Source organism: Pelecanus crispus, chromosome 1 (assembly GCF_030463565.1).
Source record: "Pelecanus crispus isolate bPelCri1 chromosome 1, bPelCri1.pri, whole genome shotgun sequence".
Classification (NCBI taxonomy): Eukaryota; Metazoa; Chordata; class Aves; order Pelecaniformes; family Pelecanidae; genus Pelecanus; species Pelecanus crispus.
In genome coordinates this window covers 10,269,663-10,558,020 of record NC_134643.1, presented here as the reverse complement: position 1 = coordinate 10,558,020, position 288,358 = coordinate 10,269,663, and the positions used below count along the sequence as shown (strand labels likewise).

General features: G+C 38.6%; 1 protein-coding gene across 1 annotated transcript; it reads right to left on the bottom strand.

The window, feature by feature from the left end:
• Nucleotides 1-79,344: 79,344 nt before the first annotated feature.
• Nucleotides 79,345-250,061, bottom strand: SEMA3A (semaphorin 3A). Its single transcript, XM_075727722.1, has 18 exons — nt 250,040-250,061; nt 249,097-249,294; nt 200,551-200,708; nt 197,736-197,798; nt 180,033-180,152; nt 145,192-145,285; nt 135,810-135,929; nt 112,963-113,105; nt 111,680-111,794; nt 111,512-111,581; nt 110,313-110,457; nt 105,759-105,978; nt 100,228-100,319; nt 97,197-97,238; nt 91,303-91,460; nt 87,155-87,222; nt 81,374-81,516; nt 79,345-79,800 (listed from the first exon to the last, which is right to left on the bottom strand). The coding sequence occupies exons 1-18, from the start codon at nt 250,059-250,061 to the stop codon at nt 79,345-79,347; spliced, it is 2,427 nt and encodes an 808-aa protein (XP_075583837.1).
• Between the last annotated feature and the right edge of the window lie 38,297 nt (nt 250,062-288,358).

Here is a 288,358-nt window from a genome sequence, read left to right as displayed (position 1 = left end):
TTTATGGTTATCATTTGAATGGGTGGGGGCAATTAATAAAATATATTTGCTTACAACCACATCTACCAGGCTGCTCTTTTTAGTTAGACACCCGCAGGAACTCACTGTATTAGATTCCCTCTCTCCCACCATATGCATTAAAAAGTAAAGCCATGAAAGCAGATTTGGACTTCTTGATAGCACCAGACCATCAGATTTCCAGTACTAAATCCTTTGTATATAATGGTGATACAGCACATTAATGGAACACACCTGCTACTACTTAGTATTATGGTCATTGGGAATTAGGCATGGGAGCTATTTGTTTTCCCATTTACTCTCATTCTCTCCAGATACAACAGTATTTTCATAACACATCTAAGGTCCAGGTCCACCTCTCAGTCTTCCCTCAGAGATCTGCATCACAGGATTTTCATGCAACAAAATTTTCAGTCTTAGCTAGGAATCCTCTTTCTCACTCTCTGTATGCCCAGTTTCAAGATGTTTCAGCTGTGTAAGAAACGAAAAGAGGTTGAAAGACTGGTAAGCTGCTGTGAACACTTCCTTTGATATCTAATTGACAAAGTACAAAATAGCTTTGAAAGGGTGACAGTCTGGCCTTCTTTCCTCTTCCTCAAAGGGTGGAGAACTTCATCAGAGGTTCAGCTTTTATGGATCTATCATCTCTTGATCAGTAAACAAAGAATTCAGCCAAAAGGAGAGCTTTGAGCTCTAGGATCCTGGGGGATAAATAACGGTGCAGTAAAACTTTAGTATTCAAACAAACATTTCCACAAAATAAATACTGTATTTCAATTTAATCACAGCTTTTGGGATATCTGATATTTTCTCTAACCTTCAGCTCCTAGAATAATATTTGTATATAAGAATCTCAGCTTTCATATTAAAAAAAAAAAAAAAAAAACCAAACACCTTAGCCCTCACAGTTAAAACGTTAACTGTAAAGTCTCATGTAAAATTGAGGGAAAATAAAATGAATAAACATGATCATGCAAATATAGATTTTTAAAACCAAGCTCATTATTATTCAGGGTCTAATACATTCCTTTCGAGTGTCTGAGGTCAGCAATACTGTAAATGACAAAATCTTTAACCTAGCAATGTAGAAGACTAACATAAATCAAGAAGGATAGGAAATAGTAAGGAGAGGGTGGAGAACCTGGCGGGAAAAACACTGACACTGTTATGTACCCTTTCCATGGGTACTTGTGTGTGGCATAGGTGAGTAAGGGAAGCAATTGAAGACATTAGGCTTGACAGCAGAGATGGCTGAGTAACTTTAGTGGAGAAAGGGTGATATGTTTGTGGATGGGTTTGCAGATCACAGTATATAGGAGGCAACGTTAAAGAAAGTGGAGAAGCAGATAAATGGGCTATTAATGATGACATGGCTGAAGGAGAAAAGGAGAGGCTACATATCAGTTTATCTAGGTTTGTCTGGAGCTGACACAGATGGAAGCTCACTGGTTTAGACAGAAGAGATTGTTTCTACAATACAGAGACATAAAATATATTTTTATATATTTTGCATTCTATAGAATAAACACATTTTAACTCTGATGAAAAGTCTGTCTAAAGCTTCTGTATAACAAACTTATGATTTTCTAATTTTCATTCTGTAATGATATTATGTATAAATCTAAAAGTGATAAAGAAGAGGTAAGAATGTATCTGCATTATCATGTTCATTCACAGCTCACATTCAGGTAGAAATTTCTCATAACTCTATTGCCCATGTATTGGTTTACGTGTTAACTGTACTCTGGGAAAGCCAAGCATGTCCCCTGTCAAGCCTTAGCTGTACAGACTGTATGGTTAAAGATATTCAAGCCACTTGGCTCCAAAATCTCAAATCAAACTTTGAGTGCAAGCAAGCCTAATTTAAAGACAGTGTAGTTGTATCTTAAATTACCTTAGACAGAATGACATTTAACAGCCTTGTAAAGTGGAAAGCAGGTGAGAAGAGGAGGATCCTCTGTTCATCCCCCTTGAACTTCTCCAGGACAGAGACATGTGAAATACAGTTAATATCTTCTGATTGCTTTACTATATCTCAAACAAGAGGAAGCCATGGAAGCAATGAAGTATTACAGCCCCAGCCAAAAGCAGTTCCCGGTACTCTTAAGCCAGAATTGGTGGAGCTGTCACTGACAGTGCCTGGATTGTGTGCAGAGCCTGAGGGCAGTGCATAATATACGCCGTGCAAGGTGGTCTCTCTGCAGAGCCTATTTCTTGGCCTTTCCAAGTCTCCATGGAGTAATGTTTGGCATATGCAAGCTCTCATTTTTTAAATGCTCTTTAAATATGTTTTTCCAAACTTCCCTTTAACTAGTTCAGCAGTCTCTAAAAGTGAAATACAAAGCTCTTGAGCTGTTAAGTCCAAAGCTTCGGGGCCCAGTAAATACAGAGCATTTATTTAAGTTCTGTTCCTTTACTGGGTAATCTTCTGAGTTTATTACCACAGTACCACATGATTCATATCTTATATTTCTTACTCAAAACATTTCATTCTTCAGAGAATAATCATCTTTCTACCTGTTTGTAACAGAATACGCTCTCAGCTGGCCCCCTATTTATTTCCTCATTAACTACTCACTTCTAAGCGCTTAATTTTACCTGGGTTTTCATACTCTGTCTGCTTTTGAACACTGCCAACTAAAATGAGGAGTCAAGTCACAACACTATATTATTTTGTATCTGTGCCTACACATGTAATATCAAGTAAAAATTAATCAGGATGTAGCCTATAGCATTGAATTCTGTCATGCAATGTATTGAGCACTGATTAGAACAATTCAGCAAGAACTCAGGCCAGCTAGCAGCATTGGGATCTGCTTACCCTTGTGACTGATACAACTTTTCAGGTATATATTCAGTCTCCATGCCACTGAAAGCAAATATATTGCCTGAGAACATATCCTCTACCAGCTTTTAAGACACCATGCAATGGAAATGGAATATAATTTAGTCTGGAAAATTAAATGCTGTCATGTCAACATCCTGATGATTTAGACATGCTTGAATGCATGTGCACACACTTTTTATTAGTTCCAATGTAAGGGGCGTTGTTTCATGTAAAGAAGCCTGGCCTAGAGCTTAAAAAAACAGCTTCTGCAATTATTTTCCAGTGGCCTGCTAGTTATCCTCAGGAAACATTCTGATGCTTTCTGTTTTATATCTGCCTAATATGAAGATGATACTGCTCTCTTCTGCTTTAAGATCTATGGATGAAGTTAATGAGAGATGAGAAGTCAAAAAAAAAAAAAAAAAGAGTAATAAGAATCATTATGTTAGCGTCTCAAGCTTCCTTAACAGCTTAGTGTTACCAAATCATGAAAATAAGTAGCAAATGGCTAGACTGCTCTTTGATAGACTTCATAAGAAATTCTGTGAAGACAGTCTGATTTCCCATAAAATTTTCCTTCACCTCACAAAACACCACAAACTTATATATTACATCTATACTGTCTAGGCTTCATATCTAACTTGGCCAAACTAACACAAAATCATCCTTGTGCTCTGCAGACTGGAGTGCCATCAAATTTAGGTCTGGCCCACAACACTGAATTTATCCTGTGACAAAATGTGGGTTTGGATAAAGTGTTAGCCTGAGTTCAGATGTATATCTCATGAAGTATGGATTCAATGAATGTGACCTGTTCTCAGGACTGGCCAGAAGTACAAATACGAAATGTGGTTTAGGGTATCTCTGCTCTCCCTTGATCTTCGTGCCAGTTTGGCTGCTAACATACATCAGAACAGCTTCAACAAATGCTTAGTTATATATAGCCCCAGGGGGGGTATATAAACCGCTGGGGATATTAATTATTCTGAAATGATCTAACTCTGCCTCCAGCTATGTGCTGTACATTAGGCAGTGTATGGGAATCATCTGGCCAAATGCAGCTGCCTACAGAAGAAATCATTTAGATCATGTTTATAGTCAATGGAGTGAAGTAGGTACTTGCAGATCATGGTTCATCTCACTCTGAAGAAGACATCTAAGAAAGATCAGATAAAATGCACCCTAGAAGTGCCAGAACATGTTTCCAAGCTGAATCTGTGTAGACAAGAATTTAATTCACGACCAGAGGGTGGTAGAGAGAGAAAGAAGCAACTCCAGAGTGCAATACATCAGGCTAACTTTACATGTCTGTTTCAGGATAAAAGTTGAATCCTTCCTGGAGATCCCCACTTCTCTCCTATAACTAAGAAAAGATCCTGGGATGTCAGTCTTGGGTAATAATATCCATGTGCAGAATTCTAAGATGGTAAGATGAATCCCGCTCTGGGACAGGTTAGGCCAAATTTGGTGAAATCTGCAGGCCTTATAGACCTTTAGATTGACCAAACTGTTCAGGGAAGTTTTATTGGAGCAGATGAGATGTACTGGTAACTAAAAATCAAGAACCAATAAAAACTAAAATATTATTTTAGGAGTACATTCTAAATGTTTTCTAATTAGAGATCTCTTATTAAAGTTTTAGCTGCAGCCAGTCGTGAAATGTACTTATTCCTTTTTATGCTACTTCTGTGTCCTATCAAATAATAGGGGTCATACTCAGATCCTCTAGTTACTTCACACTGCAGCCTAAAATAGGCTTGCAATGGAAACTAATCTAAGGACTTCATCTAGGTCATAGCCCAAAACCAGCACGATTGCATCTGTGTGAGTGCAGCACCATAGTAAGGCATGTTATTACCACTTCCAGACCACCATGGGGTGGTCTATGCAAAAAACTCTGGTAGTGTGCAGCATACCTCTGCCTCTAACCTGTTTTTGGATCTAGTCCTTAATTCTTCCCCAGCTTGACTTAATGCTGTAAACTTCAATGATTCCAGTTAGTTTATGTACCAGGTCACTGTAGTATTATAAATCCAAACAACTCATTTGATGTGTAATTTCAAAAAGAGATTATTTCAAATATAGAAAAGATAAAGCATACTTTATTTGCTGAACAATAAAATTAAACATCATATTTTGACCATAATTTTCCTCTAGAACACCTCCAGAAAATACTAATTATCAAAGCTTCTTGATAAATAATGAAAGCTCCCACACCTTTATATTACTATTTTGCTCCCTATATAGCACAAAAACTCCAGAAAAGAAGCCCCATGCCATTGAGAAACTTTTCAGAACTTTAAGAAAAAAGAAGCAGACAAATACAAACATGAACATTTTCAGGCAGGTAGTAAAATTTCTATTCCAGAATGCCAAAAAAGGAAAATCACACATTTTCTGTTGCTTTTGATGGTGAAATAATCTTTACTTTGCAGAGGAAATGATGGAGGAAAAAAAGCCTTAAGCAGCAAATCCAGCCTTAAGCAAAAGCAATTTCTTCCACTTCTGGCAGTAGCTTTTTAGAAGTCTGGGGGGGGGGTTACTGAGTTTTTTTGGGGTTTTGGGTTTTTTTTTAAAAGCATTTGTTAATGAGATTTCCTTCTTTTCCCCAGACTACTTGCCTAAGTCATTTCTTTTATGAATGTACACAGCTTTTAAAATTTTGAGGCAAAGGAAGGGAAAAGAAATAAAGAATGATTTTTTTTAATTAGTTTTTTAAGGAGTGAGTGACAAGTGAGGTGGAATTAAGCAATACAAAAAGAAAAGGTAGTCAATTTTTAAATGCTAAGGATTTATAGGTGTATGATTGGGAGTTGAAGACTAATTTACCTTAAATAAGAGCTAAATTAAGTACTTCTTTCTACTGAATTTATAGAATATTTGAAGTACCCCTATTATTAGCTCCAGCCATAGATTTATCTTCACCATATAACACAGGAACTCTTAGCATGATGCTTACATTATACAGTCTATTACACATCCTCACATTTGTGTTGTTCAGCAATTACTTGTATCTAAGAAAGCAGCAGTAACAGTCCATTTAATAGTGTAACTATGCTTTAAGAATGTAAATATGATTGTAACCTGAATTAATACATCCAATACCACCTGAATGAAATCAGAGGTTGTTGAGAATATAGTTTCTTTTCAGTATCTGAACAGGTTGTGACATGGATGAATATTATTTGAAAATCTTTTGAAACAGAGCTTCACATGATTAACCTAAAAAACCTATGCTACTTTACAAAACTAGTTTATAATTATTATGGATCTATTAATTTGAATAGTGGAAATGTGAAGTATTTGTACATTTGAGCAAATATATATGATATGACTAATTTTCAGATGGCTTTACATCGATTATGTAGAAAGACTAACTTTGTAGTGTAATAGCAGTAGCACTTCAGATTATGCTTCTGTGCATCTCTGAAATTGGTCCTAGCAGGTTAAAATGAAGAAATTTGAAAGCTAGGAATGCCCCCAGAAGAATTTGGCAAAAAACTAACATAAGAGACTTTGTTTTAGCAATGTGTTCATTTTTAATGATAGCCTGACTCAATTCTGCTCAGTGTAAACTGTGATTATTTATTTTCTTTAAAAATCTGTTACAGAATTAGATAGATACTAAAAATTTAAATACGGAAATTGCGGTTCCAGACTCTAAATCGCATATTTAATGTTTTCAGACACTGAAACTGTGTTGCACAATGTAACATCTTTTGTGATAAGGTTGCTAGTTGGTACGCTTATCTTTAAAATAATAACTGAAGTTACACATTAGTGAGACTTAATCCTGTGATGACATTAAGAATCTTCTACTGATTTCAATATTCTGTACAGCACGTTTAGCAAATGAGAAATAACACGAGGTGGAAAACCTCCTTCTAGCCTATTAAGCAACTAGCTCCAGAAAAAAGAAAAAAAAAAGTTCAAAGACATATCAAATGCTAGAGAAATTTTTGTTTGTCAGAAGACTTTGGTTAAATGTTAGCCATCCTCTTGCTCTAAAAGTAAGAAAAGCAAGTTATGACATGATCTTTCAGTACCTGCAAGTGCTTCCAATTTGAAGTAAGATTTGGAAAGGTAGGCAGTAAGGTTGATGGAGATTAAAAATTAATATAGGTAATGCTGGGTTCTGGATAGGAAACAGTTCCACTTTCACAGATTGGAGAGAAAGACCACTTGGAGCTTTAAACCATCATTCCACTCTTGTCTCTTTTATCAAAAAACTACTTGATTCCTGACTGATTTTTAAGTTTTGACCAGAGGAAAAACAATAATAGATATATTCAAGTAAAGCGATGATGATTCTGTCAACTATTTAATGACAATTACCCTCAATCTCTCCTGTAGTACTTGTTTATCTTGAATAGTTATTTAGATCCAGACTGAACTGGGGAAAATAAAAAGTGAGGTTACAGACTTATTAATGCAAGTGACACCCAGGATAGGTAACTAAGCTTTTGAGGGCCACTTGTGATCTCACAGCTTATCTAAGACATCTGTTAAGGCCATTATTTGGATACAGAGTTTAGAGGAGAAACATGCCCTTCTGGAAAAGTAGGTAGAAGCCTAGAATAGCTAAATTAGAGGGTTTTGTTTAGGTGGCTCATCAGTCTTTCCTCTAATTAGTAGATAAGTGTTCACATAAAGTAGAAGAGGGGAGATAGAGAACAATTCACTGCAGAATGGTCTGTATCAGCACAGAATCACAGAATGGTTGAGGTTGTAAGAGACCTCTGGAGGTCACCTGGTCCAACCCCCCTGCTCAAGCAAGGCCATATAGACCCCTGATAACATGATAACATGATAACAAGGAAAACTCCTCAATAGTGAAATACATCTTCAGAAAAGAAGGAAAGTTAGTTAGTTCCCGAGTATGCTGGGGAATTTCTCTAACTCGTTTTGTTGAATCTGAAATAAATTGTATTTTCCATTTTGATTAAAAAACATACAGAAATATCTCGGGCAGCAGCCAACTCAAACTGATGTATTTTCCTTTCTGAGTCTGAACCTGATGAATCAAGAAGTGAATCATTCATGGGTTTTCTGGAGATCCCATTTAATCCTCCTGATGGAACCCCTGACATGACAGGTTTCCTTTACTTCTCTCAGGGCATGATTGCACCTTCACAATTTTGCAGTCTACTCTTGGAGTGGATCCCAGGGTAACAGCCCTTATTACCCACTTGAGTTGATACAACAAGTCTCTTTATCTTTTAAACACATTAGTTCAGTAAGGGACTCAAAGAAGTGTTTTCAGAATTAGGGTATGTTCACCAAAGGACAGCAAGCAGAATAATGGTAAAAACATTTACACATCAGTTTCTGCTTACCTAAATCTCAAACATTTCTTACATCTCTTGTTCCACTCACTTTTGCCGTCATCTGCAAGGCAGAAGCAGATTATGAGACCAAACAAAAAGTCCGGCCTTCATTTAACGTCTCTGTCAGTATTTCTCATACTGCAGCCTCTGGCAATACATTACAATTTTCTTATTTCTTCTTCATACCCAAGGCATATTTTGAGTTTTAGCTCCCCTTTTGTATCTAAGCTATGTGAAAAGCAAACTCTTTTAGCCTAATGAAATCTGGTTAGGGTTGTTTCCCAATTAGTATATTTCTCATTTCCTAAAACAGCATAAGCATTCAGAAGAATTCCCTTCAGATTTCACGTCTTTGCCATAGATTATTGTCCCATTGGATTATTTTTAGCAGCCTCCTATTATTTAGGTAATACAATATCAAACAGGGCAATCATCATTAATTTTAATGCAAAACTGAAAAAACAACAAACCTGTTACAGAAAAAACACTGTCTCCTAGACTTCATACAATATTGCAGTGTTACGAAGAATAAGTGACTTCTGTTTGGCAGTAAAAGTGAGTTAACTCAGTACTGCATGGTGTGCTGTCATAAATGTGATTTCTGAACATATCAGTGATTTCACCCTCAGTCATCTTATGTAAGAAGTTATTTTACATACTCTTATTTCTTTCCAGGACTAAAATCAAACATCATTGGAGGACCATTTTTTTTTTTTCTGATAAAATCATGTCCTTTGAGTAAACACAATCTTGTATCCCCAAAATAGTTTATCAGATTTGAAAACTATACACAATATACTACTACTGAAGAGACTATAGAGCAGCAGCACGAGTATTGCCTCTTTAAAATTACAGATGCTTACTTTCTACATTAGTTATGTTGAAATAGAATCATAGAATCATTTAATCATTTAGGTTGGAAAAGACCTTTAAGATCATCCAATACAACCATTAACCTAACACTACCAAGTCCACCACTAAACCAATTAAGGGTAGAGTAGCAATTTCATGTTTCCTGGCTTGGTGGCTGCATTATTTATAATGAAAGCAAAAACTAGGATTCATTAAGATTGGAAAGGACCTCTAAGATCATCATTCCAATCATCAACCCAACACCACCATGCCCACTAAGCCATGTCCCAGAGTGCCACATCTACCCGTTTTTTGAACACTTCCAGGGATGGTGACTTCACCACCTCTCTGGGCAGCCTGTTCCAATACTTGACCACTCTTTCCATGAAGAAATTTCTCCTAATATCCAATCTAAACCTCCCCCGATGCAACTTGAGGCCATTTCCTCTTGTCCTGTTGCTAGTTACTTGGGAGAAGAGACCAACACCCACCTCACTACAACCTCCTTTCAGGTAGCTGTAGAGACCAGCAAGGTCTCCCCTCAGCCTCCTCTTCTCCAGGAAAAACAACCCCAGTTCCCTCAGCCGCTCCTCAGAAGGCCTGTGCTCCAGACCCTTCACCAGCTTCGTTGCCCTTCTCTGGACATGCTCCAGCACCTCAATGTCTTTCTTGTAGTGAGGGGCCCAAAACTGGACACAGTATCCCAGGTGCGGCCTCACCAACACCGAGTACAGGGGGACAATCACCTCCCTGCTCCTGCTGGCCACACTATTCCTGACACAAGCCAGGATGCTGTTGGCCTTCTTGGCCACCTGGGCACACTGCTGGCTCATGTTCAGCCAGCTGTCGACCAACGCCCCCAGGTCCTTTTCAGCCAGGCAGCTTTCCAGCCACTCTTCCCCAAGTCTGTAGCATTGCATGGGGTTGTTGTGACTGAAGTGCAGGACCCAGCACTTGGCCTTGTTGAACCTCACACAACTGGCCTCAGCCCATCAATCCAGCCTGTCCAGGTCCCTCTGCAGAGCCTTCCTGCCCTCAGGCAGATCAACACTCCCACCCAACTTGGTGTCATCTGCAAATTTACTGAGGGTGTGCTCAATCCCCTCATCCAGATCGTTGATAAAGATATTAAACAAGGCTGGCCCCAAAATGGAGCCCTGGGGAACACCACTTGTGACCGGTCGCCAAGTGGACTTGACTGCATTCACCACTGCTCTCTGGGCTCGGCCACCCAACCACTTTTTTATCTAGCGAAGAGTATGCCTGTCCAAGCCATGAACTGCCATCTTCCCAAGGAGAATGCTATGGGAGACGGTGTCAAAGGCTTTGCTAAAATCCAGGTAGATGACATCCACAGCCTTTCCTTCACCCACTAGGTGGGTCACCACGTCATAAAAGGAGATCAGGTTGGTCAAGCAGGACCTGCCTTTCATGAACCCATGATGGCTGGGCCTGATCCCCCAGCTGACCTGCACTTGCCTGTTGAGTTCACTCAATATTAACCTCTCCATAATCTTTCCCAGCACTGAGGTCAGGCTGACAGGCCTGTAGTTCCCCGGGTCCTCCTTCTGGCCCTTCTTGCAGATGGGTGTCACATTGGCAAGCCTCCAGTCACCAGGGACCTTCCCTGTTAACCAGGACTGCTGATAGATGATGGAAAGTGGCTTGGTGAGCTCTTCTGCCAGCTCCCTCAGTACTCTCAGGTGGATCCCATCCGGCCCCATAGACTTATGAGTGTCCAGGCGGCGTAGCAGGTCATTGACTGCTTCCTCCTGGATTATGGGGCCTCCATTCTGCTCTTTGTCCCTGTCTTCTAGCTCAGAGGGCTGAATACCCTGGGTATAACTGGTCTGGCTATTAAAGACTGAGACAAAAAAGGCATGAAGTACCTCAGCCTTTTCCTCATCCTTGGTGACAATGTTCCCGCCCACATCCAGCAAAGGATGGAGATTCTCCTTGGCTCTCTTTTTATTGCTGATGTACTTATAAAAACATTTTTTATTTTCTTTTACAACTTTGTCCAGACTGAGTTCTACCTGGGCTTTTGCTTTTCTAATTTCCTCCCTGCATGACCTAACAAGATCCCTGTACTTTTCCTGAGTTGAAATGGCATTTAAAGACAAGAAAACAAAAAAAGAAAAAAAGAATTTATATATATGTAACAAAAAACCCTCTTGCTATTCCAGAATTTGTTCTAATGGTTGTTATCTTGTTGCAGAATACCATTGCAAAAAAGAACTGAAAATGGACTTCAGCAATTTAAAATATTACTCTTCATAAGTCAAGATTTTAACAGATACATACAATTATTTTCTGCTAGGAGAGAATAAAGTTTCACTGAAAATACTCCTATGCTATGAAAAATCATAGCTGTGGGTTTGTTTTCCTGCATTACTTCCTTTTCTAAAAAAAAAAAAAAAAATTACACAAAACCCCCCAAAAAATTAGTAGAAAAGTTTTAGGAAATTTCATGTATACTTTTCAACATGATGTTATTTTTTAAATTTCCAAAGTAGGATGTTAAATTTTTCCTTCTTTCTTCATTAGACATCCAGCTGATTGTGAATCATATATTTTATATTATTTTTATATTTCTAGCTCTAACAATCAATTCAATTCCATGGGACTTTTCACTGTTCGGTGAATCACAGAAGTTTGGAAGGAGTTGGAAGGGTTCTCCAGAGATCATCTAATCCAACCCCCTGCTCAAAGCAGGTTCTGAACCCAACTCCTGCCAGAACCACTGATTCAATCACCAAAAGTGTTTCTGAGTAACAGTGAAATCAGTCATGGATCACTTTTCATTGAGGTTATATGATGGAAACTTAGCTGGTGTTGGTAATAATGAAGCATAAGAGTTATGTGATTATTGCAGCCATTAACACAGTAACCCAAATATTTTGGTGGAAATTAATCTGACTGTACACATTTTTGTGTCACAAATTTCTGTCAGGGCTTTCTGTAGATTGTAATTAATAGGTGTACCTGTGAAATGTCTCTTCAATTGACACACAGAGTACCAGCCAGAACTGATAGGAAACATATTGCTTATACTGCTTTGGAGGAACAGATTAAATATAGTGCCAATACTTGAAAAAACAATTAGCAGGTGAAAAAAAAGTTGTATACCTGTTGGGATTCAAAACAAATTTCTAAAACCAAATTAAACAAAACTGCTACTCCATCCATTAAATTTATGCATAGAGTTATGAGACAAGAGAAAGGAGACATTTTCAGAGACACTTTACATAAGGGTATGTGGCAGAAAACTTGAAAGAGCTCTTTGTGAATTAAAAAGACTGCTGAAGGATAACGTATAAGAGAGGAGGATGTTTACTTCCCTTATAAATCGCTCTGAAACTCTGCCATGAATTTATGTACAGAACAAATTACCTTGGTTTCCATATGTTGACAGTAACATTTTTGGAGGCTGACATTGCCTAGAGTAGTTTAAAATAGTTTAATTTCCAGAATAACAAGACATTTTCCTCCAAAACATGCAGCATCCTCTACAAATTGTTGAGACTACATTTCCAAGTGAAATGTGACCAGCTGGATAATTTTCTTTTGCAAGACCCTTGTATAGCTTAGGAGCTATTACAGCAATATAAGAACAGAATCAACTTTCAGACCAGTGAATGGTCACTTTGTGGGTGACCAAATGTTTCTTATAATTCAGATGTGGGAGAAAGAAATGCCTTGCACTGAAACATAGCATATATCATTTCAATCATATTGAAGTGAGTCATGGCTGAGAATGATATTCAGATCAAGGCCAACCAAGAGGTGCTCAATAGGGTTACTAGCCAGAAGGAAAGGATTTAAGTATCTGCAGACAATATTTTTGTCTTTCAGAAACTGATTCTGAGTTACATGCTATGTTGAGGCTCTGTGGAAAGCTTTTTAGCCATGGGATCAAGAAATAACATCACAGTTATATGCACGCATAGAACTTTACAACAGGAATTTATTTTAGAGATGGACAGGGTAAGAAAATGTTGATCCAGTTCTGATTCTAAATGACAATGTCTTATACTGTAGGAAATAAAGTACAATTTCAGTCTGACAATAAATAAAGAAAAGCAAAATCTCAGGCTTAGTGACAGCTGAATTAATTTTGAGGACAGTGGAGTAGTGTTCTGTTAAACAGAAAACAGCTATTAGAACCTCACTGAAAGGTTTGCGGAAAATGGTGTTGATATGACACAGTCCCCAGGCATATTCTGGATTCAGGCTGATATTCTTAGAGACTTATTTACAACAAAATGAGCTTCATAAAGCTTTCCAGGGGATGGCAGGTAATTATCATTGTTCTTCATTATTTGTATTACTTTAATATCTACAGAACTAACCAAGGGGCATTTAACACATTGTTAAAAAAACAAACACAGTCCCAAAACTTACTAAATGCATCCAAAAGGAATTCAACTGAAGTTCAACTAGAACACCCAAAACTTAGTTCTTTATCAAGAATATGTTGCTGAATAAGTTTGTATTAGAAATCAAAATTTCCTTGTTTGTGCTTGTTTCAAGAATCAGAACTCTTCTAGTATTTCTACTTTGGTACAGATTTTCAAAGGTCTTTTAAAGTCTTAAGGGATGATCTTAGCTAAATTTAAGATGATCCAAAATTACTCTGTCTGTACACTTCTTGCAAGGACTGAAAATTCATGTAGAAGAAGGGAGTCACTGGAGACAGATGGAAAAGACCCTTTATTATTTGGAGTTTACAGAAGACTCTGCCATGTTTCCTTCAGTAAAGCTTCCCTTTACAAAGAGAGGTTATGTTTTGAACATGTTAATGGAATAGTTATCTGCATAATGAACCCATCCTAACACATCCCTGAAGTCCTGTAGCAGTCTGACACTGATTCCAGTGAGAACAGAATTAAGCTGCTGTACATTCCTTCTGAGAGTTTATGTTGCCAGAACCACTAATGTTTTTCCTATCTGAAAATGAGTTGAAAAGAGTTGTAGAAAGTTTTGCTGAAGTCACTAGTTAGTAAAAACTTATTCCTATCTTCTCTTTCAATTACACCCATGCTGCCTGAAAAGATATTCCTTTCAGCCTGTTCAAACTTGCTTATCGCTTCAGTCCTTTATCCATTCCACAAAACTGCCAACTGAACTAACTCACTTGAGACAAAATAAGGACCCTTATGGCTAGCAAAGATCTACTATTTAAACTGTTGAACCTATTATAGTTAAAAAAAAAAAAAAAAAAGGTCAGGGTGATGAAATGAAACTTCACTTTATAGATCAGCTGACATAGCTGCAGTTGGCCAGAGATCTAGATAAAGCCTGGAAGGAAGCCTCCTGGCATGTTAGAGGAAGTCCCTGTGCCTCTCTTGATGGTTGTAAGATAGGATGGAGTTGGTTTTCTTGCTTACTTTGGCAGTCCTTTACCTGGAGCCTGCAGATACATTCTGTTGGAGAGAGACATAAAGGAGAGGCTTCATGAAACCACTCCAGCTGCCTAGTCTGTTTTTCTCTAGTAAAACAGTGATTTCAAATACATGATGCTTCAGATAAAATAGCAAGACATATTCTCAGTCCCAATGCACTGAATCCATTGTTACAAAACATTATGATAGCTTGAGATAAAACAGTTGCTACAGGAGATGAAACACTGATTTATCATACAAAGTTGAAATGAGATGCACAAGTGGCAGCAAGTATTTTTAGAGATGCTTTTTTGCTGCTGTTCTCTAGTAACATTTCTGCCACTTAAAGTATCCCATCAGCATCAGTTAAAGCATCTGAAAGTCTTTCACATCGGACTTTATTAGCACAAGTCCATAAATTCTATGGCTTTTGTCAACTCTGTGCAGGACAGTTACAAACTATTATTGGTGATAGTCTCCAGTTGTCCTTTCCTGATCTGTGAGCAAGGAGAGCATGGGATTTAATTAATTTCACTTTAGGTATCTAAAATGTAGGCTTTTGCTCTGAGCCTTGTATTATCCCTTAAATATAGCAGAAAGAAAAAGGCCTAGAAGATGTAGAAAACTATTAGAGCATGAGATGGAAGTGTCTATGTCTTTTCATTAACCAGAAAGTGACTTAACAGGACTAACTCAAAAGCAGGTGTCTGCATCCAGAGACATGAATCCTATCCTTGCAGTCCAGATACAGGAGATGTCAATGTTTCACATGAATTTGAAATCTCTGGCAGGGCTAAGTAGTTTAGGTATTATTATTTCAATAAATGAGCCTTATAGTGTTTTGAATCTGCCCCAGCTAAGCTTCTCAGGGAAGATTATGGAGCGGTTCATATTGAGTATACTCAACAGGCATATGCAAGTCACCCAGGGGATCAGGCCCAACAAGCATGGGTTCATGAAAGGCAAGTCCTGCTTGATCAACTTGATCTCCTTCTGTGACCTGGTGACCTTCCTAGCAGATGAGGGAAAGGCTATGGATGTCATCTACCTGGACATCAGTAAAGCCTTTGACACAGTCTCCCATACCATTCTCCTTAGGAAGCTGGCAGCTCATGGCTTGGACGGGCGTAGTCTTCGCTGGATAAAAAACTGGGTGGGTAGCCGAGCCCAGAGAGCAGTGGTGAATGGAGTTAAATCCAGTTGGCAACTGGTCACAAGCTGTGTTTTCCAGGGCTCCATTTTGAGGCCAGCTTTGTTTAATATCTTTATCAACGATCTGGATGAGGGGATTGAGTGCACCCTCAGTAAGTTTGCAGATGACACCAAGCTGGGTGGGAGTGTCGATCTGCTGGAGGGTAGGATGGCCCTGCAGAGGGACCTGGACAGGCTGGATCGATGGGCCAACACCAACTGTATGAGGTTCAACAAGGCCAAGTGCCGGGTCCTGCACTTGGGTCACAACAACCCCATGCAACGTTACAGACTTGGGGAAGAGTGGCTGGAAAGCTGCCTGGCTGAAAAGGACCTGGGGGTGTTGGTCGACAGCCAGCTGAACATGAGCCAGCAGTGTGCCCAGGTGGCCAAGAAGGCCAACAGCATCCTGGCTTGTGTCAGGAATAGTGTGGCCAGCAGGAGCAGGGAGGTGATTGTCCCCCTGTACTCGGTGCTGGTGAGGCCGCGCCTGGAATACTGTGTCCAGTTTTGGGCCCCTCACTACAAGAAAGACATTGAGGTGCTGGAGCGTGTCCAGAGAAGGGCAACGAAGCTGGTGAAGGGTCTGGAGCACAGGCCTTCTGAGGAGCGGCTGAGGGAACTGGGGTTGTTTTTCCTGGAGAAGAGGAGGCTGAGGGGAGACCTTATCGCTCTCTGCAACTACCTGAAAGGAGGTTGTAGTGAGGTGGGTGTTGGTCTCTTCTCCCATGTAGTTAGTAATAAGACGAGAGGAAATGGTCTCAAGTTGCATCAGGGGAGATTTAGATTGGATATTAGGAGAAATTTCTTGATGGAAAGGGTGGTCAAGTACTGGAACAGGCTGCCCAGAGAGGTGGTGGAGTCACAATCCCTGCAGGTTACCAGTAATTTTGTAGTGATTAGTATTGTAATAGCTTCCCAGCATTAATCTTTATTTTCACTTATAATATAGTTTTCAATTTGATATGACATATATTGATAACTACCGCAATATTTTTGTGATATGTCACCATCTTTGTTATAATTATTCTCACTTCATTTTATCACCTTTATATCCTTTTAGTTTTATATTTGTAGTTTTATATTGATTTTTCACCACAGTGAAATGATTTCCCTAAGGTCATACAAAAATTCTCCAGCAAAAAAGAGAACTGAACCTCTATCTCAAATCATAAGCTAATGTCTAAGCACTTGTCAGACTCAGGAAAAAATAATTAGTAAGAATACATTCTTGTGTATTGGAAGGCTTTTGAAACTATTTAGAGTTTTGCTTAGAATCGTCAGAACTTCTTTACAAATATAACACTTAAGCAAAACAGAGCACCACCCCTCTTGAATTTTATTCCTTTAAAAGCAGTATAAAAAGGTAATATCCTGAAAAATTTCAAGCACAGTACAAAAAGGGAGGAACTGTGTCTGGGATTTTGTGAGTGGCATGTGTGGGCAGGCTGAGACATTTACACTAACCAGTGTTGGTCAATGTGGGTACACTGAACTATTTCAAAAATAAATGCTTCAATGACTACTTTGTTGTGCTGAAGGGTAGACCAGCCAATAACCACATGATCCCATCCTGTGCTCTTGGCAGTCTGAAACTTGAGTTCCTGTATATAGCAAAATATAAATATAACTCATTCAATAAAATTAACTGAAGGCTTTCAAACCTTTTTTTAATAAAAAGATTTGGGATTTCATTCTTTGCTATGGAAATCTTCAAGTCGTTCTTTCCTTCAATCAAATCAGTCAATCCATCCTCAAGTTGAATAAATAAATAAATATTTTTTTCCCCCTACTGCCAGTACCCCCATTTGTGGAGTTTAGAAGATGAGAGAAGACCATATCAGAGCATATTTCCATGAAAGAGTGTTCTTCTCTTTTTTTTAAGGCAGAACTGCCTGGATCAATAAAAAACTCACTACCTCCCTCATTTAGCATTGCTGTTGGTTAACTGGATACTTGCAAAGCTACAATCACATAGATCAGACAAGCCTAGTGAGCTAAGTCCAATACATCACTCCTATGTAATTATATTTGAAAGTTAAAATTATATTAAACCTGAAACATTGCGGACTGCTTGACAGAGGTGTTGAAATCTGAGGCAGATAAAAATCATTGAAGGGGAAGGGGGGAAATAAAACATAAAGGGAATGGAGATGAAGATTAAATTTTCATGGGGAACTTGCTTCACTGAACTCTGAATTGATATGGTAAATTACATTAACATCTGATACAGACACACGTTAGTTTTGGTGGCAAGATTAAATCCATATGCAGTTACTACTCTACCACAAAAGCAATATAGATCTGTGTTGGGCCTTTCCAATGAGAAAGCTCCCCACTTGGCTAATTATATCCACACAAGGGAGGTTGCCTCCACTAACATCAGCTAATCTCTTGGGAGGTCTGCTATGATCTTCTTTTGTTGGTCTGACAAAAGCAATAACTTAATTCAGTTTCATTTCTAGCCTCTCTGATAACTTTGGAAGCAGTTTCTTCCTTACTGTTCTTCGTATCAAAGATTTTTAAAAGAGACACTAATTTTTTTGGCAATTTTCACTGTGAAGCGAAATCTAATTTTCAGCACTTTCTGAAAATGTAACCTGTAATACTAACACTACCAAAATCCCTGGAAGTATTAGGCCTAGTAACACAGGTAATAGCATAAACTGAAGTGGCCCAGCTGATGATATAAGAACCATATCCAGCTCACAAGATATATTTGTTAGCTTACTGACCTTCTCAGAAGGGGTGGGTTCCAGCAGGTGTTTGACCAAAAAGTCAGTAGTGCTGCTATATGTCTTCAGACATATATATTGCCATGCTATGGTCCAGTAACAAGAGATTTCTAGAGATGCCACCTGGTCTTCTCAGGATGCTGATGTTAAATGACGCAGTGAAGAGTAGCCCAGCAAAACCCACAGCTGCTACTGCCCCCATATCCTGAAAGATCTGGACCCTAATATAGGGTCCTGCAGCTGCCAGACACCTAAGTAGGATTTTCTGAAGGGCTGGGAGTCCCATGTTGTTTACATGGTTGAGACAAAGACAGGACCGAGAAAGGCATGGGAGACCAAGCCACTTGTGCAAAGGCAGATTGAAGGGAATATAAGGAGCGGCCTCCAATAACTTGATTGAAGTGGGGACGTTTTAATGCTAAATTCCTGGACCTCTCTGGCTATTATGAGAAAGGGAAAACTAAGAACCAAACAAGATTCAATGAGATTGATGTACAGGACTGATTCCCCTGAAGGTATTTTGTTGCACACATACGCTCCCTTGACCCCTATTGAAAACAGACATGGTCACTTCTGCCAAAATCCTCAAAGGTTTCAGAAACATAAATGTGCTGAAGGAGCTGAGTTTTCTATGTAAACTATTCAGGTCATTGGAGCACATGGAACAATCATTTATTTATGATTGGAGTTCGGACACTATCGAGATGTTTGTGACATTATCATATATAAATCTATCTTCTGCATTGAAAAAATGTTCTCCTTCCCCCTCTCCTCTTTCAGTCCACCTCCTGTATGCCCTCTGTGAATCTGCAGTGACTCTTGCTTGCTTCTGACTCTGCTGGGTGGAAGGACACTCACTCAGGAAGGCACCAGTACCACCCAGTGCTGTTTCAGGCCCTACTCTCAGAAAACAGTTTATTGCTCTGACAAAACGATGCAATTGTTTTCCAGACAGTTTTTCTCTTGTTTGTCATAGCCCACAGAAAGAGGACAGCTTTAGCTCCCCACATGAGTCATACACCAGGGAGCTATACGGTCACCCTTTCCTGGCTGGCTTGTGGTGGTGTATTTTACCCTTGCTGCCTCCCCACCTCTGTGACCCCAGCTTGGTGAGTGTGAGGACCATGCTGAGCTGGAAGCAGCTCCTTCCCTTTATTGCCCTGTCATGTTCAAAATGGCAGTGAGAGCCACTGCCACACCACTCTCTATGGCTCTGCAGACAGAAGCTGAGTATCTTCATCAGCACGTTGCTACAGGTCACTCTGCCTCTTCAGCTAGGCTTTTAATAGCACAAATCTTTTATTGCAGTGATAAGATTCAATAATACCTGGACAGAAACAGTTTCAGCTTTGTCAGCATGGGATATCGGTGTAGAGTTTGAGTGCATCTACACCCAATGGTATAGCCATACTGCCAGCTGTGCTGCCTGCTATAGAAGGAGGATATGGCTTTCCAGAAGGATTACTTGATAACCCTGACCTGTCACCCCAGCTCTGCAGAAAACATAGGGGGTTTTTAGAGCTCTCAGAGGTCTGCTTTTTAGGAAAATAACCTTTTTTTGCCTATTCTTACAGCTGGCTCTGATGGTAAGTATTGATAAATGAAAGATTACTTCAGAGTCCTTTTCTTGATATGGATAAGACAGTATCTCCACAAGGAAGATTTCTATTAGGAGAAAGAGGCCTTTTACAAGAGCAGAAGCTCAGGATTCCAGACCAGTAGCAACCTTATTGCAGTGTAAAGAAGATGCTGAGACTTTCTCATAAAGTTATTTTGAATAACAATAACAAAACCAATAATAATAATAATAACAACATTATCCTTCCCATATAACAGAATAATATGAAACTTCCGAAGCAAATAGGAAAAAAAAAAACCTTCTTCAAATAGGAACAAAAAAAAAATTCTAATAAAAATAAGGCCTCAAGCTACAGCAGAATACCTCTCAGATACCTCTCCAAAATCTTAGCATTTCCATTATTCCTCCTAAGTTATGGTGGAACAAATCCAACTCATAAAGTCAAAACATATTATACAAATATTTATTTATTTATTTAGAAGACATAATACAAAAGCCAAGTAAATGAAGAAGTGGGGTACCATCTTTAAAGCTTCAGTAAACTGGAAAAATGGAAATCAGGAAGACAATTTCTCCACAGCCAGATTATTAAATATTATTCACTGTGGAGCTTTTTCCATAGTATCAACAAAAGCAGCTAGCAGTGGTCACAGTCAGTGACAGTAACACAGACACCTTGGCTCTTCCAACATCATTATTATTTATAACATGTACTACATGCACATTTAAGAGTCCTACTCCAGGGTGTAGATCCTAAATACAATACAAACACAAAAGTATATCACAGAACTATATTCCTAAACTTCTTTTCTTGTTTGTAGACCAGGAGACTCAACTCAGAACTGTTTGCATGCGGCAGGATTTGATAATAATGTCTGGTGTGATCACTGCAACATGTTTCACAAGAACTAAGTCTACCATGAAGATACACACACAACTTACACAAAGATAAAGAAATAATGCAGAAATAATCCTATGAAGCAATGAGTTAAAAGTCCATTGTTGTATCTTACCTAACATCAGTACAACTTTACATTTAGCAGGAAATAGACTGGAATTATGCATGCCCGATCTACTTTATCACAAAACCATCGAATGCTGCTGAGTTATTTGTAGTCTTGCATGTTTCACTTACTTTTGGATTTCTAGAAATAACATTACCAGGTCAGCCAAGATCTTCCAGCTAAAAAAGTGACATCATTCCTGGAAGCTACATTTTGTGAGAATCACATCAAAACATAATACCTTATTTTTGTTACATACCTTTCTCTCTATAGAACAACAAAACACTTTGCAAATTGTTTACGTATCTCTCCATATGTATAAGGATAGTGAATGTGACATCTCCTCTCTGCCATCAGCATTACATACCATGTTCAGGAAAGGAAATTAAGAATAATGTAAACCAATGAAATTACAGGGTAATTTTGCATAGGAAGAATGTGATCACTCAAAGAGAATTTAGCTAAGTCATCAAGGAAAAGTCTCAGCAAACATATCCCATGAGCTCTTTTCTGATTTTTTTTACAGTCAAGATCTATATTTTCTGAAAGATGACATACAAGAAATACAGTGTTTTCTTTGCATCTACTGAAAAAAATGTTATAGTGTTACCTACTGAATCTCTAATTTCCTTCTTACATACTTGGATCTTAGAAATCTCTCCTTCAAATGTTAGACTGAGACTATGAAATCTACCATGGTGGCAGCTGAAATTAATGTGACTGCAAAGTTTGCCTCTTTGTCAGTCCAGAATTTGTGAAGTTCTTCTGGACATATTTCATTTTTACAGTGGCACAAAGTGTTTTCAAACAGGGCTTTACAATCCACAGAAGGATGTTTTCTAAACGGGAATACTTGGATAATAAATTCAAAAATATCTCCTTTTGCATGCTGGATGTAAAATTTAACATCCGGAGCAGAAATGTGGCTTTTGTGGTCATGTCAAGGCTGTCACTGTGAGTTTAATGAATAGTGTCCAAACATTTTGTTGTTAAGCTTCACTCGAAAAACACACCTGGTAACAGCAGATAAGTGCACTGATAAGTTCAATAGCATACAGTATTTCACCTTAGCTTGAGGCAGAACTCTTAAACTTCTTTTTTTTTTTTTTTTTAAAGCCTTTAGCAAGCCTGTGCAAGAATCCCTTTACTGTATCCAAAGAAACTTCAGTTACCAGTCCTTCTAGCTCTCTGGACAGAAAGATATTAAAGATGTTTGACTAATGTCTTCCAGGTGCCCTGTTCCTTACTGAAGAGCTGTGTAATGGAGTAGGTGTCAGTAGCCTCCAAGAGTGATGGGGGGTAAGTGCACTTTCATTAGGCTCCTGGGAGCTCTGGGAACAGCTGCTCCAATACTGGAGAGCTACTGGGAAAACAAGGAACAACTAACTGGGGTGGTATAGCAAGGTCTTTCAGGCACATGTTGAGGACCTGCAGCAGGGAAGGATGTCTGCAGTGTGCTGCTGTCAGAAAGGAGTTACAGTCTTGGTCTACCAGAAAGGATGAAGGCAATGAAGTCAGGGCTGCAGCTGCTGCCAGTTTTCTCTCCTCTCTTGCCAAGACCTCGCAAGTGCCAGGTTCACTCAGCAACATGCTCTTACTGTCAACAGCCCTTTCCCCAGGCTCCATGAAGAGGAGACAGGAGGCAGATAGCAGAGCTAGAGGATACATTCATGGTAGTAAGGAAAATGGGCCAAGGACTGCTCTCTGGCTCTGTGAGCAAGTGGTGCTGCTCAGATCACATCCATGCAGTCTTTGTGGCCATGGGATGAGCTCCCTTCAGCCAAAACCAGCACGGCAGCTTTTTCCATAGTGCTTATTGCAAAGAGTCCCTAGTGCAAGCTATGCTCTAAATTGTGTCTGGACATTGTCTTGGAGAGTGCCACTGGGCATGCTAACCATTAAGCACTTACATGCCAAATCTCCCTTCTCTTGTTCTCTTGCCCCCTCTTTGAAGTGAGTCCCACCAGTTAGGAAAGCCTTTTGTAACTGGATATTTTTAGGCACAGGTATTGAACCAACATTGCACAACTTTTCAGGTTACTTTAGATTTCAGTGAGGATTTGCTCCAGAACAAGTACCATGCCCTTCTTTGCTGATAACAACACAAATGTCACACAGCTTCTGGCACCAGTCAATTTAAGAATTTCCAACTCAAGTAAATCTTATGTAGCTAATTAAAACACCATCCCCTAGGTTTAATTAAATGCCCTACATAAAATTACTGCACATAGGGCTTTCTAAATGTCAGATTAACCCTGCCTGATATAATTAAGGTAGAATATGAAACTGTAATCAAATCAAAAGTAGATTTTATGTACTTTATAAACAGTACCTGGACACTGAAGAATTTGCAGTGACAGGCAGCTATAATTATAGTTTAGTGCAGGATTCAGAGTTGACTTCATTACTTGAAGACATTTTAATAATTTTTTAATTTTAAATTATTCATATAAAATGAAATATTTTCTGCTTTAAATCTTCTTTAAGTCTTGCTTAATATTTCTGTAGTATGCTAAGTACATGACAGTGTCTAAGTAAAATTCTCCTTGAGTTAAATGAGCCTGTTATCACAATTTGCAATGCAGAATTAAAGTCACTGGGCCAGAGTCTCTGGTGTGTCAGTGTCAGCGTGTGCGCTACACAACCTAACTAGTTTAGGGACTTTATGGCTCTATTGACACAGTGCTGAAATGTCTTAATCTTGATGTATTTATACCCTGTGAAGCAGGAAGTACTACTATCCCCATTCTGCATATAGAGTTAGGCACAAAGAATGCAGTATTTTATCATTCAGAGTGTTAGCCAGTTACTTCTGCCTGAAATTATAGAAGTGATGCTTTTAAATGTCTTTATGGACCAATGCTTAAATGATTTATTGGGTCTCTTACAAAAGCTGTGACAGGGTGTGTTATCCTGAATACTAAGCCAATGCCCTACCCACCCTCCTTAGTCCAGAAATACAGTAGAGTGCTTTAAGGTAGACAAAACAAGGGACTTCTGTCTTGGGAGTGGACCCTGCCACTCTTTGTCAGCTGACATCAGATGTTGTTAATCTTACCAGTTTCAGTTGTCCTGGATGACAAAACCTAAATCTGAAGAGGGGATGGTAGGGCAGAGCAGGCAAGTGTGGCCTATAAATTTAAAAATATATATGACCATTCTGCAACTTTCACTTACTGAATTGCTTTCATAACTGCTTTTTTTTTTTCTATTTTCCTTCACATAATTTTGCAATGTGTCTTACTGCCTGCTGAGCTGGCTAAAATCCCTGGTACAAAATATATTTATCTTTTTAAGGAGTATGGAAGTATAATGATATGGACAGGCAATGCCGTGTGCTCACTAAGGTGAATGGAATGTAACTGCTTAAACCCTCAGGTCAATCTGTACATGAGGTGTACAGGAACCACACAGGCCAGTGAAAAGAACAAAACTACGTATTGTACCATTCTTCCCCCACTTTTTAATGGACAGTTGAGACTCTCTCAGTATCTGGTGGTGTTTATATTATTTTCTGTTTCATCAACATTCATGTCACATAGGTAAGTATTTCAGCTTTCGTTACAAACTTTAATGAACCATGTTCCTACTCTTGGTGATAATGACTGCCTTTCCAGGCTTAATGATAAGAAAGTCCTAGTAAGTTATCAAGCCTATCTCCCAAAACTGTTCCCCAGAGTACCGTTTAATTTAAGAGTCCCAAGTAACAGTTTCTACAGCTTCCTTTGGGAGACTTTGCTGATCATTTGGTCTGCTCTCAGGAGCTTTTCTGGGTATTCATCCCAAATCTTTGTGCCCTTAAATTAATCCAATTACTTGTTTAAATCAACCAGAACTTTTATTATGGAGCTGACAATCAAAAAAGGAGAAGAAAGAAAATTGAAAGAAATGGAAAATGCATACTGTGTACAGACACTTTTGTCTGCTATTTCTGCATTCAGGTATGTCTACAGCCCTCATTTCTACCACATCTATGAACAATTTCCTGTTCAAGCCCATTTTCTGGAAAAAGAATATTTGCATTTATCATAATTACTGGCTTTCTTCTAGGTAAACAATGTAAAGTGTCTATATGCCACCATGAGGGACAGACACGCACACTTTGGTGATGCTGCTAGATGAAGAAAGAGAAGGAAGGTTCAATGGCTAACTTTCTGTTCGCAGCTTTCCACAGAGGTGCTACACACAAGGGCTTGTCTGCAGAACATGATCTGTGCTCCGGGTGGCTTCAGGTGGAAAATGGTGTAAGAAACAGTCTCACAGTGAACTCTATCTCAACACAAGACAGAGTCTAAATGATGGTCTAGGTCTGCATTATCACCAAAATACAGAGACATTCTAATCTTACACCAGCAAAGTGGGTTTCTTGGCTGACTCTGGTTAGAGAAAGACAAAACTGACTATTCTGAGCTCCCTTGTTTACCACCGCCCTTTCTGTGTTACCTGTGAATTTTAAAAGTTTAATTGCTAATCCAGCTCTTTGGGACTTCATTATCACAAAGCAGGAGCCATATAAATGATGGAATTTAAAACTTAAATTTCATACAGTTTTATGAAGTTTTGTTTCTGTTGTCATATACTGATTCAGATCAATGTATGACATACCATGTTAGAGGTGTAAAGGAGAAACTATTTAACACAGCAAAGAAAGAAATCATGCTTATATGGTGCCCTAAGAAAGCAAGGGACTAATTTGATTTTTTTATTATTATTATTATTTTTGATGGGGGGATGTTATTTGAAAAATATCTGTTCATTGAACTGGATTTTTTTTTCCTAAATTGCTTCATATTTGAACTTTTCCCAAGGTAAAGTCTTCAGGGAGAATTGTCCTGAGCAAAGTTCACTTGGATTTTTGATGATAGATTTGCCATGGCCTTGGGAAGTTGCTGTATCCTTTTCTACTCAACCCTTTACTTCTCTTCCCACCACCCTTCCCCACTAATTAGTGTAACTCACATGCAAAAGCTAGTGGGAAAATGTCTCAATCACCTTTATAAACAACCTTGGAGAAAAAATCAGAAGAAGTATTGCAGTAGAATGTTTACAGTGTAACCTAGTTGAATTATCTAGTGGCTTCTTTGTAAACTCTTGTTAATCACGTTTTATAAAGGGATGGCTTATGCCATTCATGATGAAGATTTACCTTTCTTACAAATTTTTGTATGTTCCAGAACACAAGGGTTAATTTTTAGAGGGATCACTCTGAATTTTTCTGCTTTGTATATATTATTGTTTCAAATCATATAATATTTTGGTCTCAGTAATATTTTGTAGGAAAGAAATCACAGATGCCTTGTCATGATTTGCATGAATAGAGCTTGCTCTTTTGCAATTTTCTGCCAGGAACACAACAATGGGATAAAAATATTTTGAGAAAGCTTGAAAATGGAGACTCCTAACCTCACATCACTAACTCAAGATGTCACACTGGTTCAGTTATCTGTCCAAGCTTTTTGATTCTTACCCCAATCAAAGTCAAATGTTAAAAGTTTTGAAGTTCACCATTTCCTGCTGTGACTCTAAGACTTGTTAGAACATCTTATGCCCTTTTTAGTGCAAACAGCTAGAGTTTTTTGAGCTATCAAGCTGAGCTACCTTATGAAGAAAGGTTTTGCAAGCAGAAAAATCACTGTATCTGAAATAGTGTCAGATATATCAACATGACAGCTATGTGGAGTGACAGGAATCCAAAGACCTTTTTGAGTCCTGAAGTCTATTTCCCATGTGTCCTCGTCTGCCAATATGACATTAAGTTGCAGTGTATAGATAACTTGGAAAAGTGATCCAACATCTGTGATGTGCAACAGAGAGTTCCTGTAGAGTGACACCTGCAGCAAGAAATAGATGACTTGTGCCAAATGAGGGTCACTAAAGATGTAAATCAGTTACCAGGAAACAAAAAGAATGGTAATAAATGGGAACATTAACTGCATCAAAAGCACTCTTAAGTGCTTTCTTATTCAAAAAACCTTCACCCTTTTCTAAACTCACAGCTTCTATTATAGGTAAACTGAAAAATGTTGTTGACCCTGTCACAACCACTTGCACAACTTTTAGTTAACCTATTTTAATGAACACTGGAGATGTACAATAAATGTTATATATGGACTATATCTTACATATGAATGAAATTGTACCTGTGCATATATATAGCTATACACTTTATATTTGCATGATATGTACTGGTACTCTTGTGAAGAACATCTGCAAATGTTATTGCTAGGTAAGTGCCCTGCTGCTCTGGTAATCTGTCATGGTTTGGATTTCTCTGTTTCTAGATGGTGCATAAGAAAAGCAGGCTGATGGCTGCCGGGATATGGTGACCATACCTCCACATGACTCACTCAGATGATGTCTAAGTCTTTTTTGGACATTTCTGCCTGTTTGTTTTGATCTCATATGTCGTTGTCTTATTTTTAACAGGCAAGAAGATCAGGGTTTTCTTTCCAAGACAAACAGGGTTTGAACTAAACAAATATTAGTGTATCAAAGCTGTTTTGTTTCGCACTGTGGCTTCAAGAGAAAGCTGGAATTCATTATGCGCTTTGACTTGGTGATGCAAACTTGTTTCTCTGATGAGTTTAGTACCCAGTTGCTTAGAGGCAATCTTGAAAAAAGATTTTTCCAGCTAGATCAAACTAGGGAAAAAAATCAAAACAGCAACAAAAACCCAAGCACACAAAAGAAAAACCTTTTCAATGATTCTAGACAGACAAAAAGAGAACAGGTGTAATGACAACAGAAAAAAAAATATTGTTGCCATAATTAAGACAATACTGCAATGCTGCATACAGTGACTTGGCAGACAATACCAGGTAAATATGACTGTTTCTCTTCTTTCTTTCTGGATTAGATAAAAGATATATGTCTGCCAATGGTCTGAAAAAGATCACTTTCCCAATGGGCCAGTCACTTAGACTATTCAGTGCACAGTATATGTTGCATAGCTGCCTGATGTTCTGAAGCAGCATCTGGTTGAACCAGACGATAACTTCAGTATGCTTTGTGCTATCCAGCCACTTCCCATATATCTCCATGACAAAGCACAATAAAGCACACCACCACCGCAGCAAATGTAACATACTCATGCTTTGTACATATTCAAAAACAGGCACTCAGTAGGAAATGTTACTACTTACAGGCTGAGACTGGCAAGGAAAAAAAGCCCTTGCAGACCTACAAAGAATAACCAGCTGGACAAGTCTGCCTCCAGTAATGTTGGATCCTCATCTAGACTGTGGTTAAGTAGTCTCTCCGTAATAGTAAGTTCTTGAGCTCAGGACAGTATCTCCAGACTGTGAGATCCTGTTCACCTAAGGGTTTGAGACTGTTGATTTTGCACAATTTTTATTCAAGAAGCCATTTCTGCAGGACTTTATGGGAGCTTGAACCTTTCTGCACCTTCACTACATCGCCCTACTTGTCATCTGTTCCCATGGTGCCTCACAACTCTGACTCTCACCAACAACGCATGTAGTTTGAGCAAGTCCCCTCTTGACAAAGTGGCCTGTGAGGCTGTTTTGGTCAGCATCCTGTTTCTGCTTCATCAGCAGGACTCCTGGTTGATCTAGACCTTTGCTGACTATGGCTTCTCCATCATCACAGGCGATAGGATTTGCATTTCTGTCTGGTTACCATCCCAAGACAGCTACAACTAAATGTTTAGAGACTGTCTGAAATAAGCAGAAGTGTTCTTAATGTACTTTGTATCCTAGGAAAAATTACTGGCAAGCATGAAGATGAAGAAGTAACTTGATGCTTGTTGCTGTGCTGTTTGGCATTATAGGGGGGTCAGGGAACTGACTACTGCAAGAGATCAGAGGATGACCAGACTGTCTGTTTGGGGATCCCCAGGAAGTTGTCCTATGTCACAAAATTGTATTACAGGCAGGTAGCAAAAAGAAACAGTAGAATGACAAACAAAATTGTTCTCATTTTAGTTCACATGCAATAATCACTTGATTAGTACAAGGTATTTGCAACATGTTGGTGATCCATATTATTGACAGTTGAGAGATACAGAGAGATATAAGGATTTGCAAAGGTACAAAGAAGAGGTATGTACCTTGCACTCACTGTCAAAAAGATTGTAGTTAATACTCGCCCACTATCTATCCCCTAAGTGATTTGCTTGCAGTAACACAGGAAATCTGATTCATGCAGGAAATCTTTTGAGTCCAACTCCAGAAAATCATTGCTTCTAGCCTGTCTAAAACTGATCAAAAAGAAAGACAGAGAAGAACAAATATGGGATTATTGCTCTTCTCATAAAAAAGGAATTTTCAGGATATACTATACTAAGGATAGCTGCTTAAGGGACTTTTGCACATCCAGTGAGGTGAAGCATGAAAGCTGATCTTTTTTACTTACTTTTTTGTTCCACTTGGTCACAAATTGCCCTTTATCCTACATGTGTTTCTAATTACTATCATTCAGGACAAAGAGAACTCGAAGTGAACAGGTAGATTCAGATTTGCTACCGTTCCTTCTTTTTCAGTAACAGATAAATGCAACCCATGAGCAACCACCTAAGCCAGAATTTTAAATATAGAATTTCTGAAGGGAAATTGTCTATAATTTATCTGTCTTAGGCCTTCAGTGTAGGTTTCATTTCATATGAAGCTGTAGCTGGACTGTAAAAAACCATAGATCATATAAAAATCTTTCAATGGATTACAAAATATTAGTCACACAATGACATATTTTCTGTGTTAACATTTTTACAGCACTGCAGGAGTCAATCAGAATCAAGAAAAAAGGCTGGCTGGGTGTAAGGAAAATGAAATTTTTTGTTGCATTAGTGGATGAACTAATACATCAAAGGTTTGTAAGTGTCAAGAGAAAGAGGTGAATGTGTGCATCATTAAATGCTGTACTTTATTTCTACAAACATGGATTATCAAACCAGAATGATTAAGAGTGTATCCTTCTTCCTAACACAGACCATAGGATATTTTTATTTAAACTAGAACATGACTTTTAAAGAGAGAAGAAAAAAACCCAACAGCAAAACAAACTCCCGAATTTTATTTTTCTTAATCCTTCGAAGCACTAGAGAAAACATAATGAATGATTGTCCTGGTTTCGGCTGGGATAGAGTTAATTTTCTTCCTAGCAGCAGGCATAGTGCTGTGTTTTGGATTTAGTAGGAGAAGAATGTTGATAACATGCTGATGTTTTAGTTGTTGCTGAGTACTGCTTATGCTAGTCAAGGACTTTTTCAGCTTCCCATGCTCTGCCAGGCGCACAAGAAACTGGGAGGGGGCACAGCCAGAATAGTTGATCCAAACTGACCAAAGGGCTATTCCATACCATATGATGTCATGCTCAGTATATAAACTGGGGGGGGGGTGGCCAGGGAGCAGCGATCGCTGCTTGGGAACTGTCTGGGTATCGGTCAGCAGGTGGTGAGCAATTGCATTGTGCATCACTTGCTTCATGTATCATTATTATTATTTATTATTATCATTATTATACTGTTACTATTAGCATTACTATTTTAGTTTATTTCAATTATTAAACTGTTCTTATCTCAACCCAGGAGTGTTTCTCACTCTTACTCCTCCGATTCTCTCCCCCATCCCATCAGGGTAGGGGGAGTGAGTGAGCGGCTGCGTGGTACTGAGTTGCTGGCTGGGACTAAACCACGACAGTCCTTTTTGGCGCCCAACGTGGGGCTCAAAGGGTTTGAGATAAGAACAGATTAACTAGAGTGTATTAAGGAATCTGTTAACAGTTGCCGGTCATGCTATTAGTTCATCTGATCTGTACCATGTTCTTTTCTTGGCTGTGCATGTTAAAGCTTGGTGTGTGCATTGCGCTATGCTCTGTAGTGATTAAGGATGTTTTGATTGGGAGGTTCCTTATCAAAATCCTGACCTTGAGCATGGTTTTGTATCTGGGTTTTATACACAAGTCATTACTGTACTTCGGGTACCACCTCATGGAGAGAGTTAGCAATTATACCTTTCCCTCGGAGACGTTTGTTGTGGAGGAACTACAGAATGGCACCTTCATTACCTTATTCTATAATGCTTCCTCCCTCATTACAGAAAGTTTTCAGTATTTTGAACATCCCTGAGCAGTTAAGATACTTCTATTGATACTTCTTGGGAATATTGTTTTGGTTTTGACAAAGGTTAGTAAGCAATTTAAGAATATCATCCAGAGATCTGCCCCAAGGCTGGAGAGTTATGAGTGGCAGGGTGTGTGGGATCATATGCGCAAGTACCTAGGGCAGTGGGGACCTCCAGTGTTTTGGAACTTCACCCCTGAACAAGTGCAGAATCCTGAAGAACTAGTAAAGTATTTGGAAGAAGTATGTTCTCACCCTGGCAACTCCAAAGAGACACAACTCATTGCAACATGCTGGGGACTGGCCCATGCTTATAGAGCCCCGTTCAACACTATTCAGTACCCTCAAGGGAAAGAGAGGGTCTCTGGATCTGATGACAAAACAACAGGCACTGTGGCTACTCCAACCACAGCCATGAGCACTGTGGCTACTCCAACCACAGCCACAAGCACTGCGGCTACTCCAACACCCACCACAGGTACTGCAGCCACTCCAACCCCAGTGGCAGGCACTGCAGCTAAACCAGAGAACCAACCTGCGCCGGTATCAGTTGCCCCTATACAGAAGAAAAATACACGAGGAAATCAGTTCGTTTAGTAAGGGATGAAGATGAACCAGGGCCATCACGAGAACCAGAGGAGGAAGAACCCATAAATGAGATGGTGACCACCCGATCCCTATCCCTGCGTGAGCTGCGAGATATGCGAAAAGATTTTGGTCGTCATCCAGGCGAGCACATCATCACCTGGCTGCTCCGATGCTGGGATAACGGGGCCAGTAGCCTGGATTTAGAGGGTAGGGAAGCCAAGCAGCTGGGATCCCTTTCCAGGGAAGGGGGCATTGACAAAGCAATTGGAAAAGGGGCAAAACCGCTCAGCCTCTGGAGGCGACTTCTGTCAAGCGTGAAGGAAAGGTATCCCTTCAAGGAGGATGTTTTATACCGCCCAAGCAAATGGACCACCGTAGAGAAAGGTATCCAGTACCTGAGGGAATTAGGCGTGCTGGAGGTGATTTACAGTGACCTGAATGATGAGCAGTTAACCAAAGACCCAGATGAAGTCAGGTGCACACAATCCATGTGGCGGAAGGTGGTACGGAGCGCACCAGCATCGTATTCCAACTCGTTGGCAATACTAGCCTGGAAAGATGACGAGGCACCAACGGTGGATGAAGTGGCTAGACAACTCTGGGACTACGAAGAAAAGCTCTCTTCCTCCCTACGGGCCTGTGTCTCGGCTGTGGAAAAACTGTGCCAAGAGTTCCAACAACTCAGAGAGGATCTGTCCTACTCCCCACCTGCACGGACCAGTGTCTCAGCCATTAGGAGTCAACGTCCCTATGCTCAAGAGAGAGGATATAGAGGATACACACCACGGGGCACCCTGTGGTTTTACCTGCGTGATTATGGAGAGGACATGAGAAAGTGGGATGGAAAACCCACCTCAACCTTAGAGGCACGGGTGCATGAGTTGCAAGGAAAAAACTATTAGAAAAGGCGGTTCTCCCAGGAAAATTGCAGCTCCAGTTTCCAGTGAGCAGTTCCCGAGACAGAGTAAGAGGGCTAATTTTACTTCCGACCTTGATCAGGGGACTTTTGATTCACATTTACAGGAAGTGAACAGCGAATACTGTGACCAGTGTTAGAGGGGCCCTGCCTCCAGCCAGGTGGAGGAAAGGGACAACCGGGTTTACTGGACTGTGTGGATTCGATGGCCTGGAACGTCAGACCCACAGGAGTATAAGGCTCTAGTGGACACTGGTGCACAGTGCACGCTAATGCCATCAAACTATAGAGGGGCAGAACCCATTTGTATTTCTGGAGTGACAGGGGGATCCCAACAGCTCACTGTACTGGAAGCTGAAGTGAGCCTAACTGGGAATGAGTGGCAAAAGCACCCCATTGTGACTGGCCCAGACGCTCCGTGCATCCTTGGCATAGACTACCTCAGGAGAGGGTATTTCAAGGACCCAAAAGGGTACCGGTGGGCTTTTGGTATAGCTGCTTTGGAGACAGAGGAAATTAAACAGTTGTCCACCTTGCCCAGTCTCTCAGAGGACCCTTCGATTGTAGGGTTGCTGAAGGTTGAGGAACAACAGGTGCCGATTGCTACCACAACTGTGCACAGGCGGCAATATCGCACCAACCGAGACTCCCTGATTCCCATCCATAACCTGATTCGTCGACTGGAGAGCCAGGGAGTGATCAGCAAGACTCGCTCACCCTTTAACAGTCCCATATGGCCAGTGCGAAAGTCTAATGGGGAGTGGAGACTAACAGTGGACTATCGTGGCCTGAACGAAGTTACACCGCCGCTGAGTGCTGCTGTGCCAGACATGCTAGAACTTCAATATGAACTGGAGTCAAAGGCAGCCAAGTGGTATGCCACAATTGATATTGCTAATGCATTTTTCTCCATCCCTTTGGCAGCAGAGTGCAGACCCCAATTTGCTTTTACCTGGAGGGGTGTTCAGTACACCTGGAACTGACTGCCCCAGGGGTGGAAGCACAGCCCCACCATTTGCCATGGACTGATCCAGACAGCACTGGAACAGGGTGAAGCTCCAGAACATCTGCAGTACATTGATGACATCATTGTGTGGGGCAACACAGCAGAAGAAGTTTTTGAGAAGGGAAAGAAAATAGTCCAAATCCTTCTGAAGGCTGGTTTTGCCATAAAACAGAGTAAGGTCAAGGGGCCTGCACAGGAGATCCAGTTTTTAGGAATAAAATGGCAAGATGGACGTCGTCAGATCCCAATGGATGTGATCAACAAAATAACAGCTATGTCCCCACCAACTAGCAAAAAGGAAACACAAGCTTTCTTAGGCGTTGTGGGTTTTTGGAGAATGCATATTCCAAATTACAGCCAGATCGTAAGCCCTCTCTATCAAGTGACCCGGAAGAAGAACGAATTCAAATGGGGCCCTGAGCAACAACAAGCCTTTGAACAAATTAAACGTGAGATAGTTCATGCAGTAGCCCTTGGGCCAGTCCGGGCAGGGCAGGATATTAAAAATGTGCTCTACACTGCAGCCGGGGAGAATGGCCCTACCTGGAGCCTCTGGCAGAAAGCACCAGGGGAGACTCGAGGTTGACCCCTAGGGTTTTGGAGTCGGGGATACAGAGGATCCGAAGCCCGCTATACTCCAACTGAGAAGGAGATACTGGCAGCATATGAAGGGGTTCGAGCTGCTTCAGAAGTGGTTGGTACTGAAGCACAGCTCCTGCTGGCACCCCGACTGCCGGTGTTGGGCTGGATGTTCAAAGGGAGGGTCCCCTCTACACATCATGCAACTGATGCTACATGGAGTAAGTGGGTTGCATTGATCACACAACGGGCTCGAATAGGAAACCCCAGTCGCCCAGGAATCTTGGAAGTGATCATGGACTGGCCAGAAGGAAAAAACCTTAGAATATCACCAGAGGAGGAGGTGACACGTGCTGAAGAGGCCCCACTGTATAATAAATTGCCAGAAAATGAAAAGCAATATGCCCTGTTCACTGATGGGTCCTGTCGTCTCGTGGGAAAGCATCGGAGGTGGAAAGCTGCTGTATGGAGTCCTATACGACAAGTCGCAGAAACTGCTGAAGGAGAAGGGGAGTCGAGTCAGTTTGCAGAGGTGAAAGCCATCCAGCTGGCTTTAGATATTGCTGAAAGAGAAAAGTGGCCAGTCCTTTATCTCTATACTGACTCATGGATGGTGGCAAATGCCCTGTGGGGGTGGCTGCAGCAATGGAAGCAGAGCAACTGGCAGCGCAGAGGCAAACCAATCTGGGCTGCCGCATTGTGGCAAGATATTGCTGCCCGGGTAGAGAACCTGGTTGTAAAAGTTCGTCACGTAGATGCTCATGTACCTAAGAGTCGGGCCACTGAAGAACATCAAAACAACCAGCAAGTAGATCAGGCTGCTAAGATTGAAGTGGCTCAGGTGGATTTGGACTGGCAACATAAGGGTGAATTATTTATAGCTCGGTGGGCCCATGACGCCTCAGGCCATCAAGGAAGGGATGCAACGTATAAATGGGCTCGTGATCGAGGGGTGGACTTAACTATGGACAGTATTGCACAGGTTATTCATGAGTGTGAAACATGCGCTGCAATCAAGCAATCCAAGCAGTTCAAGCCCCTTGGGTATAGTGAACGATGGCTGAAATATAAATATGGGGAGGCCTGGCAGATTGATTACATCACGCTCCCACAGACCCGCCAAGGCAAGCGCTATGTGCTCACCATGGTGGAAGCAACCACTGGGTGGTTGGAAACATATCCCGTGCCCCATGCCACCGCCCGGAACACCATCCTGGGCCTTGAAAAGCAAGTCCTGCGGTGACATGGCACCCCAGAAAGAATTGAGTCAGACAACGGGACTCATTTCCGAAACAACCTCATAGACACCTGGGCCAAAGAGCACGGCATTGAGTGGGTGTATCACATCCCTTACCATGCACCAGCCTCCAGGAAAATTGAGCGATACAATGGATTGTTAAAGACTACCCTGAGAGCAATGGGTGGTGGGACGTTTAAACATTGGGATACGCATTTAGCAAAAGCCACCTGGTTAGTCAACACCAGGGGATCTGCCAATCGAGCTGGCCCTGCCCAATCAAAACTTCTACATACTGTAGAAGGAGATAAAGTTCCTGTAGTGCACATGAAAAATATGCTGGGGAAGACAGTCTGGGTTACTTCCCCCTCTGGCAAAGGCAAACCCATTCGTGGGATTGCTTTTGCTCAAGGACCTGGGTGCACTTGGTGGGTGATGCGAAAGGTTGGGGAAGCCCAATGTGTACCTCAAGGGAATTTGATTTTGGGTGAAAATAGCTAATGAACTGAATTGTATGATATTAATTGTTTTATAATACTGTATGTTATCTCTTAACTGTATGTTATCTCTTAACTGCATGTTAATATAATAATATAGTAGGTTAATATTAAGTATATAATACTGTATATTATGATTGCTATATGCCGCATCAATGGTATTGCAGTAAGAATTGCCCAGCTTAATGAAAATGAACTTTGATGAAACCATGTTGGAATGAGAACTGACTTCAGCATGCAACAGTCCAACACTGCACACCACCTCTCCTGCTCTGAAAGACTGTGATGACAGATGGAACCCAAAGTCATGGGCTAAATGAACTCAATGGACATTTTAGAGGGATGGGCCATAGATGAAGGGAATGATATCTGTGTGTATATCAAGATAGGGAAAGCGGTGGTGATTAATTGGAACACATTGGAAAGGGGAGGGCCTGTGCATGACGTAGATGGTATAGAATAAGGGGTGGATACTGTCCTGGTTTCGGCTGGGATAGAGTTAATTTTCTTCCTAGCAGCAGGCATAGTGCTGTGTTTTGGATTTAGTAGGAGAAGAATGTTGATAACATGCTGATGTTTTTAGTTGTTGCTGAGTACTGCTTATGCTAGTCAAGGACTTTTTCAGCTTCCCATGCTCTGCCAGGCGCACAAGAAACTGGGAGGGGGCACAGCCAGAATAGTTGATCCAAACTGACCAAAGGGCTATTCCATACCATATGATGTCATGCTCAGTATATAAACTGGGGGGGGTTGGCCGGGGAGCAGGGATCGCTGCTCGGGAACTGTCTGGGTATTGGTCGGCGCGTGGTGAGCAATTGCACTGTGCATCACTTGCTTTGTATATTATTATTACTATTATTATTATATTGTTATTATTATTATTTTACTTTATTTTATTTCAATTATTAAACTGTTCTTATCTCAACCCAGGAGTGTTTCTCACTCTTACTCCTCCGATTCTCTCCCCCATCCCATCAGGGTAGGGGGAGTGAGTGAGCGGCTGCGTGGTACTGAGTTGCTGGCTGGGACTAAACCACGACAATAATTTTCCTTAGTCAGTACTCTCACTAAGTAGATACTTGTTAGGCTGCACTGCTGGGTCACAGTCCGCTGGACTGTGGGCTACAGACTTGCATCTCTGGGACATTGAAAAGGCATAAACATAGCCATAGATATGACTTCTAAGTAATCCAGCTACTTAGAAGCAGACATTCATTTTTAATGTTTTGCAAAATTCAAGAAAAAGCTTTTTGTCTGTATATTTATTGATGTTCAGCAGAAATAAAGGACAAGAGTGTAAGACTTCTTACTGAAAGAAACCTCATGGTAACTGGATTTTCCCTTCTGATATCTCCAGAAAATTCCACTAGAATTCCCAGAATCCTTAACACTAAAAACTGGAAGACAGATGGCCACTGGATTTACTGCTTTTTCCAAATTTATTAATGGCACATAATTTCTCAAATAACTCATTTTCATAATACCAGAAATATTATGATTTCTGAAAATTAATAAAGCCTTTACACTGCCCTTACCTCTATTTCTTCAGCACACTGGAGGATTCTTTGAGCTCTATCAGTGTTCTTTGTGGTACCTAAAATCTTTCTTCTGTGCCTCCTCAGAGCTCTGGATTAAAGTGATATCAGCCAATTTAATATGAGTTTGCTTGGCTAGTTACTCAATTACGTCGCTTCATATGAAACTGTGAACCTCATTCCTCATCAGTGTTTTCTGTGTCTCTGTGAAACTGTTGCATGACCCCAAGCAATAACATCAACACATTGCACACTACATTGAATTTTTCATTCACTGAACTTCAGCTGTAAGAATATTAAAAGTAATATCACCTCCCTAGTTCTACTCAGAAGTTTTCGCTTCAGTCATGCCTTCTTGTTTAATATTTTCTGGGAGCTAAAATACAGTTAAATAATACGTTATTTCTTCCTGTCCAAATATATTGGACACCTTTCTCTGACAGAGTTGAACCAATAATAGCCTGCTTTGATCTTTCATCGATTTTGTTATCCTTTCTAATTTTTGCAAGGTGGATGGTGGACACTAAATATTCTGTGTGAGTGACTGCAGAAGTCTTAGCAGAAAAGACAAAAACATCCCTCAGAAAATCACAGTCTGATTTGGACATTGGTTGTATGGTTTAAGCATGTTCATCTTCCTGAGACATGCCTGAAGCTGTATACTCTGAGTCCAGGTAAAAGGCTTCTTTCTCTTGGTGATAAAGACAAAAGGTAGGATGCTCATCTTCCTCTGCTTGCTGAGGTACAGAGGGACTTTCCCAGTCAGTACTTGCTCTGAAAAGCTGTCATTATCTATGATTACTGTGGCTGGAGGCTGAATGACTATGGCAGTAGATTTTTTTTGCATAGCCCTACAAGCAGGAGCTACAGCAGCCCACGCTCTAGCTTCCAGTCTGAATCCACAAATCAGCAACATCATGTTTAACACTGACATCGGGAAGTGAAAAATTCTCTTCTATTTTACTAGCTGACTTTTACAAGTACAACTTCAAGATGTCAAAAGAAAAAAAAGAAAACAAACCCAGCAAAAAAACCCAAAACACACAAACAGGAAACCTGTCTGTGACTTCAATGGTTTTGTTATTGCTCTGAGGACCTTTTTACAGGAGAAATAACACCTGATGGAAGGAACTTCTGTCTGACCAATGGTGACAGTTAATTCAAAAGACTTGCTTGACAAAAAAGGTCAGACATACATTTAATAGCTTCTAGCCAGAGGTGCTGACAGTCATGGGCTCTCCTGGTCTGAAGTTTGTCTCACTTCTATTAGTACTAAGACTTCTCTGATGTCATATTTATGAACCATGAGGTAATAAAAATGTTGCTTTCATAGTGGCAAACTACAAGAGACCTACTCTAAAAGGTCACTCAGTGATCTAAGGCAATTCTCTGCGTATTTGTACTAAGAATCTTAAAAACAAAACAAAACAAAACAAACAAACCCTGGTTTTCTGCCTCTGCAAAGAGCAGGCTGATGTCTGACAGTAAACAAGGGAGGAAATATTTTAGGTTACAGAATATTACAGTACTGAAATTAGGGGAAAAAAAGAACCCCCAAACTGAGCACTTGGATTAGGGTTGTATACTAAAAGCAGACTAATGCTTTCAGAGCCACATCCTAGGAAATTTGAAATCCACATGGAACTTACTCATTGACAAATACCTTTGGGAATATTTTTTTCATTTAAGATTATTGAACATAGAGTCTAATTCTATTATACCATCTCCATAAATTTATGCTAATGTAAAATTTTATCAAATTAAAATAAGACAAAATAGAACTTTTACTTCAGCATTGTAAAGAGGTTAACAACTATGCAGTATGTAAAAGAAAAGTGATCCATGGGCAGTGGAATTAAGACAGACAAATAAACCCTTGTAATACTTTGATCAGTGATCCATATGCATTGAGTTTCAACTACAGATACCAAATTTTATCTTAATATGTTTGAACGTATGTTTGAGTCTCATTAGAGAGAAATTTAATACCACCAATTTGTCATTAAACAGAAGACAGAGCTTTTCAGAAAGTTAGAAATGGTTTCAAAATCTTGAAGGATTTTATTAAAAATATTCTTGTTTTCCTTTTTTTCATGGTTTTCCCTAAGGAGTTATTTTGGAAGAAGTTATTTGAATCAAAATGAGAAACAGTTGTCAGAACTCCAGTTTTGGCAAACAAATGAAGCCTGTTAACTACTCTGATAAAAATAGATTTGGGGCAGTATCTATATGTTATAATTATAGATTTGTTTAGAAATATAGGAAATTAAAAGAAAATATTTTTTCAATCAATACTTTTTACATAATACAACAGAACATTTTCAATTGAAACTTTGACCATGTTTCACATAGTACAATTATTATAGCTTTAATATGGTGGTTTAATCATTAACATTCTTGTCTGAAATAATAAAAGAATATGAACCCAGAAACATTTAAACTTTAACAGCTTCTAAATCTCATCTTTCAAAGAACTGTTGGCTTTCTTGACTTCCAGCTGACAGAAAGGAAGTGGGTAAAGTAAACTTCCTCAAATAGTGATTGGCGTTTATTTAAATCAGAATGCCAAAGCATCCACAGTGAATTTCCCTACACAATTTCAGAAGGACTTAGAACTACTCAAGTAGGGATTTAAGCATATCTCCAGGAAAGGACATTATTATTTATAGAAAAACAGAAATTAATTTTTGAGTTTAAAAAAATTTCTCAGAATCTGAATTTTTACATAGTTGGTACAGAATGGATATTGCTGTACTTGATTTATTTGAAACCATGGCAACAATGAAGTTAAATGGTGTAACATAAAGTTCAGGAAAAGAGTTAAATTACAATTTCATACAGTTCATTAACAACAGTTGAAGAGAGGATGTATAGTAGTCTCTATTTGCATAACCTTTTAAAATGGCCTAACTTCATTATTTACCTGAACCTTTGACTGCTTGGATTATAAGGGTTCTCTTAGGCACAGAGGGTAGTACAGAGATGTCCTAGCTGCTAACTTGTGTTGCAACAGCAGAAATATTAACGAATAATAAAATCATAGAATCACAGAATCGTTTAGGTTGGAAAAGACCTTTAAGATCATCAAGTCCAACCATTAACATAAGTTTAAAACTGTTCTGCATTTGACAGGCAGAATTAATACAATATAAATTGTTGTGTTATTTTAAGTCTATCCATAGACTACTTATATCCTATTCCTGCCAAGCAAGATAACTCAATACTCAGTCATTCCTTAGGCTATTTGGATTTGTTGGTTTATTTACTTGCAGGTCTTGTGTACCATGATGTTTCTGAAAACTATAAGAATGTAAACAATGTCTGCTCAAATTTTAATAAAATCATTCCTCAACACTAAAGTCTCTTAGTGCTAAAGACTGAAGTATGTTATGCTTAATGCTTTAATCAAACTGAATTTGAAAGTATTCTATTTTTATTTAATGCCTGATCTTTGGGACAACACATAAGTAGTTTCATACTTGCCCTTGCTCAACAGGAATGATTTGTGCATTATAGGACACCATGAGGCAGGATGAGTATGCATATGCTTATTGATCATTTTGGACTTAACATCTCTCCATGGCTGTTTTTCACTGCAGGAAAGTACAACTGATGACCTTTGTAGTCTGACAATTAATGAAAAGACAGAATGCAGTCATCAAGACAAGAATCCATATGATGAATTTTTACTAGATCGCAGTTAGGTTTGTTCATTAAAAAGCTTAATAAGATTCTTTTTTTGCCACTATTTTATGATCCGCAGTATTTATGCACTTACACAAACCACTTCTACTTCTTCAGTGACTGAGAATGTGAGATTTTTATTTGAGCGTCATCAACAAGCTTTTGCTGGGACTCAGGGAAAAAAGGAGGGTTTACCACCTTTGGAAGAAGGGGCAGGCAACTCAAGAACAGTACAGGGATCTTGTTAGGTCATGCAGAGAGGAAATTAGAAAGGCAAAAGCCCAGCTAGAACTCAGTCTGGTCACTGTTGTAAGAGGTAATAAAAAATGTTTCTACAACTACATCAACAATAAAAAGAGAGCCAAGGAGAATCTCCATCCTTTGCTGGATGTGGGCGGGAATATTGTCACCAAGGATGAGGAAAAGGATGAGGTACTTCTTGCCTTTTTTGTCTTAGTCTTTAATAGCCAGACCAGTTATTCCCAGCACATTGAGCCCTCTGAGCTAGAAGACAGGGACAGAGAGCAGAATGGAGGCCCCATAATCCAGGAGGAAGCAGTCAATAACCTGCTACGCCACCTGGACGCTCACATGTCTATGGGACCCCATGGAATCCACCTGAGAGTATTGAGGGGGATGGCAGGGGAGTTTGACAAGCCACTCTCCATCATCTATCAACAGTCCTGGTTAACAGGGGAGGTCCCTGGTGACTGGAGGCTTGCCAATGTGACACCCATCTGCAAGAAGGGCCGGAAGGAGGACCCAGGGAACTACAGGCCTGTCAGCCTGACCTCGGTTCTGGGAAAGATTATGGAGAGGTTCATATTGAGTGCACTCAACAGGCAAGTGCAGGTCAACTGGGGGATCGGGCCCAGCCATCATGGGTTCATGAAGGGTAGGTCCTGCTTGACCAACCTGATCTCCTTCTATGACCTCGTGACCCACCTAGTAGATGAGGGAAAGGCTATGGATGTCATCTACCTGGACATCAGTAAAGCCTTTGACACAGTCTCCTATAGCATTGTCCTAAAGAAGCTGGCGGCTCATGGCTTGGACAGGCATACTCTGTGGGCTAAAAAACTGGCTGGGTGGCCAAGCCCAGAGAGTTGTGGTGAATGGAGTCAAGTCCACTTGGCAATTGGTCACAAGTGGTGTTCCCCAAGGCTCCATTTTGGGGCCAGCCTTGTTTAATATCTTTATCTATGATCTGGATGAGGGCATTGAGTGTGCCCTCAGTAAGTTTGCAGATAACACCAAGTTGGGTGGGAGTGTTGATCTGCCTGAGGGTAGGATGGCCCTGCAGAGGCATCTGAACAGGCTGGACCAATGGGCCGAGACCAACTGTATGAAGTTCAACAAGGCCAAGTGCCGGGTCCTGCACTTCAGTCACAACAACCCCATGCAATGCTACAGGCTTGGGGAAAAGTGGCTGGAAAGCTGTCTGGCTGAAAAGTACCTGGGGGTGCTGGCTGACAACCGGCTGAACATGAGCCAGCAGTGTGCCCAGGTGGCCAAGAAGGCCAACAGCATCCTGGCTTGTATTAGGAATAGCGTGGACAGCAGGAGCAGGGAGGTGATTGTTCCCCTGTAGTTGGCACTGGTGAGGCCGCACCTGGAATACTGTGTCCAGTTTTGGGCCCCTCACTACAAGAAAGACATTGAGGTGCTGGAGCGTGTCCAGAGAAGGGCAACGAAGCTGGTGAAGGGTCTGGAGCACAGGCCTTCTGAGGAGTGGCTGAGGGAACTGGGGTTGTTTAGCCTGGAGAAGAGGAGGCTGAGGGGAGACCTTCTCGCTCTCTACAACTACCTGAAAGGAGGTTGGAATGAGGTGGGTGTTGGTCTCTTCTCCCAAGTAACTAGCAACAGGACAAGAGGAAATGGCTTCAAGTTGCATCAGGGGAGGTTTAGATTGGATATTAGGAGAAATTTCTTTATGGAAAGAGTGGTCAAGCATTGGAACAGGCTGCCCAGAGAGGTGGTGCAGTCACCATGCCGGGAAGTGTTCAAAAAATGGGTAGACGTGGCACTTCGGAACATGGTTTAGTAGGCATGGTGGTGTTGGGTTGATGATTGGAATGATGATCTTAGAGGTCCTTTCCAACCTTAATGATTCCTAGTTTTTGCTTTCATTATAAATAATGCAGCCACCAAGCCAGGAAACATGAAATTGCTACTCTACCCTTAATTGGTTTAGTGGTGGATTTGGTAATGTTAGGTTAATGGTTGGACTGGATGATCTTAAAGGCCTTTTCCAACCTAAATGATTCTATGGTTCTACGATTCTAAGAAAATGGTGTGACATGTTTTTTGAAGATAGTGCTAAAGTATTGGATCAGCAGCAGACTTTGAGGTGTTACTTAACATCAGAATCTAGTTATGAAGTTGTGAAAAAAAGATGCTAGAACATATATGTGTGTTCCCTGTCTATTAATCTTAGTCAACTTCAAAACATTGCTTTAATGCCCTTCTTTTTCTCAATGAAGGTACAGAAAATCCTATGTTGTAAAACAAGAATACTGCAACAGAAGCACATACTCTTAAATTCAGTATTTGGGCTAAAAGTGATAATGCATACGGAAAGGATCAAAATTTTATCTTCCACCAACACTCTGAGGTGTCTATAACTTATACTCCATACAAAGGAGGGGATCTGTAGTATGTGCAGTGATTCACTAGCTACAGATTACCATGTTTCTACCCTTGTTCATCTTTCATTGTCAAAATAGCCTCACAATGCACAAGCCATTGAGTTATAGAATCCAGTGTCTCACAGCAAATACACATTTCCAGGGTTTGATACAAGTCATGAATTAGTTCCTGCATAATCTTTCTGCAGTCTATGTTCTTGCTCAATATAGCATTTTGTTCAAAGGTGGGTATTTTTAGTAATATTATGATAATGATTTAAATCTACTGTAAATTAATCTACTCATAGTGAAATAGTCAAAGATTAAGTCTTCCTTCTTCAACTATCAGGTTCACAAGCTGTTATGATTTCTCTTGTTTTTCTGGACAATTTTCTTTCCCAATTTTTTAAATATAAAGTTCAGGATCTTTACTCACTGGAGTACAGAGTCTGCCATCTTCATGGGCTCATACCTCACTCATTCCTCCATGCAAGTCTTAAAGACATAATGCTATATCTCAAAGATGCAATTTACTATGATTATTCAGAGATCATTATATATTTCATTATTAAATACAATATGGAGCCTATATGATCTCAATGTGTTCACCACAGAGATGCAAATGCCCCAGTATTGTTAAAATATGATTAATGATGGTAGGTAATGACAATTAATTGTTTTTTAAGTGTACCGATCCCATCCAAATTGATATGATTTTGCCTTCCTACCAGCTGGTGAGTACAGAAATTCTTTCTATATTGAGGATGTCTGTCACTAATGGTGCCTCATAACCTTGAAAAGTACCTGGATCTTGGGCTGATTGTATACTCTCCCAGGTGATAGCACTGAGAGGCCTTCTCAGAATTTTTAATACAATCTTCATGTACATTTGGTCACAATGAAAACTGAATTTACAATATTTGTGCTTCCCTTTATGAGACAATCCTTCCACCTCCTGGGTTTACTTTATGGGTCATGATGGTCCTTTGCATTGGCAGCCATGTGAACTAAACAAACACTGCTTCCTCCTATCTCTTCCGAGTGGGAATTTCTACAGTGCAGTTGGCTATTTTCCTTCTGCATCGATAGCATCCATATGCTGATTTTTTTCTGTTCTATTTAATATTTTATTTATTCTGGGATCTTTTCCAATTTAGCTATGTAAGCAGTGGCCTTCTTTAGTCTGTTGCTGTGGCTAACACACTGTTAAAAAACACAGAAATTTTGAAAAAGGGCAGTGTGGACTTGAAGGAAGAAAAGAAGTAAGGAATAAGAAATGTAACACAGGAAACACAGAAAAATGAATACATACCGCTGCACATGAGAAATTAACAGAAAGGAAAACTGCTTAGTCAGAATCAATCAGCAATGGGAGATATAAAACAATTGCACAGAAGGCTCAGACACATGTTCAAATTACCACTGCTCAACAAATTTCTGAGTAACCATTGAACCAGTGTAATTGTCTGTGTTCTTAGCCTATAGCAACAAAACATCAAGTAACTGTGCCTAAGGTATTTTCATTGCAAGTTTGATCAAATTGCATTATTTTGCTTTTGTTGTGTGCTTGCACATTAAAAGGGGATTAATACTGTCACACTTCTGCCTGTTAATCTATGGGAACATATTTTGTTTTCTGATATGTTAAGTAGGGACTTATTTTTATGAACTGCAGTATACTTCTTTAATATTTATGTTTTTACTCCAAACATCCACTGGCTACATATGAATCTGAACTGGCACCACACAAACATTATAAAACCTGTCAGTGAGTGGCAATATGAGCATTTTTGTCACTGGATTTCTGTATGTGAATGTTGTGGTGATGCTGTGCTGGTAGAAAATGATGTAATAATCCCCATTTCCAAATAGAAAAAGAAGGTAAGATCTTACGTTTTGTTCACATTTACACAGAGAAGCTATGCATGGCTCGTCAATAATCCAGAACTTGTGGTTCAATCCAGACTGAGTCTTCTTTCAGAGGTTGCCATGTGCTTAATTCTGGTTTTGTTATGTATTAATAACCTGATAATACAAAATGTGTCTGACACTGAAAGACTGAGAAAATTGGAAGAGAGAAAATGAATAAGCTGAAAAAGAAAGAAAAATATTATGATGGACCCTTTAAAGAGTAAGGCAGGGCTTTTAAAACTGAGACCTAAAATGTGATAATTAAAACAGACCTCTGGTGAAACTGCACAACTGTATTAAGCTAATTACAGTCACATTAGGCTTTTCGTGAAAAATGATAGTTCTTTCCATGTGTTTATCAGATTTCTGTACTGGAATTTGGAAGAATACAGTATCTTAGTAAGTTGCATTAATGACATATACATCAACAGTCACATAGACATCACTAAGGAGAGGACACCTTCTAGTGGAAATCAGAGGTCAGGGAGCTTCATCAAATTCATCGCAAACTAAAACATATCTCAGTCTCACTGAAAGCACGTAAAATGTACTTTGGAATTGTGAAGGGGGAAAACACCAGTCACACTGTTTACTCCTTACTCTTATGAACATAAGGTATTATTTTTGCCCACCCTGTATTTTTTTAAACAGTTTCTGTTCATTATTATAACTTCTTTCATTTTATGTGGGTAAAACCCAGGCACAGTCACGGTTGATAAAAAAACAAACAAAACCGCGAACAATTACATTAAGGCAGTGGAACCAAATTTTAGCTGAATCAAATAACAAATCAGACTATTCCCTTGAACTGGACTTGTGTCTGAATTGCTTTTTTTTTTTTTTTTTTGTCTTTCTGTGCTTGAACCAGAATAAAGTTGAAACAACTTGACTGTATTATCTCTTCTTCCTGCTCCATTTACATTTCTCCAGTCTCCTTTTCCAACTGCTTATGAATAGGAAATACAGTTGTATACCTTCATTAAAACTTCAAGTAACACTTTCACAACTAAGATATACTTAATCTAGAAATGAGGAGAGCATTTGAAATAGGACCATTGAAATAGGACGATAAAGCAGAGATACTGTGGAATGCTACACAGAAGTTACATTGCCAGGAAGGCAACATACCAGCTCTAGCAATTTGCATGGTAAGCTAAAATTTTGAGCAGGAATCTCTAGCAGGTGATAGATCAGATCTCCAGAAGGAACCTCTACATATATCACAAAATTGGCTAATTGGCATGTGTGGTAAATCTGAAGTGTCTAAGGTGATGGACTCATGAAACAGATCAGTTGCACATATGCAGTAGATTTTACATGGTTTAAGTTTGACAAAGTTTAACAATTGCCATATTAGTTGATGTTGGCAAGTGTAAAAGGGGCATAGTCAGTCTGACAACCAATTCAGTATTTAAGATGCACCAAAGATTTTTTTTTATCATGTTTTTCTATTTTGATCATGTTAAAAATGGAATATTATCTTCCAGATCAATCTAATCCAAAATATTTTTTAAAAATTTATTTTTTAAGACAAGAAAAAACAAGATGACTGCTTTCCCCCTCCATGAAAAATTTATTTGGTAGTTATATTTGGGATTGTGTTGATCCTCAAAATGTGATCGAAAATTTCAGTTTGATTTCCCTGAACTTCAAGAAGCAAATAACTGCAGTCAAACAATAGTCTCCTCTATATTAGTAACAATTGGTCTAGAATTAACGTATTTACATTAACCTTCACAAAAGCAAAATTTGCTCCATCTTGGTATTTATATAATAATGGTCTATATGTAATATTAATTTTCAGACTGTGCTACAATCTAACAGACAGAAGAAAAAACAACTATTAGAAAAAAAAAAATCTATTCTATTTTATTCTATGAATGATCCTTTCTGTACCACAGCAAGCTGAATATATTAAAAAAAAAAAAATTACAAAGTCTTCTAACATTAGGCAAGCTACAGGACTGGAAATTCGTCACCACATATTTAAACATTTTTGGGAGGACTGGGGTTGTTTGCTTTTTTTGGTGCGGGATTTTTTGTGGTTTTTTTCTTCCAGCATTTTATTTAAAATCTGCTCTTGAATTTAAGGTTCTTTTTAAATCCATACTAGAATAATTAGATGCACCATGAAGCAGCTTAAGCTAATTGAAGTGGCCACAAAAACTGTCAATGCAAATTGAGCCATCTGGATGAACAGATAAAAGCTTTGGAGACATTCAAAAGACAGGTGGCATTCAGTTACTTTCCATCTCTTCCTCACAATATGGTTAGAAAACCCAGATAAAGAAAAGTAAAACTCTTCATGCCACTGAGACAAAATCTAGTGTCAAAAAGATATTTCTGAAAAGAACAGAATAAGTAGCCTACAGTATTAGTGAAAGTTAATGTGGCACCACATGGTAATAAAAAAAGATAAACTCAAGTACGTAAACCAAAGGAGCAACAATTACTCAGTGTACAAAGAAGGATCAGGCCAAACTGTAAGACAAATCATTATCCTTAAAAAGTAAGATCATTTTTTATTTAAGATACTTGTCTGGATACAGAATATCTGACTTAAGTTTCAACTCAGTCATGCATTTTGTGAAGGACTAGGCAAATTCTATAAGTGCTAATTTCCAAAAACTGGGAGCATCCATTTTTCTATTTCATGTCTGTGAGAATTATGTGTGCTCAAAGGTTCTGAAAAATCAGACTGGACTTTTTTTGAAGCCTTGTTTGTAGATGAACATGCCATTCTTCTTCTCTTCTGTATTATATATCATGCCTATTCAGATACCTTTTTGTTGGGTAATTGGGTGGGGCTTTTTTTAAAAGGATGATTATTTATTGTAAACTAATATATCCCTTTGTACAGTTCAGTTTTCAGCCAGGACCTCTAAACAATACTGTAAAAGAGGATATCAGAATTGGGCAAAATTGCTCAAACCTCCTCTTCCATGAAAATGAGATTTTTATTAAATAGGAAGTAGCTGGGTGGAATGTCATATTTATAAAATTTGTCTTTTTCATACATTTACACCTTGACTGCACTTAAGATGGTTTTTAAAAAGGCTCAAATAAATTATTTAATGATGTTTTTACAGCATTTCTTCTTAACATATTTTGCATATCATTTTACAAAAACAGACAAACCCCAAACATGAGCTTTCCTTTTTAGATTAACAGAAGTTAAATTTTTCAACCTTTAAAAAAAAATTCTGAAAAATCAAGTAGGTCAAAAAAAAAAATCACAGGAATTACTTGGTAAATCTCAAAAAATAAATGTTCAGTTCTGATATCCTTATGGGTAACATTTGAGCTCACCTGGAAGAAGCCCCTGTTGAGAAAAGCTGATGTTTTCACAGCTGCTCTTTTCACCCAAAGATAAATAGTCCTTTTATTGTCACTTACATATATTGGAATAGCTTTACATTTCAAACACATTTGGATTGTTTCACATGTGCTACCCCACGTGGCTTTCCTATGAACTTTTTCTTTGGTGTGTGGAATTTCCTTCCGAATCACCTGGGGGTTCTGGTCATTACACTGTGAAGGGCTGTATGAGTACCCATAGACTAGGAGAGACATGGCATCCGACCACTATACAACCATCAGTCTGTTAAGTATCCAAACCCTTGGAAATCCAGTCCATCCTTTCAAAGTCTCCATGTCCCTTCCCTGATAAGTCATAGATCTCTTCTAAGAAGCATCCTGCCAGCTAGCTTCTGAGGGAAATGTCAGTTATACATTGAGATTTACAACAGAATTAAATGAGCTTTCAGATTTAGTATTTGATGCCTTCACTGGGCTAATCCTGCAGGTCTGGCCAGGTTCAACACCTGTAGTTTTTTGGAGTCTGTGACCAGCAATGATCTAAGATGTCTTAAATACCCAATTTTCTAGTGCACGAACTTCCATGCAGTGGGTCATGTCATGGGGCAAGAAACTGCTGTATTAGGTTATACAGTGGATGAAAAGGCATAGTTCTAGGCTGCAAAAGGGACAGACACCTTTTAGTTGTCGTCTTTGGAACATAGAGGGCTACTATGCAGTATAATTCCCGGCTATAGGAAGATAGAACACAGGGCATCCTTTGCTTCATGACCTCATTTAGAAGGCATACCTAGAGAAGATGATAGATCATGAATGCTGTGGTGTCGTACTGCGTGCATGAGATATAGTCCTAGCTGTGGGGTGCTACAGAGCAGAGGCAGAGGCTGTTGTATGAGTTTAGACAGGTAAGATGTGGTAGCTCTGTACCTGTAAACAACCAAGGGTTGGATGGTGCCAAATTGAGAAATAAAGCTTAATGGAAAAAAGGCTATGAAAAACAAGTATAGGTCTACCAGCCAGGTTAGCTCAGTTGGTTAGAACATGGTGCTAATAAAGCCAAGTTCACAGGTTCAATCCCTGCTTACTGCAGGGGGGTTGGGCTCGATGATCTCTCAATGTCCCTTCCAACCCAAAGCATTCTATGATTCTATGATTCTATCTGGGGCTACGGATTACCACTAGAGGGTATTCTTGCTCACTACAGTAATTTCCAGCTGATGTGATCTCATATCAGGCACAGAAGTCAGGGGGCAACATGGAAAAATCAGTGAAAAAAAAATATCTAAGTATGGCTGCATCTCTCAACAGGTTTGCTCATTGCACAGACCTGAAAAGCTTGCATGAGGCAGCTAAAATTCTGCATACTGTTAAACCAGGGTCTGCTTTAGGGCAGCTGTCCTTACTCAGCTGCACATTCTTGTTTCCAAAGCCCAACTGGAATAGATAGATATAACAATGCTTGACACTTCATGAAATATTAGAAGGAAAATAAGATCATTATTGTCACCTTGGCCTTCATGTAAGGAAGGCCATTTGCACCTTCCTTATAGGGCAGAGATCAGGATTGATTGTGGTTTTGGGGGTTTTTTTAATCTTCTTTTTCTTTTTCTTTTTGTTATTGGTACAGAGAGCAAGTGTCTGTGGAGTTATCTGCTGAATAAACCTTGTGATCTTTAAAGTGACATATTTCAAATAACTTGTTAGTTTTCAGGAACTCTAACATGAATGTAGCATGATCAATGACAATATACGTAAGAGCATTCTATTAGACAGGTTTTTGTGTTTAAGGACGTAAGTTATGGTTCAAAATTAGAGCAGTGTTGGTATTTCACAACTTACATAGGTACTTAATGTCTGATCTGTAAAACAGGGCTATTCATTTCTGATTGAACAGCAATTGTTAGGTAAATCTTTTGTAGTAAACTTCAGATGTGAGAGATTACATGCAAAATACATCTGCTACATTCTTTTGGCTTAATTTTGCCTACAAATGAGGGTCTTTTGGAAGTCCTCTATTTGAATTACTTCAAACAAGTTCATTAGTAGGACTACCAACTCAAGTAAAATGGACTGGATTTTGATATTAGTGACTGACAAGAGGAAAAATGCTTTTCTTTCTTTGCTTTTGTGTTCAGTAATTGTAATACATTTTTAAAAAGCATTAGTAAGCATTGTGAATGGATTTGACTAAAAATAGACTAAAATCTTTAGAAATAATCATTAGTCTTCTCTTGAGTAAAGCAAAAGACTTCTGTTCTTCCTAGGTGGTCCTAGTTTAGATTATGCTGGGAACAGAAGGCAAAATTCATTTGTCAGACTTAGGCATCTAAAAGTTAAACATCTAAAACTGAGCTAGTCACAGTAGGCTCTTCACATAGTCAAAGAAGAGAAATAGGCACCTCCAGAGGGTAATTCAGCTCATCTTAGCATAAGCATCTAAAATAAATGAGTTGAACAACCTTAGAGGGTAACTGCCTCATATTTAAATGTCTGATTTTTAGATGTCCAAAGTGAAGCAAGATTAATTCACTCAGAATGACCAAAATGCAGAAAAAGTGCCTATCCTCCCAATATCCTGAAACAAAAGATTGCATTCGTTTCAGTTAATGTTCACTCCATGATCAGATTCTTCCATCTGAAGGGCTGGGACAGAGAATGGAGGAAATGGGAAAGGGGTGTTGCTCACCATAAACAGAAAATGCTGGGGTTTTTAATATTTTAACTTTATGTGAAGAAAAAGAGTAATGCAAAACACTCTATAGTCTCTAGAGGAAATAGAAAAGAAAAAAGTAAAAACTAGTTTTAGGATTAACTTTTTTTTCCCCCAAAAAAACCCCATTCTTAATGTTGTTACTAGATATATGGCTGATTGAAATATTTTGACATTTCATATGAGACATTTTGAATGTGAATATTCTAGTGTTTTCCAATAAATGTGAGCAGATGTTCCCTAGATAGTATTCCCATTTTTAAGCTTACTTCAAATGTTTTCTTCTTCTCTTTCACCAATTTCTGCTATTCCTAACAAGTATTTCTAAAAATGAAACAATTTTTACAAAGCACTCCATATATTAAAACATCCCAACCTCAGAGAAAACCTTGTGATAACCTAGTTTGATTTGTGGGGTAAAACAGACTCTCTGATTTCTACCAGTAAATTCATGTTCCAGAAAAATGTTTTCCAGAATAATATCTGAACTTGATTTAAACATCTGCCCTGATTCTGCTAACTTCCTTCTTAAGCATTCTTACTGTTGGCATTCATGCCCTTGCTTGCATATGAATTTATTCCACTTCATCTTAAGAACTGAATCTTACTAAAACTTTGCAGTCTGCAGTCCAGATCTCTTCATTAACTGAGTTCTGTCTCCTAATAAAGAGCCACTGAACTGTGGTGAAAGTATCCCTTTGCTTTCTTTTGGTTAAACTAAACAGATTGATTTGCCCTTGCTAGAGATTTTATTGAAACAGGAGTACTTGAACTTAATAATAACACTTAGAAAGGACAGTCCCCCATCTTCGTTGGTGCCCTGGGAGCCATGAAGGCTGCTAAGAAGTATTAGCTGGGGAGACGCAGACTGGGAGAAGTTGGGCAATGAAGCCTTCTTCAAGCCTTTGAGAGATTTATGTCTTGTATAAACAGTATCAAGAAGTACACAAATACTCTGTCGTTTCTGAGGAGCTCAAAATCCTTTGCAATTCACAGTGTCTTGAACCTCACATCTTGCCTGGAAGCTAGATGAGCATTATCCCTGTTTTAGACAGAAGGAAATGGAAGCAAAGAGAACTTGTATGCTTTGCCTCAGGAGCAGATTACCCTTCTGCCTTATTCACTAGCTTGAGATTCAGCTTTTCAGTAGATAAAAACATTTATGTTTGAGTGGGATCTGCAAGGAGATAAACATCAGGAAATTTCCTTCTAATGTGACTGGTGGATCTGTCAGTCCCTAGAGATGAATATATGTAATATGCATGATAATTTTCCTCCAGATTGCATAGGTAAAGATTTCCTTTCTATTGAAATAGCAATGTCCTGATTCCAAGCCTGTTGAAGGATGAAATGATTCTCACGAGCTTTGAATTAAGCTTATAAATGTATCTTCCATTTTAAAATGTGGTGTGTACATTAACAGAACACTATTATTTCAGCTATGAGGCATTTTTTAAAAATTATTTTTTGCTTATCTACATTTTCATGTAGGCAGAATGATTAAGTTATACATATAAAATCCAAGTCAACAAGAACAAAAGCTACTGATGATTTAAAATAAGCTAATAATCTTTATTTTCTCAGTGTAGTTTTCAGCTACTGTGTTATCTAGGTTAAAGGTTAAAACAAAAAAAAAAAAAAAACAAAAAAGAGAAGAAATTGGCAAATTAACAGATCCCCATTTAAACCAAGAGAACATGAACATTTTCTCCACCCTACTGCTGTTAAATTCAGTTTCGTAATGGGGAAAAGCCACTGGATGGCAGCCTTGCTCCTCACAAATTAAAGGATCCAGTCTTGTTTAAAAAAAGCTTTGTTGTAAACCTGCAGCCCAACCGCGTCCTTTGCCTGTGCCCTAGTAACGGAGGTGCCTTTGCTTGATTATTCAGAGGGATAGGGATTCTTCACGTGCAGGTGCACTTAATCTTTTCAAGATGCAACAAAGCCCTATAAAGCCATGCTCTGTTGTGTAAAATGTAATATGTCCGCTGATCTTTCATGTTTATTCAGCCTTTTTGGGGAGGGAGGGGGTGCCACAACAAAGAGAGGTAGAGTGAAAAGTATGCAGCTTGCGTGTTTAAGCAATAAGGAGATTGCTCCATTGTCTAGCATAAACCCCGCCAGTGTGCAATTTCCTTTTTCCTGTTCTCCAAATTAGTTGGTAGGACCGTGTTCCCCCAGGTGGGAATAAGTTCTCCAGACTTCTTGGAAAAAGCTGACCAAAAGATCCTTGTACAATTCCACTTTCTCCTTAAAACAACTGCCAAGATGCCCTGTATCTTGTTGCAGTCCTACCCCTAGACCTGCTGACATCAGTGTGGAATTTCACCTTACTAAGTTTAGAATTGAATCTTTTCTTCCTGACACATGTATTTTGAAACAATAGTAATCTTCTCCTTCTACAATAGTTAGATTTGTTCATGTGAGATGTCTTTCTCCAGAAGGATAAATGGAGGCAACGGGTAGGTCAGAGTAGGTAGATTAACATATTGTACATACAAATCTTTTGTAGGATCCAGGTGCCCCAGTACCAAATGTGATCTTGGTACAGTTCTCAGCATGTCAGTAAGATTATAGCTGAAGAATTCTCGTCTCTGCTGCATTGGACATGTGGCAGATTCAGTTACCACTCCCTGGTTGCTTTCCCCTGCCATGCCCCTGTGAAGGCCCAAGGTCCTCCATGACCTGCTTCTGCCAGCTGGCACAGAAGCTTTCCCTGTTGTGTCTGTTACCCTGTAAGTAGAAATATTATCACTGTTCCTGATTTACCACTCTGCTGTCTGCTGACCTTTTGCTGCTTGGCATTTCAGCCTCAAGGAAGTAGAGCCTATTCTGAAACCTTCTCATCTCTGTGAAATACTAGAGCAAATCCATGGTCAGTAAAGATTTCTGCTTGTCACTGTGTGGCCCAACATTACTATTTAGAGCTTAACAGGAGAACTTTTCAACAACAGAGCAAGGACCCTGCTTAATCAGTGAGGATTAATAAGGAAACTACTGCCCTGTCTCCCCCTCCATCTCCCACTGAAGGAACAAGTAAGCTGCTTGTAAATGAGCTCTTGACCCACCTTTGTTTGCGATGTGGCATGTGAAGGAAATTCATTAGGCGTTTTTGTACCAGTGGTAATTCCAGAGCTGATATCCACATAACAAGGCCAGCACACACCACTTAGAAAGGCAATCTCATGAAAAATCCCAAGCAAAACTGTCACTACTTGTTTATGAACCTCTAAAAAATCTTGCTCCAAAAGCATTGTTCTCTCCTGTTGCAAGTAAAAGGCAATCTGCAGCAAAGAATGAACTAGCATGCAAATATCCAAGCCTCGGTCTAGGTAAGAAATTACTGCATGCATACCTGTTCTAATTTACAGCAACCCCCTGCCACAGAAGCATACTTCTTAGCAGAATAATGTTTCCAGAAAATAGTGTGTGTGCACTACGCAAGTACATTCCTCCCTCACTTGGGTCTGTAAAACAAAATGTCTATCACTGGGAAAGAGCCATAGCAATTTTAAAAGCATATTCTTTATCCCATATCTCATAGTTCTCATTCAAGGTGAAGTCCTGAAACAATGTAAAGAATTCACACCATTTCAGCTGAACTATGCAGATGAGGTGTTTGAAGTGGTGAACTCCTGACTAGGAGCTCTGCTGAGTGGAGAAGAGTGCCTAGGGTATCGTTTAGTCACCTAAATTAGATGCCTAAAGCCACAGTGTGAAGAATATTTCCCTTTTCACATATTTTATTAAGATGTCAAGATCTGAATGTTCCTATCCAAATCATACTGCATATTTCTGTGATACTTATTGATTTTCTTTTTCCTGTACATTTGTTTTGCACGTGGTAAAGTATTGCACTGTACTGCAGATGTAACATGTTCAAAATTTCAAGCCCTACCAGGTGGCTGCCTCTCAAGAGCTTTGGATTTACTTGTAGAATATGCAGCTGTCACCTCTGTTGCTCTAGAGGGAACCTCAATAGAAAACACAATCTGATGAAGATAAAACCCTCCACAAGAAGTTCCTACAACCCTTCTGCACAGCTGAGACTGAGAGCAAACAATCCTCTCTTGCTTTATCAACGCAATCTGAACGCAAGCCACCCTGGAGCCTAACTCTACTTTAGTGAAGTACAAAAATACACTTTTTAAAGAGCAATTACCGCATCTGAAATACATCCCCAGAGAGCAGCAACCATCCACTGAGGCATGGCCAAAACACATACCAACTTCTCTCCAAGTATTCAGCACACCAGAAAATAAGGTGTACAAGAAGTGCTAAAGGAAATTGGAGTCACTGTCACTGTTTTAGGCTCCTGTCTATCATGCCTGGTGAAAGACGTCCATATTCTTAGTGACTTTGTTGATAGATATTGTCAACACCGTATTTGAAGAGGCAAACCTATCATCCACCCTGCAGCCTTCGTAAGGCTAAAAAAATCTCAACAGACCTTAGGTGCCATTGCCTTGTAGCAAACCTTCTATTTATAAATAACATAGATGATAAACTCTTAAGGAAATAACAACAAAACTCTCTTTCCACCTTTATTACCCTAGATTGCTATAAACATCAGCTGGGTTGAGCCAGAGAGGAAAGAAAGCTTTGTCAGTGATAGGGGACAGCTTTTTCTTCAAAATAGTTACAAAAATAGTTACAATGCTCTTGAACTCATATAATATCCGCAAATAACATACCCATTCAGGGCAGTGATGATGACTATAAAGGACACACAAATGAGTAAATAAATATTTATATGAGAGATTTTATTAGTAGCAGTTATGACCTTTGGCCTTGTTTTTCTTACATAATAAAATGTGTTTACAATGACTATCCAGTCGAATATAAAAATATCCATTTTGGGAAGAGCTATTTATTCAGAGAGTTTGAGCCAGCTGTGTAGTGCCTAAGACCTCTGAAGGAGACTAACACTTGCATCGAGGTTCAGACTTTAGTTTTCTTTTTTTGACATAGGTCAGTCCCCTCAAACTGGGCTACTGGAGTAGTCACCATTTCAAGATCAGACCTTCATCTCTCTTGAATGGGGTGAACCATCCGCTCAAAAGTAAGGGTAGTAGTGTCTTAGTTGCTCATGGACTTTTGCTAGTCTGTGCTGGTAAGTGAATGAGAACCAGTTTGGGTTCAGGCCCTGGCTCACAGTTCTCCACAATGTCTAATTGTTGATGCATGCTCTCTTACAGTTTTGGCCCATGTCAGCTAGGGCTCTCCATACTTACAGGAATGAATGGACTGGGGGATAGAAGATGCTGTTCCCAATATGCAATTTTGTTGCGCCCCGCCTGGGTGGAGAAGAGAGCTCAGCTGTGTGAAAGGTATCATGTTGTGCCACATGTCCCCAGGGTCACCCAACAGTAATACAACCAACATGTTTTACCTGTTCTTTACAAGCAGCAATAGTGACCATAGTGACAAACACAAACAAAATCACTACTTTGTTATCCCTCCTGTTTCAAGTATTTAAAAAAATTCATGGCGCTCCAGATATTTTCTGCTTGGAGGAAAAATTTAAAGGAGGTAGAGTGACACTGTTTTTCTTTTTTTTTTTTTTCCTTTTTATTTTTCTTTTTCTATTTCTTTTTCTTCTTTTTCTTTTCCTCTTCCTCTTCCTTTTCCTTTTCCAGCAATAATTTTGCCTAAATATTCAAATTATTTCCAGGCAATACAGAAATCCGTTAGTTTTTCTCATAACATTTCTCAGAGTCATATTCTGGGTATTTATTTTAAGCATGTTTGTTCTTATTTTCCTTTCTATGCTCTTCTATTTCTTTGATGTTTTTCCCTGATTCTTCCTCATAAGCACACAAACTTAAGAAAACCAGAGTGGAGGACATATGATGTCATTAATATGCTGCTGTTTTGGGCAAAGACATGTACCTCCACTCTGTATGTGGTAGAATTTATTATTGACTCCACTCTTTAACTAAGTGAACTAATTTACCTGTAGTTTATTGTTATCATAAGTGAAAGGCAGTTACTATACTTACCCTGTAACAAAATGTGGAAGTGAATAACTCTTCTGAAAGAGAAAATACATTCCTGCACATCTTTTTTGAGTCCTACCAACACAAAACAAAGGCCACCATCAGCTAAGCTTCCTCTCTTACAGGGATCTTGTTGCCAATCTGTTCCACTTCAGCTCTCTTCTGGTTTGAGGTTGAAAGTATTTTTTAACCTGATGCTGTACTTTCATTCATAGCCATTTAGAGCTGCTTAACAGCAGAACTTTTTAACAACACAGTGTGAATTACAGGCATATTCAGCTAAGTCATGAGATATTTACGACAATATCTTGCTTTTTCTTATATCTTGGACCTACTCCCTCTTCCCCAACAGTGTCCCTGCCTGTGATTTCTCACATCCCAGTTGATTTGAGATGTGGGTTATCTGTTCATCTTACTTGCAAATAGCATTACTTCTGGAGGGGTGTGTGTTACCTGATTATATATGAGAAAATATATTCACTGTTCCTCCTCTCAGCCAATTTTTACTGTGAAAAACCAGATGCAGATTTACCAAAAGCTAAATTTGAAAACATCAAAGCCTGCCAAATGGCTATGCTGCTAACTGAGGGGGCTATCTGAAAACCACTGTGCATCTGTATAGTGTTCTTAATATATTACCTCTATGAACCCAAAGAGTAATAATATTTACAATGCTCAATTAACATAGTAACTTTAGTATTCATTAATCTTCACAAGCTATTCCAAGTCTGCTGCATTAAGAATGAGAAATAACAGTAGTAAAATGATCAAAGAAGGTTATTTTATTTGTTTCCAGGATCTTCTCACTCAGACAATTCCCTGCAGTGATTGCATTCTCTTTTGTGGAAACAATCCTTATTTGAAGGGAACTGGGGACATCAGGAGGTGAAGGATAATTTACAAAGAGAACTCCAGGTGGAGGAAAATGCCACACAAATCCTTCTTGTGAATCATAACCAAAACTGAACCATATAAACAGAACAAAAGGTAAGAGCGAATAAAACACAACTGACAAAGACCAACCAACTCATCTGGATGGAAGCCATCACTTTGTGGGAAATGGAAAGCAGGAGGAAGTATTCATAAATAAATATCAAGTATTCCCTTTATAATGGGCTGACATCATTCAGTTCTCTGCTGGACAAGGATATCAAATTGTCTGTACTCCTATTTTAGGACAGTGGGGAAAGCCATACCTGGCTGTAAATTTTACTATCATTATGTTTTTGTTCTCTGGAGGTTCTAGTCTGACAGCAGGAAGACAAATACTGATACATCAATGAATGAATTTTCTTCTGATGATGACCTTTGTGAATACTCTTGTTCTGCCCAAATAAATGGTAATTCAGAAAATGGTTGTCATTCCGTCTGCTTCTGACAAATGAGAGGGAAAAAACAGGCCTTACTTCCTAAGTCACTGGATTATCAAGAGCAGTAGGAGATTAGTGTATTGGGAAAGGAAGGAATAGCTTTAGGAGGATTTAGGAATCTCTGAGACTTCATCACCATCAGTGACCTTCAAGACCTTCCTATGTGAAAATCCAGCTGGACACCTGCTTCTCTCACTCTGTGGTTTGCAACTCTTTACCTATTATATTTGTCTGAGCATATTATGTTCTCCACAGAAACACTAAACTCCCTTATGTGAAAACTAACCCATATGGAAAAAATCGTATTTCCCAAATAGTTGATCAAATATATTTCATATGTTTGAAAGATACTGTGTAGTTTATACAGAGCTGGCTTGAACCCATACCACATATAATCTGTGCTATGGAACAAGATATGTTTTAAAATGAGTGAGAATATGAAAAAAAAGATTGAAAAGCTATATTATATACCAAAAAAAGCAGTTAGGTTCATATCAGACAGAAATTGTGGTAAGGAATTTGGGTTATTTTGTAGATGTCATACATTTTGTGAATGATTCTGGGGTAGTACAAACACAAAGCATGTGGAAATACATATTGGAAGCTCATTTATTTAGGAAGGATGGACAGTCTTGTGGTTTCAGACTTGGAAAAGCTGGGTTCTTTTTCTGATTGAGGCACTCAGGTAATGTTACCCAGCCACTCTGTTTATCCTTGGCCTGAGTTCTCAGCTGTAGAGCAGTGAGAGCACTATTTCCTACACATGTCATGAGGAAGAAAGAAATCTGTTAATGAAGACGTGATGATATAGGGTATCTAAGAGCCTTTATAGATCAAGTTACATTCTGATTATATGCCTGGAAATTTTGCTGTGATTGCTTATAATTAATAAAAATTGAGCTCCGTTAACTCTGTCAAGATGTGATAACTATAAACCCCAAACTGTTTGGTCAAAATAAGACATACTTACTAAGAAGAATTCTAGGGGAAGTCCAAGTGGTTTAGAAGTGATTTTTCTGTTGATTACTCTTTCCCTACAAAGAGCTGTGCCATTTCTTGTAATATTCAAAGCAGCCTACTAAATGAAAGACCGTTCATAAAAGAAGATTAGGAAAAACATGCTTTTTAATTAAATATTAGAGGCACTTTGGCTGTCTCTACAATACATTAAAAAGGTTAACGTTTGATAAGGATCTAATAAATAATCCTTCAATTTAGTTTAAAAGTTAGTTGACTTTTTATAGAAGAGGTACTTTTAATCTAATAGTTAAGAACAAATGTCAAGATAAATAATCACTGTGGTTTCAAATATATACAGATATCTTTTCTCTTTTAGTCATCTGTTATTCCACTCTAACACTGAATTCTGATTGTGAGCAATGTGCTAAATGTTCACATATATACCCTGGCATCCACTGCAACCTTCACCCCCACCATGGAAGACACATAAGCTCGTACACTGAACAATGAAGTCCCGAATGTATTTTGAAAGTTACTTAGGTGAGAAGCGCAATGAATATAAAACCATAAAATAATCCTGATCCTTCTATGGATACAAATTGTATTTCTAGAAGCAAAGTTGTTTCTTATCAATATAGATTTCGTTTGATTATTCACTGAATTCAGTTGTTTCTAAAGAGCTGTTAGAGTGAATTAACAAGACACTAGGCTGTACTGTGCATTTAGAATCAGGTTTATTTTTCTTTCTAGTCATTCCTCATATGGGTAATCTGAAACAAGTGATAATCAGTACAATTTTTAACGAAGACTTATCACAGCTGTTATCATAATTGATTTCCCATGATGCTTATAAGAATAAAATGGATAATGACAGAAGAAGTGTACTCCTATTTTTTGCATTGTTCTACAGAGTTCAGCTGTGCAACTGGTTTTCTCACACAGTCTTTGGTGAAAATGTCTTTGGCATTTTTCTCATTTTGTATCACAATACTCGGCAATAGTTGGGTAGCTGTTGTGCTAAAGCAATTGCTTATTAGACTAATCACTAGTATCTCAGTATTGTGTGGTGCTTCTTCCCAGCTGACTGCCATATTGACCTGCTCTTTCTTGGTTTAGGCTGTAATCATGCTTTTGGTACAGGTCATCTTATCTGTGTATTGTATGATTAAACTTTGTAACTCGTAAGTCTTTTTACAATCTTACAGTATACCTCAGTAAATAACTAGTACTGTATGCTACATATCACTTTTAAATACCTCTTTAGGGACCATTGACTTTTTATTATCTGATATATATACAGAATTTTTTTTTGTCATTTACAAATAAGGATCTTTATTGTCTACCTGGAATTCCTATGCAGAGGAATATTTGTATTTATTAGTCTGATCTGTTTACCTGCAAAATACTTCTCAATGTGTAGGCATAGAGTGTGCCTTAGAGTCCAGTAATGAAGAAATAGATTATTCATTTTGAAGCAGCACAAGTTTTGAACTACAACAAATGCTATTAAAGTTAAAACAAGAGCCAAACTATCATTTAATTTAACAGAAATACACAGAGAATATTAGGCAGACAGAATGCAATTAGCAAACTTCAAAAGCAATTAAATTTTGGAAGTACCACATGTGTGGCAGAAAACAATGTGTGAGTGAATCTATTACTGTAATTATTTAAGAGAGGCAAACAGAGGGTGACTATAGACTGATAACTCAAGGACTGCCCCAGTACAAATGTGAGGGGTGCCATTAAATGAAGTTAGCAGATAACAAGTTCAGAAAATGCAAAATAATGTCTCATCCTTTACACAGTAGGTTAAAGATGTGAAACTACTTACCAAAAAGTTATTGTAGATGGCAATTTTTTTTATGGATTCAGAGGAGGTTGCACAGGTTCATGGAACAGAGGATTGCATCAATAGAGGTACATAGAAACTACCTCTAGACCACGAAGTTCCTGGGCTGCACGCTGTTGAAAGCTAGGAGATTATTCTAGGGAATTATCACTGTAGTTGCTTCTTTGTTATAGTCTTACGTGCACATTGACATTTGTCCAGTGTTGCAGACAGGTAGTTGGGCAAGATGGACTTCTCGTCTGCCTCATCATACTTGTTCATATATGCTCTTATGTTACGAAGAATTAACAATGATTGCATGTTCTCACAGGGATTTTCTAAAGTACCTAAGAGATTTAAGAGAATAGATCTCCTTAAAGGAGTATGAAGCCTGTTCTTCAAGGGTCAACAAAAAACTCTTAAGAACTCTCAAGTTTAGTTTAGCTAAGAAACTCCTATCTGTGTTATCAGAAGTTAATGAAACTCCTGGATCTGCAAAATGACAGTTTCATAACAAAATCAGAATTCTTATGAGAGCGCATTATTTACTGACATTCTCTCAGCTACACATAGCAAAAGAGCATTCTTGCATGTCGTATTTGGGAAAACCTGCTCTTATCTGAAAACAGAAACTCTGTAAGAACAAAATAGTTGCTGAAAACAAGCAGAAAAAGGGATCAGAAAATTTGGGCCCTGATGGAAAAGGATTTGGGTAAGATCTAACCACAGTTTATGAACAGCGGGACTCTCAGTGGTTTTATTTCTTCTGAAATATGAAGATACTTGTCTTCCTGAAGACTATTATGTTATGTATCAAATAAAAAATGGGATCCAGCCAGGGGTACTGAGGGAGCTGGCGGAAGGGCTCACTAAGACACTTTCAATCTTTATCAGTAGTCCTGGCGAACCAGGGAGGTCTCCCAGTTGACTGGAGGTTAGCAAATGTGATGCCCGTCTACAAGAAGGGCCAGAAGGAGGATCCGGGGAACTACAGGCCTGTCAGCCTGACTTCATTGCCAGGGAAGGTTACGGAGCAGATCATGCTGAGTGCTGTCACATGGCACATACAGGACAACCAGGTGATCAGGCAGAGTCAGCATGGGTTTATGGAAGGCAGGTCCTGCTTGACTAACCTGATCTCCTCCTATGACAAGATCACCCGAAGAAAAAGAAAAAAAGGAGAGTAATTGTCACAGGCAGTTCCCTTCTGTGGGGAACAGAGAGCCCAATATGCCAACCAGACCCATCCCACAGGGAAATCTGCTGCCTCACTGGCACCCAGGTTAGAGATGTAACTAGGAAACTCCATGGTCTGGTATGGCCCTTTGATTATTACCTGCTATTGGCTATGTAGGTTGGCAGTGATGAGGTTGCGGAGAGAAGTCCAAAAGCGATCAAAAGGGAATTCAGGACACTGGGGCTATTAGTTGAAGAATCAGGAGCACAGGTAGTGTTTTCCTCAATCCCATCAATGGCAGGGAAGAATACTGAAAGGAACAGGAAAACCCAGCTGATTAACAAGGGGCTCAGAGGATGGTGCCGTCAGTGGAATTTTGTTTTTTTTGATCATGGGGAGGTTTACACAGCACCGGGCCTGCTGGTGGCAGATGGAGTCCAGCTATCTCAAAGGGGAAAAAGGATTCTTGCTCATGAGTTGGCAGGGCTCATTGAGAGGGCTTTAAACTAGGTTTGAAGGGGGGAAGAGATATAACCAGGCTCACTAGAGAGGAGCCTAAGGGTGGCATGCCAATGTTGGGGGTGAAATTGATAGCCCAGCTCAAGTGCATCTACACCAATGCACACAGCATGGGCAACAAACAGGAGGAGCTGGAAGCCATTGTGCAGCAGGATAGCTACAACTTAGTCACCATCACAGAAACATGGTGGGATCACTCTCATGACTGGAGTGTTGCATTGGAGGGCTATAAGCTCTTCAGAAGGGATAGGCAAGGAAGGAGAGGCAGTGGGGTGGCTCTGTATGTTAGGGAGTGGTTTGATTGTATAGAGCTCAATGGCTGTGATGATAAGGTTGAGTGCTTATGGGTAAGGATGAGGGGGAAGGCCAACAAGGCAGACGTCCTGCTGGGAGTCTGCTATAGACCACCCAACCAGGATGAAGAGGTAGATGAAGCATTCTATAAGCAGCTGGCAGAAGTCTCGCAATCGCCAGCCCTTGTTCTCGTGGGGGACTTCAACTTGCCGGACATCTGCTGGACATACAACACAGCAGAGAAGAAACAGTCTAGGAGGTTCCTGGAGAATGTGGAAGATAACTTCCTGACACAGCTGCTAAGTGAGCCTACCTGGGGGGGTGCCTTGCTTGACCTGCTGTTTAGAAATAGAGAAGGACTGGTGGGAGATGTTGTGGTCAGAGGCGATCTTGGGCTTAGCAACCATGATATGATAGAGCTCTCGATTATTGGCGAAGTACAGAGGCAGGTCAGCAAAACCGCTACCATGGATTTCCAGAGGGCAGACTTTGGCCTGTTCAGGACACTGGTTAGTAAAGTCCCTTGGGAGGCAGTCCTGAAGGGCAAAGGGGTCCAAGAAGGCTCGGCATTCTTCAAGAAGGAAGTCTTAAAGGCGCAGGAGCACCACATGACCCCATGTGTTATAAGCCAAACTGGTGGGGAAGACGACCAGCCTGGCTGAACAGGGAGCTTTTGCTGGGACTCAGGAAAAAAGGAGGGTTTACCACCTTTGGAAGAAGGGGCAGGCAACTCAAGAACACTACAGGGATCTCGTTAGGTCATGCAGAGGGAAAATTAGAAAGGCAAAAGCCCAACTAGAGCTCAATATAGCCACTGTTGTAGAAGTTAATAAAAAATGTTTCTACAAATACATTAACAACAAAAAGAGAGCCAAGGAGAATCTCCATCCTCTATTGGATGAGGGGGGGAACATTGCCACCAAGGATGAGGAAAAGGCTGAGGTACTTAACGCGTTCTTTGCCTCAGTCTTTAATAGCCAGACCAGTCATCCACAGGGTATTCAGCCCCCTGAGCTGCAAGACAGGGACAGAGAGCAGAATGAAGCCCCCATAATCCAGGAGGAAGCAGTCAATGATCTGTTACGCCACCTGGACACCCATAAGTCTATGTGGCCGGATGGGATCCACCCAAAAGTATTGAGGGGTTGGCAGAGGAGTTTGCCAAGCCGCTCTCCAACATCTATCAGCAGTCCTGGTTAACAGGGGACGTCCCTGACGACTGGAGGCTTGCCAATGTGACACCCATCTGCAAGAAGGGCCAGAAAGAGGATCAGGGGGACTACAGGCCTGTCAGCCTGACCTCGGTGCCAGGAGAGATTATGGAGCGGTTCATCTTGAGTGCGCTCAACAGGCATGTGCAAGTCACCCAGGGGATCAGGCCCAACAAGCACGGGTTCATGAAGGGTAGGTCCTGCTTGACCAACCTGATCTCCTTCTATGACCTCGTGACCCGCCTAGTGGATGAAGGAAAGGCTGTGGATGTGATCTACCTGGACTTCTGTAAAGCCTTTGACACCGTCTCCCACAGCATTCTCCTAAACAAGCTGGTGGCTCATGGCTTAGACAGGTGTATTCATCACTGGGTAAAAAACTGGCTGGGTGGCCAAGCCCAGAGAGAGTTGTGGTGAATGGAGTTAAGCCCAGCTGGCACCCAGTCACAAGTGCTGTTCCCCAGGGTTTGAGTGTGCTCTCAGTAAGTCTGCAGATGACACCAAACTGGGTGGGAGTGTCAATCTGCTGGAGGGTAGGAAGGCTCTACAGAGGGATCTGAACAGGCTGGATCAATGGGCCAAGGCCAATTGAATGAGGTCAACAAGGCCAAGTGTTGGGTCCTGCACTTCGGTCACAACAACCCCATGCAATGCTACAGGCTTGGGGAAGAGTGGCTGGAAAGCTGCCTGGCGGAAAAAGATCTGGAGGTGTTGGTCGACAGCCAGCTGAACATGAGCCAGCAGTGTGCCCAGGTGGCCAAGAAGGCCAACAGCATCCTGGCTTGTATCAGGAATAGTGTGGCCAGCAGGAGCAGGGAGGTGATTGTCCCCCTGTACTCGGCGCTGGTGAGGCCGCACCTGGAATACTGTGTCCAGTTTTGGACCCCTCACTACAAGAAGGACATTGAGGTGCTGGAGTGTGTCCAGAGAAGGGCAACGAAGCTGGTGAAGGGTCTGGAGCACAGGCCTTCTGAGGAGCGGCTGAGGGAACTGGGGTTGTTTAGCCTGGAGAAGAGGAGGCTGAGCGGAGACCTTGCTGGTCTCTACAACTACCTGAAAGGAGGTTGTAGTGAGGTGGGTGTTGGTCCCTTCTCCCAAGTAACTATCAACAGGATGAGAGGAAATGGCCTCAAGTTACATTGGGGGAGGTTTAGATTGGATATTAGGAGAAATTTCTTTATGGAAAGAGTGGTCAAGCATTGGAACACGATGCCCAGGGAAATGGTTGAGGAAGATGGAACTTCTTGTGTTTCAGTCTGTGCTCATTGCCTCTGGTCCTGTCAATGGGCACCACTGAAAAAAGCCTGGCTCTGTCCTCTTTGCACCCTCCCTTCAGGAACTTATACATATTAATAAAATCTCCCCTGAGACTTGAGTTCTCTAGGCTAAACAGTCACAACTCTCTCAGCCTTTCCTCATATAAGAAATGCTACAGTCTCTTAATCATCTTCGTGGCCTTCATTGGACTCTCTCCAGTATGTTCATGTCTTTCTCATACTGAGGAGTCCAGAACTGGACATAGTACTCCAGGTGTGGCCTCACCAGTGCCGAGTAGAGGGCAAGGGTCACTTTCCTTAACCTGCTGGTAACACTCTCCCTAATGCAGCCCAGGATACTATTCGCCGCCTTTGCTGCAAGGGCTTATTGCTGGCTCATGTTGAACCTGGTGTCCACCAGGACCCCTGGGTCCTGTTCTGCCAAGATGCTTTCTAACTGGAAGGCCCCCAGCATATACTGGTGCATGGAGTTGTTCTTCCTCAGGTGTGAGGCTTGGCATTTCTCTTTGTTGAACTTCATGAGGTTCCTGTTAACCCATTTCTCCAGCCTGTTGAGGTCAAAGTAGGTTTGTTTCCCCAAGAACTGAAATCAGTAGCCTGACGACCTTCAGGTCCACTCATGGCTTCTCCAACTCATGACTAATGCTCTCCTACCATACTCCATTTCAGTTCTGCCCTCTCCCTACCCCTTGTTTCTGTCTTCTGGTAGGATTCACTAGATGCCTCCTTGATCCTTGAGTCAGCAAAATACACGTTTGTTAACTCCATTAAGGAACCATAAACATGAGATGAAAAAGATGAATAAAGACAAACATACTTCATAAAAATAATACAGAAATTTACCACATCATCCACAAAGATATCCAGTCAAACATGAGGAAACTTTGGTTTACAATACCTTGGTAATAACCTGGAAGCTAATATATGTGCTGCAGATTTATTTCAGCCTCCAAAACTCTATCATGATTATGTCTACCACTAATTGAATGAGCAGCCCTGAATGCTTCCAAACAACCTAACTTTCCTCATTCCTCATGAAAGAAGAGAGAAAACTGTCTTTGAGAACTTAAAGAATGAGGTATCTCCTAAGTAAACAAAGGAGCAATATTCCCCTGTGAGCAGCTTATCTCATTACTGCTGATCGAAGAATGTTTACACTGTCCTCTGAGGCAGCTAGTTCTTCTTGTCTTCTGAAACATGGGACTGAATGACACACATCAATTTTGTAGGCCAGTATTGCAGTTTCTGTATTTATCCATTCCTATAAAGATGCTGAAAAAAGAAAACCCAAACTTGAAACAGTTGGCTTAAAATTCAGGCTGAGCACTTTTTATGATGTGAAAATATCCTTCTTGGTAATACTAGAAGCTTATACCCCCTAGAGGTGTTTATATGAAACACTGACAGCTCTATTTAGTTTTCTTCTGTCTGTAAGTCTATTTCAAATACCAAGATCTACTGCAGAAATCTGGACAATCATTGTCTGGTGTTGAAAGTGTTGCCACTCACCTTTCTGAGTGACAACAGACTGACACATAATTTCAGAGGTAGAAAAGAAATGTAAGAATTTATGTAAAACAAATAGTGAGATGAGAGTAACATTTCTTGCTGTTATACCTAAAAGTCAAATGCAAAATCAGGACTAAAACATGTCCTATGTATTGCAGCTTCATGGTACTAGATATGCAACACACTGTTTCTACACCCCCTCCTACTCAGTCACCACCGAAATAGGTTTCCATACAGGGCCTGACCTTGTCTGAATGCCTCAAGGCATTACTTTTAGTGACTCATGGCAGGAAATGCAAATCCTGGCTTGATCCCATTCCATTAAAGATAATGGTGGAGTTTCCAAGAGCTATGACGGAAGCAGATGTCATTCATTTCCAAGAACTTTTCCTGACTTTAGCAGTCCATTAGGTGTGTAACACGCAAATGAACTGGAAGAGCTCAGTGCATGTGCATGTACCCATTCACCCTTCAAACAGCAAACTGGGTCTTTAGAGGTTACCAATAATTGTAACCACTTCTTATATTTATTATGAAAATATTATATATTTTTAATTCTTTTAGCATTGTAGTTCTAATACTATTGTGATGACTTGGATAAATCTCTGGTGTTGGGGTACAATGCTAGTCCAAAGGAGTGACAGAGGAAAAATATGGCAGACTTCATTCAGGATCATCTATCTGCTAGGAGTCACTGGAATACTAGATAATGCATTAGAGATGCAGTTCCTTGGCACTGCTAACTTAAGTTTCACTTTGAGAAGGCAGTCTAAGGGGTGAAATACTAGGACACTGCCTTGCCTTGGGAGAATGAATAACTATTCCTCAATAGATCAAATTACCTCCTTGTGATGTATGTGCTGGTTCCACAATATAAATCTAACTGACCCAATAGGTCTAAGAGACAAGGTTTAGCAGTTATATAGACCATTTTATGGCCTTGATAAACATTTCTCTTCTTACTGGTAGAAATTTTCAACTGGCTTACAAGGAACACAGAAGTGTTCAATGCCTGTAATAGAAGTAACTTTCACACTAGTGATAAAATAGGAAATAATATGCTTAACTTTAAATACCTAGATTTGAAAATAAAATAAAAATCAAAATTACAGAAGACAGTGAGACTTGAATAGAGACTCCCATTTTGTGTTCTTATTACCTATTAATATTAAAATAATATTTTTTTCATGTTCTCTCAATAAAAAGCATCCAGATATTATGTTCTGGTATTCTTCATTTCTGTCCACGGCCCACCCCTTTTTGGTGGCCATAGAAAGATTTACCATGATTTACATGGAAATTATATGCAAACTGCAGTTTGTGAGGGCACCATACCTGGGAGTATCCCTGGAGCCTCATTTAAGATTTCATCTTCTTCCACGTGCAAGAGCTACAAAAAAGGATTTAGCGTTAACAATAACAAATATTTTCAGAAATACTTTTCTATCAGGCAACAGTATGTATAATTGCCAACATACTGTTGAAGTACAGTGAATGCCAAACAGGAGAATTTCTAGGAGACAAAGAACCATTATTTGCTGAGCATGTATTTGTTCCACTCAGTGTCCAAATAAGATTTTTTCAGCTGCATTGTGTCTGTTATTTTGACATGCAACAGCAAACTTAACTATAAATAGTTTAATTGTTCTACTTTTAACCATTTCTCCTGCTCCAGCAAGTGAAGATCATAAAGATGTATAATATGTGAAATATTTATCATAGTTTGAAGCCATCTTATATTCAATTGCTTTACACTGGCATCAAACTGTGTAGCTTTCATAAGTAACATTGTGAGCCATAATGAACACCACTAGGATTGAAATTCATGCCTTTCAGTACCCTGACCGTTTGATAGTTTCCAGTCAATAAAAAAGGTGGTGGAGCACACAGCTTTATTTATTTGGGTGATGATCTAGCTAAGTATACTGGTTAACATTAAAGACAAAAAAATATAACTTGCTGATTTCTAGAAGCATTGGCATGTTTATAAGAGTGGTGTGTGCACATACTGGATTAATAAAGGGAAATACAGTGAAAAATTCCACACTGCTCTAGCAGACCTAGATCAGTTGCATCCTCTAAATTTCAATTACCACAGAACAAAAAGATCACTTCCCCTTAACTATCTAGTATGCAAAACAGCACAAGTAATCTTTTTCATCTGGACTGGACATCGAACAGCTATTATTAAACTGGGGCAAGAGTTGAGCCTACATTACCTTTACATAGAACCGCAATTAAAAATCAACTTACATTAAGAGACTCAGGCATGATGCAAGAAAACATTCTACTCCAGAAAATACGGTAGGAACAGCAACATGTGAGTAAGTCACGAATAATTATACAAGAATGTGTTTAAGCAGATGTCTGATTTGGGACCTTTGATGAGAATGCAGATGTTTCAAAAACATTCCCTTCCAGTGAGGTGAGAAGCTTTTCATTGTGCTCACTGAGCTTTAGTCAGCTCCTAATTTTTTTGCAGTACAGTCACTAAAACAACCACCGGACATGGCTAAAGTTATGATTTTTTTTGGTTTGTTTTGAAAACTGAATTCATCACATTTTAGAAATTTTCTTTTAGGAACTGTAAAATTATTTCTTGATTAAAAGCTGATATTTAAAACCTTTAACCTGTAGTGAATTACCTTACACAAAACTATAAAGCCCTAAGAATAGAGCTTTATAATAAAAGTGCTGACAAAGCCCTGATGAAAAGAGCACCAGTGGCCCTACTATAATGATAAAATAACAAACAGAAGAGGAAATTTAAGCCTTCTCCTTTTGGAAAAACTTGCACAGTCTGTCTGTTTGTTCTGGTTTATTGAGCTATTCAATGTGGTATTGTTCAGCGAAAGCAGAGTTTATAGGAATGCATATCTTCTATGTAGTGCTACAAACCAAGAAAAAAGTGACATGTGAAACTAAAGGGCCTAAGGGACTGGTCATTGCAAAACATAGCTGAAATGTCTGCATTTTTTTGTCTGCTCTTCTCCTTTCTTGCCTCCAGCTATAACAAGAAACGAGAAGTTCAAATGGAATCATATTTGATCATAATTTTATTTGATGTACTGGATCTAGAGAATATTCATAGTCTCTTTATCCTTTTTACATGCAGAAAGCAAAGCCTTTGACACAGTCTTCCACAGCATTCTCCTAAAGAAGATGGCAGCTCATGGCTTAGGCAGGTGTACTCTTCACTGGGTAAATAACTGGCTGGATGGTCAAGCCCAGAGAGTTGTGGTGAATGGAGTTAAGTCCAGTTGGTGACCAGTCACAAGCGGTGTTCCCCAGGGCTCTGTTTTGGGGCCAGCCTTGTTTCATACCTTTATCTACAATCTGGATGAGGGGATAGGGTGCACCCTCAGTAAATTTGCAGATGACACCAAACTGGGTGGGAGTGTTGGTCTGCTTGACGGTAGGAAGGCTCTGCAGAGGGATCTGAACAGGCTGGACCGATGGGCCAAGGCCAATTGAATGAGGTTTAACAAGGCCAAGTGTTGGGTCCTGCACTTGGCTCACAGCAACCCCATGCAACTCTACAGGCTTGGGGAAGAGTAGCTGGAAAGCTGCCTGGCTGAAAAGTACCTGGGGGTGCTGACTGACAACCGGCTGAACATGAGCCAGCAGTGTGCCCAGGTGGCCAAGAAGGCCAACAGCATCCTGGCTTGTATCAGGAATAGTGTGGCCAGCAGGAGCAGGGAGGTGATTGTTCCCCTGTAGTTGGCACTGGTGAGGCCGCAACTGGAATACTGTGCCCAGTTTTGGACCCCTCACTACAAGAAGGACATTGAGGTGCTGGAGCGTGTCCAGAGAAGGGCAACGAAGCTGGTGAAGGGTCTGGAGCACAGGCCTTCTGAGGAGTGGCTGAGGGAACTGGGGTTGTTTAGCCTGGAGAAGAGGAAGCTGAGGGGAGACCTTGCTGGTCTCTACAGCTACCTGAAAGGAGGTTGTAGTGAGGTGGGTGTTGGTCCCTTCTCCCAAGTAACTATCAACAGGGTGAGAGGAAATGGCCTCAATTTGCATTGGGGGAGGTTTAGATTGGATATTAGGAGAAATTTCTTTATGGAAAGAGTGGTCAAGCATTGGAACAGGCTGCCCAGAGAGGCGGTGGAGTCACCATCCCTGGAAGTGCTCAAAAACTGTGTAGACGTGGCACCTTGGGACATGATTTAGTAGGCATGGTGGTGTTGGGTTGATGATTGGACTGATGATCTTAGAGGTCCTTTCCAACTTTAATGATTTTATTCTAGTTTTACTTTCATTAAAAAATAATGCAGCCACCAAGCCAGGAAACATGAAATTAATTATTGCTCTACCCTTAATTGGTTTAATGGTGGACTTGGTGTTGTTAGGTTAATGGTTGGACTTGATGATCTGAAAGGTCTTTTCCAACCTAAACAATTCTATGATTCTATGATTAAACATGTATCTCCATTCACCTCTACATAAAAAAATCATAATTTATGTTAACACACTTACAAGAAAAGATGACCATGAAACTCCCACAGAAATGAATATAATGTATTTGTATGAAGCATAAAAGTAATACAGGCTGCAGGGTTACCTTGAGGTTGTTGGGGTTGTTGTTGAGGGGTGTAAAGAGGAGTTTTGTTCCCAGGGCAGACGTCAGATTTAATTTACACCATGCTGTACAGTGGAATGTTCTGGAAAACCACCGGGCCTGTATGTGAAACAAGATTCATCCTTCAAAACCTGTTCAAAGTGCCTCAGAAGTAGCTCAGCAGTATGTATTAATGTATTGGCAGACATGGCAGGTTCACACATGGAGTAAAGGCCTAGCTCTTTTCTTTCATGAGGCCTTTGCTCAAAAAAAAGGGATTATAGTTTTGTGCACATTAATTCTTAGTATCTGTTTAGGTGTACATTCTACTTTTTTTTTTAGCATAAACGAAACTGGGTCAATTAAACTAAAAGAGAGTTGTCCTGTTGGGGTACAGTTGTTTATTACTGGCTTTCAGAAGGCAGAAACTTGTCTCTAAATCCAGAAGACAAATAACCTCAGATGATCAAGAGCAATTCAGGAAGGACTGTTTGAACCTCTTTAGCTGCAAACACTAGGCTCCAGCTCACAGCCAGAGAGTCTCATAGCAGTATAGAGCAGTATGGAGCAGGACCTCCCTCACACCTAAAATTTGCTGAGGGTCCTTATATTTTAGCCTTCATCGCCACATTAGCATCTGTATTGCTTGCTAAGATGTACTGCCTCAAAGGGCCAGTCTTGACATAGCCCCACTTTCCTGAGTCTCCACAGAGGAAACACAGGGTTTATAAGGATGTTTACTGACCCACTGCCAGCACCTGAGTGCCCCCAAGGACCCTAATGTCCTTTTGCAGCCCTGGGGCTCCTGCCACGCTGCCCATGGCCCAGGATGCCATTGCAGCCCCTAGGCCCATCAGTCCCTGCCCCAGCGAGGCTGTAGGATGCTCCAGTCCCACCACAGCCCTGCCTACGGGCCCTGCCAAGACAGGTCCACCTGTGGGCTGATGTTCGGCCTCCGTCCCCACGGAGGGGCCTGAAGCCCAGGGCTGGGGCCGCGCCGGCTGGCTCCCAGCCTGCCCTGCTCCTGGCTGGGGGACAAGCCTTGCCGCCCCCAGGAGGCCACAGGGCCCTCAGCCCAGGGAGCTGCCATCCCTCGTGGTTCACTGACAGACATCTTGCGTTGAACCTCATAGTTCCACTATAATATGAAGACATGCCTTTTACTGCCCACCAAGGCCCAATTTTATCCCTGTTGATGAGAACAGAACATTTTTAGGTCTAATACTGACAGATGTGGCAAGAGTAGGCTGCACGCTAGTTTGACTGGAGTGCCTGGACACGGAGCAGCTCAGGGAGGACTGGTTCCCCGTGTGTATTGAAGAAGACATTAGCCTTCAACAATGACTGTAGAAACTATATAATGACCTTTTTGGGTTATTATTGAGACAAGAAGAGCCCTGTTTCTTAAAGGGGTGAAAAACTGCTGTGAAAGAAAGGGAAGTTTCTTTCTTAACCAAAGTGAAACTTTTTCAGTATGGAAATTACTTCACTAGAGCTTCGCGATTTAGCTCAGATCATCCTGAAGTTCTCCAAAATGTCAGCCTTTGATAAATTCCAGGACAAAAAAGTCCCAAACAAAGCCTGTTCTCCACAGCTTCTAGATTTTCTGTGAAGCTCCTCCTACCTTTCACTTGAGTATTTATGGGGAGCAAAGAAGCTGGCTGGTTCACTAATACTCTGATCTACTTGTATCCTGTTACTGAGCATTCTAGGGAGAATAGTCCTTTTGTTTTAGGCTTTGGAAAAAGAAAGCCATCATAACTTTGCCTCCTATTAAATGTATATTTGATGGGGACCTCAGTGAACGTGACCTGTAAGGAAACAGAATAGTGTGTTTCAGTCTTTACAAAGGAAACATTTATAACAATTTATAACTGAGGCTGCCAAACGTGTTCTTCAGAGATGCACTAGAATTACATGTAGAGCCTCAAAAACTGTAGGGAATAGGGGATTTAACCTCAGTGAAAGCTGGTGGTTTAAATGTGTGTGTGTGTATATATCACTGTAGGCATATATATTTATGAATAAACAAGCATTAAAGTCCAAATGTTTCTTCTTTCTTCCTACTCAATGTCAATGAAGGTTTTTCCTGGGTATTGATATTCCTGGCAATATAGCAAAGTAGTAACAGAGGACAATCAGTTTAGCCATGCTCTGCAGGGCTTTGTAGCAAAGGACACAGTGTGGCTACATCCAGAAACAAGGGTCATCCTTTGTGTATACTTATAAGCCCTGCACTGGACGACAAAAAAAATTTTACTTTTGTCTTTCAGTTAGTGGATTCACAGCTGGCCACATCCATTCTGTCCTTATTGTATTTGCAGACGTCTTTTATACCCCACTGAGTTGCCTGGCTGCTGCTGAGTGCTTATTTTCATCTTCAGAAAATAGTAGTAACCATAAAATATCCTTACAGCATCCTTTTGAAGTGGACACCTCTATCCTTACTTTACAGGAAGGAACACGAACGAAGCTGAACGGAGTAGCGATGATTAAGTACTACTCGTTGATTCTTCAATCCTATATGTGCCAAATGGTAATAATGATAGTTTCTTTTCTCCACTTCTTGTCTGGTATATTTAAACTTCATGCTTTCCAGGGCAGCATTTGTCTCATTAGCTGTTTGCACAATGCTTAGTGCCATGGCATATTACTTTTAGATAGAGCCCCTAGGCACTTCCAAACAGCTGCTAAGTTTACCTAAGCATACAAGGGTATGTCGGTAACAGACAGAACCTGATTTATTCTACTTACTGTCTGTGCAAGCCAGTTTCCAAAAGGAAGCAGCATAGCTGAACTAAGCCATAAGCATCTCACAGAGTGAATTTCATCAAGTACAGTGACTTGCTAGCATCCGCATGGCTTCCAGGCTGATTTACAGTTTGGTTCGTGGTCAGAGTGAGGGGGGTGTGTGTATGTGTGGCTTTATCTGCACAAGCCCATGCAGTTGTGCCAAAAGATAGACTGAGGATAAGTCCGTAGCTTTCATTTCAGGCATTATTAGTTTGTAGTCTTCAAAAAGAAACTATAAATGCCACTAATAAAAATAGCAACCCTTCTGGCCTGGTAAACAGAGATCATATACGTTGATAGCATTATATTGGCAACAATGCACTCCATATGCTCATGAAGGTTACAGGGCACATTTCCATGTAAACAATCAAGACAGCAAACTTCAAATATTTGGAAGAAATGTTTATTTAACAACTGAATACATGCTAAAAGAAATAATTTACAGCAGCAGTTTCATTACATTTTTTTCTCTCCAGTTTTCTAGTTCCCATCTGAATTGAAGTGATAAATACAGAAGCAGAATTATTTACTACTCAGTGAGGAATGCGCTTAAAGAGTAAGCGCATAACTTTGGCACTGATATAGCAAATAAACCACCTTATCACCTGTGTGGCAAAATCTTGCATTTTAGTATTATGCTGAACACACCAAAATGGAGTACCTCTAGATAACAGTACTTTACACTGTACCTCCTTATCTAGTCAAAAATATTTACATCATCTCTTTTGGCTAATGTGTAGGTAGCAAAAACTGAACTATTAAACACATACCATTGATATTCACTAAATAATACATAAAAAGGATCAGTAAATGCGCATTCACATGCATTTAATTTAATTTTATTTTTTTACATAGTGACTTTATTGGGTCATGAAGATTTAACTCTGTTCTGCAAAGAAGCACATTTTCTCAGTTTGATGTTATAATTTAACATAACCATACAGTTTTTAGGAGCCGTTGAACAAATTCCCGTCTTCAGTGATCCATGCAAGTGCAAAGTGTAAATGCATAAGAATAAGATTCAATGCATTTTTGTTCCTTGCAAATGGATATCTTAAATCAAAATAGATCTTTCTGGTTATAAATGAAATCTTTTCTTCCTCTCCAGCTTAAACACAACTTTTTACTTACTTTTTCTAAAGTCTGTAACTAGAGGTTTAGAGGGTTTTATTGACAATTTACAGAAATACCATTTTTACCTTTATCTTCAAACCTTATGTTGCCTTAAACAATAATGACACAAATGGGGGTATGAATTTTACTGAAGCTGCAGGGCATCTTTCTATACATGAATTCATTAAGGCCTTTGTTCTTTGAAAAAAGTTATTTTCACATCAGTATTAAATGCTGTTTTAACTTGACCATAATATGAACCTGAAAATCAAAAATTTCCACTGCTGGCTTGATCTTCTGCCCTCTTATTTATATAAGCAAATACAAAGACAGAAAGAAGACTACTCTTGTCAGTGAGGATTGGATTGAAGTTTGTAAGATCTGATCATATCAATTATCCAATTAGACTGCCAGGTTATGGTAAAAACAATGCAACTTCTGTAATTTTGTTCCCACAGATTATCTTTCTCTGCATAGAAAAACATATCTTAGAATCCTGACTTAATTTATTTTCTTATGTTTCTATTTCTTCTTCAGGGGTGGTTGAAAGAGGTTGTTTTTTTGCAGTAAGTTGCTATAGAACCAGTTGCTATGAGCTTGGTAGAGAAAAAAAGTTAGAGAGCAATTACATTAATATGTAAAAAAGGAAACAAAGTCATTTAGAGTCTACTGAAATCAATCTGTATTTTTTCCACTGAATTCTCTGAGGTTCATTTTAAAACTGTTTGCTTTTGTAACAAAGAGGATTCTAATGACTCGATGGTACACAATAGCCCTACACAAAAGGTTAAAGAGTGTTCTGTGATTACAATTAAATAATTCAGCTGACAACAATGCTCAGAAATTAATCATAAGCTGAGCTGAAAAATTAATACTTCTGTACAGGAAAGCACATTGTTGAACCTATGTTTTAATTCATCCCTATTCAGCACATCGTGAAAGCATGGGAATTTAAAGGCATATTAAAGTTCACCAGAGTCAAGTTAAACATGAGAGACTTAAAGTTGCTTTAAAACTAAATTCCCAAGTGCTTTCCTAAATCATGGCCTTACAGCCTTGTCCTGGTCTTTTCAATGAATTTTTTGCTAAAGAATTACATGACTAAAAATCTTGCAAGTTCATCCTCGGCAAAGCATTCAAAGAGGACTAAAGTGACTGGGCCATTAGTGAAAATCCAATTGCTATGGGGACAAGAAGTCAAAGCTTCACTAATCAGAAGGATACTTGAATTAGTGAGTGGCAAGGAGACTGGGACATATTGTGAGAGACGCTGTCACAGCAGTTGTGTTATATTGTATCTGATAAGGCTGATAGTATAGTAATTAAATAACCTAGAGTGAATAACAACAAAACAGATCAGTCATCAATACAGACACACTTTTATATAAAAGCTCCTTTAGCAAACTAAGGACTTTGTTCTAGTAATTTTCCCCACAATGACATTACTTTAAATTATGTCATTTACAGACTCTACCAAGATAAAATATGGGAGGTTGGAGAAAGATGACCTCAAAAGAACTGGACACCATAGAACTGGGGACCAAAGGCACATCTGTGCTGAGGTGAATAAAGCCACTACTTATAAGCCTAAACTGACCCTTATGGTGCAAGTACATTGTCTGTTTTACCCTGTTGCTCTCCTGTATATAGAATAAGACAGAAGTGCAGGACCAAATTAACTGTTAATATAAACTAGTCTTAAGCTGAACTTCACCAATTTACTACTGCAGCAGACTTCGCCCACAGATAAAACTGTCCCTTAGATCTTAAAAGAGGGCTGGCTTTGAGGTTACTATTTATGTGGCCTAGTGCTGGTTCTTTGCATTTGGGTGATCTGGCCCACAGAAAGGATAGAGCACTGAGAATCAGTAGTGTGGACATATTTCTACCACTGAGCTGGGAACAAAACTCCTTAAAGTGAACGTGAGCTTTGCTCATGTATATATGACAGTCTATGAGCCACAGTATTTAAATACTAGCATTCACAAATATTTACGAACCAAGAAAGCAGGAGTGTAATTAGTAGAGGGTATTTTAATGCTATTTACTTTTTTAATTAAAGAAAATATACAACTGAAAATCAATGCTTTCCTCTTCATTGGTTCAATCTATAACAAGGTATTATACAAGTTGAATCATTTCAAATACCATACTTAGAAAACAGGAATGCAGAAGACTTCCATGCTATACAGCGACTTTCATGTTAAAATAGCTTAGTTTTAAAATTGTTTTGAAGTTACATGTCATATAGATTACTGAGAGGGGACGAGGTTAACTGCAGTGTGACTAGCTCCCCTGGAAGATTTTCCATACAAGAGAGTAACACAGCTCATAATTGGAAGTTGTCTTTTTTTCCTCTAAACCAATAATTAGAAAGTACAATATTTCTAAGACAAAAAGTCTAATCTATTTTAGAAAAGAGCTAATGTTTGCTGCATATTTTTCATGGTACATTTAAATTATAGTTTTAATAAAATACATCTTTAGATCAAAGCTGAAAGAAGTCATCAGTAGTAGGCCAGTGTACTCCACATTTTTTGTTCTTCCAGATGATGGATGGCTTATGTTGTTCAGATTTCCACAAACAATCTCATTCAGTATTGTTTTTCCTCTTCTAGTACATATAAACAGGAGAACTGGTAGACAAAACAAGAACAAAATCCTTGTGTCCAATCACGTGTTTAGACGTTCATCAGCTTAATGAGTTCATGCAGTTTTATATATAAGTCTAGAAATGGTAGTGCTGATGATGAAAGGTGGGGTTTGTTTTCCTTTTCTTTAAGATGACAGCATGAAATATAGCATTTTTGTTTATATCTCAGGCAAAAGAGAAAGCAAAACTTGCCTGCTGAACACTTGCAGAACTTTTTGAGCAGTAAGCTACGTCCAGGTGAATTATCATCCTTGAAACTCTGGTCTTTCTGGTCTTAGAATCAGAGCAGAGAGGAACGACTTACTAGGAAAGTTATAAATGGATTTTATTTAAACCTGGTGGAAATTGTTTGAACTTTCCACTCTTGTAAACATCCACATAATGCCATGAAAAAGTTCATGAATATTGCATTTTTTTCCAGTTATCTGTCTATACAAGTTTCTACTTGGATGAGGTTCCTAGAGGTAATGTAGCTCAGACACTCCGTGGTGCCCTCTCAAATTCATGGGTCCTCCTGTTCCTACCTTTTTTATTCTCTTGTAGGTGCTTCCACTTATTTGTATTCACCTGTGCATTGGCAGGCCTTTGCCGGCGTTGTTTGCGGTCTCTTTTCCAAACCTGCTCACAGAACTCATCCATTGTGTTAAGATTGGGGTGATTGATTAACTGCATGAAGTCTCTATACCAGATCTTTTGACTGGGGGTCATGCTATTGGTAGCATCCTTGGTCTTGGAGGCATCACCATCTTCTTCTTTATGGAGCAGCTCTTCCAGGTGGTCAGTATCAATCACTTCCAGGGTCACTTTGAGCAAAGTTTGCATGAAGCCATGCTCCACAGCATGACAAAAATAAATACCAGAGTCTCTCCGTTGAAGACTTCGTAGCAACAGGCCCTGTTCTGTCCGGATCATGCGATCATCCACTTTTATCTGTATTGGAAAAAAGTGGTAATTTCAGTAGTTATCTTTCATATATGTGCAAAATTATCCTCTAACCATACTAGTTCCTTAATACTGCTCCTTTCAGCTGGTAAAACTTAGCCAAAAATCCCCCAAACCACATGAATGGAAAACCCTTGACAGTCCTCTGTAGTTATGGAAGGCTCAAATACTCTGGAAAAACTACTGATGTACTGCAAAGAGTTTGGGGGATTAAGAATTTACTCCTTAGTCCCTACTGCTGCTGAAGAAAGACTTGTATCAACTCTGTCAGATGGACTTGCTGGTAAGATTACAGAAGATGCAAGCCTATGATTAGCAGAGTCAACATGGATGCATTTGGCTATATTACTGAGGTCACATTTATCATTATCTTTTAGTCAAGCCTAGATATATTTGTTGGAAAGGTTCTCTGTCTTCCTATTGTTCCTTACTACAAAAAACCTTATGCACAGAAGTGGGTTCTGCATAAGTGGAGAATTTACAAAGAAACAATAAGGATTAAATCTAAAAATTTTAATATTCAAAAAGAGCTGTCCAAAATATTTTTCTGAATTAATTAATATCTGGAATATAATTTTGTTCTTTGCATGAACATGTCACTGCAGACAGAAAGGGCACAAACCTGTTTTCTGCTCTCTCCACCAAGAATAAATTCAAAATAATTTACTACTTATGTAAACAAAGTAAACAGCAAAAGTATCTAAAGCTGCTAAGTTAACTAAGTATTTAGCACATGCTTTAAAAAAAAAGCTTCAGAGTAGATTGGGTATATTTACAAATACTTCAGTGCAACGAACAAGTTTTTGCTTCCTAGCTTGACCTCCTTCCCTACCAGAGTAGATTATTCTCTTAAGATATGTGTGACCTAGCTTGATAGTAACATGACTTGAGAACCAGAGCAGGTAATACCATAAGAATGCTGGTGTCAAGAGGAGAAAAATAAAATATCAGCTTAGTGTAATGCAAGCAGGGAAAGTCAGTGTTTTTGCCTCTATGAGTATTGCTTCTGATGAAAAAAATGTGCAAGTTTTCATACCCTTGTGTCCACTACAGTTCCCAGTTCTTCATTTTGTCTCTGTCTTATCTGCAGTAAAGTCTTAGAGCATGCACTACACAGGAAATGCTCCTGTTAGGCTATGTTTCAGTCAAACAGTATTATTAGAAGAATGCAGTTAGACTTCTTTTCAGAGGCAGTTTTAAGGTCTTTGTAATATTTAAGTTCAATATAATCCCTGTATGATGCTTTAAGTGACACTGATATAGCATGCTACATTTTTGTATTTCTGAGATATCTAAAGGAAAACCAGTGTGTTTTGCAGGGGGTCTGACCAGGGAGAGGATATGAATGTTTTCTGATGCAACAGTCTGTGAAACCTATTAGAGAGCTAATGGTATTTTATGGTGATAAGAGTAAGAATGTGGTGAAGAACAACAGAAATTATAAGATTCCAGAGAAATTCTGCTAAACTAAAATACAGATGGACATTATTCTGGGAAGGACTCAGGTTCAAGTCTATCTTCATAGAGAAGAGTAGTTACATCTCAGTTTTTTCTACTGTACCTCTTCCTTGCGGTCATCATTTTGCTTCTGGAATTGCCAGTAGACTACAGCGCGCTGAGATTTTGGACTGCACTCAAGAAAAGTGCTGCTATTCTCTACTCCATAGATAATCTTTTCCTCCAGGGTCTGACCACTTGGGTTATCTGTAAAGCAAGAAAAAAAAAAAAGAAAAAAAGAATTAAAATTACCAGGAAAGAAAAATCTTAATTGCTAAGTGAATTTGTTTGTTTAGAAATTGGGGTCCCTTAAGGTGTTTAAAGATAAAAAACCTTAAAAGAAGAAATTCCCCATATCAGTATGCCATTTGGAAAATCTCCATCAACATCTCTATCTTTGTAACGATCCCTGGTAGGTTTATTTTTATTATTTTTGTGTTTTAAATCCTAACAGCTGTTAACATCTCAATATGTGAAGTTAATGAATTTCATTATGAAATTTTGTGTAAATCTCATTGTTATGCATCAAGGAAAACATCTAGGACATGACAAGAATTTTTAACAGCAAACTGTATGCAGTGAGAAAACTCAGGGTGTAGTTGCGGAATGTCTGTAACGATGCCTCCTGGGCTCCATGATCATAATACTTTAGAGCAAAGTAATAAAACATGAGGCTGTTTAAAAGTAGTATAATGTGTTTAGATTATATGGCACTGCAGTTTGCTGAAGCTGTTAATGACCAGGAATAATGTTTTTGAGGAAACAATCTTCAATTAATCATTTCCTCTCATACTGATATAATTTATGGAAATGTAATGAGGTTAATAAACCAGACATTATAGGAGGGGAAAAAGAAAGTTAAATAAATTACTTCCTTTTGTAACAATGTTTCAAGATATTCATCAACTTGCTGGAAATATCACATAGCTATAGGACTTATATGGCGTTTGATTCTTCTCCAATACCGCAGAGGCTGTAAGGCATCATATTTCAACTCTCCACCTTAGCTCTTTAAAATGCTGTTATGGACTTTAGTGGCAACAGTACAATAATCCAGGAGAGTAGATGGGGAGGAAGGGATTCGTAAGCTATTTAACACTGTGTTGATCTCATGGGGTTTCCTGTCTCTTTGCCATTATTTCTCATTCTTTCCATTTTCCACTTTTGATCTTTAACACTGGAAATCTTTAAGGAACTTCTTTCAATGTGTTTTAACAGGAAAATGGTGTCTAATTAAAATCCTCTCAGAGAAATCCTTTGTCAAGTTTTGTTTGCTTTCACTGTGCCTTTATCATATTGGCCATGTTGTTTAGCAAACACAGGCTGTTTGCTAGCTGACTGAGCCAAAGGTAAAAATAAAATTAAGCTCCTGGTTTATGTTGATACAGCAATCATATGTCTTTCCATAATGACTTGCAGCCCTGAGAGGGGATGGGAGAAGGAATGGGGGACAGAATAGGAACTGGTCCTTGCCCAGTTCTCAGTAAGGAAACATCAAATGGCCTATTAACACTAAACAAATAGGGAATGGGTTAGCTTGTTTTCCTCTGCTAGATTGTGAACCTTTCCAGCAAGTAAGTGGGGTGCTATATAAACAACTAAGTGAAACAACTTTTATGACATCTCTCAGAAACCACATCCCTATGAAGAATGTCAGTGCAGATTTGGGCCAGGAAGATGGGGAGCAATGGAGGAATGAATTAGAAAGCAAAGCAGCAAGAGAAGGGTAGGACATCTGGAGAAGTATGTAGCCAAGGGTACCAGCGGTAAAGTCTGAGATGGAGCATGGGTGAATTTGAATCGATGAAACAAAGGAACTGGAAGTATGTGAAGAGATTAACAATAGAACTAAAAGTGATAAGATAAAGACTGGAAATGGAAATGCTTGGCTAATAGCTCATGGGTCCAGATTCAACATTGTGAATGGTTGACTGATGCCCTGACTCTTCTGTTTCAAGTTAGGTACTCTAATTTAGGAACAAAATTCACATGGCTGAACCAGCAGCCAAAGATCCTTACATAGTCAACAAGAGACAGTTTGATATCTGAACCAGGATCCACAACAGATAGCACATAAAGGGCTGCAGCATAAGTCAGTGGGAAATGTCCCCCTTTATAGCCTGGGACACAGAGGTTACTGCTCCAGCAATGTGTTTCTGTGAAACAGAGATTTACAGGCTTCCAGAATAAAGGATGGAAACACGGGGATTTCACCCTAGGATGTATGCTCTGTTTCAATTCCTGTCTCCCAGGCTCCATGAATTTTGAATCATGGTTGCAGAATGGCCCAACTTCAACAACATCAATCTGATAGTCTGGGTGCTTGTATTGGAAGCAGAGTTATCAAATCAATCTCCTAAGCCTAGGTGCACTTTGAGTCCTCTTCTCCCACATGATAAATAGCTGATTTAACCAGCAGGTTACTCATTAGGTGGCTTGCAGCACCACTTGACTGTATTTTCCCTAACACAGCATAGTCCAAATGAATTATACAGGAGCAGAACACATGTAACACTGGTCTCCTTAGATCCAAGGAGACAGTCCTCTAGATCCTAAATATCAGTATAAAGGACAGAAATAGATATTTCTTTGGCAAAGGTCCTACTTCCCATGAGCAGCGGCATATTTTTAAGTACATAGAGAAGTTTCTGCTGGAAAACTTAGGTACCTAGGATATCCTTAGTATCTGAGAAGCTAGTCACAATTTTCCATGGAAATTACCTTGAAGGTGGGTGCTCTGACACCATTTCAAACTTCTGAATGTTTCCAGATGGTCCATGGCAATCTAGTGTCTTAGAGATCACCATGGAAAGTGGCAGAAGCCCCCTTTAAATTTCCTTACAGCTCCAGAAAATATAGTATGGGTGAGAGTCATGCAAAAAGAGAGGAAGGATTTAAAAGATCCTTCAAATTCCATTTCCATGATTTAAGGGAGCAGAAGGCAGGTCCAGAAATGTCTATAAAGTTCATGTAATATTGAGCACGTGGAGTGCAAGAAAGTAAGCAGAGTGATAGGATAATGACAGGATCAGAGTGCAGCTCTGGGACTGAGGGAGAAGCTGAAGAGACCAGAAGGAAGAATGAAAGTCTGGGAAGTTCAGAAGAGCAGCTGGAGGAATTAGAAAACTATAGAAGTCATGAAGCTGGTTATGAAATGCAACCCAAAATCTTGTCTGAGAGCTGTAATTCCCAAAATGAACCCAACAGCAGTATCCATTTACTACCCTGATAAATATCCTTTAAATACATAATTTCTGACATAACCGAAGAAGTATGAAAGGCTAAGTACTTACACCAAGATTGCTTTGCAGATGAATGAATCTCACTATACCGTTAAATTCAGTGATTCTTTGAGCTACCCCTGAGATAAATCACCTAAAAAAAGGTGCCTCTTCTTTTACAAATTCTTCAAAAAAAGAACTTGATTAATTTCTTGACAGCACTAGTATGTTATGCCTAAAAAAATAATGTTCTTTAACTGACACAAAGGTGATCATGCTTTTAGATTTAAGCATTAAGGTTTGGCTAAACACCTGTACAGCTAAGGATCCTCAGCTCCCTCTAACGTTGCTGTGTAGTCATTTTATACTACTACTTATACATTTGCACAAAAGGGCATCTGAAAGAGCTACCTAAACCTTATTAAAAGCATTATTGCTTCAGACTGATATCAAAGTAAGTTTCTGCAATGTCTTTAAAAGTGAGATATATGTTCAGAGAATATTCTTTTTTCTTGTTTCTGTTGGTTCATATGGAGAATCCACTGGCAGTTACTGCAAAGGAATGTGCAGACAAGTAGTAAATGATTGCTGGAGCTTAGTTTTGGCTATAGACAAGCCTGATTCTTCACCTGTTGTCCAGGAAACTACTATTCATAACCAAGGAAAAAACTCAGCATAAGCTGGCATAGGAAGTTAATGGGCCACGCAGCTGTCTGTACAATGCATGATCATGTGTAAATGGCAAGTAAATATAGGAAAATCTTATAGATTTACAACTCAGAATTAATTTAGAGAAAATTTCACTCAAAACCAATCTAAAACATTAATTAAATAAAGTATTTTGACAGTGCATCCTTGCCACCTAGTACTTAGAACTGCATTTCCTCAGTGTTTTTTTTGTAAGTTACTGGTTCTTCTAATCACACTGTGTTCATTTCACCGTTAAGTAAAATTTTCGGTGATATCTTGTCTCATACTTGCTCTGCTCACTTTGACAAAGCTGTATTAAAGCTCCTTGTTATCAGGTGTACCATATAATAGCTTTTTCCTGACCTTGAGTTCTCATGATTGTTGTAATGAAAAAGCTGTGCTGGATTACTCTCTTCTGTTTTGACAGAAGATATCTTTTCAGACAAATATGTTTACCAAGTATGGGAAGATATAAAAAACAAAGTGTTTCAAAATCCTTTTCTTCTCTTTGAAGGTAAAGAGCAGACCTACAGTTGTATAAAGCACAGCTAGAAAGGGCAAGAGTATGTTAAAAAACCCAGACCTGTGGTAGCCCAGATCACCGTTTTACTCATGAGCAAAATGTCCAGAGAGTAAAAAGGTCATGCTAAGACATGCTTCTGCTGGTAATAAAATCCACGTCTAGTGCCCGGTGAAATTTTCCTATTAGGGAACGGAAATGTCATCTCAGCCCCAATATATGGATGGTCTCATCTGCACTGTATAAGCATTACTAGATATCATGCAACTGGAAATTTGTGAACTTTCTACTAGTCCACATTGACTGGTTTAAATCTAAACTAGTTGTGCATCCATGAGTTCTCAAAACATGACAACTACATACTGATCATAGTCTGTTCATGCACTTTTCCAGCCCCTTTTCCTCTCTGAGTAGCTTGGCCTGAGTCTGACAATCAAGAAATAAAAAGAAAAGCTATAGTAATGTTAGCTGCGAGTTCCCAATGATTAAAAGGAAGACGGAGAAAGCTATTACTGAAACATAGTGGTGGTGAATTATAGCTGACACAAAAGTACAACTTTGGACTATTTATCAATCTTGTTATTATGAGGACTGGAAGGACATGAGGGTTTTGAAGTATCTTCAGTTTCAGCCACCTCTTTATTTTTCCCAGAGATCTGTCCAGTGGTTTAACTGTTATTATAGATGTACCACAAACATAAATAATCATTTTTTTCCAGCAGAGGGAAGTGTTGCCTAAGTGTTCTCTTCACTTACAGCAAAATGGACATTTTTCATTTTCTGAGTGAAGATCTTCTGAAGAGTTTGGCAACAAATTAGTAACTGTCAGAAGTTTATCAGCCAAACAATTCAAGAAAGGAAGATCTGGTCAGTACACTATGAAAATGAAACAACCAACAAAAAACAAAACCAAAAGATGTCCAAAATACCCATGCTGAAAGCACACAGGACAGGCCTACTGCAAGGAACATCCTGATCTTAAGGGTTGCTAGTGTGGCGTTTACAACATAGACCATCCCCTATTTAGCCAAGGTAGTTAATTATGTGTTATCATCCTATGCAAACAATATGAAGCAACATGTACATACTTCTTGCTGTTCTGAAGGAGATATAACTCTTTTCTGACATAATATGGCTAGCCTGATGGTATGGTATTATCAGGTGAGCAAAGCAGAAAAATTAAATTTCTTAAAACTGTTAGCTTGAGGAAAAACAAAAAAATCCCACAGTCCTTAGTGTTTGATCCAGGCCATTGTAAGCAATCTAAATTGGGATAATGATGTATTATATTCATCTTTCACAGATGTTCAAGACAATTTCACCAACAAATTGTTCATGTGCTTCCTAGTCTACTCGTGCACAGTCTGTAAATTACATACAAATTAGTTGTACTTCAGTCATACCCATAACTCACCATGATGCTGAAGATCTGAGCAGTGGGTAAGTGGGTCTCCATTTCGGATGTCTTGTCGTCTAGTACGTCTGCAAGTATCATATTTGAAAACTGTTAGTGACCTTCTCAGTGGTCAGCATTCACATTTGCCATGACTGAAGAGCAACAAATGGAACATATATATAATTACATAGGTCACAAGTGCACCTAAACAGCACTAGAAAGGAAATCATATTGTTACTATTATATTCTATGCATTCTCACACTTTGTAGAATCAGCTTTTACTCTTAAAGGTAAAGTCTTCGGAAACTGGTAAATACATATCTCTTGTACTGAGCCTATGAAGTTTATTTTAACTGTGTTGGCATTATTGATCAGAGACAAATTCATTACTTGATTCATAGATACAGGGACTGCTAAGGGGTCAAAGTATATACAGTACAGTTTAACATTCATCAGAGAACATGAAGAAGCTACAGCTTTTCTGCAAGTACAGAATACTTTAAGTATCATGGCATCTTTTAGAAAAATGAAATATTAGGATGGATGGCTTTGAAAGAATATCAAAGTGCTGTATTTTCTACAAAAAACTAAATTATACAGAACGTTTCAGCCACTACAGACCTCACCAAAACATCTCTGATAAAGCCTTTTCCCAAACTATTGCAAATGGCTTTGCCTTTAGAATAAACAGAATAAAACACTTGGGTAGGAAGATTTTGACATCTTTTGTAGCTTGAGTCTGAGTTCTAGCTTTTATTGCATGCCCATTTAACATAGTATATTCTTTCCTCAGTTTGATTTCCACTGGCTCTTTTGGAAAACATTGATCTGTGCTAAAAAATGTTGTATTTCACCGAAGAAAGCTTTATAACACAGTTTTATTTTGCATTTGTTGTTCTCTCTTTGTCTGCTCCTATTTTCATTTAAATAGCTGTGACACAAAATTCAACTGAGCCAGAGAAAAGGGTTTTATATAAAAAAAAGAAAAAAGAACAAGGCAAACAAAGATGTGTTTCAAGTGTGAGCACTTTACTTTAGGAATCAGAGAAAGCCTGAGGGCTTGCAAAATTAGAGGAGAACAAAGAGGATTAGGCTGCTGAACAATGCTGTGATTTCAGATTATGGCATCCAGCAACGGATATGCAAAAGTCAAGTAGCCTTGTAAAAAGCACTGTTGGTCACTCCCTTGTGACAACAGCCCACATTTTAAAAAGCCATTGTTCTGCAGTACAGAGACCATCTCTCTTCTGTTCACTGTCCCTATCTGCAGACTCTTACTAACAGCCCAGCATCAGCACATGCTAAGAGTTCTCACAGAGACACCATCAACTGCACAGCTGACTCTTCTTGGCTGAAAGATTTAAACCATATTTTTTTCCACTGAAAACTACGGAAATGTTAAACCTGAAATTAGTTATGTGAAGTATGGCAACAGGGTTTGTTTTTTTTTTTTAAAAAGTCAGAATGTGTATTTTTTATATTTTTCTGAATAAAAGCTTCTTTAAAATTATGAATTAGAACATTTAGCATGCTTTAGTAAGAAGGAATCTTCTGTTGATTGATACATAATTAAAAAAAGTACTAATCCTATTTCAGATATCATCTTCATATTACTCATTAACAATGAATAAAAATACACCCAAGACATAAGGAACCATAAATTTTTTTACTCCTTCCTAAATTTTGAAACACAGCATATTTATAGGATACTATTTGTAGAAAAGAAGTCTGTGGAAAGACTCATATTACTGTCAATGGAGTTTGGATGAGGTGTTCAGTTAGAATCTCAGGAAAATATTGCACATATCGCCATTGTATCAACATGGTGATATATGAAATATGAACCAGAACACATCTGCATGGGGTAAAATTAAGTGGTCACACCACAGGAGCTCTGAACTGTCATTTAGACTTGTAAAGTACACAAAGAAATAAATTAAAATCATGGGTCATAAAATCTCCTTTTTAAAGAAGAAGAAAAAACCCAAAACAAAACGAAACCAAAAAACAACCCCCCAAAACCAACTATTAGTAAAGCATCTGTGCAATTGCCTCAGGACTCGACTTTCCCAATATTTCTGGAGCCTAAAATTGCAAGGATTCATTATTGGGAAAATGTTGACATTTAAGCTGTTTCCAGCAATGCTGATTTTGTCATAGATGCGTTCAAAGCTGGCTTGGGGCAGTGGGTACAGCAGGTACCAGGTACACAGAGGATCCTCTCCCCCAGTACACAGACCTTTATTCTGCTGCTGCTGCTGCCAAGGGAGAAATGGGGGGAAGTAGCAGGGGACAGTGGTTTTTTCTGAATGCATCATCAGGTTCCCAGCCTCCCAGGACTTACTTTTTCCTTCACAGCAGCCTCAAGAAGAGTAAATTCCGCACCCCAAGGTTTTCCTGTAGACGTGCAACCCAGTTTAGCCCCAGTAATCCTGCCCCTTAATCCCTGCAAGAAGAGGTCCCCGTCCCTTTACCCCTGATGGCAACAGTGAGCTCACTCTGCCGTCTAATAAACTGGAGAGGCAGATAAGGAAAAGACAAAGAGCCCTATTTCTTCCATCAGTGTAAGCAGATGAATGACAGTGATGGGCTCTATGGCTCTTGAGATGGGCTGGGAGTAGCAATGGGTGCTAGTGAATGCTGAGGAAGGATGAGGTTCAGGGATAAAGATTAGTAGGGAGGTAGCAGAGAAGATTGATTCAGTGATTCCTGACCTTACTGTCTCCTTCAACTCAGAGGCAGTACTCAACCACACTGACTTCTAACCCTTAAAACTTTCAGATCAAATTAATCTCTCAGACTCTCCTTGAAAACCTCACTGTTCCCTCTCCTCTCTTTCCTCCGCCAGAGAAACTGCCATGCTCTCACCACAAATTTGCATTTAGCCCATGCAGCTGAGAAAATTTGACAGCTCTTCTTTTGGGATGGCTTCAGTTTCTCCTTTTTTAATTCTTTTCTGAAGAATTTCACAAAAAGCTTGTCTCACTTTAATTCTGTTTCCTGGTGCAAAATAGAACCTAATGTTCCCTAAGCAGCTTTTTCTTTTGTCATCAGTATTTGTTTAGGATACATTGTAAGGCAAACCTTGAAATTTTAATCTCCTCCATCTGAAGTCTGTGACACAAATGCAAGTTCTCACCCTTTACCACATTTCACCTCCTGCAACAACCAATCCAAATCTGGAATTTGGAATCCCTACATTCTCAACTAATATTTGCTACTAATTTCAAAATAAAGATAAAGGCTCCTTATGCATATAAACCCTTGGACTCCTTATTTCTTTAAAAGTGTGAGAAGTTTGGCATATTTGGTTTAACGTGAGCACTTTTATATCATTTTAGCCAATTTATGTCAACACTACACCAATTTCTTCCTATTTGCAAGTGATTACCAATTCAGTTATTCCTAATTTCTACTTCAGGAGCTAAGAGCTGTTCAGTAACTAGCTTATGTACTTTAAGAAAAAGAATTTCAGAGATAAAGGCAGACAAAGAAAATATTATTTTACATCTTCAGATCAGGCAACTAGGGCTTGTAAATTTTTTTATAAAAATTATTTTTTTCACTTGCAGCGTCTGTTTTCCTTTAAACTTTGCATTGCGAAGCCTTTAGCATCAGTGCAGAGTGAATGTAAAATAGTGATTGTTCTGATCTGGTAGCATTTAGACACACATCAACACGTGCAAGTTATGCTTTTGAATTTTAACAATAATGTTATATATCACTAAACAATAACTTTCTGCTCATGTCCAAACACTTTATAAATATTTCCTTTGAATTACAATTCATGAAAATGCAGGATAATTTACTTGGGCAAGTAGTTGTTTTATTTTAATATCAAGCCTCTTCCTCATGTTAAAGAAAGGATTTTTTTTTTCTTTTTGCTGTTTATTACTGAATACAAAGTTATGAATCCATTTCAGAGACAACTGTTTTCTGAATATTTTTTTACAACAGCTTTTTAAGCCAACCTAAGAAGTAGCAGTGTTCACTTTAAATCAACCAAGACTTCATATTGCTTGTAAGTCCCACAATTGTGTTTTCTTTGGAAGAGAAAGAGCTCCAGTTAACCATCCCATGAAAAATCTCCAAAGCCCTCTGGTCATATTGAGACCATCAGTTAAAACAAATAGCAGGCCATGCAGACATGTGGAACTGTCCCTACCTCTTAGCAGTGGGGAAGTAACGTGAGCAAGATGAACCATCCCAGGCACAGTAAGGGTCTCTCGCAAGGCAACACTCAGCACATGCTTTTCCATAGACATCACAGCGGTGTAAAGGAAGCTGTGAAACTCCAGTGGCTGAGCCAATGTAGAGCTGTTGCTGTTATAAAAGTTAAAAAAAAAAAAAAAAATTAAAAAAAAATAAAAGCAAATTACCATTTTTTTGCTAGGAAAACATTAAAAAAGTTACATAACAATATGTTAGGACCATTACAAATACAATAAAGGACCATGATCCTGAAATGCACTGAAGGAATGAGAAGAGAATTGTCCTCAGGATAAAAAAAAAAAAATCAAACAGGAAAAACTTTGATTTTTGTATGAAGCTCTCAGTGGCTTCTCTAAACAGGAAGAAAAATTAAAGGACTCTCCATTTTTTCTTTTGTATTCAGATCCCTGCACTGGAAAAGCGCTACAATCAGTGACAGAACACAATGGAGAATATGCTTTTGAATTTAAAGAAAAACAACTTTAATGTAAATTTCCTGTATATGACTTGTATTTGTGTGTGTGAGGGGAACCTAAAGTAAATTACTTCAGACTGATGCTAAGATACTTCAGCTTGGAAGTGCTGCCATGCACGCACTTCTTTGCATGTCTGATAATTCTGGTGCTTCATACTCTTTTCTATAGGTCACATACTCTAATTGAAATGTATCTTTAATGAGAGAAGATGGCTTATTTTATTTTGGACAAAACCACTGTTGAGTGGAAGATGTATTTCAAATGCATAGAGAAGCCATGAAGTAAATAAAAAAAACATGCGTACAAAATGAACTACAACTTTGTATGGCATCACAACAGAATATCTTGTCTTTCTCAATTTCCTCTCTGATATCAAATTCATGTGGTCCATTAGGGAAGTTGGTCCCCAGAGGGATATAAGGAAACTGAACTACTGATCCCACGTGAAAGTCCAAACAGAGATATTTCAGCTTAGCACTAATTCACAAAGAAAACAAGTATAGTAAGTAAATAAAGTTCCCTCTGAGATGCAAAAGCAGGGGAAAACAAAATAAACAGATAAACAAAAATTAAATGGCATAATCCTTCTGTTTTGGAAACATTGACACTGTACAATCAAAAGCTTGAACTTTGTCACCCAGCACCCATGGTGGAGCAATTAACACGTCTTTTTAAGGTCTCACCCCAAGCAGTCCCACCAAAAAAATACAAATTTGTATTCGTTTTTCTTTCTTAGAAAACATAAGGCTGGTATGAAAAAAAGGATTTCAAGAAATGTTATCAAAATTCTTCGTCTCCTGCCTTGTGATGTCCCAGAGGCACCATTTCAAGCGAATCTGGGGATGGAAGGTGGCTGAGGTCACCTACCTACTAGAAATGGTGAGCACTGGGTACCAGGAGACAGCAAAACCAAAAACACTCATAAAAGGTGTTGCGTTAACTTCTTTCGGAGACAGCAGCTTGGCAGTTTATACAGACATACTAACTGTAACAGAAACAACCCGTGCATTTATATGAACACCAGTATATTCTCAAGGAAAATATGACAAGGAAAACACCCAAAGGAAAATTCACTGGTAAATTGAAAACTAAACCCTTTCTAAGCAGCTGCTTCCATCTATTATAGTGCCATAGCTGGGCTGTAAAACTACATTCTCTGGGCAAAAATCTCTGACCAAACAGAACTCTACACAAAGCCTTGACTGTACATACAAGTCCCCAGTTAGTGCTGTATCCTTGAGAAGCAGACGACAGGCGGCAGATATGATAAGCTGATTCTCTCTAACTTAAATCACTTAATGAAGTACCCAGCTCAGGGGTACGTTCTGCAGTGAAAAGAGCAGCTATTCAAACCTTAAGTGACCTAACCATTTCTCAAGGGATGCCTTTTCTCTTTACTGATTATGGAGGCAGCATAGGTCAAATTAAAGCTTCAGTTAAGTATCTTAAATGTCCAGATGGTATTGATCTGAGTCCTGTGTAATTGGGGCATTAATATCTATACAAGCATGTAGCAATGTGTGATGCAACTAATATAAAAATCAACCAAGAGAATGCACATAGGAAAATGAAGAATGGTGTAATGGTTTCCTATGCACCCTTGTAACCAATTTAATTTTGTCAAAAAAACCCTCCCTGATTTCTAATAAATGTCTTCAGAATTAAAGAATGACCAGAAACACATTAAAAAAAAAAAAAAAAAGTGTGAGGCCAAAATAGGGATACTTAAAGACTCTTCCTTGTAGGTAAGTTCATGAAGTTCAGTCAATGAGCTACACCATGTGTTTCAGGTGCTGCGCAGCCTGAAGGCTTCTGCCCAGTTTGCTGCTTTTCTGATCATGGTTTTAGACTACAGCTGGTGATCATTATTCTGGACACTAATAATATATAAATCCAGGCAGTATGAAATTCAGAAAATAGTAATAGAATGATTTGCATCAATAGTCTGACCTGGCTTTGCCATACGCAGTCAAACTGCCTTTTGGGCAAAGAGCCTCTCCCAGGAGGTTGCTAATTTAATAAATTAGCTGATTATCAGATCAAACCAGAGGGGGGGAAAAAAAAGTTGTCCTCTAAAAATTCTTGCAGATGTATCAGAACTCCAGAAAAGCTGAGGAGACTAATGTTTTAAGTAATCCAGTGGTTTCTGTTTGCCCCACGGTACTGCCCAAAATGCAGTCTTTCTTTAGAAGCCAGACAAAGAGGTAACTGAGAATTTTCCATTTGCAATTAAAAAAAAAATAAAAAAAAAAAGAGACATGAAAAAATGTAATCCTTAAAAAAGAAGAACTTAGGCAGAATTTTAAAAGGAACTTTAGGGAGCATGAGGTTCAAATCCCATTTAATTTAATTTTATGTCTTCAAAAGTAACTGATGCAGAATAGTTCAGGGGGCTGTTTAAGTGGCATCCATTTTGAGCTGGTCCTTTCTATATGCTCACTATGGACAGAAATGTTGATCTTTGAATAAAATTCAGTACTTTGTGAAAAGTACTATAAAAGCAGTCACTAAGGTCTTTCTGAAGGTCTCTGCCTTGTCTTTGATTGAGAATCTTACAGAGGAGAAACAAAAGCTCTCCATAGCACTTCACCAGACAAGGAGATAGCCTGTATCAGCCAAGGATCTTGATTTTTTCCCACCTTACCAGAAATCCAATGGCTTTTTGAAACAGAGAGTCATGAACCTGACCCTGAGGAAAAGATGAGAGCTTGTTCCACAAAAAGTCATCTTTGACTGAAAGCCAGGCCTGACTTTTTGGCATGCTTCCGTATTTTTAAATCAAAGGACAAATTATGGAGCCCCACCTGCCAGGTTCCAGGACCAAGTGGTAGCCAGGGGCTCCCTGCAAGCCTGGCTCCCACAGAATTGTGAACTTAAGCAGCTGTGGGGTGTTACAGTCGCTCTAGGATGCTGTCCTCTGAGGTTTGTGTCTATTGTTAACCATGCACAGGTTGTTTTAAGTGATAAGGTTATACAAGCCTAGAGCTCTGAACAAAATTAGGAGCAATCTGTAGCTTCAATGAGAAAATACAAATATAATTCCTGTGAGTTAAAGACAGCAGAGTTGAGAAAGACTGTATCAAGGCTTAGTCTTGCACATAAAGGCTAAATTTCCTGGCTTAAAGTCACTCTCGCTCAAGGGCCCAATTCATACTAATAGAGAGAGACATGGGAGCCTTAGAGTTTTATATAATTTAAAACTTAAGCTAAGTTCTGCTCCTGAAGAATTTATAGATTTTGGTCTTTAAGAAGAAGAGTAATTTGTAACATACCATATTGTCATGATGGCAAAAGAGGTAGCTTTGAATAACCAGTATAGTAAAATGTTCAAAAATAAGGAGAAACCCCATACCATGTTTTTATAATTGGATGAAAGAATTGTTAGTGAAAAAATAAAATTAAGTGATTGCTTTAAAGTTATTCAATAGGACATGCTAGTTTTACTGTTTACATTTCATGCTTCTGCTTTCTACAATGCATAGAATTATCGTGCTGTTTATATGAAAAACACCCTGCTTATCAGAACACAATGAGTAAATTGTTTGAGTTATAAAACTACAGTATTTTTGAATTGTAAATATAAGAAGGAAACACGTTGTCATTTACTTATTTGATACAGAAACACAGTGCCAAAAGCTTGTCATACTGTATCATGATTCTGTCATCTTTAGCCTGAGGCTGGTTGATTTTTCATGAGCTTAATTCTGCCTGAAGAACTTGTGTTTTATGCTCTTTTTTAGCTTTAGACAATTTTAGCAGTGTAAATTTGTTTTCAAAAGACTCAGGGAAAATTGTAATCTCTCGTGAATAACTAAAGATGCTTTGAAGAAGAAGTTGTATGAAAATGCATGGTCTGTTATCAGATATGACTGGCTGCTTTGAGGGAATGTACTTACAAAAATAATCCAAAGCAGAGCATTTGGGTATGATGTGAACATATATACAACTTGACAGGTTTGTTTTTAAATATCCCAGTATTCAATAGTACATTTTTTTTGTCTTGCCATTTTTGTTGTTTTAGGTGGTAAACTATGTTAGAAGTGCGTCCCCAAACAAAATATTTTCTGTGAAATACATGAATGTTTTCAGACAACTTTCCTAAATACAGTGAATTCTGAGTTAAATATGCAGCATTTCAAACATAATATTGTGTTCTGTCCATTACAGAATGAATTAAACTTCTGTTTAATAATGTACAGAGTGAGGTAGACGAATTAACTAAATCTTATTTATAACACACACAGTTTTTAGTGCACCCAGTCCTGGAAGTAATGCCAAATCTCCTCTTTACTAACAAAGACATTAATGGAAAAATTAATTAGTGTGAGTAAGTTGCTTTTATTTACCAAATTAGGCTCCAAATCAACACAAATTTGGAAAAAAAGGAAAGTTTTATTATGTTAAATTCAACACTAAATTTTACGTCTCAGAATTTTGAGACAGGAAATGACAGTGGCTGGAAAACATCTACCTAATTCCAGGCAGAACTGGAAGATAGGCCCTTAATACCTACTTCAGTCCCAGATTTCAACCCAATGTTCTTTGCACGACTACATCATTCATCAGCTGCTTCACAAAGAAGACTAATAATAATTGCCCATATTTGCTCAGAAAAGCAGGAAGCACCTTTACTGTAAATCAGACAAAACTTTACCTCCATCCATCAAGAAGCCCAGTTCATTTTAGTTATGGTCTGGTCTACAACAAAGGCTATAATACATATCTTTTATTTAAGAAGTTAGTCATTGGTGCACTCAACAGAAAGTACGAAATAGAAATTCTGGAGTCTGGAACCCATATCCTAACCATGTCACTGAACCAGAAGGCCATGGAAAATTTGGACTAAATCAGATCTACCCTCTTTGTTAAAGCTGAATGGTGCACATCCAGGAGTGGAATGGGCATTGGACAGAAACACAGGAGGATGTCTCATTTCCAGTCATTGCTTCCACTATCTCAGGATGTCTCATTTCCAGTCATTGCTTCTGCTATCTGCATTTTGTACTAGGCTATTCCTACAGAGACTAGAACTAGTTCCATTAAAGCAAGGGACCAAGCTTGGCCACTCTTTTTGTGGTCACATTTTCTGTGTCATGCTAACATTTCATAATGTGGAATTTCTTTTCTTGAGAGCCTCCAGACAGCTGGTTAGTTTGTGTTTAGTTTCCACCTTACCAGTAAGTAACACAAACTAGACCTTTCCTTTCTCCTTTCCATGTCACATTTTCCTGAGAAACTACTGATGTTTATGTAAAAGGATGGGATGCTGCCGCTGTAATTAATATGTCTCTACTGACTGCCAAGTAACTGTCTCTAAAAGACAGAGACCAATAAATATTTAAAAGTGATTTAAAGTGTGTGCACATAGTACCTGTTTTGTGGAAATCTTCATTGCTGAAATAACAGTGGGTTCCTAGGGAAAAAAAAAAAAGAGTTAAAACATAAAATGAGCTCTATAAAGATAAAAATTCTGCTAGAATGCTATTTGCCAAACCTAGAAACCCTGAAATTAAGCTAGACACTCCTTAGTAATCGTGCTTCTTTTTGGTTTTTGCAGTGGAGTAGTTTCTAGCTGTAAGTGAATTAGAATGCATAGACATATCTGGGTGCATCTTTGATTGCTATGTTGATTGTAGACATATCATTTTCTATGATTATTACAGCTTCATTGTGATTACTTGGTTACTAGTTTCACATCTTGAAATTAATTTCTACACTTAATATTGAAACTACATTTAAAGAACCTCCCAGGTAATATGAAAATAATAATGGCTGTATCAAAATACGTAGATACTATGTATTAAAGGTGATAACCCTGAAATAAGCAATATGTTTTAACCATATCAAGGTGAAAAGCCCACTCCTGAAAAATTTTATTCGTAAGAACAAGCCTTAATCCCAAGCATAATTTTGTTGACTGCACCACACTATTCACATACAAAGAAGTTACTCATATCTGCAGAACACAGAACTAAAACTGGCAAGAGGGTTTTTATACCCTGAAACACCCATTATTTAATCAACCAAATGGGTCACTAGGAGAGTCACTAGCTAAGTCTACTCTTAAATATACTTAGCTGTAGCAAGCAGATGTCAAACCAATATCTACTTTCTTACATGAGAGACTGTAGGAAATATTTAACAGAATAAGTATGTTTAGATCTGGTTAAAAAACCATTACAACTTTTAGGCCCAGGTGTTTGAATGGATTTTAATCCTGAGAGTAAAAGTGGCATAATTTGCTTACAAAGTGTGCAAGTCAGTTCTGTAGGAGCCTTATTCAATCTAAAAATCTACTATTGATCCTATGCATCATACTTTTGGTTACATATATTAATAAAATCTTTATTAAGCTTTTACACTTGTGTAGCTTTCAACTTGCTTATCCTGAAAGAATTTGATGTGGGTCAGTGGATGTTAAGCATGTGGACTTGCCTTTACAAATGGGTTAATAGACCTTAAATTAGAAAGCATCAATTAAGTGTAACATTTGAATGAAAATTGAACTCATTGGTTTGTTTGCTCAGCTGTTCAGAAAAATATTGCACAAATGGGGTTAAAAGAGGCATTTGTTATCAGTGTAACAGATACGGAAGACTTTCAGTTTCGTGGAATTATAAATGAAAAGCATTGTGTTCTGCACATTGCAGTTTAAGCATGAAAATACATTGTTTATGATGCACATAGACTCTTCAGTAACTACAGAAAACTTACATTTGATTAAGGTGCAGGTAAAATCTGTTGCAAATTCCCTATTGAAAGATCCACATCTTATGCATACAAATTCTGCTTACTCTACTGAAGTACATTAATGCCCTCTTTAAGGCTTAAATATATACCAAAGGAGATAAATGAGTTTTCAAGTAAATCACAACACCAAAATCCTTTTGTGTAACGAATACATATGTAAAGTAAAATACCAGATTTGAATTTGCCATTAACCGTGCTACTTCTGTAAAGCCTTTCTGAAATAAAACTTTCACTCCATTTATTTTCTTTCTTTCACTTTTATATTTCTCTGATCTCCTTTAACTTGGCACTTCTACTTGATTTAGGGAAGAGACTCATACATTATCAACAACTGCCAAATTATCCTGCATTAATGTAATGACTTTTGTATGTATAAAAAAGGAAAAAAGCTGGGAGCCACAAATTACTTGTCTCATTTTCGCCTCACAGTCCCTACTTTATTCTTCTGGTTAAAAAAAAAAAAAAAAAAAAAAAGAAAAAACCCATATTTCTGCCCTCAGAAAAACCCATGGATTGCAGAAACAGAGATACTCATTTTTTCAGTGGTATCTTGCACTCAAAATACTGGTTTCTGTGCAAGACTGGTACCAGTGAAGGCAAGATTGCCCATAACAAAAAAAAATATACACAACAATAATAAAAAGGTATACAATCTCTGTTTAGATATGTTGTGCCTGTTCAGAAACCAAAGATAAAGGGATGGCAACTGAGTATGATGAGGACATGGTGGCTGGGCCCCTGCGGCAGGTTCAGAGCACAGTCCTTCTCGGCACATCTGGAGTGAGACCTTGCAACGTGGGGCTCTCCGAGCGTGCAAGCGTCATCTTCATGCTGTCAAATTAACCTCACCCTCCCAGCTAGGTATCAGCCGAGGAGCCTGGAGCCTGTGAAATGGTGCTATAAAACGGCACTGACAAAAAGAATAACGTGGGGAATGTAAATGATTTGCTGTGTACAAAACACGAGACATCCCTGGGTTCTGTCTGGAAAGTGTCTGAAAGGTTTACTCAGCCTCGACCTGCAGGAGTGCCTGTAGGCTGCCTTATTTTTTAGGTCGCTCAGATGAGAAAACTGGGAGAGACTGATTTTCACAAAGAACTACTAAAGATTAGGGGGTGTTTACGGTGTCTTGTGTCAAACCACGAAAATGAGACCCTAAAGCCACCTTTGAAAATATAAACACTTTCTTGGTTTCTCACAGTATTAGGCATAAGAAAACTGTGCAGACCACCATTTTTTCCAAAGTATCTTCCTAGAGTTACATTATGCTGATAGTCTGAATGCTGTTAAGAGTTTATGCATTTATGAAATTCGTGTATTGCATATCTCTGTGGGAGAAAACAGACAGACATTATTCCCAGACTTGCACAGATACATATTTAACTGAAGCATGTAATGGCACTAAGATTCAGAGGTACTAATTTACTTTTTAAACCACAAAACAAGAGCCCAGAATGCCATTTCTTTTATCATTAACCTCCAGCTAGCACTGAATGTTTCAAGGTTTATTTTGACTAGTGTCTGGGTCTCTAAATGACAAGCTAATTAGAGGGGTATGCCAGGCTATTCCTTGGCTAGACTGCAAGGAGTTTAGTTTGCAGCTGTCCACAGAGAAATCTACAACCTGACACTTGAAATTTAGCTGCACTTACCCGAAAGACTGTCATTTCTTCCAGCAAGACTTCCTCTAATTCATGCCAAGTCTCCTTAGGAATTGAAACCACTTTAAGAACTGTTCCAATATCTTGAAAAGGAAAAAAAAAGTTTTCAGGTGCTTAAGAAGTGTATTTCAGTTTCAGAGCAGCCAGAGTTTCTTGTAGTATGTAATTATTTCACATATAAACATTGTGAAGCTGCATATCACTGAGTACTCATTGTTCAAAATACCAGCTGCTATTTAAAATAACCTAGAAAATCATTGAATTTTAGTAGGACATTTCATTGAAGTCTTTCAATTATCAAAGTGCCACAAAGAAGATAAATACTACTATAGTTATTAAAGAATGAAAAGGACTGAAATACTATTTAAGTGACAGTATAAAATAACAGATGTTTTGGTTATTTAGTTGATGAAGGAAATGCACTAAATTTACCCAGGCATGTCTTATTATCCATTTTAAATATGATGTTTGTCATTCTTAAAATGCATACGACGATGCTGTCAGAAGGCTCAATATGGACATAAAAACATCTGGACAAATGTTGTTAGACAGATGAAGCTGTTAGATCTCTTAAGTACAGGAGACCTTCCCTGTGTCAAACAGTACCTAAGATGTATAAGCCCCTTAAGGCGTCTATATTGCTCTTTGTGTTAGATACTAGCCTTTGTTGAGGGGTAAAAAGTAATACAGCTTATATCTTCTCTTTTAGAAATAGGTGTGTGCCAGCATTTTAATACATTTAATACATTTACATTCTTGGGGTTTTGCAATTGGCTTTAACATGAACAAGGTCAACACTTGAAATTCCAGAACTACAGCCTTTGGTTTTGCGAATAGTTGCAACTTAAGACCATCTCTGTTTTACAGCTTCTGCATCTGTGATTTACTTGTTTGTTTCCATGAACAGAATTTTCAGGGAACAACAACAAAAAAAGAATCATTTCTAAGTTGGTACGCATCACTGCAGACTCTCTGAAATGGAAATACTCTGTATGACTTTTCTTCTTAACCAGCCAAGTGTAGTGCCATGTAAATACATCATAGGAATAACAACTACATCCCCGAGGACTTTTCATGTTGCGCATTCTATAGCAGTAATAGCTTAGGAAAATACAAGGCATTTTCAATGGATAAAATTCTCAAAGTAACAGAACTATAAAGGTCAACATTCCTAAAACAAGAATTAATCATCAATTACACAAAATCAAAACATATTTTGCATGTATATATATTTGTGTGTTAGTTGAAACATCTGATTAAAAAGATGACAACTCACCATTTCTATATTGAAAATATGTATAAAATTGAAACAAACATTATACAGGTTGAAAATATTTGTATAAGGTGACTAACTTAAAAGCTATTGATTTCATGAGAAAATTCTGGAATTTCAAATTCTTTACATGAATTTGGATTAAAATATTCCAGAAATCCTAGAATATCCTGTAGAACTAAGATTTTCCATCTGCTCCCCTTTAAGAGAAGTGGTGGAGTCACCATCCCTGGAAATGTTCAAACAACGGGTAGACATGGCACTTTGGGACATGGTTTAGTGGGCATGGTGGTGGTGCGTTGATGATTGGAATGATGATCTTAGAGGCCCTTTCCAATCTTAATGATTCCTAGTTTTAACTTTCATTATAAATAATCCAGCCACCAAGCCAGGAAACATGAAATTGCTACTCTACCCTTAATTGGTTTAGTGGTGGACTTGGTAGTGTTATGTTAATGATTGGACTGGATGGCCTTAAAGGTCTTTTCCAACCTAAACGATTCTATGATTCTAAGAAGATGTTGGTTTCTAAGTACATATTTTCGGAAGTTTAGAAAGAAGTGATTTTTTTTCCCCACAAAATATGTATATCACTGTTATCTTTCATTAGTCACAAATTCATAGATCCTTTTTTAAAAAAGAAAAAACAGTTCTTTATTAAAACAACAAAGCAAAGCACAACTTTCTTTTTATTTAGGCAGCTACATGTACAAACTAAACTAGTAAAATATACTAGATAAGTTGTTTTGGAAGTGTTTTTCATTATGGTTACTACTACTAACTGAATATATTTAATTCAAGAAATATTGAGAACAATACAGAACAAATGCAATATAAACTTTAAAACAAGAAGAAAAAAAATCCACATTTCTACAAGAGTAATTCAGAACAACAGATAATTTAATGTTAGTTACATTTGTAATTTAATGGCTTAATTAATTTCCTTAATTATCCTGATAATTTGATGACTGTGGTTTTGAGGAAAATACATTGTATGAGTAAAAAAAGAGAACTCTGATCTAATAAATAAGCAATGTGTCATGACTGTATTCTGTATGTAAGACTGTCCTCAGTCACAATCCATCAAATGCCATATTCTAGAGATAAAGAAGGATTTTTGATAAAACAGCACAAGGGACTCTGTGGAGCTTGCGTTGGGCACTGAGCAGACATGAGTTCCCCACATAATGTTTCAAAAAAAGGCCTGACTTTGAAGTGGATCCTGTAACAATTACAGTTGCTTGATGCTTGAGAAAGCCTCTGAGGTCAAAGATACACTGTGTTAATCACTACGGCGACTCTCACCAGGACACAGGTACCAAAGTGGGGCTTTATCTGAGTTCTAGATCAAGTTTTACAGAGTAGTATTTCAAAGAATTTCACACAAATGGAATCAGGCTTCTCCTCTAGGATCAATAGGCTCTGCTCAGCAAGATAAGATTACTGTTATTAATTTGCTTTACTGACAGATGTACCTTGACTGTGCCAAATGATCCCAAACATCAGACACTCAGGATATGCATTAAGTGCATATCTAAAATCCGTTTTTTTCCTGATATGATTTCAGGCATGTTGATATGATTTTATTTCCATTGTGAAACACACTGGTACAATCACAGTGGGAAAGAAACTGCTTGGCTAAAGATTTCACCCACAGGAAAGGAAAATGTGACCACACTGGATGGCTATTAATTATGTTGTGTTCAATTATCATCAGTTATTCAATGAAAAGGAAACAAAAGTATTTCTTCAACATACTGAAGTTCAGCAGCATGTGGGAATAATGTAGATTGCTGCAACAGCAATGGGAAAATACAGAGAAATGTATCTAATCTGATGGGACAGACCTGCATAGAAAAATCCAGTCATACCCCAGAGAGTTTAATTCTGGCTTTGTCATAGGTTCAGATCATCAAGTGGGAAACTGGACTGTGACTAGAGTCCCTAATCTGGTCCCTAGTTTGTTCTTTGTTTGGGGAAGATGTAATATGCACTGATTGTGTATCTGTTTCCGGTTCCTTTGACTTTGGCTGGCTGGCTCAGTGCAGCTTCCTAGCAGAAGGCAGGCAGGGCCTCAGTTCTGCCTCTTTTCCTTGCCCTCTGTGTGGAAGATGCCCTTTCCTCATTCTGAAAACTGCAATAAGGACGGTGAGCTCAGAGGAGCACGGAGCACCTTTTGTGCCCCAGCTCCAAGCACAGATGTTGTAATGCCTGCTCTTGTCCCATGAGGGTATAACCTCCTGCTGGAAGAAGAAAAGTTTCTATGGACAAAAGTAATATTTCAAGAAATAATAACACTATGCACTTACGAAGCTGTGTTTTTGGTGCTGAAATCACTTTGGCAAGTGCAATTAATAATCTTTCAATACTTTTACAGTTCTTGGGCACAAATATCAGCAATGTTGGATGAGATCCAGAGCACTTACCACACACCTGAATATTAGTGGTTTAGGGAATTGAGTGCCTAAATTCCCAACTCAAAGGTAAGAGCTAAATATCATTGAGGCTCTTTCAGAGGGAGACTTTGCCTGACTAATTTAGATAAGAACCACTATACATAATGATAACTATCTAAAAGCTATAGCTCAGGTTTAAACAAGTCTTCCTGTACTGTCTGAAAACAGACAGGAACTTCTGCATAACTATTTGTCTTACTCTAATAGAGGTCTCAAAGAAAGTACAATGAATCTCTCTCTGGAAGTACTTATCTGTCTCCATTGCAGAAGCCAAGGCATCTTTCTTAGACCGAATGCCAAACTTTGGTGAGATAAATGCCACCTCTTGTGCTCAAGATATAGACATAAATCAGCTCTTTATGTTTGTTCTGCATCATATTCTGGATGCTGAAGGGCTTGTCTCCTTCACTTCACAGCCAAGGGGAGTATTGCCATTCATTTTTTTTCTGGGCTGAATCAGGTCATGGAAGACTTGTTGAAAGGCATAAAACTGCCAGTTGTAGATGGCATTGAAGTCTCTAATGTGTGATGGAAAGTATATGTGTTGTGAAAAATCAAATGAAACTACTTTTCAATGTTTTATGCAAGAAGATATTGTAGCACTGGTGTCTAATAACTCAGTTCACAGCTTTAAAGAGCTGGAACACTTTCTGCAGAGCTGCATTTCCTGCAGTAAATGTTCTAAATTGCTACGCATGCACTGTGTTTGGTACACAAAGCTTCATCAGCTCTCAGTTTACTCATAATATATTTCAGGCATCAACATGAAAGAGATCTTGAAATTTATTGCTTTGGAAATCTGACCCCAGGACTAGAGCACCAGAACTGTACTTAAAGCCAGTCAAAAATTGGACTGTTATAAGACAGACAGCCAGACAGATATTTTTTGGTCCAAATCTGAAAAGAAACAATTGGGTTTTGGTTTGATTTATTTTGAATTCATGATGCCAATGTCTAATTACTAGCACTTATGTTCAACAGAAGTTTAAAATACTTTTATTCAACATAACTGAAACACCAGCCAACCAATGCAAAATCTTCAAAGGTGGAGAAGCAGATCCACCAACTGCTAATCAGTGTAGCTCTGAAGCCTCTGAACCTAAGCAATGGCATATCAGCTAATTTCTGGCCACTGTTATTTCTTATCATTACCCTTCTGGAAAGGATGCCTTTTCTGAGTGCATATTTCCACTTTTGATAAAATGCCCAAACTGTATGATTCTGAAAATGTTTTGGAAAGGATATCAAGTTTCTGTTTGAATACCAACTTTTCTGAAAACACTTTGTATGTGCCAGATATCTTCATCTTAAGCAAAAAGATGCACTCTTCTGGCTAAAGAGCTGGGCATCTTAAGGCAATACTTGAAATACTTGAAAGGCACACAAGACATTTCCCATACCTGGATACTTGCCTTATTCATGCTAATACTTCTTATGCTGTACTTCAAAATTGGTGCCTCAAAACCTGCATTTTAATACTAAATTATAATTAATAAGGCAAGATATTTCTAATAAAATTCCCTAATAACAGTAGTTGAAAAGAGAGTCGTTTGATCTTAATCCAGTTGGCAAAGCTCCTAAAGAATTAAGCTATGTAGGCTATGGCCTGAACCTGTTACAGTGAATGTATGTAACAAAGACCTCCCCACATGCACAGTTTTGAGTCTTGCCCCAAATTTTCACAGGTATACACTGTTCTGTCAGTGTTCTGTCTTTCAGAGTATGAAATTTTATCTGATCTATGTCTCCACAATGCCTGGAGGAGTGTACAGTGTAGATTCAAGATTTCTCACCTGTGCCAATGAACATCACATCATATTGGCCATCTTCTGCATCTACTCGATCTACTACTATCTGTGTGAACTGGTAATCCACGTCAGTTTTGATCATGATTGGACGGTTGTTGATGGGGAATACTGGGTTGTACATGGCTGGATGACTTCTTGCAAATGTTATAACTTCATCAGGAAGGTCCTTGGTGGAATCAAAGCCTCCAAATGTTTTACTGGGACACTGGAAATAAAAAAGAAAGTGTTTTACATTTTATTAACTATCACTAGAAACATATTAGAAATACATTTCATTACAATCATCCTAACTACTGCAGTCTATAATTAAATATGACAGGGGATCTGTGTTTCATGACAGACAGCAAAAGTTAATTCTGTCACTAAAAGTCTCTTTTTTTTTCATTTTGGATTTAAATCAATATGGTTAACAGAATGTAAATGATACTCATACATCATTTTTCTTACTACTATGCAGTGCGAAAGGATTTTCAGTCATTTACTGTTCAGTATTAGTCTTTAATTGGCAGAAGGTAGAAATCCTGAATTATCTAAAATCGTTCATTACGAGACAAGCAATTTCAGTATTCGGTTATGTAAACAACAAAAATGTAATTAATTATGACACCATCTTAGTTTCAAAGTATTGTCTTCAGAAACTGACTGGAAGTCAATTCCTCTCTGAGGAACCAAATCCTTAAATGCTGGGACAATTCCCTGTTCTACTGATCCTAAAGAACGCCTCCTGTGAATGTTGCTGATGATACTGTCCATGTGAACAGTTAGGTGAGATGAGTCTCGGCAAAGAACTGAAATAACTGCTCATTGATGTGTTCTGCGCAGTAACAGAAAAGTTGGTGTCCCCTTGGGGTTAATCTGGTCCCCATGAAGTAACACAGTAAAGAGTCCTTTTGCCCCTTTATATAGCTATGGGTGGGCCAGAGAGTTTGGCCTCTAATCTGTGAAAAGCGGAGGGTTCTGCTTTTCACGTTTTGCTCACATTCTCCCAATGTGAGCAAAAAATAGAGGCTGAAAAGCAAAGAGAGGTAAGACCATGGCTTTGGTAGCCGCAAAAATATTCCTCCACTTTCACCTACTACATGCCCCCATGGGGAGACTTGAGGACTGTGGCTACTCACCACCATTTGCCCTCATCTCTTCTGTAGAACTGGTAAGTATTTTATGAGCAATCAGAGGTTACTTTAATGTAAGTATTAGTAGGGTGTTAGTAATATTGAATGGGTGAAGAAAATGAGCCAAAAAGGTATTAAATCACCAGTCTGAAGATACTCAGCAAAGAACTTGGTGTTCAGATACCTATTTAAGACATATAAAACTCTGAAACCCAGTTGACAATAATTATGTTTGCAGCATTTGAACCTGAAATATAAACAGCTGGTGTTAAAATGCCCTAGATAATTTGCCCTTTATATCCACCTATAGAATAACTTCCAATTAAAATAAAAACCTAGAGGACAACATCTTATTAACCAAGAATCCAGACCTTGCAGGATGCTCAGCAGAAGAAATCAATTGTCTTTGCTATCACCTTGATCCAAATTATTAATAATTCATCAGAAGTGAAATTAAAAAATCAATGTTGTCAAAAGGACTAGTTGTTATACGCAGCAAAGGGATGCTTCCAGCATGGACATATAAAGTGTAATTGTCCCTTTTTGGCATATTTGTTACTAAGCAAATTCACGCATTCTTTTCCATTACATGGTATGGAAGGGAGGAAGGGAGGGAGGGAGAGTATTTGATTAGTGCGTGTGGAGCAGACTAAGCAGAAAGCAAGTTAGTTATCTACTTTACTGTGTCAACATTTTTCAGCCTTTTTATTATTATATATTCTTGCTCTCTTGTACAGAAATATTACAAAAAGAAAATCAGATAGGCTTTTTATAATCATTGGCCAAACCATTGTGTGTCTCAAAAATTGTGTTTAAAATTCTAGACTTCCATTTTAAGTTTGTTTTACATCTCAATTAATATTCTAACTACAGTTCAACACTAATTACTCAGATTAATTAGATAATGATTAATTAGATAATATATGTAAAGTGCTTTGAGTATAAAAATCACTACACAAGAACTAAGTATTGTTAATTGCAGCTGGGCAAACACTGAAAAAAACAGTAAATGAATATTCATTTCAATTTTAAGTAAATGCATTTCAGCTGTGTTTCAATTGCTTGAATATTTACTTTCTGGCTCATTTTCTAACAAAGGATTTTACTTGCAGCAATGTTGACCAAGATACATTTTATGCAGAAAAGTCATAAAACTAGAATTAGTGTCATAATTCTGTGTGTTTAAATGAGACTCCCAATTCTGAAAGCCAGATTACTCCTTGGATCCCCTGCTTTTCTGAGAATAAAAAAATGACCGTAACTTTGTGTCTTTACATCTAAAGTTTAGATGTAAGTGCATACCTGGACTAGGCTGTGGTTCACATTCATCCCACCCCACTTTAGGAAACTGACTGAGATGAAATCAAACCCTCATTGCTATAACTCCCTCCCTTTTCAATGGAACGAAATGAGCACCATCCGTACGTGAGATTTAGCCCATCCATAGTCCAAATTGCTTGCAGAGGAACCTCAACTCACGTAGAATAGAATAGAATAGAACAGAACAGAACAGAACAGAACAGAACAGTTGTCCTGAGAAGGAAAGTCCTGTCACGTTTACTTACGTTATGGTCTCAAAACCAGGATACACAACGAAGACTTTATCCTTGATGCTAGTGACAGGACTGATTTTGATATTAATGGGTCTAGGTCAAGCTAATTAGCAAGGCGCTTCATCAGAACTCATGTTTGTATACCTAATCAGTCCCACTGATAACAAGGAAATAGAAAGCTTTCAGGTGCCAGAAGGCACACATGAATACAAATATCATGAAAAAAGTTTGGAGAAATTATCTTGATCTTGGATTCCAGCATAGTCAAAGAACGCTTGCATTTAATATCCACTTCCAATTGCTGGTCCCTGGTATGCTATGTCAGGCGTTTTGATCAGTCAGGAGGAGGTAACTAGGCTATCCCCTAACTGGCTTATTAGGGAATCCAACATAATAAATCAATAGTTACATTTTGGTAGGAACAAAAAGTTCTCTAGTCATAACCAAAGATAGACTCTTGGTACCCTGATACAGAGAAAACTTGAGCTCTGTAGCTGCATTCACAGAAACTCAGATATGAATTCAGGATGAAGTACCTCATTCAACATGAGGTATATACAAAAATCCTCCCTCCTCTCACAAATATTGTTAAAAAAAAAAACAAAACAACGAAAGACTTCTATGGATCATAAAGGAAAAATCCTGGCAACTTCTTTGTTAAATGTGAAGCTGATATAGAATTGATATAGTAATTAAAAAAACCAAACCTAAAACCTTCAGCATCAAATGAGAAATGAAACCTCTCTTATGCTGCAGAGCTTGTATTTGAACTCTGGAAAAAATTAGGAATCCCTTTAGCAGTGGTAGTGAGGGAGTGAGGAGTGCTGAGCAATCTGGCTGTCAGGGAGCCACTGTTTTCTTTTACTTAGGAAGTCATTTTCATTAGCCTGGGCATATATATTGTCTAACTGTTGGAGATCAGGTTTGAAAGAACAATTTCAAAACATACCAGACAAAAATAGAAAATCTGATGGTTTAAAAAAAAGGATCCAAGTCACTCCTGGTTTGTTTTGCGCTTTATATTTAAGGACACTTTTAAAAGAATATTATAGACAAATACATTATTTACATTTACATTTATATGTTTATATGAATACATGTGTACACATATATTTAGTCTTCAGCAATGATAGTTCAGAACTTAAATGGGTCAAGCTAATTTATACTAGCTAAGGAGCTACCACAATGTATACAAATAATGTTTTTTTCATAAATGTCCCATCTTCTCTAGTAATTTCAGAGGCAGTTAAATATTTCTAGAATGTGATGACATCAGCTGGGAATTGTAAATATGGATGTCTTATATACAGTGATATTTTAGTCATCCATAAACTAGAAACAGAAACAGGTAGAAAGATAGATTTTAAAAAATGCCAGTGGAAGTTAGAAATTATTAGTCACTCTATCATCCATTGCAGAAATATCTGTCTTACTGTACTAGATTTAATGTCGAGAACAATTGAAAATTTCTTAACAGCCAGGCAGATGCTCTGTTTTCTGTTCATTCTCACGAAGAATGGCTCAGCCAATACTTGGAACAAAGACAAATTCCAAGGAAAGGATAATGCAGTAATTTATTAAACATTTGACCTTCAGTAAAGTTCTCCAGCCATTGCTCAAACTTCTGCTGAAGTTGTTAATATGAATGCCAAAATTAAAATCCAAATGAAGCTGCTATTGCATTTTCGTACTTTACAAGAAAATCAGTACATTTTGGACCTGGAGGAATTGTTAGCTTTCCCTTCTGCCACCCTATCCATTTCATTGTCTTTTTCAGTTTCTTGTCTGGATCTCAGCTCAAGGACCATGTGAAGTATGAAAATATTTTCCACAGTTTTCCCTTTTTAGATTACTATATTTCTTAGGGTACTTACAGTTCCTGGCCGTGGATATGGCACTCGCCCTTGGTAGGGAACCCACTGGTAGTTTGGGCCATCTCGGTGGGCATAGGGACCAAGAAATACCCTTCTCACATCAGTCATGCTGTACATACACACTGCTGACCCTTTGAAGATATTACTAAAAATGAGGAGAGAAGAAATCAAGTCAGGTTCTCTAAATTATCAGTCAGTTTAATCGAGTGGAAGAGCTATGGGAATAGCAGCTTGTTGCTTTCTAATTTATTGCATGTGCTGATTATCAAAACTCTGACATGCTCTCAGGGCAATCCTAACTCACCTCCTGTGAAAGTTCAGCATAGCTGATACGATCTCTCAGACATTTTCCTAAGCAGATGGCTGCTATTCCACTATTTAAAACATACTGTCTCCAGAAGGCCAAAGCCCCAGTTTGAGTGAACTTCAATGGGGCTGTCCCTAGAGGACTATTCAATTCTTTCCTACACTTCGCACTTTTCTATTTTTTTAGCAGTCTTTTCTGTCATTTGGGCAGCACACATACAAACTTCAGTGTTGTTTCTTACCTTGAGATTTCTTACAGAAGACAGTAAGGACATGTAAATCTCCTTCTTCCATGCCTGGCTATCACTAGAAATATTGTTTCTGTTTAGTACCTAAAACTTTTGTCCACAGATAAATGTGGCAATGCAACCAGTACTGCAAACCTTCCTCAGGCCAAAGCCACAAGTATAGATTTGTCCTTGGTGAAAGCACAACAAAACCAAAACATTCAAGTCACAGTTATATGTGATTCAATAACAGAACTTTCGAAAGAACATTAGACTTTCCAGATTTCAACAATATTTTTACTAATATGTCCTTGAGAAGCCAGTTTCTCACACCACAGATTTTCTATTTTACCCTGCCCCCAAAACCAAGCATATTTATGCTTGTGTTGTTTCTCTAGGTCTGTGTGGGAAGGGCTACAAATTCTGATCCCCACTATAAAAAGCCAATTCAACAGCAAGAATAGCCTGAGAAACCGATAGTCTTTGTGATTACTATCTTCAGAGTGATGATGTACATTGCTCATAAGAAACCTAATTCGTTACTTCTTATTGCCACTGACTTTTCAGTTCACAGGTTAAGAAAATTTTGTGTTTCTTAAAGATATTTTTAACAAAGAGACCCCACTAAACCAAGTTTCTATGCAAGTAAAACGGTATGTTCTATACCTGGAAGTTGTGAACACTCCATAGACTATTGGATTTTTGGGGTCTTTTGAGTTCATTAGGAACACATCCTCTGTAACAATAAAAAGAGACAGAAAAGCAAACTAAATTAAATTCATATGGATAATACCTGAAAACATTTCTGCATTCAAAACCATTTCTGCCACTTACGTAGTTCATCAAAGTGCGTATCAATGCCATTGGGCCCTGGCACGGAACAAATCAGACGTGCTTTGAGGAAAGTTGTCCATTTGTTAACAAGGCTCCTGTGCCCACCAAAGTCATTCTAATAACAAAAGTATTTTGCATTAATATCTAGTAACAGTCTTTGTCTGAAGTATCAACAGAGTCAGAGAAAATATAGTAAATAACCACAAGATGCTACTTACAGAAAAGAATTCACGTTCTACATACAAAAGCATTACATTGTCAAAACCACTAATTCTGAATTGCTTTTATTTTACATTGTATTGCTACATATTTCACAGTAGTACATAGTTTAAAAACCAAAAACAAACCCTCCCAAACCTTTTTATATATTGTAATACATATATAACACTGGATAAAAACAGACAGGCAGAATATTTTGCTCCAGAGCTCCCAGGCTGCCATGTCCTGGTAAAGCTTAAGGGGTTTATTATTCTTAACTGGGCAGGAACAAAGTAGAAATGCAAGCTACAAGTGAACAAAGTAGACAAAAATGCCAGAACAGTGGGATCAGTTGTTTAAGCTGCAAAACTTATGAATAAAGTGCACACAAGGACTCCTTACTTAAGGCGTAATTGGTTTTCAAGCATCTACCTCTGGTTTTGAGGAGATAAATTGAAATTGTGTTTATGGATTAACATGAAATTTTACTGTAAACATCATAGTTGCAAAAGCTACAACATTTATTAATATAATTTCATTTGTAGAAATCTTCTTAAAAGTCTGTCAGAAAAATATTTGGACGTTTATCGGTGTGGATGAATGATTCAATGTGCAGTCATTAAGGGTCTTCTGAATGGTTGCCCATTTCTACAGCTAAGTTTAAACAATTGTTTTGTTAAATCTTCCTTTGCCTCTGTTTTAAAGATTTTCACTAATGTGGGAATGGAAAGCTATTAACATTCCTTTAAAAAGTAAATTCTTCAAATGTTTCTGGCCTACCTGGAAGTATCACATTTCCTGTAAAAGATTCTTTTGCAGACACGTTCTGAGCCTCAGAAGATGCCTATGACTTTTTAAACAAAACTTTGTAGTTTGTGAAGCTTCCCCAAACAGAGAAGAACTGAATAGTATACCTTTGGGTGTGTTATCCACTAACTATTTTTCACTTGGGATGATCTCTGCTTTAGCATAATGCCAGTGTTAATACTGAATAGTTTATAGGCAAGAAAATGCAGTTTCTAAAAATCACTTGCAAAGCATCCTGCAAGTGCATTCAATCTCACATGAAGAAGTCATCATTTTACCTTGCAGATCTGCCCTATTCTGGCATGAGTGGCTTTTCCAGTGTGCTCTCCATCAATTGCATTTTCACGGAAGAAGAAATAGATTTTGTCATCTTCTGGATTGTCACTCTCTGGTATCAGGTGAGCGCTAATAAATCTAGGATCTGAGAAGACAATGCCATTGTGCACATTAGTACTCCATTAATTGAATCACTTGCCTTCCTTATATAAACGAATTGTGATTTTGCTTCCCAAGAATCAATCTTTGCATCAAATGGCAAATATATCTATATTAGGTACATCATCAGCCATTAACATGTGACAGGTATTTACATTCCTCTAATCTTTAATACATAGAGGTTTTTGCTACAGACACCTAATGAACAGATCTTAACTTTATTATTGGAGCAATTAAACTTTCATGAAATCTCTTTACAAATGGTTGTATAACATTATAGCATGGCTTCCTAACTTCATGTATTTATTACCAACATTTTTGTTGGTTCTTTGGATGTTTTGACTTTGGTCAGTAATCTTTCTGTATGTGTCGCACATAAAATGAGAGAATTATTGAGACAAATGTAATATTCCTAACTTTAGGAATAATGAAGAATATATAAAGTATTTTACATCTAGAAAAGTATTAATGTGTTACTGTCAAAAAAATGAATTAAAAAATACAGTTTTTATTGATATTGTCCACTTCCACACTATGATATACCAAACCCCAACATTTTTGTCTCATTTTCAGAAGAGAAAAGCATTTTTGAATTTCTATGCAAGTTGTTGAAATACTTTGTCTTGTCATTTTTTTAAAGATTTTTTTTTTCATAGAAAACCTTTATTTCTTGGCAGTTAGAGTGACAACATTATTTGGTGATAAAGAAGATACATCAAGAAGCGAAAATACATAAAATGCAGGCATACTGATTAGTTATGTAAGAAATGGTGGAAAGAAGTTTTGGAAAAGAATTTTATAGAAAATGTAACAGCAAATTCATACCAGTGGTGAATCTGGCTCATCACTCTATTTTACAGAGATACTTCAGCTGGTATCTTTCACTATATTTGGAAAAAGAAGGCATATCCAACTTATTTACCAATCTGTTTTATAACCATTTTACATCCTGCTGGGATAATTAACTGTGAACTATATTTAACTACTCAGAGTCCTGTTCCTATGTGAAATTATAAGCTATTTTAGTGTCATGCATTAACATCTTCTCAGTATATGTTTATTGCCATATAGTTGTGAAAATAATGAACTGTACTTTGTTTTGCCAGTTTGCACTAGCTGTCCTGTGAAACCCATTGCCTTATTAAGGATGGCAGTGTTGTAAGCAACATGTTTTAATATGTTTATATATATGTATGTGTTTAGATGTTTTTATTATATGAGTATATACTGCGTAATTTGTGTGTGTGTGTGTGTGTGTGTGTGTGTATATTCTCATGTACTCTCTCTGTGTGTATATATATACCCATATACACAGTTCATGAGAATGACCATACTGGCTTAGAGCAAGGTTTACTTAGACCAATATACAGACTCCAACATTGTCCAGAAGTAATCTGGGACAAAGAAAGAATATGATAAGTACAAATAGTGCTCTCCCAGAATAATCTCTCTTCCTCCAACTATTTTCAGTGTAGCTTATTCCCTGAGCTTGGTTGCTTTCTATGTCCTTAGTAACTCTCAATAGCTTTTCATCCAGTTATCTGTCTAGACTCTTCTTGAACCTATGCAGATTTCCAGCATTCATAATGTCCTTTTGGAATTTGTTCCTCATGTATGCAATCTAATGAACTAAAACCTACTTCTGATTTTGTGTTTTGAACATTGATCTTACTAACTACATTTGGTGCCTCTTAATTCCTGTATTGGAAATACCCACAGTGTTCAAGATGTGGATGCATTGTGCTTTTATACAAGGGCTATAGAAATGCTTTTTGTTAAATTCTGTCCTTTTTCTATTAATTCCTAACCTTTAATATGGATTTGACAGTTCCTAAGCAGTAATCTGAAATTTTCGTGGAACTTTATGTGCCATAACCCCAGAACCTCACTCTTCATTGGTAATGCTCAGTCCACAACCCATCATTTTATGTGAAGATCGGCATGTTTTCCTCAAGGTTTTCCCCATGGTTTATCACTACATCATTCATCAAGAATAATTTAATTTGTCATTTGAATGCTCAGCTACCCAGTTGCATAAGATCCTTTTGTAATTCTTCACAGTCTTCCTTTGTCTCACTGTGTTGATTAACTTAGTATTGTGTGAAAAATTTTCTCATCCTGCTGCTCAACCTCTTTTTCAGGTTATTTATGAACATGTTGAACAACACAGGCCACAGAACAGATCTCTGTGGAACTGTGTCTATTACCTATTGTTTATTAAAATAAATCTTTTTAGACATCTGCAAACATAAAAAATCTGTAAGCAGCTTAAGCTCTCCACCCCAAACTACTGAGTTTAAGCTACTAAATTGACTTCCTTTCTTTCTGGCATGCATTTAATAGCCTTCAAGTTACACTGACACAAGGCCCAAGAAAAATAGTATCTAGACTATATAGTACCATGGTAAATATCTGTTATTTTATATACGATCTACCAGGGCTTTGAATGTAACTTGTATCACAAGAAACACAAGGCTACAGGTTGAAAATTTCTGCATCGCAGCCTGTGGAAGTATACAACAGAGAAAGAGGATACCCATTAGTAGACACTGGTCTGGGCTACTGGATGTGGATAACCTCTTGTATGAATACACTGTTTTTACAATCTTAAGGTCTTAACGAAAAGGGTAAAAAAAATCATTTAACCAAAACCTAAATACATTCCCAAATGGTTGAATGATTTGTTTTTAGTGCAATGGGTTTTGTAAATCACAAGATATCAAATTCTAAAATAAATCACAATATTATCAGCCATCAAAAATGTAACTTTACTTTGGCCTATGAAAATACTGTGGGGAGTCCCATTTGAGTCAATAATATTGCTGATATTTTATGGGTTATATAAACGTGCCCTCGGTTAGCATGTTATTATTCTTTTCTTATCCTCTCATAATTTTGCAGGTGAACCTAGAAACAGCAAGAGAGTCTAGCACTGAAGTAGGAATGATACAAGAATGATAGAAAAATAGTTTAAGAAATTGAAAATATATACTCCAAAGAATTGTGTCAGACTGGTAGCAAAGGAGAGGGGTGTGAGGAAGGCAGATATAACTAATGCCATAGCCAGAGCACATGTGAATATGCTTTGTATACATTTGTTATCAATGCTCATCGGGGATGAATTCAGATTTTCAGTTAGTGATTAATAATCCTGACTACATCCCTGAAAATAAAGCAGTCACACGGTCTCATAATAGAACATATCCATTGTACATCACGGAATAATTTTTGTTGAATAAAACTGGTGTTTCTTACTAAGCAAACCTCAGGCTATTTCACTATCTGGTTAAATCGATACATTTTAGTCAATAAAAGAGTGGTTCTTCATGTTATAGGCCCCTTGCTCTTGTTATCTGGTGGTGGTTGTTTTTTTCCCCCTCTTCCATATAACAGATCTATGTCTATGCAATGAAGCAAATAAAGTAAGAACAGGCTACATGTGTTGTGTTGCATATAGAAATAGATTTGTTTCCGTTCGGAATGAATATAATGATCATAAAAGCAACATCATGATTATATGTGTGGAGAGAGGTAGAGAAATGTGGTTGATAATTTTGTAGGTTATAAAGCTAAGAAGTGGGTGGTGTGAACTAGTGATCTGTAGTGTCTTCTTTATTGTGTCATTAGCAGAGGAGCTATTTGGCTTGCCTGAGGCTTGATGCGCACTTGCATTTAACTCCAGGGCTTCAGACTATGCTTACAACTAACTGTTTAGGGTCATGATGAATCAATCAGCCAGATGGCCAGCAGTCACGCAACATAGCACTCTCCATGGACTACATAACATTTTTTTATTGCTCTTCTTTGAGGAAGGGAAGGGAGATGTTGTCCACAGATGAGGGACTTCTCCTTGACTCTCCTAATTGCTCACCCATGCAGCAGAAGAAAGAATGTCATCCATGAATGTGTATGTTCAAGTATTGAGATTGCCCTGCCTTGCCCTGCAAAATTAAACAGGTTCGGTATCAAGGGGTCCCCATGGGAAGTTTAAAATAATTCAGTCAGGGTTGACCTATTTCATACATTCAACACAGCCACAAAAGAAGTGCTGGAATGAACTTCAAGCAAGTTTTGCTGAATGGAAAGTGGAACTTTGATCCAAACCCACTGGTGACAATTGTAAAAGTCAGTGCATTGCAGCTATTGTGGATAGATAGGATGACTTCAAATTTCTGTTTCTGAGTTATTGGGTATTCTGTGACTCTACAACAGCCTCCAATCTGTGAAGCGCTCAGAAATACTGTTACAACAGTTCAACACTTTCTTCTTTAAAATAGTGTCCCATTGGCTAAAAGTCCAGAAAGCAAGTTTTGGGAAAATGAATTTAAGAAATAATTTGACGACAAATATTTTGCAATGATGCATTGCTTTAAAAAACCACAAGCAGACAATGTGGAAGAGTGCTTTAAAAAACAGCATACATCAAACAAACATGTCTGAAACATGTTTAAGCATGATCAAAGGAGAAATGACGCCACGGCATAAACATGATCAAAATAAAATTACAGCTAAAAACACTTCTCTGATCTTGCAGCCAATGTGAACAAGCTAAAAATAAAAACTTGGATTTTTATTCAAAACAATTGACCTCAAGAAGCAAATTATTAAAGCACACACCTTTTTCAGACTCCTTTTTCCAGTTGTCTTGGCTGTGGGGCTATTTCTCAGATCCCACACGACACCTTTCTAGCACCACTTTTTGTGTGCCCTCCTGCAATTACCAGCTCTGCAGACATTTCACTGGCAGCAGCCCATTAAACTGTCCTTCATGAGAAATCTGGCTCTTTATGAAAATGACGCCTTGGTCCAGCTGCCTCTATGATTTATATGCCATTGTTTGCTTAGTTAAGTAATGGAAACATGTTTTGCTTGTCTCAGCACTTCAGGTTGAGAAAAAGCTAAGGAAAATCGATCTGCATTTGTTCTTTTACAAATGTTACTCTTTAGCAGCAACAACCGCACAAAAACACACACCCCCCAATAGCAAGAAACAATAAAAGTCAGAAATTGGATTTCTAAATGAATTGTATTAGCATAGTAATGAAGATCTATAAACTTGAAGGCACAGAAATTACCTTTAGCTGTCAAGACTGAATGAGCTGAAGGAACAGAAGCTGGGGTCATCTCTTCATCACTCGACAGGAGCCAAAGGGCAGTTCTCTCAGGAAATGTTTTGTAAAGAGTTTGAACTGGATGCCCCTATTATTGTATACTTATGGTCAAAATGACTAATTTATCAGTTCACAGCAAGAAAATTCTAGGAAACTAGGGAAATTTTATGCTCAGTAAAACTGCAATTGCTATAATTTAATGAAAAGTACTGGAGGGTGACTGGGGCCCTGAGGAGAACAACAAGACTAGGGAAGCTGAAATTAAAAATTTAACAACAACAAAAATATGCAGCTACTCAGGACTTCATAAATACGTACAGTGCCTCTCTACTGAGACCCAGGATGGAGAAGCAAGCACTGTCCTCAAAAAATCTGAATCTGAAATCACAGCGAGCTCTACTACCCACAGAGAGGAGGACTTGCAACACCAGTCACAAATGTGCACAGCGGAGCCATCTGCCACGGGCGCACTCAGCAAGGTCACCAGAGGACAAAACTTTTAATGTATGGTGATGAGAGAGCTAAGCTAGTTTGTGGTTTTACACACTCAAATGTAGTTTACAAAACACTAAAGCTTTTAGTGGTGTTCTTCCAAAGTCCCTTCATTTTAATTCTTCAACTTTCACATCCCTCTTGGTGCCAATGACACAGGCAAACACAATGGAGCTCTCATGGATTCAGGGCTTACAGTGAAGCTCCTCAACAACGCAGATGGTATCAGACCACCTCCTCAAGGTGGGAATGCTCTTTGCACAAGGGATAACTTGTGGCCATTATGGAGCTAATATGCGGGTTTCGTGTCAACTTGCTTTCAGATGCTGACATAGAGAGTAGTACCAGGGGCAGACCACAGAGCAGAAATGTGATTTAAAGACACTGTCTTCAAAGCCATGGGTAGGCAAAGGTGGATGCGTGGCATGCAGGCCATGCATGATTGAGACGTTAGCAGCTATCACATGGTAAGAAACACTATGGTTACTCATTGATGTTGCAACAGAGATTCTCATCAGAAAGAGTTTTCAAGACTGATTATATTTATCAAGTGGTTTGTCTTTGAGTCAAGCCAGACTGATGCTGAGGAACGATGATCTTAAAATACTGTGTTAGCTCTGACAGTTAGTTTCTCCTTCTTAGAAGTCATATCCCATTGTTTTAAATTATTTCTCAAGGACTAATAAAAGTAATTTTGGTGACATAGCTGGATTACATTATGGGCTAATAAGTTTAAGGTTTAGCTAAGTCTTCTTGTAATTTCAATTCCATACATATTTTTAATTTTTTTTCTGATTCAAAACTCTTTGCAGAATTAAGAAAAAAATATCTTCCTCTCTACAGAATCTGGCCCTTCTGTTTTGGTGGTGACTTGTGTGAATTTTTTTGTGACATAAAGAGAGTGCAGATTTTCAAGGATGAAAGGTATTAAAAATATTAACATATCACTCTTCCATCATTTCAATACGTGGATGCAACAGCAACATAACAAGCAAAAAGGCAGCCATAAAAAAAGACCCATAAAAAAAGACACGCAAAAGCTTGTACACATGTAAATTCCTCCACATCTCAGCACTACTCTTACATATACAGCAAAAGGAATCTCGTCATTGCGGCTTTTCAGTGCTTTGACCTTGAGTGTCCCCGGTGGATCATTCTCATTGTGAGAGACGTTAAATCTGAATTAAATAACTCCATTTTTTTAGGGAATGACTGATTTATCATTGGGGCAAAAGCAAAGAAGGGCAAGTGTGGTTCTGAGTGCTAGGAACATCCTGAGGCACACCAGCTCTGGCCGGCCAGCGGGCCCTAAGGAGACAAGAGGAAGCCCAGCAGGCCCCTCAGCCGAGGCGGCCCCCGCCGGGGCAGGGGCAGGGGCAGGGGCAGGGGCAGGGGCAGGGGTGGCGGGAGCACAGCCTTCATTTGCGGTACTTACCACCCCTAAAGCAGGGTGAACAAGCCGCTGAGCGCCAGCCAAGGCTTAAATATCCAGGCAGCGGCGCTACCCCGAGACCTCTCGCCTCCTCTGCCTCAGAGGCGTAACTCGGTATTTCTTGGGAGTAACATTTTAGCTCAGGCGGGAAGGAGAAGGAAGAAAATGGTGATCTCTGATGCACTTATCAGTTTCCGAAGCCTTTGTTCTAAAGAGGCAACAATAGTTTTGATTCCCTGCAATGACTAATTATATGGTGAAGAAAAGTGAATACAAAAGTTCGGTAAAATTATAGCTTAACTCTCAACGTAAATTAGGTTTCTCACGAAACAATGCTTATGATCTACCCACCCTATTTAATTTAAAAGAGGTGATTATTATCTCCTTACAGAACAACAACCAAAATTAACACCTCTTTTCCATTGCTGACTATGTTTTAAGGTGTTGTATATCTATCAACACTGTTAATTCGAAACTGATTTACTTGTCCCTCAGAGAGAATAATTGGGCAACTGAGAAAACTAGTGTCCTTCACAGAACAGAAAGGAAGGCTTGCAGCATACTGTCTCCATTTAGGAATACTTTAAATTTTCTGTATTTCTTAAACCTCTCTGCAGAAAAAACTGACGAGTTCCAGCTAAGAGCCTGTTTCTTCCTCTCTTGGTCATTTATCTGAAGTTCTTGACATTGATGCTTGGAAATAAAAACACTGGAAAGCTTGTGCCTTAACTGTATAACCCACATCTTTAGAGCTCTGGATGAGTGACAAAAACTAAATATCCCAGTCTTTGTGTTAAAAAGTGATGTATTAGGGGAGGAAGTGGAGCATGGAGGCACTGAAGACAAAAGATGTTTCTGATTTGGGGTATTACACACTTTTTGCAATCAAAGCCATGCTACGGGCCTGCCTTTTGTAAGCTCTGAAGATTCACAGGTGAAGCACAAGTCCCTGGAGATGCCCAAGCAGTTTATGGTAGATGACCCAAAACTCAGAGACCAAACCTGTTTCTCTCCACTAATGTGATTTTCTCAGGCCTTCCACAATGCTGAGATGTGTGATTATGTCTGGATGGAGTAGTCTTCGTCTTTGCAACTTGGAAATTAGAGGGTACGAGAAAGTGTCCCGAAGGCAGAGAGAGCATGCTGTTGCAACACCATCAGACAAACTCCTAACACAGCACGTTGCAGGAGACACGTCCCTGGCTGAGTGTGAGGAATAGCTGGGCCAAATACATTTCACTGAAGGGAAAGTGGGACAGCCTTCAGCAGTACAATTGGCAAAAGCATGAAACACCAAACTGAACAACAGTGGCTTGACAAGTATGTCTTCAGCCCCCATATATCTCCTGAGACTTAAACTCTTAAGATTTCTCTGTCAGAAATCTGTGCATATCCTGCAGAACCCTTTGTCCACACATATATTATTTTTTTTTCTGCCTACACTATGAACAAATATGGCCTTTGTGTCAAAAATCATCTATTTTCAAAATAGGAAGAAAACTTCCAAATTTTGTACTGCCAGGTTCAATTTGAATTGTGTGGAAGGGGTTGTGTAGCTGTAAAAACAATCTCCTCCCCCGACGTCATGTCAAAAAACTGGACAGGACTCTGCCATCATCTCAACTCTCAGTGAGGGATGCTCATTCATCGGGAAATGATCATCAGCCTGAGCCAGTTCCCAAGGAGTGATCCAGCAGACAACACTCCTGTAGCAATTTCCTAACCTATCCAATCTCCTGTAATTTAATTTCTTTGTTAAACCCTTTAGATTTGGCCACAAAACTGAGGTCATTTTGTCAAACTATGAAAAAGGTTTTGTTGTTATAATTAACTTTTACAGCTAGTGTAAAGCAACTTGACACAAAATCCATTAGAGTAAGATTAATGAGGGATGGCAGCAAAGACTGAAAAAGGGCTGGGTGAGTGACTGGTTTTAACTGATCTGTCAGTGTAGCCGAGCAACATAAAATGCAGTAAGGCATCTGTAAGCGGAAGCAAAACCCCTCAGCACAACCTGAGGTATTCAGTATGATAACATCAGTTATGACAATCTCTTTCAGTAGTCATGTGAGCATAATATGTGATTCCAACTTAATTTAACTTCAGTCAACATAAGGTATTAACAGGATTTGTACCCAACTGAAATAATGTACTGGTTTATTGATGATGTGAAACTGAGTTCTGCTCATTAAAAAAAAAGAGAAAGTATTTGATAGCACAGGTGTGATGAAAACCATGGAATTGCTTGAGATAGAATAGTCTTGCAACATTACCTTTTATGCTGCTCTGTCAGAAAGTTGTTCTCAAACTCTGTTTAATTGGTACGTACTTTTATTCTGTACAAACAAACCCTCCTTTCTTTTTTATTCACTGACAGCATTTCAGAAATATTTGATGTAATTACTGCAGCTTTTAAGAATGAAAACCTTCTTCGAGTAACATTGTATCAGACTCAAAATTTTAGCATTTTTTAAAAGCAGTGAGGGAGGAATTCGTAGCACACATGCTTGTGATACATAAACAGCAGGGAGAGGAATTAGCAGAAAGTTTAGCAAAAGTATTTGAAAAGCAACAAAAGAATGAAATGCCATAAAAAATATAGGTCCTGTAATAAATGGGAAAACATAGAATTTTTTTTAAAGAATGCTTTCTACTAACATGTCTGGCAAAAAAATTAAAGTTGAAAGTATGTCAAATATGGAGCAGAACTGAGTATTAATAAAGACAGCCCATTTACACAATCTTGTGAAAAAAGCTGATGCCTCACTAGTCAATGTAAAATATCTCATAGGAAGGTTTTGCCCCTTTCCTTCTCATAGAGCTTTTTCTGCCTTTAGTGGAAGTTCCTTCCGAGAAACAGAATAGGAAACAGAGACCAAAGGGGTGGGTAAGTGGAGAGAGCTGTGCCCTGTGACTGTCAGATTTTACAGTGTGTCAAATGTTATCATAGAGCTCAGGAAATATGATTAATCTCACTGACATTAGTGGAACACTTTTTACTATTTATAAAGGTATTGAATTTTGCTCAAACAGCAGTAAAAGGATCAATAAACAACAATCCTCAGCTATATGGCCATATTCACAGATAATGTATTATCACTGAATGCTTTCAAATATTTCATAAGAGCTGTGGAGTGAATGAGAAAAATATGTAATCCAGTCTTTAAAATAACTTTTCTTCTATTTTTCTGAACAATCATCTGTAAAAAAGCTCTGTTCTTGAAAGGTTATCTGGTTTCTTCTTATACCAACTCATCTAATAAAATTGTCCTACAAATCCTACTGCACTTATCTGAACAGAAAACTTTACAAACCTACCAACAGGAAATGAAATTTATATATATATACACATATGTAAAATATACTCCTCTCCACAATCCAGGAATCTAGCAAAAACACAGACCAGCCTACCACTTTAAAAGGTAAATCAGAAAGGGAACTATTTTGTCTTCATTTACTTAGTATGTTGTGGCCCAGGTACATCAAATTCTGCTGGATGTTGTACAAGAGACGGTGGTCTCAAAGATTTACAGTTTAACTCTTGCCTTTGAAAGAGGTAATTTTCCCTGATAACACTAAAGGATGTCTCACCTTCTTTTCATGTGAAACATTCAGCCTATAGCCACCAGTGGCCGTGGACTGAGAGTAGAGGGAACTAGAGTAAAAGCACCATTTTTTTAGAAAGTAAAATCTAACAGCCAGCTATTCAACAAAGATGGATAGATATAAATCCATGGAATCCAATGGAAGACCAAGGGATTTGACACCCTTTTGACACTTTTGACACCACTTTGAAACCTAAAAGCTCAGCACTGAAGTAATAAATATAGGGTGCTCCAAAGTTCAAGGAGAAAAAGAAGTACCACTTTGGCAATGCAGCAAAATGGGAAGTTCAGGATCTATTGCAGTGTCAAAACTTACAGGCATCAAATGAGGGACCATTTGTCAAGCTTTTTTTTTTTTATCTGTCCATCATATCTGAGAACTGCAATTCTGTGAATAAGGTATTTGGGGCTTCTTTGTTTATTTTCTCTGTTATTTAGTCAAACATGCTACCTTTACAAGTGAAAAATAAGTATCCATTTGTCTCTCCCATTTGTCCTTTTCTCTTCCTGTCCTCTCTTCCTTACACCACAATCATGCATAAGTCTCTACAGGCTAAATGGTGCTGGTGGTGACATCTGTTTCACCCTTTTGCTTTGCAGGTGTTGCCTGGTTGAACCCAGGGAAGAACCCAGTGAAGTGACTCAAGTGGGACTCGAACAGTATCTATCCTAGAAACATGGGTTTGCAGAACTAAATGAAGAAAAATCACTGAAAGGTTTTGTATTAAAACCCTGAAAAGGATGAAAATTGATCTGCTGGGAAATTACATGCCATATTAAAAATACAGTTTTGTAACTAACTGTTATCTCTCCTCCTCTTTTTAAAGGTTACAGAGATATTAAAATGTCCTATGGAGCACAAAAGGCCTGATTTGATATATCATAGTATTTCAGAAATAAGGAAACTATAAAATCTGCAAGGAATTAACAACAAGGAATTTAATTACAATAGATGCTGTATCTACATTTCTTGAGCTTACATGCTCTTTGTGTCTACCTAATCACAAAGTACTGCACTGGGCCCAGCGCTGCTCTAGTAAAGTCAACAGCCACAACTCTGCTAAATACAGAAGTCGGAATATATCATTGAGAATGGAGCTTAATATTAGCTTTGCAATTCTTTGCTAGTGTGACTTCTGAATTGTGCTCTTGAACTACCTGAATGTGTTATCAGTGTTTTAAATACATTGATGTTTCCACTTTGTTGTAAAAATAGGCTTTTAATACAAGACAGTATTTAGCAATCTAGTACCAGCCCTCAGTCTGATATCAGCCGTGACATTATTTAATTTTCAGAATCACAGAGGTTAAAGCTCACTGAACTATAAACAGTTGGAAACATGGAGTGTAATCCCAAGGCACAGCTCTGCACAAGCTGTAATTTAAATCATATTGCATGCTAAGCTGAAAAGGCAGTGCAGGTCCCAAAGGGCATGAATAAATCTGCAGTCACTGATTTGCCACACACTTTGTGTTGGGATTCAGTAACTGTGCAAATGTGATGTCTTCCTTTAGTGCAGAGGACCTGTCATCTACTGAGATTTGTAATTAAATAACCCAAAGAACAAAAGCAATTACTTAGCCTTACAAGCATTCAGACTGGAATTTACACGATTTCATGAACAAAGAGAAGGGGGAAGTTATGGAGACAGAGAGAAAGGGAGGCTTTGAGTCTGCAACTTAATTCAGCTGTGTCTAGTGCTAGCTGAAGTTTTAATGTATAGACCAGGTATTCACATACCTGGCTTACTTTGAACTAATAATTCCGTCATCGCAAACTCCACTGTGAAGTGGATGTTTCTCCATCTAAGAAGCCAATTATATTTCCAGCTGGCTAGGTGCCACATCAGGTGCCGGCTTTGAGCAATCATTTGTGTTAATTGCAAGCAACACTGACGGCCTTTTGGGACAAGCAATTCACGGTTCAGGAATGTTAGTGTAAAGGGGTTAGGTTCAGCCCCATTACCAAGAACGAAACATAAAGTTTGCATAGGTTGCAAACTAACAGTTGTAATTTTATGGAACGGGAGAAAGAGGTAGGAACAGACTAAGGGTCTGTATCCTCACATCATTAACTCTGCTGGGCGTGTTGGGCATCTGTTACTTGATGGGGTGATGGCTGTGTGGTGGTGGAGCCCTTCATATTTTCAGCTCAGCAGTTCTGTCCTCCCATTCCCCTGGTTCTGTCAGGTATTCTGATCCAGGCCAATAGGGCCAAGACATTGGCTCAAGAGAAGACTACATCAACTACCCATGAACATGGTCTCTTCCACATTTGTTGGCATTTTCCTTCTTTCTATTTGTCATACTGGGAAAATAATAATCAAAAAATGCATAGGCGTTGTTAGATGTAAAGGAAATATTATAAGGGTATAAATAACAGTGAATGCCATAAATGGATGCTGAAGGGCAGATTTATATAAAAAATAGCCACTGAAGAAATAAAGCATATTAATGAAATGAGCTGAGCACTGCAGTGAGTCGAAATCAGTAGACCTCTCTTGGCTGCATTGAGGATATTCTCATTTATAATCAGCTAAAGATCTGGCCTGTGGTAGTTTTTAGTATTTAACTTCTGTCTCAGTATTTGAATAACAAGTTTTAGATAGTCTATCTATTTGCAAGGGTTGATTTCTAATATGTTTGCCCATGACTCACGGCACCAGCACTATTTAAAAGAAGAAACGAAACCTGCCCAAATGTTGGAGGTGATGAATGGGAGGCTTGGATTGAATCATTAGAGATAAAGGGAGTTAGTGTGTGGTGGGGAGGGGGAGGAACTGGTACAAACCTCGAAGTCTGCAGGTGCTTAGAAACAGCGTGGAGGCTCAGGAAGTGTCTCTAATACCCTTTAGAGGCTCAGTCCCTGGTGTCCCACATGACTGTACAAAGAAAACTTCTTAAAACAAAGCCATCTTATTTCTCCCTTTAACACAGACTAAAACATTGCCAAACACTTTTGTGTCTGAAGCTGTGTATTTCATTAAATTCAATGCAACTCGCTCAGCACTCTCCATTTCTGTGTGGCTGAAACCTCTAATTCTTCCCCCCACCGCCCTGCAGCCAGCATGCTCTAGTCACATCACACTTAACCTTTGCCTTGGCTTCTCAAAAAAGAATTTGTTTCACTCTATTCACGGCTTCAACAGTTTGGCAAACTGCACTTCAGTGCCGCACTGAGCCTTTATATTGAACACACTAATCTGATTGTTTTTCCACTCTACAAACTTTGGGTCAACAATCAAGCTGCTGCCAGAAACTAATTAATTTGCAAACAGGCCCCATTTTCACAGGGGGAGAGCTTTTGAAACCTATGTCAGCAGAGCTGGTCACACCATGGTGACATGCATTGTCATGGCATCCACTTTTCTGGGTAATTCTCCTCACTAATTTTTCACCACACACATGAACTCAAATTACCCAGTCAACAGTAAATCTCTATTGAACGCCGACCAAACTCTGAACGTGGTGGCCTGAGAAGAGGAAATTGGTATTGACAGGGTCAACACTCATTAAATTGATGGCTAGAGCAGAAGAGGAAAAAAACCCAACACAAGAACATAAAAAAAAAGATTCAGATGTATGTCATATCCCAATGAAGGGGGCTGTAACCGACCCATTCCAGCTTTGTTTAAGTCCATTAGTATTCTGTTGTGTGATTCCCTACAAGCAGATTTCTGCTTAACTTTTCTTGAAAAACTGGTTAGTTACTTTTGTGAACAGGAAAGGAGGCATGATTTGGTAGCTAAAAGTCACTGTTTGCCAAGCATCAGAGCTGTGATGAGCCCTCACAGAGATCTCAGAGATCATGGGAAACCTACTTCAAATTGCAAGGCCTATAACACATACGCTTTGTCTTTGGCATCCTGCCACCTAATCTGAACTGTCCTTTTCCTTAAGCTGATTTGGATCTTTGTAAAAATAATAATTACAAAGAAACCCATATTGTGTAATTTAAAGTGGGGCCAACACCAAAAGCAGAGCAAAGTGCACTCTTAGAACCTGAACACTACACCTGTATTGGACAAAGTACCTTGTCTTCCCTATTGAAATTAATCTCCAGGGCAAGAGGAGAACTGATACATGCTGGTAATGTGTTTATATTTATACATATATGTAGAGATAGATATGGTCCTTTTAATCATATATTAACTGAAAGTAGTACCCAAAGCTTTCTAGTAGAGATTATCACCACAGCTACCACTGATTGAGTTATATGTTGAGTTTGTCACCTTCTTATGCAAACAGACCATCACTTTACAAAGTTGTCCATCGACAACTCTACAAGTTATCCATTGAGATAAATGCATACAAATAAACAATCCTTAGTTTAAAAAAAAAAAAAAAAAAAAAAAAAAGAAGGCTTTCTAGAGAACACAGAATATCACTGGGACTACTGGTAATCAGACAGTTGCTGGTGTTTAGTATTCAGTGTGAGAAGGGTACAGAGCTGGAGACCTCCAGGATCAAGAGTGTGACTCCTGGAGTGTACTCTCACAGCTGGGTTTTTACACAGCTCCTACTGCTGAAGGTGGCAGTTTATGTAAAGCTATGTCTATAAAAAGCAACTCACCTGGGTCATCAAATTTGATTCTGAACACCTAAGTGAGATCAGCCGAGTTGCCCTGTAGAGCCAGGTGCACTGATTTATCCACATCTAGCATCTAGCCAGAGCTTGTTCTAGCTCATTCATCCAATTTTGTCCCCAGACAAGTCGGAGCATAGGTGATGGGAAGGGCTACACTCTCAGGTCTCTCCCTGACATGAAGCTCAGTAGGATTTACTCGGCTGTTGACCTGATAGCATATTCACCACTGACATAAACACCCTAAAATTTAGCAGTTCTAAGACACATCACCAGTAGATCAATTCACTGTCCTTGAGTGAGTGTAGATTCCCAAGCTGGCAATCACTTCCAAGTCTCTGTTTAGAGAGAGACTATGCACTGATCTGTTTGGGACTGGGGTCGTATTCCACAGTGCTTGTTTTGAGACCTATGAACATCTTTCCCAAAACTGTACTACGTGCAGCAGACAAACTTCTCTGGTCTCCAGTGGAAACAAAGCACTCTGATCTCCCCCATTATTTTTGATCTTATATGCTCTATAAAGACAGTCACAGTATGAATTGCAGCAAAGCGTGGCTTCCAACCTACACTCCTAGCTATTATTTTTTTGGTGTGGACAGTAAGCCTGACCAAGCTAAAACCCATAAATGAGCCCATGGTTAACCATGTAATGTACACATATCCTAAAGTCAGGTGTTCCTGCACTAATTTGTATCCCAACTTCCCCAAGCATATTGTGGCTATAGCTCAGACAAATACATTTACTGATGCAAGTCTTTTTGCCCCAGGTCATATTCTCTAGAGTGTCAGGAAGTTCTCAAAATGTGTGGTCAAACCAGGGGAATGTGCTCTTCTGCTTCATCTTTCCTACCTGCTTTTTCTACTCCAGCCTCAAAACTTACCCGTTGGCTACTTTTACCAGATTTTCATACCTAAACACAACAAAATCTCATCCACAGAACTGAAATTTAATGAAGAAAATGACCTAATCCTAGACTGGGGGCTGGGGGGTGGGGGAGGAGAGGGGGAGAGAGAGAGAAGATCTATTTCTTAGAAGGATTTAAAATAATTTAATTCAGGCCACTTGAAAGGAGATTATAATTTTTCTGGTTGTCTTTACCCATCATCTTCATGATCTTCCTCACATCCAGAGGAACTGTAAAGCACATTCTCTAATTACTACTTGGTCTTTGATTTCTGAATCAAATGCTTCTCTTACTTTGTATAGAAATACAGAAAGCAGTTATCAGACAGGATGAGTCAACTGGTTCAAATACATGAGTATCTTCTGATCAAGTATTCAGCTGGACTTACAGCTTCCGGAGTTGTAACCACTTCAGATCAGTGACAGTACGAATGTCAAGTAACACTATTAAGAAACAAGTGATTATTTTGTGATTTCAGAAATTCTGCATTTCTTTCAAGAGAAAAAGAATGAATTGTAATAAAAATGTATAGAGAAAAGACTTGTCAGATTGCAATGAGAAAAACAATTTAAAATTCATATTCAATCTCTCAAATTTGGATCTACATACTTAAGGGAGGAAAAAACCCTGTAAATTGAGTTTGTATGCCATTCTGTTCACATTATTATGCCACTGTCACTATAGTTTCTGAGTACTTCCTAGCACTCTGGTAGGTGACATTAGCATTTGTCACACATGGAATTTATCACTGTGAAATTATTTATTACTATTCTTAGCAATGAAGATAATGGGAATGGGGGTGGCAGGGTGTATTGAGTGAGAAATGAAACTTGCATATATGGATGTGTTTTGTTCCTGCAAGGGTTGGAGTTGTTCTTGCCTGTATAAGCAATGGTGGGAAAGTGTGGGACTTGTTCCACACTACAGCCTGCACGATAGGAGATATCAGCTGACTAATTTGGTTCAAATATATAAATGCATATTTTAAATGTAAGCGACCCTTGCAGGGAAAAAAAACCAAAGAAAAGGACAACACAAAAAAAAGACACACCAAAAAATCCTTGTTTTCACTGTTAAGGTTGTTTAAATATGCCCTTGTAAACATATGGGAATGAAGACCTGTAGACTTTTTAGTCTACTCACTGCAGTCCCTAGCGATGTCAGGCAAGCATGCTATATGACAACACATAAAATGTTATTTAAGTTCCTCTTAAAATCAGCTAGGCTGCCTCACTGACTACTTCTGTTGGGCAGCTTTTCATTCCCCCCATGGCTTATGACTTCTAATTTGAAGACTAAATATATTCATATACAGTTCATACCCTGGGGTTTTTTTTTTTCTTGTTTTTTTTTTTTTTAAATGTCCTTTATTTAAATAGCTCTTTTCTTGCTGGAGATTTATTGTGTCTGTAGCATCCATCACCTCCTTTCTCCAAGAATATCTCAGATGTACTTTATGAAATAACCCCCAGGTACCAGGATGGCTGGGTCCTGTCTGTACTGGCAGGTCATCAATTTTCCACATCTGCTTACCTTCGGTGGCATGTATTTTAGTGCCTTCTGTATATCAGGATTGGGAACGTGTAGGAGGTGAACTGGAAAGCAGGAAACTAGGAAGGCATTTAGGGACAAGGGAGTGGCTCAGAAGAGGGGGGCGTCAGTGGGTATGTACAGGTGGGAAAAGGGTTTGGGTGGGTGACCAAAGACAAATTATAGATTCAAGGATGCAGCAAATGAACACATCCAAGTCTTAGAAAGAGTAGTTGCAAGAGAACAAATATTAATTTCTAAACATCTTGACACATTTAATACACTTTTATTAGAAAGGTAAAAATCCTATAAACTAACTGCAATCTTGTCTTTCTCTTGCCATACATTCCTTTACTGTGCAATACATATATATTCAAAATTATGTGTGTATGTTGCCAGTGCTGGGACATCCTACAAGCTGCCATAAGCGGAAACAACATAAAGTGATGGCTAAAGTTCTGTATGAATGCCAGGAGAGTATCAAGTCCATGTTTCCTGCCTTGGAGCCCGTGAAATTTAAGAGGGCACTTTCTTTTTTATTGAACAGTCACTCAGCTTCTATAATTCTCAGCTGTTTATGTAACCATAAAGTAAAGATTACCAAGGACAATAACCGCAGGGGACTAAGCACAGCTACTACCCCACTTTAAAAATTAAGCCATGGAAAGTATGCTAAAATAATATCATAGAGTCGGTTTAAACCTATAAAAAGCAAGGAAATTCCAAGCCAAGGCTGGAAATCCAGACTGACAGTCTCTCTTAACCCCAGGTCTAGTAAAGAGGGTGAGCGAGGCCAGTATTCCTTCACTTTTCTGGGGTGCAAACCAGATTCATAATACTACTTTAATGCAGTTTTTGTGATTTAATTTCCTTTCAAATCTTCTGCAGGCCAACTCTGTTTTGCTTTTAAAAGAAATGTTTATGGTTATTCATTTTACAAAATGTTAACAATTTAAGGCCAGATCCCCTGTGTTCAAATCAGGGACGTTGAGAGCAGCTCCAAGCTTCCCTTCCACTCCTCTAATCTTCAGCTTGAAAACTGCCATCAGTACATTGCTTTTGCGTTGCTTAGCATTTGCTTTGGTACACTGCACTGCCATTTCTGCCTTCTTGCCTCCAGCCATGCCCTCAGGCCTTGCATGAATTCTGCCGTAGACGGTGTAGAGAAAACGCTGCGCACAGTTCACCAGGGAAATCCCTGGTACCACAGGATGATGCTCCAACCTGCTCGGACCTCCTACTCAACTTTTTTTATTGCTGAAGCAGTTCATAGAAGCAGGACCTGATCTACGCTTTCTTGAAATAACACTACCTTCTGATGGCTCCCAACTATAAAGGGCAGTGGCACATTTAAGGGGAAATGTTTTTTTGCCTATAGGCAAGACTCTGTAAGATATATGTGTAACATCAAAGCCATTGCTCCTTACAGTAATGCTGGACAGGAGATGATTTTTCAATTTCAAGATTTTTTTTCCTGAGAGTTCAAAACTATTCTTGACCCTTACTGGGACCAACTAAGACTGTCAAAGCTTTTGCAGCAGAGAAACTCCATGCACTTACGAGGAGCCAATAATGTTCAGGGTGAGCATGTACATGGCTTATAACGAAGTACATGATTCAGTTCAGGGCACTGAATTGTGGCTTTTTGTATCCAAGATAACTTCCCTGAGCACCAACATATTTCACTGTTTTTTTGCAAATACCTCCATGCCACATCTGGCCAATTTGGTATCAATAATTAAATACACACTGCTACAAGTGACTGATGTATGGTTCCCTACCTTCTAGATGAATGCCCCGACTACATGGCTATAGAATCAGTCTCCCTTGCTTTATTTGGCTTGGCGACTGTTTAATTATTTATACAAAACAAAATGTCTTTAGAAGCCTGTGAGTATTTAATATCTTTAAAAGACAAAAAAAGTCTTTAAGACCTGCTGGTCAGCACCTTTCCTTGGGCCAGGCGTAGTTCAAAGCTCTCTTCCCAGAAACATTTAACTTCTTACGAAAGGTGGAGCATCTCCAAAAAGTAACTGCGTGATCTCTGTAGGAACTCTGTGTTCATACTTAAATCAAAAAAACTTAATCACTCTGTGCAATGTTGCCCTACTTTTACACCAGTTCAGGGTGATATTTAAATTCTAGGAAATGTTTGCAAGCTCTTAATGTCTTCTCCTCTCCATTTTTGGTACCAAACAACTGTGTTTTCTGCACCTTGTCAGTTCTGACCTCAGCCTTAGTATGGGAAAAGCAGTTTCAAGTTCCTGCTCTGAACAAAGTAAACATTAGCAAGGACTTACAACTGGGTGTCTCACCATCTAGCTATTAAACACCAAGGGGATGAGGATTTCTCTTTGTGAGTTTGATCAGAACTACTGTTCTTATCCAGAGTTTAGTATATGTCCATTAGAATAGTAGTTTTTAACCCAAGGCTAAGCACACCGTAGAAAGCAACTAGAAAAGGAAACCCATGACTACATAGCAATCCATGTCTTTACTAAAAAAATGTTTAAAGCTCTGCAAACTTAAGGTTCAAAACTAGTTTATACAGATCTTTAAGAAAGCAGAGTACACCTCATCCTTCTATAAGAGCTTATTTCAATAAAAGTATATTCACTTTAAATACACACAAAGACAAAGTTTCTTTTATAAGTATATTTAAAAGAGACAAATGACAAAAGAAAAAGAAATCAAAGGACTGGTATGGCTGCAAAGTTTCAAGCCCAAACAATTATAATTTTTTATTTCCCTGTTAAATGCTCAAATTAGGAGTACTGTGTGGAAAGGCTGCCAAGACCTTATTACTGGGAAATTAACAGTAAAGTCTTAGAGCCTTTAATAGGAACGTTGCAGTGCAGATTTTAAGCCAACCTTTCCATATTAGGAATGTAAACTTATTAAGTTGCAATGGAGAGATAGATTTCCAAAATGTATTTAAGGATCATTCTCTATTAAATTATAGCCAGTTATAAGAATCATGTCTAAAGGCCTCAGTTTGATTCTTACCTTTTTTTTAAATTAGCTTGAAACCTTCCATGCAGGAATATAGTGTAAGAACTACACTTAGAGTTGAAAATCATCTTCACCCTGTGCTACAATAAATGCTGCCTTTCTACTTTTATGCTCATTTTGGATGATACTTTAATTCTAGAGAGCTTGAGGTTCATCAGCTCTTTATGTGCAACTGTCTTCTCCTCCCCATCTTGAGCACAAAGCAGTTGTGGTTTCTGCACACTGTCAGATGTAACCTTAGTGCTAATTTGGGAAAAGCAGTTCTCACATCTAGTGCTGAAAGACTGGTAACCAAATCCACAAAGGAATGACACATTTTCAGCGATGAAGTACAGGACCTGTGGACAATGGCTGTGCTTTCCCACTGCATAAATCCTCCTGACTGGGCTGTCATTGTACAAATCTACTGCACAAAGCAGATTTTGCTTGCATGATTGGACTTTGTGTCATCATGACTATGATAACAAAAGTGGGTGTTGTGTTAACTTTAACATATTATTCCTCTACCATGTTCCAAGATAGATGGATATGTCTGTAAGCCTTATACTTTACTGTCCCTTGAAGTCCAGAAATCTTGTCTATTATTATAATAAACCAATGAACAATGGGTTACTGGGCAAGCACAGACTGTAGAACTGAAATGTGATAGACCTGAATCTGTCCTCACAGTAGTCCACATGAATTATGACAGAACTAAATTCAACAGGACAAAACCAAAATTCATACAACTTGTCATATTAAAATACAGATTCATACAACTCGTCATATATACTTTTATCTGATACTTATATCCGATGCATATATCATATATAGAGTTGCTTATCCAACCTGCAATAGTACTTTGTGGTTTTAATTATGAGTCAGGGATTGGTTTTGTTATGGATTGTATATACAGCTAATATGATAACCAGTATGATACTAGAAGTTCTTGACTGTAGCTAACCTGTGTTGTTAAAACATGGTCTGCTCTTACACATTAAAAATTTGCATGAACAGTTTGCACTAAATTGCAAACCCACATAAGAAAACCTGGACCTCAGCGCAGACATAAATAAAGTGGCTAAGAGTGAAAAATATCTAAGAACAAAATACTTTGTGAATTCAAGGAGTGTATATGCAAGCAGCATGTACAGCGAAAGTGGCTAGTCAACTCCTCAAAAATTAAAATAGAAATTAACTCAGAGTAACTACAGTTAGCATTACTGGTTTACTTAAATGTCAGCTTTTTGAAATGATGTATTCTCATTTCCAAAATGCTCATATCCTTGTGTAGCTAAAGCCAAGTGTAATTCCATTTCAGTTATTGGAATTTTGACTTCAGTAGAACTTGGATAGAGTACTCAGATGCATTTTAAAGTATTTTGGTACATGAAGCCAAAACCAGATTTTCTCTGAAACTATCCCTCTCTCCCCATACATGCAAACAACCAACTACAGGCTTCATTAGTAATATCCATACAATAATGTAAGCTATTGTGCCTTGTTAAACAACTGAATATTTTGAAACCCAACAGTTTGGAATACCCAGGACCCTTTTCACTTTTCCCAAATTATTGACAACTCTGGCCTGCTCAGGAAACTGCTGCTTCACTTCCTGCTGGACTTTGGTGGCCGGTGTGAGATTCCCTGCAATCCAGCTAAAAAGTAAAGCCTGCACAAGGCACAGTCCTTCCCAAGGCTCTGTAGCTACTTTGTGCTGATGTGTGGCTGATGCTTCCACAAGCTTTGAGCTTCTGTCCAACTTGCACCCTACAGCAGTCTGCTCCTGTGACGCGACTGTGTTAGCCATAGTGTCTGTATATGTTTTAAATTTAATCACACTCCACAAATCTCAATGTAATTAAACCAAAAATGCTTCTTTATAAATCACTTTTGATTAGTTTAACTGGTTTAAGACAAAATTCTGCTCCAAATAAAAAAGAGGTGTATATGTCACAGATGTTGCTGAAACGAAGCTGTGTGCTAGTCTTTAATGGCTAGATGAATGTAACTGGATAAATGTACATTTTACATACCATTTAGCCACCGGGAGTCATGCTGCTCTGTTCTGATTGGATGATGATGCCCCAGAGTTCGGAAAATGGCAAAGTCCCTGCCCATGAAGTCTGCCGCTGTGCCAGAGTACAGTTCTCCATCTGTGGGAGGACATAATTGTAAGCAACATTTCTCAATTTTCCAGTCATGGTAAGTCAGAGAAAGCTGTCAGTCCTATGTTTATATTACGCTAATAGGGATAATGAGAAAATTACAAAGCAATAAGCCATATGCAATGTATCGTCATTCAAAATATATAATTAGACCCACTTTCTCACTGCAGAGCTTAACTGTAACCTCTCTCAAATGAGCTGTATCTCCTGACTGCTAGTGCAGCCACTTTTCAAAAATATGTTTGGATTCTTAGGCTGGAACACTGACAACTTGTACAACACCTATCCCTGGCAGGCAGTAGTATGCAGCCCCAAAAAAACCTACCTAACTGTGAAGTTACCCTGTTTTGAACAGGAGTTGGGACTGGAGACCTCCAGAGGTTCCTCCCAACCTACCAGGTTTTTGTGACTGTGGCGGGAATTGGAGAGTCTAGCTCATTCACCCTCGGTTCAGAAGGCCATCAAGTCCCTTGAATTTGTCATATAAAAACTGTCTTTTAGTTCATCTTTGGTTTTGTTTTGCTTTTTTTTTCCCCCTTCTTTTTTTTTTCTGAGCAAGCAAATCCTCTGAACACCATCTTCTACAGGAAAGACAGAACATGCCTTTCTCCTCCTGCCACCTTTGTAACTGTGATACTGGCAAAGGGCAACAGCTAAAGGAGAAAATAAATGAGATCATTCCCTGCTATCTTGACCCCATGCATATCACAGTTAACAAGTGAATTAAAAATTGACCTGTGATACTTCAGCACATAAATGGCACATACATAGCCTAGCTGGAGAAGAAACTCATTAGAGTCGCAGTGTCCCTCCTCAGCCAGCTAGAAGTATCATGGAGGAGACAGAGAGAGACGCAGTCTAAATTCAAAGGACCAGGTCAAGTTAAATACCTGCCAACTGGTAAAGACAATAATAATAAGTACATAGCAATCAGACCCACAGAAAACCACCAGGGATCAAAGAACGACGTGTATCTTTCTAACATTAATATAGATTTTGTTCATGAAACTACTCTGAACACAAATTGCTAAAAACGCATTTTTTAGGACTGTACCCTTTTATACCCACATGTGAAATGAGATAGCCCACCTATACTTTTAATATGGAATTAAAAAGTATTTTTCCTTGCAACTGCTATTTTCAAGCCACCCATCTTAAATGGGTTTTCTGTGAAAAGACAAGTTTGAGGACAAAATAACTCTTTCTTTAAGCTAAGGTAATAAATTTTTCAAGGTCATGATGAACTCTACCATATCCTCATTTTAAAACACAAGTTCATCATTTTCATGGCAATTTTAGATATTTCCATGGTGGGACAACCATGTCCAAGCATGCCTACTGGATATCACTTGCAACTTTTCCCCAGAACACTGACAGCATTGAATTATCAATTGAACATACAGTGGCTCTGTACCATATGGTAGTCATGAAAGTCAGGATGGCTGAAAACATGATAGCGGAAAGGCATGGAATTGAATGAATTCACAGCAGAGATTAGAAGCAAATAGACCAGTCCTGCCCAGCAGGAGGTGTAATCAGAAGTAAAACAGAACAGCATATCATTAATTAACAATTTATCATTCCTCTGTGTCATTTTCGACTTTTTTTAAAGGGGAGACAATCACTTAATTATAGTGATTATTATGTACAGGGTATGCAGCTGAGATTTTAAAGAACATAAAACCTTTTTGCTTGTGAAAAGGGCTTTGATGCTGTGCTTAACCTTTCTTTAACCTTATCTTCATTTTCTTGTCTTTCAGTCCCTGGTGGGTTCTGATAAATCAATATAAAACAAAGGGGGAAAGAAAAAAACAACAAGCCCTATTTTGCTTCCTCATTATCAACAGATCTAAAGGGCAATCAAGAAAGAAAAAAATTCTATATTTAATACTACATTATTAAAATTAAAACAAATATAACCCAAAACCTCATTAAAATTACATATTTGCAGTATTTAGATTTGTAAGGGGTTTTGGCACCTCACCTTCTAACTCAATATATAAACACCACTGAAAGTAATGTATCTTCCATGTTTGAGTTAATTCAACCCAAGACTATTTCATGCTACTAGGCTCTTGTGGCTGGCACTTTCTTGTCAGCGGTGACAGTGTAAAAGTTTTGCCAATAGTGGGCTTCAGCATGTCCCAAAGGAGAAAGAGTCTCTAGGAAACTAGCTGACCTTTCTTTGCTTTCTCATACAGCTCCTCCTCCCCAGTATATCTAGAGCAGTGCCTGCAGTTTGAACTCATTTGCTGTAGTCATGCAAATTTTGGCTTCTGCCAGACAGAAATACCAAGGAATTCCATGTATTTTTGTATGGTTTTAGATGATAATTTTTGCTAAATTCAGGGTGAGCTTGAAGTCATGTCCCAGATGTGCGCATCCATTGAGTAAGTACTGTTCAAAAACTATACAAGGATTTTGCCTCCTGTCTAGATAGAAGTACATTAATCTTTATTTCCCCATGTAGTCCTTCTTTTGGACTGAAATTTATTCATTGCTGGTCTAGAATATTATTCTTTTACGTCATGGATAGTCTTCACTGTGCTATTTCCATTGTCAGTAGTTTTAAAAACAGTTTTTATTAATTTTGAGAAGAAAGTGCAAATGAACAGTCTGAAAACTGACAAACATTTCTCAAGGGGAAAGAATGAAGGAAAAAAAAAAGAAAAGTTGTCACTTTGTATTTCCAGCCCAGCAGCATAAAGCAACAACTGTCCAGAACAAGCTGATGGCTCTCAGTTGTTTGCATAGGAAAAAGCCACAAAGGACACAAGCCACTTTATTCTAAAAGATGAGCATGTTGACATATGAATGCAAACAGAAATAGACATATTGACTTTAATAAATAAAGAGGCAACAATTAAAGCCCATATTAATGGTTTGGGGTTTTTTTTGAGGAACCGTTTTCCCACATACTGTACATAAGAAACATGAAAATGAACACCTCCCCAAGTTCATTAGGTACAAGATGTTAAAAACTAAGCAGTATACATTTATTTGCTGAATTGTTTCTATTCAGCTTTTAAAGAAGCCTGCATTTAAAAAAAAAAAAAAAAATTGGAGGGTACAGAATTATAAGTTTCTTTTTTGAAAGAAATAAGAAAGTCGAATGGATGGGGAATATAGGCAAAACCAAGCCCTGAATGCCCTGATTGCTCTCACTGGTAAAAGGGTTCCCAAATGAAATCTGCTATCCTTGGTTAGTAGGTTTATTCACTAAAGTTAAGATTTTCAGATGTACGTAGAAGTGGATTGACTTCATGCCTTTTAAAATCAACAACTAAAGCTTCCCAGAAAGTAGAATAAACACTGAAATCCTGAACTTCATATGTACTTAACAGCTGATTTCTAATAAATAGGATAGCAAAGTTCTTCCTTGGTGAGAAGCCACTGTATTTCAGATCACATTGATCCATGTTTGGGAGTATTAAGGCACCTAAACTGATTTAAAAAATAATAATAGTTTAAAAAAATTATAACTTTTTTTTTTTTTTTTTAAAATCAGTGATACACAGGAACTAAATAGCTTTGAGGATTCTGGATCGTCAGAGCTTTTGAAAATCCCAAAGAGTCGTTTCCTAAAAAGCAACTGACTGACAATGGGACAATGCTGTCTCCTTCTCTGAGGTTTTTTCAACTATCCCAGTACAATTACTTCAGACTAATACATTCAGTGATAATTTTCTCCTGTGTTTACATTCTTTGAAAACCCTGCTGCCTCTCATTTTCCTCCTGCCCTGGAAAACACAATTGTAGTGCCCAGGGACTGCTTAGTCTCTACCTTTGCATGCAGTAGCCCACTCAAAGCGAGCTTGTTTAGTTAGCAGCACATAGATGGCAATGGCTGAATAATGTCTTATAGTACTAGGAACTAGTTATATCATGTTCCCAGCTGGTGTTTGCTTTAGAGTAGAGTAGCAATAACTACCTTTAATGAACAAGTCTTAAAAAAAAAAAAGAAAAATGTTTGCAGGTGGATGGGACAAGCAATGTATACTGGAAAAATATTGGAACAATTTAATAATGATGAACTGTTTGTTTTGGGGTTTTTTTTTTCAAATATTATTGATGTTTTTTAATAGGAGAGAGGAAAAACTGAAGATCCTTTTTACACTTATAAGTGTTTCTTTCAGCTGAAATATAAAATAAGAATTCTTTTATAGCTCTAATGGCTATTAAAGATCTTAAGTTACTTTTTGCAAATTACCCTTGGTGTTTTGCCCAAATTCCAGCTTGGATAATTACATTTCACTTACCTAAGATTTACCCCCTAGTTACAGAGTCAAGAACATACTCTTCTTCCACACTTTGCAAAATTTCTGTTTAGTGTTTCTGATGAATAACAGAGGTTGTTTTTCCCTCCTGTGTTTAACCATATAAATTAGTCTTCATTCTCAGCCGCCTTTTATCTTCCTGATAGTTACATTGTATTACTAATTATAACACTGCATTTTAATGAGTGCTGGGTAATTGTTTTACACAGTTGCCCTCTTGAACCTAAGATAAATCATGGTTGCTTGCGAGGACAAATACTTCTGGCACACAAGGGGCCAGGGGTAGCTAAGCTATCATTCAGCTCAGGAGAAGGGAAGAAGGAGTCCATACATGTTCTTCTCGTCATGACACATTTGTGGTGAAAAGACTCCTCTTCTGGCCTTCACAGACCTATTCACTGCTTCATTCCAGTGGTACCTACTTCAGAGAGCAGTTGGAACAAACCTCCATGCAGTCATTGCTTGGTCAGTTCATTCCCTGCTCCTCACCTATTTGGAGGGAGGAAATTATTTTGCCTTGGCTCATCACTTTACCTTAAAATGTATGCTTTTTTGGCAAAGATAACAGTAAGTCATTGCAAACCAGTGGTCAATCTAGTGTACACTTTCTAAAATATCAGCGGAACCTCTGCAGTAAAGGATTGAAGTAAATGCAACATTATAATCAGTAACAAAATATGACTGTGAGGTAGCTATGAGGAGGCAGAGAAGAAAGGGTGTTCATGTTCAGGATGCAGGAATATTAATTTTAGTTTCACTTGGAGTTTTGTGTGACTGAAGTAGAAATTAGTCACTGGCTTTGAATGTTGAATTGGTACCATTTTCTATAGTGCTAATACACCCATGGCTCTATTTGAAGCCTGATTCAAAACAAAATATGATGCTCAGTCTACTGTTTATTAGGAGGAAAAATACATGAAGTGAAAATTTTAGTGATAGGAAGTGGGCTCAAGAAAACAAAGATGATGTGAAATCTAAGCCAAGGGAAATAAGATAATCATATTTGTGCCGGACTGAGTGAAAAAACCCAGGAATGTGAAAAGCTAGACGCTGTTGACTTTGTGCAGTTGCATACCGGGTATACCATGTAATACTGGCTTGTCATCATTCTCTTTCTTTATTGTATATTAAAGTAAATAGCAAAGCCATTCCCTTGAGAGTAGCTCTGCCACAAATTCAAGTCGCTCCAGGCACTAATTTATACAGTGGCCTTTTACACAGACATTTTTTTCCTTTCTGTTTGTACAGGGTACAAGTTGGAACAAGATGTGGATGTCTTTCTTGTTTTTCCTGTTAAAAAGTGCGTGTCCCCAGGGTAGCTCATCACCTGTGATAATTAGGGGGTTTGAAGATCAGGAAATGAGGCACACTCAAGACTAAATTTTGAATAGCTTCATTTTTAAATGTAATGTAAATATAATAAGGGTAGCTGGTAGGCAAGACCCTAGCAATATTGACAAAGTCCTGGAGAAGACAGTGTATCTGGTTATGTGTCATTTCCCAAAGACTTCTGAGATTAGAGAATCTGCAGTCTTCTGAAACTATTGTTGTCCCTTGGATTTCAAGTTGTAATAAATTGCCAGAAAGTTACATGTTAAGGATAAAGTGGCTACACCTAGGCAGAGTTGTTACTGAAAGAAGGATCTAATTTGTTTTGCTCTTAATTTCCTCCTACAAAACATCTTTTTGCCTTTTTCATAAAGGAGCAGGAATAACAATGAACACAATTAATTCAATTAGATAAGTTAAATCAATTAGATAAATTGAATCAATCGGATTAGTTCAATTAGATTAACACAGTCCAGGTGCTCTGTACTTACACATTCCATGTAATTAAGTATTACTAATTTGGAAATACTTAATTCATTGAAATCTCTCTGTTCTGGCCAGGAGTTTAATTATATTCACTGTTGGATAGATCTCCAGCTGAAACGTCGTCTTAAGGCCCAGACCTGTGAATACTTGTGTATTTCCAGCTCACATGCAGGTACAATTGGGTGACAAGTCTTCCTTGGCAGCAAAACTGATGTAAGAAATTATTTATTCCTGCCTTACTTTGCTCTCAGCTGTGCTGGTGCAAACGTCAGTGAGGCCAGCCTGTAAACTGGGCAATTAAAATACCTCCAGAGTCACTAGCTCTGGGAAGGAGAAACGTTTTACAGAATCAAGGTCTTACAGAGGTATAAAGCGTCTCTTGTGATGCTTGATTCTTGGTTTACATACACCTTGTTTATGAAGACACCTGGGTCAACAGCCAAAAACTCCCTCACTGGCACACACAGAAGGCAGGGAGGCCGATAATGGAGAAGAATGGATGGTTGCAATGGCAAAGACCATCAGGAGGAAGTGACTTCCCCCAAAGCCCTTGCAGAACTGCTTCACTGCTCTGCAGACTGAAGAGGAAAGAACCGTCACACAGGAGAGATGCTGGAGCTGAGTGAGGCAGCCCGATCTGCTCCCCGTATAATAACCAGCGCAACTAAGAAAAGGCAATGGGTGATAGTAGTAGGTGACTCTCTTCTGAGAGGTACAGTGGCACCCATTTGCCAACCTGACACACACTCTAGAGAGGTGTGCTGCTTACTGGGGGCTTGTATCAGGGATGTCACCAAGAGACTACCAAGCCTCGTACAGTCCACTGACTACTATCCGCTGCTATTGTATCACATGGGCACCAGTGACGCAGCCAGGAGCAGTCTCAGGAGTATCAAGAGGGAGTACAGAGCCCTGGGAGAGATGGCAAGGGACTCTGGAGCGCAGGTAGTTTTTTCATCAATCCTCCCAGTCAAATAGAAGGGGCTGGAAACGGCCAGTCAAATCTGTCAAATCAGCAAATGCTTACAGGACTGGTGCCACAGCTAAGGGTTTAGCTACTTAGACCATGGTACTTGCTTTAAGAAACCTGGTCTACTGGGGGCTGATGGGGTCCGTCTGTCAGAGAAAGGGAGGAGCATCTTCAGTCATAGGCTTGCCAAGCTGGTGAAGAGGGCTTTAAAGTTGCTGGCAGAGGTGAATCCCAATCCATCCCACTCCTACCAGTTTGATGCCAGTGCCAGCAATAGATGCCCAGACCCTCGAGAAGGATCACAGGTCAGCAGGAGAGCACCTAAACAGCAGCACAAAGGAATTCCAGCCACTCCAAGTAAGTCATCTTAATTGGCGCCCAACTTAAATGCCTTTATGCAAACGCGCATAGCATGGGGAATAAATAAGAGGATTTAGAGACGTGCGCATGCCTGCAGGATTATGATCTTATTGTCATCACAGAGACGTGATGGGATGGCTCCTATAACTGGAGTGTTGGAATAGAAGGATACAGGCCCTTTAGGAAGGCTCTTTAGGAAGGACAGGCAGGAGAGATGAGGATGGGGTGTCACCCTCTATGTCAATGACCAGCTGGAGCGCATGGAGCTCCACCTGGGGATGGATAAGGAGCCAACCAAGAGCTTATGGGTCAGGATTAAAGGGAGGGCAGGGACAGGCATTATAGCAAGGTTCTGCTACAGGCCACCCAACCAGGAAGACCGAGTGCATGAGGCCCTCTATAGGCAGATAGGAGCAGCCTCAAGTTCACAAACCCTGGTCCTCATGGGGGACTTCAAACACCCTAATATCTTTTGGTCAATAAGGGAGGAGCAACTGACGTCATCGACCTGGACTTGTGCAAGGCATTTGACACTGTCCTGCACAACATTCTTGTCTCTAAATTGGAGAGACATGGATTTGATGGATGGACTGCTCAGTGGATAAAGCATTGGCTGGATAGTTGCATTCAAAGAGTTATGGTCAACGGCTCGATGTCCGAGTGGAGACCAGTGACAAGTGGTGTTCCTTAGGGGTTGGTATTGGGACCGGCACTGTTTAACATCTTTGTTGGTGACATGGACAGTGGGATTGAGTGCACCTTCAGGAAGTTTGCCAATGACACGGAGCTGTGTGGTGTTGTCAACATGCTGGAGGGAAGGGATGCCATCCAGAGGGACCTGGATAGGCTTGAGAGGTGGGTCTGTGTGAACCTCGTGAAGTTCAACAAGGCCAAGTGCAAGGTCCTGCACATGGATCAGGGCAATCCCAAGCACAAATACAGGCTGGATGGAGAATAGATTGAGAACAGCCCTGAGGAGAAGGACTTGGAGGTGTTGGTTGATGAGAAGCTCAACATGACCCAGCAACGTGCACTTGCAGCACAGAAAGCCAACCGTATGCTGGGCTGCATCATAAGAAGTGTGGCTAGCAGGTCAAGGGAGGTGTTTCTTCCATTCTACTCCACTCTCATGAGACCTCACCTGGAGTACTGTGTTCAGGTCAGGGCCCCCAACATAAGAAGGACATGGACCTGTTGGAGCAAGTCCAGAGGAGGGCCACGAAGATGATGAGAAGTTTGGAGCACCTCTCCTGTGAAGAAAGGCTGAGAGAGTTGGGGTTGTTCAGCCTGGAGAAGAGAAGGCTGCGGGGACACCTTATAGCAGCTTTCCAGTACCTGAAGGGGGCTGACAAGAAAGCTGGAGAGGGACTTTTTACATGACAATGTAGTGATAGGACAAAGAGTAATGGCTTTAAACTGAGAGAGTGTAGATTTAGACTAGATATAAGGGAGACATTTTTCACTATGAGTGTGGTGAGACACTGGAACAGGTTGCCCAGAGAAGTTGTGGATGCCCCATCCCTGGAAGTGTTCAAGGCCAGGTTGGATGGGGCTTTGGTCTAGTGTAAGGTGTCCCTTCCCATGGCAGGGGGGTTGGACTAGATGATATTTAAGGTCCCTTCCAACCCAAATCATTCTATGACCTATGCTCCTTATTTAATGTATATTCAAATTCAAACTGTATTAAAAATGAAACCAGAACGACTTTAGCCTAGAAATAAAATTCATAAAACAAAGCCCTATCATAGGTGCTGCAAGGAGAAAAAAAAGCAGAAAACTGGCAATTATTTACAATGAATGCACATCTCATTGAACTTGTGGTACCTACCTACTAAAAGAGAAGCTGTCAGCAGTTTAGGATCATAAGGGCTTTTCCCTCGGCCATTTTCAAAATGTGAATCTTCTATTCTAAAAATGTTGTCCTGTGGCGTGGAAAAAAAGAAAGAAAAAGCAATATTATTTGATGAAAGAACATTAAAAATAAGTTGAACTAAACAGAGTGCAATATATATGATTCATACTGGGTTTTTTGGTTTCAGGGAAGTCAAATTACACTAGGTGAGGATCTGGCAAAAGTGCCCATCTTCTAATCAGTATTGTGCTGAAGGCTATTCAAAAACACAAATACACATGCACAGCTTGTGTCTCATCTATTCTACTTCAGATATAATTTACATTGCTTCATTGAATTGTTTCTGCTTTCACTGAAAATATGTGCAATAGAAACTGAAGAAGCTGGAATTTGAAACTTTTGTCTGAAAAAAGATAAAACCTATTTTTCACTAACTACACTTTTCTGAAATATCTTGCAAGTTTAGATTAGTGCATAATACAATGCTACATTCTGCTGTTCCTAACTTGAGCATTTAGTGACTTACTGGTTCATGCATCCTCAAATTCAATTTTAACTGCCTCAAGAGCTTTTTTTTTTATTTTTCAGTACTATGCAACAAAACTTTTAAAACATACAGGCTGAAGGCAAAGTATATGGGGATATAAACCAAGATTAAAAAGGCCCTCAGTCAACACTAACTCAAATCAAGGTCAGTAAATCCCAAGCAATGGGCTTTTCAGTACATTTAATTACTTTAATTTTAACTGGGGGACCAAATCTGCCAATCAGTTTGAACAGTGTGTTTATCTTACATTTTGCACTGAGGGTAAAACTAGAAGAACAGATGCTTTCTGCACAGTAGACTTCTACATTGACAGAAGACTGGTGGAGGCCACACCAAAACCTGAAATTTCCATTTCCCACCTACACTGTGGTTAATATGCATTGATAATTAACTACATCAAGGAGCCCCAAAACTGGGACAACCCCTACACCCAACAGTTTCTCTGGTTACTTGGGCCTTTGCACCCAGTTCTCAGTTGCTTATACCTAAAAATTCTCTAGGAAGTAGACGCTGAAGGAGTTCCTTTAACCAATATTTGCAGGACCGAGTAGCTTAGGATATAATAGGAACTACAGCTTGATACAGCCTCTTTTTTTGTTACTCACTAATCAGAGATCAGTCATCTGTTTTAAGAAAGTAAACAAACGATAAATATCAGAATATATGTCTAAAATACCTGTGCTGATAGTAGAAAGCAACTAAGAAGATGTTACAATATTTTCCCCTATTTATCTCATAACTGATCGGCTCTTTACCTTGATTCTCAAGCACTTACTGCTTCCAGAGACTGTCCTAGCCCCCCCTTTCTTATTCTCATCATCCCTTTCCAAACACAGAATCACAGAGCTGCTGGCTGGAAGGGCTCTCTAGATATCATTAAGTCCAGGAGGACTTGAAAGAAGACTATTGTGAACACAGGGTATGGTCAGTTTTGGTTTTGCCTTGACAAGTCATGAAAACCTTCAAGAATGGAAATTTTATAACCTTTCTGGGCAACATCTATTGCCCTCTTAGTGAAGAATTTTTTTTCTAAAATGAACCTTCCAAGGAACAACTTGTGACTTTTTGTCCTTATTATATCATCTGCAACGATGGCAAAGATGCAATTAGATGGCAAAAGCATCCATTGTAACTACTCTTCAAGCAATTATAGGCTGTTCCTAAGCTGCCCGTTCAGCTTCACTTCTCCAGACTAAGTCTGAGTCTAGAACTTCATGAAAGCTTAACTAGCATGTAAACTCCAGAGTCTTACATTGTCCTGTGCTCGCAAGTAAAAGTCTCAAAATTGTGCACAATACTTTCACCCTCAAGGGCAACGCTCCAGTGTTCAGTGCTGGAGACTTGGCACTCCACAATGCTGTGGAGGATGCAAAAAAAAAAAAAAAAAAAAAAAATCAACAACTCAAATTTTATTCATCAATTGCTTTGGTAATGTTTTTTTAATGTGAAGATCATTCAGGCAAATAGCTGATGTCTTTCTCATGAGCAGTGAATTCAAGTATTTGGAAGCAGTGCTCTCCCTGGCATCCTGCCTTCCCCATCTTGCTCATCCATACTGAATCTAGGCATGGGCCAGGCCAGTGACCAAACATACATCCAAATGGTATTATTTTAAACCTATTGAGTCCGTGTTTCTGTAAGTGGGTCACAGGCTATAGCTTTTTATTACAGGCTTGTTTAATTACATCATGCAAGCATATGTCTCTGTGTGTGTATTACATATTTTCAAAGGAACATCAGAAGGACTTCACATTTCACTCCATTTACTGGAGAAAAAGGTGAAGGGAAAATAGACTGTTAGCAGAATAGTCTATCTGGAGGGGCTTACAGCACTGTAAGATAAAAAGTTTGGACACAAGTTTGTGAAGTTTGATCACAGAATTCAAGCTCAATCTCCTAAGGCATGTTCTCGTAGATATAGCCTGCCTGATTATGTTTATACAGTCATCCTGTACCTGCAATATCTTGCACAGTATTAAATTTCTTTCTTTCCCTTTGTCTTTCTTTCCATTTCTCAATAGTCCAGACACATTCCTTGTTTCAATCCAATTTTCTTACTTTTCTCCTTCTAACCAGAAATGAATAAATAATGAGAAAGAAAACTGTTTTTGAAATTCTGCTGTAGGGTCCATATCTAGATGTTGCACAATAAATAAAAGCAGTAAATTGAGGAGAGTGCTAGACCTCAACTACAATAATAGAAAATGGCACTAATGCTACAAGCCATTATTGAAAAATGTTATTATCAATCTACGTTTTCTTGGGATTTCTTCTTAGGAGATGATAATTGCTCAACCTGCACACCAATGGATATTTGATAAGGCTATAAAGTCAGTGGCATGACAGTTAAAGAAGAATATATTCCCAAGATAATCCCATGTGTCATTATAAGACAAATAGGAAACAGATGTGGAAAGTGATTTGGTGTTGGAAGGATCTGATTTTTTTACTGTATTCTTCTGGTTTATGTCACTGTAACTCTACTGATATTGGTGTGTAGCAGGCAAGAAAGAGTGGAGAACTGGGTCAGCATAAGTCAGAGATGATCGACCCTTCTCTTTGTGCTTGTGGAATAAAACCTTTGAAATAAGAGACATGACAGGGAAATCCCACAGTGTTTTCATATTTCAGTTAAAATGCAATATAGAGACAGGTACTATAAGTTTCCAAATGTATGGACAAGTAATAATGACAATAAATACGTCACTGTTAAGTGCCAAATAAATGTATCATGGTTAGTCTGAGTCCCCAAGGAGTTTTGATAAACATGCCATAGGAAGTCTAACCTGTCACAAATATGGCAACTTGCCCAAATAGCTTTCTGGGTGCTGAAGTCAAACTACCTCTAGCTAAAAACCAACAATAAATACAGGCAACAAAGGAATAAACTCTTTTCTATGTACCTCCCCAGCCCCATTTTAAAAGCCGAGAATATGACTAATGATGGGTACTTGATTGTACTAGTCACTGGTCTGTGGCATTTGCACCTAAATTCTGCCCTGAGATGTCATAAAAACAATAGATGAGATGAGGAGTCAATGTCAGTATTTGAGGGTAAAATTTCATCTCTTCATTTTTTATAAAAGGTGTGCTTGATCATTTTCCAGAGAGTTAACCTCCCTGTCAAACTGGAAACTCAGGCTATGCTCCTGGCTTTATAAATCCTGTCCACCTAAATTACACCTGAAAACTGTGTGGAGGCAGCAGAGGGAGTGAGGGCAGCTCTTGGGTAATGACTCAGGACCAAAATCAGTCGCCTGGAGCTAGCAAAGACCAAGGCTCTGCTTGGAGGCTTAGGGGGACTTTGGACTGTGCGAGTGTGGCCTTCTCTTGCACAGTACAGCCAAGAATTTTAGCTGGAAAGAATGCATGTTATTTGCTCTCAGAAAAAAACTTTGATCAGTTTATAATTTTGCTGACTCTTGGGGTTTATAGTTAATTGAATGCAAATGATACTGCAGTGAGTCAGCAAGTACCTTAGCCATAAACAGCAAGAAAAACTGTGTATTCCCCAAATTCTCACTGTTTTAAAGTTTTGTGAGGGCTATTATATCATCAAAGACAGGAATTAATGACAAAGCAAGCTTGCCAGGCTGGAGGAAATTCTCTAGAAATGCAAAAAGAAAAAAAAGAATATATTCAAAGAAAGGCCTTTGTAACTCAACAAGTCAAATTTATTGTCCAAAACCGTACTTTAGTTGCACTGGCAGTCCAAAAGGACATCACAATGCACTTCAAACTTCTTTGAGGATCTTCATAGCTAAAAACCTTGCTATAGCATGTTTTATTTAGTTGGTGCTGGCTAATTAAACTCTAGGTTTATATCTCATTGATGCTTCTCTATAATCCATAATAAAACTATGGAAAATGAGAGACTGTTTAGGTCTTGAAATTCCACAAATTCATAACAACTGACTACAAGCTGAAGTTACAGTCACACAACTGCTGGCTCATGGTATGGCATGAAGTGTTTCACCTTTGCGTGGTGGGAGCTTATGCTTCTGGCTCCTTAAAGCACATGTTTTCCTGTAGCACATAGCATGATAGATGGCAAAACTCAGCCAGAAAGAACTACAGTTCAGTCATGGAAATGAACGTAAAAGTTATTATGATTCCCATTCTTTACCCTGATGATCTGCCATTTCAAGGCTCTAGACATTCACTTTCAAATGGCTGAAATATGGTTGAAATAATGCCCCGTATCATGATACTGAGTGGTGACAAGACATTGCTCTTTGACAAGACTTGTCATATCTTGCTATTGGATAGCTTCAGTCAGCCAGTGTACCAATACGATATGATGTTATTTATACATATAAACATATATATACCAACTGTATACCCACATATATATATATATGTGTATATACCTGGTATGATAACTTTTTAAACTGGTTTTGGTATCTCTGTCAGCAGCTAGCCCATCCAGAACTGTCTCAACAAAACAAGGACAAGAAAGATAAAAGCATATACTAGTTGCTTTTGATAAAAAAATATATATTAAAAAAAATCTTCTTTCCCAGTTTAGTACTGTTTCTGGCATGTGAGAAAACATGTGGCTAGTGGGGAAGAACTAACTTACTAGAATGGACAGCAGTGACTGCTCAGTTTCAAGGTGACCTTTTTGAAATGTTTCTGGAAATTCACACAGAAACCATCCCAGAACTGCTGAGCCTAACACAGAGAAACTGCTGCTGGTCAATAATGAATCATTGCAGTGCAAGCAACTGATCTGAAGAGGCTGTGTTGATGCAATATGTACAGCTACTAAGAAAGTGTTACTGGTTTAAATTATAAAGCATGGAAGACATAGAGAGGTTTGACAGCAGTGATGCTCTCCAGCTGTTCTACTGCAATTGAAGGAACTCATATCCTTACTCTTGTAACCCCCAAACCATAAATAGAAAGGAGCACATCTCCAGGGTGTCTTCCAGGGGCTAGATGATCTCCACAACAAGCTGCTGAACGATAACATGGGATGATCCAGAAACATTCAAGATGCCAAGAACCTTAGGAACTAACACATCCTTTGTTTAATAAAAAAAGGTAGTGCTGGCCACAGCTGTGAGCTTTATTGATGCTAATATTTCCCTTGCTGTTCTCACAAACTCTTGTGCTACCATGAAACATTTTATAAGACAAATACATTACAGGGTGAGGGGGACGGATGGACCCCCAAACCACCCCAAAATGCCTGAAAAAATAACCCCAAAAGATAGCCAGAGTGGAGTGCCTAGACATTGTACTGGGAAGGAGTATCCATTTGGAGGACTTTTAAGGCCGATGGTAATGTCTCTTAACTGAGTCAGAAGTTGCTTGCATTGAAATACCGTGTTCTCTGTATTTATATTCAGTGTTGGCGATAACAAAATGAAAGACCCACTTCCCACTCAGAGAAAAACTTTCAGATGTGTTAAGGTTTGGTTTTATCCCTTCTACACAGAGACATTAACTGGGATGGTTAAATTTGCTGCCCTAGTCACAGCAGAAAGCAACAGGTTTCTCTGAATGACAAGTCAGACCAGCTCAGAACTGCAGTTCCCAAGGGCAAGGTCTCTCTTCATTGACCGTAGAGGAAGCTTCATATGAATTTAGGTCTGAGCTAAGGCTCTTTCTGAAATGAACACTGCTGAGACAGCTGATTGAAGACGCCTGACTTTGAAAACAGATGCTGATGGTTTTGCTGTTTCTTTTTTTTTTCTTTTTTCCTCTTTTTTCCTTTTTTTCCTTTTTTTCCCCCTCCCCTCCAATATAGTAATTTCAGTGAATTTTTTATTTTCCTCTTGCCCAATACAGCTTTCTGTGCACACATTTTATGACTATATCAAGGATATTTCACAGAGTCTTTTAAGTACATTTCAATCTATGAGAAATGATTTATTGATGAATTGTGTTACTTTTCAAGAATAATTTTAAGTGGAACAACTGTGCAGGATATGGCAATGTTGTTATTGTTATTATATTTCCTATTTCACACTTAATCTATTGAGTCATGAAAACTGTTAAATATGAGGACTTTGGTTTCAGGTTTGGGAATCATGCTGTTATGGAACTTTTAATAAGAAACTTTTATTAAAGTCATCCCCATGGAATGCTTTATTTTTAAAAAAATGCAAGTGCAAATAAATATAATGTGAGAAATTATGCAAAAAATACAAATATTAAAACAAACGTAAATGTTGAGGCAAGTGGTAACCATTGGGGAAATAGGTGAAAAGTGATTGAAGCAATAATGCAACTGTTTTAAATCATTAATTATTAAAAAAAAAAAAAGAGAGAGAAAAAAGAAAAAAGAAAAAAAGAAAAGAAATACATACAATGGGCTTCTGACTTTTAGTGTTCAGGCTCCATATGCTATAGGGTTCTTACCTGCACACATCTGGGGGATACTGGGCTCTGGGACACCTTTATTATGTTTTGTTTTTCCAACGTGAGTCTTAGCAGAATTGAATTATCGGAAACTAGTCTTAAAACCCTGTGGGAAATCACTCTAAGTGACAGATCTTTAGTAAAATGCCGTTCCCAAGGAAAGGCCTTCAGCTTCTGTAGGACCTGGACCTGAAACTCTCTTGGCCTGCTGTGCTGTGCTAAAGAGGACGGAGAAGGAGCTTTATTGAAAAGTCTTTCCCTGCAAAACTGGTTGTGACCTCCTAAGAAGATCTGCCCACCCCAGGCAGCTTGCCCAGCTTCCTGATCACTGCAAGACCTTTCAAACAGTCTGCATTAATCTGTGTCCTCTTTTTCAGACCCAGGAAATAATCTTTCCACTGAGCCACTCTACTTGTAGATATTCACTGAAATTTTGGTACCTGAAAATCTTATTTTTAATGTTGAGATAAAAGAGCTGTTGTGATGACATCCAGCTCCATGCTTCATTCTGTAGATTAAAGAAAACAGAACAGAGCTCTTGATTTCTGTTTGTCCTTTTATCCCAATATGTTACTCCTACTGGAAAGTTTTCCTGGCTTACGATGTTCAGAAGATGCCTTAAGATGCAGTAGACAACTCTGGTAAGCACAAGTTTTGAAAACTTGTCTCCCTAAACTAAGCTGAATTTGGACAACTTAACCCTCTCAATAGCTTTCTTTCAGTCAAATATCAAAGTCCCATATTTTTCTGCTTTCTTCTGAAATTAAATGAATTAATGTTTATTAAGTTACCATAAAATTTCAGAAAAAGGGAAATGTTTCATATGTATCTACCTACCTATCTATATATCTACATAATTATAATTCAATGAATTTAATGGAAGGGAAAGCATTGCCAAATGGACTGTTCAGGAGCAGCTGGTTCAATCTATTCATTATTCCTAGTTTATGATCTCTAAGTGTTTCTGCTTCTGATTGGAAGACAAACCAAGTGTCAATGTCAAATAGTGAAGACTTGTTCACACCTGAACATACTAGTTTGCATACTAATATTGGTATTTATATGAAGAATAGCCTCTTTCAAATAACTGTGCCACATATGTAAATAAAAGGAGGGCAGGCACAGTCAAACTGAGCAAATGTTCAAAAAAGAAATACATGTTTGTGAACTTGGGTTTGCAATATTTCACAAGCTAAAGACACTAGACATATCTGACTTTCATGCAACAGTTTTTTGGGTTTGGTTTGTTTTTTTGTTTTTTCCCCCTAATGATGTCATGTACCTATTTGCACCAATTTTAAAGCACTGCCTGAATTTGTATTTTGGATAAGATATTGTTGTAATTCTGGATAACACAAATAAATGAGCAGACATGAAAAATATCAAGGCATTTCATTATAGTGTCATTATACTATTTATCCCTTTAGAAAAAACTTGCAAATATAGAGTGATTAGGAAAAAAAAAAAACCAACCAAACAAAAAAACCCCAAACCAAACACACAGTTAACGTGAATGACATGTTAACCTTGACTGATTAGTAAAGACACCAAAAATGTCATCCCAATGGCATACCAGACACTAGATACCATCAAGGATATTGAACAATTCTCAGAGGACACTGAGAATTAGAATGCCTTTGTATTGCAACTTTCTGAGTTGTCAAGTGTAATACATCACCTAAGATCACCGTCTGGCTCATATAGGATGACCTCTGGAAATATAACCACCATACAATGTTTGTCTGTTCTAGTCAAGTTATTAAGTGGTCTGCATATGTAAGCAATAAGATATACAAACCTAAAACCAGTACACATAACTGAACTACATAACCTAAAAGTCTCAATTCTTTAAGTGTTCTTATTCTTACCCCCAACGTATTTTCCATTAAAAACATTTGGAACAGATTCTAATTGCTTTAGCAGATTCTACTATTTTGTTAAATAAATTATTGGGCCATACTCTATTACATGATTGTACTAGTTTTCTATGGTTATTTTTAGCATTCAAGACCACTGCTTTCCCCCTTTGTCTTCTGGATTTCCTGTATGTTATTAGACTGTGGTGAGGTCAGGCATCAGAGGAAATAACAGCAGTGCTAACTCCTAGACCCAATGTTTTATGAATTACTGAGCATCAGTGATGTAATGGCAATAAATCTAACCCAGTCTCAGTCTTGTGTCCTGTTGTAAATAAATGAAGTTAGCAAAGGTGTTATTTTATTCAAGAGCCTTCCTGATGAGAACAAAAATGCTTCCCCCAGGGGATTGTTTGTAAAATTGCTTCTATAATTAGGGTGCTGTTTAACAAGAGAAAGGTTCTCCAGTTTTCCTGGGGAACTTTCATGTCTGAGTCAAGGGTATCTTATTTACAACACAAAAACGACTGCAAATTGGGGAAGCAACATATAGAAAGGACTTAGTCAAGTGGAGTTAACATATAAGCATATGGCCAAGATTTTCTAATTTCCCAAGTGATTTTGCATGCCCCTGAGTTGGGCACCCAATTTAAGACTTGCCCAAGGGCTCTGATTTTCACTGAATACCTTTTTGGACAATTTATAATTCTGATACTTGAAACTGTTAGTCACTTCTGAAAATTAAGGCATATGTCTGCCTTGCTTTTTAGACTATCTGCTTTTTAATTCCTACCATGGAAAAATCTCTAATATGAGCACATGTCCTAACTAAAGTCTTCCAAAAGCTAACTCTAAATGAGCGACAGAATAAGGACAAAGCCTAGAAAAATATTATGAACTCTTTTTCCCTAAAATAAAACCTACTGAGCATGCTTTCAGAGAATTTGTGCAAGTAACAAAGAAGGGACAGAGAACTACACCCACAGCAACTACTGTAACAACCAGTAAGCTTTGCTTTTTTCTCTAAGATACTGCAATCTATCTGCAACACTTCACTCAGGGACGCCTGTGAGGTGTCAGGTGTAGCCCAGTGTTTGATACGTATTCAGATTTTAAAAAAATATAAACAAGGTATGGAATACAGAAGCTGAAATTCTGACCCTTTGGGTAATTTTTCTTTTCCTGAGGCAAAGCTTAGGTTTGAAATCTCTGCAACAAGCACTTCTCTTTCATCTTTGTTCCCTCTACTTGCTTTCAGTGTGACACCACCCAGCCCTTCTGCAGCCTCATTTTATTTTTCTTCATTAGCAAAAAATAATATCCTCAACATGTTAATAACTGGTATTGCATTAGAGAACAATGCATTTGAAAAGCTAACTTCTATTGTGCACATGGAGACATAACTAACAGTAGACATAATTATAAACTCTCTTTGTGACAAGTTGCAATTATTCCTCATGGCACTGTGTTTAAGAGCAATGCATTTCTCATACAGGTTGGGCTTTTTTATTAAAAAAGTCAAGAATGTTTGATTGTCTTTTCCCAGTGCAACAAAAACTTTGCTGACACAGAAACAGATGGATTTAAGTGTTTTTGATTCAGATGACTGAAAAAAACCCATTAAAATTCACTACTTTATTCACTATCTTGCCTGCTCTTCTAGCAACCAGCAGTCCCCAGAAGGGGAGAGAGTGTGTGAAACTGGCAAAAATACGTAATACACTCAGCTCATATGTCTATATATGTATGCTCATAAATAGGAATGCACGGTGTCAGTGGGGCTAATCAGCATCCAACCAGATAATTACTGATATTCATATTTTCCAAGAAGAAACACTGCCTTTCATTTAACAGAATTTTGGATCAAAATCCTGTTTCACCCAGTAAGATCATAGTATATTGTAGTGTAGTGTAGCGTAGCATAACGTAGCATAGTACAGTATAGTACAGTATTGTACAGTATAATATAGATCAACTTTGTTGACTAAAGCAAACTGACAAACACACCAACCTCTCACAGGAAAGAGGTAATTGGTAATTGTCCTTAAAGTTCTGTTGATTTCTGGGATAATTTTCTGCAGCCAACTTTAGTGGAATCCAAATGATTAAGTTATTCAACTTTTTTTAAGAAAGATGACATTCAGATTACTTCACTTTTCATCACCCACCACCAGATCACCGCCACAGTGTGGAGTGGTTATGGTCATGAGTTAGACAGGGCCTGTCTTTGTGCTCAGGGGAGGGTTAAGGACTGTAACAATAAAGTGAAGGACTGTAACAATAAGCCCTACAGACTGCCACTAAGGGTGATGCCATCCCAAATGTGGTGTGATCCCTGAGACCTTCATGCATATTGGTCTCTTCTCCCAAACAGTTAGCAATAGGACGAGAGAAAATGGGCTTAAGCTGTGCCAGGGGAGGTTTAGGTTGGAAATTAGGAGAAATTTCTTTACGGAAAGAGTGGTCAAGCATTGGAACAGGCTGCCCAGAGAGGTGGTGGAGTCACCATCCCTGGAAGTGTTCAAAAAACGGGCAGAGGTGGCGCTTTGGGACACGGTTTAGTCTAGTCTACCCTTGATTAGCTTAGAGTAGACTTGGTAGTGCAGGTTAATGGTTGGACTGGATGATCTTAAAGGTCTTTTCCAACCTAAACGATTCTATGATTCTATGATTCTATATCTTCTCAGGCCCCGCTCTCAGAGCTTCAACCTGGAGCCCACTGAAGTCAAAGAAAGATTCCCCTCAAGTTCAGTGAACATGAGGGGAATCTTTCTCATATCCCTTGCCATGTTTACATGTTAACTCAACGTCACAGCAAATCCTTCTAAATGACTATGAATTAAAACAGTTGCTCTCCATCACCATCAATTTAAAAGGGTTGAACTGATGAATATAAGATTCCTAAACTTGCATCCGTACCATCACCCTTCTGTTTTTTGTCATCATTAAAGTAATGGCAATAACCACTGAGAAAAATCATGCGTGTTCTTAATCCATACTGATTTCTTGGTTTAGAATATCTGACTGAAATGCATGCTTTATTTGCATTTATGCAGATAAATGTTAAATGTTTAACCACACTTAGCTGTTGATCCTTGAAATGTATAATTACACACAAACACATACATGCACAAACAAAAATAAGACCTGAAATATTAATCGTCTCACCTGCTGTGCCAAATCACCCTTTTAATTTGTTATTCATAAACAAAAGCACCTTTAGACAATGAGCTGAATTCTCTCCTCAGCGATGTTTGTGCAACCCCGCTGAAAGCCAGTGTAACTAAAGAAAAAAGTCAGTTTCAGAGATTATCAAGCAGGATGAATATCAGAAGGGGCCATGTGTTTTTTGCACATCCACAGTATAAATGCAATTTTTAAGTCACTGGGTTTCTTCTAAACCATCTTGTCTTAGTTTTACAACTGGAGTGTTTCCTTATTGTAAGTTAGCCCTGGATCCAGAAAATTTGACCCTAATTGGTAGGGAAAAACCACATGCCTTTGTATTTATTTATTAAAATCTTCTCAGACCATCTGCAAGATAATGCTCCTCAGCTTTCTATCACCTTGGATGTAAACATTTCAACAGGAGAAGGTGTTTGTGCTGTTTGAGGCACCTTCTGAACTCTGCTGAGCTTATCTTTTCTTTATAGATGAAACTTTGTTTACCTAAGATTTGAACACTGATTACAGGCCCGTGAGAAATAGGAGACAGTTTTTGAAACTTTGTCAACTATAATTGGTTCCTGTCGAAACATAAGTCCCTTGGAAGGGGAAGAACTCAGAGGTATGGCCTTGTAGGAAAAGTGACCAAACATCTGCAACGATGCTGGAGTTTCCCTGTAAGAAAAATCTCACAAGGGCTAGCAACGTCTACTTGTCCCATACATGCACAGAAAAACTATGAGAATGAAATGCATCTTTCTCCTTTTCTTCTGTACGCAGGCATTAAAATTAACACGTACAAATGCAATCTGAAATATAATCACCCAGCTGTCTTCCTGTTTCAGGAGGTGTTAGCAGTAGCAGAGAAGTCAAATTGCAGGACTGGCATTTTATTCTCATATCAGTGACTAAGCATCTGCTCCAAAGCCCATTCAGTTTATGGCACACTCATCTTTCAGTGGCCTCTGATTGAGGCCTCAAAAGACCAGAAGAAGCATCACTTTTTGTATAGATTAAAGAAACAGGAATTTTAAAACTACATTTCTGCCTGAAAAATGTTTTATTTGTCAATGTTAGAGATAAAATCTCATATTACTGACTGAATGCAGCTAGAATAAACCAGAACAACTTGTGTATTTACTTTAAGGACTTTCTGGCACTTTGTGTAAAGCTGTGTTCACTGCTTCCTTCTGTATATTTCCACAGAAAGCAATTCTGCAAACACTATTACACTACCTCATTTTATAGATCAGGAACAAGATTTTAAAGTCACAATCACTTTTTAAAAATTTTATTTCATTTTTATGAATGAGGTCAATGCCCAGTAGCAGTCAAAAACCCAAATTTAATGGTAGGAGTTTCAAGGAAAGTAGTAAAGAACAAAACCCACAGCGTCTTTATGCCTCTGTAAATGTATGGCACTCCTGCATTTTCAGTAGTGCATGAAGTTACAGTCCTCTAACTTAGAAAGCATACAGCACACTGGAAGAGATATGAAGAAAAGAAGACTGTTCTAAAATGAGGAACTGGCCGGTAGAAGGTTTAAAACAAAAAAAAAAAGGTGCTGTTACTCACATGTTACAATTTGTATGGCATGGGATGTTGTGGATACTTAAAAGATATATGAGCTCAAGAAATGCCAGTACTAATTCATCAAAACCAAGTCACTGAAAAGCATTAAACAGAGAGATTCCACCCCTAGTTCAGGAAATCCCTGAACAACGAGTGCTGGAGCCTGGGAGACTAACTATATCACTAAGCACTGCTGCATGCTCGCCGCCTTATTCTCTTCCACTGGCATCCATTATGGGCCCTTGTGAGAACCGAGATACTGGCCTAAATGAGCCTTTGGTCTGAACAGATTTGACTGTTCTTATGAAATGAGGCAGAGAGAAATTAGGTAATTTAGCCAGGAAATCGATGCCAAAGCAAAAAGCTAATGTTCTAGTTCCTGAGCCTTGTCCAGTGCCATAAACAAAAGCATATAGTCCTGCCACAAATCCAAGTAAAGCTAAAGGCAGCTTAGCTTACTCAGCGCATGCAAAGCTGTGCACAATCTGCCAAGTAAAATAGGTAAGGATCACTTGGAATGGGGCGAGGGTATCAGACTTTGTGCCCAGTTACCCTTTAGTCTCCATGTGATTCCCAAGGAATACCTCTGTTGGGTTCCTAATGCACGGACAAATTGCCATATGCAAATAGCTGCTTTTTTTTTTATTCACTTGGGTTTTACAAGAACTAGCAGTGGAAGCAAAAAATCCCTCTCGCAGATTACCAGCTTTAAAGCAACTTTATATTAATTAGCTAAACAATGATATAAACAAAAATTTAAAAGAAATAGGTCATTTAACTTAGAATAAAGATCAAATAATGCATACCACACAATTTCATAGAGAGAGATAAGTTTTGTTTCTTTTTTTTTTTAAAACTGACTTCTATGATTCAAATAGTCAGTGGAGATTCATGTAACAATATTATTCTAAAATGTTGCCATCACATCCAACACTTATTAAAATAATCTAATCTGTTTAAACATACTGGAGGGAAGAAGAGCTGATATGCAATTATCTCTTTCCCTAAATTGTTCTTTGATTTGGTTTCAAGGTTCAAAGATCCACCCAGTTTTTGTGTCAATAGCCAGCACTGATGTCACTGGGAGAAACAGAACGGAAGATAGAGGTGGAGGTTGAATTTGAAGATAAATTGAATAAAAACATTAGAAACCACTGGATAAGAAAAGCAAACAAACAGCCAACAAGTCCACCTCTGGTTTCATAGCACTTCCTTGTTTCTTGATGTATCATAATAAGCTTCCTTTCCCTTTTTAATCATGCAAACTTACAGCTGTCTTTTTAAACATTTTTAGACTCAACTTCAAGTGCCTCACTTGATACCGTATGTCACACATTTCCTCTTCTTTTTGTGAAATGGCTTCAGATAGAATGGTTTAACCTTATTTTCCTGCTCTCTGGATTTTGTCCTTTGGTATTCAGAAGCCTCTTTCTATCTTAAATGTCATTAATTTTAAGTCATTTAATCAAATTTTGGTCACAGGTTTTAAATTCTGCACTGTTAATATTCTTATCTAAAATAAGAAATTAAAACCACACTTATTACAAGTTGTACCTTGATGGGGATACATCCCTACACAGAGCAGCTAAAGGGCAGCAGAAGATTCCTGGTAGAAAGTTAGTAAGTGTAAGCTGCAAACAGAAAATGAAATGACAATAACAGGATGTAAGAAAGACCAGACTTGCTCTATTTTACAAAGTCCAGATACTTTTTTCTTTCTGCTGCACTCCTACCTTTCTACTACCTCTACCTTGCCATCACATTAGTTTTTAACCATTTATATGATTTTTAGTATGCGGATTTTATCTACTGTCTTAGCTGACAATGTCTAAGGAAGAATATAAAATGCTTCTAACCAACATACGTGTGCGGTGTTACATTTCAAGAGTCTGAACGTTAAATCTAAATTTAACAGCAGTACTTAAGTTCATGTTTTTTTGAAGGCTGTTGTGGATTGGTTTTAGCTGGATAATAATTTGCCTTAATTCTTGTACAATTAAATTGTATCTGAAATTTCATACTGCTTCCTGAGTTCCCTTCTTGTATCCAATTTGTATAATTTTATTCTTTCTCATTCAGAGAAATGTAAATTGATACCCAGGAACTTCTCTGAAATGCATTGCTTCTGAGTGACTGCCTCATTGTATTTCATTATTTTTATTTAATTGTCGTGAACATCCCAGATATGATGATAGGTGTGAGAGATAAGCACTATTTCTGAAGATGCATAATTCTACCCATTGACAAAGGATAAGGCTGGATAACTATACAAGCCGACTACGTTACAGGTGATTTAGATCAGGTAAAATAACTTCTACCCTCTGAAATTAGGTTGTGATCTAAGTCTAGACGGAGTAAATTATCTGACACCAGGAAAGAGTAAAATACTGAAAGTGTCAGATCCTCCAACATACTTTCCTGTTGCCATCTATTCTTTCTCACTGTCATTTTTCCTTCATTTCATGACCCAGTGTTCCTTGGCACCATAAGGACCCCCAAATCTCTCTCCCTTTCCCCTTCAGAATGTCCTGTCTATGGAGAGCTGAGACTGAAAAACAGTTTGTCCTTTTGAAGCATCTAAATGCAGAAAGACTCTAGATTTGGCTTTACTTTACATATATGAGTGATCTCCCCGAAAACAACTAAATAATTTGCTTAAGTTCCTTCTGAATGGGGTTCTAAGACTGCTTTTCATAAAAGCACCTTAGTGTGCACATAAATACGTGGGTAATTAATGCCCAAATTTGACAGCTTGGCACATAAAGCATAATCCTAGCTCTACAGAACTCAAAAAGTAGCCAGTGATCAATCACAGTGCATGAGCGATTTAGCTTTAAATACAACTTTAAAAACAAATAAGCAGCTCCCATATTCTTTCCCTTTGTCTCTAATCATTCACTGAAATCTCTTGCAAAAATATTGCAATTTCTTTTTAATGAAATAATTTGAAAATTTAGCTATTGCAACTAAATTCAACATTAAGTTTCATTCCTTCATCTATGTAATGATAGTGGTAGTTACTCAAGCTTATTTTCACAGCTCTCCTCATCTCACCTGTTATCGGACAGCTAGTATATTTAAAATCCTCCTTACAGCAGGCACTAACCTTCACATCCAACCTTTATTTCCCTGCTTAATCTACCAGTTTTTACTACAGCATTGCTTCTGCTTTTTAGGAAGTCTTTGGATGAATTTTGTTGCAGTTTCTCATACCCTCTTTTTCAGATTTTACTTCAGTCTTGTCAGCCTGGAGCATTCCAGGAGATTTAGAAGTAGTAGTCCCAAAAGAAGAAAAAAGCAGGTAAGGAAGCTTGAACTACTCATCACAGTTATTTGACTACTGAAAGAAATACCCTGATCTTTTTTCAGGAAGAAAATAAAAAAAAGTCATTTTCCTAGAACATAATTCTGAAAAATGAAAATAAAACCCCACTTATACTATAATGTACTTAATAGATGCCAATCTTGTCAGCAATGAATTTGTCCTGTAGCACATAAAATTTGGAATTCACCAACATTACAAATTTTGAAATAAGGTATGCTCATTTGAAATAAGCATTTCTTAGAAATTCTTAGAAAGCACGTGAAAAGACTGAAGTCCATTAGAAATTATTACATCTTATTATTATTATGAACAGCTTCAATGTTTATTCTGAGGTACAATATTCAGTTTCCTTTCATTTTTTTTTCATTCAAGACCTCAGGAAAGATTGAGAAGACGTGTTTTCTTTAAACGTTTGGTTTTCTGTTTTTATACATCCTTCCATCTTTATTTTCCTCAGAGAAACTTAGACAATTATTTTTAATGGCATTTAGGTTCTTAAGCACCCCATTGAAAATGAGACTGAAGTTACTAAGCCAGATAAACACCATGAATATGGTGCCTTTGATGTCTAATTCCACTAGTTAGGTACATAGATATGAAAATTCAAATTCAAGCACCTAAATTTCAGGAATAGATTAAAATTGTTTTTCTGGTATCTTAAGTGCAAAACTAAGGAAAGCACTTAAGTCTGTTTTTAAATAGGGTCCCTGTTAAGGCACAACATGAAATCATGTATTCTTAAATCCATAAAAGCTATTGTGAATGTGGGATTTTTCCTGACTGAAGACCAGTGAAAAGTAGAAAGCCACGAGTGAAAAAAGATGCAATCCATTTTTGCTCCAGTTTCACTCATAATTTAAATCCCAGTTAGCCCTGAAGGATATTACTTTTATCTGTTTGGGAAGTTTTAGAAAGGCTAAGTCTGGATTTGTTTCTGACCATGCTACTTACTACCCAGACAAACAATTAACAAAGCTGTTGTAGGTAGAGCTGAAAAAAATCCTGGGTTTTTTTTTTTTTTCACCAAAGAAATCATTTTGGACCAGGATTTTATTCCTCTTATTCAGATGGCTAATGTGGCTCATGAGAGTAAGTCATTGCTTCATATGAGTAAGATGTCAAGCTTTTTGTAAATAACTGAAACTGCCAGCTTTTCTTACTGTCTTCTATTATCTGTTTTAAAGTATTTCCTTATTTATTATCTTTAATACCCCATGAAATATACTGACTGTAAAAATAATATCTAAGTCATTAAGTGTTATCTAAACTACTTGCTACAATGTCATCAAAAATAAATCACATTTTTTAAGGGATCCTACATCATTCTTCTACAAAAAATAACAGACATTTTCTTTTATTTTCATTTAGCCCTCTCTTTAAGACTTTTATTTTGTGGTTCTGATATGTGACTGTTTTTATAATGTCAGGAAAGTACCTTGAGTGAAAAAATTTATTGTGCTATAATCTTTGCACAGAGAGATTTAGCATTTCTGTATTAACCATCCTTTACACCATATTCTTGCTATCTCCCTTCAAGGTAATCTTTTTTACAGTGGGTCATGGCTTTTCAATGTCTGCATGAAAACACATTTGCACAAAGGAATAAAAGCCAAATTCACAAACCTGCAAATGACAAGCAGAAAGGGCTTGTATTCCAGTCTGCTTTCCTGCAAAATCCTTTGAAAGGCTAAAGAGCCTTTTCAGTGCAAGCACTAATCTGCAGACTTCTATCACTGCGCTTGAATGTAATGAGATTCCAGTAAACACATGCACTCCGTGTCCACACAGTGAGCTCAGTTTAAAAGCAGCTTACTTTCAGTTACTTTCAGGCAGCTAAACCAGGCCTGAAACACTACTTTAACTGAAATGAGAATGCCTGTGCAGGGATTTGCACTACCTTAGTGAGACATTCACAGGCTTGTTTACGGACAAGGCTTAAGGCATGCAGAGAGCTCTTCCACCATCAAAACTCCCACTGCCTTGTCCAAACTTTCCTTTTTTTGTCTCCCTTTCTTGATTAAGGTTAAGCAAAGTAAGCTTTCCCCATTACTGTTCTATTTATCCCCACCAATCTTTAAGAGAATCCATAAATCTTGTACTTGTGTCTGAATCATCTATTATTCTATTATGCCTGTTGGAAGAATCTTTATGGCCTTGTTCCTTGTTAAGGGATGCCCAGTCCTTCCATGTCCTAACTTCTGTATGAGTTTCACAGTTTTTTAGGTAGGAATAAAAATTAATGATCTAGACGAAACTCTGCTGACTTAATGAGATTTTTTCTTCAGTAAGTATTCCAGGAAAAGACCCTAGGTATAGCAACAGTAGGCTGATGCAGACTTACACTTTCATTACTCCCACACTTGAGTAATGAAACCAGATCCCTGTTTCTTACAACAAAAGATGATGAAATGCATAAACAGAAAGGTTTGTTAAAACAGAATAAAATAAATTGTTATTCAGAAAAAGTAAATTAAGTTAAGCACCTCAACCAGCTATAATTAAATCGAATATGCCACCATGACTATTGTTGATATACCACCTTCACGACCACTGATGCTTAGCCAAACAGAAAATGAAACTTGGATCAAGTAAAGGGAACAAAACACCACCGCTATTGCTCTGCAGTTTTCTGCTGTTTGACACATGGTTTATATTGTAGGTGCACTCATATCCCTTATGAAACCCTTTGCAATCTTGTAAATAAATGTTAGCTACAGAGAGTAATGTTGATTTATACGAACGGCAAAATGCTTTCAGGTTTCGGGTTGGTTCCGTACTTCAAACAACCTGGAAGTATAGGATGAAATGATTAGAGAGTTACTGCTTTGAAAAAGTAATCAATGTCATTTGTTTTCTGATTACACGTTTACCAGTTCATAATTTAAAAAAAAAAAAAAAAATCATACCTCAGGGCAAAAGAACTCATTGGAAGAAAGTCTTCCTCTCTTACACTGTTTTCTTCTAATCTCCCTTCAAAAGCAGTTTCAAGGTCTGGAATCAGGCTGAATCAATCAGTATACATGCCTCTACTGTGTTCAGGAAGTAAAAGTCTGTATTAGCTGAGAAGCTGCAGCACAGTAAGCTGATGAATTCTTTGAGAATCCTGGTATTGAGACTTTATTCGTTTGTGGGTGTTTTTTGGTTTTTTTTACACTTACATGTTATAACTTTGTGTAGGCTTGACTCTTATGTGTGTAGAGGGTCTCTGAAGGGCATCTAAGGACTATTCAGTGGACAGATAGCCCCATGACTGCTATTTAGCTTGTCTGCGGCTTTTTTTTTTTGGCCTGGGGACATGGGATCATTTTCACATGACAATGACTGAAGCTTCATCTTTCAAGAAATGTGAAATGCAAAGAGTAAACCCAGTTACGGCCAAAACACTTGGCCTGGGCAGAAGCCTGAGGACTGGAGAAGAACCCATAACATTGGTGTCATCCTCAGCTGAAATGTGCAGCAGCTTTGTATATTACCAATAAGACGGTGCCACCACTGCTAATTATCTCACTGGCATAAAGACACATATCATTGCATGAAAAAGGTAGATTTCTATCAAGAATTCTTCATCTTTCCTTTTCTTCTGCGAATATTCTCCTAGCTGTGTTGTGAGGAAAGATTTCTGCAGCATGAGACAAGTTCTCTTTTTTTCTTTTTTTTTCTGTTTTGTCAGAAGACATGATCACGCAAAACATTTAAATAAGGGTAAACTTAAGATATGTGAACAATGTCATTGCCTGGAGCAAGGCCAATGTTTCAGGAGGACAGCAGAGATCTGAACTTTACACCTTCTTGCTTACATATGAAAAGGTCTCAGATGAATGATCTATTTATCTAGTGGATCGGTTCTCTTTAAACAAAGAAAAAAGCAGAATGTTCTGTGTATTTGTCACTGCCAGTTTGCATAATGCTAGGATATTATTTTTTAAGTCAAAATATATGAAATGAGCTTTCAGTCCAGCATGGATATTGTGTGGAAAAATAAATTTGTCTCGTTTCTGTAGTGCTCTGCTCTGTCACTGGTATTGCCCGTGTCATATTCCCACTTGAACGGGTGATGAGAAATGTTTATACCCAGATCAAGCCGCTTGCTCAACTTTCCTGGTGTGGTTTATATTTAATACAGAAGAAAGCAGCAAGCTAGTAATTCCTGAAAGCATCCTTCTGATGAGTCAGACTGAGCTGTTAGCAAAACTAGTCACTCATTACCAGGCTTTTAACTCCATGTAGCACAGAGGTGTGAAAAGGATCGAGTGAATTTTAATACTTCTCTCATCCCGAGCCGTGTTACTTGAGCTTTGCACTCATGCAGCACACAATAATTTTGATATTCCATTTCTTTTCAGCAATTTTGTCACTTTTTTTTTTTTTTAACCTAATGGCATAAACATTATTTTACACAGAAGAATAACCAAAATTGTTTTAGGTTTAAAAACAAATGGGCATTTCTTCAACTCCTCAGCTTTCTGCCACCAATCGTATTATACATTTGTATGCCAGATATTCTGCACATAAAATAGATTACTACAAGGCTGATATTTAATTTGCTTAATTAATTTCATTGTGAAGGCATGTTTGAAGCCACATTATTGAAGGATTCCTCCAAGGTAACCATTTAACAGCTAAGTAACCTTTAATTACTTTGCTGTAATGATACACATCTAAGACAGATATTGTTATACTGTGACATCTGAGCACTTTAACCTAAAGGTAGTTATTAGCACTCCCATGCAAGATTCATTATGGATCATATTTCATTAATGGAGAGTATTGTGTTCTCATCTGATTATGTACTGGCAAACGTTTATTAACATATCTCCCTCAGTGTGACCATGTTGCAACTGAAAGGAATCCATAGATTTTCATAAATCAGGTAGTATTTCTTAACTGAATTATATGCTATCATACAAGGGACCAATATGACAGCTCTTCTGGAACTGTTTGATACATACACGAAATAGGAAGAGAGCTGCTTAGGGCTGGACAATGTACATAATTATGATTAGCTGTGCAATATTTGTAGAAGAAAGAATTAAAATGCAAATTAATGCTGCACTGCAAGAATCACTAGTTGTGATTTATATCACTACAGGTGAGAAGATAGTCCAGACTTGTAGATGACTGCAGATGTACACAAATTAGAATAGATTAGATGACATAGCAAGTCACCACCAATTCTAATAGGCATGAATTCATCATGTTACATTTATTCATTCTGCACAATGCCTCTTTTTATCTAAGTTTTCCAGTGGTGACTGTTTTTTCATCCAACGTGTTTCTCACATTCTTTTCTGACTCACTGAACTAAAGAAAAAACACATTTTAAAAACCAATGTTTCCCTCTGGGAATAAATAAAAATAACCATATGTGAATTGTCTACAGCAAATAATACAGAAGCTGAAGGGGAAGAAAAAAGCAGGTATTAGTTCGTCTTTCCTTGAGTTCCCAAGTAATGGTAGAAAGTTACTCACCCTTTTCCAGTTAAATGAGTTTCTTAGGAAATAACTAATTTACTCAAAGTCCGCTGAGGTATGAGCAAGTCAGAGGCATGTATTTCATCTGAGTCAGGTCATAGTCACTAAATTATTTGTCTTACATAAATGAGGGAGAGGTGAAGGAAGGAACAGAAGGGCACAGTACGTTTCCCTCACAGGAATGGTATTTGAGGGAAGATACAGAGATTCTGTATGGTTTATGTTGAGGAGCTCAAAGAGGAGCCAGCACATTTCCAAACAGACTTACTGAGTGCCACAAACAGAAAATAAGTTGTTACAAACTATGTAAGCTAGAGCAGAGAATGAAGGGAAGAGTAAATAATTTATTTTCCCAACTGACTTCAAGTGGTTTTATTCTTAGATTTTTAGGACAGAAAGAGTTGCTGTGATCACTTAGTCTGATTTCCAGCATCACACAGGCAGTAGGCATATGGGACAAGCACAAATATTTAAAACACGGCCTGTTTCAGTACTATTCTTAATCTCCCACAGTCTTTCGGCAGTAAATTGATTAACTCTTCATGGCAAAAGATACAGACTAATGTATAAGGAAGATAATTATTTATGCCTATGCACTGCTTTCATGTCTGTTATTTTTAGATAATTTTATGCACAGCCCTGCGTTCCTTCCTTGCATAAAATACAATCTCTGTCTAAGCCATGACCCATCCTAAAACTGGATTTTCTTCCTGCTGACAGGTATTATTGCAGCAGTCAAGCCTATATTGCTGTACTGTGTCTTGTATTCACATAAAAGTATTGTTTAAAGAAGGATGAAGGATTTTTCTCTCCTGTCAGACTTTTAAGATCTTGAAATACCTGACTGTTAATCTATCTGTGTCATCTTATGCCAGCAAAACATGTGATGCAAAAAGATGAAAGGTTGTATACTGATAAAAAATATTTTCTTTGTCCTTTGTAAAGCCATTTAGCAAAGTTAGAAAGTGACACAATGGTTAAACTGTAGCTGCCCTTGTTTTGCAGAGATCCTTTCTCTTGTAGCCATCTTCTCTGTGTGCATGGCATACATGGGATTAATTCTTACTCGCTTTCTAACATGGTTCAGTTAATTCTTTCCTTAAGAAGCAAAGTACTAATTACTAATCAAAGCATCAATATTTAGCATTATTTTCTTACTGAACTATGGAATAGTGGAATTTTACGATTTGAACATACTTAATGACGAATTTGAGACACTCTTTGTATAACACAGGGCAGAGAAGAAACTCAGTTTCAAAACCTTGTAAAGGCAAGGAGACATCTGGAAAGTATTATGAAAGTATTTTCACATAAATATGTGTCTGTACGTACATAAAAATAGGGATGGTGAAGATAGCAAGAGAAGAACAATTATTTCCTGTTCCACCAGGCAACCACTGGAAATACCTATGTACTGCTGTTTACTCACAGAAATAGTAGCTTCACCTGCAGTTACTCTGCTTTTTATCAAAGGAGAAATAAGATTTAATCACTGTGGAGAAGCCAGTTTTGTCATGCCAAATGCAGCTGTTGATGAAAGAAAGAGATGTACAAAGAGCTTGGAAGCACACCAAGGAGGCCTCCCATTGTGGAAAGTGACTTTTTTCTTTCCTGAGTCTGTTTGAAAGATTGCTTTTAAATCCATGAATATTCTCATCTTTCCTTTTGGGGAAATGCTCCTTTTCTGGGAATTCTGAATGAGTGAGACTCTTACAAGCAACATCAAGAGGAGGTTTTTGGGAGAAGCTCAGACATGAGCTTCTCCACCATTGCTAAGCAGCCTGCACCATGGTCATACACAGCCTTTCTGGGCCCCTTCCTGCGACAAACTGCAGGCCACTCACCATGCTGATGTACCATTAAGCTCACACAATGTTGTTTTGGGTTTGCGTGGCAAGGTTTTGGTAGTGGGGGGGGAGCTACAGGGGTGGTTTCTATGAGAAGCTGCTAGAAGCTTTCCCCACGACCCATAGAGCCAATGCCAGCCAGCTCCAGGATGGATCCGCCACTGGCCAAGGCTGAGCCCATCAGCAACAGTGGTAGTGCCTTTGGGATAACATATTTTTAAGAAGAGGGGAAAAAAGCCCTGCACAATACCAGCAGCAGTCAGAAGAGAGGAGTGAGAATACGTGAGAGGAACACCTCTGCAGACACCAAGGTCAGTAAAGAAGAGGAAGGAGGTGCTCCGGGTGCCGGAGCAGAGATTCCCCTGCAGCCCCTGGTGCAGACCATGGTGAGGCAGCTGTGCCCCTGCAGCCCATGGAGGCCCATGGTGGAGCAGAGATCCACCTGCAGCCTGGACCACATGCTGGAGCAGGGGGATGTGCCTGAAGGAGGCTGTGACCCTGTGGGAAGCCCACACTGGAGCAGGCTCCTGGCAGGAGCTGTGGCCCCGTGGAAAGAGGAGCCCAGGCTGGAGCAGGTTTGCTGGCAGGACTTGTGACCCCGTGGGGGACCCACGCTGGAGCAGTCTGCTCCTGGAGGACTGCACCCCGTGGAAGGGACCCACGCTGGAGCAGTTCATGCAGAACTGCAGCCTGTGGGAAGGACCCATGTTGGAGAAGTTCATGGAGGACTGTCTCCCATGGGAGGGACCCCACGCTGGAGCAGGGGAACAGTGTGAGAGGAGCCCTCCCCTGAGGGGGAAGGAGCAGCAGCAGAGACATGTGGTGAGCTGAGCACAACCCCCATTCCCAGTCCCCCTGCGCTGCTTGGGGGGAAGAGGTAGAGAAATGGGGAGTGAAGTTGAGCCGGGGAAGAAGGGAGGGGTGGCAGAAGGTGTTTTAAAGTTTAGTTTTTATTTCTCATTATCCTACTCAGTTTTGACTGATAATAAATTACATTAATTTTCCCCAAGTTGAGTCTGTTTTGCCCATGATGGTAATTGCTGAGTGATCTCTCCTTGTCCTTATCTCAACCCACGAGCCTTTCGTTACATTTTCTCTCCCCTGTCCCACTGAGGAGGGGAGTGATAGAGCAGCTTTGGTGGGCACCTGGTGTCCAGCCAGGGTCAACCCACCACAAACATGGTCGTGCAGAAAAGATAAACATTAGGTTGGTCTGAAAGCACAGAAATAGGCAGTGTTTTCAGATTTGTATGTAACTTCTGAGAGCTAAATATATTCCTACAGCCTTTAAAAATCAGACCTGAAAGGCACTTCACAACACATCTGCTCTCAAAAAATTTTACACAAAGTCCAGTGAAATTGCTTAACATCAGTATGCTCTTGGTTAGGTCCTCATGTCTGAATATTTAATATAACCCTGGTTAGTTTGCCGTTCTGCAATTCACAGCCCTGTGGCCTGTATGTGGAGCACCACCCACAGCTAAAACCTGCTGCATCATGACCTTGGTTGTTTAAAGCCTATTTGACAAGATGTTTGTACTGAGCTACAACCACAATACAGTCACTTCCTTCAGCTGCAGAAATGACACTTATAATGTGATTCTTCTTCATGAGGTCAGCCCCTCTCAACTGGAACTTTGTGACGTGGATCCCACAATGAATAATGTTGCTTTGATGCTCATCTATCCAAATCTGTGCTTGGTAACTCCTTCTTTCAAGTTTTGCTTCCTCCTGCACCTCTAAATCAAGAAATAATTCTATTTTTAAGTCATTTCCTCAATTAAGACAGTCTATACTATAGGCTGGATTTCCACTGTTTTTATTACACTGTTTTCCCAACAGATGGTGGTTTCTGGTTTGGTTTTTTTTCCTCCCCCATGTTGGTCAAGGGATCAAAGGATTCAACCATATTTGTCTTTTGTTTCGGGAGGTGTGTGGCTGAAAATTTGCATATGTTGCATGACTGTGAAGTTGGGTTAATGTTTTAATTGTTACTCTAACAAGAGGCAAATGCTGAACAACTGTGCTGCTAGAAACATTATGGGCTCTGTTGATGAACGAACATAATATTCCCACCCAGAAAATGGGATCAACATCTTAATATGACTGCCATCTCTCTTAAAAGTACAATCTAATTCTGTAATGAATTAGGTAAACTGTATCATGTCATGGTAAAGTAAGGTAATCATGTGCCAGTGGGAATATTTACATTGTAGAAATAACTCATCATAACATCCTTTAATTGATAGGAGGAATAATGAACATCCAAATGCAAACAGTGGGTGTATTTTCAGCTCCTCTGGTAGCAATCACTAAAATTAATTTTCTTAAAGCAGTCACAAAACGCTGAGTCAGCACTCTGATAATGCTAGAAGTTAATGTTTTTTCTGTGACTACACAAATGAAGAGTGAACCTTAGTCTTAATTACACCAGTAAGTCATAGAGAACTCCACTGAGAACAACTAGTACTAGGAAAAAACACCCCACATTTTAAAAAAAAGAAATTGAACACAGATCCTAAAAGTGTCTTTAACTTGAATCATTATCTGGGCATATTCAAAGTTACCTATGGTTTTAAGACATGGACTCACAAAGCAGGACATTGCATGCGGTATAAGTGAAAATCCACTCAACGGTTCTGCATGTGCACTTGTGCACGCTCCACTCCGCGAATTTACTGCCATGGAGGTCTCTTTCTATCTCACTCTTTTTTTTCTCCCCTCCAGCAGCATAAACAAAAGTTTTCCCACAGTTCTGAGACTCACTTCTTTGAACCTAATGAATATGTTGACTGGCTTTAGTTTCTTATTCATGGAAGTCATTCAGCTGTGGCATACTGTATACAGTTCTCCACTGTAATCAACCAGCATTTCTCAACCACAGAAGGTGAAAGCCATGTATGGTGAGAGAACAATGGTCTTCTCAGTTATCTCAGTGGAAGTGTACTAGTGCATAGATTCCTCTCATCAGGAGGCAGGGGGTTCAAATTTGACACTATCATTCACATTGGACTCTTTTTGCACTGAGAAAATCTAAAAAAAAAAATCTGTGTTAACAGTTACTTTGTGTGAGTTGGTTTTTTTAACAGTGGAGGAGAATATGCAGGATCTTGCTGCTATCAAGCTTAATTTTGTGTCATCACATGTCTGTAGTGATCAGACTAGATCCACGGAAACACCGATGCTCTCTACAGACAATATCCTTACCAGTTCTCTCTCATCTCAGGGAATTTTTCAATTAAAACCAAACTGTAGAGTGCTGGAACATCACCTGTGGAGTAACTTTCATTTGCATTTTCTTTAAAACATATGTATAAAGTAATATTAGAGTAATATAGTTCTGGAGTTGTTTTGGGTTTTCTTTTTTTTTTTTTTTTAACTTAAGAATAAACTGGGAGGTCTGCCATAGCAATTTGGATATATTTATCAAGTCCTATACAAAAGTTCGTTGCTGAATAGCTGAACTGATCAGACTTGAATAATAATAGGGGTTTCATTAGTAGTTTCTGCTGAGCAACAAATGGCCCTTGCGGTTGTAAATTCCATGTCTTTGTTCTGCTTCTCATCATATCTTATACCTCTCCTCTGTATGACTTACTAAAGAACCTTGCTTCCATTTTGCCTAAACCATTTAAGTCTGTAGACTCAGGAATAAAGGTGAAGAAATAAAATAGCCAACTGCACTGTTTTGACTTGTAATAGTTGAAAACTTGATTTCATTTCCTGCATGTAAATGTTCAACTTGTAAATCTCAGAGTGATCCTCAGACATAATTACTGACTTTCTGTCACTTTAGACATAAATAGATTCCAAATTGCTTAGGTGTAATTATGAAATATGCAAGGGCAGGACTGAATGCATTAAATGACAGCTGAAAACCTACGATGTTCACATTTCCTGTCAATGATTAAAGCATGACCCTTTTGCTAAATACTTCCCCCCCCCCCCAATGATATTTGTACTGCATCTGAATTTTAAGATACTGAGCCAGATCCTTTGCATGCATATGATTTGGAATAGTCCTATTCTTACAAGTATACCTTTACATTAGTAAATGGAAGATCAAATGGATCAGCTAGTTGTCAAATATTCAGCTGTCACAAAGGCACATCCTTCTTAATTAGCTATGTCAGGATAATGAACACTAGATACAAATTTAAAGTATTATACTTTTAACTGCATGGTTTACATCAAAAGTCTAGTATGCATTATAATTTCTATTAGGAAATTGATTCTTATCTTGTTAAGATAAGATACTTGGAAAAAAATCTCTTTCAAAACTTTTCCGTGTCTCACTTTGTTGAGGATGAAATGTCCATAGCAGCTGTGTAGACTTTCTCAACTGCGAGCGGTAAGAAAGATGTCAGCCATTGCTGCCATGTGTGCTATTCAGTTGAGAGAAGTTTACCTCATAAATTAAACTATTCCGACAGCTAAATTATCACATAAAGCCTAACAGTCCTACTTTAAAAGATCTACTCTGGAAATAAATTTTTATTGGAATTATATTTTGTTTGCGGATGACATGATGAAGTCTGGAAAAATCTGAGTTTTCCTCATCTAAGTTCTCTTTTAGCAAACAAGTGTTGAAAATACAGCTAAAGTCAAAGGAGATCTGGAGCGTATTCAAAGACATGCCTTCACAAATAATAGCATTTAACCATGAACCTGATTCATATTTGCTTACAAAGGGGTTTATGGAGTTTTTCAAAAAGACTTTTAAATGGGAATCAGGTTACCTCTTTATGGCGACCTTCTACTTCTGTAACTTTATCGCAAGATAATGCCACATAACAAGAGGTACCATTTGGGACATAGCACTCAGCCTGTAAGGAATACATGCTTCTGCATGATGGTGCTTAAAAATGTGTAGAGCTTCCAACAACACATCCTGGTCTCCTTACAGAAATATTTGTCAGACCTTACCAGAACAAATGACTTGCTTAGGTTGTCTTATGAGAAAGGACTGTCACATTCTCTGTCCCTTCACTGTACTCCTCTTGTAAATATTGTCTTGGGGTCATTGGAAAGTTCCCATAGCATATCCCTTGCCAACAAATGACAGTGAATTATGGCTGGGAAAAAGAATTATATGCTATATATAGCTACCTATAACTGTATATAAAACTATATACTTAAAAAATGCTAGGAAGACTATAGCTATGCCAAGATTTAGTCTTTTTAACAATTGTACATGTGTGAAAAGCCTGATTTTATGCAGAGTTTTCACACAGGGTAGCCTAAGGAACTGGAAATCAATGTAATGTGGAGCAGCAGAAGTGATGGTTTGCAGACCTAGCAGCCTCCAGAGCAGTCAAACCTCTTTATTTTGTGATTTTGGCCACTGACCCTGTGAGATGACTGGACAGATGTGTGCCTAACACTGACTATCCCATCACCTGCCATCCTCCACAGACAAGAACATCAGTACAACGAAAAGATCCAGTACCTGGGATTTCCCAGTATAGCAGAAATCATTATCCTGCTTTTTATGAAACAAGGTGAAGTACATCTTCAAGCATCTAAGACATGATTTCTTTTTTTCCCCATGGCAAAACTACCCAGGCAAGTGAAAGAAGTGCTCTAAAATGTACTTACACTGTAGATAAGCTAGAGATCTGGCTCTTCGGTTTTATTTGCATGTACTGTACTTACAGGATATCTAGGGGTTTGAAAGGCTAAAGCATCTCTGGACTAAAATAGTCTGTTATGGTCTGTAAACTAGATCCTCCTTTACTGGGATTTCTTTGTGATTATAGTGATGCTTGGAAGTAGTGTGTCATAAATAATTATTATGTCACACAACTGTTATATCATAAATGAGAATCATCCTTTAACACTGTCCTTTTCCTTCATATTTTCTCTCTATATTTGGTAAGCATATAAATGCCATATAAAGGTACAATTAATTAGATGGAAAGCAAATTAGCCTGAGGTGATTCTTAACTTAAAAAATCATTTGCTTAAATGTTTCACTTAAAAACCACAGGTAGAATTCTAAGTGATGTAAACTGACGCAACTCTGCTGTCTTCAATGAAGGACCAATTTATGCCACATCTGCTACTACTGAAGTCAATGTTTCACCCTGAGTTTTATATTAGATAATGAGACGCAACATGTTTTCTACCAGCAGTAGCACTGGTCCTTCAAGTAATATGTTCCTTCAGAGTCATTCTCTTAGGAAGAAAACTGCTCTTCTGTCGGTATATACATGTATATAATACATACATACAGACAAAAAAGATGCATACATGTATCAGAACAGGATGTCCATTACTTCGAAAATGCACTCTAGACCTCTTCTAATGTGAAGTACAGAAGGGGTAAAAAAAAAAGTAGAGAGCATAATTCAGCAAAATTTTATGAGTTGAACCAAAGATTTTTAAAATACTCAGAGTCCGGAAAAAGCAAATATGTTACAGGTGGTAGTGTTATATAACTTCATATGCAATAACTTAATGTTTTATGTACAACATAAATCCGAACTAAATTTAGAGCTTCTTTATTGATTAAGAATGAGAAATAACCTGGAAGTAAAGTGATCCCAGATCTTTTAACTTCATCCAGTTAAAAATTATTTTTAATCTGTTGGACAATGGCAAGAAATTTGGAATTAGGAGACAGTAAAAGAAGCCATGTTAGTTCTTTGGACAGCATCTATTAATTTACTTCTGTTGAAGAAACCCTAATGTATTCCTGCTGAGGATCTGGCAAACAATTTTGTACAGCTCTTGCAATGCCTGTCTGAGTGTTAAAAAAAAGGTTCTATAGGGCATTCTCCATACCTCCACCTGTATGTAAGGGTTAAGTAAATGGAAAATCCTGTTCTTTCCTAAACAGGACTGTTCCCTGCTGGTTCACACAAACTACCCCAAAGGGAGCCCCGGGGAGAGGGAGCAGGGCTCCTTCCCCCTGCGCAGGCATGCACAGGCAGGTGCATTCTGCATCCTGTTGTGAGTTTCTAGCGGGTTTAATGCACCTCTGCGTCTCCCTGCAGTTGGATTCGTTCCTTTCAATCACAGATCTGACTTGTGTAATTTTGCAACCTTCAAGTACAACATTCCTACACATGCAATCCTGTTTCCTCAGAAGTCAGTGGGAGTAGAACATAGCTTTGCTAATTACTTTCTTGTTTTGTCTGGTAATTGGTTTCTTGTACTTTATTGCGTTATGTGGAGAGAATGCCCCATGTTGCCTAACCCCAGATCCCTGAAGTTGGTGTAGCTGTCTGTGTTAGGTCATCTCACCTACACTCAGGCACGTACAATACAGACATCTGCATATGAGCCAGTTTGCCCCTTTCGGTGAAGGCACAAATACAGCCCCTCCAATGGATGATCTTGAGCTTTAAATTAGGCCCTCCTGAGGTGTTTCTGCACATACACATGCTACATTCTCTCTAAATATATTCTTTCTTGCTTACTCATGGCTCATGTGCTTGAAGTCTATTCAAACTTTAACTTCATTCTTCTCTCTAAATACTGTGGTTATTCACTTACACATCTGGAATGGATTTAAGTGAAGATTAGTCTGCTTTACTCCTTAGACTGCGGTGTAATTCACAACATATTAGGTTGTATACATTTACACAGATCATTTTTAATCAGATGCACAGCATGCTGTTCATATCCTTTTACCTTTTTATTATTATTTCTGATACTGTACTTCATCAAACTCAATTAGACCTGCCTAGTTTCATCACTAGAAATGGTTTTCTTCAAGTACGGAATGGGGCTGCAATAGGCTGCTTCATATTGAAGAGATATTCAACAGCTATAACAATTCATATTCCCATTACTTTATGACTGTCACACAAAGTAATTTATTTCCTTTCCCCAATCATAAAAATAGTACCATATTCCAGCCTCCTGCAGCCTGCTCCAAATGCTTCCAGTGTCTCCTCTATCGCTTGCCACTTCTTTCTTTAAATTTCACTTCTCCATCCTCTTCAGTTTGGCACACACTAATTTCCTCTCCTCCACCGGACTCAGGCAGGTGGGTTATATTCAGAGCTCACATAAACAAGCAATCTTATTAGGCAGTAGGTACATTCCCTGACGATTCCCCTAATCACTTCACATTTACCTCTCTAAGTACTTGAAAAATAAATAAGCAGATGGTGAAGTCAGTTAATTTTCCACAAGTGTTGTGGCAGAAAATGAATCTTCAGGAAATGTTTCAGATTGCAATTTTTTAGCTCAAAATCAACAGCTTGCCTTCACTTACACTTTTTACCTTTTTTAGTATGCTAGGGACGTATAAACTATACATGATATGGAAGCGATGGCCCTTTGACGCGTCCAGTGCTGCTGTCTGACATGACAACGTAAACCATCTGGCTCTCACAGATGCAGTGTGCAGAGGTGCAGGGGATAATATCGTATCTGCCCCCCTCCCCATTCGTGGTGTCTCTAATAGCTACTGCCAGTCGAGCACCCTCCTCTTCCCCAGCTCCAGGAGGAGATGCACATTTGAAATTCCTGGCTAGGTGGTATGGGAAAGGAAGGAGCTGAGAGGCAGAGACAGGACAGATTATTTTGCATCGCAAACCTAATCAATTCATTTATTTGTGTGATTTTCACCTTTGCAAGGGACAGGACCCAGGCTGACTGGCAGATTTGTCAAAGCCTGAGGAGAAGCCTGCTGCCTCCTGCCTGCCCCACTTTCTCTCTGCATGGGCAGGCCTGGGCTGAGAAGGCAGTGACCCCTCCTGCTTCACTGGCCAGAGGATACAGAAACTTGTGCCACTGGAATGGCAGGTGAAGATTATTTCACTCATAGCTTAAGTATGAAAAGGAAATCAAAAGCTAACTGTGTCCGAGGCAGTTCAGATAAACATACTCTGACTTCCCTGGTTTGTGAAGGTGAAGCCAAGGGTCAAGAGAATGACTGAGGCACACAGGGACCAACAAACTTACTGCATAAATGACCAAAACAGCTACAACTTAGATTTTGTTGATAGTTAGGGACTGCCAAAAGAAGCTAAAACAAACATCCTCTTTCAGCTCCAGGGCCAAACGCATCATTGACTCAAGTGTCTCAAAATCCAGAATGTTAAACCAAGGTTGGATCTGGCCTCTCAACTCTGATCATCCTTCCTATAAATCCTTGATAAAGTGTGTGTTAGTTTTATGGTACAGTCATAAAACAGCCAAATGTAGAAGTAAATGACCTCATACCAGCTATCTCTCTGCAGATAGATTCACTTGGCAGATAGCCAAGAATTGATTGACACACATCTTACGGAACTAGAGTTAATTAATATGTCTACCAATTCCCAAATGCATCTCAGGAAGCAGAGAATCTGTTTAATGCAGTAAGCAATGACATACTGTGTGTGGTCAAGAGACAATCACTAATTGCCAAGAATGCATTCTGGAATAAAGCATTAAAGAATATGAAAAAAACCCATTCTACATTGCAGCTCCTTTATCCCTTCATACCCTTATGCTCAGAACATTTTAAAGACTCATGTTTCAAACATCAAAAGACATTTTTATAGGAAAAAAATGTTCCCAGACTATAAAGTCAACACTCAAAAGGTCTGTTAATTTTTCTACAAGAAGAAATTCTGATTTTTAAATAACAGTCTTCATTCATTTAACAGTGATGTCTTTATTTTCAGGGAAATCTGCAAACCTGAATTGCAAAACCATAAGGTAACTTGAAAGAGCTGTTCTTTGAATATCACAAAAGGTACAAGTAACACAACTATGGATTCACCAATAAAACATATCCATAAATTAGTGACTGCTGAAAACACATCAAGAGCCTGGTTGCTAAACTGAAACAGTCCATCGAACGATATTCAGGTAAGCCAGACTGAAAACAAAGTGGACTAATTTATACTACACACTGAACAGGAAGATAAAAGACTGGCTTTTCTGGAGAGAAAACGTATTGAAATGGAGCCCAGCGACATTCTAGTCAAATCTTCAGCCAGGAAAACCAGCATAGTCCCATTGCTTTCTGTGAGCGACACTGTTTTTCACCAGAGGAGACCATGCTTATCTATTTAGTTATGACGATCACTGACAAAACAGTACAAGAGCTACTGCAAGATTTCTGTAACAATAAGCAAAAATCAGCAACCTACAGATTAAAAAAAATGGGGGGGGGGGGGGAGGAAAAGTGATTTATTTTTCACTAAAAAGCAAGGAAACAAAACCTAGGTCACATATGAAAAACTGTCAGTGTGTTAGGACAAATCTGAGAAATGGGATTTATGAATGTGTGACACTATTTTAATTCCCAGCTGGGAGAAATCTGCCGTGGTGTCAGACTGTACTGACTAGTAGGAGAACAAAGGACAGAGCTGGCCCCAGAATAAGCACACAGGCTGAACTACCCCTCTTATAGATGGTATCTGTCCTGACCAAAAAAAGAGAGTGCTTTTAACTTCATGAACCAGGCAGAATCGGTGTACTCGTATTTATTTAAGCCCCTGGAGGAAAAGATGCTGTGTAGGGGAGAAAAGTACAGATTCTGCTGTGATTTATCAATCAGCACATCAGCACCTGATCCAGGAGCAGGTCCTATCAGATCCACTCACCGAGCCACAGAAACTAGTGAGAGTGCATTTTGGCAGGAAGCTGTCATGGCTAAACACCACTAAAGATTAAAAAGAGGAAAAAAAGAAAAATATTGTTTTAAGATAGTTTACCTCAGGATGGCTTCCAACTTCAATATAGGTGCAGACTGGATGAAAAGCCCCTGTTCCACAGGCGTACAAGTGGGTTTGGTTGTAAGCCTTCAGCACCTTGATGAAATTAGCACATTCTCTCTGCAAAGAAAAAGGAGGAAAATAAAATGTATCCACAAAGTTAATTCAGTGATTATGACTAATGGGAGCTCTTCTGTGTTAGGAATGTATGGCTGAATGAACAGATTTTAAAAGTGTGATCATTTCATGCTGTTTATAAGCTTGTTTATTTCTAAGCATTTAATAAATAGCCTGATTTAGATTCTCATTTAAATATCTTCGGTTGCCATTTAATAAAGCATCCGCCCCTGAAGAAAAGATTACGCAAAAAAATTCCTAATTTTTTTTTTCAGACATGCCTCGTCTTTGTAATTTATGCTATTGCCATGTTTGTGAGACAAAACCCATTTATAGAAATGTGTCAGAATGAAATAATGAAGAAAAATGGACCAACTGTTTGCTTGTATTCAATTAAGTAACAATTAGAAGAAAGATGGGCCAGATGGAAGGAGGTGATGAAAAACAAGTCATTGATATAAAATATCTAAGAATAATATGAATGCTGCCTCACCCCCATTGTCTGTGTTTAGGGGACAGTTTTATAAAGATGAATACATACACTAAACTTTAATGCAATTACTGACAGCCCCTAGAATATAAGCTTTGCAAGACTTGGACTTTACATATTTTACCTAAGTAAATTATCCATCGTGAGTAATTCTAGCTCTCAGCAATTAAAAACTTAATAGCAACACTAACAGTCCCTAGTACAAACATTAACAGTTATCTGTTAACAAAAATGCCATCGTTAATGCCTAATGTTATTAAAATGGAAATGTCTAACCTGATAGTCAAGATGTCAACTTTTTCTGTTTATTTAATATTTTTATTTCAATCAGATCTAACAATGAAAAGAAACATGTCAATGCCTGCGAATCAGTCTACTGACACAATTACAAATAATGGATTTCAAATAGGAGAAAAATACGAACGTTGAAATAAAATAACTATTTCCAGTTAAGTTTGTGCTAAAAATGAAAGAAACTTTTCTATACACATTTGATGACTTTTTTGGTACAGCACTCAACTGTATCTCTCCAAGTGGACCAGAGACCATGGAAACACCACCTGACCTACCGCCTCCACAGAAGTCTCATTGACTGGCATCATCTGTCTCTGTAACTTGCTTGCTAATTAAACCAGATACTCTCAAACACAAAATAATGGCTCTGCCAGGAAAATGCATGTGCAATTTGAGGCATGCCTTAGGCCACCACAGGGAAAAGCAACAAACTTACACAGATAAAATACTCTGCACATACACAAAGGACTGTACTGAAATGACATTGGTCTTCCAATTTTGTTGTTTATTTGTGTAACAGATAATGGCAATGTACTAAAAAGAGCACCCAGAGAAAAGCATACAGAATCTTACTACGACCTTGGCTTACTGCTGATAACTTAAGTTATCTTTCCAACTGAGATGGAAGAGAAAACGTAGGGATAGTTAAGGTAATCCAACAGGAAATTGAAAGAAATAGAGATGGATGTTACCAGGGGTCTGCCTTAATTCTTTCCATTCTGACCTTTCTTAATAAAAACACACACAATTTCTGGTGCATAAGCATTCTTCCTCCCACACATGTATAAACATGAACATACATTTATTATACGCATATGTATCCACAGACCGCTACCATTGTCACACTGGTAGAGTACTAAGCAAATACCTGGCATAAATCATCAAAATTACAGTGTATGTTTTGTTATTGTTCTTAATGCTGTTGTCCTTTGTTCCTTTCAAGAAAAGAAATATGGAAAAATGATGAAAGTGTGTTAATAATTCAATGTCTGCAAGAATAAAAATGGGCAAATATTGTAAATTTTAATAATATTTATTAACATTTAATAATGTTAAAAATGAAAAAAAAAAAGAAATAGATCCTTTCTTAAACTCTGATATTCTGTGTTTCAGATGGAGCATCTGACTTTGACTCTACATAACTTAAAACTGACCAATTTGTACATTATTAAATAATTCAGAATTTTCTCAGAGTTGTATCTGGCCAAATTTAATCACACCACTGTTTCTGTAGGACTGTGCTTTGTCTTGTCTGCTTTGATGTATCATGATTTTCAAAATCTTTGTGGTCTACTACTATGGTTTGTTAAAGTTTTCAAAAATTGCCTGCCTGAGGCCAGTGGACACGTACCTTTGCACAACGCTGTGAGTACATGGGCTAGTTCCACAGCCAGTGTGAATCAAAACAGGTTGTGCTGATTTCAGAGAAGCTATTCTGATTTACAGCAACACACCACCTGTGACTCTATATGCATTCACTAAATACCGTTCAGCTGCTTATCTGTAATATACAGCAAAAAGGTATTAGCTAATACTTTAAAAGTGAGATGGAAAACCCTATTTAGTTTAGGGGCAGAGTCCTCTTTGATTTCTATGGATAGAAATTAAGAAAAATTTTATCATCAGCTTTACTGAATTATTCCAGATTAGCCTGGGGCAGCGGGGGTGGTGGTGGTGGGGAATTAACTCTATCATAGCCATATTTTAGCTTCAAGCGTTCAGTTGATAGTAGTGTAACTGCGTTAATATCAGTAAAGTTACTCTGGATTTATAATATATTTCTGAAAGCAGATTTGGCTTAGTCATCCCTGCTTTTAAGTTCTCTTTAATTCCTTGTACAACATGTTTTTTACCATAGAAGTCTGAGAAATACACAACCTAGTTAAACAATGGGGAAGGTAAATACCTGCAGCAATAAACCTTTGACTATGACAAATAAATTTATATAACAGTTAAAGTTCCTACTCCAGTTCAGACTGCTCTTATAGCTTCCCTGTGTTTTATAGCTGCATAAAGGAACCATTAAGGTCTATTCAGTAAATTCTCATACACCTCCCTAACAGATTAGGTTTCTTTATATATTTTACATGATTGTAAAAAAATAAATAAAGAGGGGTATTAAATCGCAATAAATGACATCAAAGTAAAGTTACAGTTCTGATTTAAGCCCTTGTCAACTCAGGAAGTTCAAAGTGAAGTTTCTGCCCTGCCTGGGAGACGCTGCTATTCCCGCTGGAACAATAGCAACAGGCACATTGATTTCAATTGCAGGATAATCGGATTCCTTCCTTTGTCTAAGTGTGCTCAAGTCCAGCTGCGTAGGTACAGCATAACGTGTGGAAATGTTGTACCTGTGCGCTTGCGAGTGATATTCCGAACTTAGCAAGAGTCTGCTTCGTGATGGTGAATATTAGGTTTTCTCAGTTTACGTGGCTATGGGAAAAAAAAAGCTTCCCGTAAATCTATGCTGTGAGAACTTTAGCAGCTTTAAAGGATTCGCTCAGACTAAATCTCAGCCCACATGTACGCTAAAGAAGATATTCTGATCAGGTAAAGTGCACGTGCAGGGAGGTGACTTGGGTCGGCCACGACATGAGACTTGGGTGACCAACTCCAACTTTCAGTCTCCGTTTCCCCAGTCCTGCCCACAGTGCAAGGCTTCTGCAGTGGTACCTCCAGTTGGGAAACCTGGCAGACGGCTCTGCTGGTCCCGACACCAGTGACTACATCAGCTCGACTACAAAGCAACCCCCTGGCCCCCTTGGCTGGAGGCCTGGAATGACTTGGGTGTCTCCAGCCGGGCTTGTCCCACTTGGCAGCGTCTCCCCTTGCCAGACCCCCGGGCCAGCACCACACTGTTAGTGTGAAGGTCTGTGCCAGCGGGACGAGGCATTTCACTGCATGATCTCAGAGTGTAAGGCACTGGAAAGGAGACAAAGACAACAAAAGAAATGTAGTATCTCGGTAAAACACAGCAGACAGGAGAAAATATCCGCTAGAGGATGAGGAAGTAACCCAGAGCCAGAAGCAGTAAGGAACAAATTATCAGGGAATTTAAACACTGTGTCTGCACGTGAGCTCAGCCCTCCAGTACCTCTGTGTCTATTTTCACTTTCCCCGGGAAAGGGATGCTGTTTAAAGGGAACATATTCTGGACATATCCATGCCTTTTGAATATTGTTCTTTGTCAAGTAAAACAGTCAAAGGAAGAAAATTAGACTTTTAAAAATTATTTTCCATGTGGAAATCAGGGTTTTTTTTTTCATTTGTGAAAGCAGGGTGGAGTGGGATTTTAAAATACTTTTAGCCTAATAATGTGAATGAAAATGAATGCAAGGTTTGCAAAGTTCTCGGTAGCCAGGAAAGTATTACTTAGATGGGTTACAAAAATAAATCTTGAAGAAGAGGAGCACTGGAATCACCATAGTGAATCATTATAAATTCTTCCACCTAATAATCCTGTTTACTATATTGGGCAGCTTAATATTAGGAAACTTTTCTTGTCTATATAAAGCTAAACACTGGTTTATGCCCTAAAGCTTGAGTTTATATATACATACTTACCGCAGAAAGCATAAATGATTGCACATGGTACAGAATGATTGAGGTAGAAAAGAGAAAATTAGGTACATCATGTGGGAGTTGCTGCAGTCCTCAAAACCCCCATTCATTTATCTTGCCTAGCCCTGGAGAGGATTAATCTTCATTTATATTTCAATAAATGGTATAAGGTTTCGCCAAGAGCTGTAGGTTCTGCCTTTGGCCTTGTTCAGAAGTACCTCCGTCTTAAAATCTGAGCAGCTAGGCTCATGTCTGAGACCTCTTAGCAAAGCCTGTGAGGTCTTTCTGCCTCTGTCCTGACAGAGGGAACGTCTTTAGGTAGCTGCTGTTTTTACAGTGTAACTGCTGGAGCTGCTTCTGCAAACAGCCCTGTGATGGCACGATGGCCAATATCCTCCAAATCATGGCCAAAGAAATGGTTGGTGCCTTGTCCTGGCTCGGCCACGTGCAGTGGCTGAAGCACTCACCCCAAACTTAGGGCACAATCCAGTTTATTTCTCTGCTTGAAGCAATATGGACTGTATCCCTCACCAAAGCCCAAGCAGATGCTACAGGCTTTCCCGGGGCTGGTTTGGCATATGAGGGCACAAGGACATCCAGCTGAATCCATTCTACCTTGCATCCAGGAGTTAAAGGTTCATTTGGCCACCTGGAAGGAACAGTGTTCCAGAAGTTTACTGGGCATTACTGAGTGAGAAAAAGGTTTTAACCTAAGGTACATTATAGATGTTCATGCTTCCTCTAAATTTGACTGAGGATGTTATGGGGTTCAGATGCTCAGCTCCACACTGACAGTTTATTGAAATGAAAGTGGCTGAAACCATTTGCATCATACTACAGTAATGCAGCCAAAGCACCAAACCCACTGCAAATTCTGCTGTGCTACACTCCTATTTGCAGAACAAGTTGAGAAATTATTAGACTGTCATTTACATTTAGAGTGTGAATTAAAGTCAAAGAGGTCCAGGGTGCCTGGACAGAGATCTTAACTCTAAATTTCAATTCCAAATATTATACACTATCTATAAGGGCAGAGGGCCTGTCTTGAAGAGAAGGTAAAGTGTTAATTAAGTTTTCCAGAAGGGCACCCACTGTATGAAGATCGATATGTCTGACTTACTAACCAAACATACACATTTATTTTTTAAGAGTTTTCTAATATTTATATATCAAATTGATAGAAGGGCTTATGCAGAGAGAGATTAGCCTGAAAAAATAAATTATAAAGAAAATGTCTGCCACCAAAAGCATAGGAGCCAAATGCAGAAAGACTGAAAAACAAACATTACAGATATGTAACACTGATTAGGCTGTGTTATGCAGACTTTTCCCGGACAGTTACAAAAATAAAGTCCATCCATCTGTCAAAACATCTGCTCCGTGTATGAAAATTAAAACAGAATTTAGGTGCTTTTTATGAGTTTCCAGTAATTATCTCTCTGCCAGAAGCTTGGAACTTACATCTTTCGATCTGGATTACTGATGCAGCAAAGAGTTTTTAATGACATCTTTTTAAGTGGAAGTTAAAGGGTAAGTCCCTGTGACCAACGAATATCCAAATTTTTCTCATTATTTTAAGAAAGCTGTTTCTTCTTTTTTTAACCAGCATTGATATCCATACTGATTCTCAGATATGACAGCAAATGCAAATGGCCCGATTATGCATAGCAGTAAGTAGAAGGCTAAATAATCCTTTACAGTATCATTAGCTTCAACAGTTTGCTGCTGATTTAATCCAGATAAGGATCAGACCCTGTAATACATTCTTCCTTTATTTCAGGCTTCCCACATAGCCAAGTGATTAAAATATCAGAAGGTTTTGTCTAAACTGGATGGACAAGGGGATTTAAAGCTATCGTCTAACAGCTGGACAAACAAAATAAATACGTGTTTTGTCTTTCAAATCAAATGGATGGACAGTTTCTACATAAAGTCCCATACACGAGTTTAATTAATATGTTTACTTTTTTTTTCTTCTTCTGTCCAATTAGTTGAATTCTCAAGTGGCGAGGTCAGGAATATCCACGGAGAACAAGTAATCCCTGATATTACTGCTGTCATTCAATTTTATCACAATGCTGAAAGATGTTCTGGACTTATCAGGGACCTTTTTAACTTCTATCTTTCGCTAGTGGGCTACTGCCAGCTGTGATCGGCAGCTGTATCAGCTAGGTATCTTTTTCAGCATGCAGAGGCATTGTTTCAAGCAAAATATTTCTGGAGTGTTAGTGCAATAAATACATGTGATTGCCATGTACACAGATGATCAGTTCTCAGCTAGATCCTGCAAACACTTTAGCATGTCAGTAAGCAGCATGTGCAAGGAGGTCCTCTTCAGGATGAGCCCTACACGGCACATGCTTTCACAGCTCTTGCTGCTTGTGTGCAAGTTTTTGTAAAATGCAGTAAGACTATTTAAAAATTGTTACTGTTCCCCCCTTTCCATTACAGTAGCACTTAAAAACTTTGGTCAAAGAGCACAGTCTGCTTAAACAGGCCCAGAATAGGCATGCAACAAGGTAAATTATTCCAGTCCTGTTAAAATGCAATGATCTTTTTAAATTTTATTTTATTGGCGTAAGCTAGTTGGTAACACTGATGCAAAGCTACCGTGCTAAGCACTACATTGGCAATAACAGGAAAGTCCCCAAGTGCTTGGAGCTTCTTGCAGGCCTTAATGGGTGGGGAAATGATGCCTGGCACCTGTACTTGACGAGATAACCTTCCAGCTGCACCCGTATAGGCAGGTGGATGATTTTAGAGGGGCGGAGGCCAGCTGGCATGAAAACATTTGCAGACTATGATTTATTACGTGTACCTCTTGCAGTTTGGATCAATAACATCATTTCCATCCCTGTTTTGTCATTATTGTACCTTGCAATTAGCAGGATCAATGTTTCATAGTCCTACCCTCTGAAAAAGAGTCAGCCTGCAGTGCTGTGTGAAGTTAGTTGGGCAGCTGAAGTATCAGGGTCTGTGTTACAGAAAAGGATTTCTATTGACTTAGTTCTTGGGGAGTACATCCCCACTAGTCAAAGCCTTATAAGCAGTGTACATTGCATCACACACAAACACAAATCCAGCATAAACCTAGACTATGTCTAGGTAAACAAAATACCTAGTCTCTTTTACAAATCTATGTTATTTTGTGGAGTGAATTCTAATTGTGCTTGTCTTCCCACCTCAGAGCTTGGAAATGCTGACAGATCCCCAGATCCAGTGGCCCTTATATTGGATTGCAATCTGGAGGACTTTATATTGGATCGTAATCTGGAGGACTTGATCCCTCTGGTGATGTCAGGAATGACGCTACTTTTAGGCACGGTGACCACTGCCAACATTACAGTGGAACCCTTGATTAATTCCATATTTAGATTTTCCTCTGCTGTCAAGATGTGCCCTGAGATATTTCAGACTGAGGGTGCTGATGAGGGTTGATAAGACATTTTTGGTTGCCTAGTACAGCTTACTGTACTTCCAGTTATCTTTCCAATTAAGTTATGCCTGTTATCTCTCTGATTTTTTTATATGACAAGAGTTCATAAAAATATTTAAAATGTATAATTTACTCAAGTTGCAGGATGTCTGCATAAATTTAAACCATTAAAGCATCAAGACAGGAAAAAAGAAGCCAACTAACAAAGTATATTATATAAAAAAAGCCGCCCAAAAAAAGCAGATATATCCTGATTCCTTCAAGCCATAAAACTGCATAGAATGTCTCCCTGCCTGCCTACCTCCCTAGTCGCAAATCTGGTGGTCACTGCTAGTATTGCTCATTTGCCCAGAGTTTACCACTAAGGGTAATCATGGAGGCAGCTAAGGCGGGTGCAATACTCCCTAGGGTCTGTCCTGAAAACAGTCGTAAACCCAAAGCCATTAGAAGCCATGCTTTAAGGATGTCTCCCTTGACTGCATGGACTAAACACATCAGGCCTTCAAATCTTTGTTGTCAGCACTAACCATCTGACCTAGCGATCGTAGGAAGCGAAATTTCTCCAAATTTTTCTGTATTCAGTATGTTCAAATTACAAGACATATTTCCAGTCCTTAAATCTTCATTCAGCAGATGCAGATAATAATTGTTTTGGACCTGTGAACAGCTAAAGGGATATCAAGAAAAGGCTGCAGCACTAAATGCCTGATTTAATGACATCTCATATTTTTGTACCTCTGATTAATGCGTAGTTAACAAGGCAAAACAAAGTCCTTTGTGGATACAGTCCAGCAAACAAGTGGGTTTTCAGGATTTTGCAACCACAGCACGATTGCTGTACATTAAACTCTTCTATGAGCATTAGCAAGCTTCCTTTATTTTGAATTATGTTTTTCAGTAGTATGTACTTCATACAGCACAGAATGAATTTATTTAAGGAACAGAAGAGTATTTCAGGAATAACTCAAAACATTAGGAAGACTTGAGGTCAAGCGGCAGCCAGTCCCTTTCTGACCATAACTAAAACAAAATGGGTTTTGCTCTGTAGAGTAATCCTGTCCCACATTTTTGGCATGACTTTATTAGCAAAGAAATGAACAATACTGCTTGGTTTCAGCTCAAGCAGTCGCACCAAGCCCAGCAGCAATTTAAGTTGCAACCACAGTCTAGATCTAAAGAGTGTCTCTGGTTTATCTCTTCTATCTGGGTGGAGTAGTCACCTGTCTCCTGGAGAAATCAGATTACACCTCACCTTTCCAAACAGGATCAACACCTGCTAATTGCGTGGAGTATTTCAGACAAACAGGTTGTCAAGCTTGTTGTAGGCACATAAAGCACTTAGATTCCGTATCAGTAAGCTTGCCTTTATTCAGCATATTACAGACATATCCTGTAACGACTTCCACTCACAGCCACCTAAGACAAATATACTTAAAACTTCTATGCTGAAAGTGAACATAAAACCATGAAGTGTTGAAAGGAAGCAAAAGACTGTTGCATCTACAAGGGACAGTTGCTTAGCAATATTTGTGCCTGTAAATAAACATACTCTGTAAACTAGACTGTGAAGTTACTTGTGCCTTTCTGTGGGAATCTGGGAATTTGTGTGTGGATATTAAACTATTTTGACACCACAGACAGATGCTGAACAGAGAAACCTTAAGTGACAAGTCTAAAATTCCCACTCAGTAAAAATTTGACACTAAAGTGAAATTGTTGAAATGAGAGTTTGCTGAGAGGTTTGGGTTTTTTTTTTTTTGTTGTTAGGTCGCTTTTTGGGGGGGTGGTTTTGGGGGTGTTTTGTTTTTTGTTTGTTTGTTTGTTTGTTTTATATTCATGATACATGTATAGTAACCTGAAGTTTTGGAATATGTTAATTGGGAATGAATTATAGAATCATAGAATCATTTAGGTTGGAAAAGACCTTTAAGATCATCCAGTCCAGCCATTAACCTAACATTACCAAGTCCACCACTAAACCAGTTAAGGGTAGAGTAGTAATTTCATGTTTCCTGGCTTGGTGGCTGGATTATTTATAATGAAAGTAAAAAGTAGGAATCATTAAGATTGGAAAGGACCTCTAAGATCATCAGTCCAATCATCAACCCAACATCCCCATGCCCACTAAACCATGTCCCCAAGTGCCACGTCTACCCGTTTTTTGAACACTTCCAGGGATGGTGACTGCACCACCTCTCTGGGCAGCCTGTCCAATACTTGACTACCCTTTCCGTGATGAAATTTTTCCTAATATCTAATCTAACCCTTTTTTTTTCTTAAATTTAATTTTTCTTTTTTTTGAAAGCAAGCAAAAAAAGTTTATTGTAGCTTTCTTCATCCAAACTGAAGCATGGCCAGCAACAGCAAGAGCTTACACCTTACCTATTCTGATCATGGTATGAGATTCAAAGGAAAACTGGGTAAAAGCAACCATTTCAGAAACCCTTTCCCCAAATTAGACAGCTACATATGATAAAATTGGGAGCAAAACTAAGAAATTAAAATACATATTTGCATCCTCCTACCTTTCCTCTTTGCATTTGCAACTTAAATAGGCTTCTTTGGATTTAGCAGATTGTCTGCTAAATTACCCAAGGGAATTACCCAAGGGAAAAAGAGATCAATAGATTATTTGATCCAACACAGATCACATCACTCAGTCAGAAAAAGAAAAATAACAAACAAGCAAAAAAAAAAAAAGCAAGAGAAAAAGATACAGATTCTCCCTTTATTTACTGTTCTTACTTTTCTTGTTCCATCTTCAGAATACAAAACTTTCTCCACAGTTTTTCTAAAGATCTTCCGTTGACATAAAGATGTGGAAACTGAACAAAGCATTAGCTTCAACATAGGAAATAATTGCATATTATTTCCTAGGTTATTTTAAGAACTTTAACTAGTATTCAGTTTTTTTACTTATTACAAAAGAAAAAAAGACAATATTTTAGGCTTGTGTGCAGCAGGAATGAATTTAGTAGAACTATTTTTGGTGTATGTAAGTAACAGGACTACAGAAAGGAAATTAGTTGTGGACAAAGTCAATAATGACATAGTGACCACATCTTGAGTGTAGAGGAACTGTGATATGTGATCTTTCAGAGTAGGCCTATCCTTAATTTTTAAACTAGCCTTCCTTTTACTAAAGCAACAGAAAAAAAACCCCAAACTAAACCAAACAAAATAAAAAAAAATCCCAGTCTGTTTGCTAAAATATAAAAAATGTGAAGAAAATTCGGGGGGGGGGGGGGGGGGGCGCGGGGAGTGACTGACACCAAAAAAAGGCTTTTCTCTGACTTCATGAACTTCATAGTGAATCCCTGAAAGAAAACAGGGACTAAACATATCAATCATTTTTACTAGTTATCCAGTGAATGTGTTTCTTTGCAAAGAAACATACAAAGAATAAATTTACTCTGTCCATCTTGGGATGCAATAAATCATAACAAAGAATTACCCAACATAATTTTGAAATAGAAATAGCTGGTAACTCAGCCATAAATAAAAGTAATTCTCAGACTTTGCCAAGGCCAAACTAGGGCTTATGAGGAACACCTATTGATAAAAAATTAAACCCCATCATTTTGGGAACAAGTTTTCCTTCATTTCTCCTTTACTTCCCCTTTCCTAACTCTGTGACTTTGTATTTCAAAAACAACAAAGAAAACATTTCTGCAAGACTGCATTAAATCCGATGAATATTAAGTTTCCTTCAGAGGCAAATTTCTATAGTCACACCTATAAACAGGAAAATAAGGCCAAAATTGGAAAATTAGCTGTCTCCTTGATCTATATCAATTTGTTCCCCGTGCTCAAAGACTTAAATGACTTCCCATGATACGTAAGTGGGTAAAATATGAAAATCTGAACAACTGCCAACTTAATTCTTCCTCTGTATAAGTACACATGTTATTACCTTACGGTAACTGATTTGCCTTGGTCAGTTCATATAAAGAAATATATGCAAATGTCTAAATGAACACAAGCTGTAGGATCAACATCTGAACTACGAGCCATAAATGCGGCTTTATGCTGGTGGGTGTGTTGTGGCGGTCCATCCAAGAACTGGAGCTGGCACAGAGTTTCCCGGGGCGGGGGCGGGCAGGAAATTATATTAGAGAGCTTCACAGGACTTTGAAAGATTCCAGTCTATTATACTTCTTTTTTACCAAGCTCAGTTCACCTCTAAGTGAAGGGGTTGTAGGTTTGTTTGGGTTTTTTTACCCATACGCCTCTTTCTGGTTTGTTCGTAGCCTATGCAAAGCAGTTGTACGCAGCAGCAATATTAAAGCAGCACACTACTTACAAAATGTCTCACCCTCTCGTCTCACAAATGGTAAGAAACGCTTTGGTAGGAAATCATGCCCACATTAAAGATCATGGACAATATTACAGGTGAGCAGCCCTCAAGCTAATAATCCCAGCATACTAACTGGGACACTTGTAGAGTTGGAAAGGATATACAGTGGCACTATTTGTCTACAAACGGCTCATAAGTCACATTTCTCCTTGTAGTAGGTAATACTGAGAGTAAATTCTGTCCCTAACCTCAGTGGAGGTCCATTGCTTTGAATTTTTGCTCACTTTACCCCTTCCTACTCCCAGGGGATGTTCACCTCTTCCCTAGGCTAGATGGGGATCCTGGGTCTTTAGGTTCTGTTAAAGGATTTCAGTGCTACGCTGGAGACAGGGAGCCAGAAAGGAAGCAGGGATGGCGGTGAGGGTTGGTGATAGATAGACAAGCTGGAAATCTGGCTGTATTTGTCCTCAAAGGAAGAACTCTGACAGAAAGGAATGAACTTCTCTTTGGCACACCCAAAGGGCCAGAGGTAATTTGACCGGAACAATTGTGCCTGTCAGATGAATTTAGAAGCAGGCTTTCTAGATCCAGCCAGCATTGTATATTTAATTTTTAGATTCCCTTTTCAGATCTTTGTTTACAATAACAGATGAAAAGAATTACTTTTACTTTCTGCCTCCATGTTCTTCTGTTTTCCCTAAGGCAACAACAGTAATAAAATGAATTATAGGGAATAGCACTCATTTATTGCCAACTTTGTTTTTCCAAAGTATCACCAGATATGGCTGAGGGACACTTGCTAAGTTACACAACACTTTTTCTTTTTTTTTTGTTTTTGTTCTTTCTTTCCAAATTAAATCATTGCACACTGACAGACCTATAAGCCTATGGAATTGTTAAACTTCCGATGATTTAGGGGAGGGATAGAAAACTTTAAAGGAAGCATAAACTGAGATGGCATATGAACATTTTGGGTTAAATTACATATTATCATTACAAATGTGATGGTGAATTAAATTACAGCCATGTGATTCTACCTGCATGAACCATGAACTCAATATTAAGTGCCAGCCACACTTAAATGCAAAGAAGCATGCACAGAATATAGTTATATCATGTATAATGTGAAGAGTCTTGTCTCTTCTTAACTGAGAGAAGGTTTCTGAGCTACAGTGATTCCAAATTACCACCAAGAGAACTATCAAGTATAAAAAAATGAATCACAGTTAATTCAGGTAAGAGTTAATAACTAGGTAAAATCTGACGGCAATTAAATAACCCAAGTCAATGTCTATCTCCTATAAATTATAATGCAGTCAGTGTTAATGGACACACAATTGTGCTGATACACTTTAGCTGTTAAGGGAAATGACACAAAAGTGTAACTCTCTGTATGGACCTATTTGTTCATGTGACAGAGCGTATGTAGAAGCTTGCTGGTACCAAGTGAAAGTGCTTGGTCCTCTTTGTATCTGTTTGTATATCAACATTTAATTCTCACCAGAAACATCCAGGGAGTAGCCGATTTCATACAGCATGCAAAGTGTGTATAATATCTGTCATCATGTAACTTGTCCTACATGACTTTGTTAGAGTACCCACTGAAATTTTAAAGATTTATACACATAGAGGCCAGAAAGCACCATTTCAACAATTTAATTTGAGCTGGGATCTTTAAAAGTGGCTACTTTTAGATAGTTTAGATAGTCAAAGCACACTCGAAAATAACATCCTGAGGTGCCCTTCAGAAACACATCTTTAAAGCTTTCAGGTCATAGAAATCTATCATAACCTTTAATAGGGATTTCTCTGATTAATTGTGTACCATGCTAACTGCGGCTACGGTGCCTCAGCCAAACCTAGTGCAGAGATGAATCGACTAAACAGCAGACCAAACTTTTAAAACAATAGTAAATTAATGCTTTAAGGCCTAGATGAGCTTTCCAGTCAAGAAGCTATCCCTACCCCATCCCTACCTGCAAAACTAACTAGTGTTTCTGGTAACTTTTGTAAATCACCCAAGCTTCACTGTGCTGGTTTATGACATCCCAGGAATGTCAGAGTGGAATTGTAGCCACATTTTTTTTGCAGTTACCTATTATTTAACCCATATGTAATGCAGAGATTGCCATGTATTTCTGCTGGGTCCCAGGTGCCTGTGAGATCTTAAAATCAAAATATTGAGGGATATGACTAGCAGCATGTCTGTACTGTAATTTCAGTATAATAACTGAGAAATATTCTGCAGAGACTTTGTCTTCTTTGATCATTACCAAGGTCTGGTCAGGAATCATGAGAAATATTCACGGGACTTACAGCAACCAGAATAGATCAAATGAGAGACTGAAGTCCGGAATAGTAAGAAATCCTCACAGAATTGCTCATTTAGTTGAATTACATAAGCAAATAAGTTATTTGTTTATTTGTTATTTATAGTCTAATTTTTCATGAACAATGTTAGTTCGGTGCTTGTGATACTCTATACTGAGGAAAAGGAAATATATTGTAATACTAAGTACTTGCATGGGACAGTAATTATGATTTTATTGGAAAAAAGTCTGTATTTTATGGGAAAGTGTAGCAGTTAACTTCTATCAGAGAAGTCCTGCTGTAAGTAAGTATTGCATAGCTGGGGTGAGTCTTTCAGCCTCTCTTCTCAGCTTACCCATATTAAAAAAAGATCCGAAGCATACTTTAAAAGGTACATCTTTCTATCCACTGAGCAAAGCTTGACTAATTAACATATACTAAGCCCTGCAAGAAATAGAAATTAAAATGACTGCTTAAGGAACAAAGGGATATTAGGAGAGGGGAACAGCTTAAGTCAGCCGCCCTCCTCAAATCCCACGTGGACTGTCCTGAGCTACAAACCTGCTGCGCCTAGATTGGCATGACTGACAGCGTCAGTATAAGGAATCCCTCTGAAGGAGTGAAAACGACAGTAAATTACCTCTTATAATTATGAGAGGAAATCGCAGAGGTCATAGCTGAGGTTAGCAGTGGGGCAGAGCCGGGGTTATACTTGCGCTGCAGCTGCTGCAGTGCACCTGGCCTATTAGTGGGGACCTGCATTTTCAGCACTGAGTTCCCCTGGAGATCAATAATTAAAACAAAAAAAATTTAAAAAAGACCTCTATGTAGAAGCGTAGACTGTCACGTAAAAAGTTTTGAACCATCACAAGTGAAGAGTATCTGATATCTTAGCAGTGGTACACGCTGAAAGCAATATTAAATCAAGCACATTTTATATGCCACTTTATTTGTCCTCTATTTCTCTTGTTCCCTCTAATGAGAGTCTGTTGAGTTATTTTTATGGCCTTTATATTTCACACTCCCAAGGCACTGACAATGGCTTTAAGGAATAAATGAGGGAAGAATAATAAGTTTCTTGAATGATCCGTAATCTTTATCTGTAATTACAGTTAAAGCAGTTACATTAAGTACTTTGTTTGTAATGCACTGTTTTATGGCAAGAATAGATAGCTGTACGTATTTAAAGATGATGACCTGAACACGCAGATATATATTCCATCCTTCTAGTTGCCTACCAAAATTAGACATACATCACTTATGACCTATGCCTTTATTTTTTTTATTTCTCACCTCCTCTTGTAGAGAAGTCTGAAAATTAAAAAACGAAAGCAAATCCACCCCCCACAACCCATATATGTGAAAAACGTTTTTCAAAACAAATTATCTGATTCTAGCAACATTTTGCTGTACTACTGTTATCCTCAGTTTGGGCTGCACTGTGTCCCAAACTCTGTACCCCTGTTCTGCCTTATTCTTTTCCACCAGCTCATGGGAGGGCTGCTTCTAATGCACAGGACCACAGCAGGCAACTAACGTGCCAGGGTCACAGACAGCACTGGAATGTGGTATTGGCTTCACCTTTTTCTCGTGATCAGCAGGTGTAGCCACCCTAGTACCATAGGAAGAAAAAGAATCAAGGTGAATAAAATAGTTACAGTATAAATAGCCCTCTCAAGCTGACCGCAGTCAGAGGATGGGCACCTGAACTTCCCAGCTCACTCCAGAATAACAGTGATTTACAATGAATGTATTGGAATCAGCCTAGTGCAATGTATAAAATATACTCTTTCTTACTATTGTGAATTTCTAAAAATAATTATTAACAAATAAAAGAGTATACTTTCATTCTAGGTGCTGAATCTCCTATTAATTTTCTAGGTTTCAAAGCCAGCTATAAAAAAAATCTACTTAATGTAATGTCATAATACTCAGTATAAGATCAAACTGCAAGGTTAGTTAATTAGCTCAGACATTTAACACTAGCCTTATTTTTTTTTAACATTGAATATTAGATATTCTAGTCCTCACCTTGCAAAGTACTCCTGAAAATTATTTGTGAACCTGAAGAGGGATTAATTTAAATGTATTATTTCTGTGTAATGAGATAGCCCAAGTACCTGGCACTTTAGCTGTCCCTTCACATATATAGCTTAACCCCTGTTTCTTAGTTTTTGCCTAAACAACCTCTACTGTTCCCAAATGGCTTTTTATGAAGACAACTGTCCTCTATGGCCTAGGTAAAGACTGACAAAACTATTTTTAATATGACCTAGGAAATTATTCAAATGGAGCTCTCTAGAGGCTTATGGTTGGCATTATGAATATTTTACAGACTCATCTCTGAAAATCAGGCCAATAGCATATACACATGGGGCCAAGTTCCACTCTCAGTTATACCTTGGTAACCACAATGATTTCCCATTTGGCTGTGCTGTGCAAGTATTTGTTTGCCTTATTGCATGCATGTATTTTTTTTTTATCTTTTTTTCCCCTTCCTCAGCCCTGCCTTCCTATTTACCATATTGTTCTTATAAAGAAGACAGTTATTATCAGTGTGGAATGATTATTATTTGGAGGCTACTGGCAATGTCTCTCCTACCTCATAAATACAGGCAATAAGGTGTACACAGGAATGAGGGAAAATGTACAGAAAATTATACCTAGTGTAACAGTGTCTTTCCTGGGGCACCAAAACTGGTGCAGAATGTTAAAACCACTTTGACCTCAATCTTGCTATGAACTCCGTGCAGGAAAGAGCTCAGGGAAACCCACTGACTCCAATGAGATGCCACAAAGAGAAAGCACTTCTTGGAACTCACTGTAGGACTAGGACCTGGAGCAGGGTGAAAATAGGTCAAAATATTATGTACCCCGAGACCAGGAGACAATTATGTAAGGGTTAATATTTCTCATTCTGATGCCTCTCCTCCCTTCTTTTTCTTGCTGATTTTTTTTGGTAGAAATTTTTTATTTCATTTGCATGATTTCCATTTATAAATTTAAACTGTTAGTCATAAAGACAAAATTTCATTATTTTCAATAAGAAGGCTGAGCTAGCTCAAGACTGAAGTTATGATCTGATGTGTGACCTTACAGAGGAGGAAAAATACTTTGACAATTAACACAATAAGACATAATAAAATATTTACAACCTTTTATAAAAGAAAAAAAAATGCTAAAAAGATTTGTACTTACCAGAATATCTTTTCCAGCCCACTTGCACTCATCCCTTCGGGAATGAGATACAGGCCAAACAATCTAAAGGCACAGAACAAAAATCACGTTGTGTTATTTCATGCTTCAATAATCACAAATTGCAGACCAAATGCTACAGAGTGTCTTTACCCAGTTTCTCTTTCCCCCATTTTTTTCCTTGTTTCCTTTCCTTCCATAAAATTTGTCAACAAAGAAATGAAATGGTAGGAGCAAAACAGAGATAATAGGGATCACAGTAAAAACAATCTTGAAATATAGCCTGTATTGTGAATCTGAGCAGTGAATATTGAATACTAATGATAAGAGGGTTGATTCTCCGTTAAGTGAGTGTTCTTCCACTGTTTTAAATCTCTTGTAATGGAACGGAGACTGAGAGCAAAAAATTGCAGATACTCACTAACAATAAATTGCATCTGTGTGAAATGCAATCTCATGTTAGAGTTACAGCATCAGAAATGAGGTGTTTGCCTCTTCAGTGTATCTACTAGTTCAGTCTTTTACTAGGTTTAGTTAATTAAATAATAAAAAAGAAGCTATGGTATTTGAAAAGTATCACACCATCAAAATAGAAATGTTTATGCTGTTCCTATAGAGCTACCCTAACACAAGTAAACCTAAGCCTAGGTTTACTGTAGTGTTTGCTTAGCAGAAAATGGATCTCACCTCATACAGAAAAAATCCAGAGACCCTCACAGTCAATTATTCATGTTTTTTTGAAAAGCTTTTAGGAATTACATATAGAATAAAACATGATCTTTCCATAAAATGCCAGGCTATTCATTTGGGAGCCTCAGATAATGCAATATGAATGGCCATGAGTCTGGATTACAGCCTTGGTGTTCAATACAGTTTGTTAAAAGAAAATGAAAGGCACAGTATTCAAAAAGGAAAGAAAAAAGACTGAATGTGGATGACAGAAGAGGTTGAAGGAGGTGTTATATATGACATTTGAAAATACAGTTTGCAACCACGTTTTTAAATCCAAAATTTTCTTAAAACTTAATGAAAACCAAACAGCAATCAAACATCTTAAGTCTATAAAATAAGGCTGAAAATTTTATGAGCACATTCTCTCTCAAAGGATTCCTGCTACTTCCTGTTTCTATTCTCAGCTTAAAATGTGCAGAGACATGTGAAAATTTAAATTTACTAGGTTGAAAAACATTAACCAAACTTCTCAGATCTCCCAAAAGGACTAGTTCAAGTTCAGTTCAAGATTTGGGCAAAGATTTCTATATTATGCAAACCAGCATTCTAACCTATAAAATGAATGACTAGATGTTCTTTTTCCTTATTCTCACAGCACAATATTTTTCTCTAATTTGGTTTAAAAGTCAGCTAAATTCCACCATTTTTAATAGACTGGAAAGTTTGGCTTTTTGAGTTGTGCTCCTTTAGAGTCATATGATGTTATTAACATTTAGACAGAAACATGAGTTCTTTTTTACATGGTGGAAACAGCAACTAGTGAAGTTCAAGCTCAAGTGCAGCACTGGCTGCATTGTGATTTTGATCAAAGTTGCTTTAGTGACCCTCCTGTCTTTAATAAGCAGATCCCCACATTTTTTAAGCCTTTTGCCTATTCTTAAACCTAAAGTCTAAATTGTAAGTCTGTTCTTTAAGTTTGTTGCCAACATTCAGTGCCACGTTACCAACAGAAATGCTTTATTTAATATAGTAATAGTCGTATGTAATTTCAAGTAGCATTCTAAAGGTATCTGGATATGTAAGTGTGTAAGATACAATTCCTCCCATTCTGTAGAGCTGTTTTCTGCAATGGAAACACCTTCTTTCCTTTAATTATTCCAGATGTTTTGCACATTAAGCTATCAATCCCTCAGAGAATTCAAATAAATAGCTAGTTTCCTTTATAACTGCTCTAAAGAGAATAGAAAAGAAAATACCCTGTTTTCCTTTTATCCTTTTTCCTTAGAGAATACAAATGAATAGCCTGTCTTCCCTCTGAACAGAAAACACAAGGTATTTATTGCAATCATCTTAGGAAGCTAATAGTCAAACGGGCAAAAGGTCAGGAAAAGCAAGAAAAAAAATCCCTGGGTATTGAAGCAATATATCTCTCATAAAAGGGTACTCTCTCAATTTTAAAATGTGCCATCAAAATACTTAAATATAACAAATCAAACCTCCATCCTATTGTTTACCTTCTTAGCATTTTGTCTTATTAAAATAAATGAAAAATGAAATTTTTTATTTAGGCTCCAACAGAAGAACATCACTGAACTGCGTGTCAGCTTTTAATTTGTCACCAACTTTTACTGGAAAATTATCCTCTCCATCAAGAATGGCAAGCTTTTACAGACCTATTACTCTTATTAATACTGAATCTATTTTGGTTTGAAAGCAGCAAAGGCAGAGTGCCTACAAGTGCTGGGTTAAAGGAGAGAAAGCAACACTCGGACTCCCAAACACCTTCTTTTTATCTGCAAACAAATACAGAATAATGAGGCATTTTTGTGTAAACTGTCAAAATAGTTGTTTGGGCTTTTTAGCAATAAACATGAAAGTATGTCTTGTTTGTGAAGTAGCTGGATTATTCACTTGTCATTTACTTTTTCATAATCTGAAATAAGAATTGTAAATTATACAGTCATAGGTTCTAGGCTCATTATACATTTCTCTTCATAGAGTCAGCAAATGTTTTTGTTGTAATAGTATTCCCGACATTCAAACACTTACTACATAATTCATACAGTGCCCAATACAGTCTGAGTAATAAGAATTCTGCAACATTAAAAGTATATATTTACGTTGTACAAAACATGAATGAAAGTACCTTTTGATATTCCTTGATGTTAACCAGGTTGAAAGAAAATATGTGATCCTTTGCTCCAACATACAGCCGACTCCGTTCTTCATCCAAGAGGAAAGTATGGTAACTGGAGCTATTAGCTAGTCCATTGAAATGGATTATATTGTTGGATTCCAACATTTCTGTAAGATAAAGGTAATACTTTCCTTGTTAATACGGTCAAATAAAATACAGGCTTATATTTTGACTTGTATGGATTTCATTTTAAGAATTTATACTTACAGAGCAAAAACCAGGGAAAGCGTTATGTACCTGGGCCCACGAACGCTTTTATTTCAAGTACCTAAACCCAAACTGCTTGTGAGATTCAGCTCTACACAAACAAAGGTCAAAACATCAGCGAAATCAATTACAAACCTGTATGAGGTTTTAGGTGGTAAAATTCTATCCATGAAACTCATCAGCTGTTGGACAAAGTTCAATTTTGTTTGATCAATGAGATTTAAAAAGATAAACCTGAGGATGACCAGCCAATAAAAAACACATCTAAACACAAAATCTCCTACTTCCAGCATACAAAACTATTTCATGTAGATCTGTAAGTTAAGAGAACAGGAATAAGAATGACTAGTTGACAAGATAAAATAATATAAACAACTTATTCTTAGATTTATTACTATCTCCCCAGCTTAGTGGCACAGGCAGCATGTTGTTCCCTTGCTTGGGATTGTATATTTACCTATCACAAGAATAAAACTAGAGAAGTTAATTTTGCTTGTGTTTAAACCGCAAAATTATTTTCTAGTTCTCATACTCCTCACAGAGTTGTTGCACTTGCCGAGGACAGGATTTTTTTTAAGTACAAGGATCCACAGAATGCTCTTAGCTATTCACAAACATTAACAGAGACATATGCATTTTCCTGAAACGGCTTTTTTTTTTTTTTTCCCCGCAAGATAATACAGACCATATTAGTATAAACTTTCATGAAAACGCTCTTTCTTTATTCCTGTCTACCTACATTCACATCGGGACCAAAGCCAAACCACCTCTATCAGTTCAAGGCGTGTCTGCACTAGTAAGTCATCAATAAGAGAGTTTCTCTGTGATGACAAATCCTACGCGGTTCAAGCTCTGCCCTTGTGATGTATGGAGGCAACCACACAGTTTTGGGAGCAGAAGCAGTTCCATCGATGCTAGTGCAGCTCCTCATGCAGCTCCCATGAGGACAGAGCAGAAAGGGAGCTAACACATCGGGGTCCGATGGCTGATGGCTAGAGCGCACCGCCACAGCCTCAGGCATCTAACGCTTGTGTTGGCTCTGCCATATCTGCAAGCCAAGGGTGTGCGTTGCTCCTCTAAAAACAGCTGCCAAATGCCTAGATGTCTAGGATTTGCCTAACAGTACAGCTACCTGCTATGACTTTCTGGTTTTCAGTAAGATCATTCCCATTTTCCACCATTACTTGAATCGATGAGCGAGCGTAACATAGCATCCCCTATGCCGCTGAAAATCAAGGTGAAGCTGCTGTTAAAACAGACGCTTCTGCTTAATTTTCTATTTAAATGCATTTTCCTTCCTTTTTTCCACTTCTTTTATTTTAAGTAGAACAAGGAAGATGTTAGCTGGGGCTTTTTTGGACTTAGATATTAGTGGTACTTATGATTTTACAGAATTTCAGCACCGGCAGCTTAGTAGTAGTCCCACAGATGTTAAACTTATTTTTTACATTCTCTTATACCAGGTGGATTTTGAAGCAGGCTCATGCTCCATAATGGCAAGAATTAGTAGGCAACATATTCAAGGAAGGTAAAGGTAACACTAAGATTTGCATACCATTCAGGCTAGCTTTGCCCCAGTATTCTTTGCACTTACTTGGAAAAACTCTCACTAGTACCAAAAAGAGCTAAGTTGTGTAGAAGTGTAGCAAAGTGTCAGAGTATGCACTATATTTTGTTCCTTATTCTATGATTTTTCTGGCTAAATATAACTATACATTTGTGTTACAGAATACTTTTTAAAACTCGTACTGCTCAAGACGTAAGTTTTTTTTTTTTTTTTTAAATGTAACAAGAAGAAATCAAATCACCCCAAGCAGTCTTGTCAAAATAATTCTTCTGGCTTCCTGCCAAGTTCTAGAATTTGACTGTATTGTCCTCCAGTTCACTTATTTGCATTTTGTTAGAGACTTTACTAATTCTCTTTACATTGTAATGACTGATTCAGATGTTGAATGTCGACTCGCTGAATAGTGAGTGATGCAGATGATTGATTGCTTAACTTGGCTTAGAACTCTCTAGGCTAGAAATGCTTTGTTGTCATCTGTATCTGATCATTTCTCTTATAATATAGCTGTCAAAAACCTTTGTAATTTTTTCATCTTTCTTGGTTTGAACTCACATAGGTATGATTCTGGCCTTTGTGGCTGTGGTGTAAAGACAAGTGTCTGCTGAAGCCAGTGTTAACACAAATGTAAAACTGATATAAATGGAAAGAAGACCAGTTAGGCACATGGTTACTTGGTTTAAAACAAGCCTGATACGATTTTTTTAATACACAGTTCTAAATAGTCACATCTACAGATTGTGATTGGTGTTTTCTTTTCTTTCTAATATTCATGAAAAATGCCAGATCATAACATTAGAGTCTAAGGTTTATTATGGCCAAGAGTAAATTACATCATCTTCACTGTTCATATGTCTCCACAGTGTAACTTAAAAGGACCAGGTGTAGCTGTGCAGGGAAATAGATTTTTTTTTTTTTTTCTCTTCATTTTTTGTGACTCTTTAGAGTATGCAATGTTAAAGGTAACACTGGTGGATTTTTTGGTGAACTTGCAATTTAAAATCAAACTAAAAGCTAAATCCCTGTTGTCTTCTCTAAGATTAGAACATTTCTCCTGGGTTTTAATCCAGTAGCTGTCCTATTGTCCCATTACAGACTTTTGCAGGAGATGACCAGATTTCCAGGTTCTATTACCCAAAAAAGTAGGCCTAAGCGTATTCCAAGCAGTGTATTTCAAATCATGTAAAATCAGGTTTCACCTTATCAGGAATCAAGTTGAGAATATAGGTTGAGGGGAAAAATGTCATTTGGGTGCTGATGATTCTAATTCACTACTAATTCAGTTAGGATTGAGTTACATCAGAACTAAGAGGTGAAAGCCTAAATAATCTCTGCAGTTACTCTGCCGTTATATTCTAACTTACATGTATTTCTCCAGTGATGAATATGGCTTTGTATGACATTCTGCAAAGGGCTGTTGAAGAGCAAAACAATGGCATTTGCACAATCAATACAGATTAAGTATACCACTTCCTCAAATTAATTAGTTTCAAAGTGTTTACCGTCCAGTGTCTTTTCAGTATCCAGCCAGTGACTAAAGCTGAGAAAATGACAGAAACAGCAGTGATAGGGCACAGTCCCAGAAGGGCACTGACATCCATCGATTCTGTTAAATGTTGATCAGTCACGATGGCAAAGTACATGGCTGATCAGTGCTAAAATAAACCAAGATTTACAACAAAGATTGCATTGCAATACCAAGAAGAAAATTGTTAATGCCTTCAGTATGTCAATGAAATTAATACTGTCTACTATGCATACCCTAATCCTTTTTCATTTTTTGTTGCTGCTGTTCTTATTAAAGGTTGGCATATCCATGACCTATGCAGACAGATAATGGTTGCCTGTACTTGAAGTCATTTTTTTTTCTTCCTCTATGCTTTGTCCAGTTATTTTTATTGCAAAGATGGTAACATTACTCCACCAGATGTTGCAGCCAAGTACCATTTCTTCAGTAATTGCTCAGAGAGCATGTTCTTACTTCCTTCTGACACATCCTCAGCTGTAGTCATGCCTGTTGTTTTGAGCAGGAGTGAATGAACCCTATAAAGCTAACCACTGCACATTATGACTCTACTATTGTCTATAAAATGCTGTATGAGGTAGATCTAGAGTGGGTGGTGATATTTTGAAGGTAATAAAGATGTCATTGCTTTTGTTATTGGCACTTACTTCCTACATTTAAGAGTGTTCCAGATGACCAAAACTAATGGTTTGAAATGCAGCCTATCTTAAAAAAAAGTCATATTATAAAGAATTTTCACTTGTGATGATCACTGAAGCCAGCTGGAGGTTGAGTTCTCAAGGTTCATGAGACAGATTCTCCTACTGACCAGTTCACTTCAACTACCTTTAACTCACAGTCCTGACTTGCTTTTTCCATCTTAATCTCCTTTCTCTGCCAGTGTCCAAGCTTGAAATATTTGACCTTTTTCAATATGCCTCTCTGTAGACTCTGCATGGCCTTTCTTCTATTAACTGATGTTTCTGTTGATCCGGTCTGACTTGTGTCAGAGCATTCACTTTGCCAGGCCAAGCTGGCAAATTTACAGAAGAAAACCAGTCCCTAAATCTTGCCTTCCTTTTAATACATGGTTATTTAATTTGCTAATGGAATCACAACTTAATAGTATGCATACGCACAGAGGGCCAAATTCCTGGAGTGAAATCCATGGAGATATGCGTGCACAAGGAATGTAGATTTGGGTTATTTTTATGACACTTTTTTCATTAAAGAATAAGCCAGAAAACCACAGCTAAGGCTAAGACGAATAGTCAGGCAGATCCTGATGTTTGCTTTATCCGTGGTTGGTATTCCACTGTAAACTGTGTTTTATGTCTGTGTTCCTTCAGTGGAGTTTGTCAAGAGGAGAACATAACAAAAGAAAACCATCTTATTTTTTACTTATCCACTACCAGGTGAACTATCTTTTTAGTGAGAGGGAGTTTGTCTGTGTAACAAGTTGGAAAATTTGTGAGCTTTGGCCTGTGTTCCTGTTACAGACTTCACAATAACATGCCAGCCAAGATTATTTTTGTTGATAAGGATCAAAGGGCCATATCAATTTATAGAAATATCAGAGAACAGGTCTCCCAGCTTCCTCACTAGGATTCAGATCAGGCCCTGTCCTATGACTGGTGACTCCGCAGAGCGACTGGATTATACAGGCAGTCCTGCTCGTCATAACACGCTTGTAAATCAAATGAGTGGGTTGCTGGTTGCACAAAATTCTCGACCTTCATTGCTTTGCCAGCAACGATAAGATCTTTCTGTATATATCCTAGCAGTAGATAAAAGATGAGTCAATGCGTATTATGCCATCAAACAGGGATTTTGCTGAATTGTGAGCAATGTCTCCCACAATGTCTTGCTAGAACATTTCCTTCTTCTCTCGCCAGGCTTTTACTTTGGCTGCAGAGTATCAGGTGGCCACATGTTTGCACATGCATTTGTTGCTTACACAGATGCATATTGTGCCTGTTCTGTATATCAGCATGTATATCTGTCTAAATAAACTTGGGTATAAATTAGTCATTAGTCTTTGAGTGATTATTTGCTGAATTCTAAGATACTAATTCTACCATGCACGGAAAGAAGTAGATATTTTTAACTTTCAACCCCTCCTGTAGCTTCCCCGTTTTATTGCTCCGAGTGTAGATGGTGAAGTCTGCCCCTGTCAAACAGGTAAGAAAAAGGCAGGGACTGGCAGGAAATCAAGACAGCTTCCTGCAAGGCATTAGCCAGCAGCACTTATTTGGCAAAACCAGGGATATAAGCAGGGAAAGGCACCAGATTTGTTGTGAGTCCATTCCCCATCCAAAAGAGACAACAGCTGCCATGCACACAGTGGGATACTTCAGTGGGATATTCCATATGTTACAAAAGTTGACAGGAACTAACTCAGATGGGTGCTGGTCAGGTGTCTGAGGTCAGGTGAGCTTGACCCCATCCCAAGTCTAATGCTTAGCAACATGGCCAGTGGCCTGAAGGACAACTTCTCTGTCCCCGTCCCCCACCCCCCTCAGGATTTGACTACTTTATACCTCAATTACTTTCTTTCATCTATACCTCAGACATCACTGGGACCTTAGGATCTAGCCCTTAGAGAGGAGATAGTTCAGCCGCCCACTCTAAGAAAAAATAAGAATCTTATTAACAGTCTACGGTATCATTGAAGCTTCTACAAAGTAATTAATTAAAACAAAGGACAGCTATTTTATCCATTTTTTAATATTTCACCTGAGAATAAAGAAAAAAAAATAATTGCAGAAACCTTTGTTTTGTTTCATCTTTCACTTTAACTGGTCAGGCTATCAGTCTTTTAGTAACATCCAAACTGCTCCAGTGTTTCCAATTTTTCTTGAGCAATTAGCCTTTCATTTCATATTAGGAGCAGAAGAAAAAAGACACAGAAAAATTACCAAAGCTCCCCTCAAAAACATATGCTTTCACATAATTTTAGAATTACGCTGCTTGGGAATATCAGAAAGTGATTAGTTTTATTTGAAATGAAACAAAAAACAGGTTTATAAAATGTATGAGATCACATACTGCAATAAGTGGTTTATCCATTTTTAGAAATGTAACACGAAAACTTTTGTAATCAGCACCTTTGGTTTTTTGCTACATTATGAGCCAGATAAACTTGAAACTACACAGCATTTGTTGTTGATGGCAATTCAGTGTTATTGTAATTTGAATGAGATAAATCACTGGGAGAAAAGGGAGGGTTATCTTATCAGTAATCAAAATACAATTGGAACAGAGCCTCTCACAGCTGTTCAATCAGTCCTAGCTTTCATCCTCTTCATCCACCTTATCATAACAGTTGCCAATCACCTGGTTTCACTGAAGTCTACTAGAAGGAGAAAAAAACAGAACCTTTTTTTTTTTTTCTGTAAACCTTTTGTTTCTGAGAGAAAATGTGATTCAGAAACATAGTTCAGGGAACCATGTTTTCATTACAATTTATCAATTAGAAGTACCTAGGACAAGATATACAGTTTTTAGTGCACTCACGATGTAAACTAAGCATTTTAAATGAAACACTCCTGCCTACCTTCCACTGCAGCAAAGAAAACTTGAGGGCCATGAGTACAGTTTGATTAAAACCAGATACTTGGAAGGAGGAATGTTGCACTAATGTTTTGTTTCAGTTGCACCGGCATAAGCATGGACTCCTTTGACTTCAAAATACTGATGCATATGTTTTTTATACTGTAAAACTGAGAGAAGATTTTAGCTCATTAATGTCAGCGCTATTTAGCTACATGACAGCCCTTAAAGTGTTCTTGATTTGAATAATTAAAAGGGTCACATGATATTTCAAAGACATAAAACATTTAGATTTTTAAAGCCAACCTGTTTTCCCTTTACTATTTGCATTATTTGTCCTTTTTGTCTCTGAAAGTGAATCCAGATTATCCCTATTGCTCAGTTGTTTTCTTATAAAACATGAGAAGTATTAACCTCTGAGCTAAACAAAGACAAAGCTTGATTTCACACATTTGTAAAATTATTGTAACATCCCATATTATGAATTTGGTTTTGTTGGAAAGATTATGGCACATATTTAACTGTGAACTTCACAGGTGCTTAAACACAACATTATTACAAAATCCCAGACAATATATATTACCTATAACCTTTTTTTGTGTGTGTGATGAATCAGACAGAAATGTATGATGGCAAAAAGAGACCAGGATCTGGTTTTACTAAGCAGTTATCTGTTTAAGGGAAAATTTATCTGGCTTAAGATTTGAGTAGGTAACATCTTTGCTACCTCCCATTTGTGCTGGTATAAGCAATGCTCAAGAGAAATAATGGAAGTGATGTATTGTACCAATGAGCCCCCAGCTGTTAAGGACAACATCTATAACCCTCAAGGTTTTCTAAAATGTGGCAAAATAATATGGCAAAATACTGAGCTAATGAGAATGGTTTCTAAACATGCTAACTCAGATAGCAGAAACACTGTAGGCATATTAACTCAGCCTTCTACTTGGGTAATATATCCTCAGTGAGCTTGGTTAGCTCAAAGTGGCACTGCAAGACCCAAAATTGCACCATCTGAGTTAGCACAGGTAAACAGCCATCTAAATCCCATTCATTAAGTAACCCAGTTATCAGATCTAGTTAGCAGTTCATCAGTTCTCAGCTATTTGTATGATACTGCTGGAAAGTTAGTCTTCAACAAGCAGAACCGGTACTGGTTATCAAGAAAGTGAAACTGTGGATAGTTGTCACTTCAGGGATTACCTTATCTATAAACAGTACCATGCTTGTCTCATTAAATACCATATCACAGAGGCATGAACACCTTTTCAATGACTAACAGCACAGATAGTTGTTTTCCCAGGGCACAAATGTATTTCATTCAGCCAAGTGGGGATGAGATGGGAAGACTGTCATGTCCTACACTCTGCATGGCCTATCCACATGTCGGGTCCAAGTGTACCATGAAGCACAGTTTTCACTCACTGGCTGTTCCACAAAAAAGCAAGATACAGATTTCCAATTCATGAACTTTTTCTCCCAGAACAAAAGCAAAGCAGGAGAGGAACTGTTGCCTTATAGGCACACCTACTTGGTCATAATGTTGACCATGCTGCAGTATAGACACACTTCAGCTAGCTTGAAACACACTCATGTACTTGTAGTGTCTAAAGCCACTGACTAAGAGGCCAGCAAAGATCAACTGATTTTGATCCTCATCTAATTGTGCCTCGATGAAGCTGCCTGTTGAATAACTAGGGTGTTCCATCAGGCTGAGCAGGCAAGCTACTTTGAAGTTAGCTCAGGGGATATAACTATATTTTGTCATAATCATGATAACAAATGAAAGTCAGATATACTCAATGCAAAGACAAGATGTCTACATGCTGCTTTTTGCACAAGTACAATTTGAGACATTTTAAAGTCAGTTCCTCTTCCAAAAAAACATTATTTCTGAAAAAAAATGTCTCAGGTGAAAATAAAACTGTCTGGGTAATGTGAAAACCTGTCAAGATGTTTGGGGACTATTAAGCAACAAACTACTTAAAATACCATGTTTTAGAAAATTCCTTTCTGAAAAGCTGGTCTAGTGAGAAGGTCAGTTCATTTTTTTTTTTCTCATTCATCTCTTAACAACATTGTCCTTTATTCTAAATTCCTAACAACTGAACCGGAAATTCCAAAATCCAGTCAGCGTCTTTACAACACACATACCATGGACAATTAGGAGTCAAAAGTAACAACATTGTCAATAACTGTATTGCAGCTGTGATAAACGAATGCCTTCCTCCTGCAAGTGCATATATGCCTTTTTCAGGGCAAAGAGTATTAAAGCTTTTTCTAACTTTTAAAGAAATCTTGGTTTCAGGTACCAAACCAATGTACTTCCGAAACAAGTGAGCTCATTTAAAAGAATTACTAAATATGTGGTGGTAAGTTTGCTAGGGATATGAGGGGAAATTTTCAAAAAGCCCAGCGGTTTTAGTTTCAAGTGTGACTTTGGTATTTAACAACCAAGCTACCATTGACTCTTAGTGAGACTTATGGGGTACGCCTGTGAAGGATTTAGATGTCAAATTCGAGACAGTGAGAGACTGAGGGCAGCCTGCAGTGGGTCAGCCGTCAGTGAGTGAGGGTGTGAACTCTTTCATTGGCAGAAGAGGCTGCAAGAGAGTTTCTCTACAGCCTAAAATATTGTGATGTAGGGGAAAATCCAGCAGAGGCAGATTCAGTCTGAAATTAAACAAGACCTTTTCTGATTTTTTTTTTTTTTAAATTACTGAACTGACAATATAAAAATGCACAAATTATTTACTAAGGTGAATTAGTTAATATGCACAGTAGGGTTAGGAAGCTTCCCTGGAAATTTAGTTGCATACGCAAAATTGCAAAATAGAATAAGTAGTACTTGAGTTTTCAGAACTTCAGGGACAGATATATGGTGCAAAATGCATCTGACCTGCTTCAAAAAAGGGTCTTTTTATGCTTGAAAATAATGTATGGAACTTTTGTGCCTATCTGTCTAACAGCTCTTCAAAGTCCTGTGATTAATAAGATGCAAACAGACTTTGAGGTAGTTCTGCTTGTAGGTAAATCATTATATTTTATACAGCAGCTGGCTTAGATGGACTGTGTCCAGCTTTTCTTATATGGGTACAAATCAGTGACTTCATATTTTCAATTTCAGACACAGCTATCAACACTCCTTCTGTTAAAATTTGGTTTTGCAGAGTGGGATCCACCCTTCACTTTGATCACATATCCAGCACTTTGAGGAACTGTCTTTTCACATTAATAGAACGAATGAGTGAAATTCATGCTTGGATTTACATCCTTTTCTTTCCTGATAGCTCTTGTTTCTTCTAATCCACAGGGGAGGGTTTGGATTAATTTCAGCAAGGGGCTGAAAGCACTGACTGCAGTTAAACAGCCCGTGTAGCTCACATACAGATACACACAGCTCTGCTAATGCACATTAATCTCAGCAAAATAAAGGAGGGACTTCTTCTAACCACTGACCCTCCTTGCACAGAATTCAGTGCCAAACTAGAGTAAGTGATGATGCCAAATTTTGCTCTTAATTTACCCTAATGAAAATCAATGGAGTTACACCACAGATAAAATAATCTGATTGCTGTGGTTCTGCAATATGTGGAATATATTTAGTGACCATTACATTAAATATTACTTCAAATTAGTTACCATTATTTATAAAATGTTTCCAGTAGTACCTACAGACTCTTAGGTTAGGTTCTGTAAATCAAAAAGGAATTTCCAGTTCTTCCCTTCCAACCAAATGTCATAAACATAATTAATAATTAAACAGCAGCAAAGCCCCCAGTACCATTTTTCAACTCAAGGTGAATATTCTTATGCTTAATGCTGCTTTATCAATCAAAGTTTTAAATCTCTTCCAGGTTACACAAACCAAACTAGTTCTACTTTCAGTGTTTTTGTAATTATTACACACTCAAATAGGGAACAAACAATTTCTAATTAACTGCTAGATTCAAAATGGAAACTAAAACTTAAACACAATCTTGGCATGAATTTTCTGGACTCTGGGCATACTACAAAGGGACTGGGAGGAGTGCATTTCTGCCTAAAATTTCATGACATGCAAGCAAACTTTGAACTGTAATTCTGATAACACCAGGAAATTATAGCGCTTTAACTAGTTTTAAAATATCTCCAGAAATGTCTTAATCCACTTCACACAACACACAGTTAAGCCATGGAAATTCTTGACATGGGCTGTTGTAGATGATAAAATTGTTTATAGTTTCAAGGGGCAAAGTGATAAGATCAAGAAAAAGACACCCTTAAAAGGCTATTAAATTTAGAGACACAGCCTTTTGTTCACCAAGTTCCTGAAATTCAAATTGTAGGAGATTTAGAGAGTATTCCAGGGAACTATCACTATCAGATTGACCTAACCCTATTATCTTCTCCTAGTATAGAGAATCCCTATTATGGATCCCCATATTATATGTTTGCTTTCAAATTGTAGGAGACTTAGAGAGTATTCCAAGGAACTATCACTATCAGATTGACCTAACCCTATTATCTTCTCCTAGCACAGAGAATCCCTATTATGGATCCCCATATTATGTGTTTGCTTTAGCTGTGGTCGGAGACAGCGTATTTCCCTCCTAGTCACGTGTGGATAAAAGTGCCTCCATGACCTGACTCTTGAGAAGAAAAAGTGAAGATGCAAGACATGAAATGTAGTTCAGCGAAATAAGTGCTGCCACTCCCTTCTCACCTGGCCCATGCTCTGTGGCTGCCAGTGGGGCCTCCCTGACCCACCCTCCTCAAACTCTGCCTCCCCTCCTCAAAGCCTTTGGGGCCTCCCTGGGTGAGTGGAAGTATTTGCAAACAGCATCATTTCACACCGACTGAATCCATCTTCTGTAACAACATTTCAACCTCTAATTCCTTCTAAATACCTTTTGTTTTGAAATAACTTGTCCATATTTTAAGTGAACTTAATAATCCTTTAAATGAACACCAGAAAGATGCATCAGCAATTTCCAGTAGAGGTGGAAGAGGGAAGGTAAGTGGATTATCAGCACTCAGGTAGCACCTGCTGTCTGGCTGGGCTTTAATGCATGACAAGATTTGGATACAACTTTGTGGTGCTTGACCTCAGAGCACAAGTTCATTTGCTTAAAGACATGTCAATGTAAATATAGTTGGATTTGTTTGAACACCAAATCATCTGCTGCATCAGGCTCTGTTTAAAGCAGCCTCAGAAGGGCATTCAAAGATAATTGCAAGTAACTTTAGGATGTTTTGACTCCAAGCACACTCGGACAGTCCCACCTGAACCAGCTCATAGTCGGTTCCTGGTGGATGCTATCAGCTGAAATGGCCAAACTGCAGCATGTCCAGCCACCTCTCCTCCCACTTCCTGCAGCAAATGTCAGTAAGAGAGAGGTGACATCCATACAAATTACAACTGAAAAAGTGAAAATACTGTTCCAAAAGTAACAAAACCAAGCAATATTTTGTTCAATGTAATTAACTGAGAGGGGAGGGGGGGAAAGCTGGTATGACTGCCTACCATGCTAAAAATTCTTCTGTTACCAGTTAATTTTTTAAATTTTTTTTTCTCTCTCTTTGTACTGGCACAAAGGAGGTCTAGTCCACACCACTGATTCTAGGTATCTCTTCAATCTAAATAAATGATAGTTTATTCATTGGATCAACACAATAGTATCATTATCCTCCGTGTTAGCATCAGGAATAAAGTTCACTGGAATTTCACAACAGGGAAGAGAAATAATTTAAGTTTTATAATTCTGAGGCTCCAGTGGAATATCAATGAGAATCAGTATATCATCTTTTGCTCAAGCCACAAAAACTGCACTTTTCTTACCAAGACAGAGATCAGAGATCATATTCATATCATTTACTCCAGTTCCGTGTCAGAACAGAAACCTTTAGAGGATGACCTGTACATTGAAGGTATCAAGGAAATGGCCCAGGCACACTGAAATGGAAAGCAGGGTTTGCCTTCTTTATTACATAAAATGAGAATTACCAAAACATAACAATTTCTGTGAAATGTACTGAGAATTTTAATTTAGTTCATTGTTTCACACTCTACATTTCTTTGGACTTTGAGTGATTTAAAACATGACCATTTTTCACCTGAATTCAGGAAACATTCTCCATTGGCACCAAATTGCCATGCCTGCACAATGAGTTTAAGAATTGCTTACACAGGTTCTGTAGCCTCAGTGTAAATTTGGTTTATGTAAAGGACACATTAAAAATTGGAATGTTTTGGGGAAAAAGGCAGGGCACTTTCCACTTACCCTTCCAGACCCAACGATATTATTCATTCTCAGCAGCTCCGCTGGTTACTCTGCTAATTTCCCTCCAAAAGAATGTTCCTTTGGGTGCAATATTCAAGTGTATATGTATGTCAACTGCCTCACAGGCTTCCAAATGCCCCCATTGATCCAAGATACCATGAGTCACTGTTGACAGATGAGGAACATTCACACAAAACCCCCGCTGAAAGTTAAAGGAGAACTCACATTTTTTGTTGATGGTCACACACTAACACATTGTGGTTAATGGTATACTCCAGAGATTTGCCAAAAAAAAATTTAAAAATAATATTTTAAAGTTGCAATCCACCTAAAATTGAACAGGACATTGATTCAGTGTTTCCAAATTAAAGCAACACTGGGTGGTTCCAAATAAATTATAAAGAGCCAGATTCCAGCTGATAAAAATTGGTATAACTGTATTGCTCTATTGCTTTTAGTAAACCCAAATTAATTTACAGCAGATGTGGATATAACTTAAAGTCTTAAGTGACGTGTACAAAGTGTGTCTCTAAAACTCCTTATTGTCTAGCAGGATTTTGATTAAATCTGGAATAAACTAACGTCACAAAATAGTTTCTACATATTTATAATGTTTGAAGACTAAGTAATACCCAGGAAAGACATTACAAAGCAGCATCATGACATTCTGTTGCAGACTACATTAATACTTCTAAAATAGCTGGGGAAATGACTCCTTGTCATGACTCCTGATGATGAAGAGGTTTCCTATTGACACATATGTATTGGAAAATCTTCAAGAATGGATATCTCACATTCTTGAAATCAGTGAATCCTGAGCCTCCATGGAGCATTACCAATCAGTGTACAACCAATGCACTACTTTTTCCTAAGTTAAACTTTTCCCAAGTTTTCAAAAGTTATTGTAACCATTTCTGTTTCCTGTACTGTCAAATAGATATTCAAGATAAAGTATATTGGTTTGTTTTATTTTTTCCTTAAACAAATGTAATTCCAGCAGCAGCTGACATGGCTTCTAATATAATGGCAAACATTTGGGTTTATTTCTAGCTAGTCTAATTATGAAAGGCATCAGGGTAGATGTGTTTTCTTTTTGTAGCCACTAATACTAATTTGACCTACTGGGGAAACAATTTCAAAATGTCAACATTTGCATGCCTGAACCCTGCTATGAACTAAAAGAATTCATGTGCAGAGGTCCTGCCTCAAGCTGTGACACACTACATACCTCCTCAGAGGGAGTTAACACATTAATTTGAATGAATGAAATTAGAACAGCCAACTCTGCATGGTGGTCAGAGGAAAAGTACCCTGACCATGGTGGCTGACTGCAGTTTAAGTGGCATATTGCCTAATTAAACTGTAGTACAACAGTGGAATAAGGAGTGCATAAACACCCCACAAAAGAGGAGGTCTTCATGCTTGGAGGTATACATGAACGTAGTACCCAGACCCCTAAAAGGAAGGTTACTGTTGCACTTTTTAGAAGTATAAGCTTTGAGATTTAAGACAATAATTTACACATTTGCTGTATATGCTGGTTTCTGCAGATGTATATTCCAGAAAGCACTCCTGAGATTCAGACGCTAACAAGTTTGAACAGAAATCTGGTAGAAAGGTCTGCAAATTGAGGAAGCTTGCATCTGCTCCACTGCTTAGTTCAACCGGTTCATGACCCTTGAGGTCTAATCCAAAGCCAAGCAAAGGCAGTGGGATTTTACTGATTGTGCTGAAAACTGAATCAAGCCAATGGATTAAGGGTATGGTTCCTACAGGACCTGTGTTTTCAGGAACTTCCTCCAAAACATTTACCCTTATAACCTCAGAAACATTTTTTTAAAGTATGTACTTTAAGCTAAAACACAGGGTCCCGATGGATGTCACTAGGTAACCCTCTTATGCACCATGCTCCAAATACATTTCTTATCTTGTGATTAAATGTTCAACTCGACATGCTTTGCAATGATATCTGTAAGGAAAATACAAGCAACAGGAGTTTTCTATTTTGCCTTAGACTAATTCATGTGAGTTGAGAGTGGGTTTTGGGAAGTGAGCTTTGGTGTTGGTTCATGCATGTTATATGCATGTCCTACTGTCTCCCATGCTATTTGAGAACTCTGTTTCAGAGTAATACCAAAGTAAGGGATGCTATGCACTACACCTAACTTGGATATCTGATCTGGGCCTAAGTTTTAGTTATGTCATGAAGCTGTTAGCCTCAAATAAGTGTTCTGTAGGTCAGTGGAAGTTGCAAGGTGGCCCTGAGAATCTCCACAAAGAGATCAAGTCTGCCTAAGTTTAAGAACTTGCATTAAATTAATCAAACCAAATTCAGCACATGAAGGACATGGCACTGTTGGAACAGGTACAGAGGAGGGCCACCAAAATGATCCAAGGGCTGGAGCACCTCTTCCTATGAGGACAGGCTGAGAGAGTTGGGGTTGTTCAGCCCAGAGAAGAAGTCGTCTGAGGGGAGACCTTATTGTGGCCTTTCAGTACTTAAAGGGGGCCTACAGGAAGGATGGGGAGAATCTTTTTAGCAAGGCCTGTTGTGACAGGACAAGGAGTAATGGTTTTAAACTAAAGAAGAATAGATTTAGACTAGACTTAAGAAAGAAATTTTTTACAATGAGGGTGGTGAAGCACTGGCACAGGTTGCCCAGAGAGGTGGTAGAGGCCCCATCCCTGGCAACATTCCAGGTCAGGTTGGACGGGGCTCTGAGCAGCCTGATGTGGTTAAAGCTGTCCCTGCTCACTGCAGGGGGGGTTGGGCTAGATGACCTCTAAAAGGCCCTTCCAACCCAAAGCATTCTATGATTCTGTGAAATCCCATTTAATTCTTCCAAAGAGATATCAACATTAAACTGGATTGCAGTATTTTAATTGTAGGTACTCATTAATTGTCACAACTTAGATTAATATGTGTATTTTTTGTATGTCACCCTTACTTTGTTTGGTGTGCAGAATGGATGGAACATCAAATTTATCTTTCTTTTTGAGCTTTTTCAGTATTTGCCCTATAGCATTCAAATGCTGGTCTGGAAGACAGAATTATTAAATTGCTTCTCATTTTTCCTATGGCAAAAATCTGAGTCATAAATATGATTCAGTGGAAAAGAAGCCACTATGGTTCCTAATTTATGTAGACACAGGAAGAAAGAAAACAGAAGTATCCTAAAATAATAGGCATTTGATTTGACTCTACAAGCCTGGATCTTTAAGAACACTTAGCGTGATGAGATACATGATTTCAGACCACAACCCCACGCTCTGCCAAGTGCAGAAATACACCTGTGGATCCACAGGGAATGTAGCTTGATAGCCAGAAAAATTATGAACTCTCAGTCAGTGACCATCTAGCACACAGCACACAGGAATGACAGAGCAGCAAGATCATAGTTTAGATATCCAGGAGAGGAATCGAGTACCTTAACATTTTTGTCCCCTGCCTCACTCACCACACAGATACTAGATTCTGCGATAAATGAAGTAAGGGTGTTATACACAAAAAGCACCTCTGCTCTCACCTTGCTTCTTTACCCAGCCCCATCCTGTGCATCAAGGGAAACAGAAGTTGCTTAGAAGTAACAGACAAAAATTGTGTAATCAAAGGTTGTATGGGACTGCTTCACTTCCAATATGAAATGGGCTGCTGGACCTTCCAGTTGTGTAAGAAGAGCAAGGCTTCCTCTCTCTGGAATTCAGACCCAGTGGTAATGGTAGTCCAGTCTTTATGCCATTGATTCGCATCCAGAAGTGACTGTGTTGGCCAAAAAATTCCAAATAGAAAGAAGCAGGACACTCAGCATATAAACTTTCAGTCCAAACTATTAAAGGTTATAAGAAACTGAAGCCATTGATTTATCATGTTTAATTAGTGTTCAAATAATAAGGCACTTGCTATGAAGAAGTGAATGAATTTTTCTACTCTTAAAACTTAGCACACAGTCATATCCTATTGAAGTCAACAGCTTTTAACTCCTAATTTAGATTATATATATAAAAATGTTTCTGTAAATCAGAAACATAGACTGTTTTATAATTAGGTGAACATACTCCACATTTTACTGTGGAGTAAAAGCAAAGTGAAATGGACAACCTGTAGTTTCCTCACATCAGAAACCTCCGTATCTGCATGCACATCCTAACTCCTGTATAATCCTGAGTGGTTTACCTGTTAAAATAAACAGACTCTACCTTATGTCCTTACTGGATTACTGTGAGTAGGATGTTTACACAAAGGATATAGCTAAGTATTCACTGAACATAACAAGAGTACAATTCATTCCCATGCATTAGAACCCATTATAATTTGGTGGCTATATTTAAATAAACCAACATGTAACTATGCCAATAATTACTATCTAATGTTAATACCCTAATTGTGTCCAATCCTTCCCCTCCAGAGTTTGATTCATTGAAATGTTTATCCGTACTACCAGTACCTTTGGAGTGTAAATACAAAGGTGAGCATTTTGTGTGAGAGAAAGTAAGCATAATTTATTGTCCAGGTGTATAAGACAACAATTTAGTAAACATTATTATTTTCACAGCTAATAATACTAATTACACTGTGCTTTACCCTTCATGCAAAGATCTAGCCACACTAATAAACAAAAGGACCTGCTTCTCATTCTCATTCATTTATTTGGGCAGTGCAAAAGTGTTTCAAAGTGGAAGAAAATGTTTTAAAGCTTCTTTGTACTACCCTAACTGTGGAATATCTCCATGACATGAAACAAAAAATCCTGAAGTTGTGTTGACCTGAACCATGGGGAATCGCCATACTGAGTTCCATTTTAGGCTGACACAGCATCACAAGACTGGAACTTACTGTGCCCCAAGTAATGTCTGTGGAAAAAAGAGATGGCTAAAGGGTGATTTAATTGTTGTCTTCAATTACCTGTTGGGGGATTATGAAGAAGAGAGAACCAGACTCTTGCCAGAGGTGCACAGCGAAAGGACAAGAGGTAACATGCACAATTTGCAACAAGGAAATACTGAATGTGTTATAAAGAAAAAAGTACTGACTGGAACAATAACCAGAGAGGTTATGGAGTCTCTATCCTTGGAAATCTTCAAAACTTGTCTGAATCAGACACAAAACCCCCTGACCTAATTCTGAATATAGTCTTGATTTGAGCAGGAGGTTGAATTAGTCCCTTCCAATCAAAATTTTTTTTCCCTATGAAATATGTGTACTGATTTAGCTTTGATAAATTAGGACCTAACAAAAAACAACAATGCATGACAGGCATGTTCCTCCTGTTATTAAAAACAAAAAACCCCAAACCTCATTAATCTCTCTTAAATCTGATTTTTCCTAAGGTATTCCTGAGGGTAAGGATTTCCTTACTGTAAGCAACAGCAGAAAGCAACCAAATGGGCAACAGGAGACAGGGTACATATTGAAACTTGTAGAGCATTTGAGGGACACAGTGGAGTGTAAATACTACTGCTTCATTATTACTGGGCAAATTAGGATCTATAGCTTTCATTTAAAAAGAGAGGACTGAAATCTTAACAAACATGACTAGTGGTTTCATATTCTGTTTTGCAGAAGAATAGTCTGGAAGAAGCAGTGAAGGTACTTACTGAGTTAACACTGAAAAAAATACTGTGCTAACATTGTAATACATTATGGCTATTTAAGAAACAAGGGACTGTTGATATAGAAAGACAAAAGAACTGCAGCGTTAAGAGTAACACATTTTCCTTTTATGGACTGTTACTGCATGGCTGAACATTGCCACTAACTTTGTATTTTCAGAACATACTGAATTTAAGACGACTCTTTTGTTCCATTTGCAGCCCACATGCTGACACAGCATCTCATCTCCTATTGTTCTAACTTAACTATTATCTGATACATTTGATGTGCTGAAAGATAAAAAGCACAAAGATTCCAGTTACCTTAGAGATAGCAAAAGAAGAATTGCTTAGCAAAAGAACAGCTGAGAAGGGGCTGTTTCTGGCAGTTTCACTCCGGTGTGTGTGTTAAACCCACAAATGTGAGTTCAGACCCTGTAAGCCAGGAGTCTTTGTTGGGGCTCTGCTGTGCACTGAATGATCTCACCCTCTCCTGACTCCCACACACAGAGGTATACAGGGAAGAGCAGGCTCAACCAGTCTTAAATTCCTTTGACAGTTCAGACTCCAGATAGACTGTAACAGTGGGGAAGAAGCATGGCTCATAGCAACAGTTGGAGATGTTTTGAAGAAACAGATTTATTCAAGGTTAATAAATGCTTCTACTGTCATTTTCCATGGATGCTAGTCCTGGTGATGAGCAAATAGAGTGACTTCTTAATGGAAAACTGGCTGCTAAGAAACTTTTTAAAAGCCTGAAGCATCTGATAAGGTACAATGCTAGGGAAAAAAAGAGGATTGGTTCTCATATAGCTGCCCTGAAAATTTTTGGGACAGCTGCTTCTCAAAGTCTGAGCCCTTATGCCCCAACCTTATAACTCAGCTATTTAATCTAGGATAGACATAACCAAGCTGTACTTCACCAGTATTTCACTGACTTGACTTGTATCAACAATCTGGAGAAGCTCTCAAGAACTCTTGTTCTAGCAAACTAATTTAAAAAAAAAAAATTGTGCTGTTTGGTTTCCCCATGTAATCATGGGAAGCAAGTTCCATAGGTGTGGCAAAGAATGTGAATCAGTATAGGACCTGATCAAAATCAAAATCTGTGACTTTTTTTTAGAAAACAAAATAGGGCATGGGCTAACTTCATCATTAGGATCACAGCAGAAACTAGAAATCTCCATAGCTCTTCAAGTGATCATTTTACCTACTAAAAAGGAAATTTCAATGAATACATCGTATAAAAAGCAAATTGCTAGAGAGTAAAAGTTCTTTTACCAAAACAAAATTGTACTGTGGCTCCAGGAAAGAAGAGCATTCTTAGCTGGGTTCATGAACAAAGGATATCAAATGAAGGCGGAGGAAATAAAGACTGACTCTATATGATGTGTGCCAACTGTGGTCTCATAAAGCCAAGAAATCTTGGAATGCTTTGAGTATGTAATATTTTTAGAGCTCTAATAAGACACACCTGAGCTCCTCTTTACCACATTTAAAGATGTGCCACAGAAGCTAGATTTTGTTATGCATTTTTGCCTATTCCAGTAACCTGTAATTAATAAGCACTCATGTGGAGGAGAGCAGAACACTCAGTTGCCTGTTCAGATTCCTCTGAATTACTCCCACATACTTTTCTAAATTGCACAACATATAGTAATCTTCTTGAATTATTCTTAAGTCATTTGGCCAAGAAGAGAAGATGACACTGCTATGTCTGCCTTGTTGAAATAAAATATTCTTCTATCTCCTACAGATGTTCTTCCTCAATTTCTTGACTTACTGGCATGTCTGTCTACACCAGCTGCCTTCCTTCAGCATCTCCACAATTCTGAGCCAGAGTGTGAAACAAACCTGTCTCTACCATTAATAAGATTTATTTTCATTTTACCTAACTAAGCAGTGCAATAAAAGAGAAAACTATAAGAATTAAGCTCCTCCATACAAAATATACTAGCTAGAATAACCTTACTGTCCACCCTGCTATTCACGTATTGGTATCAAAAGTCATACTGTATGCAGAAAAGTCAAAATGAGCTATGATAGCATGAAGGAACTGAGGGAACGTTGGTTTCACTCCATCTAATTTGGGTGCAGGAAGAGGTGATGTTACCCAGAAGCCAGATGCAGTCCCAGCAGCTGCCAGAATAATTGGAACTTATATATACTGTATATGTGAACCGGAGGTGGAATACATGTAGCCAATCATTTGGAACAATCATGTGCCAAATAATTGTAGTAACACAACAGTAGAAAAAAGCACGGAATCAAAATACATGCTGGGTGGTATCAAAACACAGGAGGACTAGAAAAAAGTTTGAATACCTCAAGTTTTACAAGAAATCCAGTTACATTTGATTAAAGTTATAATAACCTAAGATTATATTAAAATTAAATGCTGTCTGCTTTTAAGTCAAGGAATTTAGTTTGTATGTCATCCAGGAGTCAGTATACCAGTACAGAATATACGTAATTATTCTATCCCAGTCAGAAATTGGGCTGGCACTTTCTATACTAGCTGATCTCCTATAATCTTTGTGATTATTTTCTGCTAGAGTATATTGCAGTACTGATCCTTACTCACGCTGGTTGCCTACTAAGGCAACATCTTATTGTTGACTTCAACTACCTAATGGGAGGCTATAGAAAAGGCTGATGCAGACTGTCCCTGAGGTGCCCAGTGACATGACAAGAGGCAACACAGCAAATTTTGATCAGAAATCAGGACAAATTTTCTGCATGAAGGTGGTCAATGCTGGCATAGAGGCCAAGGGAGGCTGTAGAATCTCCAACTTGAAGATATTCAAAAGTTGCCTGGACAGAACCCTGAGCAACCTGATTTAGTCAGCCCTGCTTGGGGCAGGGGTTGGATATTAAACTAGATGATTTTCAGAAGTCCCTTACAAACCTAAATTACTCTGTGATTCTATAATAACTGACACACCTTCCCACTGTCACCATCTAATCATATGGACATCTTTGATATCCAGTTTCCCATGCAGTTACTTATATTGTCTTTTTAACAGCTAATGTAGTTTTCACATAGACATTCAAACCTTTTTTTTTTATATATCCCACCACTTCTACAGCAGTCTACATTGTAAACTTCTTTCCCCAAGTAGGAACGCACAAGAACGATGATGAATTAGGGTTTTCTGTCATGGCACATAGGCACCTAAAACAGAATCAGTGAGCTAGCAAAGCAAGCAAAAACACCCAAATGACGGCAGTGTACGTGTACTATGTGTTATGCAGCTGAGAGTAGACAGTCTAAGATTTATCAAGTCCCACTAAAAGTGAGATCTTGTAGTTCACAGAAAACTATTGCAACTCGTTAAAATTAGAAACTCAGATGAAACTAAAACAAAATCCTTCCTCAGTTTTTTATCAGCAAAAACTCCGGTACTTCTGCTGCTGCTGCTGCTGCTGTTGAAATAAAAAGATCTCAGGAGCACAAGAACACTGTGGGGGTGGATACAGAGAAAGTGGCAACCATAGACACAACTTCAAGCAAGCAGGTTCAAACTTTAATGACCTGTGTAGGAAGATAAATGAGACTTCAAGAGAAAAGAGCACTGTTAGCATGAGGATGTTGTTAGGTGCGGAAGGCAAGCACTCTCAGTGCTGATGAATTGGTAGCTGACAAAGAGCTACATCTTATAATGATAACTGTGTAAAGCCATGATATATTTTTCCTGCTAGTTTTTTGTCTTTCATTGCATCTATTTGAATGAATCCTTAATGAATATCATGTTCTGTCTGAAATCAGAGAGGAAAAACAGCAAGCACAATATTGCCACTTTTCAATCACATTATTTTCTCTCTCACTTATGCTTAATTTAATAATTGTATTATTTTCACTTCTGTTTCAACTTTAAGGGCTTCTATTGCAAATACTGTATTTTTGCAGGTGGTTTAGGTTACCAGTGATTTTCAGTAAGAGCTCTTTTCCATCTTTTTTCTGCTTTTTCCTGAAAGCTCTTCTCTATACCATTATTTTGTCTAATCATCAGCCTTCCTGGAAATATTAATCATTATGTCTACTAGACTTTCAGAAAAACCTGTGTCGAGTTTCTTCAAATTGCTTCTCTGTTTATTTTAGCCACAGTCTGAATAAAATTATTTGAATAAACAGGTCTGAAGCATATCCTGAATTGTACAGTTGGGATATGAACCTGAAATCCAACATAATTCCTGGTTTTATAGTAATAGTACTTAGTAGAAAGAAACAATTGTATTAAATTATGAGTGCATGTGGAAAGGAATTCTGTACAGCTAGCTATATTTTCCATAGTAAAATACATTTTATTAACCTCTACTTCTTACAAGAAAAGCATGAGCCTAATCTGATAAGAACTATGAGAGTTTTGCCACGGCATTTTTGTCTGATCACATACTCCATCCTTTGCATGTCATTTAGAACTAGTCAGCTGAAAATATGGACTTAACGACACCATGATGTGAAATTCGGTAACATCATGTTACACAGAAGAAGCAACAAGGTTAAGATTATAGAATGTCTAGTCTTAAAAATCTAATGTCAAACCCAGTCTAAATACTACAGTGCTTTGTGGGACATGGTACTTCAGTGGCTAAATTACCTATGTCCAACTTGCTCCAATTTAGGGCAGAAGAGTGATCGCAGTTTTGAAGCGCCAGTGTGAGGTTTCTAAACTCTCTCATTTGCCATCAATTCTTTGCAATATGTGGCATGAAGCCCTCTGTGTAAACCTACCATAAATGGATGGACATCACCTTGATGAACAAGGAAATGTGGTCCTTATCATTTGTCTATTTCAGACCCCCAAGAGAGTTTCTGCATTACTGATTTTAGTCTTCATTTGGTCCTGTATTCAGCAAAATGTTCTGATCTAAGACTCTGTATTCTGAAGACTCGTATATATTTATATCTCCACAGGGACAGAAGGTGTTAATGAGAGCACAGTTGTAGTTCTAGGAGCTCACAAAACTTACGTAACTATTTTGGCGGTTCAGGGAACACACAAGGACATTTCGAGATATCACTAGATTAATATGACTTGGCATGGAAAGTGCTTTGACTACTGGTCTGTGTTTGTGCAAGTGGCTCAGCCTGCTCTGCACAAGGGATGAGCTGGATAGAGTTGTGGCAAGGGTACCCACACTTATTATTAGGCTTTAGCTATTGCCTATAATTAAAAACCAAATGGCCTGATATACTTCTCATAAAGTAACGGCTACAAAAGTGTTGGCACTAACAGCTCACACACAGTATTTACTGTTTCAGATTTCACAGGTTTAGAAAACAAAAGGGTTGGTTAGCTAAACAAAACCAGTGTAAGAAACAGGCCAATATATTCTGAATAACAACAGCATAAACCCAGGTTAGTTGAATTACAGAATAGATTTGTTTTGCTCATTGAGCACTATTGATTTTTTGGCACGGAAGAAGTAAAAAAAAAAGAACAGATGGTGAAAGAAATAAATTAAGCTGCTGGTGATGGAATACAATATCACACTGAATTATAAAGAATGATGAACAGAAATCCTTTTAAACAGGCACTTACACTCAGTATAAGAGGTTCATAGTGTTGAAGCCCATATCTGATTATTTTGGTTTATTTTCTAGTTATTAGTGTTTTTACTTTCAATACAAACTCCAATATTAATTCAAAGCAGAAATCCAAGGAAAGGTACAAGAGATGAAAAGGTGCCCTTTTCACTGTGTTCAACCACAAGCCAGAGCTTCTAGTAATGTCCTAAAATGTATAGTACTGTAAAACCAATCAAACAAAAACTTTATACTTTCTTACTAGTCCTTATTCCATATTGCAGATTTGAAAGAGTTTGTGTATGGCCAAAGCCTTGACTATGTTTTCCAACTCTTCTGGTTTTAATAAAAAAAAAGTTCTCTCTCCTCTTGAGATCTTGCTTTGTTTATGTCCTTACCCTTTAAGAACAATAAACTGTTACTGTTAAAAATCAATACATTTAAGAAAAAAAAAGTAAGATGTGTTCATGTAAGTGAGTGGCCAAGAACTGCTGTGCAGGGTAAACCTACATGCCATCTATTTTCAGAAGCAAAATTACAAAGCCAAACTTTGTCCTGGTAAAATGACTGCAATTCTCTTAATTTCGGTAGAGAAACATAATTTTTCAGGTTTTCTCAGTTTGACTCTTCAGTGATAACACTTCCCTTTTTTAATGTGACCTAATCAGCATTTCGGTCACAGGCACATTATCAAATGTGGTGGAGAGGTTTATTTTTCACGTACTGCAAATTATATTGCCTCACAATGCTCTCATCTTTCTGTAACTTAATGTTCCCCCAAGCCACAAAACTATGCGGTAAACAGAAGTCTAATATCCATGTAATTGCCTCAAGAGAATTATAACTCTGTCCTAAGTTACTGAAGATAAATCCCCTTTAATGTCCATGGTTATCATTCATTATTAATAATATCAATAGTTTTCATCCTTCAGCCTCCAGCCATGGTTCAAAGATGATTTGGTAGCACTAGCTCCATTTAGCAGTTGAAGCATGAAGCAGTTTAATTTGGTTTTGAAGGTAAAAATCATGGCTGGGAACTAAGCTCCTCTTACTGAAAACTGGTCCGAAGCCTTGCACTCCACCTCTGTGAGGCTGCTGCTTTAAACTCTAAGGAAAAGTCACTTTGTCAAGCCCATACTCTCCTTTTGTACTTGCTTTTTATAGAGATGTGGAGATGAAACGGATAGAAAAATGTCTGGATTCACTTGATTATGGATTTTTAAAGTATGGGGTCATGTTCCCAAGGTTTACTCTATCCAGTTCTACTTAATTTGTTTATTTCAAGACCCATTTAGAGAAACTATATTCACATCCATAGGAATATTTTAGGCCTAGTTCCCTATTCTCCTTCTTGCTTCTTGCTGCATTTCCTCATGCCCCACAGGGATGGGATGATCAAGGTCAGTCAATAGGTGTTGCTAGCCCTGACCATTCGTCAACACAAACTTCGTCAGACTCTGCCAATAGATACTCTTTGTATGACTGGAATAATTTCCAAAACTCTGGGCCTAGCATGCCTATCTCCAAACAGAATATTTGCTCTGTAGTTGAGCCCTACAGTAGACAGAGCTCCTTATTCTTGAACAATTTGTATGGCAAAAGCGTACTGACACCTGCATTAGCCATATCAGCAAGCTCAGAGTTGATCTTTAAGCACATTTTATGGATGCACCAAATGGAGTTGGCATAATGCCGTACATTTCTTGGGAGTTTTGTAATCACAGAGAATCGTAAGCTTTGGCTTACTAAATGTTGTAACATACCTGTATATGTCTCCTACCAAGCATGACAGACTAACATCTAAGGTCATTTTCTACTGTTCATGCAAGAAAATATGCTCTTCACTGCATAGTCAGGATCTTAACAGTGGCTTGAGCGGATCCTATATCAAACTGCTTTCCCAGACCACTGTAATATGCAGGTTTCTTCTGGCAGCCCTGCCTGGAATCTGTGTGACCTGCATACTCATCTCATTTGTCCAGCAAACAAGCAAATAGCCACAAATCCGTAACAGTCATCCATGCTGGGAAGCTCCTCTAAGAAAGGTAGCATGATTAAACAGGTGACATGGGTTATGCAGTGCAAACACTTTTAACTTCAGTACATGCCTGGTGCTACTGGACCTCTGTCTCCTCATTGACCAAATATGACCTTAAGCCAAACCTACAATGGAAATAGAAATAGCCACCCACATTCTCAGGAAAATGTGCCAAATTCATTGGGGTCAGCAGCAGCAGGAGAAAGCAAACACCTGCTTGTATGACATAATTACAACTTGAGGAATAGGTGACCGCTGTCATGAACAATTAAGAAACCTCTGCATAGAATAAACTTTGCAAAACCTTCAGTCCTGGAGAAAATGATAATATAATGTACTTGCAATATTTTTATCTTACCTTATAATACATATACTGGAATATACACATGCATGTATACACTAGAAATCACAGAGACAAACTTGACATCTGATTAAAAGTGATCTATGAACTATGACCGTGATTTAAAAAATGTATGGTGTGGGGCAGAGATGAGAAGAACACATAACTTTTAAAAGATGAATGAACAATATTATTTTGATTTGGCTTGTCTCTCTTAAAAGGCAGTATTTTCAAAGGTGTTAAACATCCAACAAGTCTGCTGACTAGCTACCTTTGAAAAATCATGGTTCAGAGCTACTTTAGAAATATCAAAGGGTATAGATAAAACTGAATATAATTTGAAATGAGGCAACCAAAGAATCTAAAAATTCATTATCACTTTGTCCTGGTTTTACTTAGAAGAGCTGTAAAAAGAGCTGCAGAGGTAAGATGGCAGGAAAAAAACCCCTAGCAATAATTGGCAAGGGGTTGGGGATGTTCAGCTCTAAAGGAACACGGTTACTTTCCACCTACTTCCATAACATGCATTGGATCATGGTGGTGATAGGGAGAATATAAAAAGGGAGGAAGAGCTGGTACAGACATACTCTGGAACAGAACAGTGCAGGATTCAGCTCCTTTTCCTGTCTGAAATACCCTTGTAATCTGTTGCTAGGCTTGAAAGGATTCAGAGTGAAGGTTGTTTTAAATCCCTTTTTTTGCTTATATCCACAGTCATGTTTGGTTTGGAAAAGCCCAATATACTAATACTCTCTTATGATTACAAAAGAGAATTTAAATGCTTTATTTGCTGAAAAGAAATAAATACAGAAACTCTGTTTATTTTCCTTCATTATATCTCAACTGTTTTTTCTCAGCTGTCAGTCTCAGTAGCATCTGCTAAAGCTCTTTATTTTTACTCCTCAGAAATAAAATCAATTAATACTTTTTTAAAATTTATTTTTCCCTATTCAAAACTTGGGTAATTCAGGACTGATGTGGTTGTGTCCTTTTCCCATGTCTCCCAAAGAGTCACAGTATGACCTTGGCCTGACCACTTATCCTACGGTGTCTCAGTTCCCTCCCTACCCTAGGGCTGGCTTGTTAAATGGACCATCAGGTTTTCCACACAGAAACACTGATTTGCATTGTACACTGGCATCCAGTCTTCACGGGGGTATTTAATTTCTCCTGTCATACAAATAACAGTGCAAAAGTAGAGCAACGAATGGAAAAATGACCAAAGCAAAATTAATATAATCTCAAAAAGGTATAACAAACACTCAGACCATTGTCTTCCCTGAAGTCAATACATTTTCTCCTTATACTAATCTACTTCTGCTTATAATATTATCTGGTTTGTGCTAGAGAGGTCTCCAAACTATTGCCTTGGCAACCAATAAACATTAATCCATGTGAGATTTTCCTCTTGAAATACTTTCTATATTGGAAATGTTATGTAGGAGGCAAATTTCACTGGAACTGGAAAGGATGTGCTGATGATTCGATTCACATTTTTTCTGGATTTTGCAACAAAACACAGTCCTGGACGTTTCTTATGCGAGAACAAATTCACTATCCGTCTGATGGAATTGGTGCCGGTGGGCACAACTGGACCATACATTTATCTGCCCCAGAAGACTTGCAGTACCCTGAAGTCTAACAAAAGACATAATACAGTTTGCTCAAGGCCCAAAGCAGTTTGTGTAACGGCAGGTCCTGTGCTGCTTTACGTTACCATTCTTAATTCTCAGTTATCATGCATACTTAATAGCTCAGTTTCAAGGGACCAAACCAAGGGTTTTGGTTTGCAAGGGCCTGTGCAGAATTGGCCTTTGCATCGTTCCTGTATGTTAAAGCACTTTCCAGTTTGCATAGCAAGATCCAGCGCTGTTGACATACCACTTAAAAAGGATTTTGCCAGAAATCCTGGGCAATCAAATAATGTTGTACCTTGGCTTGTCCCCTTGGGTAAGGCCAGCTGTTGGGGTTGAGCTCAGAAAGAGAACCAGTGTTGTAACATCAGCTATAACCAAAGACTGTGGCCTGGTTTGTAGGCCACCAAAATCAATAGGAAGACTCTTACTGAATTTAATAGGCTTCAGATTGCACGTCCATAGAGCAATACCAAGGTCTTGAATTACATCCAGAATCCCATACAGACCGAGGCAGTAGCAAGCAGGCACAACCGGTTTAAAGGACTGATCAAAGTCCACTGATGTCTTTCCAAAAGCTTTGAACAAGTGCCACAGAAAGGAGAGCAGTAATCCAAGAAGAAGGTGACAGAGGATTAGGATGACTGTGCTGAGGCCCACATCCTAATGCAGTTGCACAATGCATGCTTGAAAGTCGAGTTACATGGAGAATATTTTATTCATAAGCGCAAACACTTTGGAGCATTTGTCAGTGTGAAATAACACATTGCTTGGGTCTCTGAAGACATGATGTGAACCATAATGTGTGTTATTTCAAAATAACACATAGCTTGTCACTTATTATTACTGTAATAATCTGTATTTGAATGAATCAGCAATGGCAATGCATACTTACATCAAGAAAGGGGCAACTCCAGCAAAGGAGAAATTCTGGTTTTGTATTCCTTACGGAAAATAAAGGAAACCTTTTGTAAATAAGGACCATTGTTCCAGACATGCCTCCTGAAGAAAGGTTAAACCCCTCAGAATGAGTAGATGGTTTCCGTAACATTCAAACACAACATGGGATTAACTTTTCAGAAATGTTTTCTATGCCTAGTAACACTCATGTATTCATCTATGCCAGAGCCTAGGGGACTGCACAGCTTGTTTTGGAAAACAGTCATTCTTCTTGTGTGACACCTGGAAGTCCCCTGAGAATCGACAGTGTTCCACTCGACTGATATAACAAACTACACCTGAAACCACAGATTAAAAATTTTGAAAAAAAAAAAGAAAAAGGAGAATGCACAAACGAGGAATTTCATCGCCAATCAGAATGAAAATGAAACTGCTTCTCAACAGGAATGTGAGACAAACATGTCTTTTCATATTGAAATGAATGTATGCAAAAAACCTGAATAATTTTGCAGCCTTTATATCTAGAGAACTGCATAACATGAAGATGACCTGTAAGGGAGAAATTTTGAAAACTAAAATTGTCAGCTTTTGAATTTTATATGTAGTGGAATAATCACTTCAAGAAACTTTAAGACCAAGAGGAAACTATAAAAGTGATATTTTTAACTAGCACTTTTTTTTCCCTCCCTCTAAAAAGAAGAGGCTTCTAAAAAAATTCACTTCTCAGTTGCAAAAGTAACACAGTCAGAAAGGTATCTTTCAAGTGACTAAGTTTTGTGAGTGTGTGAAAGTAGGCTGGATATACTGTTAAGGAGCTGTTCAAAGGGGTTTTTTTAAAGATTTTTTTTTTTTTTTATTGCTTTCTTACCAGAAAACAAGAATAAGGCTTTTTTTCTTGGTACTCAGACATCTGTTTGAGCCTTGAACTAAATACTTGTGCTATTTATCTGTTGTACTACTTGTTCTGAAAATTCCAGATAGAGTCTCATTGCGCAAAAACATAGTCCTTGCCTCCAAAGAACATGCAATGTCAATGGAAAATAAAACAAATGTGTATAAAGAGTAATTACAGATTGGAAGCTGAGGCACAGAGATATCATCTGACGTCACATAGTAAGTTTGTGTAAGATCCTGGAATTGAATATCATCTATCAGTTCAGAGTTTTAGCCATAAGACCAACCTTCCTGGTATTATTAACATCCTTGAAACATGGAGGCAAACACATATCTCAACTTATCAATGTCTTAAAAGCTTTATTCCTTAACAGTAGAGCAAAAGTTCTGTTACGTAAACTATAATCAATAACAATACTATTTTTTAGTAATGTATTAAATCCTATTAAAGAATCAGACATAATTTTTTAATGCTGTTTTTGCTGCAATAAATGTTGAGGATTATGTTTGGACATTAACGCATAGCTGTATGTGTCAAGATGGTTTGGAGCTTCACAGCTCACATAGGAGCTTTATGAAGCCCTGTTTTTCTGGGACAACACATTTTCATAGCAGGAGTAAGTAAAGCTGAGAAAAGCAAGGAATTTTTTTGTCTCAAGGGAAATTCCAACATCTGTTTTCAAATTAAGACAAACAGTCAAAATGCTGAACTTTTCACAGAGTGACAACTTGGAAAAAAATGAAATCCAGGAATGTATAACTTTTGCTTTTGATCATTTTCTCTATGTCTGTTTTGGTCTGGGTGTCCAGTTTTCTTAGGCTTTAATGGGAAAAAACAGTGTACAACACTCCACAGGCCAGGCATGGCCAAATCACATCCCCAAATTGAGAAGCCTGGAAATGATTCTGAGTGTCTGTCTTACGTGGCATCCTCTGACACTGAACTGCATCTTACACAAAGGATAAGCATGCCTCATCTCTGATTTGGACCTGTTGGCCAGGATTTGAGACTGGGCTATATGTTTTATGCTGTTCTGCTATCATATTAGCCTTAAGCCAATTTCTGAGGTACTATCAAATATTTTAATGGGAGTTATGGACCTGTGCAGGAAAGAATGGGGAAGAAAGCAGCAAAACCACACAAAGCTCTTATAAACCTCGCTGTTACCCTGAACACACAGAGGTTAACATCAGATGAATACAATATTATGTGCCTTAGATCAGCACAACGATCCAAAGTAATGTTTTCATTTGGATAGAACTGGTGGAAAATTTTGATTAAATGGAAACTTCCTTTTTCACTGACAATTCATTCTGATGGAAAACGCCTGCCTAATCCTTGTAATACACTACCAGACAGTCCCACAAGGCAAATTCTCTATTTATGCATGACTTAGAGAGAATGGTCATCAGCCAGGTTGCTTCAGTGCTTTGCCATCACAGCTCAGGTCTGTCTTATTTGCCAGCTTAAACCTGGGGTGCCAACTGCGGTGGTGACCAGTGTGAACGGGTCAGTCACTCGTTTCACGCACACCACAGATCAATTCCTGTATGATGGTGCTTTTTCATTTACCACATATGCTGAACTGCATTTGACCTGGTGGTGAAAGGTTTCATTTACCATTACAGTCACTTCAGCTGTGCAGTCTCCAGTCTGCACGCTGATTTATGGATGGATGGATTTGCATATGGCAAACATCCACACAGCTTTATAAGTTTGCATTTATGCCAATAAATGTAAAGTCAGGGCTATGATACTAGTATGAGTAATGTTTTTATTAGAAATAGCTCTGTTTGGGGGTTTTGTTGTTGTTGGGGGGTTTTTTTGTTTGTTTTGTACTTTTTTTTTAAATGCACGTTTTAAGGATGAAATACCATTCCACTTCCAGTTTAAGACACAGGGACACTGCTAAAAAACTCAACCCTTTATTTCTTGTTATTATTTCTTCTTCTGTATTTCTTATTTCTTTCTTATAACTGTTCCTTAGCAGGTATACATAGGGATCATCTTGTCCCCAGGGGCAGGACTGAACACAAATCCTGACACTGATGGAGAAATCTCCAGGCTGATCCTGGAGATGGGAACATAAGAAGAGCAATATCCAGCTAGCCCAAAAGCCAGTCTAATGCAGTGCCTGCTGGTGACCAGCCATGGATGATTAAGGCAAGAACATGAGCACAGAAGACATAGCTCCTGATAGCCCTTATGTCAGAGCTGAAGAAAATTGTGCTAAGTGTTTTGGGTGGGGTTTTTTTGGTTTGGTTTTCGTTGGGTTGGGTTTAGGTTTTTTGTTGTTAGGTTTTCTAAATAGCATTTGTTCTCCTCCATATCTGGCCTAATTAACTGAAGACTCGTGTTTGGGCACCATTACCAACACTGCTAACACCCCGTACAAATACTAAAAGCCAATGTCCTGGTTTTCAGAATTTTTTACTGTAAGCAAGGTGTCGTTCTCTCCACAACATACACATGTATCTTCAAATAATGTTAACACTGCCTGATGAAACACTGTGACAAATAATCATTCATTCTTTGTTTCCTGGTATGAGCAAAAGGAGAAAAGATCCACCTCCCACCCACGTTCTGTAACAGATTTAGGAATGCGAGACCTTTCATGCTTAAATCATCTACCATGCAACACGAACGTTTATACCCACTGAAATACAAAACACATCATTCATTATTTTGAAACTTAATTTTGAATTAGACATTTGCATTGAGGAACAGCTAAAAATAGCTTGCAGCAGGGTGTGGTGTAATTTTGCGCTGTTTATGGATCTGGTCCAAGTATGGGTGTGTAAATAGCTTCATGTTTGTATACATTATGCAGATAAATGCATGGATGAACCTAAGGATACTTTCAGAATTCAGAGAGTTTGGGAAGTTTCTTCCCTCTGCTTAGCTTTGCAGAGGCATAGGCTGAGCTTAGCCAGACCCAAAAATCACTTTGGAAGAGCAGTTGGGTGGGAGAGAGCTCCTGGTCTCAGCAGGACAAAGCAGAGGAAGGAGTTACTTGTGTCGCATGTATGCTCCACATACCCTGCCACCGGCTAGCAACTTAATACAGAAGTCTAATGTCTGTGTGTCCTTTAGTTATCACTTGAACAGGCTCAGAGACTTTCTTGCAGTAAGTGGCCTTCTTGACATATGAATCTTTTGTATGTATGTTAATACATAATGTAATTTCTACCTTTTAAGATCAACCTTGGCCAGCACTAGAGAAGTGTTAGGATGCCTCTGTTCCAAGACATCATAGACCTCTTTACTAATAAGTTACTTTGTAGGTTGCTCTCTGATTGCTAACATAGATTAAGTAACAGCTCCAATTAATTAAATCGATGCCCCTTACAGACTAGTGAAGTTCTTCACAGCTAACTGCACCAGAGATCAGAAGTAGTGCAAATGTGTTTCCTATTGCATTTTATGCCACAAATGGTTTCCGCTCCTATTTTTAATAGAAAACATTCTTTGTGCTTCCTTCTTTAAATGTATACCTATCATAAAATGTGAAAAATTTTATTGCCCCACCACCCTCTACTGCATTTGAGACTTTCTGCATTTTCTTAACACGTGACATAGGTGACAATAAATTTTAGGATAATAGAAGTGTCTGCACAAGTGGCTACATATGAGTGGCTGCAATTTGAGATTTCTCTTGCTGTTTTGCAAAGAGCACTGAGAGCCCATTGACAAGATGTCTGGGGCGAGGGAGCATATGGCCCTGTGCTCGCTGTCCCACTTTGTCAGACTGATGTTTGAAAAGGAGCAGGGATTCCTTGCTCTCCTGCTAATGTTAGCAGCTGTTTGGAGTGGCAGGAAAGCCGTTCTGGAGTCTCCTGCTGCGGGGAGAGCTCCTGGGCCCTCTCCAATAAGCTCATGTGAGAAGCCGGCAGTAGCAACTTTCACTCAAAGTGCCTGGAGCCATAGCTACAGTAAGTAATACTCCAGTAAGGGCTAAAAATTTCCACAATGCCGTGCCCTTTTTTGAGAGATATGGGAACGGTTATTGAAACAGAACAACTGCGTTATGGAAACCCTATTCCAACATTGCAGTGCTACTTATCTAAAGTTACTCTGCTCGAATCAGTGGAACTGCTGCAAGGCTGATTTGTGTCTAATGTGTGCTCTGTCTTACGTTCACACAGATGGACTTCTGCACAGAAGGTTTTAATGGAAAGACCTGTTAACAGGCAAAATGGGAGAGGGCTTAGATAAGATACGACATTCCTTCGCTCAAAAACTCAGTTTAAACTTGCCTGGGTGTTCAGAACTATCTGATCAAATTTCATATTGATACACATCTTTAAAAGGACTTAAAGATCCAGCAGGCTGAGTGAGGGTCTTTCGTAGTGACTTCAGTTGACATTGCATCCTACTGGACATGAGGAGGCAACGAACCACAGCAAGGCAATGAACGGCTTTCTTGTGGTAGAGCACAGCGAAGCCATGGGATAAGCAGGATCAAGAGGGATTGTTATTGAATGAAAACTTTCATTTGGGAACGGAACAATATTTTGAGCAGTTTTTGCCTCATTTCTTCCCATTAACTGGGCAGAGCTGAAAAATTTCAAGTGATGCTTATTGCTTGGTGTTGTTTGCTTATTATTTCATAAGTGAAGAAGAACTTGTATAACCTCCCAAAAGGGCACTTCCCACTGCAAGTGCCATGTACATTGAAATCAATGGGACTACTCATGTGAGTAGGAGTTTATAACATCAGTTCTTTTTTTCGTTTTTAATCTCCTGGTAAATACCGAGGCAAATCACATTTCATTACAGGAATATTAGTGCGATTGAGCAAATCCCAGAGCCTTTGAATAATTGCCCTTTATAAATTCAGTGAATTAAATTGCATTTAACTTTGTGAGTTCTTTTCAGCACAATGTAACCAGATCAAATTAGTGCACAGAAGCTTTTCGAGAAAGAAAATATGTGTTGTAAATGATTACAGGGGTGACACAAGCTATTTACTGAATTATGGAGCTTGAATGAAATACATCATGGTATTTCGAGGTAAGTAAATGGAAACTACAAAACACTATCAGGGGAAACGGTATTGGTAAACTACAGCAACAGTCCCGTGTTATCTCATGATTAAGGGGTAGGTACATAATTCACTTCACCTTTGGAGGTGAACTTCACTTTGGAAACATTTTCTAGTCCTTGTGCCTGCCTAATCACAGTTTTTGGAGCTGTTTCAGGCATAAATGGCTTAGTAAATCTTTCTCTTTCCATATACACACATGCCAATTCTATCTAAGCAGACACAAGGTACAATCAAACATGCAGAAAATCATCTGGCTCAGAGCCTATTAAGATTTTTATTTTATGCTGTGTTTCATATTTTTCTACTGTTTACTTTCACTTTTTTGCCTTTTTGGATGTACAAAGAACTGTATCTTTTGAAGGATACCTTTAGTTTAAATGAAAATATTCACCTCTTCTACCTAGTTCAGCATGTACTGGAGTATAAGAGCAGAGTAGAGCAGTGAAATGCTGAGCAGTTTGTAAGGAAGATTAAAGTAATGATTATTTTGGGTGCCTCCAGGGTCAGATACAGACACAATTGAGAATAATACTCAAATCCCTTACATTTCAATAATACTCAAATCCTTTACATTTCTTCCACTCCTATCACACTTGTCTGCCAGACTTTCAATGACGGTCTACATCTGCCTACTGCTTAGATCTTGTGCTTTTTTTCTTTTCTTTTTTTTTCTTCCTTTTTTTTTTTTTTTCCTGGAGTGGGGGTGGCTTTTTAGCTTATCTTTTTTTTAAATATTAAAAGAAGCAGAAAATGTATAGTAGTGGGAGACCTGATATTGCTTTTTAAGATTCACTTTTCCCCAAGTGGTCATTATTACAGCAGATCTATTTAAGGCATGCAAGTTTCCATACCTGTGAATAGGTTAAAATTTTATGGTGCTGCTTTTTGCAACACTTTGAAATGTAATGATCTTTGCCACGAGCTAGCTAGAGAATTATTTACATATCTCCCTTCCTACCTCAGCTGACCATTCACATGCAAATAGGAGCTTTGACAGCTTCTCCACACATTTATGAGACCCAGTGATCTCTCCATTTTTCAACTCAGAGTGAAAGAGATGACATTGCCTTAAACTAAAGCTCTGCCAGACTCTAGATTAGTTTCTTACTCTGCAATACTGAACACGGGGGAAAAAAAATCCAACTTTCTTAGAATGGAAAATTTGGGGAGCACAGTGAATGCATTTTGGTCACAAAATAAGTATTAATTTCTTAGAGACCAGCTGAGGGACAGAAGTTTTACAAACCTTTTGAAAGGCAGAGCTGACTTAGGCCCTTGCTTTTTCCTCCCTTGGTCACTCAGAACCCAACAAAATAACACAGCCCCTCAAAACTCCCGATTTTTAGAGTAGGTTCAAATCATTGCACAGTGGGCACACCATGACACCAGGGGAGGAAAATGAAGAGCAGACACTTAAGCTGGCCCTGCCTGTTAAACCCCAGGTTTGAAGAAACTTGGCTTGTACTGCTGAACACTTGAGTATGTACTCACTCGTCAGTGGGTCCCAGAACGGTTCACCTCTGCACAGAAGAGGTTCATGGTCTGGCCCCGCACGTGCAAGCAACTGTCTCTTAAACCCCAGTGTCCGAGAGACTTGACTGAGTGGTTCAGCTCAGGACAATATGGTGCTTTTATGGTGATTATCAAAAATCATTGCTATTCTACCCACTCGCCAGTTGTTATTTTAAAGGAAAACTTGTCTTAAGACCGAAAGTCTCATTTTCTGGTGTGGTTTCAGTGTCTTCTAACCAGAAACAAGTACACATTTCCTAGTCTAAAAAGCTGTATTTCACCTCTCCTCATGTAATTTACATTCACTGATCACTTCCATATGTCTGGCATAAGGTAAAATAGTTTCTATGCATAGTAATGGGGGTGAACCTACAGTGAAACAAAATTCAGCGTTTGTCATATTCCTACATGCTGAGAGAAGAAGTTTTTAAGAGAGTGGCAGTTATGAGAAACGTCCCCAAAAAGGCTGTTTAAGGTCTCAGCTATGGAAATTGTGTTCAAAAACTAGAAGTTACATTGCTTAGCCTTGTCCTCAGTCCCTTTGGTGCAATGTCAATTAGTGGCATCAGAGGTCTAAACATGTATCACTGCAGTCACAGTCATTTAATTAAGTTACACTTGATTTGCACCAGAGTAATTGATGATAGCTTAAGATTTCTAATATAGAATAATAATACACATGAGACTGCTGATACTGCTGTCTTTGAAGACAAATGAAGAAGTTTCTTTACTCCAGTAAACAGAACCTTTTATGTTGGTCTCTGTTGGTCTGTTTGCCAGCCTCAAGAATTTGACTTAGCTCTTCTAGCACCAGCAAAACTGTCAAAAAACTATGTGGCACATGGTCAAGTAAGACACCGTAGTCTAACAAGTCAAACTACAGACTTGTGCTTGAAGTTCAAAGGTACGCCAAAATCATACAAAATCTTGTATTTACTCTGTATTTCTTAATTAATGGCATGAAAATCAGTACTTTATTATGGAAAAAGAATGTTATTCAAAACAACCATTACATCATGTAAGTGGCATGAAGAAGTATAATAGCAAAGAAAAAAAAATTCCTTGAGTTAATTCACTGAAGGTAATATTTAAATGCTGCCTTTAAGGTATGTGGAATATATGAACAACCAATTTTATTTCCACATAAGTCAGGCTGATGAGGGGAACAAGTGCTTTCTTACGTATTTTAGAAATGAGGATGTGAATCTGACAGAGATGCAGAATTCCACTTCTGAATTTATTATAGCAGTTAACCCTCGTTATTAGGTTTGAACTAGGGCTGTCAGGTTTTCCAGTGAGCAAGTCACTAGTTTTCCAGTGAGCAAGTCACAAACGATAGGCAATTATAACTGACTGAACTGATTACGGAGTATTTCCCCGAGTGGCTGAGAAAGGCTGCCCCTTGTCCTGGAGAAGGTTGGAAAGCATTCTGAGTATGGAAAGTCAGAAAAAGGGTTGTGTGCAGGAAGAAACAGAAGTTTTGTGTCCAGAATCTGCTGGGAAGGAAAGCACATACACTTGTAGGGGCAGAGGAGTATTAAATGCCAGTGGCCTGGTAAGGTGTGCTCAGACTGGCTGGAAAGGGAAGGAAGTGCACAAAGTGAGGTCTTTAGTTTTGTCTGACAGAAAAAAATTACTTTTTTTAACTCCCTCTTAATTTTAAAATATGGTTATCAGCTATGACTAGAAAAAAAAAGAGAAGCCTAACTTAAACTCAGAGAAACAGGCCACGATCTTGCAAGCACTCACATACGTTTGGTAGGCAGTATTGCAAAGACTAAACACAAAGGCTCTTCTTCTCCAGAGTCATCTGTAATCACCTTCACAGTATATTTAGTGTGAAATATAGGTGGACACTCCAAAAAACATTGCAAAGGGTTTCTGTATAGAATCATCTGGAATACTCAAATTGAATTAAATTAGATATGCTTTCTGGATAAAAAGCGTGTGTTTCATGTCACAGGCATACACAGCTGTGAATATAATTATTATAATCACTTTAAAGTACCTGTAAGGCCTTTGTATGTTGATCAAAAATAAGTTCTGACTGAACTTTGAATATACACATTAATGGGATTATTCTCAGAGTAGGATACAGCTCTGAATCAGCGTGGCAAGTCTCTGACCTCAAGCAATTCCTCATGAGATCACTTAATACCACTTTACAGGTGAAGAAGCTGACACAGAAGAGCCAAAGAATTAATAGGATTTCACATTTATGGTACTTTCTTTAATTCCCATTATGGTACAGACCTCCTGTGTACCATCAGCTGTAGTGCTGGGTTTCTGTTAACCTCCAACCTCCATTTGTAGGTGAGGATAGCAAAATTTTCCTAATTCTCATGACTGTTGTCCAGTAAAAAGTGTGAATTCGAGTGGGTGTTAAAAGAATGATGAAAGACACAACATTGTAAAGAGATGCCAGAAAAGGAAGTCGAATACCCAGTAGATTACAGTTGCATCGCAGATGAGAAAAAAAAAATCTGAAAAAGTAGAAGTAGAAATCTATGTTAATCTTGATCTCAGTAGCCCAGGCTGCAGAGAAAAGCCAAATTTTCAACATTTATTATTATTATTACTTTATTTCATAACGCTCCTTTAAAAAGAGCTATGTGGAATTTTCTTTCAAATTTAACAAATTCCTAATCTTTTCACTTGAGATAAAATCTTGCTTGCCTATTTGTTAAAGGTCAGTTTTTATGACTCCTATACTTATGAATATACACTTGGTCTTGGTGGATGGATTCTGACACATCTTGGAAGAGCAGCAATTTAGAAGTAAAGCGATTTCCTAGCTATGCAATTTGCAGGTAGCTCAGGACTGCATTTATATTATTGTTTGCAAGGCCATCAGAGCAAGAAGTTTTGAGACAGCCATCCACCTGCTGCAGTAGAATCATAGAATCATAGAATCGTTTAGGTTGGAAAAGACCTTTAAGATCATCCAGTCTAACCATTAACCTAACATTACCAAGTCCACACTAAACCAACAAGGGTAGACAAGACTAAACCATGTCCCAAAGTGCCACATCTACCCGTTTTTTGAACACTTCCAGGGATGGCGACTCCACCACCTCTCTGGGCAGCCTGTTCCAATTCTTGACTACCCTTTCCGTAAAGAAATTTTTCCTAATTTCCAACCTAAACATCCCCTGGCGCAGCTTAAGCCCATTTCCTCTCGTCCTATCGCTAGCTACTTGGGAGAAGAGACCAACACCCACCTCACTACTACCTCCTTTCAGGTAGTTGTAGAGAGCGATAAGGGAGAATGAGAAGAAGGAGTATGAGAAAAAAAGCAATCTGGAAAATAAAGTTTTCTTTCCCAGATCCCCAGACATCATTTCTGCTGTCCCTCCTATCACTCGACAGGAGCTGGCATTTACCACATGAGCCTAGTGGAATGGAGACCTGGTACAGGAGCTAGCATGATGGAGATGAGACCAAGTTGGCCTACAGATACTACGGAGCAACATTCATCATCACTAATATACCCTTGTTGTGTTTGGGAAAAAGAGTTTCATCAGGGGTCAGAACCATTTCAGACTATACTTTCAGGCAAAAGCAGCAAAGGTGCGCCGGGAAATCCATGAAGGAAGTAAAAGCAATATTAACACCCTGAAATCTCCATTTCACCTTAAGAGAACTCCCTCCATGCCTTGGCCAGCTGTGGGATCCGTGTCTAGCAAAGGATAGCTATTGCCATTCTGCTGTCCGCTACTGAAGAAGGCTGGACCCTGCACTCTCTGCAGCGCTTTTAGATGCTTGTGAGCTGTATTTATCGTCTGCTGCCTCTAGAAAAGGCCACCAACCCCTCCCCCTTGAAAGGCAGCTCTAAATCCTTTCAATTGTCTCACAGAGCTTTTTTGTGTCCTTTTCTCACACAAGGCTGGAATTTCAAAAGGAGCCAAGAGGGGCCGTCAGAACCAACATGAGCTTTGCTTCATTAGAGTGGAGAGTAAAGGAGAGCTTTCTTTTTCCTCCTTCCACAAGTCAGATGAAAGCAAATAACTACTTCATTCCTCAGATTGTTCTCCGCAAGATCCAACTTTGCACAAAAATATTTATAAGAGATGAGAATTTTATTTGACTGCTCACTTCTAAAGTTTCTGCAACATCCAGCTGGGGAGATAAGCAGGCGGCCCAACAAATGTCGAAGAACTTTAAAACATTAGAAGAATGGCAGAAACTTCTGACTTTACTGTGTTTGGCTATGAAACGGCAAAGGATGAAAACTAGATGCGACACAAAGTAGACTAGTCCTTACACGTTTCAGGGATTGCTGTAGATGTGTTTAGCTCAAGGGGAATTCGTAATCCCCAAAGTGAGAAAAGAATCCCCCAAACTGTAAGTCTATTTAGAATTTTTAGAAACAAACCTAAATTAGGTTTCCTCCTGCTCTCACTATTGAAATAGTTCAGCTGAAAAAGGGGAGAATCAGCGTCGAGGCACCTGTCCTCTGAGTTGCCCATATGCATATGTATTCTTATTTGCAAACTATGTTACATGAAATCAAGTCTTGAATACATTTTTCTTTTAAAGTGTAGAAACATTCAGAAAGTAACCGTGCTGGTCAGGGGACAGCTTATTGAAAGCTCTGAACGATTAAGTTATTAAATTAGTAAAGCTCTGCAGCCCCAGACAGTCACTTCCAGCATGTGTCACTGGATTTGGAATGAGCTTATTAAGGAGGGGAGACATGGGAAATGTGAGATGTAAGTTAGGTAATTATTTTAAGAATATGGAGAATGTAGTGGTACTGTATATTTCTTGCTATAACTGAAAGTTTGATGTAAATTTAGAGTCACAGGTGACCTCAAGCTCACAGATACTGAGGGTGTACCTAAGTTTAATCAGCTGGATTTTTACACAACTTTAAATATTCATTTAAGCAGAGACAGCTTCTTGAATTAGGATGCTTTGGATTAGAATACAGCCTAAGTTCTTCCATAGCATTTAATTGGTACCTTCTTTTGATACCTTCCCAGAAAGAAAGAAACTAAATGAATGAACAAGGAGCTTAATTCCTTTTACCGTCCCTGAAAAGCGATGAGCACCCTTAAAGTCTCATTCAGCCTGCCCAACCCAAGATTAGCTCTCTGGAGGTACCTCTCCTTCCACTGACAATGAAGAGAGCCTAATGTGGCTGACTGTGTCAGTCAAAAAGCAAAAGACACCACAGAGAACCTCCTGTGGTGCCGGAGAAAGGCCACAGCGCTCTTAAGATTTCTGATGCTCTCAACAGCTGTGGCCATCCTTTCCTCTCTTGTACATTGGGGCGCTATCCCACTTGGAAAAAAACAGGAAAAGTCAAGTAAATGTACTATCCCTGCAGTTATTCTCACCATCCACAGCTGTTACTGGAAGAGAGCAGCTACCCTATATGAAGGCTGTATGTGGGAGCACCGTGAACTTGCAGACATTCCTGAAGGGAGCTTTAATCCTGGCAAGGGAAGGAATTCGCTGAATCGCCCACCAGCACGAGCACACCACCACCAGCAACTTTCACATGTAACCTTAATTAACAAGAGCACCAGGACAAGCTACAGAACTTCCATTTCAAATCTTGACATAGAGCTGCCAGGGTCCACCCCACACATTTGCTTAAAAATAAGCCCGTGGGAGCCTGAAGACAATTTTACCCCTTTTAGCTTTCAAACAACTGGAAAATGTCACAACCATTGACACCACTTAGAAAGATTTGTTTTCTTCTCAGTCACTTAGGCACTGCCTCAGGTGAAGATGTGATTTCGCTTCACATTGAACTAGGGTCAAGTCAGGCTCCAGCTGATGTAGAAAATATTCAAAATATTGGCGCAACTTTGTATTATTGCTTGTGCTTCCATGCCGGTGTTCCGGGTATGCACACGAGAGAAAAACCCTGTGGGCCAGAGGAAGTAAATAGAAAAGATGTCTCTCTAATAGTGGCTGTGGGCATTAAAGGGCATATGCAGAATCAGTGATTAGGCAAACCAAAACCATATTAAAAGGATCGGAATACAGCAATGCATTAAATAAAAACTGAAAAACACTTCCAAGCAAACAGAAAGAGTTAAAAATACAAATAATTTAGTGGTTTCTTCTCAGGCAGAACTTCATGTAAATGCTTTCTGTATATACAGATGCACACGCAGCAGAGATTATCATAACTAACCCATTTACATTGTAGCAACCTGCAAGGACTGGGTTTCTTATTTTAAATATTGCTTTGCTAAACCTCATGGAATAAATCCACACCTGAATGAACCCTAAGCACACAGGTAGGTGCTTCAGTCCTGATAAAAAAACTTCAAGCACAGAAGTAAATTTTAAGGCAGACTTCACATATCAGTAGATCCATTGAGCTCAGTGAAACTACGGATGTTTAAACTCCTCACTAGGTCAGAGTTTTAAAGATGCTGTAACAAACAGCAGGAGCAAGTGCTGCACACCTTGTCCACAGCAAAAGAGTAGCGTTTCCATTGCTGTCAATGCGGCACCTTCCATGAATAATTCAGTCATTTGCAAACCGTACAGCACAAATCATTAAAGAGAACTCTAGCTCCTCAGAAAAGGGAGGCTCTGTAGTTCAGAAACCACTTTTTCCACTGGAGTTAAATGGGAAAGTTGGAAACACAAAATGAACATGTTGGGCTAAGTTTTCCCCCTTCTTGTTCCAATTACACTGCCTGTCTCAGGCCCTAATTAGCTAGCTGAAAATTTCCCTATATAGGCAAGATCTGAGCTTAGGCACTTCCTTCATCAGCTTCTCCCTCCTGTCAGCCCATGGGGCATGTCAGAGGCAGGCAGGGTAGTCCTACCATCTCCCCTGACAGTTCTCAGGTCTCATGAAGACCCTACTCCACCAACATTAGAAAGACCAACACACGGAGCTTATCTGAAATACTCATCATTTGGGGGCAAAAAAGGCTGAAGAGTCTGTGGCTGCATCTGCCATCTTCACTGCCTCCCAGCCCCCTGCACGGATGGAACAGTGAGGTCCGAGGGTGCGGAGCCGTGCAGAAATGCCATCTGGAATGGTGGAAGCTGAAGAGTGTTACAAACCCGTGCCTAGACTGCAAACATCACTGGTTTGCCGTCCTCCACAGTCTTCTTCCTAAGTCTGGGCTGCCCTTCTCTCCTTTTAGAGAGGCTTTTCCCTCAGACAGTACTCTTGCAACATAGTTTAAGCAAAAGGTTTTTTTAAGCAGATACCTTGAAATCTGAGACAAACTCTAATACTGGTCTGAACTCAAGAGAGACAGTCTCCCTTGCCAATACTTCTCTCCCCATTTCCTTCTCCCACTTTGTCCTGCTTTCCCAATATTTGTGGAGGTATTGAATTGTGAGTTATAGAGTTTGATGGAAAGGAAAAACCACAATCAAACCCACTGGCAGGTCATCAACTACAACCAGACTGGGTCAACAAACTACAGGCCAGGTATCATATTTACACTAGCGTACATACAGGTAATTCAGTGCGGTGTCATTCCTCCCTTGTCATGGCATGTTGGACTGATTGAAACGGACAGAAGTTTTGCCATTTCTTTCACTAGGGCCAGCATTCCATCCGTATAAAAAGCCATCCTATAAAACTGTAAATCAACCGCACATCAAGGACAGAGTAGTTCTCACTATCACTACACTTTAAAAAAAACACTTATTTTTAATATGGCTTGAATTGGAGCCAGGAGTAATAGAGCTAAATCTGTGTGCAATGCTTTTCCAGTTACTTATTCTCAAATAATATGTATCCAATTGAGAAACAATAACAAAGAGGAACCACGCATGTACTCTTACAAAACATACTTACAGCATTTAGTAATTTTCAATAGACAAATAGGACGTGACAGATGGATTTAAGAAAGTTGGGTTCACAAGATTTACGCATGTGGAGAACAAAATCGGGGTTGTCTTAGGGAAAATCTGCAAATCAATGAATCATTAATGGAAACTCTCTCTTTCTTTGGGCTTATATGTTTATATTTAAAGGTTACTGTAGCTGGTTCCACCTCTGTTTGTGCCGTTACCTCCCCATACAGAGGGACGGCAAAAGAAAATAGGAAACAATAAATGAAACAAGAAATTAATCTGGAGTTAAGACTATGCTATTGTTTTAAACTTTGCCCACTCAACTTGATCACCGTCTTTCTGACAACTCTGTGCTCAATAGAAGTTTTCTGAGCAGAATCTGTGACCTAGTGACATAATACGGAGACTTACAACCGACGCCGAAATTGAAGCCAATGAGATTAAAAAAAAAAAAAAAAACCACAACAAAACCCCCTACATTCTTTAAAGAAAGATTCCTTTACTTTTGACATATCAACAATGACATTTCTTGTTACTTTACAATAAGGACACAAAGTCTTTGAAGGACACAATAAGAGGAGCTCAGAGGTTGAAGGGCTCAACTGAGCTTTCAGTTTTATAGCTGGTTTTACCACATTTAGGCTGTGATCCAGAGCTCACTGACTTCAGTGAACTTTGGATCACACCTTTAATTATATTAATTACCTTTGACTGAAATAAAGAGATAAATATCATCTGTACAAAACCTTTCCAATCCATGCACTAAGATGAAAATTCTTGGAAACTTTAAAACGTACGGAGCAAAACCCTGATGCTACTGAACAGGAGTTTCACCAGTGATTTCAGCTGGGCAAGGATTTCCCTAGTACTGTCCTCAAATTTCCTTCCTTTAATATGCCACCGAAATCAAGGTGATACAAACCAAATAACCAGAACTCCGTTTTACAATAAACAGAAAGAACCTTTTCAGACCGCAGATGTGGCCTTAATATATGCATTTATACACTTTCTCTTCCTCTTCCTATCCGTAACAAGCCCTGTAGGATGCTTCTAATCTTCTGCAAGACTGAGTGACAAGAAGTTAAGAGGAAGGAAGAATGGGAGTTCACTGAAACTTCTGTCCAGCAACCTGGGAAATGGCAGAGCTAATACTGGACTTTTGAAAACAAGTGACCATAGGAAATCAAGGTTGGCAGGGATTTAACCCTTCATGACTCATTTTGCTAACTTTTAAAGCAAATGCCTGAGCTCTTTAACCATGTTTGACATCTAATTAGTCGAGAAAAATGAGAAGTTAAAATACATCCTTGCTTTTCTTTTGAAATAAAGCACCAACAATTAGCTCCAAGGTATTTGTTTAGGAAAAAAACAAGCATGCACGTTAAAAGAAAGCACAATGACAGTCACTGAAAAGAGAAGTCACTTGGGTCATTCTTTTCACCCTGCATATTTTTTTTTTTTCAATGTCATAAGTTTATTTTACTCAACCACAGCTCTTCATGGAGAGGCAGAATGGGTAAGTAACTGGGTAGCTTCTTTTCCTAATTGCAAGCAGTCTGAATAGAGATGAATCATGTAGTAGCACACAGTCATATAGCGGTGAGGTCTACCCTGAGAGATGCCTATTAGCATGTCAGGTATTCAGTCAGTGCCTAAAAGACATATTTTCAATACCGAAGCTCTTAAGGCCGTTCCTACGCAAGGTGTTACCATTGATCTGTGCATTGAATACTGTGCTGGAAGTAAAATTTGTCTGGAAAAGCACCAGGTGATAAGGCTTAGTTTTCCCTGGCTGATGATGATACCCCCATGCTCAGGGACCAATGCAGCAGTGCAGGCAACATGCTCCTCTCGACCTGGCCAAGCATTTACACTGGTACTTAACATTAAGCATGTAGTAGTCTAATCTGATTTTTAGGGTTACACATGTTTTAAGTCAAATATGTGAATCAAAGGCCAGGGCGCGAGTTCCTGTAAGTGTTCAGACTTTACCTTGCTTTGAATTAACTATGCATTTACTTTCTTTGCTAGATAGGAAACAGGGTTGCTCAGCATTTGAACTCATTTTCTTTTTACAATGATCCGCCAATTATAAAGACAGTTTCAATGTTCTTTTCAGTTTCCTGTTTTGCTCATATAGGACGGACTGTATATTAAAATTTCATGTCTGATATATTTAAAAAATGAAAATGAGACCCTTTCTCCCAGCAAGAGCAGAACTGGAAAACAACCAATCAGCAGAGGAGCAAAATGTTGCTAAACAGTATATGGGTACAGTACCAGCCGGGTGAAAAAAGGGAAAAAAAAAAAAAAAAAAACCCAAAAAAACACTATCAGGCAGATTTGGCCATCTTTTGAAACTAATTTCTGTGAATCTAGTCAGTATGAGCAGGGGCAGCAGACTTGAGCCATCAATAAACTTTAAAAGGGTGAAAAAAATAAACAATAATTAATTAGCCGTTAAATCCCTTTACAGGATATTTTTATAGCATTTATGCTTCTATATATTAATCTGAGTTTTGGTATGATTGTAAAAGTTTGGAAGCAATTAAGAGGTTTTTAATGAGTTTTTTGACATGACATGTAGTTATGGTAGAAGCTTTCTTCAGACTCCATTATTCAAAATAATCAATTTTGTGTTAAATACAAGTGGCTTTTCTTATGAAAACCAAATTAACAGATTCTGAACCCCTTAACTGTTCTTTTCATGCATATCTTTTCAAGTTTAAACACACACAAGTATGCATATATGTGTTCTTTAATAAAAGCCTGCACATGCATTTATTTCATACAGTACATCCAAGTTTTGCAGGTGTTTAATTTTTTTTTTTCATCTGGAGTGCGAAAATGATGTCTGCCTTGTATCAGAGAGGACTTTTCCCCCCCTCATTTGCAGCATGAGAAAGATGAAAAAAAAATTGGAAAATGTATGTCTACTGGCAAGAGTTATATTGACACTATCCTGTAAACTGAGATTGACATCTATGACCAGGCGTGCACACACATGTTCTTTTTTTTTCCGCTGCAGAAGTCGTGTGTTACTTTTCCTCCCTTCTTTCAGAACCGTAGCTGCTCTCAGCCTTCAATAATCTGAGAATTATGAGGTGGCAGCTCTTCAGAGAGACTTGTATATGCATATAGGATGTAGAGATCTCCTTTACAGAAATAATACTCTACACGTCTTACATTTTAAACTTCTTTCCCAGTTGCACATTCTCCAGATTTGGTGAATCCTTCTGAAAATGTACTTAGAGAGGAAGTATGCTGATAAAGAAAAGAGTCTGCCTGCTTCAGAGTCCTCCTTTAATACTGGCAGTACCATACAGAAGTTAATTACTGACAATTGCAGTGTGAATGGCATTACACAATTTCAAAGGTAAACGTAATCTCACAGCTCTCTTTCCGCAGCTACACCTTCCCTGTGATCTCTAATGAAATGCAAGAGACTACACGGAAAACAATCCCGGTTCAAATAAACTGCACTGCATTAAACATCCATAGGCAGCATTTTCTCGTGCATAACAGTCCTTTCCTCCTTTTCTGGACTGATCTGTTCCTTTCAGTTTATAGTTTCTTGGCAAACCCACCATCCACTGCTTATGATAGGCATCTGATTGTCAGATTTGTACAAACTGAATATTCATGACTTGAAAATTAACCACTTCATGCCTAAAAAAGGAAAATAGGAATCTTCAACCTACTCCGTGCTGTTTGAAAGAGACCTGGCACTGTGGCTGCACTGCGTGCCCAGCACGGGAGAGATTAGCTGGGCGGCCAAGCACGTCTTATCGTTTTGAGGAGTAAAGTCCGGTGAAATAGCGCACGGCTGAAAAATGCTCTTCCCGGGAGCAGCGCGACCCGGAGTGCCTGGCCGCAAATGCAACTGGAACTCTTCTTTGTCTGTGTTTCAACTGCGTGGTACCGACCGTAGCACGGAGCGGCTTTTTAAGTGGGGTTTTTCAGAAATTTCTCCTAATGCCAATTTCCCCTTTGGAAGATAAGGAAAACCAAGGGAGGAAGGCGCCGGGGGGAGGGGGGGGGGGGTGGTGGTGGTGCGCGGGGGACCGGGAAGCGACGGGGCAAGGAGCAGAGGTTTTGAGGAAAACCGAGAATAAGAGAACAACAGACTTACCTTTATAGGATAATTTGAGCCTTGGCACGTTATTCTTCCCATGCTGGCAGCTCACTCTTCCCGCTAGTAATACTCCCAAGGAAAGCAAGGCAATCCCCCTGAGCCAGCCCATGCTGCAGCAGCCGCTGGAGGGTCCCTGCGAGCCGGAGCCGCGGCGCTCCCCGTCCTGCCGGGCGCCGCCGGGGAACTTCAGGCAACCTGGGGAGCGGAGGTAACAGGTGATGGGGGTGGGCTCCGCGCCCCGCCGCGCCCCGCCGCGCCCCGCCGCCGCCAGCCGCCCCGGCCCCCCGCCTCGCCGCCGCCGGGGCAACTTCGAGCCCCTCTCAGGCACACGCCGCGGGCCGGAAAGGGAGGCAGCCCCCGGGCGCGCGTGGCGTGCGGGCGGGGGGGGCGGCATGGTGCGGGCGGCGGCGCGGGCCGGGGCCGGGGCCGGGGCCGGGGCCGGGGCCGGGCCGGGGCTGGCCGGGGCTGGCGGGGCTGGCGGGGCCGGGCCGGGGCTGGCGGGCGCCCCGCTCCCCGCGCGGCGGGCGGGTCCCGGGCGGCAGGGGCGGGCGCGGCGGCGGCCCCGCGCTCCCCGCGCGCATGGAGGCGCGGGGGCACCGCTCCTGCCCGCGCTCCGAGCGCGGCTGACAATGGGCGCGCAGGAAAGCGCGACCCCCCTTCCCTGCTGTCACACCGCACACGCGAAGAGGGGGGAAAAAAAAAAAAGAAGAAACGAAACACATCGCGGCAGAGATTAGAGGAGGGAACAGAAACCTCCGCCGAGCTTGGGAAAGGCACGGCGCTATAAATTCCACCAGCTTTTTTATGTCATTGTCCAGCTTGTTGGCTTTGTGGTTTTCTTTCTTTTTTTTTAATTTCTTTTTACGGCTCTAATTAAAAGATGTACGTCCCCCTTTAAAAACAACAACAGCACAACGCAACCCACAATGCTGCTACCCACATAAATAACATCTCCCGCCCATAACGTAATCCTCTTCGCCTTGCTCCCGGTTAAAAACAAGTAACAAAGTCTTCCATCGGCACAAGTTCAGCGCTGACGCTTTTAAAGCCTTGTTAGGGAAGGTTGCTCCAACCCTCCCGCCCTCCCCACCTTCTGCACTACTCCAATCCAGCAAAAGAAATTCCCAGTAAAGCCCACTTCAGCGATCAGTTCAAGACGTCTACAGGTCTAGAGGGGCTTATAAATTACACTGGAGTATTCTCTGAAGTGCTCTTATAAGTTAAAAACGTTCCAAACCTTCCAATTTCTCGGACTGCGCGATTATTATAATCTCATATTTTCATGCAATGAAACTAGATTATGACTCTTGTTTGTTTGTTTAAACAAAAGGAGACACAAAACACCCAGAGGTCTTCTAAATGTTAAGGAGCTGTAAATACAAACATATAAGCCAACTTAAGCTCTCCCCTCCCACACATCGGAACAACCCCCTTCTAGTGAGTGACGGTTTATTAAATTTTCCGTGATGTTCTTGCTGAATATCAATTTAATGTGAATTTGGAATTTAACGTCTTACACAGATAGGTACCCCATATTACACTCCTAATGCAATATTGACAGAAAAGCTGACAATCGGCCTTTGCAAAACATTGGCATCATCAAAGAGGTGTGATGACCCCTCTTTATTTTGTTCTATACTTTTCCAGAAAAAAGAGGCTGTGAGTGCTTTACGGTGACAAGTCTGTGGTATTTCAGTGAGATCTCTTCCTTCCTTTTACCATTACTTACTGTGGGCTAAAACCCAGTTATCTAGTCCCACCAACGGTGACCACACTAGACTCGAATTTTACAGAGCACAGCATCTCTCTTCTGTGTTCAGACCTTGCTACTATACCAGCATCTAGGAAATAGTCTTAACTTTGAAACTGAAGTTCACAGTTGAAAATGAGGGTGTCAGTATGGTTCTAATTAAAATGTAAAGACTCATGCAGAACAAGACTCGGCATTACGGTAAAGCAAGGGCTAAAGCTCTGTCATTGCCGCTTTCATTGCTTAATATTCACACGCCAGTGGAAAAGAAGGGGCTTTCCCCCTCTCCTCTTTAACAAATTCTTTTGCTTCCTGAGCTTAATTCATTAATCCTGTGGCATTGTATCTGCCAGATTCAGCAATTCTATTGATCAGCAGCATTGTTAAGAAAATAATATCCAAAAATAATGTTGATTTTAGTCATTCCCACACTTGTTATCCTGAGCATTTTCATGCTCCAGGCAGTGGATTAGAGTTCCAAAATGACAAGAGACGCCTGTCTGTTTTCCATGGATTACTTGCTACAGACATTCACTCTGCAAAGGAATTCATGTCACTTTGAGATTATTTGGAGGATTGGCCTAATGAATTATCCTTTTGTATTGAGCAAACAATCAGAAACAAAACACAAAAGATGCACCATATTCAGGACTTTATAAAGCCCATCATTTTACAATGATGTTGTTACACTCAATTTACTTCTAGTTGCATAAAAAGGCACAACTACTTCTTTTTAACTTACAAGGAAAAGAGAGTACAAAGCTAAAATTCTATCTTTCGCGTGTAGAATGAATGCATAACCTTGCAGGCTATTTTACAGCAACCAAATAAACAAATCATGGGCCCCAGTCAATATATATTTTGCCCAGACAACATATGGATTAGATACAATGAGTACTAACTTATCCAAGGTTGCATTTTAAGAGACAAAATACAGCGTCATTTTAGGAGAGATGAGAGATACTGTCTTTTTCATCCTTCATGTGAGAGACCACTCACGTTTTGCCTTCCTCTGTGGGATATGCCAGTCCAAAGACACAGAGAAGGGTAAAAACTCATGTGTGGGTCGTCCTCCTGCTATGTAGCTCTAAGTAGTGCTAATCAGCTAGTCAGGATAGCATATGCTACACCCCCTTATAAGGAGAGGGGCAATGGCAGCACTTCAGTGGTGCTTGAAGAGGCTTTGTATCTCAAAGACATCCATTGCCATATGCTGCTTCTGCCAAGGCGAAACTGGGCTCTGCTTGGAAGGAACGATTTGGCCAACGCTCCTACAGCAAGTGCCAGAAACGTCAACTCTGGGAATTTAGGGTGGGCAACAGCTCACTTTCAAATGACAATCTATTCACCTTTTTTTCTTTGGTCTTTTAAAAGCGATCTAGCTGCTGAGTTTAGAGAGAGGGAAAAAGTAAAATCCAAACTTTCCTCAGTTCTTCAAATAATACCCTTCTCCCCTGAAGACGACCGTAATTATTAGCTTAGTTAGTTATTCCATTATTGCTCGGCAAGTTCAAAAGGAATAGCAGTTCTTCTGCATCATTTCCCATATTTCTTGCAGATTTTATTTTTATTTTCTGTAATGGCATTTATATGGCATTCTGTATAGTGTTTTATGTCTCAAGACCCAGATAGGCACTTGTGGGCTCTGTTTAATGTTTCTGGTCTCATGCTGTGTGGCATTACGATTTGGAGGTTTTTATACCACCTTTCAATGTGTGCAGCGACTTCACATTGATAAATCCTACAAAAAGCCATACTTGGATGTGTCTGGGCTTTCACTGTTGACCATCCATGCAGGATTACTCTTTCAGTCACTTGCAAGTTGGCATCATTTGGTGCTTCTCATTACTTAGAAATAGTATTACTTGACTCATGATTACTTCAAACCTTCTTGCTGCTGCTGTGATTTTTATACTTAGAAGCTCTTGAAAGCATAAATGCTCTAAGAAAGTCTTTAGTGTGCTCTAAAAACGTACTTATGTTTTCAGAATCATTTCCTGTGTTTTAGATGAGTCATAACTTGTTTATATTGATGTGATCAGGTCCTTCTCAGAACTATGCAGGAATTACCAGAATCCGTTTTTGATATGTGGTACTAATCCAGTAATTTCTGAGGGAAAGATTTCTTGGGCTGAGTGTGCAATTTCTGCTTAAAAACAGAGAAAAAAACCTCACAGACCATATCGGATTGCTAAAAACTTCCCTAGAGAACACACTCCTGCAGGAGATGTGAAATCTTAACTTGGATACATTCCCTGCTATTTTCTTCTATAGCAGGTGAGTTGCTTGATAAGCAGAATATTTACAATTTTGCAAAGGGTCCCTTTGAAATTGCTCCAGTTGTATACATAATGATACCTGTAACATACTTTAGAATAACTGAATAATTATTGGCCCAAAAGGAGGCTCAGTCTAGTGGCCAATTATAAGTGCATTTGTCATGTGATGTGTGAGAGACCCAGGATGCAGTTTCACAACATAGTGACTTCAGAAGCAAAATCCCATTTAAGAATATCCAGGCATCATCTACCGCCTTTTGCGTTTTTGTCACAGACTGCCACTCTCTCATCTGGGATGCTACAAACTTTTTGTGGGGACATAGTAGAAACATGGTGAAAAAGAATGTCTAAAAATAATCCTTGTGGGCATATGAAAGGGGTTGTTTTTCGCACAGATGGAGTGCATGCACCAGCTAATGGAGTAGAAAGAGTTGTGAACTGGCACGAGGGAAAAGCAGCAATGCAGAGGAACTTTGGATGTTGGCCTCACTTCTGAAGGCAGCATATCATGAAGCTCTACCTCTAGCTTCAAGTCCTTTGCCTATATCAGACAGGAATCTAAACCTGGAATCCATTTGACACAGAGCTTAACACTGACACAGTTGTTCTTTTCTCTTTCTTATGGAAGGAAAAAAAAAGAAAGAAACCTATAAAAGGCCTATATGGTGAAGAAAACTGCTTCTGATACCCAGACCTGCTGAACTGGATATCAGCTATTATTTTTACAGTGTTGATGATTATCACATTAGCTCAAGAGGTTATAAATAGCTGCTTCCGCCTGGATTTTAAAGGACTTAAAATTCTGTGGAGTGGCACTTTTTAAGTTCTGAAGCAATCACAGAGCAAAGTTACTTAAAAATGCATCAGCAAAAAGGGAGTTGAAGGTGTAGAGTTTAACATTTTATCAAGCTGGAGTTGCCAAAATCACGGGCTTGCATCTAGATCTGGAGATATTCTTGCTGTTGGAAGTCTAGACATGTCTTTCCCCAGCGTTCCCTTGGGCTATGTTGCATTTGGTAGCCTTATTCAAATCTCCTGAATCTACATAAATCTGTAACATTTCTTATTATTGCATGTGATCGGGTTGCTAACCACGCCAGTTAGTATCTGCATTCTCTCAATAACACTGCATCTTACCATCTTGTCACAATCAACTTTCCCTTCATTTCTCAAGGCTAATGAGACTGTACTATATGTGATGCTTGTACTTTTGGCAGCATAATGGGATCTGTATCAGTATGATGTGTTTTATTCACAATGCTTTCAGGTCTATTAAACACCTCATCAAATTCTTCAAAAATATTCTTTGCATCCTGTTCTGTAGACAGGTTATATGCCTGTCTGAACAGCAGCATTTTCAGATTGCTCTTCAAACCTAAACAAATGTTTTCTATTCTCTTGGCTTCTGCTGTCTGATGTTCGTGTCATAAGCAATTGTATGGCAATTGTGATACACAGACCCATGATAAGAAACCCACCTTCATAGCTCAGTGCCAGGCATGTGATATTCATAAGAGTTACAAAAAGCTTATTTTCTCCAACTCCTAGTATGGGTCAGTAGCTTCTGTTTCCAATGGATTAGCTCTGGGGTACTCATCCAAACTGAACAAAGCTTCCAAGTCTATTAACTTTCAAGTACAGAGACTTCCGTCCTTCTAATTGCTTATGTTTATTGGCTGTTGGGCCTTCATTGAGGAAATACTGGCAAGGACATATGTTTTTTTACTGGAGATGAGGGAAATGCAAAGAAATATTTGATGTTCTAATTCTTCAGAGAAAAGCAAATTTAAGAAAAAATCATCATAAAGGGGAAAACAAAGCAACAGCAGCCATGAAACTTTTGGCTCCTTAAATCCTATTCCAGGCCTGACATGTTGAACTCTGTTGAAGGAAGTCTAATCAAGCTCCCAAATGACTGGCTGCAGAATGACTTGCTCCTCTAACCCAACAGATTTAATGGTTGGTGGATCTCTGAAAAGGTAATAAACCAGTCCTGTCCTTTTCCCATCTGCTGGCTGAAGAGCCAACTTGCAAGGTGTATTACACACAAATGCATTACAGATTCAGTTACTTTGGCATTCAAATCCAATTTTGGCTTTTATCGCCCATACTTTTTTCAAAATTGGAACTACTGACAATACATAAAATGTTTTCCTGAAAAAAAACAAAAAGAGAAAATGCTACAACTCAGAAAAATAAGACATAGATCAATAACAAAATATGTCCTGATTTGCATCTTTAGACTCTTGTATACCTTTCAAGGTCTGATCCTAAGGGATTTGCTCAGGGCCACACACTCAGACGTTAACGTGACAAGAAATTGATCCTGCATTTCTCACGTACTATGCCAACAGTTGCATCCTTACGTCTTCATTTGTCATAGTATGCAAGTCATTCCTGTCAGCCCTAAAAGTCCCTCCTTATCACTCCGTATACAGAAAATCCCCAGTTCTATTGTATCTGGGATTCATCATGGCCAACCTTTTGGCCCAATGTAATTTTGCTTAGTAACCCTCACTGCCAACTGTCAAAGACTTGAAAGACACAACACTATCTTGTGTGCCACCCATTCATCACAGGCTTTTAAATAGTCCAGGTGAATTGCAGCAAACCGCAAACTGAACGCGTATGCAACATCTGCTACGAGCATTGTTCTTTTCTGGACCTTTTTTGTTCTCTCTTTTTTATTTTTTTCCCCTCCTTGTGCCAAGTGGTTCATTAGTATGACAAAGATGTAAGACCAACAAAACCGTAACCACTGGCTGTCATCTTCATACATCTGCCCTGTTTGACTTTCTAGGTTGACAAACTTTTTAATGAGGATGTTTTTTTCATAGACAAATTACAAGTCTGATTCTGTTGAACAGTGTGTGGGTGCAAATTATCTTTGGAAGATCAAACAATATCACACAAAATGTAGGGGCTAAAGAGTCAGTTTATGGCTTCTGATGCCAAAACTGATAGCTATTTAATCACTACTCAGATAGTCTGTGGAAACTGGGAATGGTAGGTAAACTATGATAGCTTAGGAAAACTTAGTTGAACTTTCAATAATTTGACCTCTGCGAATGCTTTTAGAGTCAGCAATATGTAGGTGTGTGCTCGAAGGGGGAGTCAGGGGGGTGGAATCACAGAAAAACAAGCTCTAAGAAAGCATTAACTAACTCTCTCTTTCCCTGTCTGAATCCCCAGTGAATAGGGATTTCAGGAGAGGAGGGGAACTTTATCCCTCTCTGGACTGAATTGGTAACCATTTCAGAAAACCTTTCCACTACATTATTTCCTTATTTGTTTCTCTGACATCAGAGTTCATGATATTTTAGGCAGGTAAATACAGACACAGGAAAGAAAGATTCCTTCTGTCTCTTGAAGTGTTGAAATCCAAAACAAAGTTAGGATGGAGCTGGACCAGTCAGTCGTATAAATCTTGCCTGTGGAAATTCAAACGTAGGTTGAACACATGCACACACATATACCATTAGAGCAATTCTCTAGGAAAATAACTGAAAACCCAGCTTGTTTTCTGTTTCTTAGGCATTCTAGAAATACTTTAAATACTTTACCACTTTGACATTTGTATGTGCATACTGAGAGCACAAGTACAAAGAGCATCAGGTAATAAAACACACATCCCTGACTCTATAATCAGTTTTTCCACCAGCACTTGGCCTTGGTGAAAGAGCAGTCAAACCTAAGTCGGAACAGTTGCAGTCCTTCTTCCCCCTTTTCTCTTCTCTCCAAGCAGGTTATGAAGCTGCAGTTTCAGTACTCAGAGCTCCCTGGAGCAGCTCACCCAGTGACTGAGGACTAATGGCAGTGGCAAAGGTGGCAAAAGTGGTAAAGGAAACATTTGGCCAGATGTGGGGAGGAGCGCTGCAGCACGGCAGCCTGACACCCTGTTGGAGATCGTATGATAATGGAGATCTGCTGACACTGTATAACATCTTTCTGCTCTCTCAGAGCCTGCCCCATTCCCTGTACCTGAGGAGAAGGAAAGACAAAGATGCTGATACTGCCAGTAAATATTTCCCACAGCAATAGAAATTCTTAATCCTGGACCAGAATTAACTACTTAGCAACACCTTAGTGGCTTGTGATCAAACTAGGAAGGAAAAAAATTCGTGTACCAATAAATGAGGTATTCTGTACATGCAAAATAGTTTAATTAAAGCATAATTTATGTTGTACCAAAACAGTCACGGAAAAAACCTGAACTCATACATGCACACTATGTATCTACCTATATAGATATAAACACACATAGAGACAATACATGTTGTATATGGATACTATAATATAAAATTAGCATAATTAGCCATCTTCATTTTCCCTGGCATTTCACAATATTTCACAGATGGATCCCTCAGGTTTTCTTTTCTGTTGTTGTTTTTTCTTTCTGTTTAAAGCTTATATGCATCATGTACTGGTTTCATGAATCTCTCAGCCAAATTCCAGAGTATTTCTTAAAGCTTTACATAACAATCTTATAAACTATAAATGTATGTCTATGAAGGTTGCTTTTCTTCTTTCTTTCTTTTTTTTTTTTTCTCATGTTTGTCTCTACCTTCAAGTGAAGCAGGACAAGAATATGTTCATAAAGACAAAAATTCCATTGTTTATACAGATCTGCACAGACTAGGCAGTGAGGGGGAAAAAATGAGGCATCTGTTGAATACAAATGAAGACAGCAGGTTGGTGTGTGAGTACTTCGGTTCTTAAGCTATTTGTCGTTTGCTTTAGCGGCTGAAACCTCACTATCCTCCTCCCCCCCCACCGCCCCACGGGACAAAGTTATGGAAAACACAGTGACTTCAGGAAGGTGACTTTACATGAAATTGCAAAAGCTGATGCACGCAAGCTCAGTCTTTAGCCATTTGAAGCAGTGTTCCCCCTCAGACCTAAGTTTACCAATGACGATTTTGTTCTAAACAGTCCCTTCTAGCTGCTGTTAAAGAGCCTTGAAACTGCTTGCGTGATGTTGCTAACGACAGGGAACAGTGTGCCTAAGCCTAGAATTAGTGTCCTTAAAGGGTTTATTATGATGGCAAAACCAACTGTTAAGAGAGCTCCCTTGTGCCCAAAAGGTCTGTATTGTGCTTCAGCAAAGGGGGGTTTCACAATAAATTGTGAAAATTGGAGGGAGAAGAAGAGGAATAAAACAGCACCCCAGACTTCAAACAAATCTTGCTCTCCATTTTTCTTCTGAGGTGTTGAAGGATACATGATGTCATATGATGTGTGGTAATTCCCCCTTCTCTATTTTGAAGGGACTAAATGGATTCTGTTTCTGAGAAAATGTATTAAAGCCAAATTTTACTCTCAGTTACCCTGATGTCAATCCCAAGCAACAACAATTCAAATGCAATTCCTCTGGATTCACGCTGATGTAACGAACAGAATGCAGTGCTTGAAAAAGCAGCTGTCACCTTATGGAAAACTTTATGAAATACCTTATTTGGAAACAAGCGTTGTTCTGTGCAGTGTGTTTCCCTGTACTTCTTTTCTCTCATTCTTTCTTTCTGAAGACAGTGCTTTAAAACAGAATCACTCTTGTTTCTTAAGAATTTATCTTCTTCTGCACTTATTCCCCACCTGACATCATAATCCTCTGTTTGTGACATAATAATCATTTTTACAATGACCAATTGTGATACTACAAGCTGGGCTTAAAATCTGATCCGAAAAATGCATTTTAGTCTGATATCTTACATAACGTCATATCAACTTTCAGCTCAAGAGATAATAACCAAGTGACATCAATTAAGTTTTCATACAAGGGAGTGGTACACTTGATACAACTCCCTAGAGATAATTCCCTCCGGAGTTTACGGTTTTATGATTTGACCTTTAAAAATATTTCCACTTTCTATCCAATGCTTGGTTATGCAAGTCTAATGATTTTGCCGAAGTAGAAAAACGTTACGTATACAATTCAGTCCAGTTTCCCACAGGAATTAAAAGTCGCAACAAACAAAAGTTTAAAAAAAGCAAAATCAAATGCAAATATATTTCTCATGAATTGTTCAATGAATTTCAGATACCGTAATGATTTATGAGAATAACCTGAAAAACAACAATCTTCTTGACAAGTGCTGAGTGAGTACCCTTCTAACGTTTACAGTCTTATGTTTGAGGATACAGTTTCATCCTGTATTTTTGCTCTGAAATTCAGTGGTTTCTCTGTTCATCCTACCATCTTTGGCAGCTTTAACTGGAGTTATTCATAGGTTTCAAATTATGCACATGCTTTGCTGGATCTGCGCCCATGTGTGTTGAAACTTTGTTATGAGTAGGAGAGCCAGCACAATCCAGAATCAAGGAGAGCCAGTTTTTGTTCTTTAGCGCACTTCAGACTTTAAGGAAGGACCTCTGGGAAAAATAGGAATCTAGGGGAACAGGTTATCAGATGCTGTGTAGCCTGAACCTTCTCTTCCTGACAGCTGAAAATGCTTGAAGAATGGCAGACTATGACTAAACTTAAGTCTGATTACTAACTCAGCCAGATGCAGGACCAAGATTTCTAGTCTCTCAAGATTTCCTGTATAAGTAGACCATTATATAGACATTTGAACTGCAAATTATTTTTAACAAATATTAAACCCTGGATTGTTTAAATGACTGGATTTCAACATGTTTCCTTCTTTAATAGATATTTCTAAGGAAATGGCTTCCTCAAATTAAATATTTTGCTTTTTGTAAGATGCTAAACATACAAACCACCAGGTGGAAGAAATAAACTAATATTTTGTGAATATTCTCTACTGCAACTGTTGTTTTAAAGTCATTATTTCTCATTAAAGAGCTCAGAAGTTCCAAGCCTTCCACAAGTTTTGTTTTCCTAAGTCAAGAGAACTCTGGCTGGTGAAGGAGTTATTTTCCTCCTGGTAGAAGGTCCTGCTATGGTAAAATGTTCCATCTGGAGTGCCCAGCTATAGAACTGTAAAAGTAAATTTCTCTGTGCTATCATCTCCGTGAAAGCCATGTGCACACAAGATGAGTCTCTTACACCATAAGATGGATCTCTGATGACATGAATTAGTATATAGCATGTGTTGCTTTGGAAAACTTTGTTTAATATTGAACACTGGTTGATGATACTCTCCAGTGATATCACATTACAAAAGTGATTATAAAAATACCGCAACCACATTATGGATAAAGTTATCCATTCTGCTTGCCACACCAATGCCTTACCATGGAAATCCATCCTAGATTTATTGACCGCAAATTATTGTATATGTGAAATAAATTAGTTGGAGAAAGAAGCATATCTTTATGGCTTTCAGCACATCTCCTGTGGAAACAGCATGAAAAATGCAAAACCTATTTCACTAATCTCTTCCAACATTTTGTATATGCAACAGCCACTGCCTCAAAAGCTGTATTTCTTCACTGATCATGTTTTCAAGACTCCTGAAACAAAGCTTTCAAACTACAGTGTGATAGAGACTGTTAACTTGTTTGCTTGTTTATATGTTTCTTTTTTTAACGTATTATATAGTTCGATTACTGGAAAGGATAAGTTTGAGATGGTTACTGTTGTTATTACATGAAATTGATCTGGGCTCCAGCCAAATGCACGTCTCATTCTCATTAAGACGGAGACATTCAGTTGAAAATTAAGACCCTTCTAATGAAATATACTGGTGGATTAAGTTACAAGTGGCAGGACATATTACCTTATTTATCTAGTTGTGCTTGCATGACTTGCTAGGCCAGCAGTTATGACAAACGTTCTTTGCACAACCTATTTTCAAGACTATTTCCATTAAAAGTAACATGATTGAGTACACTGCTTTGCGCATAGTTGAGATATGCTTCAATGTTTATATCAAACCAATTAAACTGTGTTGTTTTAAAGCAATAAAAATGGTTCTGTAATTGCCACATGTTCTTCTCTGCCATTTCTCAAGTCTGGAGACTAAGAAATAGTTTGCAAGCTTTTTGTGCATGCTATTTCATCCTCACGCATTTGACCTTTTAATTTTATCTTGTGTTGATTTGTATAATAAAACATTCTAGACTTTTTTGCGTGTGTGTGATTGTAGTTCTTCCTTATCTTTTTCTAACATTTAGAATAAAGATACTTGAAGTGATATTATTATTGTTGCTGTTGCTGTTGTTATTGTTATTTCAAACATTTTTTCCTGCTTACACATTATCTTGGTTGTACCTAGCATGTTACAGGCAAAATCACTGAGCAGCTAAGTTAAAACTCTCATTGCACACAATCACGTCATTAACATACTCTTGCTGGCAGCTGAAAAATGTGTTACATAGCTCCCTTTGACACATCTGCTCTTGTGCAATATGTACCATCTTCTTCGTAAGCATGTATTAACTCTGAGTGCCTCCATCTGAACCAAATTAAAAGAGCCTGAATTTCAAATAATGGTTGTCTTGAAAAATGTCTTTCATAGAATGTTATATTTGGAGGGAAGTAAGGTTAGCTAACAGTCCTGAAAACCTCTTAGAAAGCATTATTTGTGTGTTTAAAGTTGGGGATTTAAACTATTTAAAATACTGTGCTGTTGGGTCTCCATATGCAAGTAGACAAACAAGGAAAGATCTTCTTTTCAGTACCTGAAATTACAGGGAACATTTTTCTCGATGGACTTTTGGTATCTTCCGTGGAGCATTTTCCTTTGCATTCATGTAAGGTTGAGCACCAAAGGCCTATTCAAAGCTGGTTTGAGGTAGAAGGGAAGAATTTAGGCCATGGAGTTACCTGCAAGGCCATCAGGAATATTTGTTCACGGTAAATGGGATGTAGGAAGCTCCTTTGAGCATCAGGCTTTAATGACACTAGTATTACCTGCCTAAAAACAGCTCTGGATGTACGGAAACAGTCTTGGGAACAGAACAGGTAGCTTAGCACTTGGATAGTTAGATATATTTTTTTTCTGAAATATGAAACATCGTAAGACTACTCAGCAGGATGTGTATGTTGAGGCTCAGGATGTAAGGCTGAGATATAGGACTGTGTAACTGTAAGTTGTTATGCATCATCTGACTGTGTGAACACTCAGCCTATCGTTAGTGCATGGTAAAAATGCGTGAGCTCACATAGCTCTGTCGCCAATGCAAAAAGCACCTATGGGGTACTTTCCAGGTCCCTCCTCTGCACAGTGGCTCCATTCACTGCTGAAACCTTGCTCTTCTCAATGCAGCACATTGCAGAAGTAATTTGCCTAGCACTGAGGATTCTAGTTGGAAATCTCAGGAGAGGCAGGAAGGAAAAGAATGGAGAAAGGAATTGATCAAAATCCCCAAAACCTAGTGAAGTTCTCTGAGTTCAGAGGCTGTTGATGTGGCAGGGAAAGAAATCGAAACTCTTCCCGGAGAATGTTATGATCAGTAATGGCATTAATCATAGAATCATAGAATCATTCAGGTTGGAAAAGACCTTTAAGATCATCCAGTCCAACCATTAACCTAACACTACCAAGTCCACCACTAAACCAATTAAGGGTAGAATAGCAATTTCTTGTTTCCTGGCTTGGTGGCTGGATCATTTATAATGGAAGTAAAAACTAGGAATCGTTAAGATTGGAAAGGACCTCTAAGATCATCATTCCAATCATCAACCCAACACCACCATGACCACTAAACCATTTCCCAAAGTGCCACCTCTACCCATTTTTTGAACACTTCCCGGCATGGTGACTGCACCACCTCTCTGGGCAGCCTGTTCCAATGCTTGACCACCCTTTCTGTGAAGAAATTTTTCCTAATATCCAATCTAAATTTTCCCTGGCGCACCTTGAGCCCATTTCCTGTTGTCCTATCGCTAACTACTTGGAGAAGAGACCAACACGCACCTCACTACAACCTCCTTTCAGGTAGTTGTAGAGAGCAATAAGGTCTGTTTGAGCTGATATTTGTAGTATATCTTGTACATTATCTAAGAGAAAAAAGTCCGAAAGAGTCAAATGATGGGAGAAACAGAGATAGAAAGATGAAGAAACTTTCCCTTGAAATGCTATAAATTCAATCCAATGTGAATATTACCTATATTAGACTATCTTGTGTCTTTGAGAGGTCTCAAGTTAATGGAGGAAAGCATAATGTCAGGATACATACCTGTAAAGGAGAGGGCTAATGCTAATGTGCTTCATATACACTTAGAGAGAGAGAAAAAAGAAAGAGGGCATATGTTTTTATTAGCTGGCATATATTATTTTACAAACAACCTGTATTCATGGGCCATATTGGACTGCAGACTCCACTTCTGTCCCTGTCAAGTACCCAGCTTCTGCCAGCAAAGACCTGATAGCAGATATCTACAATCATATAACGGTAAATGGAGGGCTTTGAACTCATTTGCTTGCATGAGATAAATAACGTTAAGAGACATGGTTAATGGCACACTTATCTTGTGCACAAGTGGAAGAGTTGGCTGTGATCCACTTCCGACTTTGAATTTTTACTACCACAGTTAGTATCAGATAAACGCTGTTTTCAGGAACCAAGAAAATTGTGTTAGAGAGAACAGCAGGATTCTCCCTCCTTGATGGCAGTTAGGAGTTAGTGGAAGTGCTGTAATTTCATTTCAGCAATTTATGTTAGGACACCTCTCAGTCAGAAGAAAGTCTTTGTTATGCAGGTGTAAACCAGAATATCAGCAGTGTCTGGAGCAGGACAGGTTAATGTTATAATGCTGATAAATAAGTAACAAAAACTTCAACTCAGAACAGCTAATAATATGGGTTACAAATCTGTCGGTCAGCTAAGGAATCTGGCCAAGGCAGATGGCGTTTATCATTTAAAGGATTTTCTAGTACTTTTTCTGATACAACAGTTCACACTACAAAAAATTCTGTCATTACACTGATTGTCAAAGGAGAAACAAAAACTGCACAAGCACAGAGACTGTCTTATGCTGTATTTACCAGAAGGTGATGCATCCACAACACAGATTATTGAATGGGACAAGATTTGCTGTATACACTGCTATATCTATGCTGCTTCTTTCTATGTATTTAAAAAGATGTCATTCTTCAGTGAGTTACAAATTCCTTTTCAAAAACTATCTTAGCTTCACTGAATTTGTTTTTATGAAGAACATTTCACACACACCATTTCATCTAATTTTCAAAAGTAAAGATGTTTTTCCAGTGTCTCTGGAACATGAAGAGTCACTTCAGGAGAAAAGAAAAACATATCTAGATTCTCTGTTTCTACTATGTTTCTGCAGTTCTGTATTTCTGCGCTGTGTTTCTACTGTCCACAGGCAAACAGCCTCCCGGGCTGGGGAGACAGATGGTTAAAAAAAATCAACAATGAAGAAATATCTCTGTCTTCTACCTACACCCTTTGGAACCTGAGCTGAGTTTCACAACAAAGAAAGTTCGTTCAGTAATGATAGAAATTTAATTACTGTTCTTGTTAGAGAAAGGTTACAGATTTTTGGATTATTTTCAGCCTTTAGTTATCTGTGTTTAAAACACATATGATATATTCTCTCTGTGACATCTTTTTAGATGCAGAACAAAAGCTGTGTGAACCATTTGCTGATTCTATGGGGATGTGGCAAGATGGAATACTACTGTCAGGTGGCATTTCTATGTATCAACTTAATGCAATAAATAATAGTCATTAATAAAGTATATAATGGAAATCTGATTGCTTGAGTAAAAGCTGTCTTACAGTTTTACTTTGAAAAACAAATGGATACTCTGTCCATTTGTTTGTGGAGATGGCTCTGAGATATGGACATAAAAAATAGCGGGATTAGAAAGTTGATCCTATTTACACTGAGGAGAAATAATGCACCTGCCATATGCAAGAGCAGTGGCCTTAATAAGGAGCTGAGATACCTGAAAAGAAGACTGAAAACATCAGAAAAATTATCAAAGGGGTGATAAATAGTGCCATCAATACATGAAACAAACCCCATCCAATCACTTCTAATTTTTGAGGGTAGAGGTAGAGGCCTCCTCCCAGCCACCATGGAGCTTCTGAGGCTGCCATGAATAATCTGTGTATTGCATTTACATATACCCAAAATCCTGTAGGCATAAAGGAACCACATGCAGTACTGGAGCCAAAGAAATCTGGAATAACTATGAGCCTGTATAGTTACAGTTGAAGAAAGTAGCTGAATAAGTAGGTAAGCTTAGGAAGGAGGAGTTCTTGTCCTCACATAAAATGTTACCCACCCTACACAGTGAGACTCACAAGTCATTTGAACATACACAACTGAGCAAGCGCACAACTTTTAAAGGTGAGGGAGGATTTTTCAATATAAACATAGAAGAAAACCAATGTTTTTAACTTTGGCAGAATAATCATTGGTGATACCTGAGTTCATATATTTTGATTGCCAAAGTCCTGGCTAAATTTTTCCTCCCAACATTGTCTTGGGGTAGTAAAAATCGAGTTTGCAGTAAGAAGAGAGTGACTCCCCTAGCACACTTGTAAGAATAATGCCAAGCAAAGTACATTTTTCAAGAAGGTGACATTCATGGCACTCTCTGCCGGCTTCCCGTGCTGTCCTCTTGAGTACATCTTAATATATGTCCCTGCCACCACTGAGCTGATGTAGCCCCAGCAGCTAAAAGATGGGCAATGAGAGGCCTCAGTGTGCTACATTCATTCTCCAGACATACTGTACACTTGTCCCAGGAATATCAGATTTATTATGCAAGTGCAGAACCAAAGCACAGTGCACCCTCATTAAAACTGGCCTTTCTGAGAAAAATGGATTTACAGAACACTTCTAAAACAATAATTACGTTCATTATACACATATTAAATGGCATGACAGAGAAAATGACCTAAGAGACTCTTGAGGAAGGTAGAGACCTGGACCAGTGCATCACCTGGGAAATCCTTCTGGCTCAGACTTTTTGCAGCTTATCCAGGAAAAGAGAAAACATACAAAGGGGCCAGGGAAAAAATGATATATTTTAGGCTGCATGTAGCTGGTTTATATAACACAAGTTGTACATCTACGCTATAGACAATACTAAGACCCACCCAAGTGATATTTTGCTTTAGAAAAACAAAATAAAATATTAGACAGCCATGACCAACAGTTCTGAGCTGTTGGAATTTTGAAAAGAAACAGAGATTGTGGCCCAAATCTGAATAACCATAATGCAGGTTCTGTATAACAGACATAACATATTCAGTGGAGACCTTAACACAACTAGGTATACGTGCAGATTATAATAAAGCTTAAGTCATCACTAAAATGCCTGATGCAATAAAAAGTTTCCCTAGTTCCTCTCAATGCTAAATCTTACAGGGACATTTGTGATAAATCTTGTTGCCTAAGTTATACTGTGCAAAAAAATCTAATGACTATCATAGAGAAGCTTAAAGAGGTTCTGAAACTGGTGGGTTTATTAAAAGACCCAGTAATACATAACTACTATGCCAGAAAGCAGAAATCTAATTTTTTCTATGAAAGTACTAAGAAAGGTTCTGGCAGTCTACTTACAGTAGTGTGATTGAAAATGATCGGCACTGGTTCATGTATCACACTAACCACATAACCACTAACCAAAAATGAGTTTCAGTCTGCCTAAAATGAGGCATTGACCTTAAGCAATGGAAATAAGAAGTTTCACGTCCTTCTTTCTAACCCTTGTTATGCCTTTTTAAAATGAAATTGGTCAGGCATTATTTACTGCTATCAGAAGGGGATCTGGCAAACCGTTCCAGTGTTTGAGAACCTGGAAATGATTATTTTTTTCAGAAACAAAACTACACTTTCAAACTGATAAAAAAGTGTGAAAGATTTAATAACTACAGTAACACTGTCTGAGCAAGAATGCAGTGGAACAATGTTTATTACTAGATTATGGAGTTTTCAACACATGAACGAACTCATCAGATCTCAGGTTAGAGGTGGACTGAGATTGCCAGAGCTACATCTGAGATAACACTGTGGAAAATCATCACAGTTACCAGCATGGGATGGTAGGATCAGAATTTTCCAAGAGCTTTTCAAGGGAGACTATTCAGTCCTCAATGGGTTTTTATTTAAAGGAAACAACCTGGCAATTGCTAAGGTGTTACAGGAATATATATTCAAAAGGATATGTAAAAGTCATTTTATGGTCCAAAAACACCTTAGAGGAAGGGCAAAAATATTTTATAAAAACCCAAGGTGAACACTGAAATAAAGAACATTGGCAGGGATTACGACAAGAGCCAAAACTAAGTGAAAGAATGATAAAGTCATGCTAATGATAAAGGAAAATCAACACCTCGAAGGAAAGCAGACATAGATGATATTGTTTAAATTGGCAAGGACAAATATACTTGTGTTAGAATATAACGCTGACTCGCAAGAGATGACTTTAACAGAAAATACTGCAGCTAAACATGTAGTCATGTATACTAAATCTTTTTTTGCTAAACCAGCTCTATGTCTAAGAGAAACCTATTACATAGTAAATTCTGCCACAGATTAGCTAGTGTTATTTTAAGCAGTTTTAGTACAGGTTTAGAATGCAACCATTAATTGATATTATCCCTAATGTTAATGGTAAGAAAGAAAATGGTGCTGAAATGAACAAAACCAAACCAAACCAAACCAAACATCTAATAAAAAGCCTGTGGAGCCACTCTCTTCATGATGCTAAGCATGACTACTTATGGAGTGCTATCAATGAATCTGACATGGGGTGCTATTTGTACCACAGAGAATAGAAAACATTAATAGGATGTCAGACCCAACACTAGAAGTAAAGAGACAGCTAGGAAAAAATAAAAACTTAATTTGACCTGGTGCCACCAAGAGAAGTCACCATTTTATGAAAATGAAGTGAGAATATGTTGTGAGAATAGACAGTCACCGGTGGCATACTTTGGAAGAAACTGTCACTCCAAACTGACACATACTTTAAAGAAAGGGTAATATCTTCACAAATCTTGGAGAGATATTTGAAACGGTCACATTCCCTAAGGAAGTGTCACTTGAGTAAGAGTTGCAGCAAATTGACAGAGTGAAACCTGTGGTCATGGCATAACCAAAAATAAATGGGACTGATGGTCCCAATGGGAAGGCATGAAGATTTCTGGGACAGCATGTCAGAGGCTGCTGGTCACTTTAGAGCATTTACAACTAATGAATAAAACATAAATAAAAAAGACGTTATAAATATTTGAAATTCTCTATTATGCTAATGATGATTCTTAATTTTTTTTTTTTGATGCTTGGCTGTGAAAAGAAGACACAGGATTCTATATTTTGAATAAGCTTTTTCACATGTCTGTTGAACTAGTGCTAAATTTGTGTGGTGTCTCATATAAGTAGTACTGCTCAGTTAGAAAACCCAGGAGCTAAATGATGCACAGTTTACTCAAATATCTGGACTCTGGGCAATTTTGAAGGAATACAGCAGTAACAAAGTTATAAAAGAGCTGGGGCAATATCCTTATTTCTCATCTCTTGCCCATATGAGAGAGAATTTTAAGAAAAGCACAAAAAAGTCAATGAACAGACCCAATTTCATGGCTAAAACAGCAGTAGAGGAGCCAGAGCAACATGAAAATAAAAACATTTAAGTGCCACCCAGTGAACCATTTAATCTTTCTTTTAAAAGATTTATCTAAATAATTCTCCTACACCTTTGTTAACATTAGAAATATTTAGTGCTGCTGCTGCTTTGAAAAATGCTACTCTGACTTGCCTTTACAACCCCCTCTGTAATTTGTTTTCCCACTTGTCTTCCTGTAGCATTAACAGCTTGGTGCAGGATGAATCAGCTTCTGCTTCTTTGAATCCCACTGACGAGTATTGCTACTCACAAGTAGTGTAGACTTGTGGACTCTTGCCTTTGATATTCATGAGAATGAATCTTCAAGCCACCAACTTTATAAAGAAACACCTCCAAAACAGTTACAGTTGATTCATATATTACTTACAGGCCTTTCATTCAGTCTCTCACATCAGGCTACTTCTTATCTTCTAAAAAAATGGGGTTTAGTTCAAGAGTCTAAAATATGCTAGTACGCTACCTCCATCATCACCAGAAGATCAGCTGTGTTACAAATACAGCAAAAGCAATTATTCAGGTAGTAGTTTCTGCAGTTCACATAGCTAGAGCTTTTATCCTGCTGTGAAAAATCATTGATGATCTCTGTTTCTTTAGATCATTAATAACAAGTTCTCCCCAATCTTCCATTGTATAACCAGGGTTTCAAAAATGTATGTGTAATCGATCTGGTTACAGTTTAATATGTGCGTGTATGTGTATCACATGATACATGATGCATGTGTATCCATACATGATAATGATTTACTAAGTAGTATATTGAAGATGAACCAAATTGCATTTCATCTAGAGGATGGCACCTTAGTCCTCTGATTACTATTGAGACAAAAAAATCCCACTACAGTCATTGAATGGCATTTGTGCAGAGTAGGTACTCCAAGACCCCCTGTCCTGACAATAGTGTTTTATCACTTCAGTACTTTTATTGATTTCTTATCCGTTTCAGCTGGGAATTCCATTTTTCCATGGAGATTAATTTTACAGTCATAAAAACTTTGCTTCATTGTGATTCTTTCTTTGCTATTTTCATACTAATACGGTATTTTGGAAGGGAAGTGTTAACAGAGCTAACTAATGAATAAAAAAAAAAAATCTCCATGTAAAGACAACTTCAAAGAATTGTTCAATGAGTAAGCTGTAAATCATTACCTCCTTTTATTAACCTTCCAGTCAGTCATAGTTTTTGCAGGAGTGGGAAGCAAAGGTGACCCTTTAAATTTTAGGCTGCTCCCATTTATGTTCAAATCTTTCTAATGTGTATTGTAGACTGTGCTTCTACCTCGGAGTTTGTTTTATCCTAGTTATGACAGGTAAATGTCTATTTAGATTGAGGTAGATTAGGTGGGTAAAACAGATTGGGTATTAGGTGGATAAAGTCTGAGTCAAGGATTTTAAGTCTCATGCAATCGCTAGCAACAGTATTAATCCTAAGGAACTGACTTTGCAAATCTCCAACCAAGGCTGTAGGTGTATGAATTTTTACAGATGAATAAGGAGAGTGTTTTCCTTTGGGGAGGGGGGCAGCGGGTACTGCTGTGATGTTGACAATTTTTCCCATCACTTTGGGTAACGTTAGCATTTCCAGTTGCCACCGGTAACACAAATGAACAACCAACCAACCCCACAAGCCCAAGATGTTATCCAACTCCTGTTGTTCTAACTACAGAAGTTTCAACAGTCTTCTTGTTTGCTCAAATTATCATCAAAAAAATGTTCTTGTATAACACTAGAAGACAAAAATAAAATCAGCACATTTGTTAAAAATTCATGTCTTTTACATTACATCAAGTTGAAGCACTGTCTGCTTTTGATTGCTGTGTTTTGCTATCAGTTGCATGTTTGCTTTGGAACATAAGCTCCACAATGCCTTTGATGCCAAATGTATGGCAGGTGTACGCATGTGTTCTGCACCAACAGCGAGCAAGCTAGAGACCTTGTTTGATGAAATAAGTGGTTTATTATTTGGGTAGTGATGAGACAATATTTGAATTCCCACAATGGCCTCGAGAAGGCTGGTGCACATTGCCTGGTGAGCTTGTTAGCTTTAGTGTGAAATGTAGGGTGGCTCTTCCATGGGGTCTAGGAAGGTTGCTGACACTATTTTCTCCTTCCTTAATCTCTATCCAGTCAAAAACCAAGGCTGTCGTTGTTTCTTACTAGGACAGATAAGGAAAGAAAATGGATGTTATGTTAATGTGTATAGAAGCAACCTCTTTCTGCCCCTGTTTGTAAATGTGATCATATATACAGCTTAATGGGATTCTCAAACAAGCAAAAGGACCACGCAACTTATGCTGCATGAGGCATCTGTTTGCAAAGTACAGATATACAAGCCATGTCTGCCATAGTTGGATCAGTATTCACTGCCCTTTTGTGCTTTTCCTGACCTGAAGACTCCCGGTTTACTTGACATTAAAGTCTAACTTTGGCTCTGTCTCCACACAGACCCCTGCTTTTAACTTGTTCTGGCTCAGCCATAAAAAAGGACAAAAGCTAAAATTCAGATAAGCAAAAACTCATGATTCTCTAACAGGGCCAATTTGCAATGCTGATACAGAGAAGCTCCTCTCAAGTCAGCTACTGGGGTCACACATGGGCTCAGAGATAATAATGAATCATGGAGGAAGAACTGGTGAAGTGATATGGCTCACCGCTGTGTTGAGAATTGCCCGGCATGTCATCTAATTAGGTTATCAGCTTTGCTCCAAAATGACATGCAGATAAGCACAGTGCCCAGCTGGACTTAGGATCAAGAGTGCTGCGCCCCAGGGGGATTTTCACACTCAAACCTTCTTAACACAAATGGTGTAAGCGCAATGAAGACCCACACGTAGAAATGATCCCAGGCCATACAATCTTTGCTGGAGCAACATTCAGGACAAAAATCATCCTTTCACCATGTAACTTAATGAGGGCTGCCCTTCTCACATATTTCAGCTACACTAAAAAAAACCCCAGGCAAATAATAAGTGGGTATTTTGTGACTTAAAATCTAATTGCAAACCTTCCATAGACTTTTGAAGCACAGATGAGATACGACTTAGCGTATTCTCTTGTGACTCACTAGAAGCTATGGTAAATGGCTAATTATTCAGTGGCGTAGAAGCCTATGGAGTCAAAGAAGAGTCCATGAATACTTGGACCATGCCTGACATTCAGGGATACTGAGTCGATCAACTCTCCAGGAAACTTCCAAAGTTAGAAATGAACTGCTTAAGATGTACTAAAAAAGAAGTCCTCCATGACTTATGAGTCACGGCACAAAATGTCCTTTATGCCTTGATATTTCATTTTACAATGGTTTTTATTATGGAACAATGGAACAAGTAATGACCAAAACTTTAGTCATTAACTCTTTTCTGAACTACTGCTGATTTGGAAAGTGGTGACCACATGATTCATATATATTATGCCAAAACAGGAGCGGCATGAATGTTAAATTATTTGCCATGTTCACAGACTGTCAGATGGGGCAGATAGCCAGATTTTCAAAATAATCACAAAGAGATCGGCACAGCTGTATCATATTTTCAGCTTGTACTCCTTTACTACTGAAACCAACATCCAGTGTTTTCAAACCAATGCTGTCTTTGATGAACGTGGGTTTCAACTCATATTCCTTCTTGCTTTAAATAAAAGGAAAGGAAAAAAAAAAAAGTGTGACTGGCTAGTCTGATCTATAATTTTCTCCTAAGCAATATTGTAAGAATGTCACATTTGCAAAGCAGGAATAAATGAAGAATGCGATAAACAAGTGTAGAAGCGCTGCGTGGATGACAAAAATAAATGAAGGGCCTGAACTAATTGTGAGAAATGAGAAGTATGGATTGGGGTGACAACATGTAAGCAAATTCTCTTGTCAGTATTTCATATCTCACTTGTGCAAAGTGTGTTGACCTCATGAATGTCCATCACTAAAGGGCGAAACATTTGCCTTTATTGTACCCAAAATTCTTCAGTTGCTATTTATCAATCTGTTTAATTAATAAATTGCTGGTTCCAATTGTCTTTCAAATGTTACACAGTACTCCAAGGTTATAAGGTAAGAAAGTTCACTGGCAAAAATGTTACAACATAACATAATGTAATTATGTTATTGTTAATCTGGAAAACAAATCTATCGTTACAACTGTTCCACCACCCATGCACCCCAATTAGGAACAAACACTGTGCAAAGCTCTGCAAGACACCCTGCCTCAGAGAGCTTACAGTCTGAGGATATGGCAGGAGACAAGTGGGTATGGGCAAACAGATGGGGAAAGCAGAAGATAACAGTGAAATGGTTATGATTAGTGTAATAGTTTCCGAACATTTGATCGTGAGCCTGCCACAGGGCCAAAGAAAAAAACCTTTATTTTATTCTTCCATAACAGGCTGCCTACACCAGAGGATGTTAATAAGATAATTAGGATAATGATGTAATTAAAAGCAAAGCTGGAGTCCCAAAAGATATAGTTTATGATATAGGTGCGGAATTGTATTCCATATTATGTTTTTAATATTCAATACAGTCTGGCTTTGCAAGACATCACAAATGCTTTAAGGCAGATAAAAAAGTGCCAGCTTCCAGAGGCAGAACTGGGCTGTTCCTTAAATAAATATTGTAGGGAAGGGCAGTAGATAGAGGAAACAGTTTATCCAGCTTGCAAGGACAAGCACAACCACCACCTAACTGTTCCTAAAGGGGCATTTGGTGGAGTCTAGATGTCAGGGAGAGGCAGAAAGGGAGTGGATTCAAGCCGGAGATTTCTCCCTCCCGGAGCAGTTTGGCTGCATCGATAGAAACATGCTGCAACTAATTTGATGGGCTATCAGTGTTCACCCTCTCCATCCAGCAGCCCGGCATAGCATTAGCAGGCCTTTCTGGAGGAAAAATACACCTCAGTTCTCCCAGCTCCAGCAGAAGAGAGAGCTGTGTTAAAATAAATCAGTCAAGCACTTAATAAGAATGACCTGTGAACTCCCTTTCCTTTTGAAATGGTCTTATTGTCAGAAAACTGTTGTAAGTGAGAATATTTGCTCCTCGAGATTTATTTTTTCATGATTGCCTAAAATAACCACCCCTTTTATTCCACAGTGTAATGCAAAGTGTGCCGATAGATTATAAAATAGCTTTGTTTGCTAGAACAGTTTGACTGCTGAGGGTTTCTGAGTGTGCATATTGCCCGTCTCATTGTGCCTGTATTGATTGGAATTCATTAGCCTCTACAGTGTCCTCCACGTCAATATGTTATGTCTGTAATGTAGCAGGAAAAAAAGCCCAACCCACACAATAAATAAAAATATCCTTACTTCAAAAGCATCATTAATTAAATTTCTGTAATATTGAGATAACTTTGAGGTATCTCTCCTTCCTGTAAGCCTCTGTCTTAATATACTAGATTACACAGACACAGATTCTCAGTCAGTAGGTTTTAACTCTGATAGCATCCCCTCTATAGACAGCTTAGGTCAACAGAAAGACTGTCACCTACTCAGAGGGCTTTGGATCAGCTTTGGAAGCTCAAAGTTTTCCTGAAACCTGACAATTTAAGCATAACTACACTTATTCACCGATAAGATTAAAACTGCTTGAAAAATGGTACTTTTCCCCATTGTACTTTACAGGGGGGGGAAAAAAGGGGTTTGATTTTTTGGCTACATTCTAGTCAAAGAAACTTTGACTCACAGCTCTTCCTTCAAATAAACAGGCCTGAGAAAAAAAAATTACAAAAGCTTAGAAAGGCATGCAAATGTTTTTGTTTTATTTCTTTAGCTGATTATTTATTTATTTCCTTAAAAAAAAAGATAAATATGAAAAAACACTGTTTATGTCACTCTAAGACTTTTTGCATAAATAAACTGAGCTGAACAAAAATTTTATGCCAAATTCCAACACACCCCCAACAAAAAGACCACACCTCCAACCTTGACATTACAGTTTTCTAAACTATATTCTTTCTGCACTTAGAATCAGGAAACTCATTCAGAGAGATAGAGTGAGGGCTTTTCAGTGTACCTTTTAATTTAAATTTTTAATTTTTTTTCCAGTTTCCAAAAATAAGCAAAATCCCACATGAGGATGGAGAGATTCAAAACTCTTTTTTCCTGATTCAGAGCAAGGATTAAAGGCAGGAGTCCCACCTCCCCCGAGGCTGCTGTAATCATCACAATCTACAGTATTCTTTGAATACATTTTTTCTCCATTTCTCATACAGAAGGTCTTTTGCTTTGCATAAAATACTTTAATATTTATTGAGACAGCAAGAGAGCGTGAAAATGACTCTATAAGACCGTGGTTAGACCAGTCCCAAGGGATGTGAGACACCTGGGTTCCTGTTCCCAGTCCAATGAATTTTTAATTGTATTCTAAAAAGTGGAACAGCTTTAAGAGGAGAGACAAAGCCTGACTCAACTTCCCGTAAAGCAGATGACCTTTGTTCAAAGCCCTAATGTTAATCAAGCAGAGGGAATATGTAGGTGCCTTTTCCTATGTTTGTATGACTGACCTGATAGCTGGGCCATAGGATTTAATGAGATATGATTATAATAGTACATATTTCTGGTTTGCAAGGGAAGCTGATTTGGGAGTTTGGCTGCCAGTAGAAAGAGACTGATGTGATTGCTTTCAATACAGGTAAACACAAACTCAACAATTTTTCAAATGTCCAAATTTCAAAAAGTTAAGATTTTGATTCCTAACACAATATGTCCAAGATGAAAAGTCAGCCATTTTCACAGCTCATGGAGAAACTTTGCATTTTACCATTTCCCAGAACGGTAACTAATTTATGTTTTTGTTCTTTTTCCTTCAAAGAAAACATTCTTCATAGAAAGCAAATACAGAATTTTGTTCAAAACAAAAACACAGCTTTTGCCTCATGCACCCATTCATCCTGCAAAATCTTTTTCTATGAATAAAAGTCTGCAGCAGAAAGGGTTTTGATCCTACTTTCCTAATTCCTACTGTTGTGTACATCTATACTGTAAAGGGATATGAAATGAATGAAATTCAGCATGTGTAACACTAGTGAAAGGCAATGAACTTTACATCAGGAAGGAACTGGATTCATGCTATATATATGAGGAAGCAAACAGCCTTCAAGTCTGAGTTTCATGAGACACAAGAGGTATGCACCTTTTTCATTATAATTGAATGTAAGTGCTTGTATGGTTTTTAACAACCAGTGATTGCTCTTGTGGTTTTATGGCCTGGTCGTATGCCCACTGAAATCAACAGAATGAACTGTGAAAGGCTTCTGAGCTTGCTTAAAAGTGAAGTTCAGTGACACAGAACAACCCAGCTGCCTTATCAACAGAAAGGATTTGGACAAAATGACTAAAAACAAATTTTTAAAAAAAATTACTAAAGCAAAGGTGATTGCTTACAGAGTTTAAAATTTTTAGATCTACATGGTTTATACTTTCCCATGCTCCTTTTCCCATCAATAATCCAACCATTCATCTTCTGTGAAATCTAAACCTTCTGTGCTTCATGTTTTATTCATCCTAAGGTGCTTAATTTATACCAAAGGACAGCAGAGGGGCTAAGAGTAGCCTGTGTAAGGGGAGATGCCTTTAAGGCTATTATTCATGCCCTTTGATCTCAACTTTTCACTCAGGAAACTTTGGTTCTGTGGGTAATTAGAGGCTGCCACTAACTTTTACTCTATAAATTACAATAAATCTGAGGAAAGCCAAGGATCTTTGAGACTGTAGCCATGTTTCAATATCTATAATACTCAGAACAATTATAAATATGTTCTAAACCACCAAAGTTAATTCTGACTCAAGGCTAGTTATTTTTTTAAAATCTATTTTTCATAATGTAATTAATAAATATTACCAAATCCAAAAGTATTTATGACTGTTTATTTTATACACCACTTAGGCTAACACCTAACAAACTACAATATGATGGATGAAGAGTTACACTAAACTTAAACTTTCCCATGGAAATATATGTTATGAACAGTACACAATCAATTATTTCGGACAAAGCCCATGCTGTTTCCTCTTCTCCTAAGACACTGCTACATATTTAGGTTTTCAGCTTGAAAGCCCATTTTGGCACCACTAATGAAATAAATTATGTTTCTTGTCAGATCTCCCACTGGGTGGCGTGTGGTACCTCATGTAAGTTCATTTGTCACCCTCAAATAGAATAATACTTCCTGCAGGTTCCCAGAGCAGATAACTGCCCAAGTGGAAGTTAATTAAGTCATTGCTTCACTTTGCTCCAGAGGATGTTAAACCACCGTTGCTAAATGAGATACTTACAGTACCACACTGGAGACACATTCAATTAAAACACCAGAAGAATTGAAACATATATAGAGCTGTCCTCGCAGATTACGGTGAAGAGAGGACTGACTAATAGATAGTAAGCCATTTTGAAGGAAACACAGGGCTAAAAATTAATTTTAAAGGCTGCAGAAACTGTCTTCCTTGAAAAATCTAGATGGAAAAAATCTGATGAAAAAAATGCCATTTTCTCATATTTCAAATTTGAGACTTGACATGACATTTCATTGAGTCATGTTTCCACTCGTGACTTTTCATTTATCTACAGTAGATAATAACAGAATCCCTCTTTCTAACTGCAAACTCATCCAAGCCCAAGGAGTTGGTTTATTTCCTTAAATACAGCCTAAAAGAAATGCTTACAATTTCTTAACTGCTTAAGAAATGTTGTCAACAAAGTGATGGCATCCTTTTTTTTTAATTTTTTTTTTTTTTTAATGGAAAAGGTGAATACTTCTGTTGCTTCAACAGTTGAGGAAAAAAAGTTTCACTTCTACAGAGGAGGATGAAATAGTTGCCATGTAGCCGAGAGTGCTTTTCTAGGCAGAACACAAAGCTCACCAAGAGTTTTGGCTCTACAATAACTGTGAGCACAAGGCTTCTACCCACTACCAGTTTGAACAACTCCCATTACAACAAAACCAGGCAGGCAATAAATGTTGACATTTTGCTTTATACTTTACTGTAATCTTTTTTCCTCCTGACAGTAAAACTAATTGGAGACTGGTGAATGGCTCACAGCAATAGAAATGAAAATCCTTCTGCTTCTGGGTTCCCAGTTCAAAATCATATTCCATTTCCAAATGAAAACTCTGCTTTTGTCTAGAGATGGCATTCAGTGGCCCACTGGAATAAGTCTGGTGACGTTTATCAAGCCCTCAGGGCCATACTACGAAATCTCAATAGTAGGAAAAGAGTAGGTAGTTACTTCTACACGTAATGAAGGTTCTGTGAGGAACCACCAATGCTATAGTATAAAGAGAAAGCTTTGTCCTAAAGACTACCAGACTGGCAAAATGCACACACAAAGAAAAATGAAGAAAAAGGAAAGCAAAATATCTAGCTGCATAATTTAGCATATTGGCACAAAAGAATAAGGGGCCGATTTTGCTGTCTTTGGAGAGGTTTCCTGCTACATTCATGAGGAGTGAGGTAGGCCGGATCTGGGATTTTCAATTTCCCATTTCTATGAGAGGGCCATATTCAGCCAACATTATTAATTTTATATTAGAATAATGTAATGATTAGTTGTCTTGAAGTGAGTAGGCTCATAAACAGAACCAGGAGACGGCTACGATCAGGGTAAAGCACCTGGTCCATAGCTGTACGTTACATGAAAGAGCGCTTTTGTGGGGTATTGCACATGAGAACCTGTCCTGTCAAAGAGTGGGGCACAGGGCCTTTCCATGCCAGATTCTGCCCTCACAGACAAAACTACTCCCCTGAGTAGAGGGTACACATAGTCTGTGTACAGCCCTTCAGGAATAAACATGTTCTAGGTCCAGAACAGTTTGAAGGCCATAAAGATGAGCATGGTTTAGGACCTGTTAAACAGTAATGCAGAGGGTAATGCCTCTGGGTAATGCTTGCTGCAAATGCAGGCAAGTAAAACAACTTGAAATTGTTACCTGGAACTCTATCGTCTGCAATAAGAGTCTATATCTGTTAAAGGTAACCTAGTTTAGAGAGAAAGCTGGTGCACACTGGAGGCTCTGGCTACCTTACTTATCCTGTATGACATCGAACAAAGCAAGCTATTATTATTAAAAGTCCAGATCTGAATTTCTTCGGCTTTCTCTAAACTGAATAGCAAATATGTGGCATGCAAATTGCAAATTATTTGTAACGGATATCTAGCTGCTGTTTACTAAATTCTCCTCTGCCTGGTGGGTTTGGTTCTCTTTCCCCTGGAAAAGTAAGTGTAGGTGGCTGGTGCCAATGCAGGCTTTGCCCCAGAGTGGGTGAGGGAGGGGTGGACAGGGAGCTCAGACAGACAGGCCTACTGCCAGGATTTTAGATTTTAATTCTCGATTTAGCCCTGATATCTCTGCAATCTGTCTATAGAAGGTGGACAGGATTTCCAGCCTGTCTTGTTCATGTAACCTGGAAACTTTTCCAGATATCGACTGTATCTCCCTAAGTGAAGTGCCTAACTCAACAGGACCAGTCAAACTGGAGCCTTCCTAGAAGAAAACTGAACACAATGCAATGTAACTTCTCAAAATGACTATAGCAAACACATTACTACATCTCTAAAAATGAAATACACATTTATGGTGAATGCCTCCAGACAGTTTCAAAACTTTTCCAAGAAGAGTTGCATAGAGATTGTTATTACTTAATGGAAGGACATTTATAGACATGAGGCTATAATGAAATTAAATTAAGTTCAAACTAATAAGGGGAGATATATATTTCCAAGGACAGTACATCCTTAACAAAGACCTCAGTGCTTTTATCCTCAGCACTAGGAGTTGAGGACTGCACATAAGCTTTGATCAACCTTAATTACCTCTGGATTGGTTCTGTGTTTGTGAATTGTTTATAGTATCTTGGCTGAAAGCAAGACACTAACCAATATATTTAGAATGAAAAAAAAATCCTCTAAAACAGAGTTTGACTTGTTCGATTAATGCTATGCTATCTAGGTTGCTGAAAAAAAGAAAAAAAAAAAAAAGTTGAGCCTTAAATACATCGCTGTTCCTCTCATGAAAAAAGGAAATCCTTACCAATTGGGATTTATGACGGTGTTGCCCATACACAGTATTTCTGTTGGAAAACTTGATGAGAAGCCCTTGGTATTGCTCTGTGGCTGGGCTATGCCCTGCAGCTGTGCCTGGAGCCGAGTGTCAAACACTGAGGCTCCAGTTGTTTTGAGAAGCCAGCTCGAGTGTCGGTGGGTGGTTTCCCAGCTGGCATCTTCTCATGACTTTTGGCCAAGAGTCCTTCTGGCTGGTCTGGCAGCTCAAGAGTTGAACGTGTGGCTGGGATAACATCATCTCATTGCTGTGCTCAGCTGACCTTCACAGTGTTTTTATTTTCACTTGTATTTGCTTGTAAGGAATTTGCTTTTTCTGTCATTATATAAATACACAGACAGATCGAGGCCAAATCCTGAATCCTTTGCTTTGCAGGCTCCAAGCCCAGCCACAAATCTGAGCCCTGGCTGGGATCTGCACCGCACAGCATTAGGCAAATACAGTGACTGTGCGGCTTTCTGTGCACCCAGCCCTGGTGCCTCAGCAAGGAAACCCACTGGAGCACAGGTGCCGGCCCTGATCCTCCTGCAGAAACATGCATGAGGCTCATTGACAGCTGGCAAGACAGAATTAGGCCAGCCAGATCCCTTCCTCTCAATACCCAGCGTGACTGACCATCTGTGAGCTGTGAGAAATCATCTATACCACAATGGCTTCTATAACTTTTTATTTATACAATGCTAACAATACCCACTCACCCAGAAGGGACAGATCCCTTCTTGCGGGGAATTCACAGCTCCATTCACAGTCAAAACACAGCATAGACTGGGAGGAAACAGGCAGTTTTAGATAAACTGAAAGCAGGTACCAAACAAGAAAAAAGTATAGGTTTCTGAAAGTGCTGATGCCAAAGCTGAGATCTGTAGTAATCACGGTTCTGTTTGTTCTTTCATTCCCATACATTACTGTAGACATCAGTTAAGTCATAACAGTGTTAGCAGAAGAAAATCCAGAAAATACTGCTTTAGTCAAGGCTTTTTGCACCTCTTAGACAGGAGCAATTCCAGTGACCAATCTTACCTGCCAGAGTCAAGTCCTGGGATTAGCTTTGCTCGACAATTTTGAAACTGTGGTTCCCCAAAGTGCTGGTAAATCATCCGTATGTGGTCTCCGGTCTATTAAACAGCATGATCTCATCAGCCCTAAATAGCTGAGCTAAACTCTGTGAGAAACTTTGAGAGCTGACAACAGACTTAGTACCAAACTGTGGGCGTCACTGTCCTCCACAATACTGTCATTAAAGCAGGTTGTGGGTGGAAGCTTCGAATCACCACTACTGCAGAGAGAAAAGACATGCTGTGGCAATATCTACATTAAACATTTGCCCCGGACTGGAGCTCTGGACTCAGGGGTGTTGAGCTCACTGGTTTGGATGTGCGGTGAAGGCAGGCAGATGTCATGCTGGCGGGTCTTGGGAGATGACAGTCCCAGCTCTTGCCTACCTCTGAAAATGCTCCTGCTCCACTCCAAAGAGATATTTGATTTCAGACAGATCTTAAGATGTGGCAGGTTTGACTTTAAGCACTAATGGACATCAGTCTGTCTCTGCGAGAAGGCAGCACTCAGCAGCGCTGCCCTTAGCCGAAGGCATGAAGAGGGTCTGGGGTCTGTGATGGTCTTACCTGAATGAGTTCTGCACTGCTGCTTCTGCTTCTTAAAAGCTTTGTCTGACCCTCAGAGCCCTGGAAAGTTTTAGGATGTGAGCTATGGAGTTCCAGCTTCTGTTTCTTGGTTTACCAAGGAAGTGAGTTAGGACAAAAAAATGTGCTGTAGTCAAGACTGAAGATAAAGACATGGAAGAATGCATTGAAGAGAGAAGACAGAATAGATAGAATGAATGTAAAAATTTTTTCAATGGAAAATGTTCAATTTTTTATTTGCTGTTAGTGTTTCATACACGCAGCAATTACAGAAGTTTAACTTTCCCCTGCAAGTATAGTCCCTGGTCTAATGTAAGATATTTCCTCTTTTTGTAACATTTTCACAGATACAATTATTAAAAGAAATAAGATGCTTGAGAAATAAGATGCTTGAGAAAACAAACAAATCAAAACAAATACTTCAAACTATGCAAAGACAAGGAAAAAAACCCATGAGATTGAAAAATGACCATTTTAATCTTTTCTGTTGAAAAACAATTTTGGAAGAAGGTTGTTTTTACAGATAATTTGAACACTTTCACCCAAAGAGAATTTAGTCAATATATTCTAGCCTATTTAAGCTAAAATGTTTCACAGAACCATCTCAACGTTTATGATATTTTTAAATCAGAAGGTTTCTGAGGTCACTTTCTGATGAGAGAAGAAAAAAAGAAGAAGAAAAAGATACCAAAAAGCAGACCCTTATGATAGGAAACCATGTTTTACAACATTTCCAGCTCTGGGGGGATGGTGGATACTTCTGAAAGGTTTTTGCTTTTATGTTTAGTTTTTCTTTTTGTAATGCACACCAAAAACATTCTCAAGCTGTTTTCAGGAATTGGAGTTGGCCATTCCATCTCTCTGATCATCTCCACCTCATTATAATATGACCTGTGGGCCTGTGCGGTGCTGTGCCCTGGAGTCCTACCATTCTGAACATCCTAACTAGGGACTTGTTGGGACGTGCAGGCTGGATGGGACCTGCAGCAATTTTCTTTTGTGGGAAACCCAGGGCATAGAGAGGGGGACCGGAGGCGCCTGCTGTACCATGCCATCTCTCTCGTCAGGGAGCTGGGCTGCTCCCAAGTCTCTGCGTCTGAGATGTAAGCTCCATTTGCCATTTCCCCCCCTAGCTTTATTTCAATTTGCATGCACCTATGTTTGAAGAATAGATGTACTGTGCATAAATGTCCTAACTGGCATACAAACAAGGATGTTTATACATAAGCAAATTCATCCTTTGTTGGCTATTAGAGTCATCAGTCTCTTTCAAACTCTTGAGTCATTCTATTCATAGAGCAGAAAGAGTACCACTGACCTCAGTGACCCATTGCAGGCAAACTAGTGAGCAGCCAGTGATGGATAAAGAAAGCAAATTCTCACTTAAGACAAAACAAATACAAAATCCATGAGCTTAAATTTGTTTACATAAACTATTCAAAGAATAACAACTCTCAGCTTAGTGAAGAAACAAATTTTTTTTAAAAATTAACAATTAAAAGTGAAGATCAAGGTCTTGGTCTGAAGCTTACTGCAGTCAGTGGAAAGACTCATTGTTAGTGGTTTTGGGGAATGTTTCCTACTTTCCAGCATGTTTGAAAAACCATAATTTCTAGCCCTTCCGGCTATACAAGAAGATGGACCATCTTTCCAAAATGCTTTAGAGATATGCAACGTCCAAAGACAAGGAAAGTCAGTTTGAAGAGATATGTCAGTCCGTGAAGGGAAAGGGGGTGTGTGGGGGGAAATGAAGGAAAAATAAGATATTATTTTCTTCATGTCCCTGCAGAGTGGGATGCAGGACAGAGAACATAAATTTAGGCCTGCTGCTGGGAACAGGAGAGGTGTCAGAAATCACACATTTTGCAGTGTGTTCCTCTACAAGAAAGTCCTTTGAGAGAAAAGCCTCTAAGTGTGTGAGCAGAACCCATAAAATTTTATACTCCCCCCCAAAAAAAAGGAAGAATCGAGAGTCCAAACCTGCCACAGAAACCTCGACCCTTCATTTAAATTTGTCTGCAATGTTTTTACAAGACATAGCTTGAAAAAGGCTGCATGCTTGCAGTAAAAAAGTTACATCTATAACTTTTTCATTGTAGCAAGCTGTTCTTGCCAGTGCCAAGATATTTTCTACACTCACAACAGAGTGTATGTATGGTTTTAAAATTCTGCACGGTAGTTTCATACCAAACTGTTCATTGTTTATATAATTTTTCATGTCAAAATACATTCTGTGTGCCAGAAAAAATGGAATATATCATATTTTAATAATTTTGCATAAATTGTGATTGTTTACTTGCAGGTTTAAAAAAAGCCTTTTCCTCCCAACTACCAAATCTGATTGAAAACAATTATGCTTCTGGCACAAGACGCTGAACAATATTCAGCACAAATTACATTTCATTCCATTATTAATAGATGTGATATGTGAGAAATGAAGATGTATGGCTACTTGTTTCTGCTTATAATTATAGAAAAGCCATTCTTATTTTCCTTCTTTTATATATGCTTTCTAGAATCTTTGGGTTGGAAGTCTATGTGTTTGTGATCTCTTATCCAAAGGGCAAAATGACAATGAAAATAAGAGCAGCTATCCTGTTACAAGATTAATTTGGGAATGATAAATGAGTGTTTTTAGAATGAATTGCATAGGTTACCACTTAAACAGGTCTTGGCAGCAAACCAGCCCTTTTCTTCCACAAAAAGGGAGAAAAAAAATGTAGAGAATGTATAAATGAGTTGATTGCCCCAGGATGTCTCTCTCAAGAAGGATTAGAGAAGCCTACTGGGGCATTTTCTATCCCCACAAAAACACTATTTGTGCTACAAAAGTTCACCCCGATAATCATGTTACTACAGAAAAAAGGGGGAAAAAAAAGATTTTCTGCTCCTGTATAACCTCATGTAAGACATTTGAAGTCATCGGTGCCACTGAGTCAGTTGTGTAATGCAGGCTCAGCCTAGCCAAAGAGTGGGAGTGAGAACAAGCTCTCTCAAAGACTCTTCAGTATAGACAGGGGAAACCAAACAATGTATTTTCCTGCTAACATTGGAAAAGTGCTGTGAAATCAAACTCCACAGTCCAGGCACAACTTCATGAGGGCTGTGCAGGTTTTAACTTCAGGGTTTAACTGCACTCTGCCATTAGGTTCAGGCTATGGTTGGCCCTGCATGTGTACTTTGTAAGAAAAAAAAAAAAAAGTAGTACTATTTGAAGGGCAGCTCCCGGTCACGTACATTCTTGTTCCTAAAGCTGCTTCTTCCAATTGAGAGACAGGGATTTCTGAAATGCCCAATCAGTTATGAGAAAGACTTCAGCATGGCTTAAGGCCGGTCATGATATACATTTGATGAGATGGGACATCTGTGTTTCAGTTTGGTCTCTTTACAAGAAATTTATTGGCAGGAATAAGTCTAAAGCCTTGTCTGGGTATTACTTCTTCTATCTGACAAGACAACTGGAATATTTTTGGTGGAGCCTTGTAATTTTTTTTCTCTTTGTTTTGTTTTTCTTGCAAGACTTCTTCCTATTCTTAACATAGGTATTTAATGAAGATGGAATGTCTTCCTCACCTTGATCATTGCATTTTTTACTCTAACCTTTCTGCATTTAAAACCTTTATAACTGCCATAACTGTTCAGATCATGAACTCAGTTCCTGTCTGTAGAAGACATCAGTAGACATTTATGGAAATAATATAAGAAAAATGGAAAGAATGAAGGGAGCCATCCTCCCAGCACTGTGTAATCAGATCTTCTGAGTGTGCAGCTGGTGAGGCTTGCCTCCATGGGTTTTTTTTTAACCCATTTTCACTTCACTTATTTGGCTTTCTCAAAATCCAGTAGCAACAGGCTTCAGATTATTCATTTTAAAAAAGTATATTACCTGGTAATTTTGTTGTTGTTTCTTAAATCCAAGGCTATGGGAAATGGTGACTAGCCTTTGATTTTTTCTATACCCTTTTTTTTTTAAATCTTGAACTGGGCATGGCAAGAAAAGGCCAAACAGTGAAACAAGATGGAACAAAAATAAGGAAAAAGAGAATTGTCAAAAAGACTATAAGTAAAAGCAAAGATGAGAGAAAGACTGATTATGGACATATGCCTAGAACTGAATGAAGAGATTTTCAAAAGGTGAGAGAACTTGAAATGGGATCTAAATAACCTGAACACCAACACTGTCTTTTAATCACTAGGCTATGTTCTCACCAGATATTTTATTCATCCTAGAGAGCTCTGTTCATTAAAATTCATCTATAAACAAGCAAAACAAAAAGCCCAAACCAACTAAACAAACCAATTAAATGTTGATGCATAACAGAAAAAAAAAAAAAAAAAAAGAAAGTTTCCCTCCCTGTCCCCAGCTGTTCATATTTATATTTGCTTGGCAAACACTTGAAAGAGTTTCTATCTGATCCATTCATGAATGTCTGGGGGGAAAAATGGATCCCGGATAGATTCATACTGAGATATTGTTATGATTCAAGGCAATCACAACCATCTTGAGGACATATTATGTTTCTGTTGTTCTGTGTTTGAGCTACAGTATGAGTTTATAGGATGGAAAGGACAAGGCTGTGGTTTTCAGAAACTGTTTCTTTCAGGATGACCTGTGTGAAGGGTTGCCAATCAGTCCATGGTACATGATGCATATCAGAAGAAGGCAGGGAAGGATACAACTATTTTATAAGTGGGAGAGCAGCATGCTCGTGGCTGAGCCAGGTGCTACAGGAACACCTTTGTTAAATATGAGTGGAAATATGACCTCTATGAAGCACTGTGACCTCCCTTCACAGTGCCTTTGCCTTCAGTCTTTGGGTAGCAAAGGAAGAGGCCAGCTGCTCTGCTCCACTTGCCCCTGATACATTATTTACAAAGTAATGAAATGACTTGAATTTAAATATGAACCATCCAGAAGAGCTCGTGTTTAAAGCTCAATCAAATGAAATAAATAATTTCCCTGAGATCTGAAAAAAAAGTAAATTTATTTGTAAAATTATGACTGTGAACTGTGATTCTGCCACTTACGTTTGAGTGTTGAAGACAGCAATCAAACTTCCCATTGTGATGCAAACCATTATTGACAACAGAGAAATCTGTCTATGTGCAAAGCTCTCTGGCATGTATGCTATCATAAAATTTATAGCTTGCCATTAAGACAAAGAATAGTCGGATTATAGGCACTTCTTGGGGAAGGTGGCAAAAAAAAGATTATTAATTCCATTTGTATTTTGCATTTCAGGGAGTAAGACAGCCTTATCCAAAGCCCAGTTAAACATAATATTATATTTCAATTGCTTCCACTGAACACCGGGACCCAGGGTCCTCAGAGACTCGGATGTTACACACACAGAGTAAGATACAATGCCTGCCCCAAAAAGTTTGCGATATAAACCTCTGAACCGTTAGTGCATAACTCACACTTTTTTAGGCCTACAGATATCAATGCAAATAGTTGTGTGTGCAAGAATAATGACCATTCACAGATCTTAAGTATGTAAACAGAATGATCATTAAATCTGGTCATGAAAAATCCTTTTTCACATCTAAATTTCACCCTTCCAGACCAGCTCAGATGCAGATGTGGATGCTGTCACCCTAGGAAAAAAACAATGCTTTGAATACTCCAAGTTCTCTGATTTTTTTTTTCATAGAAGCCTAGAATGATTTGTGTTGGAAAGAACCTTTAAAGATCGTCTAATCGAACCCCGAAAACCGTGAGTTTTAAAGAGGATACATCCTCAGGGCGGCACCGGACGATGAGGCACGTACATGAACAATATGTCACATTGCTTAATGTGTCACAGCTCCAATATCCATACAGATAGAAAGTCAGACCAGGCATCAAAGGGTACGTATGTATGAAGACACAATGTATTTCCAGTGCCAGTATCTGACAGAGTTACGTTGGTCTGCACTGCTAGTTAAAAGCCGCTCTGTTAAAAAGATTAAGAACTATGAAAGAAAAAAATACTCCAGAAGTCCTGTTAAAAATATTGCAAATATTTTCCTGATTTTGCTTTTGGTTGTTTATATTTCATGCTGCAGATGATGTATATCATATAGATGGTAACCACTTGCAAAGAAATGTCACATGCACTGTTGCCCATTCAAAGTAATTTCCTTTTCTTTGTTTGTTTGTTCTTTTTTTTTTGTTTTTAATAACTATTCTTCCTGTTATAATGCTACTTCTGACAGCTGATACCGAGGCACCTCAGTCACCAGAAAACAAGTGGTTCTGATTTTTCTTCATTGTTAGCTAGATGTTTGTGGTTTTCCAACCCTGGTGGTTAAAGTTCATTCAAAAGCAGCCCAAGGTAAAAATTCAAAAGCTCCTTTTACGTTGCCGTACTCTTAAACGTTTTCTCCTGTCTCAGTAAAAATTTTTACTCCAGGCCTGCAGGGACTGAAAACACATTGTGGTCATCTCTGAGCGCTTCAAGAGACACAGGAGAGATATGTGAACTATCAGTTAATGAGATGGAGGGAAACCTTAGCCCTCCAAAGGACTATAAACTTGCCCATTGATCACAGCAAACTACACTGTTGTATTTAAGAAATAATGATTGCAAAAGGCACACACATCCTATTGCACAGGCACAGGTTATTACACTTGCTTTTGGACTCCAACCATCCAACAGTTATTCATCTCTTTATCACCTTGAAGCTGAATTACTGCTCAGCCCTCCATCTCTGACTGTGCCTATAAACCAATCTGAAAGTGCTGCTAGTGCAACGATACAAGAAATATTTAATACAGAAACAGTTTGTCTTTGATAGTCACTAAGTACAAACTAGGTGCATTCCAGGCTAAATTTTTATGTGATATTTTTGACCTTAGGTAATGCAAATTGTTGGAGAAGCCTGGCCATTTGTGCAGTGCTCTCATGTGGGAAACAGAAGGAGATATTCAGGTTCAAAACATATAAAAATACTTTCTTTTGTAACATGTGTCAATAGCTCTGTTATGAAGCTTAGAAAGCCATAATTTACAAGTACTGTCATTAACAGGTTTCACTGGTTAAACAAGAACTCT

Bases quoted from the DNA above. Each gene is read 5' to 3' on its own strand.
- SEMA3A (XM_075727722.1), bottom strand. From the start codon at position 250,061: ATGGGCGGGAGATGTTATTTAT. The intron at 97,239-100,227 runs GTAAGTGCAGCT...TTTTTTCCCTAG, and splicing joins AAGAAATGACAGTCTTTCGG to GAACCCACTGTTATTTCAGC. The intron at 91,461-97,196 runs GTACTATGTGCA...CTTTTATAACAG, and splicing joins TGAAGATTTCCACAAAACAG to CAACAGCTCTACATTGGCTC.